This window comes from Athene noctua, chromosome 2 (assembly GCF_965140245.1).
Source record: "Athene noctua chromosome 2, bAthNoc1.hap1.1, whole genome shotgun sequence".
Taxonomy (NCBI): Eukaryota; Metazoa; Chordata; class Aves; order Strigiformes; family Strigidae; genus Athene; species Athene noctua.
This window is the reverse complement of record NC_134038.1, coordinates 14,866,681-15,083,135: the sequence shown is the minus strand read 5'-3', so window position 1 is coordinate 15,083,135 and position 216,455 is coordinate 14,866,681. Positions and strand designations below refer to the sequence as shown.

The 216,455-nt window shown below is 38.2% G+C and overlaps 3 protein-coding genes across 3 annotated transcripts; 2 read left to right on the top strand and 1 right to left on the bottom strand.

Moving 5' to 3' along the window:
* Positions 1 to 17,922: 17,922 nt before the first annotated feature.
* On the top strand, positions 17,923 to 146,749 carry COL14A1 (collagen type XIV alpha 1 chain). The gene is made up of 48 exons (XM_074898499.1): positions 17,923 to 18,035; positions 21,703 to 21,824; positions 27,459 to 27,575; positions 28,708 to 28,851; positions 32,086 to 32,172; positions 54,650 to 54,805; positions 55,512 to 55,631; positions 56,867 to 57,031; positions 57,409 to 57,570; positions 59,007 to 59,158; positions 60,181 to 60,310; positions 65,439 to 65,584; positions 66,896 to 67,025; positions 70,165 to 70,304; positions 71,961 to 72,087; positions 73,134 to 73,273; positions 76,371 to 76,503; positions 77,639 to 77,698; positions 78,512 to 78,663; positions 82,419 to 82,548; positions 83,591 to 83,713; positions 85,118 to 85,267; positions 85,917 to 86,033; positions 87,888 to 88,034; positions 90,390 to 90,464; positions 91,795 to 91,934; positions 93,092 to 93,215; positions 94,270 to 94,413; positions 96,405 to 96,569; positions 98,054 to 98,092; positions 98,309 to 98,447; positions 100,785 to 100,927; positions 101,877 to 101,986; positions 103,659 to 103,817; positions 108,259 to 108,336; positions 108,611 to 108,697; positions 112,919 to 112,972; positions 113,374 to 113,469; positions 114,711 to 114,764; positions 115,970 to 116,023; positions 124,310 to 124,363; positions 125,277 to 125,348; positions 127,205 to 127,240; positions 128,574 to 128,640; positions 129,145 to 129,333; positions 139,941 to 140,018; positions 140,983 to 141,138; positions 142,663 to 146,749. The coding sequence occupies exons 2-48, from the start codon at positions 21,737 to 21,739 to the stop codon at positions 142,821 to 142,823; spliced, it is 5,490 nt and encodes a 1,829-aa protein (XP_074754600.1). The 5' UTR covers positions 17,923 to 18,035; positions 21,703 to 21,736; the 3' UTR covers positions 142,824 to 146,749.
* Positions 146,750 to 146,893: 144 nt separating this feature from the next.
* Positions 146,894 to 183,426, bottom strand: MRPL13 (mitochondrial ribosomal protein L13). The gene is made up of 7 exons (XM_074898500.1): positions 183,319 to 183,426; positions 182,467 to 182,590; positions 178,860 to 178,953; positions 177,245 to 177,305; positions 165,406 to 165,492; positions 164,964 to 165,085; positions 146,894 to 147,810 (listed from the first exon to the last, which is right to left on the bottom strand). Exons 1-7 carry the CDS (start codon positions 183,343 to 183,345, stop codon positions 147,786 to 147,788), a joined length of 540 nt encoding a protein of 179 aa, XP_074754601.1. The 5' UTR covers positions 183,346 to 183,426; the 3' UTR covers positions 146,894 to 147,785.
* A 38-nt stretch (positions 183,427 to 183,464) lies between these two features.
* MTBP (MDM2 binding protein) lies at positions 183,465 to 213,683 on the top strand. The gene is made up of 22 exons (XM_074897585.1): positions 183,465 to 183,601; positions 184,068 to 184,148; positions 185,162 to 185,235; positions 185,346 to 185,491; positions 185,982 to 186,040; positions 186,933 to 187,077; positions 188,564 to 188,678; positions 189,250 to 189,384; positions 190,164 to 190,258; positions 191,050 to 191,119; positions 192,720 to 192,837; positions 195,444 to 195,617; positions 196,763 to 196,876; positions 198,207 to 198,361; positions 198,695 to 198,813; positions 200,213 to 200,368; positions 202,406 to 202,501; positions 207,087 to 207,353; positions 208,620 to 208,866; positions 209,968 to 210,081; positions 211,748 to 211,813; positions 213,329 to 213,683. Exons 1-22 carry the CDS (start codon positions 183,520 to 183,522, stop codon positions 213,362 to 213,364), a joined length of 2,664 nt encoding a protein of 887 aa, XP_074753686.1. The 5' UTR covers positions 183,465 to 183,519; the 3' UTR covers positions 213,365 to 213,683.
* Positions 213,684 to 216,455: the final 2,772 nt, after the last annotated feature.

Below are 216,455 nucleotides of genomic sequence, written 5' to 3'. Positions count from 1 at the left end.
TCGCGGATTCTTCTGTCTTACATCTCTTGCCTTAGTTAATATTCTGCTACAAGTTCCCCGTAGCTTACAGATAATTAAGAAACTGGGTCAGAATTTAGCTTAATAATGCATTACAGAGTGCACTTTAGACTTGAGTAAAAAGAGTGGGAGTGGGGGCAGGGAGAAATCTGAGCATATCATTATGTTGCAGATTGGAAATGACATTTTCATTTGCAAGATACATTAGTCTCTATCACAATTTGAGCACCATTACTTGCCTGCTGTTTAATGGGGATTTCCATATTGTGTTCTCAATTTGATTGGCAATCTGAAATTTAATTAATTCTTTCCCTCTTCAATGTGACAAAGGTATTCAAATTATCTCTGCAATGAAATTCTGTATTTTGGAAAAAAACGATGCAAAGTTAACAGTTAAGCTATGAAATGTATAATTTTTAATTGAATTGCAGTTTCTCTGCACAGTGATACATAACCTCCGAGACATCCAGCAGGAGTCAGTGTCAAACTCTCCTGCACTTCAGAGGGCACAGAATTTTGAATATAATAGAGCATCTCGGTTCCCGCAAAGTACCAGGAAAAATATAAGATTATTCACAAAAGTGAAGCATTTCAAGAGATGCATGCGTATCACAGTGTGGACTGAAGCAAGAAACCAGAAATAAAGAACCCCATGGCATCAGCAGTAATAACTTCATTAAAAAGATAGGCATTTTTGTAAGACTTACTCTCTTATGTGATCTCATTTTTGGTTACTATAGATCTTGTGAAATCCTCTAATAAATCTTTCTTTATGCCTTAATAACACAGATTAGTGCCACTCCTCTGCACACATGCGTTCGCAAATAATTTATGGAACATCTTCAAGCAATATAATAGTTAATTAAATTCAAGTAGCAGTTAAGCTAATTGGACCATTAATTCAGTGTAATATTTCTCCTATTTTTCTTCTATTTCCTACAAGATATATAATTTGGATTATTTTTATCAAGATCAAATACTATATGTATACTTTTGAACACAACTGGTTCCACAGCTAGTCCTGTGGAAGGCATTTCACTCACAAAATAATAACAATAATCCACTTCAGGTGTATCAGAATTTGATTGTCTGCATTTTAGTTCTCTGCAGAAGCTGAAAATAAAAATGTCAGCATTGAAAAGACAGTGGTGTCATGGCAGCATCTACAATACCAGTGGGTGCGTCCTACTACCCTCTTCTCTGAGATTACCTTGAGGAAGGGGTTTGGGAAGTCATGCAGTAGGAACGTTTTTCTCAGTATTTTCTTCTCCTTCTGCTTATATCCTCACTAACAACTACAGAGTGCTGAGCATGTTTCAAGCACTGTCTATCCCACAATTACTGGTTTAATGGTCAGCATGTTCCCTTAGCATGGTTTAGACCTCTGAGAAAATGCCCGAATGTAGTTCAGAAAATAACATGAGATCAGAATTTGGGCATAGGGGTGCAGGCTTCCTTGGGCCACTTGGCGTTAGGACCAGAGAATGGTCCCTGTGCCGATTTGATGTACTAACATAGACATGGCCATAGTCTGAGATTAGGAAGAAGAAGTGACTGACTTCTTCATCTGCACTGACAGCTATGATGCATGCAAGTTTTCTTTTCCCTGTGGATGGAGACAGAATGATCACATTATGGGGTAATGCCCTAAAATTTCAGATAACACTGGGATTTAAGTACTAATTTTTAATGTTAATTTTGCTAAATAAGAATTATTCTAATTTTAGAGACAAGAAAAACTGAGACAATATAGTTTGCAAAAATGTTTGCCTAATGCAAAACAGACTGAGAAATCAATTGTTGCAATTATGATTATTTTCTTGTATAAGTGAAAAAGCATGTGTATGTCACGTGTAAATAAAGCTAGACCACACCACTCCTCAAAGTGAGAGAACATCTACCTTTTACAATAAAACCATCTCATTAAAGGTTTCCGTAAATCATGCTTTAAAAATTTGTCTTTATCTGGTGAGTGATGTGGTTTATATTTTTCACTTATATGTGTTACCTACAGAAACGCAAATACTAACTGCCAATGTAGTAATTCATTTTGTATATACACAGTGCAGATAAAAATATCATTGGTGTTCCAGAGAAGCTGAGTGATTTTAAACCATCAGATTTCTCTACAAACTTCTATTTAAATAAATATTTACACATTCATTTTTAAAATGATCCATTAGTGCAAGCAATAATCTGAGAATGGCAAAGATTGTCACAGGACTCAATGATACAATGAATTTATGCTATAAAGACAGTGTTCCATGTATAGCTACTTAGTCTTTATACTTTCAATTCCTCAGAAAAATTCAGAAATATTCAGAAGGGAATAGCTATAATTGTCAAACGGAATGTCCTCTAGAAAAATGGCTGCTGTTTTACAGTTAGGTATCCAGTCTCATATTGTCCATGGGAGCAATGAATTTCCAGTCCAGTTGAAACTCAAGTTGCATAAGCACATAATGCTTAACTTAAAGAACACACGTTTTGAAGCAGGCACTGTATGCTAGGTAGCACAAACCATTGTATTGCCTCATATAAAAGTGCTGCCATACAGGCATAGCTTTCCCATGCTATGTCACCATTACAACAGTTGCCTACTGGCTTTTGTATGGCCTTGTGAAATAATAATTTCTCTTCAGAATTTGCAGGTGATCAGAGCCATAGGAAATGCTCTTCTTTTTATGTGTAACTTCTTGCTTCCATAAGGTACTTCTACCCAGAGACTTCTAGAAAATGGTCTCTAGATTATGCTACCAGCTGGTGGTATTCATGCCACTGCAAAGAGAGATTTACACCCTGCCTGGGCTGCTGAACACCTCCTCTACCGGGAAATGCTCCCGCTGCTCCAGCTGCTGCTGCTGCACGCACCCAAGCAGGCCAAGCCGGGGAACACTGCTCTGAAGGACAGCCCCTGCCCACCAGACTGTTTTGCCTCTATCAACGATTTATGGGCATATTTCACTTTCTTTTGCCACATAGTTAACAAAGGTCCTACTTTCTGCTTCTGGCTCAAAAATTTATTCTTGAAGGTCTTGTTGACCCTGCTTTCTTTGTCATTTTCACTAGTCTGCTTTTGAATGGCTCTTTGTCATGACCATTATTGTTGTTAGCTTTTCATAAAGTAGCAGTGTTTATTTATCAAGCCTAAAGTTTCAGGAAAACGGGTGAACTGGCTGCTGCTTTACTATCAAATGATAACTAACATACAAAGCCTTGAGGTAGCGGAACAAAATAAGACAAGGTTACTATAATGATGGAATAAAATTAATTCCAGGTATAAAATACCACCACACCTATTCTTAACAAAGCTTCCTATGGTTCATAACACAGTACGAGCCATAGCTTTCTCACATTACAGAGAGAAAAGATGAGACCTCCAAAGAGTGCTGTTTTCCTCCAGTCCTCTGGATGAGCTACTACAGACCCCCTGCTCCTTCCCTCCATCACGTCCTGGCTGGAGCACAGCCTCCCAACCACAGCTGAGCTTAGAACCACATAAAGTCATGTCTGCATGACTGTAAACTGTAAATGACTGGAGAACTAAATCATTAGGATTTATGTTTTCCTCTTGAGGTTTTAAAGTATCTTGTATTAAACAGAAAAAACATCTCCCTCTATCCTATGCTTTTCCAATTAGGAAATGCTCCTTTCCCCCCCTACATTTCCAGTGGAACTTGTGATGAACAGAAATCATATTTTCTGTTTGTACCCAAGCATAACTCAGGGAATATTAGTTCTTACCTACACTTTTCAGGCAAACCTCCACTGAGTCTCTCTGGGAAAATTTTACCTGAGCAAAACCTGCAATATGATTCCTATTTCTAGATTGTAGCTGGAAAATATATAATATGTACAAACCATTAGTTTTTGAAAAAAAAAACCAAGTTAGCTTCTTTTAAAATTCCTGTTGATGATTTTAAATGAGAAGCAAAATGAACATAGAACCCAGAAGAGCATCCACCAGGCAGGTGCAGTAATAGGATGTAGTATGGAAAAGTTCTGTCCCATTATGTTTCTTAATATCATCACAGAGAAGAAAACTGTAGTTTTATGAGTAAATTTACAATTTATATTGTTAACCCTATATTCTCAATAAGAACAAAGTTTGTGCTTTTCAGAACATTCAAACATAAAATGTACTAGATAAGAACATAGTAAAGATACATTTATTTGTGAGATATTTCAGTTTCAAATGTAACAAGCTACCCAAATGAAGCATTTTATTTAAAGAAACAATTTTCATTTAAATTATGAAGTAATTACAACTTTTTTCATGTCTTCTATTTTTAAAATCTTAATGAAATATTCATCTCTATATATGCAAACATTGCATGTATCATCATAAAATAAATACACATGTAGATAATCAGATTTGACTGAACAATTGCTTTGTCATTGGAGTCCAGCAATGGGGCTAAACTGAGCTCTTCGTGTTTATTAGCAAAAGTTTAATTAAGTGTGATGTTGAGCAAAGCCTGGGGAATATTAAGTGATGTCACTTGGAAGAAGTGCTTAGTAGTTTGCAGGAATAGGAATCCATTTAATTTCTGTTATTAAAGTGACTTAACATCCTTGCTTTACCTGCAAAGTGTCTCTAGAAACTAGGTAAGATTTTCTTAAAACTCATTTAAATATTGCAGATGCAACCCACTAGCTTTTACAGGTTAACTTGGAAAGGAAGAAACATGAAAATATTTAAGATCTTAATGTTACATTTTTCTGTTGCCTGTTTTGTTTCATAAGCATTGTCAGCTCAGCTGCTTTTTTGAAGATAACTTACTGCACCCTTTTGTTTGTTACTGCAGTTTAGGATGTGTGTGTGCTTTATTTGTTTTGCCGGAATCAACAAGATCCTGTTGAATATTAAAAAAAATTCATTATTTAATTTTCAATTACACTCCTGCAGGCAAATCTTCTGTTACAAAATATGCTTAAAGGAAGCATTTACAAAAGGGTGTTGAGTTACATTCTTAAATCTTAAATTTTCATGATAAAATATCTATTCAATACCCTCTATACATGTAGCTGCATGATTGTATTATTGTTCATTTTCCTAAGACATTATTTTCCAAGGGTTATTGATCCATCTTCCTTATAGCAGTATCAGTATTCTATTACAGAGATCATTTAAATAAAAATCCCCATGACTTCATCTCCTACATAGTCACAGAAAAAAATTTTCTCTTCTGGTTCAGTTGGAAATTGTATTTGGAAGATGAAGGTATGAAAAACATTTATCTTAACTTGCGTTGATTATTTTTCTTTTGCAAAAACCAGACAATGCTGTCTTAATGTGCAGAGCTTCAGGAAGCCACATAATACAGGAATGAAAATTCTATAATTAAGGTCAAATTGTTCACATCTTAAAAGCTCTTTGAAGATACCCTTTTCCAGTAGTTATCATGATTAACTCCTAACAATGGGCTTGTAATTGCAAAGATGACCTTTGACATGTGGACTAATGCAGTGCTCTTTTCCCCGATCTGCAGATAATCTGAAAAAGCTTCACAGCAGGGCGATGGCATCTACTTATCTGATTGGAATCTGAACTCAGAAACCAGGGGCTTGTTTCTGTTGCATATACATAAATGTTGAGTGCCATCAAAGATGCTTTATGGCATTTGAGACATTCTTATGGGATGCCAAGGACTTATGGGGAAGTCCATGCCCCTTGAAATCACATCTAGAGACTAAGTCCCAGAGGATGTCTTAAATACTGTAGGATACTTCAAATGACACTAGACACCTATGTGTGAACAACTGGATGACATTCCTAGTAACCACCACTTAATATCGGCTAATTCAACTGTCTCACTGCAGGCAATTTTATTGGAGTTACCCAGCTGTATATTCAATTAGTGTTGTTGATGGGAAAGAACTTCCTGGCTATCCAGCCAAGACTCTGAGAAGTTGTTGTACAATGGTATCATGCAGAACTAACTATGATGATGTGCCATTATTAAATGTCCTAAGATATGTGTCTCCTTTTCCTTTCCTCTTATGCTGTTTGTCAAGATGCAAAGTGGCCTCTCACCCAAAGACAGCTTTGTTTCTGAATTGTCTATTACCAGTCAAGGGGACCAGAGCTGTAATCTGTATGTATAAATGATCATACATAATTACTCTCTGCATGTTTCAGCAGACTCTTCCCGCTTTTTGTGTGTTACTGATTTTAAGTTGTCCTGAAAAGTACTAATTTCACCCAAGGAGTCACAGCAAGGCAGCAACCCGCTCCCATTAGGCAAATGAGATCATAAGGAGTAGCAGCTACTGCAGCCACAGAAGGTGAGAAAAGAGGCAGCAGCAGCTGAGTATTTCCACTTCAACTTGAGTTTTATTCCACTGTTTGCAACATGGCAGGTATTGTAGTTCTCAGGTGTCCTGAAGTACTTATATACCTCCCATACGCTTCAGTGATAGCTCTCCTTACTATGTCTCTTGTGCTACAGTCAGTTATGTGTCTCAGTGTTTGACATCTCAGCCTTTGGCACAAGGGTAGCTTCTGCTTACCCCCTGTAGCAGAAGGGGGAAGAGGCAGTGTCCAAAACTGAATGAGGAATTCAGAGTGAAATTTATAGAGAATTAGATGCTGACATAACATAAATCCATTGAAAAAATACCTGTTAACCCACACAGGTGTTTAGAGGGCCATCAGCACTGAAGATTTCACCAGTAGTTATCTAATGTGTTGTGGCTGTATGCCCTACTAGCTGTCTTGTACATTTTCATGTTCAATAGGTTTCACAGCTGGCAGCACATCCTCAGGTCCCCCACTTCCACACCTACCATTCTCCAAGTGCCATCAGTTGAGCTCTAGATTCACTGTACAGGAGATAAAATCCACATGGGCAACCCGGATATCTAAGGTCATGCAGAAAGCCTGGGAGGAGCAGAGCTGAAACTTGCTCTCTCAAGACCTTGGCCAGTTTGCTGCCTGCTGGACAACCCTTCTATGCCACGGACTTCAGAGGGGGAACAAGGCACACACCCTCTAACGCAGAAAGACAGCAGTCCCCTGTATGCAACCCATAGGTTCCATGGCTGAGGAAAAACATTACCCTTTATGTATTTTGAATCTTCTGTAGCTGTAAATTTGTTACTTGCAACCCCAAATGTTCAGTTTTGGCAGGCTCTTGTCACCAGTGTGCCAGATACCTGTCATGTGCAGTCAACCTGCGACCTCCTCAGCTCCACAGCCCTCTCCAAGTCGGTCTCCAAGCTTCCCTTCCTCCCAGTCTTTCCGAGGTAGAGGCTCCCTCTGCAGCAGCCTCAGTGCTGGACTCCACAGGCTGCCAGCTGAGCTTGCTGTGGGCTGGATCAGGCCCTGGTCCCGGAGCGCTGTACAACCGCTTGGCGCAGCATGTGGGAGGATGTGGAGGCCAAACGGCACAGTGCCTTGTGCAGCCAGCCCCGCGACACACAGTGAGAACCATGTTTACCCAAGCAAAGCCACAAAAACAGTCTGTGGTTCGTAGAGAAGCTGGTCATACAAAACACCCTCAATAGTACATTCAGTACAGGGCTTGATTTGTCCAACACATTCCTGCCTATCACTAAAAAGCAAGTGTTGGAAAGCCCGCATTTTCAAAGGAATAGCATCATAGCTAAATAATGAGTATTGCTACAGTTAGTGTAATATTTTTAGTAAAATAATGTAAAAGGGAATTTGCAAGTAAATATGGGTTAACATCTTTTGAACTATGTCAACCATAAAATGTGGGTTTCACTCATGTAAAAAGATTGTGAATTATCAAGACTTCAGATGTTTAATTTTACCTCCATCAGTAATTCTATTACTGACATTAATCACACATAGAAAGCCCTATAAATTTTACATGCTAACCAAGCAAGTGAAGAAAATTAACAGTAGTTTAATAAATAGTGTTGAAAAATCTTTGAGAATGCAGTTAGGCAAATGACAATAGTGAATATAAGTATTTATGATGAGCTTCTCTTTTATCTACTCGCTTGAAGATCAACAATAATTCCATTAACTGTACAAAAATGCCACTTGACTGTAAGAGTAGAAGCAAAATTACAGTCTGACCTCTTTTTGGCAGGTTAATTTAACAGCAGAAAGGTAAAAGACAACTCACATTTAGGAAATTATTTTGTAAATCTGAACTGGACTTGCCCACCAAATGAGCCTTAGTTTAATAAGAAATATTATTCAATGTGAGAAGCATGGATTTGACTATGATGATTCTCTAAATCATGCTAGAAAAAGAAGACAACAAAAAGAGAGAGGATGCCCATTGTGACTACTACCAATACAGAATTATGCTGTTCCACTGATATACAAGGTGGCTATTCAGCATCATTAAGGCACCAAGTCTTGTCCAGGAACTTTAAGTATGGCACACTAGGCTCTCACCTAATCCTGTGAACCCAGAAATGAATCATGGCACTGCACTCTTATGGTGTTTCTCTGCTGAAAAAATTTTATATACTATGAAATATAAGTTTTATGAGGAAAATTTTTGAAAATTAACAGAATGTACATAGCAATCTGAAATTACTTGCCTTATCTTGTAATACTTTCTGAACATGGCAAAAGGCCATGGATGTAATTTTTTTTTAAAGATAAAATATAGGAAGAATGTAGCACACTGGAGCAACCAAACTGTTCTTCACTTTTTCCTGTTATTTCTTTTTTCTTTAAAGTGCAGGCAATAACTACTCAAATTTTTAAAACTATAATCAGATATAATGCAAAGAAAATGAACTTCAGACAGTAGGGGAGGGCAGAAACATAATTTTAGGAAATGTCCTTTATGTTTACAGTTGATTTCAGTAACAAAATGCATCATTACTGCCTGATCCTCTTTGGCTGACACAGTACAGAAGCTGCTAATGGACAGCGATCTGGATGGTTCTGCATGACCTGGTGCAGAACTGCTCAGGGAGAGCTGCTGTGTGTGAGTTGGGCCTAAAGCTCACTGAATTTCAAAGGTGCTTACAGGTCTCTTTGAAATAAGCTGATCCTATCCTCCCCCTTCCCTACCAATGAGTTTTGCTCTTGATTTTAATGGGATACAGCCAAATCTCAGCCAAGTTGCTTTTGTCATTACACAGATTCAAGTCCTCATTGTAGACTCCTACAGTTTGCATATCTTAGGGCCAGTGAAAAATTATTTTACTGAAGAAGGTTCATTGCCCCAAAGCCCCACTCTCCTCCTATTCAGCTTTCCAGGCTGGCAGTCTGAACAATGATGGAGAGCAGGGAAGATGAGAAAGGGAGCTTTCCAAAGATTAGTATCAGTCAAAGAATAGTCTGACTCCCCCACGGAGAGTTACCTGTGCTATATGTGAGACAGGGAGGCAAGTTATTCCTCTGGCTGACATCAGGGAAAAAAGAATTGAGCAGGTTAGAATAGGGTCATGATCCATTTTGATGTAATTGATCTGCTGTCTAATTGTCTGTATACTCAGTCTCTTACAAAGGCTAATATTAGCTCTAATGAACCAGCATATGCAGAAACAATACGAGCATATGGTTTGTTACAAGGACTCACATGCTCGCTTCTCTGTGCAAAAGCATTAGGAACTTCCAGTTTTTAAGGACTGATTCTCCAAGTCAAACCCTGCTAATACTTGAAGGGGCAGATTGGCTGATGTACCAAATAGCAGTAACTCCTTTCCACATGCTGAATTATTATCATCATCATCATCATTGTGAAATGCTCCGTGGCCTAAAGCAAGTGGTTTGGGCTGTTCTTCCAAGACTGCAAACCTTGGGACAGGCATCTCTTTTGTGCTAGATAATGAAGAACATCTATTATTCCACTACTCTCTCTGAAGATTGCTGGGCCCTGTTTTTATCTGATTTACCTTAAACACTGTGCTAATTTAAACAGGCCACGGACAAGATTTTTTCTGTGAACTGTAAAATAAAGAACATTACTACCATTACTATAATTAGTGCCAATATTACAAGACCATTTAAACTAGCATGTATGAAGGATGACACCAGTAACTGAAAGATTAGAATAGGGCCCAAACAGTGATAATCTAACGGAAACAGCAAAAAACAGATGGCATGCGGATTACAGTACTTTGTCAAAAAGCCTGAGATGAAAAGTCAGTCACTGCAGTTTAATGACCAAATACTGGAAAATGACAAAAGCATCACAGATGGAGTGTTGCCAAATGTCCTATTTTTACCCAGGTTTTGTGAAGAACATGGATTGAGGTGATGTTCAGCACAAGATTGAGATGCTGCAAAAACTTGTACAAGCATAAAATACAGTCTCTGACTGTTGAGACTGAGGAAAGAAAAAAAAAAAAGTTACCCCAAAAGCTTTTGAGATGTTATCTGCTTGTTGTGGTTGTAGACTACTGCCTCTCCTTTTTACAGCTTTCACATTCTTTGTAACAATACCCTATAGTTCTTTAAGTCATCAGATCAGCTGTTTTGGAGCATAATTACTGCCTGCTATTTGTTTAAGGCTAGTATATGCACTTGCTTTCCTCCTGCGTAATTTCCCGTTATTTTTGTCTTTATGTTTAAGGTACTTATATCATGTTCAATAGGAAGTGTCCAAGCACTTTCTGGGTGCATATGCAACACAGAGAACTAGCTCTGTGACACATGCAGAGCAGAACCAAAACTTTGCCTCTTTCTTCTCTTTAGCTTAAAATTCTTGGCAAATCTTGAGACAGCAAACAGCCATTTCAGTCTTAGGGACAGCTCACTGACGACAGTCACATATACTTTTGCACTGTAGGTACCACTCTACGACCTTAGCAGTAATGCTGAGTAGCACTGCAGTCCATCCCACCTTCTCTGTAGGGGAGCTTCATATGAGTTAGTTTTGGCTGAGTAATACAAGTCTTTACAGCTGACAATTTCTTGGCTCTTAAATGTAGATCAAAGCATGGGCATTACTGAAGTGTTGTGTTTTAGAAGACACAGTATTTGAATTTGGAACCTCAGAAGCTAGAAAGATAGTTTGATAATACACAAAAGAGATTTTTGTCCAAGACTGCCCCCCTCTGTTATTGCTTCAGAATGGAAGAAAACGTTTAAAACTGCTGTAAATTCTTGTACCTGATAAAGTGAGTTTTCCAGTATATTGATTTTTAGTATTGATGTTTATTGGAATAAACAGCTGACGGTTTTATCAACTGCTTAAACACCCCTGAAATATAAAAATGGAAGACATACTGAATTTCTTTGGTGAGTATTTGAGTGAGATTTATTGAGCTGTTTGCAACAAATCAAAATATTAATATTTCTCTTGGTTTTATCCATTCACATTTTGTATAAAATTACTCTGAAATATGGGCTATGATTTTTTACAATAATAGGTTTTGCTTTGTCAAATACAAATCATGGTACCATTTCTCTTCCACAAAATTTCTGCTAAGGTCTATTCAGTATTTTATTTGTGGAAAGCTAACTTTATATGTTTAACATATGCTTAAATATTGTAAAACTAAGTCTGCTCTTGAAATTCCAATTGTAATGGTTAAAACTGTAGGGAAACAAAACACCCATCTCTGAATCTTGTCATTCACTTAAAATCCCTTAAAAGAAAAGCAGTAAAGAGAATCAGGATGGTTAAAACTGAACAAAGGAATGAGTTTAGATGAGTAAAATCTGAGAGCAATATAAAGTGCTATCTTAAAGGAGAGTTTTGTTTGGGTGCTTATTCAGCAGCAAAAACCTCCCTGTGTGTTGTCATGTGGTATTATTCTAAGAGACAATTCCATAATTATTTTTCAGAGTCTAATGGACATGCTTTTCTAAAAAATGCACACTAGAAAAACTGAAAAATTCACAGTTTTGCATTAATCAACAAGATGGAAAACCAGATCATTAGACAGCATTTAACAAACTTTGTTCCTCATGTCAAGCATTTTACTCTCATGGCCACGCGTACTAGAAAAGTGCTAAAAGTAGATTGAGGCAGACCAGAGAAATGTAATTACAGTGTTCAGAGTGTATAGGGTAGGAGTTCAGCCAAGAAGCTCAGTAGGAGTCAGACAAGAAGCTCTGCTTCTTTTAGGTAATAGTTCAAGATATATGTTATTTGGAAAGAAATTCTTCCTTGTTCCAGACATCTCTTGTATTCATTACTCAAGGTATATATTACAGAGACCACCGTGGTATTGCTTCCAGCTCTTACTGGGTTTAAATATCCATTTCAGCCTGGATTTCATTCCAAAGAAAATTACTTCTGGCACAGACAGCCAGAATCTGTAAATCTTCTGCTTATTCAGTGAAAAATGGGGGAACCCTTCCCTCACTGTTTCATATTGTATCATTGGTGGGCTGCAACTTAATCTGCACTGCAGTGTAATCCAGTGAAAAGAAATCTGTGCTCACTTTTGCCAGTCCAATGCCATATTTGTGCCTAGCTATTTCCAGCTGCTGGTAGATCATCATAAAGTCTGGTCTTTCCTCTTTCCTCAGGGCACCCTGCCTCTGTGCTGACAGCTTCCCAGGAAGCTATCAAATTTCCCTATCAAATGCAGCACTCTCGGGATGGGTGATGAAGTTTCAGCATGCAGTCTGGGAGCAAGTGGGAGCAGTGATTACAGATTTTGCATTTTGACTGCAGCGTTGTTTATCTTAACACTTTCTCCCATAACTTCCTCATAGACACACTGATGAAGCACGGGCTAGGTAAGTGAACAGTGATGTGGATTGAAAACTGGCTGAATTGCTGGGCTCAAGGGGTTGTGATCAGCAGCATGAAGTCCAACTGGAGGCCAGTCACTAGAGATGTACCCCAGGGATTGAGGACAATACTGTTTAACCTCTTCATTAATGGACTGGTAAATGGTGGAGAGTGCAGCTCAAATAAGTTTGCGGATAGCAAAGAACTGGGAGAAGTCACTGAAACACAAGAGGGTTCTGCTACTATTTACTGCTTCCTCAGCAGGCTGGAGAAATGGTGAAACAGGAATGTCATGAAGTTCAGCAAATGGAAGTGCAAGCTCCTGCTCTTAGGGAGGAATAACTCCAGGCACCAGGGCATGCTGGTGGCCAACTGGTTAGAAAGCAGCTCTACAGGAAAGGTCCTGGGGGTGGTGGACACCAGGGTGACCATGAGCCAGCAATGTGTCCTTGCAGCAAAGGCCAGCAGCCTCCTGGGCTGCATGGGGAAGAGCACTGCCAGCAGGCTGAGGGAGGTGACTCTTCCCCTCTACTCAGCCCTGGTGAGGCTGAATCGGGATGCTGGGTCAAGTGCTGGGCTCCCCAGTACAAGTGGGACATGGACTTACTGGATTGAGTCCAGTGAAGGGCCATGAAGATGATTAAGGGCTTGGAGCATCTTTCATAAAGAGGAGAGGCTGAGAGAGCTGGGACTGTTCAGTCTAGAGAAGAGAAGGCTCAGGGAAATCTTAACTATATGGATAAATACCTGATGGGAGGGAATGAAGAAAAGGGAGCCAGATTCTTTTCATTGTACCAAGGAACAGGGTGAAAGGCAATGGGTACAAATTAAAACACATTAAATTTCATCTGAACACAAGGAAACACCTTTTTTTTTTTTTTTTCCCCCTACCACTGTGAAGGTGGCCAAACACTGGAGCAGGTTGCCCAGATAGGTCATGGAGTCTATTCTTGGAGATACTCGTAACTCTACTTGACATGGCCCTGGCCAGCCTGCTCTAGCTGACCCTCCTTGAACAGGCTGGGGTTGGACTAGATGTCCTCCAGAGATACCTTCCAGTGATTCTGTGATCCTGTGTAATGCTCATGGGTCCAGAACATTGCTCAGCAGTGGACCAGGAAACTCTTCCTTCTCCTTGCAGCATGAGGGAGAATGAGCACACCAGTCTTCCCTGTTCGGCGAGGTAAGATGGGCTCCTACCACGTGAGCAGATATCAGAGAGGGCAACATCACTTCTCTGGTGGACAGCCTTTTCACTGCAGCTGTGAGGAGGCTGTGGGTGCAGGAATTAGCAACTGGGGTTCTGGTTTCTCAGCAGGCTGAAATCAGCCTCCTTGCTGCTCATGAACTATAAGGTGTGGCTGAACTCACTAAATGAATCTGGACAAGGTACACCTGTGAGAGGCTGAGAAGAGGGAGCTTAGCTCCTGGCTGTGTCTCCAGGCTCATACAGCTATGTCTGTTCCTCAGCACTGGCCAGAAAAGGGCTCAGCAACTAGCTCAGATGTCAAAAGTGTAAACACAGGATAGATGAACCTCACCTCAGAAATCTAAAGGGATCTGATTCTACTGCAGAATAAAAAAACTTACTTTATGAAACATTTAACTTGTCATTCTTCCCATTACCTTCTGGAACCCTCATACTGAGAGATGAACAGAAAAATACATGACTAAGAAATAGCTGTGTTCTTCCATCTCCCTATGCTCTCTTTGCCCAGTTTTGCTCCCTTTCCTGCATGTTTGGAGGAGCAGGACCGACCCTAAACATGAACAGTTACACTTCAATGGCCATGGCATCAATATGGCTTCCTATGTATCCCTTTCACTTACCTCATTATGTGTAATAATCTTCAGATGAATAAACCCAGCAGCTCACTAAAGTGCTGACAGCACTGAAATCTTCAAGGAAATGAAAACGACTCACCAGACATGCCAAATTATAACAAAGCAAAGCTGGACTACTCTGACAGTTCCTGCCTAAAACCAGAGCTCTAAAAAGCCGCATTTGTGGGGTTGATATCAGAGAAATAGCTGTAGCATAAAGAAAGTCACTAGAAAAAAACATTTCACATAAAATAGCTATCCTTCTCAGAAGTAATTTCAAAGCATATTCATATCACAAAATAACTGTGAAATTGTCTTAACTAATGAAGACAAGAAACTTTAAAAAGTAGGCATGGCTAATATGTCAGAGATGGTGTATCACAATTACATTTTTCATTAAAATACTTTTTCTCTATTTTTAATTTGGGAAGAATACAGTCCTTAGTCCTTCTCTGATCTCTCAGCACATGACTTCATAAATCACTTAATTATTGCAAGTGTTGACAGACTGATCTTGGCAAACCACTTTTCAAACAGCATTGTATGTACCATTATATTTAATAATAATTACAAAATGTAAAGCAAAAGTCAGTTATGCTTTACCTCAAGTATTACCTCTGTCTTTGTGTTCTTTAGTTCTTTTAATAGAAAAAAAAAATCTACAAAATGTTATTAGGCCTATGGACTAGTCCAAGTCATGCAAATGGATGTTCCATAGTCAAAATCTTTGAATGTGACTGGAGTTTTTGGGTGCTGGGGGAGAGAGGTCATTCAAAATGTACATCTCTTTGTAGGACATATTAGTTTAGGAGATAAAAACACTAGTCACCTTTAAAAAAATTGCTGTAATGGAATAATACAAGACCTGATTAGTTTTAAATTTTTTGCAATTTAAAAATATCCCCCCAACTTGATATTCTCACTTCCCAAGTCTCGTAAAAAATGGCATAGCAACTAACATTGCATTCATTAGTATATCAAAAAAGTCAGAGAAAAATTTTAAGTATATTCTAAAAAGCAGAAGATATTAAAAAAAGGTGAGGATTGATAATTACAGTGTAATTCTTCTCCACAGCCACCAAAAACATCCGTTACTTTGGTTTCTGTTCGGTTCCCACAAATGCTGCTTTCGGCAATCTATACTTGGTTTAGTCGTACCATTAGATATTCAGCCCAGCTCACTTTGAGCTCACCAGCCTGCACTAATTCTGGTTTTGTGTTGGGTTAATGGAATTATTTCCAGCTGTATTTTCAATATCATTCCGATGTAATCCTATTTATAGAAGTTTTGTGGAATCTGTATTAGCCAAGCAAAGGATGGTCCACATCTTGTTGGTGTGAATGCTTTTAAAAAGTGGTGGCTGTAAATCATCGTTGTTCTTTTGAAATCACTGAGGCTTGGTCAATTCAAAATTGTGGAAGGTAAATTCATGTGGCCAATTCACATTCAGCAAATTTATTCTCAAAAATATGGGATTTTTTTTTGATGGAAGGAAACCTTGGTAAATCATTTGTACATTAATATTGTTTATACTGTGATCTTACTGTATTTCCAGATGTTCAAATTATACAGACTCTTTCAAGGAAGCTTCACCTTTTAACTTTTACCTTGAACTTTTGAACAACATGAGCTCTTCCTTGTAATTATGCAAGATCATCTACGGTGCTTTTCAGAGAAAGCTGGGTAAAACTTAAAGGCAACGTGTGATTCACTCAAAAAAGTGGACCAATAGTGTAAAAAAATAGCATTGTAAATCAGGAAAATAAATTGATATTGATAAACTCAGCCAAATTACCTTTGAAAACACACACTTTACATGAACTTAAAATATTATTTTAATTTCTGATGTAAAAAATTAAAATTGATTAAAATTTAAATTATAAAGTCATTTGAAGGCTCCAGAGTTTCAGAATCTATTTACTGGTCAGTGGGATCCTCAAGAACTTTTTTCTCCGAGTCCCAGTACTCTGACTAGATGCAGCCACAGGATGGTGCTCGTGGACTTTGCATACATTACAAATCCGTGAAAAAAATAAATTTAAAAAAAAGAAAGAGAGAAAAAGGGAGCCAGACTCTCCCTTTGGCAGGCTGTTCCTTGTCCTGCCCTGAAACACATGAACCAGCAAGCAGTCATGGATTACGCTGATTTATGTCTCTACATTGCCGAGTCTTCAAGAGCAAATAGACCTATGCATCAGCTTCCTTGCTTTCAGGATATTATTGTTTAGCTAAATACATAAATTAGGGACTGAAAAGGTACAAAATGTATCACATTTAGCATCAATGAACTGCACATCTTATTGCTTCAGAGGAATTATTATCTTGCAAACTACTTTCTTCTTGCTTCATACAAGTGTTGGCCATTGCACACATCTGCTGGTGCAGTAGAATAACACAAAAGGATGTCCCAGACTCCTAGGTCTGGAAGATGTTTTTTAGATCTAGGAACGCTTTTTAACCTTTGCTATAGAAAACAACTGGACTTAGTTTCTTTAAAGCTCAAACACTTCTGTAGTTTTAGTGGAAAGCTATCTGCACTGTGAATTTGAACAAGAGTTTGCAGGACTGGGAATCCTCCTCAACAACATAAGGTCCTACTTTACAGAGTTAGTCAAAGTCATCTCTCTGAGACTTACTGCCTTCCCTTCCCTAGAAGGGAGCCCTACTTATATTAAGAAAGGGATGCATGTCTCTGTTTCACCTATGTATGTTGTTTCTTAACAGCAAGTCCTCCAGTGATTTAATTTGTAATTTTATACAGATGACCAAGCACGTTGTAATGAATATTTTCATTCACGTCCTAAATTCTCGGACTCACAAGCTTCGTGAGTAGTAGTCTTAACTGTAAATCCAGTAGGGAATACCATAGGGTAACTCATATTTCTATGTGAATCTAGATTCTGCAATTTTACGCCCCCATCGCAGTGTCTATGCATACGGCAAAAATGTACATCTGTACGATGCTTTTAATCAAGGTTTATACTAAGCCAGACAAGTGCTGGAACACTTTAATATAAATATTTCCCCGATGAATCATTAATCCACACATCGCAATACCCGGCACTGGGGGATACTTGCATTCCAAGCCGTGCTGCGGAATAGGCACCTTCTCAATCATTTCAAACGAAGTGAATGAGGAACTTCGGAGAGAGGAAAATGAGTTAAAAAGCAGCAAAATCAGAAGCAAGAGGACACGGAGAAGCACAGCACCTACACCATGTAACGCTGCCCGAAATCCCCCCCTCCCCTGCCCGGAGCCCCCAGCCCTGCCTCCCCGCGCACCTGGCCGCGCCCCCGCCGCGGAGGTCGGGCTCGGGGGCGGGGGGTTGGATCTCCGACATCGCTCATGCCTCTTTTTTCTCCCCCCTTCTTTCCACCTTCGGCTCTATAATTGCCCGCCTCCCGTCGTTACCCTTTCGCCTTATCAGATGCGCCGCAGCGAGGGGAAGAGCGGCCAGAGGGGAGGGAAGCGGCTGTCCCGCAGCCGCCTCAACACCCGCAGCCCCGCGTGAAAACGAGCGGCCGCAGCCCCGCCGGCGGCTGCCCCGCCGATGCCCGCACAGGTCGGTGTGAGCGCCGCTGCGTGTCCCTCCGGGCTGGGGGCAGGGGCAGGACCGGGCCGCTTCCACCCACCTGCCCGGCCACCCCCGCGGCGGCCGGAGCGGAGCCCCGGGGGAGGGAGGAGATGGGGGCGCGGGAAGTGGTGAGCCTGGGGCGGGGCGGGGGAGCCCTTAGGAACTCCTGGAAAAATCTTACTTTTGAGAAGAAGCGTAATTAAAAATAACCAGTCGCACTTTAAAACGGAGGGTTTGGCTGCTGCTCGCGTTCCCCCGCGGTGCATCCTCGCTCCCTCCCGCCCGTCCCGCGGCGCACCAAGGCTGTTCGCCTCGCCGCGGCCCCCCACGCCCGGCGCCGGGAGGGTGTTGGAGCAGCGGGGGACTGCCCGGGCAGGCGGGCCTCCCCCGCTGCGGCGGGTCTCCGCTCCCTGCCGGCGGGCAGCCCCGGGGGTCTCACGGGGCTCGTCCCTCGCCTCAGCTCGGCGGAGGCAACGAGCTCGCCGCGGTCCCTTTCTTAACCTCGGGGGGCTGGGGGGCGGGGTGTCGCTTTCCGACCGGAGGCCCGTGGGCGCAGGTGGTGCGGAGCGCCCCGAAGTGGAGGCGGGGGGCGCGGGCCCCTCAGGGCGGCCTGGAGCCGTGTCGCGGGGGCTGTGCAGAGGCGGACGGAGCGCGCCCGGAGGGTCGCGGCCGCGCCGGCGGGTCTGCGAGAGCCGGCCCCGCGTCCCCGCCTCGCCGCCGGCCCCCTCTGCCGCCTTCCCGCCCTTCCCGTGTGGGGGCGGCGGCCATGGCGGCGGGCCCGGTCGCTCCCTCGAGGCCGCGGCGGTGCCGGGGCAGGTCGTGCTCGTCCTTTCGCCCGGCGGGACGCCGACCCGAGAAACGTGGCCGTTCCCAGGCAGCGGGTGGACGCAGGGTCACGGCGCTTCATAACGAGCCACCGAGAGGGCAGAAATAACCCCCGGGGCCCCACGCGGGAGGGCAGCGCCAGCTGCCTGCCTTGGGGAAGGGGGCCGGCGCTGTGCCGCGGCGGCGCGGAGCGCCGAGCTGCGTGTCGCCTGTCCCGGGCGGGGAGGTGGCCGAGGCGGGTGGTTCCCTCGGGAGAAGGTGCCCTGCTGCCAGGCCCGTGCAGGCGTCGCGAGCGGGGCTCACCGCCCGGGCAGGGCTCTTGCCTTGGAGGCTTTGGTCTCTGCTGCCGGGGCTGTTCTCTTAGATAATTGTTTTACCAAATAGTTAATAAAAGGCGACACATAAAAAAAGCAGGAGGAATAGGGTATTTCTTTTTATTCTCAGACGATGTCAGCCACAAGGTGGCTGCGGACTGGTGCTTGCCTTCCCTAGTTAAGTGAACCTTGAAGCGTGGAGGTGAACTTGTGCCTAGTTTAGCCAGCACCAGTTGTCTGTATCCCAAATCTTCTTCTCTGCGCAGTGGCATTTCTATAAAAGCAGCAGTAGAGAGTGTTTGTACACAGGGCTACCTGTCGGTATTTATAGCTCTTAATTGGCAGGAGAGTTTATATCAAATCTAGCAGATGGGGAATTGAGCCACCACTGTGAGGGAGTGTTTTAATGTTTGAATTACTACACGGAAAGAAATCTGCACATCGTCAGCGGTGATTGCACTGAAGAGTGAGTTTGTATGCTGTTCTTTGAAGAGTCTATGTTTACTTGCTCACAGGTTGTATTCCTGAGTGAGAGGAGAAGCATCAGTACCCAATGTGAGATACACAAGAGGTGGATTTCAGACTGTTTAAGACTTACCTCTCTTCACTCTTCCTATTGCCTGTCACTAGGCAACTGCCTGCTGACTGTGCTGACTCGTCTGGATCTAGTCCTTGGGTGTCTGATTCTTTTGTGTTCAAGTATCTAGCAGGAAAGCCTGGGCACATTCCTTGGGTTTCTGAATTCCACCTGGAGGATGTGTCCCAAGAACTGGGTGAAGCAGTTACATAACTTTCTGGTGCATATCTTTGTTATTAGATCTAGATCTTTGCTTCTGTCTTGAGGGATTTATAATGTGAGAGATGGATTCAAAAGATATGCTTTAGTGTGAAATCTGGCTAAAACTTGGGTAACCTCCTGTGGGGATGGAATTCACTATGATTAAGGCCCCTATACATTTCGAGGTGGCATATCGACCATTTATGACTGGGATTTGCAACAGTAGACCTATCAAGTCCTGGGATAACTGGCAAACTGTGAATACTTGAAGAGTGAAGGAGATGTAGGTCTTATCCTCTTGTTTGTTTAATAATGGTTGGAGGTACTTCAGTCTGCCTTTTATATTCAGTGGTGGTTGAACCACTTTGTGCATTTCTCAGAAGACAATGAAAACATGAAAGGCAAATTCAATGATGGTATGTTGGCAGTATTAGAGAAAATGACACAGGAGGTAAATGGGAAGGACCTGCAACATGGAAATACGTAAACCATAATTTACCAAAGTAAACCTTCAAATGCTGACTCTTTGTTGACAGCAAGAAATTTACTATTAATTATATTAATTTAATTCTCCCATAAAATACTAATAGGAGAGGGCAGCAAAAAATCTTTCCTGGCCCAGAAAATCAACTAAAACTAGTGTAAAGTTGAGTGATAAATAAATGTTTATAAGCATGATGATATGAACATGTTGATGTATCTTCAGAGGTGCTTCTATACAGTTGAATAACTGTGCTGGTGAGTGTTAAAGGCCAGGTTCAGATAATTTGTACTGTTCTTAACCTAGCTTCTGTAGACAGATAAATTACCCCTTCTGAAACTTGCTCTTTGGCACCAGAATTGCTTCCTGTAACCCAGCTAGTTCACGTAGGCCTACCTTGAGTGTTCATATAGTGCTGCACTATAGTGTTAATGTTGCTAACTGGTCAAGTTAGAGTAAATATTTTTGAACATGGTATTACCTACCAATAGCATTAGTGGTTACTCAGCTGATACCCTGCATGCTTTCTGAGCTGTGTCTGCTTTAGTCACTGTAAGTGCCAGACAGTATAACAGAGAGCACAGAATAAGTTGAATAAGACAGAAAAAGGAAAAGTAGAGTAGACTGTAGAGGACAGTGAGACAAGGACTTGTGTTTCCTCAGAACAAAGTCCTGCCTTTTTTGGCAACTGATGTGCAAAATTGCTCAGTTGAACTGATCAGTGATTATTTCACTGGGATTGAGTACACACACTTGCTATTTTATGGTAGGCTTTCAGGGCAGTTCTTATCTTTTTTATTACAAATCCCAGAATACATCATTTAACATCTCATTCTGTATGCTTTCTGGATATAAAGTAGGTAACAGTTTTAGTGCTACTTTGTTACTGAGAGCTTCAGATTTCTCTACCACAGATATCTTGATAAAGTGCTTGCAGCACTGGATTGTATAGAGATACCTATTTTACCTTGTTATGCGTAGCAAACTGCTTCCAGTGCTCATGTATGCTTAGCAAAGAATATAAATTTTTTCTTTAAATGGGCCAAAATTTCATAACTGTTGAGTGGCCCAAATGGGGTTCAGGTAAAATATATTTTGGTTATAAAACTTCCGTCAGAATGAGATCTTGGCTTTGCTGACGTCAATGACAAATTCCTAATTTTTTTAATGGAATCCAGATTTTGCCCACACTTTTCATTAAAGTGGATGCCTTACCTTTGCAGGCTTAGTAAGTCTTTTTGTTCCATGTGTTTTCAGACCTGCTGATACTGTGTGTATTGAGGGGAAGAAGATGTTTTGTCGTTGTGAGATACAGAGCTATTTCTTCTTGGCTTTTTTAGCTGTCACAGCTTTCTTCATCAGTGACACCGAGGGCCAAGGTAAGTCATAAATAAGGAGATGGAGCTTTTCACTCTGATGTGCAGAAATAGACTTTCTTATTCCAAATGCAAGCGTTGCTTCCATCTTAGTAGGATGTGGATCCAGTACTACTGAAATGAAGCAGGAGTTTTGCTGCTGTTCTCAGGGGGGAAGTAGAATTACATGTTCGTGTGTGCTCTTTGAACCTAGTATCTCAAATAGCATCAATCAGGTGTCTCAAAATTAGTTATATGGAACTTTTTTTTCCCTCTTATTTACATGAAAGTACTGATCAGAAATTGCTGTGACTGTCCTCCACATAATCAAGTAAGTTTGACGGACCAGCTATGATATTAGGCTTGTATGGAATATATATTTTTCTTTGTTGGAACAGTAGCTATTGTAACACTTACATCATACAGTATTGCACAGTTAAATTGCACTGTTAAATGTCACAGACTACTTCTGCAGCTTCTTCTTTAAATGTCCTTTGTGGCTATTAAAAGATACTGCTGAGATAGTTAGTCTTAAATACTTGTTGGATTGTATTGACAGTGGTTTGACTTCTAGAGAAAATTTATCCTATTGCTTGGGGAAGAAGGGAGGAAGAATGCCAATGAGTTTTTATGATTTCTAAAGAAGAATGTTTCTCTCAACTTTGTATTTATGTGATTGCTTTGATATGAGACTGCAGAGGTGTAACTGGGAGCAGAATTTAATCCTGGGTCCTTTCTAAAGAGTCCTGCATAATGCATTATTCATGAGCACATTCAGAGAGTTGTGTCAACCTCTGAGGCTTTCCAAATTCTGATAAATGCAAGTGGCAGTGCTGTCCAGTCTGCGTGGCACTCAAGTGCTGGGAAAGCCTACCATCTTGGATGTTTGGGAATCTGCGAGTGTTTTACAAGCCTCTCCCAGAACTTAAGGACACATGTAAGCAGTAATATTTCTTGTGGGCGATGTGGGGTGAATGAAGAAATAAATGTTCCCAATATTCAACATATCAATACTGGTCAGAAATGAGGTCCAGAATGTTTGTGACTTAATGAGCCAATAAAGCAAAGCATATGGTTAGTCCTCTCTCCCTGTATTTCAGTCCTAATACATATGGTTAAGATTTGCAAAACAGGATTGGGGATTGAGATGCATCTCTAGAAAGTTTTGTAAGATTCCTTCATCTTGAAAAACCATACTCTTCCCTTAATTTGTTTTTTTAAAAAAAACCCACACCACCCATTGATTTAATCGGTCATATGTAAGGCAGAAAACTCTCAAACTATTAATAAAATGAAGGTCAGAGTTTTTTCCACAATCATTGCACCAGCAAAAGCTAGAGTTGGTGTACTTGATGAATAAATAACAGTATCTCCCTTGTTCTTAATGCTCTTTCAGCAAGCATCAGCTGCTGAATGCTCTCAGCAGTGTGATACTAAGCTAAGTGGAGTATTGCCTTGGCTCAGAATGACTCATGTTATTGAATGAGGTGATACAAAGTCTCTGTTCCATGTTCATGGAATAAAAATACCTCCTGCTACACTTAAAGCAATAAGATGTTTCTCAAAACCTTTATTTTCTCAAGGTTGCCCCCCCTCCTTGCAGTAAACACTTCATGCAGCTTGATAACTATTTACAATTTAATACAGCACTAACAGTATGTTTGTCGGTTTTAAGAAATCGTACACTCTGCCAAGGTGTAGGAAGAGCTGGTATTAGTTCCAGCTTGTGTTTCCTTCCTTTGGCAAAGGTGCTCAAGTAAAGGTGTGTAATGTGACTTCTTGGAAAAGAGAATATGTTTGGGAGACTGAAGTCAACATGCCTGAAGCTACAACTTATTCCTTCAACTGAGGAGTTATCTGTGTTGAGCTACATGGTTTTATCTCATTTATTGCCTGAATGCCTTATGAACCACAAAGTGCCATTCAGTTTTTACTCTACAATTATTCTTTCATCACTGCTGTTCATTCTTCATTCAGCATTTAAACCATAGCAACAAAAAAAATCCAGTTTTTGTCTACTTATGTTCTTACATAGATGCAAAAATAGTGGTGGGCAAGAAAAATACTTTAGAATGTTCCGTCTGTTCATAAAGTAACTTGTTTTAAGAATTCTTCTGTATTTAAAGACGGAAACTTCTTTGTGTAGCAACAATTTCCATGTGTTACTAATGCAGTTGCTAAGTAATTGCAGTGCATATTAACTTGTTCATTTCTTATGACAAAAGTAAATTGGAAGCCACAAGGTTTAGTTAGTATCCACTCTTAGATTACTGGATGTCTTAGAGACCTGCACATATGCAATTTATGGTATTTTTCCTTTCCATTAAGATACAGAATAGTTCAAAACACTCTTTCTCTAGTTGTCCACAAGAGTCATGTATTTCGAGTGCTAATTTATCTGGTGGCATAAACCAAAGCCTTGAACTTGCCTGTAGTTTTCTTTTGGGTGACTGCTCTAATGTTGCTGACAGCCATTCACTTTTTCATTCCTGTAAAACCACTTAACAAGCTCTAGCTACTGATTTTTATCAGTTAACTGACTCAGCTTGGATTAATTTTTTTCCCTTTCTGCAAGAAGTGAGATTTTGTTCCACAGACAATAAAGGTCCAAAGAAATAAAGATACCCTCTTCAGGTTGGTGAATGTGTAGTAGTTCCCATCAATATTTTGTTGTCTGTTCAAGTGTTAGATTTTTAACTTCCTTAGCTATATCTACTTTTCTATGCCAGAATGTTAGTCTTTGCACAACTAAGACACAGTTGAGGATCTGGTGAATAATCCTTTTCTTCCTTATGGTTAATTGCTGTGTGGGAATGTCTGTTCCCCCGCGCTGCCGCCTTTGATACAAAAAGTACTTGGTGAAAATTGACTAGTTATGTAAAGACTGTTCTGGCACAACTTTTCTAGTCTTGCACACCGTAACTCTGTAGTAAACAGAAAAACTCTTGGTGATTGTGTCCTTCTTTGCTTGTAAGATCTGTGATTGTTTTTTAGGGGCTACCAAAATTTACCTGGTTTGGTGATGGCTAATAGCGATTAGGCCAGAACTATGCTTCTTTGTTAGAAGGTGCTTTCATAAACTGGTGTTGAAAGTAGGATGGAATGGAATGGAATGACAAGGGAAGGAAGAAGATGGCAGAGCAAATGAACTCTAAAATTCTAAGACACGACTTTTTGTCAATCTTTGGTCTTACTTTGTTAATCTCTGCTCTGCCTCTTAATTCCCATACAAATTTACCACTTAATCGTGGTAAAATATGCAGCATTTTTACACTTGCATACTGTCATTATTCAAAAGTTTATTCACTGTTTGTTAGACAAAATAAATAATAAAAGGAATGCATATTTTGCGAATTTCTAGGTATGATTTGTCGCTCTTGGTTCATTCAGCCCAATTAATTGTGATTTATGTATAGCTTGAAGACAGAATGAATCTTGAGAATGAATTAAAAGCTGTAATCCATAACTACAGTCTGCTTGGCTTTCAAATCTTTTTGCCATAGTCTCTGTCATTTTATTACAATTATAGCATGCTGAATGTTCTTGCAGAAACCTGCCCAGCAAAACATTTTGCAGTACAAGGGCCAAATTTTCAAAGAACTGATTTTGTATTTGCAATGATTCCTGCACACACTCTCGCTTCCAGCCTCTCTCTAAACTTAGGGAGGTAGCAAGCAGTCTTAAGACGAGGTCTGACAAGACTGTGCCCAGCAACTGGAGAAATGCATTGTTTGGGTGTAAAACCTGGTGCTGTGAATGTGAACAGTTTTGAGTGTGTGGAATTGGTGTTATACCTCCTGTTTCTATCCCCTTGCCCCTCTTCTTGAGCTTGTTTTTTGAAGTCTTTGAGAATGTGGAGGTGTTACTAAGCTGTTCTTGGTGCTTATGTACTTTCTTTTCTGTTTTCTGTGTGAAGTCTCTCAAGATAGAGGGACTTGGAACTGCAGAACCTGCCTTTGGTCTCGCAAAATAGTCCCTTAGGGATTGAGAGGCTGAATGCAAGGGAATACATCTCTTGTATTGAACCTTCAGATTTTTACTTCTAAGCCCCAAAATGTTTGTATTGGTAGATGACATGAAAAATCTACCACCGTGCATCCCAAAAACCCTACAGCCTGACTCTTTCCTTCTTCTTTCTTCCCCTAAGCTGCTGGAAAAAGAAGCACGTAGGAAAAAGTAATCAGTTTGGGACAGGTCTTTGGCTGCTGCTAGTGCCAGAGTTGCATTGACTGTAGCAGGTCAAATGGAGAGGCCAGAGACTGTTGGCGAGCACGTTCAGCCTGTTGACTCAGATGCTCCATATGCTGTAATCCTTAGATCTCAGAAATATCATGAGAACTGTTGGTTTATTAGATCTAGTGGACCAACAAACTGAGGGCATGAGCCTAGTCAGTTAAGAGCTATCTTGGGCCCTGGGGAAAAGAAATTGCCACTTCCCCCTTCAGATATTTTCCCTTATTTCTTAGACTTACTATCAGAAACTTTAAGGGTGGTAGTGGCAGGGACAGCAAGGGTTTGGAAAATGAAGAGAAAGTTCAGGGAGCTGTGGAGGTGGTGAGGAGGGATGAAGTTGGTGGGAGAGTTTGTTAAGCTTTTCTAACCCTTTCTGTTGTTCAGCCTCTGGATAGATTCCCTGGCTGCCTTCCCCTCTAGATCAGTGAGCCAAACCCTGTTCAAATGTATGAAGATTTCTCATTATTGACAGCCTTGGATACCACAGGGTGCACAACTAGCAGCTCTGCTTCAGTTGTTTGCTGTGAAGAATTTAGCTCCCTGAAGCAGAACAGAAATGCTGTGTGGAGTGTTGTCCAGCATCAGTGGAGTTTGCCTGAGCAGAGGGATACAAAGCTGTGCACAAAGTTGCTGATACTGCAGTAACAACGTAGGGCAGGTTTTCCGTTTGTTCCTCTGTGCGTGGCTTCACCTCTTTCTCAGTCATTTCATGCTTTTATTCATCTCACCTGCTGCTTCTGTTTGAAACCTAGGTGATGGCACAATATAAATAGAAGCCAGATTTGCTTACCATCCAGATTGCCCCTGTTTAAATCTTGACTAGCCCGTGCATGCCTGCTAGTCTTGATGAGACCGAAGCAGTGCTTGCAGCTGGGCAAGTCTGTGTGCTGCTTAGGCCGGGTTTGGAAATTGGGCAGCTGGTGTTCCTTCTGCCTTGTGCATGCCTATCTTTCCTCTTGGTTATTGTGTCTTTACAAGGCTTTGAAAATTTGGCCCTGAATGACCTTAAATGTGGGGAAACGCCCACAGTAATGTGAGGTAAAGGCGGCTAGCTAATGCATATTGTCAGTGTAAGCAAGGAGAGAAATTTTAATTCCCATATATTAACAAAGAGCATTTTTATTACCAGCTTTGCCTGCTAAACTAGAGTCTTAACATCTAACACTGTTTGTCTTTCTGTCCTCTGCTGTTAGGTTGTTAGTTTGTTTTTATAAAGAAATAAATAAAAGGTATGTCTGAGGGAAATAGTGCACCTGGGGATGTCATTTTACAAACTAATAAACTGATGTATGTGACATTTTGAATAACTTGCATCCTTTACCATTAAAATTTTGTGTTGTCTTCCTATATGTGTTTATGTTTGTTTAAAATTGGTGGTTGCTTTTTATTTGAATTTAAAATGTTGTTTTCCTTCCCCACTTGCAGTGGCCCCACCAACAAGACTAAGATATAATGTAGTCGGTCCTGACAGTGTACAGATCTCCTGGAAAGCCCCCAAAGGGCAATTCACTGGATATAAGCTTCTTGTCACTCCAAGTTCAGGTAAAACAAAACTCTGTATGTTCTCTTTTAAGGTGAAAAGACTATCTTCCCAAGGCTGAAAAGCTTTTAGAAGCTAGTGTCATCCTTCAGGACTAAGTAACTGTAAGCAAGCTGTGGATAACGGAGTATTGACTGGTCAACAGAAGAGAGAAATTGATCTCACCAGGGGATGGTCATAGGCATAGAATATGGGAATTGAATGCTTCAGTTAGTAGAAGTGGGTAGATGCTCGTTATGCTTCACATGTAGTCCTTGGGAATTTTCACTGATCATCTGTCTTTATCTTTCTTCCGGTGGGATGTCAGGAAGCCTAGGAAGTGTTCAAGGGAGAGCATAGGAACCCCGTTTCAGTCAAAGCTTTGAGGTGCATCTCCTTGCGCCTTCTCCCATAGTGGGGTCCCCAAAAAACACCAAAAAGATCTTAGACCAGACTTAAAAAAACCCCAAACCAACCTTTTAATTTTTTTTTTTAAATGAAAACTTGAAATGTAAAGATAGGCAACAAAGTGGCTATATCAGACTACCTGTGTAGAGGTACTACTTCTGTACATATTTAAATTTAGCTATAGATACGTTTTTAACATACAGCTAAAATACGTATTTGTACATACTTGTATACCGTTTTTATATATATGTATACATAGAAATGTTTAATGTTTGTATTTATACATGAGAACTTCCTTGCCCAAAGGAAGTGGGCCAAGATGGTATTCAGAGATGATGTAGACATGATGAGTCAGAACTGGCAGCCAATCACAGAGCAGTGTGAAAGCCTGTGGGTATGATGTTACCAAACTTGACAGCCTTTTGTCAGATATTTCTCTTTTTTTGGTTTTTTTTTTGTTTTTTCTTAATAATTAGTTTTGCTGGACACTGTGGCTGTTCCATGAGGCCCAGATACAGATTAAAGAGTGTTTCTATCTAAGAACACTGGTCCATGACTTTGGTCAGGCTGCCTGACTTCCTGATTTTCTGGGATGCCCTCTGGCCTGGCTGCATGGATAGTCCCAAAAGGGGGAACGCTTGGGTCATCACAGAGCTTGGGATAGTTGGTAGTCATTGCATTTACCATGCTACAAGAAAAGCAAACAAAGTTATGTGGTTTTGAGTTTTTTTGTCTTTTCTCTTACAGGTGGAAAAACCAATCAGTTAATTCTTCAAAACACTGCAACCAAAGCAATTATTCAAGGTCTTATTCCAGATCAAAACTATGCCCTTCAGATCATTGCATTCAGTGAAGACAGGGAGAGTAAGCCAGCACAAGGCCAGTTCAGAAGTATGTGTCTTTTTATGCCTGACATGCAGAACATCAGATATTTAACATAACTTGTGAAATTGTAACTAAGTCTGACACAAAGGAGGACAGTGGAAAAACAGTTTCTTCTGTGGTGGAAGGCTAATCAGAGCTGCAGATATTTAACTGGTACATATACAGCTGGAGTCCTGAATTGATCCAGTCGCTCTTGCATGGGAGATTCTTGCTTTGGGCTATGTTTGTTTCCATTGGTTTGGAATTCCTTCCTTCCCCATTCCGTTATGAAATTAGTCAGTATCTTGTGGAAAAGAATCTTCAGTGAGCAGAAACAAGAAGGGAAGTGCTATATTCTGATACTTAAAAATTTTCCTTCCCTCCTTCCAACTTTTTATTAAAACATTCTTATAGCTGTGCCAACTGGCAACTAGCTGCTAGTTCAATGATACTATGAAAGACTAAATTCTTACTGGTCTTCAACTGTCAAATATGTTTACAAATTATGCTTAAGACTTTTTTTATCTGACCTACACATGCTCTTAATGTCTATATCATAGTGATATATATGCCTTGATCTGCATCTTAAACAGATCAGTTAAATATTATCAGTGGAGATTTGGTCAATAAAGATAAAAATGTGACAGTCTGAGAGTACAGTTGAAAGCCTACTGAATTCCCTTGACAGTGAGTATTTCTCATTATCACTGCTAAACCACTTTTCTCTTAGAATCAGCACAAGATAAAATATGCTGGCTGCTTGATGTGGTGTGTGTCAAAGTCTTTCTAGCTTTTCATCACTGCAGCTGTGTGTTTACTACTTTAAGTTCTATCCCAGCTAGGAAACCCACAAAACCACAGGTTGTTTTAGCGCTGAAGAGCAGCCCACAGAAAGCTACACCAAATTCTATAACATTAGGTGTGGCTGTTTTTTAAACTACCTCTATTCTTCAGGAACAGTAGAGCTGGCAACTTGATTTAAGAATGTTATGTTCTATTTTAGTATACTCTTTGCTGCAGGTGAAAACACGTAGTATTTAATGAGGCTGGATTCCGTTTGACAGTATGATGCCTTGCATGAGTAAAGCCAGATACAGCATGTATACAAATCCTTCTTTTTTGCTGTCCTGTATTCTATGGTTTTTTTCCCCTTCTCTGACAAGTGGCCACTAATTCTTGAGATGAAAAAAGGTCAGACATATACAAAGCTTTGAGAATATCCTCTGGTTTAGTGCATTAGAAGTAAGTTTTTAATGCTGCTGAGTTTTAACTGATGTACAAAGAATTTCCAAGCCTACAATAATTTTTTTTTTTTGTTTTGTTAAAGGAGTATTCCTCTTTATATAGCCAGGTATACTTTCTTATTCTAACTGCTGCTTGCAAGCTACTGTACATAATTAATAAAGATCACTGGGAATAGAAACCTGCATCTATAAAAGCATGCAGTAGATACATTTTTATTTTATTTTTGTCTGTGTAAATATGCGAGTAAAACTAGTGTCTTCTTGTCTGTTCTTCCTATGAGGTTAGAATTTTGACAGTTAGAAATGGGTTTTCCAAATCCAGAAATCTCTGCCAGTATGTGACCAAAGTGTCTCCTATGAGCATTTTCAGATTTTCATACTGTTTCTCTGGCGACGTGCTGCTCAACAGCACTAGCATTAGAGGAGACCATCAAGCAGCTCCTTAGCTTGCTCTTAGCCTTTTCTCAAAGGAATGCTCTTAGAAGGCTAAGCAATGGTGTCTTTTTTGACTAGTACTATTCTGGTAATTTCACCTCTTATTTTAGTTGGAGACTTGCTTAGGTAAGGATTAAACCCAGACTTCTGAGTAAGACCTGGTGTCATTGTGGCTTTGTCTGTAACCCAGTTAATAACCAAGATCTACCTCAGTAAAAGTGATTCCTCAGCAAGCAGCAAGCTTGTGGACCTGAATTTGCTTCTGAACCAGTTTCACAACTGTTCACTAAGGGTAGAGGTGATGTACTGGTACACAAGCTGTGTTGGTAAGGAGAGGAGTCAAAACTTCAGGTTTTTTTTTCACCAGGTTTCCTAACTCTATACCTGGAGTGTGAGGGCTGTAGGTTCTGCAGGGGGTTATCACACTGAGAAGGGTCACACTCAGATGCTTGACAATGGCTTGCTGTCTTTCTAAGATCTTAGGATGGTCTTGTGATTATATTTTGAATTGGAATTTAGAGCACTCTTGGCTGTTTCGGATATTCCATGTACTATTGGGTAAATTAGTAAAATCCATTTGACTCTGGTTTCACTTCTGTAAAACAATACTTGGATGTCTATTTTGTATCATATGTTTCAAGAGACAGATAACCTTCTTTCACTTACAGCATTTTTTGAATGATGTAGCACAGAGAGACTCTGATCCTGGCTAAGACTCGGTGCCTGCTTGGCTGAATGCCCATCATAATTCAGCTCTACATAAACTAATGACTTTAATTGGAGTAGAATTTTATTTTCTATGAAAGTTATTCTCTGTTTCGTTCTTTTAAGCTGTTCCTAGCCATTGTAGACAGCTGAGGTGTTGACACCAATTAGAGTTCTAAGGAAATTCTAAAAGGATCTCTTTTTTCCCTAATACATGATATTAGCAATGACTTTGCCAGAATCTTTCAGACAGTGAGTAGAGTGATACTGGCTACTAATGTAATATTAGGAATTGATAATGAAGCTGGGTTCTGCTTGGCTGTTAATGAGAGATTTGGGACATTATAAGGGAGGTATCCCACCCACTTGTGGGACAGGAAACTGTTGAAGTCTGGGCTTTGGAGCAACTTTGCTCTTGTGGGAGTATTTGGTGCCCTGAACACAGATTTGGGCATGGGATCTAAGCTCATTCTTTAAAGAGGATAATGTAACAGCTGGCTTGTGTGCTTTTGTGTTGAATGACTTGGAGTGGAACTTTGCAATGCTGGACTTTCCCCAGCTAGCTTTGCCAATTTTCTGGACTATATTTCCAGTGCTGGATCTTGTCAGCGTGGGCTTAGGTGCTGATGTCACTGTATTTGGACTCTCCTGTGCAAGGAGAATCACTTTTGAAAACTTTAATGATGATACAATGGGGGAAGATTCATAAAAAGAGTAAACCCAAAGGGAGGGAGGGAAAACCCAGTAACAGTCACTTGCTACCTAAGCATATCGCAAGATGTTGCGTGCAGCTTCTTTATCTGGAAGAAAAAAAAATTACATGCTTCTGACTTCACTGTTCCTATTTTGATTATTTCTTTTCCCCCTTACTTTTCAGTTAAAGATATAGAGAGAAGAAAAGAAACAAGTAAATCCAAGGTGAAGGATCCAGAAAAAACAAATGCGAGTAAACCAGCTCCAGAAGGTCAGATCATAACTCATATGACTTGTGTGATATTCTGAAAATAATCAGCTTTTTTATTTAACTTGGCCATTATATAGATTTCCTTTAAGTCAGTACTTTAAATCTGGTTCCCAGGGTTAAGTTAAACAGAAGGGAAAACCCAGTATTTTTCAGAAATATTCAAAGAGTTGCTACAACAGAGGTATTGCTTTTAGTTCTGTGTTTTGCTTTACCACTTTATGCAGTAAGCACTGAATACCACCGTGGAGAGCATTAAAGCAGCTTTGAGCCTGTGTTAAAAAATTGTATTGCCTGTACTTTCCCACTTTGAGTAGTGAAAGAATCGAGTGTGCATGTGTATATACATAATAATTTCCTGTCATCTTGGCTGCAAGACAGACTTGCTGTATTAATTCCTACGTAAGGTCAAATTGGTATTATTGTATAATTAAGCACATGATAACTTGATAACTCTGTCCTAATGTAGGTCATATGTATGAAAACATTTGAAATATTTTGTGGGGAAAAAGAGTTTTCTCCAGTTGCAAGGACCCAATCTGATGAAATGTGATATTGCTTGTCATGAGAAGCTTGTCTAGTACGGACAGTAAAATCTATTTCAAGCTTAATATATAACTCTATTTCCTGTTATTCTAAAATTCAAATAGCATCTTCTTTATGAAGTAACCCCAGCAGTAATTATTCCCTTCAGTGGTTACTTATGATGTACAAAACAAGCAGAGACAAGAATAGCTTCATATGACCTTAAATAGTCTTTCTGTGAATAAATTGGACAGTTTCAAGGATTCTATTTCTCTCATGTCTTTTAGCTCTGTCTCCTACTAATGCAAGTACCAAAGACCTTACCCAAAGCTCCTGGAAGCTCATGCAAATTTTTCTCACTTCAGTGGTTTTATTTCTTGCCATACATACTTGTGTCATGTTGTATTTATTAGCACTATATAAGTTTGCTTTCATACAGCATTTCTCAAGCCAAAGCACCCTTGAATTCCTCACATTGGGTGCATTGGGGAAAAACGTTAGCTAGTATTTGCAACACTTAAAGACGCAAGTTATACCTGCTAGTGCATGATGGAGTAGTGGATAGGTCATCTTTATTTCATGTCTAGAGGAAGACTGAGTTGGAAGAAATGAGAGAACTAAAGAAGGAAAATGTGATTTGTTTTCTTAATGAAGAAGAAGTGATAAAAGTTGAAGGAGGGAAAGCTGAGCCTGTAATAGGAAAATGTTGATTAAATACAGGCAGAGGAAAGTGTCTGCCCAGACTGTGGGAGAGGATTTATGCTTTTTCATGGAGTAGGGGCAAAAATACAGTTGGCAAGAGATTGGATCTGCAGTCTCTCCCTTTTTAGGATTCCTGTTTACTTGCGAAGTCTTCAGCTTTCCTCCTCCCCACACAACTTTTTACTTATCTAAACTTCTTCAGTTGTATTGGGGCAGTTTGTGTAAGAGCAAAACACACTTCCATCCAGCACCTGTGAAAAGATGCTGCCTTACACTTACTGTAGCAGGTTTTACTAGAAAACTGGGTATATATTTGAAAGAAAGGCAAAACTTACAAACTTCTCAATCAACAAAACTAACCAAAAAGAAAAAATGTTATACTACTTTTTCTGAATTCTAGATTTTGTTTAGCTCTATTCTCAACCCAGCTATATTTTAATATAAAGTAATAGACTTTTTTCCTACTGTCTCGCTATTGCATATTTCTTTGCTTTGTGCAGTAGAATGATTATTCAAAGTGATAGAGATTCCAACTGAATGACTTCAGTGGGAGTAGGGTGAGAGTCCAAGCAAAAACGCTCTGCAGAAATAACAACATCAGCAAAAAATGCGCAGCTGGGATAGAAGTGAATTCAGAACTGATACACAAAGACTAATGGTATCAAAACTTTCCTAATTTAATATATAAAGACCATGCCACCTCAAATTGAAATTGGAACAAAAAAAAAGAAAAAGGAAGAATCTGTGAAAGAAATAGATTAAAGAAATAAGAGCAAAATTTTATGGCAAAACCATGAAGAATAACTTGATCCTCTGCAGATGTTTGACAGGAAATGATTTGAGTATGACCAATGAATTCAGGCCAGCAATTAATTGGTTTCATAACAATATAGTATATGGCTAAATCTGATTAATTTAATAGCAATCCTGATACGTTCTCTGGCTGTGTTACATCCTTGATCAAGGTGGTAAGACCTGAGGAGTTAACAGTACAAAATAAATTATTAGGTAGTATAATATCTTACCTGAAAACAAGAGCAATCTTTGCCCACAAAGCACATTGAAAACCATTATGGAGATTGGTATTGTCAGTTTGACACTTCTGTTCTTGTCTTGACTGAAAGAATAGCAAAAGCCTATTTCACCATTTCTGCAAGTCAAGTTTTGATGTAAGGAGGTGCCTTCTGTGAACATCTGCCCCAGTTGTTACAGAAGGATGTTTATATAAGAAGAAACTGAAGTGTCTTTGTAAGCCTTAGAAAGGCAAAGATCATTCTCCTGCATATGGAGAATTGTCTGTCGGCATTCTCCAGTGTGAATATTTGGACAGATTTGGCCTTTGGTGGGCCAGAAAATCTGAAATCAGTGATCAGGGACAAAACTAATAAAGCACAGCAATACGCTTGCCAGTGTGTATGAAAAAGCATGTGCACTCTGCCAGTAATGCAAGGTCCAGTTTATGCATTATGGTAACTCATGTGTCCTGCTGGTTTTCCTGAAAGGCGCAAAGGCACATAATCACAGAAATTTGTTGTTTATAAATACTTAGCTAATATACTTTCTTTAGGATCACATAATATCAATTTCAGTGAGACAAAGATTTAGCCATAACCTTTCTATTCATAGAAGCTGGCTCTTCACTAAGAAATACAAGATGGATGTCTGTATTAATGATTCCATATGGATTCCAAGCTTCTCACTCTTATTTTCATCTGTGGTTTAGAGAACTGATTCTGCAGTGCTGTCTGCTATTACCAACTGTCTGAGGCTCTAGATAGTGCTAGGAGGTATGGATGTCTTCTAAACTCCCAAATATCCTTTTTTCCTCTGTCCTTAAATTAGACTATATTTGGGTTTCACTTTGTCGTTGTGGAACTCTGTCAGTGGCATGTGTGGCTTGCTAGTAATTTTTCCAGCAGCTTCAGTAACCGAGATTAAAATTTTCCATCTATTCTGTCCTGTCCATTCAAGGAGTTCGAAAAGATTTGCTCCTTTCTTTCTTTCTCTAAGTACTATGTTTTTATCTCAAACAAACCTCCAGTGTATATCCAGTAATGTCATTGTGCCAAATTAATTCAGGTTTAATGTCTAGCACTCATCCATCAAATACTCACTTTATATTTGATTTTCAGAAACCTTCTTTAGTTCTTCTGCAACAACCACTTTTAAGTCTTGAATCTTCTTTCTGTATTTTTCAGAACCTGTCAGCTTTCAGCTTAGTGATTTATCACTGCTGTGCATGCTTGTATTAATAATGTCAGGAGTCTTCTCTTTCTCTCTGAGATAAAGCTCACAGACTTGGCTTCTTTCAGCATGCACTGATATTTGAGTACTTGTCCCCTGGCGCTTCTCCAACTCCCTCGTGTACAAAGCTCCTTTCTGTACAGCAACAGGGGTTAATACATTCTGTGCCTTCTCAGATGTTTTACAGTTTCTCAGAGTTCTTCTACAAGTGATTCTCTAATCAAATCCCTTTGGGGAGGAGAGAATCACAGTGTTTTGACTGTATCCTGTAGCAAATATGTGACTATATCCTTTCTCTGCAGAGTATTTGTCTGTGTGTCTGAAATGTTTTTAGCCACCCATTTCAATAAAAAAACCCAAAATACTGAGGACCAGTTTTATTTTCTTCTCTGTGGACTTTATTTTGGTTTTTTTTTAGTTGAGAGGTGTGGTGGTGTAGCCTAGACTAACAGTCCAACTCCCACCTAGCTGCTTGCTTACTCCCCTCCTCAGCAGGATGGGAGAGAAAAGGGGAAGAATAGGAATGAAAAAGCTCATGGGTTGAGATAAAGACTGCTTACCAATTACCATGGTAGGCAAACAGACTCAACAGGGGGAGAATTTACTTAATTTATTGCCAAATAAAATTTAAAAAATTTAATAATGTGGGTAGTGGTAAACCAAAAGACAAACATGAATCCAACAGCTTTCCTCCCTGCTTTCCCAGGCTCAACTTGACCTCCCCCCTCCTCCAGACTCTTTTTCTCCTCCCATGTTATCATCACAGGTTACCCTCAGTCCAAGTCCCATCAGAGAGGAAGCAAGCAGTGCAAAAGGGATGTTGAGGGGTTATGATCAGGATGTAGTGTTTTTTTTTCCTCTACCGTTTCTTTCTTCTCATGCCTTTCTTCTCCAGCATGTGTCCTCCACAGGCTGTAGGGAGTATCTGCTCCACCATGGAGCACGTCTTCCTCTGATCTTGGGGTTCCCTCTGCTGTTTCTTGTTCTTTTTTCCTCTCCTCCTTTCTGTACCTGGCATTTTCTGCTCTTTCTTAAATATGTTTTCCCAGAGGTACTACCAGCTGTGCACAGGCACAGGGTGGCCTCTGGCCTCTGCTCAAAAGGGCCACCCCTGCAACCTCCCTCCTTGCTGCCAAACCTGGGCAGACACCCAGTACAAGAGGTGCTTTATTAATGTTCTACTACACAGTCTTAAATCTGCCCTGTTCAGAAATTCCCTTATGCAAATCTCAAATCAGGACGATTTAAGACAGCATAGAGCACGTATGAATCAAGTTTCTCTCTGAGTCAAGTTTTTGCAGGGTAAGTTTTCACCAGGCTGTAGGCTATTAAAATGATGAGAAATAAGCTCCCATAAAAGGTTATGTAATTTATGTATGATGCAATGTAACAGTTACTTTCTCATTGTAAAGTGCATGTAATATAGTCATATAGTAAGTATGACTTGTTAGGGAGGTCAGAGATCTTGACTGCACAGCATAGAACACGCTGGTTAGTCCAGCCTTCCCAAATGAAAATTGCAGTTCACTCCTGGCGCAAGTCCACTGGGGGCAGGTGTGGGTTTTTTATCAATTCCTATGAAAATCTATTGATGTGTGGCCTAGCTAAAAAGACTGGGAGAACTGCAATTTTTTTAAAATCCCTTAAATGCTTATTTCTGAGGGAGTCGCCTTTGCCACATGCCAGGAACCAAACTGTCACAACATTACCTGAGCTGCCTGGGCCATTGTGGGGCCAGCTGGATGACCTGAGAAAAGGGATATTGCCCTCAGTTCCCTGCCCAGAGTATACAGGAGGAAGCTCTAGGATAAATCAGCTGACAATAAAAGCTAGATCTGAGTTTCTCATCATGGAAGACTGTCACAAGAAGGTAGAAGTTTAGGAAAGAAAATTTATAGCTAATCTCTTGGCTCATGGGTATAGAAAGGGCAATTTGGGAATGGAAAAATTAGGCACTGAGTGAGTGGAAAATAATGTAGAAATCAGTAGGCCTCAGAGATAGGGAAAAACTTCAGAAGCTGTTTTTAATGAGCTGTGTAATGCCATACCTTGTCTGCCACAAAGTATAATAGAAAGGTGCAGGTGCCAGGTTGTATTATATGTAGGAAATATAACATGAACTAATGTTAAAAACATCGAATAATGACTTCATGTGTCTTGATTGATATTCCTGCATTTGTATATTAATTAAAACACAAAGATTTTTTTGAGGAATAGGTAAAAATGGCCTGTAAGGATAAGCAAACGTTTCCTTTGAATGAATTTAATATTATTAATGACCTTTAGTGACATTTAGTGAATTTAATATTACTAGTGACTTTATTATTACTATTCTGCATACAGATATATGTACATTCAAGTCATAAATATCATGGAGAATAGCTGTTCACTCAGAGTTCCTTCTGACACATGCTGGTCCCACTCTCCTCTGTTTTCTTCCATACTCAGTGTCAAACAGAGAAGAGATTTTAGTTGTATTGTACTAAATTTAAAGTTTTTAGCACTATCAGGGTTCAGTATCATAAAGTCTTCTGGAAAGAGACCCGAAGTTGTCTGTCATGTGATAATTACCTGCTAAGTATTAATAGGAATAAGTATGCCTGCAGTTTCTTTCAGGTGAGTGTTCTCTGCCAGTGCTGTGAATCATCCAGAAACAATGTCTTTTTGGTGCTGGATCTTTTGTAGTTTTTCTTGTGAATGTAACTTTTAGCTTCCTTGTCTATGTTTAGGAAATAGGTGGAGATCTCATCTGACTGCAAAAACTGTGTATACATATCCAAAGTTATGCTGTTTTGCAGTGAGATAGTTTTTGATTCTTTTTTTTTTGCCTTCCCAAGTATCTTATATTATTAGTGATATTATTATTTACATTATTTCTACAGTCTTTGAAAGTATATGTTTCAGAATGATTTTTTTTTTTTCATAATATTTTTTCTTCCAGTGCTATGCAAATTATCAGATAATGCAAAAGACATAATTCCTCAAAAATGACATGGTATACGTCTGAGACTTCTATTATAATAACTCTTGCAGTGAGGTCACATCAGTCTTGGTATAATGATAGAAATGAGAGGTGCAATAAACTTGAAAAATACACTGATCTCCTTTCTTCTTCCAAGACTGCTATCACCTTTGATGCACATAAGGTTTGAGATTCACTCTGTAGCTGTTAAATGGCACTATTTAAGCAGAGTAGGAAAATATCTGTGGAGAGGTATATTAAGATACTTTCAGCAGAAGAGACTAATTATCCAATTTATTAACTTGTCTGTTTAGTTAATGTCAGATGCTTCAGTAAGTATTACTAGACAGTGTGAAATGAGGGCTATGAGGTATTTGACTAAGCCACAGGAATGAATACCTTCTGAACTTCTGCTCTGTTGGCCGTGTTTCATAGTTTTACTCACTTCATCCTGGCTAATGTAACTGCAAATGTTGTTTTTAGTTATGACATTTTTCTATTTTTTTTATTACTTGCTCAACTCCTAGGCTATGGAACTCATTAACTTTGTCTTTACACAACCTATAATTGGCCTTACTAACAGTGTTTCCCTGAGCTTTCTGGAGGGCAATTCAGCGCTTGCATTATGAGTGAGCAGAAGAAAGAGATTGTAACTATGTTGTGTGAGCATTTTTCCCCAGTGCCATTCTGTTCTTCCTAAACAGTCCTTATCTTCTCAGCCCTTGCACATTAATCTGCATCTGTAGTCTGAGGGTAAAAGCAAAATTTATGGGAAAGTCATTGGCTCTTCGCTGTCAATATGATTTCTTTGTTCCCTTGTGTTAGGAATCACTGAATCCTGTAGCCCAGTAGAAACATGCAGATTTGCCCAAGCTCCATGTTCCCAGCTCCAACCAGTAGCAAGACTGAGCATGTAGTCCTGAGAGGTCTGAGGTGTTCAAGCACAGATCTTGGCCAAACAAGTACTAACCAGCCACCTGTGTAGCTTGAATTGGCCCCCTTTATCCCTTTGTTTTTCTGTTTTCCCATGCTTGTTCCTCCCCAAACTATCTTGATTCCTCCTGTTTATTGCCTTTGATTCCTTCTATAAACATATCATGCTAAATCTTGTATAATCCCCAGATATGTCTTTTCTGTATCCCGTAAGTCTCATTACCCCCTAAGCAGTAACCCCCCACCAGTCTGAACAGACCACGTGATGAAGTACAAGTTATAAAAATGTGTTGCTGATCGATCTTGGAAGGTACCAGCAAGATGAAGCCCCTGTAATTAGTGTTGTTTCTGTGTCTATGCTGTACTTACACAAAAGGCAAACACTGAACTACTTACACGAGGCTGCATGATAGGTAAAGCACAACATCACCAGGGAGGTATCTTGTGACTTTTGATAATTCCATGATTAATAAAAAAACCCCCCACATATCAGCATTACTAAAATTTCTGCTTGCTTTATTTTTTTTTTTGTTCCAGTGCAGTGCAGTTGAGTATCAAAGAGTTGCTTGAACTAGATGCAACTAGGTTTCCTACAAAACTAATAGTGCAGTTATACTGTCCAGTACAGCACTTTCCCTGGTGAACACACTAGCCTGCTCATAACTAGCTAGCTCAAGGACTTCTCCCTTATGCGCCATTACAAAGTGTAGACGTAACCCTGGCCATTAGTCTTTAGCATCAGTTTCTTAGATGTTGCAGAACAGGGGCAGATTCATTTCCTGCTTTGGGGATATGGTATATGGTAGGCTAAATGGTAGGTGTCTGTCTACATTTTCCTAAAAGATGTATATACATCATACTGAGACTTAAATATTTCATCTCTGCGGTGTCTGTAGGGGGGTATGTGGATGCATTGTATGAAACAGGATGCACACTTGCTGTCATTTAACTGTCTCACAGCTGGGTGCCTGTGCTCTGTGTAGGCTGTTATGTTACTTTAGGAATACTTTATTTTCAGTTTACTTTGGGTTCTGTGCTTACCATTTTGACAAGGATTTTAGTAGTCTTTACCAAAAATTGCTTTTCAGCACTGTGTGGCATGCAGTCCTTTGATCTGATTGTGAAAAGCTGTTGTGTGTGTTTGGTGTATACCTGCTTGTTCTAGTACGAACATAAAAATGAATGAATCTATTATCTATGCTTCTTTAGGGGAATGGCATCAGATGCCTATGTCTCCCTTTAGAAGACTGGGGAATGCTTGGACCCATGCTCTTCTGACCCTGTTCTGACCACTCTGAAACTGCTTAGCCCAGGAATAATTTTGTAGAACTGTTTTGGTTTCAGACTCTGTCATTTTGGCTTTGGACTCATCTGGCTTTGTTCTGCCCAACCTTAGCCCGAGCAGAGGATCCATGATACATCCTATCTCAGCTTTTACTGGTGAAAGCAGCACCTGACCGTCTGATCTTTGTCAATAGGACTCTCACTTAAATGCCTGCACCCAGTCTGGTGTGTCAGTGGTTTCACTCCTGGTCAGATCACCATCCTCCGTGGTGCTAAAAGATCTGTCCTCTGGACTCCACCTAGAACCTGCCCATCAATCCTATCAGCAGGTCCCCATCCATGCCAGGTTGGTGGAGCATGGGTTTTTTGATAGTGGCTATTTTTTAACTTGTGCTGTGTGTGTGGTGGCTTTCCATTCTTCTGTGTGACTCCTCATGGACATCTTCATCTTTCCCAAATTCAGGTGATGCAAATGTCTGTTTAAAAACAGGAGATGAAGTAGACTTGTCAGAATATACCATTGCTTTCTTTGACATACGAATTTAGGATACCACTTCCAAGCCATGTTGGTTTCTGTGCTTTTCAGAGGGTAGAATTTGATGACAGGCATCCATTAAGTTTCTAAGCTTGTCTATAAACCTGTGACCCATCATGCAGAGCTTTGTATATTAGAAATCCCTTGTTAATCACTGGAGGATTTACAGGAGGTCTCTGTTGCATGGAAACTCTTGAGTAAAATCCCCTTTACTGTCCAGAAAGTTTAGCTCATTGTGCTGTGGGTTATCAATGCTTATTCCAAGAGTTCATCATATGAATTTCTCTGGAGAACATTGCTAAGATTTTGTATCCTTTGACTCCTACTTGCAACTTGGATTTCCTTTTGCAATGGCAATATTTTTATGGACCTGGCCAGGATCCTTCAGCAGACTCCTGCTTCTGCCTTCCATGACTGGAAAACCTGATAGGAAGTATCAGCACTGACATGGACAGAATTCTTCAGTGCTTTTCCCTTGCCATCATTTTGATCTTGATTCGGAGAAAACCAAGCAAGCTACATTTAGAGATTGCAGCATTTACATCTGCCGTCTGGCCAAACTAAACAGCCATCGCAAGTGTGTTGTAATTATCTGAATAAGAGAGAAATATGTTCTTGAGAGAAAGCAACCTTGAAACTGAAGACCCAAAAGTGGCTATGAAGGCTGGAATTGGGAAAGGGTTCGCTTTGAGTAGTGCACCTTGATCCTGACAGAAGGGATCCCCGGTTGAAGTGATACCAGGGAAGAGAGAGGAACAGAGAGAAAGAGAGAGAGAAACTGGGGGAAGGGATTTATCTTAACATAAGAAGGGTCTCATATTTTGTAACTGTCTTGTCTGTTTTGAATATCTGTAAAATTGTGAATAACTTTATTTACTATAGTCTGGTTTGAGAATGAGTATTAACACGGAGGTTGCTGGGTACCTTCTTCGATTTGTGTATGCCAGACAAACTCTTTCTTTGTTCAGAAAATAAAAAGTTTGGCATTAGCAATTATGGCCACTCTCCATTCTTACCCAGGGATTCCACTTATCTTCTGGCTCCTCCTTTCTGTAGGAGGAACTGCTTTTCTTCCATCTGTCAGTATGTTAACATCATATAGATGGTTGTGGTTGTGCAATACCTTTCATACAGTGTTCTGGGCCAGGCAGAAGCTGGAGATTGGACAGGTTGCCCCTCTATCATCCATAGTCTCCCTCCCTGTCTCTCTTTAGGAACTATCCTTGAATGCATGTGCTTCACTGAAAAGACAACACAGTGTTGACACAGATATCTAGAGAATCTGTAGCTGAGGAAAAAAAAAAGCACGCAGCTTTATAGCCTTCTTTTTTTATCACTCAGAGTAGAAGCAGGAGACTTCTAACTATGTTGGACCTAAACATAAGTTTCAATTTTGTCATAAAGTCATCTAGTCCCTAATATCAGAACTACTCAGGTTTATAACCCTTGAGCTAAGATGTTTGTCCTCATGTGTCTGCACAGTGAAGATGTAATGCTTGGTAAGTCTGAACCATTACCAACTGAAAACCTCCTGTCTGGACTCTTTTTTTTCTTTCGTAGCTTTCCCTAAGGCACTGACCTTTTTGTGTGCAATCTATTCTTAGTTTAAGTGGGAGACTGCTCTTCACGTTCTTGAATGACTGATTAATAGAAGCTCAGCTGAATGAACGGTCTTTCATTCTCTTCAGACTGCTTTTCATCTCTTCAAGTTATTAGCTTTTGAGCATCCATCCAATATACAGTGTGCTGGCATAGCTGGATTCTGCTGGCAGCAAGAGACTGTTACCTTCAGTCAGATTCAGGGTCCGTGTTGACATGTTTCATTATTGAAATACTTTCATTACTACCATGCTGAGACACTCCTTAACAGTTCTTCATCATCTGGCAGTGTGAATTCTCATAATTTGAAGTCTGTAGGCTTACTCACGACTATGTATATATTCTAGGCAAATAGTATCTCATGAGTGATGTTGTCTTTGATATAAGACACTACCCAATCTTTGAAACTGAAGCTACATAGTAACAAGTTGAAACTCTGGGCAGTTTTTTAAATTTCTGTGCCAACCTTGAAGGGAAAACAAAAAAAAAAGCTTTGGGGAGGTGGTAGCAGGCAGACACATTAATAAACACTGACGTGCAAGACCAAGACCCTCTTGTAAGAAAGCTACAATCATGAAGGATTGATGCATTCATCATGCGTTGATTTGCATTCCAGTTTCATTGAATACCCCAATGAACAAGCTGCATTTCTTTGTGCTCTGTACAGCAAAATGGGAGGTTAAGGTTAACGTTTTGGTATCTCTTTTCAGGCACTGTGATCCCTGAGATGGCCTTGTCTTGAATGCAACTAGAAGACATTGAATCTTTTGCTTTTCAGCTGTCTGCTGTTCAAGTTCCCTTTCAAGGCTGTTCCTTATGCCTTGGGAGAGGGAAGTCTTATTTCACAGTTTATCTTATTCATCTGATACTAACACTGTTGATCAATGTCATGTAGGAGCTTGTACTGAGGAGAGATGATTTCAGGGTCATTTCCACCCTCACTGCATATGTATTTGAGGTCTTCATGTTCTTTCTGGACCTGTTGATGCAGGACTCTGATTCTGGGCTGTCTCATGGTCACTACCCTTTGTCTGGTGCTCCGTGTGCTGAGTAATCCTTGGTGTTACAACTGAGCTATGCCCCTTGATTAAAAAGGTGCTAGTTAGTAGCTGAAACAGAACTTACTTACCTGGCTGAGTGGTCCATGTTTTCCACCTCAAAGGTGTTCTCGCCTGTGTGGTTAGCTGTACTGTTTGTACTATCTGCATATAATGAGAGAATCCTGTTTTCTTATCTGACTTCTGGGTTTTGTGTGTGTGTCTTCAGCTCATGAAGTGTTTGCCTCATTAATCCCCAGGAAGTGGAGCCGTGGTATTCTTGTACTCTGCTCTCTTGAAATCCTCAAAAGAGCTTCTCTGGAGCACTTGATGCCTGAGCATATTTAGTTTCCTTGTATGCAGGAAAGATCACAGATTAAGGGCTGCATAGTGGTGCAGCCAGCTGTTTCAGAAGTAAATGTTAGTCTCAGCAGGGTCTTTGCTTGGGTTTGGTTTGTTTATGTGGTTTAAAACGTGTGGTGAATTTTCTGGTCTTTTGCATTGATCTTTCTAGAAAGTATGATAAAGGAAGTAAAATTAAATTGTGAGCATAGGTTTGGTGGCTCCTTCAAAAAGACTCAATCGGTTGTGGCCTGTGAAATAGTGCTCATATCTCATCCCTTGTCTCTCTACCCCATATCTTATCTCTCCTCTCCATATCCTCAAGACCTTTCAAACTCAACATCCAAATTTAGCTCAGTAACTATGGAGTGGGGAGGTAGTGTCAAACTATGGCATGTGTTTCTGCCTTGAGAGCAGTTTAGTGTTTTTTTGTTCTCCAAGAAGTAGTAATAAAGCAGCAGTTGCAAGCAATAATGATATATGTTAGAGGTTGGTTGAGATGCTTTTATGACTTTGATGGTGCAGTTCTTTTTAGCTGTACCTCAAAAAAAAAAAAAAAAAGACACTCAGAAGCTTGTATTTTTTCTCAACAGAATGACACGTCATTTGCCAGCCTTGCAACTGTTAGTATTTTATTAGTTTGGGAAAAGGAAACAGATGGTTGGAGGAAACCCTAAAACTGATCTAATAGAATGTAATTATGCCACAATTATTATTTATTGGAAAAAATTGAGCAACAACAACTGAAAAAAATGTTTATTGAATATTAGATACGTTATTCATTGAATATTGAACATTTTTTCTTTGAAAAAAACCCCCCACAACCTCTGTTGAGCTCCATAGGAATATTTTAATAAATTTTTATATGATTGTCCTCACCCTGCTTTTCAGGCATCAGGGTGATTTAACTATATGTGTGCATATTGAAGTACATGGTTTTCATTAAGGGCCAGCAAATTCATTTTGACTATGGTTATTGTAAATTGCTAAGTAACTACTGTCCAAACTAAAAATAAACCCAGATGTCTAAGCATAGTCAGTACCTCATGATAGGACTCTTCTTTGGTTTTGACAGCTCCCTTAACAGTTGTATACTTTGGGTAGTGGCCAGTAATTTGTCTAGATTAATTAAAATAATTGTCTCTTCCTCAGTGCAAATTTTAAATTCACTCTTGCAGATTTAAAATTTACTATTGTTTCTGGAAGATGTTTTAAAAAATATATGAATGTAATTATTAGAGTCTTAGGCAGACCTTTTCTGTAAAATCAGATTGGTATTTTTCTCATATGTCTGTAAATTCAGGATTAAAAAATTGCCTCTGTAGAGTGAAATTGTTAAGAAAATCCCTGTACTGAAGTCTTTAAGATAAGGTTCTACGTTAGATTTTCAATTTTGTTTTTTAAAAATGCAATTGGATTTGGAGATAAGACTTGTCATTTTAAAGCCTTTGAAACGCTATAAAGAAAAGTAGCTATAAATGGCATTGAATGAAAGAAAACATTCAGTAAATTATTTTGAGATTTATTATTAGTTCTTCTGTGGTTAAAAAAATTAACTATCCACCTTATATGATATTTTGTAACTGATGTGTGTATATGCGTTTTTGACCTGTCTAGCTGGATGGTACTGTAAGTACAAGACCGAAGAAATAATAAGTGAATGGAAGAGTCTGGAATCTCAGACAGAAAGAAATGTTGCAGGATGGAAGACAGCAGTGTAATCTGCCTGAGGGGGAAAAATATGTAACATGGCTATTTAGTAATTTGTTTATAGTAGGGAATAATTACTTTAGTGGATGAGAGGAATTTTAAAGTCTGTGAATTCGAGAAAAAGAAAATCAAAGGTTATCTTAAATGCTCACTTAGAAAAAGATATCTGTGGTGTGTTTATTGCCGCTTAGCCCACTGATCAGTACTTTAATACAGTGCGGTGGCAGACTGTTGAGATTCTTTTAAATTGTTCATTGAGACATAACCAAACAATCACAAAATTGAATCCCCTGAGGAAGACTCCGTTGTTTTACTATTTGTCTGCTTTTGCTTAATAACACATATTTTAAGAGATAGGGAATTAAATAGGTGGAAACTAATGATGATAATCCTGTTGTCAAGGTCTCTTTGCATTGGGTGGCAAACTGTCCACTGCGTGGCTCTGAGGGCAATGCTCAAGGGTATGGGAGTTCAGGTGGTCATCTTCTTGATCTCACTTATGAGGGGAAAGGGCTTGAGTAGGACTGGGCAGATCCTGTAGGTCAACAACTAGTTTTGCAGTTGCTGTCAACAACAGGGTTTAGGTTTCTGTGACGATGGGACCCTCTTTGAGGCTCAATAACTGCTTGGAAGAGATGTGATCCATCTGACCAAGTGGGGCAAAATCATCTCTGCTGACAGGCTGGCCAGCCTTATGAGAAGAGCTTTAAAAAAGGAATGATGTGGGAGGGAGATGAGAACCTACAATCAGGTGAAGACTGGGATGATGGGAAAGAGCGCACCCTCAGCAAGTTTGCAGATGGTACAAAACTGGGAGGAATGGTTGTTACACCAGAGGTTTGTGCTGCCATTCAGAGCGTCCTCAGCAGGCTGAAGAAATGGGCAAACAGGCATCATGCAGTTCAAAAAAGGCAAGTGCAGAGTCCTGGCCCTGGAGAGGAATAACCTCAGTCAGCTGGTGGCTGACTGGCTGGAAAGCAGCTTTGCAGAAAAAGCCCTGGAGGTCTTGGTGGACAAGGTGATGATAAGCCAGCAATGTGCCCTTGTCTTAAAGAAGGCCAATGGCCTCCTGGGCTGCATTAAGAAGAAAGTTGTCAGCAGGTGATAGATACTTCCCCTCTGCTCAGCCCTGGTGAGGGCACATATGGAGTTCTGTGTCCAGTGCTGGGCTGGCTCCCCAGTAGAAGAAAGATGTGCATTTACTGGAGTGAGTCCAGTGAAGGGCCATGAAGATGATTAAGGGCTTGGAGCATCTTTCATAAGAAGAGGGGCTGGGAGAGCTGGACTGTTCAGTCTGGAGGACAGCAGGGTCAGGAGATATCTTTCCAATGTGTAAAAATACACATTGGAAGGAGTAAAGAAGGCAGAGACAGACTCTTCTCAGTGGTTTCCAGTCAAAGGACAAGAGGCAGCAGATACAAACTGAAATAACTGTAAATTCCATTTAATCAAAGAAAGCACTTCTTTATTGTGAGGATGGTCAAAGACAGGAGCAGATTACTCAGGTTGTGGAGACTCTAACCTGACTGGACATGGCCCGAAGCAGTCTGCTGTAATTACCCCTGCTTTGAGCAGGGCAGTTTGACTAGACTGTCTCAAGAGGTCCCTTCCCACCTCCACTACTCTGTGATTCTGGGAGTCAGAGATTTTTTTGGAATAGAGTGTTCACTCAGACATCTCTGCTAATTAGACAACAGATGAATTGCTACATTCAAGAGGGCATGAATTTCATGCTGAGCTTTTGTGGATTGACACATGGCGTCCAAAATTAGTGATGCTTCTGAAGACCACAGTATATTTATATTTATACAAGCATATACATTGGTTAAATTGTGATAATATAATTCTAGGAAATACTTGAAGGTAATACAGGGACTTGAGTTTGAAAGTCTTTTGCACTTGCACTGTAACTGTATTGTACCATCTTTTTTGTTTCTGGACACACTGGCCACAACATCATATATCCATACCTTGATCTATATATGTAACAGTGTTGTAGCAGTTCACTTTAATTTTCAATTAGTTCTATGTTAATGACTTTCATAGATAGGCAGCTTGCTCTCTCAGGCAGGTTCTTTTCTTTTTATTTTACCTGCTGTGTTAAAGCTGTAACTTAATCACAAGCTCAGGTACAGATCAGCTCTTTATCATGGTTTAGAGAGTATATACATACAGCTTAATTAATGTTGAGGATTTCTGAGTGCCTGTTTTGTCTTCAGCCCTCTGATTAACTGCCTTCTACATAACCAGAGAAAACTGTCTCGGGGATTTCATACTTCACTAAAGCAAAGGGAAAAGTAACCGTTTTAAATCCTGGCATATTTGTTACATAGCAATGGTGGATAAATATGCCCATACTAATAAAAAATTATAGTTGTCTGCCTTGAAAAGTAATTTAGACTTTGAGACAGCTGTTTCACTTAAAACATTCATGCACTCGGATGCAGAACTGAGAGCAAAGAGAAGTAGAGAATTATCACTGTAATCTGCAGAAGAGTTTCTTAGATTTCATGTACTTTACAGGAGGGTTGTGGATCATCTTCAGTGTAAATCATTATGACTAAATTGACACAGTATCTTGCCATGTTGAACTTCAATTTCAGGAAAGATTTCAGCAGTGTGCTTTGTTCTGTGTTGACATGTTGCCTGTTGGGAGAGAAATCAAAATAAATGTTTTGAACTCTCAGTTTAAATGCAGGGGGTTTTTAAAACATATTTTTCTATCTAGGTACACAGACCAAGAGAGTGTAGTGTTGCTATGTGGGAAGCTGCTGCAGATATCATGTGCTTCAGTGCTGTCAATCAGTAATGGTCTGCCAGAAAACATCAGCACTTTCTTTGTAGTTACCTTTTATATTTATTCTGTCTCTCAAGTAAATTAAAAAGTTAAGATGTAAGTGCACAGAAAATGGCTGTATGCTTCCTTCTCTCATGCTTGAGAATTATCCCTAGTATATGTAAGCAATTAATGTATTATATTATACTATTGCTTTAATTAGTTTTGTGGCTTTAAATTCAAAAGATGTACCTTAAATAATATTTATTTATTGCTGTGTACTTTTTGAAATAAGTAAAATTATTGAACTACAGTATTCACAGTTAAATGTGACATGATTAGATACGACATGTTCAGTTAATCTTAATATTCAAACAACTCCTCCAAATAGCAAATTTGTAGGTCTGCCAGTTGGGCTATGTTAGTTTCCTGGAACAGAACAAGGTGCATGGGAAAGGGCTGGCTGCTTTATTTTATTTTATTTTATTTTATTTTATTTTATTTTATTTTTTTTTCTAGGAAGCAGGGACAAACTTCTAACCTCACTGGGCTGCTCTTTCAACCTAATGATGTTCCAGCATTTGAGTCCTTCAAATTCAAGCTATGGTTGGATATAGTTCAAAGAAAAGCAGTTATGTTGTATGCATTTGTCTGGTCCGTAGCCTGACATATGGGATGTGTTAAACTGAGGTCTAAGTGCAATGATGATATCACCAGCTCAGTGCAATAATATCAATGTCAGAATCATGGACTAGTGAGTTGCTAAATTTTGGAGCGGAACACTGTTTCACGTCCCTATTTTTTTAACTCTTTTTCTAAAAGCAGTGACATTTTGCTGATACAGATTTATATTGCCCTTGCCCTCAGTGGTGCTTCTGCTCGGCTGTCGTGCTGTCAGTCAGTGTGGAGGACTGACTTTTCTCTGTCATTCATGCTTTATTCACAAGATATTTTTCACTTGCTTCTGTCATCAAGCTTCTTGCCTTTTGTGCTTTGTTACCCCATGAACGAGTCTTCCATTCATACTGTATTATTACTGACCTCTACTTGAACTTTCTTCCTCTTTTTCCACATCCATTAGTTGACTTTTCCACTGTGACAGGGAGTAAGAAAGGAAACGACATATTGCAGACTGAGAAAGAATTATAGTCTTAACTTCTTCTAGCAGAAGAAGTGTGTGTTTTGGCTCTTGAAAATGAGAACAGTTTCATACCAAGGGGAGGCAAAATATCAAATGTGTTTCTGCAAAATGTATCATAACTGCATGCAAATTGAACTGATTCTTCTAAGGTATTGAGTCCTCCTGGGTGTCAGTGCCTGTGTTTGCTGCTTCTCCTTTTGCCTTTCAAAGAACTATTGAAGTGTAGTATTAACTCCAAGAATCAAAGAGCCACTACTTTTGTCTAAAAATCATGGGTTTATATTTATGTTTAATTAAGGCTTGTCGGTTTTTTTGGTCAAACTTGTTTTTTAACATTGCTCACTTGCTCACTGAATGCATGTGAGAAAGAACAGCAACAGGTTAAAAATGAAGCTTCAGAGAGGGGGTCAGTGTTTACAGAAGCTTGCAGACTGTGCTTTGATCTGTACATCCCCCATACTGCCAGAGTCCCTCACGGTCCTCACTCTGTACTCTGATTCTTTCAGTAGGACATCTTAAGGGTCATGTTTCAGAGGCTTCAATAACTCTCCCTCTACCCCAGAAAGCTGGATCTTTTTTTTAGTGTTGCCATCATTGGCTTCACTCTCAGCCAAACTTTGACATGAGTCTTGATAGTGCTATAGCACTTGCACATTCCGGTGGTAAGCAAATGCATCACCTCTAAAGTCTGGGGGCTTGAAGGATCAAAGGCAGGAAACTTGATTTGGTAGATGGAAAATTCCTTCAATGCTGATTATTCTTTGAAAGGTCTCCCTGACACAGAAGAACCAAAATTTTTGATGATGATGATATGACTGTTGGCAATACTGCAGTAAGTTTTGTACAAATATCCTGTCCTAATGCATTGCTAGTAGTTGTATACTGGTGTCTTTGGAGATGAAGTTTTGAGCCTATGCCTTCATTTGCGACATGCAGAAATGAGTAGATCATCCCTCTTCCTCCTCAGTTAGCTTCCTGGCAGAGTGGCAAGTTCCTTCTGCCAAATAACGCTAGGAAGATTGTCAATTTGTTATAGAAAGTCCATTAGTTTGTTACTTTCTCCTTATCAAACTTCTCCACTCCTTGTAGTTGGATGCACTGAAGACAGTTGCTGGTGTAAAATATATAAGGTCTTTTTCTGCCTTTAGAATGTTTGCAATTCTGTAATTTTCTCTGACCTAAAGATTGCAAGCTCTGTTGTTGTTTGTTGTGGAATTCAGCATTTGAAGTAGAATAATGCTATCTATTTAACATTAGGAAACATTATACAAAAATTAGGTAACTGGTCTCCTCTCTACTGTCCTGCTCTTGAAACTGGTAAGTATTGTGTAGTTCAGAGGAAAGTGGCACCTTCTCTTTCACTGCTCTTTTATTGATGACCAAGTGAAAGGGAAATATGCACAATCTGATCACAGTATTGAAACTTGTAGTGGGCTAAAACATTGAGTGTTGGAAGCTTTTTTATATGGAATTATATGCTGTCATCCTCCTTTAAGTAATGTTTTTGAGAAAATTGCCTATTAAAGTTACGTTTAGATAGCTGAAATGTTCAAAATTATCCTCAAACCCTATAGGAATTCATGACCATGAATGGTTGTATGGTTGTATGGAAAGATTATTGAAAAAGACTAGAACTGGTAATGGAAACTGTCTAATGCCAGTGGGGTGCATAAATTACTTACCACATACTGTGTATTTTAGAATAACTTTATAAGCTAAGCTAGAATGATATGGTGTTTGTATTCCTATCAGGTTTTAAAGATTTCTATACAGCATGTTATTCTGTTTAATATCTCACTGTTGTTTATTCCGTTTTAGGGAACTTTCTACAATTCTATTAAGTACAACAAGGAGAAAACATAAGCAAATAGTGGGTGTACAGAAGTAACAAAAGCTAAATGTTTTATGCAGAAAAGATTCAACAAGTTTCTCCTATCTACGAAGAACGAATCAAATTTTCACATTCTGTGACATTGCAGTACAATCTTGGATCAAACCACACATGCTTTTTTAACAAAAATATAATTGAATGATACTATTTGCACTGATCTGATGATGTGGAAATAAAATATTGAAAGGAATGCCTTTATTGTTTTCTTTATTCTCTGGATTTCTGCACTGAATGGATTTACTAAAACCAATAAAAGGTTTTATTCACGAAGCCATCACTACAGGATTAAAGAAGCCTTATAGGCACAACTTGTTGATATGAAAAGAGTAAGACCTAGGATACTAACTGGGTTTCATAGTAAGCATAAGATTTTAGAAGTAGAGATGGGAAAAGCAGCCACACAAATCCTGTTATCCTCACTGGGCTACAGGATTAAACTGCTGGGATCATACTGAAAAGGTACATCTGTGCTGTAGTACAGCTGCTTGGATGTGAATTGGGGGTCCAGTTCTACCATTCTTACTGGTGTTGAGTAGCGGTTTACTACTTTTGAAGCTTAAGCAGCTAATCATGGCCAGTGTGAGAATGGCACTGTTGAACTGCATGTTAATGAAAGACAAATACTGCCAGTAATGCAGGCTGATTAACAGGAAGTTTGTTTGGCAAAGATATTTAAAACATGAATTTTGCCATGACCAATAACTTCCTATTAAATCACAAAACAGATTCCAATCCTGCTGAAATCAAGGGAAGTTTTCCTGTTGACTTCAGTGATACAAAGATTTGGACCTCCTTTGGATTTATCTTCCAAGTTAAGATCATTTTTCTGATGCTTACTAAATGTTCCCCACTGTTTATACATTAAAATCTGTTGCCAATTCAAATAGCGTTGTCTTGTACTGTAAAAACTAAAATAAAATATTTGTTTTGGCATCTTTGTAAGTGGAATTTTTGTCATGTGTTTAGAACTTATTCTGCACTGCTAGCTGCACGTAGGAAATGTTCCCTGCTCTTCTAAAAGCATTTTTAGTACACGTTTAAGACATTAACTATAACTTTATGGAATTGGTTTCTTGCTCAGTGGATTTACACTACAGTACAAATCTAACTCTTAATTATTACCAATTGTTTGAAGACCTTCTGCACATCAGATTGTTTTTGCCTGTGAGACTATAATTTTGTTTTTAATGAAAAGATTGTAATTAATAATATGGTGTTAAAGTTTTAAGTTGCTAACCGTGTGGTTTGCTCCCTTTTTGTAACAGGAGAGCTGCTTGTGAGCTAGTGCAAGCACCTTTTTCATTATTTCTCACTGAATTACTTCTTTCATTTGCTGAACATCTCTGCCTAAGATCAGTTTATTTCTAACAATGTATTTGGTGATTCCTGTTATTACCACCTTAGGTGTTGGTATCCTTTGTCAACTAATTTATGTTGTGGGTCCTGAAAAAAATAATTATAAAAGTCAGGCTGCAGTTTACTTCCCTATTCTGCAGGTTTTTTACTGTATTCAGGGACATGATTTTCATCCCTAAATGGTTTGTGATGCATGATACCTTTTCTACTAACATGCTTTGCTTTGACTTTCCTACTTCCATCCTTATTCTGTAGTCAAGCTTGTGGGGAGTTTGCTTTTTTTTTATACTTAAACATAAACTCTTGTATGGTATAGCTGTTTCAACATCATATAGATGTTACAACATCACTTATTTGTTTCTCTTCCCTGCAATATGAATCCATTATTTCCACCACCTTACTTTTACAGTAATGCAGCCACTTCTGTGGGATGTGGCAATTCTGTCTGAGGTTATGGAAACCTCTTCCTTTCTCTTACCTCCCTTCCTGTCATTTTCCTCAAACTGAATGTGGCACTTTTGTTTAGGTGTCTTAATTTTTTAAGAATCTGTATCCCTAAGAACCTTTTAGTTGGCTTATCTTGCAATTTGTGTCTAATCTCTACTGCCATTTCCTCTGATTTCCTTGTTTGTCTCCTAAACCTTGGAGACTATTAATATGCATCTATGCTAATTCTTATCAGATCTTTTCTGTTGCTTTTTTAATGCTCTTTCATTTTTGTGTACTTTTCTATATATCTATAAGACTAAATCTTCATGTGGTGTTAGTTCTCATAGAGATTGTGAATTTAAATCAGGTTTTTGTATTTTCCTTTTGCTGTATTGAGTGCCTCTTACTTAGGTTTAATATAGAATAGTCTGTTGACTTTCGGTTTTGCTCTAGACTCCGAGGGTGAGATTCCCTTCTAGCTTTAGAAGTTTACAATGACAGCTAAAGAAGTTTTTCTACAGAGTTGTTGAGATGTATAGAAACACCTGCTTTTCTATGTTGACTATAAAAGGTGTCTTGATAATTGGTTTGGATGTCTATATCTTAGAAAGCTCTCCGCATTGTCTACACCTAAGGTTAAGTGTCGTGAACTGCATACTGTGTATGTATATTCTTGAGAATGAAAATGAAAATAGATTGCTGGTTTGATTGTGCTATATGACTCCTACTTTTTTCTATCTGGAGTATTGTATTTTTAGAAGCAGTATTTCTTTTTCATGCATCTCCCAACAGTAATTTTGAACAGTTTGATGAAAGAACTGAAGTAGATAATGGCCAAACTGTTCTATTACTGAATTTAGAACAAAGACATTTAGTGATTTTGCTTATTTCTCACTTTGTCCATGGAAAAAAACTTTACGTATTAAATTTAGTGGGAGGAGGAAGGTATACATTTATTAAGTTACAATTTTATTGTTGAATTAACAATATTTTTTTCATTTTAATGATTTGCAGGAAACCTGTTTACCTGTAAAACTCCAGCAATTGCAGATATTGTGATACTGGTAGATGGTTCTTGGAGTATTGGCAGATTCAATTTCAGGCTTGTTCGACTGTTCCTGGAAAATCTGGTTTCTGCTTTTAATGTGGGATCTGAGAAAACAAGAGTAGGTAAGGTGCCGTATTTTTTTCTTAATATTTCCATAGCAATGTAAACATTTTATTATTTCAGGATAGTTAACAGCTTAATGCTACTCATTTGTGCAAGATTCCTCCTCACCTGCAAGTAGCACTTCTATCATAAGAGTAATGCTGCTGCAATGCTTGTAGTATTAATTTCTTGCAGTTTACTCTGATACTCAACTTATGTAAACTCTAATGCAATGTCAATGGAGAAGAAAAAACAGTGGAAAGAGTCTTACTGACTTCAGTCAGCATTAGATCAAACCCTTGCATTTTAATTTTTGGATGAAGAATGTGCCAATAGATGGCTTTTTGTCATGGATTAAACTGGCTCAGATGTTGTATTTCTGTTCTGCTGTGTATATTTTAGTCTGTTCAAAAGTTTATTAAATAAAATTCTTCTTTTACAAAAAACAATTTCTTGGAATCACTAAACTGAAAAAGTTTGGGTACTCTTTCTCATTTACTTTCCTTAGCACTTGAAAGAAAGGTTTTGAAAATAAATTGAGGAGTTGCCACTAAGAACAACTCTATACTATTCTTTTTGCATCAAGCAATGCAGTTTTTCTAGTGTGGTAGCAAAGCTAATTGTGGTTAGCTTACTATGGTGAGCAGTTGGTAACCAAGTATGTAAAATGTACTTTGAAAAAAATGCTTTATTGTCTAATGGGTTACCTTAATTTCTGCTCTTTAGGTCTTGCACAGTACAGTGGTGATCCCCGAATTGAATGGCATTTGAATGCCTATGGCACAAAAGATGCTGTTTTGGATGCAGTCCGTAATCTACCATATAAGGGAGGGAACACATTAACAGGTACTGTCTATGTTTTAGCTTTTGCTTTATATGACAAAACATACTCTGCTTCACAGACTAGGAAGTGTTAGTGCCTATTATGAAGGCAAAAAGGGTAGGGTTTTTGCAGCTTGCTAATGGTTTTATCCAGTGTCAGTGAAGTCTTTTCTGAAGTGCTTGACTCATTGGCATCACTGGGAGTCTTTCTGGTCAAGACAAGGTCTCATAAAACAAAGCGTACATGAATTCTCTGTGCTGGAAGTAAAGTCTTTTACCTGCTAGGAAGAAAATGCAAAATCCATTCATAACATTCATGCACAGATCTTTCTTCTGGAGAAGGAAAGAATGCTGTTTTAATATCTGACAACTGGCAATAGTGACTTTTCAAATGATCACCTGGGGCTTTTAGATTTCCACTGACCTTTTAGCAGTTAGAGCACTGAAGCCCCAGAAGACACTTAGTGATGGATAAATGGGAGATGCCCGTCAACCTGGGAAAAATACCGTCTCTGAATACAATTCCAGTATCATTAAAGCAGCAGTTAGTAATATTGCCTGTCTTGCCAGCAGAATGATATATCGAAAGACACAGACATGGCTTTAAGTAAATTGCTGCCTTTTTTGGTTTTGGCAGGGAGGGAAGGGGAGAAAGAATGTGGAAGATTCTCTTCTTCTGCAACAAGCCTTTATTTGGTAGAAGGATTGATTGCAGTGGACAAAGGACAGAAGGACTCTAGTATGAGTCTAGGAATGAGATTACTGTGAGGTAGCAGTTATTAGAATCAGATTCTCCCTAAGCTTTATTTAAGCTTTTCTTCAGCTTGTAAATTGGAAAGAACAAACAAAACCCCAAACAAATTAAAGTAACATTGTATGTAGTATTGGGATTTACTAAGCTATCCAGAGCATGTGCTTTCATATGAGTGAGGTAGGTAGAAGGAGAGGGGACTTCCTATTCTAACTTTGTAGAGTAAGAAACAAAAGATGATCCATTTACAGGAAGATCAATTTAGGTTTCCATGGCCAGTTTAAAATACATTGATCAAAAGGCTGCTAAAGATTAATGTCACCTTCTCTCTAGTTTAGGTGGCTTGTTGGAATTTAATCTTTCAGTAAATAAATTATTTTGTACTTACTCTTCATTAAAAGATTTCTCTGGATTTTTAAATTGAATGGAAAGATACACACTGTGATATTAGCAAAATTAATGGACGTTTTTCCCTCTTAAAGTCTTTTAAAAGTCTTTCCTTTTTCAGGTCTTGCCTTAACTTACATTTTGGAAAACAGCTTTAAGCCTGAAGCAGGTGCAAGACCTGGAGTATCTAAAATTGGTATACTGATCACTGATGGGAAGTCCCAAGATGATGTTATCCCTCCTGCTAAAAACCTGCGAGATGCTGGCATTGAGCTGTTTGCTATTGGTGTGTATTCTACTATATCCATATATTATGTCCCATTATACTCTGGGGTATTTGTATCTGTTGCCCTCTATATTAAGGAAGTGTTCTTTTCTGTCTGTATCCAGTATGTATCATCATTAATTTAAATCTTCTTTAATATGTTCTCCAAATCATTGCTGCTATAACTGGAATTGAGCAATATACATGGATTCTACATTATCAGGAGACAGCTGAAAAAGTGCCAGTTATGCTGGCAGAAATTAACATCTTGAAGTAAAATCTTAACAACAGAGCAATCTGCAGTTGATCATTAAAAAAATTGGAAGAATTATCTTTTCTTAACTTTTTAAAATCTTTTTTGTTGCAATCGTTTTCTTTATTTTTCTTTCCAATGAAAGGTGTAAAGAATGCAGATATAAACGAACTCAAAGAGATTGCCTCTGAACCTGACAGCACACATGTCTACAATGTTGCTGACTTTAACTTCATGCATACCATTGTTGAAGGTCTTACCAGAACAGTGTGCTCACGAGTAGAGGAACAGGAAAAGGAAATCAAAGGTGAATAAGAAACAAGATGTAATATAACAGTGTGAATTTAGAGCTACAAATCCTATTCCAAATACCTGCAGTTCTTCTGTTACCTGCGGGCTTCTGGCACTTGACTCATGCTGTATATTTTTTTGCTTACAATAAAGTATATTGTCAGGGAAGTTATCTTCTTAGGTGTGTTTTACTCTTGCTTTGGTATCTTTGATCTTTTGCTCTCTGTCTTTGATAGTGGCAAATATTATAGTATTTGGTAGTACCAAAAAATGAAAAAGTATACATTCATTCTGTCATAACTATTTCCAAGTGGTGGATAAGGAATTTTTTTTTTTATAGTACACAATATTGGGGATGAATTACTTTAACAGCTGCACATGGAATTGTTATGTTTGTGCCGTGCTTTCCATCTCCAAACTTACTGTTTTTATTGTCTCATAAGTTTTCAAAATTTTGAACTATTAAGATTGCTTTGTCCCTTCCTGATGATGGGTTTATTCCTCGTATTTAATGCACAAGAAATATATTTCAGGGCATAAGAAAAGAAGGCGGTGAAGAAAATTGATCTTATGTAAAAGCCTCCTCTGACTACAGTATTTTTCTTTTGCTGAACAAAAGAAATGGCTATGAAAAAACGTCACAATTTGCCAGAGAAATAGTCCTACCTGAGGAAACTTCTGAAAGACTACAGTGGCTTTTGTTTGTATTGCTTGGCTTGTGATTCTGTAATATCACAGAAATATTGAGTGATTTTTCAATAAGCTTGTAATATATATCAGTAAGGAAGGCTGTCTTTCACACATATTTCTACCTGTGCAATGAGAAAGTGTGTATTAGTAAGGCTTCATTCCATCTTTTCCCTCTTTTTTTATTCCCCTGGGAACTGGAAGAAATACAGAATATTAACTGTGTCTTGTGGGGGGAGTAAGCAGTCAGTTGGGAAATTGAGAGGGAGAGGATGGAAAAAACATAGAGACATGAGACATCTTTGTGGAAAGGAATGATTGCCAGACAAGATGACCATTCACTACATCTCTTCAATCTGCTGACAAGCAACATATCAGTTTCCAACCTGCAGAGGACCACAGGAGATCACAGCTGTGTATGTACTTAAATGTTTTTCATGACTGGGAGGAAAGGAGCCTGAAAAAAACACCCAGAAAGAAAGGACTTGAAAGACTGATGGGAAGAAGGACAGAAGGCTTCGTTTTGTATTTTTGTCTCTTTCACATAAAGGTTTATGAAAGAGCAGGGAGGCTTAGTTCCAGTGAAAGTTTTATGTGCAGTACTCATTAGTTCTTTGTTTCCATTGAAAATGACCTAAATAAATGTGCAGTAGCCAACTATTTGTTTTTCTGATGAGGAATGATCTTTGGAGCTTCAGCAAATAAAACAAACCAAATAATTATATTGCAGAGGAGAATAAAAAATATGTGTTGTCTCTAACCTAGGAACAATTGTTGCTTCACTTGGGGCTCCTTCGGATTTGGTCACATCTGAGGTAACAGCTAGAGGATTCCGGGTTAGCTGGACCCATGCACCAGGCAAAGTGGAAAAATACAGGGTTGTGTACTATCCCACTCGAGGAGGACAACCGGAAGAGGTAATAGGAGGAAAAGCTTCCCAGAAATTTTTAATGCAACCACAAGAAGTAACAAGACAGAAAATCCGTGGTCTTATGTAAACCTACCCTGAGGTCTTATTTAAACCTATCCTGAAATTCCCTATGTGGGCTGTGAAGCCCACCACAGAAAGGAGATATGGTTGCATTGGATGGTGGTGAAGATTAGGTAGTAGCCAGGCTGCTTTTCTGTCATGTAATTTAAAGTAAATGTGCTATAACAATGAGCACTTCTGGGAGCTGGGGTGAACCTGCATTTTTGCTTACATATACGGTTACTTGAACCAATTTATAGACTTTATGTGCACCATTCTGTTTACAAGAACAGAAGAGGTAGGAGCTGATGGTGAGCCATATTTTCAGTTCTAAGAAAAAGTAATTCATAAAAGGAAGATGATACGGGTGTATACTTTGGGACATCTACAACTGGTCATTGAAAATCTGGAGAGAGGTGTTTGAATAGGGCTTAGGCATTTTGGAGATGGGAAAAAGTGCAATGGAACAAGCTTTTGGTTTCAGCTGACAACTTACAAAATTGAATGGAAAGGCAGAAGAGCAAAAGGATTTAACTAAGGATGTATTTTGTTTCTTTTTGTACTAGAAACTTGTTTAGCATGGATATGTGTTAATGTCAATTTGAAGTACTGTGCGTATGCATATGTAGTACTAAAGAAATATTTTTGATGATATAATAATTATATCAAAAAGTGCCCAATAGACACTTTTAAACTATTCCATACACTTTATTTATCTAAGCAATACCTTTGATCTAAATGGCTACTTATATCAGCTAAACATTTTGATGATGTATATAGTTGCTGGTTTTTTGTTTTTCAGACGCATTGCTGTACTTAAAGGTAGCAAAAGCAAATTTGATTTACGAAACTTTAGTACGTTGATTCTTAGATGCCAGTGTAAAAATTGCCTGAAAGAGGGATTGATTGATTGACAGTAATATAGTTATTTTGTTTTATGTGTATTTAGTTTAATTTTCTTCTAAACAGGTTGTGGTTGATGGAAGCTTGTCAACGGCAGTTCTGAAAAACCTGATGTCTTTAACTGAATACCAAATAGCTGTATTTGCTATATACTCAAATGCTGCTAGTGAGGGCCTCCGTGGAACTGAAACTACACGTAAGTGTCTTTATCATGTTCGTCATGGTTGACTGTCTGCATTTAATCACACTGTGTATGCATTAGTCTTTGTGAAAAAGAAGTACAGAAGGGAGTCTTTTTCAGTTTAGCTTCTTTTAATGCATTTGCCTTAAATTAATTTCAGTTAGAATTAATTCTGGGCTAAGTTCCTAAGTCCAAATGCTCTGTGGATATTTAAACACTGAGAAAGGTTTTATCTCTAGGCTGAACTTTGAAGTTGGTTGTATTGAACCCTAGATTAGAACATTCCTATACTTTGGGTGTGGAGCCAAGCTTTATAAATTAGGTTTGTGGCTGAAGATGATCTCATGAGTGGAGGATGAGGTGGGATCAGAAATACCTGCACATGATTCCCACCATGCCAAAGATTTCAAGGTAACTTCTGTCAGTTTCTTACTAAATTACTCAGTTAATTTCTGGCTCTAAAGTGGTGATTTGTTGTATTGTTAGAGTGGATAATTTACAGTTTGGGGTTCTGTAATGAAAACTATGCTTGTACATGAGATAATGTACTGCTGTTGATTGTATCAATTTTATTTATTATATACAAAATACAGTTACATTTTTAGTAGATATGACAGATATTAGGAATGGAAGTGTAACTTTTTAGTTAAAACTAGGAGCCAGGAAATTAATAGATGATATCTGCTGGAAGAACAACAGAGCAGGGCTCAAGCAATCTAGATTTCTACAGTGCTTTGACAACAACTTCCTGACACAAGTGAACAAGGAGCCAGCAAGAAAAGGTGTGCTGCTGTAGTTGATACTTAAAAACAAGGAAGAACTGATGAGGGGGTGAGGAGTTAGTCACAGGTAGCTTGGGCTGATGTGACCATGAGATGGTGAAAGTCGGGGTTCTGAGAGGAGGGAGGAGTGCAGAAAGCAGGACCGCAACTCTGGAGTTCAGCATAGCAGTCTTCAGTCTCTTCAGAGAAGTGCTGGAGAGAAGAGGGATCCAGAAGAGCAGCATGACCCAAAGATAACATCCTACAAGCTCAAGAAAGTTCCATACTGACAAGTAGAAAATCAAACAAAGGTGACAGGATGCAGGCATGGATAAGCAAGGAGCTGAGACGTAAAAAGGAAGAGTATGAGAGAGAGAAGATGCAGATGATCTGGAAGTATAGAGATGCTGTCTGATCTTGTAGGGGTGAGTTTAGGAATGCCATGGCCAACCTGGTGCTGAATCTGGCAAGGGATGCAAAGAACAACAAAAATGGGCTCTACAAGTGCATAAACAGTGAAAGGAAGACTGAGGAAAACATTGGTCCACTCCTGAATGGGACAGGGGACCAGGTGACAAGTGAAGTGGAAAACACTGAGTTACCCGCCTTTGACTTGGTCTTTATCCGTTAAGATGGCCTTCAGAAATCCCAGGATGCTGATATTGGTGGGGAAGTCTGGAGAAAGGAAGACTTACCCTCATTTGAGGAGTACCAGTACAGGGAGCACTTAAGCAAACTAGATGCACTTCAGTCCATGGGACTGGATGGGCTGCACCTGTGAGTGCTGAAGGAGCTGGTTTATGTCATTGTGAGGACAGTCTCGATTATTCTTGATAGGTCATGGTGCCTGGGAGAAGTTCCTGAACACTAGAAGAAAGCAAATGTCAATCCTTTGTGAAACAGGATCTGGGGAACTACAGGCTGGTCATTGTCACCTCAATTCCTGGGATGGCAATGGAGTCACTAATCCTTGAAACCCTTTTCCAAACACCTGTAGGTCAAGGAGATGATTGGAATTAGTCAGCATGGATATATTAAGGGGAAAACATTTGACCTTGTGCAGTTCAACAAAGGGAAATTCTACCCCTGGGGAGGAATAAAAATATGTGTCATTATACACTGTAGGGTGACCATCTGGAAGGCATCCCTGCAGAGAAGAACCTGGGTGTCTTGGTAAACAACAAGCTGACTGTGAACCAGCAATGCAGCCTTGTCACAAAGAATGCCAAGAGCCTTCTGGATTGCATTAGAAAAGGATTGCCAGTGGGTTGAGGGAGGTGATTCTTGCCCTGTGCTCAGCGCTGATGAGGCCACACCTGGATGCTTGGTCCTGTGCTGGGCTCCCCAGTACAAGAGAGATGTGGACTTACTGGACTGGAGTGAGTCCAGTGAAAGGCCACAAAGATGATTAAGGGCTTGGAGCATCTTTCATAAGAGGACAGGCTAAGACAGCTATTCAGCCTGGAGGAGAGAAGGCTTAGTGTGATCTTATCAATGTGTAAAAATCCCTGATGGGAAGGAATGAAGAAGAGAAAGCCAGACTCTTCTCAGTGGTGCCCACTGACAAGACAAGAGTCAATGGGCACAAATTAAAACATAAAATTAAATCTGAAGATAAAAAGATACGATTTTATTTTGATGGTGTTCAAACTCTGGAATAGGTTGTCCAGAGAGGTTGTGGAGTCTGCATCTCTGGAAATATTTAAAACCCAACTGGACACAGTTCTGAGCAACCTGCTCTAGCTGACCCTGACTGTCAGGGAAGTTAGTTAGACTAGATGATCTCAAGAGGTGCCTTTTACCTTTGAATGTTTCTTTGATTCTGTATCAGTGCTAGTTTTCCCAATCTAAAAAGAAAATAAAGTAGGATCATATAAAATTATTTGAGACTTCAGTTTTAGTTTAAGTCTCCAAAAATGTCATCTCCAGTGTTTAGGACACACACAGTGTTAGGACCTGTTTTAATTTATTGAGACAGAGAGAACAGTCACACACTGAGCCAACAGGATTGTTTCATATTGCACCTGGTTTTCCTTTGAAGTCACCTAATCAAGTTCTGACGGAGCCCAGTCCTGCTGACTTTCTGTGGTTTGATCAGATCACACCCCAAGGTCATGCAGCATCAAGCATTTAATACAGCTGTCTTTGATAGTGTTGGAAGTAATACTCTGATTAATCACTCCAAATACTAAAATACCTGCAGTTTGAAAGTAATTTTTACTATCCTAATGGAGAACTATGGAAAACTGTATTTTACATTCCTGCCTTTGTGTGAGATACTGATTAAAATAGCCACCAATCACATTTGTTCATACAGAACATTGAAAATAGCTTACAGGTATGTGAAATCTAGACATATTCAGTATGTGTATTGTACAGATAATTAGAAAGATTTCTGATTTATTAGTCACTCCTAACTTGAAATAAGTATGAAATACATTCACATTTTAATTTCCTGCAAATATATTTTTACCTGGTTTAGTTTATTCCAGTTGTTTTTTAGTAGGTTTAAGTTATCCCTGTGTTACCAGAGTAACTCTTCAGCTGAAAATTCCAGTATAAATGATCACTTGTTTAATTTCTAGTCACCTCTTCATTAATTATTATTTATATTGCCAGAGTGTCTAGGATTTCCTGTTGTGAGTTAAAATATGAGTCATAAGTTAGTTAGAGGATACTTTCCTTGCAGATTTTTAGAATCAAAATGTGGAAAAAGATATTCTCTGTTATCCTAGAGCAGTTTAAATATGGTAGGAAGTCCCTTCGGAGTATCTCAACATATAGTTTCTTTCTGTAGGTATCAGAGGTCTGAGTGGAGCTCTGAAGGAGAGTGAAGTACATTTGAAAATGTTTTATGGGTTGTTTCTCCCTATAATTAGAGGAATTGTGTGAATTCATAGGAATATAAACCAGCACATCAACAAGGGTTTAAACAGGATGGAGGTGTGTTGTGAAAGGTTTGGAAGTGAAGATAGATGAGTGACCTGGAAGTGGAAACCTAAAGAGAGGCCTGGGTTGAAGGTTCCTGGTTTTGCCCATGTTTACAGACTTGAACAACAGACTGGGTGAACGGCTTCAGTGAACAAGAAAGGACAAGGCTGGCATGTTTTGTATGAAGTTGAGAGCTCTGTTCAAGCTTGTTGAACATAGATACACTACTCCTTGGAGATGTCAGCTAGGTAGGCTGCAATTTTCATTTGGACAAGGACATTAGAGGAGCTCTGTGAACTACTAGCACTGTAATTAGAATTAGTTGCTGAATCTATGTTTGCAGATCAGATTCTTCAGAAACATGCAAAACAGCTTTGTAGAAGCTTACCATGCAGCCTATCACAGTCTCAGAGTTCCTACTAGGAAATGTTTGATAGTGATTACCAATTGCCTTCTGTTTGGTTCAGACCCTTTGAGTCATTTTAGGGACTGTTCTCAGTGTAGAAGTTCCAAAAGAGCCACTAACATTCCATTATACCTCTCCAGTGACTGGATATGTTGGTGGGATCTATCAATGATGTAACTAACAGCAGTGGAGAGTCCTTGGGATGTTATTCTGTGAGAAGAAGAAAGTGAGGACAATTGGAGAAGTGCAAAATGCTGCTCTAAAGAGTCACAGATATAGAAAGAAATATTCAGGAACCCCCATTAGTGCTATGTTCTGTTATCAGTGCCTTAAATTCACAAGTAAAGCATGTTTGAATTGCACTCAGCCTGCTTAGCTGTACTCACCAGGTTAGCATTAGCCATGATTTGCAGTGGATTATTTTGCCTACATTTGCATAATCCCACTGATATAGGCCTAGGAGCCAGTTTGGACAGTCCAGGCCTTAAACATACAACCATTTGTAGTTAAAATATTTTGATGTGTGCATCATGCTTGTTCAGGGTTTCCTCCAGGATGTCCTACCTCATGGCTGTCTCTCCCATGCTCTGGCTTGGGAATTACTGCCAGAAAGAGCCACCTGTGGGGACTGCTACTTGTTCCTAATAGCAGCTGTGCCCATTCTGTGCCCAGGAGGATGACCAAGTGACTGGTCATGCTCCTGCAGATCAGGGAGAAGGAAGGGTGAGATCTGAACAGAATCATTTGGTGCTTAAAGGACAGAAATCCTCCCACTTGAAATGTTCAAAGCCATTTAGGACAAATTGCTGAAACGCTTTGTAAAAGGTAACTCTGCCCTGGTGTTAGAATTGGTTAGGTCATAATTTCCTTGTTTCTCTAGTTCTGTGTTCTTTTATGTACTAAACATAGTTGTGGCATACAGACAGCACTTCCATGACTGGAGATAGCTATATTCCTTTGTTTCCTGGTGTAAAATAAATTGTTTGAAAAACAGCTGGTTGTTCAAATGAGACAACTGAAGTGTCCATCTCTTGTTCCACTGTAGTTGCCTTGCCAACAGCATCAGATCTGCAATTGTACGATGTGTCACAGAGCAGCATGAGAGCAAAGTGGAATGGAGTAGTGGGTGCCACAGGTTACATGATCCTGTATGCTCCCCTCACAGAAGGATTGGCAGCAGATGAGAAAGAGGTGACGTATTGTGCTTTCATTTGAATAGCAATTATTGAAAGAATAAATCTTGTGAAGAATAAATTAGTACACAGCTTTTAACCTCCAACTTGATCAACAAATACTTTGGTTTTTTTTCTTTCCATGACTGCCTTAAGTACTGTACGTGTTACAGACTATGAATAAAGTGCAAATGCCAGTTGATTATTTTTATATGTCATTGCCATAAAAATACAACAATTTCAGCTGAATTGAAGTGACTGTTTTGAAATTATATATGAGGTGATACTGTATCATCATATAAAACTAACACTCAAAGGAAGAAAAAAATAAAGTAAAACTAAGATACTTTTTACATGTGTTATCAGAAGAATATGAAGTTTAGCCTTTGTTCTCGTCAGGATCTTCAAAAGTAAATAAAGATTGCAGGTATGACCTTTAGGGGTTTTCTTTTAGTACTGTTCAACTTTTATTTTTAAATGTAAAAATAATACCTTCCATTAAAAGTGATTTTTAGAAGGAAAAGAATGTGGGACAAGGTAAAGTCTGATCTTCTGTCATTAAAATAGTGAAAATGGTAGACTTTTTCTAAAGTTGTTAGCATAGTTCCAATGGAACTTCTGGTCTAGGATTTAAAAGTTTTTATGCTCAAGTTTCTATATGTATAGTTAAGATTATGTACAGCATCCCTGTTCAAGCAAGAACACTAAAAAGCATGCAGGGGCATGTGAATGTGAAGAGCGTGGGGAGCTACTGAAAGCTCGCATAGACTTGTGCTCTGCTAAATGAGTGGCTGTGAGCACATAATTCTGTTAAAAATGGGGCCTCCCTGAAAACTAGCTGATTCAGGAGGACTGAGCCTTACCCGAAGAAAGACTTTTTTTCAGTAAATAAGTCAGTCCACGTTAATGTGGCTCTCAGTGAAGAGGTGGAGGAGAATGATACCTTAAATAGCAACAGATCTGAGCTTCAATGTGCATGGAAATCAATTCCTCCTATGAAATTTCAGTCCTATGACTGAAGATGAAACAAGGTGTAGCTGGGAATGAAAAGGCATTAGTAGCTGCACATTCTAGAGAGGACTGTTTTGTCATTGCTAATGTGACTAGTTACTGTCTTCTTACCTATATGTTGGCTTATGCCTTTTGACAGTTTTGTTCTTTTGTTTATTGTGCAAAATCCAAAATCTTGGGCCAAGTACTGCAGACACAGTATCATACAAATGCTCAGGAGAGCATTTGATCACATAGCTAGTGTGTAAGTTGTATGCTTCCTCATCATGAGCTAATTCAGAAATAATGTGTCTTTTTTTTTTGTTCATGGTGTTTTTAGATAAAAATTGGGGCGGCTTCAACGGATCTTGAACTAGATGGACTATTGCCCAATACAGAATATACAGTCACAGTTTATGCCATGTTTGGAGAAGAAGCTAGTGATCCCCTTACAGGACAAGAAACTACATGTAGGTTGCACATATCTATATTCACTTCAGTGTTAATAAAATTTCAGAATAGTCTTTGCACATATTAGAGCAGACATTGGATTTAAAAATCTGATTTGAATACTTCACAGGGCAAGATCTTAACTGTGCTTAAGTTTTTCAGTGTGAATACTTAATTTATAGAGGCTGAGGATGTGAGTTTTTACAAAGCAGCTTGGTTTTGGAACAGGACCGTGAACTCTTCTCTCTCGTTGGTAGTGGTATTGTGGATATCCCTGTTGATTTGGTGGAACTCCTGATGATTTTCTGAACTTGCTGAAAGTGAATGAAGGTCACTGTGTAGAGCTAAATTGAGACTGCTGTGTTTAGCCTCCTGTAGCCAGAGAACCAGGTGTGTGTGAGAGCCTGCTCAGATGGAGAAGTTCATTCCTCTGTCTCAGTAATAGTACAGACAGAAAAGAAGCGAAGATTTCTGTCCAACTTCTGCTGCCTAACATCTGGTAAACGAAGGGTTGGAAAGCGCCTGTGCACTCATGATAGATGGTGTGTTTTTAATAAGCAGCAAGAATTTTGCCAGCTAAATTCTGTCCTCTGCTAACTGTATACAGCACTGTATGTCAGCTCTCTAAATAGCCTCAGCATTTGGAAGACAAAGGAATTGAAAATAAGTGATTGTGCTGCTGGGATATTTCTGGGACTGCATTCATTGACATTTCAATTGCTCCTAGCAGTGGAGTGATTGCTTCCTCTTTTGTGCTCCTGGCATGAGTAAACCAGTGTGAAAGTGACTTGCATTTAATAGGTGAGAGAAGTTCAGGCATGTGAGTACTAAGAAAAAGAAGGGACGGAGCAATTGCTTGTAAAGTCGGCAGGCAGTGGTGGAAGAAGCTCCAGGGTCATCTCTGAGAGGATAGTTGTACACAGACAAGCACCAATAGCAAACCACATGTTTGTGGACTTGAAATCAGTGTAGAAAAATCTTAATATTTGGAGAATCAAATTTTTGGCTCTTTGTCCCTCTGTCCCTTTCTCCATCTCTTTGTTTCTCCCCCCTTTTCCTTTCCCCCACCCCTGCTTCTGGTCAGTATCTGTCCAATATATGGTTTTCATTTAACCTAAACAGTAGCTTACGTAGTTTATGACTGTGCAGGCCTGAATTCACTTTATGTCATATGATCTTGGAGGCTGCATAGCTCTAACCTGGCTAATGCGTTGGATGGAAGATCGCATACAAATTCCAGATACATTGGCACAAGCTGAGGATTCACGACTGCAGTGTTTGATCACAGGAGCTAGTTAACATATGTTAGTCAGCCCATCATCACTGCTGTTACCAGACCAGAATAAAAAACCTACCTTCTCTGCAACCTTAATTTATTTTTAGGGTGACTCAGTGCAGCCAGCTCTGGTCTTTAGCACTGTAATATGAAAGAAGATTGATTCTGACCTTCCATATGCAACTGTTCAAATAAGCTCTCTCAGACAGGCTTTAACTGATCACACAGTGGGACAATCTGGAAGGAAAGAAAGCTCTTGGTGGGCACACCTGTCCCACATGGTCAGTGTTCAGTCGTAATGTCTTCCCTGCCCAGATTCAGATACAAGCTGCTTTTTTTTTTTTTTTTTTCGCTTTCAGCGTGTTTATTTCTGGCTTCCAACTATTGAGTAAGCTACCTAGCTTTTTCTTCCTGAAGCATATATCTGCCTGGAGAATGATCTGCCTAATTTGCTGTAGTATTACATGTAGTATCTGATATTCTTTACTTAGTAAATAATAGTATTCTACACACTGTCATTTCAGTTACTGTAGTAAAACCTTCTCCGTGACAAACTGAGGCATGATCAGCAAGTTCATTCTGGGGTGGGGTTTCTTTCTGGGGCCAGGATCTATCCAAGACTCACTGTAAATATCACGTAACTCTGGCATCAGGACTGCCTGTCTGGTTGAGAGCGACGTTGTCAGGAGGTTAGTTCCAAAAGGAGAGAGCTGAGACTGAAGCATTTTGTGGTATGGCCTGGATGGTGAAATGAAGTGCATTCCACGACTGATGGAAAGTAGAAAGGAAAGCCAGCACGTGATACTCCCTTCACTAGACTCAGAGGAATATACTGAATGCCAGAAAGCGTGGCAAACCCATCTAATACAATTCCAATGTGTTCCCAATCTTCTTTTTCGTTATAGCCAAGTTGACTTGACTGTTCCTAAGCTGGTTAGGTGTTTACTTGCAGCTTTTGAGTTGATATATGGCCTGGCTAAAGGTCCCACATAATATATAGGTTTTTTCATCTTTTGCTTTTTATCATGTGCTCTTGTGTGAGGGAAACGGTTTCTGAAGTGCTGACATTTATCCATCCACATGGACTGGTGAGGCATGTGTGTGTGAAGGCAGGATGCATAGAGAAAGTTTTCACAGTTCAGAGAAAATGAGAAGATTTTGGGCTAAGACAGAACCTACTGCTGAGAGTAACAGACAGCACAAATCGCATTCTCTGGTGTGACAGAAAAGTGGATGCAATCTGAGCCTCTCTTGCATGACCTTGTTTTCCTTCAGCTCATGACAGCCAAGGAATATATAGTATATAAATATGGCTTTAACCAGGGTTACTGTTAAGGAATCAGCTTTTTTCTGTAATAACAGAGGAAAGGTTAAACAGGTAAAAAGAAAAAACATTTTTTGAGATCTTCTGAGCTAGTTATGATTTTGGACAAACTTACCCTTATGTCAGGGTCTTCTAGGATTCAGAAAGTGATTTGCCAAAATACTTCTACTGTTAAGTAATATTTTTGCTGGAATATCCATGGGAAAAAAATGCATATAGGATAAAGATCTAGTTGAATTAAATTAATTCACAAATACAAACACAAATTTATTGCAAGTATTGTGTAGGCTCTGATATCTGCTATGAACAGTAATTTCTTTATTTTTCAGCATTACTTAAGGTGCACTTAGCAAGATTGAAAGTTCTGTTTCTGAAAAGAGCTAAGCCATTTTACCTGCCTTTAAGTACTTGTGTAGGTCTGTTGATGTAGGTCTTTTTAATATAAATATTGGTAATACAAATTTTTGAATGGAAAATGTGATGTTTATTTTCAAGACATGAAAATTTCACAGCTAAAACCTGGAATCACTTTCATGGTTTTGTCTCTTTCCTTTTCAAGTGCCTCTGAGTCCACCAGCAAACTTGAAATTTTCTGATGTTGGACACAGTAGTGCTAAGCTAACATGGGATCCTGCTTCCAAAAATGTAAATGGCTATCGTATCATGTATGTTAAAACAGATGGAACAGAAACCAATGAGGTAAATTGTTAGCATCTCTCTTCCCTTAACCAATCTTAGACCTCCCCAAACCTCTGTAATTATTAAGGGTAACGAACTTTTCTAAACAAAAGCTACCTTGCAAGCTGCAACAAAAGATTTGCAAGATAATTCTGAATCTTAGTGCAAATAAGAGTTTGCCTAGTAGTGAGTATACATTTGGAGTGGATTATATGTGGGGAGGACAGTACTCTGAACTTCTTACATCCCAGAATAGTCATTGCTGGCGCTCATAAACTGAAGGAAACTACTCAAGTGAACAATGGTTCATCGGTGCAGGATCTTGACTAAATGTATGATATGGAATGTTTATTCTTGATTCAGTTCAGATAATAAAACTTTTGACATATCATATGTCATGGACTCAAGGTCATTCAGAAAGACTGTCTGAAGGCTTTGCCACATTTTCTTGACATTTCTTTATATGTTCAAAACTCTCTTCCTAGAAACATGATTTGGCTTGAGCAGACTGGTAAGATGATACCAAGATGTTCCCACTTAGACTCTTACATTCAATAATTTACTTAATTTGCTTATGCAATATTTAGTTATGCCTTGTTACTGATAGCTTTTAGCAGCATGAATTCTGTGATAGAATGAAAAGCGGGATGGAATGTTACTAATACAGAAAAAGTTTTTTTTTTTAAAAATTGCAGTAAATGCATTGAATTATTAAAACAGTCCAGATCCCTTACCAAATAAATGGTTATGGATAACTTAGCCCTCCAAGAAAGTCTTTAATAGTAGTTCTGTGTAATCACGTTTCATATGGAATATATCTGGTCTTTCATCCATACAAGATGGAATATTTGTATTAAAACTGAAGAAACTATTCCTGAGTTTAGAAGAGAACATACCTGTGCAATGTTTTGTGTCATTTCTTTCTGCTAGGCCCCTTAAAATTGAAATTAGAAATCATTTGATTTCTTCCTATTCATTACCCTTAATACAGATAGTATGTCTGTCTGTACTCATCACAATGGTATTTGAACATGTCAGGCTTGTGGCATAGTGTACTTTATAGTGTGAGTGAATATTCAGTTGTTTTTTATCTACCTCTTAACTTTTAATTTCTGCCTGTTCAAATTTTTTTGTTTGCTCTGCATTGGTAGCATTTCCCCTGTGGTGCTGAACTAATGTGACACTGAATAGTTGGACTGATAAACTGTCAGTTTATACAGCTTTGAGTTTAACCCTGGCAAAGTCATGTTAACTGCACTCTGGTTAGAGACCAGATGAAACTCTTATCTTGTCTCTTGATGAATGTTAAACATAATGGTTTATGCCATGATTATCCATGGTAAGGGACTGGATTTAGTAGCCCCAAAAGTTCCTTCCCCTTCTCTGTTCCTGAACACACAGTGCTGATATGTTAGCTAGTGAGTTAGGCTTACTAGGGCTGAATTCTCCTTTTCCCTAGCTTGTCATAAACAAAATTTTCCTTTTCTCTGGTTCATCTATTTTAATTAATTTTGTCAGCTTTTATGGCACTGAATTTATACTTGTTCACTGTTTCACAGAATTTCTCTGCTAATTACATGACATTCTCTTTCTGTATCGTTATTACCCAACAGAATTTCAGACACTGATAATGTAAAGTGTATGATCAATATCTATTGCAAATGATGCTTTCTCTAGGTGGAAGTTGGTCGTGTTTCAACCCATACTCTAGAAAGTCTGACATCCCTTACAGAGTACACTGTTGCTATTTTCTCCCTGTATGATGAAGGACAATCTGAACCACTTACGGGCAGCTTTACCACGAGTAAGTATTGCTGAACTTCTGAAAGTTTTCCAAGAAGAATTTTTATACTCTCTTACTTTACTGGAAAGTAAGACCAGTAACAGCAAGTGTCTCTGGCTGTGAATTCAGATATATGGAATGCTTTCTGTTAATTTCATTGGAGTTTTCAGCTTCTTTGATCCCTTATTATGGGGCCAATTGCATCCTTACTTGTGGGAATAATCCCTTGATATCATGAAAACATCTGTGTGGATAAGGTTAATTTCTTAATTCTTTCCACAATCAGCCATTTTAAAGCATCTTTATTGCATTTAGGTAGTAAAGCATTTGTCTCCCCAGCTTTCTGAAGCATCATTCAGTGTGATGGCATTTGTCTCTCCAGTGTGTTGAGTTTTGAATCATATATTTAACCAGGGAACTATCTAGGCAATAAAGGGTAGAACCTTAGTACAGAGAAACTGTAACGTGAAAAGGAGAAAATATAAGGCATTTAAGGCTTACGTAGTCTGTTTAGCACAGATATAGTTTCTGTTAAGCAAATGGCTGACAGCATTTACTGATACTTCCCCACATAGCATTGGGAAGAGAAGGACTTTGGGGGAGGAAAGAGAAGACGAGGAGTAGAAGAGGAAGGGAGAACATAGATGTACAGAGGAAGAGGTTGATACTTACATGCAAACGGAAATGAGCACAGAGTCTCTGGGAAGGGCAGAGATTGTGACCTTGCTTTGAGGTAGAGGAAAAGAGTATGGTGTACAGAGCTCTGAGCAAAGGAGGGGGACTGAGGTTGCATGGAGCTACTTCAGTGAGGAGAGGACAAGGAGGCTTGTCCAGTTAAGAGGAGATGAAGAGCATGTATTATGCGTATTCCCCTCCCCCAACTACAGAACCATTTCCCTAAGTACAAATAAGTGTGCAAAGATTTCTGTAGTGCCTTTGTTATCTACCTCCCATGTTAGATTGTTTGTAACAAGCTGCGAGTAAAATTCTACATGCTTGACATTGCCATCTGTGCAAGTCTCAGAGAACAATTTACTCTCACTTTTCTTTTGCATATTACTTTGCAGAAAGAGTTCCAGCTCCCCAGCATTTGGAAATTGATGAAGCATCATCAGACAGTTTTAGAGTCAGCTGGAAGCCCACCTCATCAGATATTGCTTTTTACAGATTGGCATGGATTCCTTTGGAGGGGGGGGAATCTGAAGAGGTGAGTTGCCTTGGCTTTCTGAGGGTGTGAAATTGAAGAGAGAATTCCATTCTGAGGACACCTGTGCTGCAGCTTTTGCTGATTAAATATGGCCAAATGACTTACAGAAAAATCTGTCTCACTGCAAAGCTCCCTAAAGCAAAATCAAACCAATATTCTAGTTTCTTTTTGAAGAGGAAATAAGGAAAGGAGAGCTGTCCTATGGATAATCAGTCTAATCTGTAATGTGCCAACTACCATAGAACTAGCATTGCTGTTTGATGCTACTTCAGTTTTTAGAGGTTCATATTTTTCATTTTGCTGCGAAGATAATGATGGTAACTGAGCCAGAGCAGCAATATCCTCACATAAAGCTCCATATTTGTCTAGTGTGCTGGCCACAGTAAAATTGCCTGTGAAGCCTTAGTTACATAAGATTACAAAGGGAAAAGTTTACATGTAGGGTTTTTTTTTGTTATTTCTCTATTCCTCATTATGGTTCTTTCTCTTTTTCCCCTTTATGCTTTATTTTTTGCTCTAGGCCCTTGTGCATCTTCTTCATAGTGCCATTTTCATCAGTCTGAATTTTTAAATGATTTTTCATCCCTTTAGCTTTTCCTGTTTTGTTCTTTTTTTTCCAAGTAGAAAAAGACAGACACTTTCCCAAATTTTAATATTTTGTAATCTGTCTCATTTCCCTTTTCCCATTCTTTATTTACTTTTTCTTTTGGCTTCTTCTTTAATGACTCTCAAACATCTTGCTCTCTTGGCATCAGCACTGTGAAGAGAGGTCACATCTGCAAACTGTTTATCTGGGTACAGAACTCAGTAGGGAAGATGACATTTTCCACCTGGCCTTAGGTTTCATGCATCATTTTGTCATCCATTAGGGCAGAAAGCAGCTTAGGTTATGTGGCATTTTTTCTGTAAATTTAGCTTAGCCTGATTCTTTCCTCCCTTTCACCTAGCAAGAGGTAGTCATGCAAGAAAGAAATAAATTACAAGATTCAACAGGGAAAAGGAGTTGGCAGATGAGTGAGTGGACATGAGTGCATTTTCTCCTGCAGCAGATGAACTGATTTGTTTCTGTTTAAGTTCCAGTGAGTAGCTGTCAGTGAATCCCTTTAAGCCATGTGCATCTTTAAGTGATATTTATGATATCTGTGTTCTTTGAGTGTGAGATTAAATGATCAAGAAATATTTGAACTGTTAAGGTTCCACTTGTTCATTGTATTCACTAAGAATTGCTGGAGGCCCTAATATTTTAGTACGTTGAAATATCAAAAATACCCGAGCTGCTTCCTTGTTCTTCTTGCATGACCTCTCTAATGGGGTCAGGCCTAGGATAGCCTCCAGGCTGTTGCCTCTCTAAGCTTCTTTCCCAGCTAAGTGATCAGTCATGCAGAGAAGTGACATGCACTCCCTCTGTCTTTCTCCCAAGACCCAACTTGCCAGTTACCTGAGTGGGGTCAGGGGGCAGTGGTGAAAATTACACACATCTCTGCTTACTTCACTCACACTGCTAGTGTGTGAGGAGCGTTTAGTGGGGTGTTAGTGCTAAAAAGCCAGAATAAATTTTAGAGTGACTTTTTATTTCTAGGTTGCAGTAGAGAATGCATGCTGTTATACTCCTGTGCTTGTTACTTATTCTTGCTTCTGTTATTTGTCCTCTCTGGTTGAAAGTTCATCAGTTTGTGGGGTTTTTCTGTAGTCTTCTCTGTGGGGTAAAATAGCAAGGAGTGGAGAGTCATGGAAGTTACGCTTCAGAAAGTATTCCATAGTTATGTGTGAGATAGTAACTATGTATAGATATTTTATAATGATTTGATACACAACTAGAGGCTCTGGGAAACTGGATAAGAAGGTATTACTTATACCTATTTAGTATACAGCTAGACTCACTCAAGCTTGTTTCTGAAATTTTCCCAAGAAAATCTGTGCCGGAAAGTGTGTAGCATGGAATGCTAATTCATAACTTGATAGTTGTAGAAGGCATGGCCCCAACTCATTTCTTTCTGTTTTTGTCTTCTGTATCTGAGTTCAGAAGGTCTGCGATTGTTTTATGGGTCCCTCTTCCCCATGACCAACTCAGGAAATATCCTGTGGTAATTAAAATAATAAAGTGTGATTCACTGTTTGTTAACTGCTGTAGTAGATTTTATGCAGCTCATATAAATTTTTAAATTTCTATTATATGTCTTACTTTGATTCTTTTTGTACAATAGCCACGTTTAAAAATTTGCCAATGTTAACCTCTGAAAAGGTTGTTTTACTGTAATATCTGTCTATGTAACCTAAAAGCTATTCCCCAAACCAGTCAGCTATTTCACCAAAATTACTGCTTAGGCTCCTTGTGTTCTGCTTTGACGTCCCTTTAGCTCCAAATTCTACCCATCTGTTGATCCAATCTGTTGATACCAAATCTGCTGATTGCATTTTCAATAAAATACAGGAAACACAAAAATCTGAAGTGAAACCTTCTTCTTACAGTTAACATTGCACATGTGAATCTTCTGCTTCTGTCATAGGTAGAAATAAGGAAAATTGTTATTAAAAACATCACACCATATAGCAAACTTCTCCGTAGCACATCTCTAATCCTCAAGTTTGTAGCAAACGTTCTTTCAAGTTGCATTCAGATGTGTGGAACTGTAACTCAGATTATAATTCTGGTATAGAAATAGCATTTTTTAAGGATGTGGAGATGCTGAATGCATTTGTCATAACAGTGCTTTAATGATAGAAATATGGAGGAAAGTTAATCTACCTTGTTATGTTGCTTTCATTGATGAATGTTTTGGATTTTAGTGATTTTCAAATGAAATGCACATGGTCAGCTTTAGTAATTAATTAGTTGTGGGTAAAAGTGTAAGACTACACATTGAAATCATCAATCTAGCCACAAAAGAATAAATAATTTTTAACTATTCTTAACAGTGTTTTTTCCAGATGTACTCTGTGATATTTTTTTATTTCAACATAACTATTAAATTCTTTGGGCAGATGTAAGTGTAGATTTCATATATTTTAAAGAAGAATCAATTTTCCTTCTTTCAGTCAATTCACATAAATTAATCAAATGCAGAACTGATTTTCTTTAATCTTGCTTGTTACTTAGGTTGTCATAAATGGAGACACAGACAGTCATGTTATTGAGGGTTTGTTGCCCAACACAGAATATGAAGTTTCTTTGCTGGCAGTTTTTGATGATGAAAGTGAAAGTGAAGTTGTTGCTGTTCTTGGAGCTACATGTAAGACAAACTCTTGACTAATTTTTAGAGACGTTTAAGTGATTTAAATGTAATACATATATCTTATAATATAGTCCATCTTTGGGTAGCTACATTATTGAAGTATGTGGTGGTTTAGTACCAGGGCTTTGCTGACTGTATTATTTGCATTTCCTATTTAATATTATATGGTAGATGACATTGAATCAAAATGATGGTTTGACTCCCCATCTGAGCTGTAGTATTAATAACCTTTGTATCTGGGTAGATATTCTTCCATCCCACATTTCAATATTTACTCTTTGAATAGGGTTCCTTATGAGAAGATGTATTAGATTTGGGGGGGGGGGTGTGTGTGTAAATGTTTTAAAGTAACTAATTTGTAAGTATTGTATTTGTTTTGCATTTACAGTATACTCTTTTCTTTCTTATTTATGTAATTTATACTCACTAGAGGTGAATTCACTCTTGGCTGAAATAGTGGTCCAAAAAGCTTACTCAGGCATTCTGTGACATTAACATGAAATAACAAAGATAAAACTTGAAAATCACATACGGTTTATTTTATACTTCATAATCGAAACGGTGGCTAGCATTTCCGGTAGATTGCTCGATCCATTCTCTTTTTATGGATAATGACTTGGTTAAGTAAACAACTATATTTTTCATGTGTAAATTTAAAAAACCTTATTTGATTCTTAGTAGTTTAATTGCAGGCTTAATCTTGGCACTTCTGTTAAGACAAGAAGCCCTTATGCATCCAGGTGATGGTGATGTAGTCCAGTGTTGCTGAGTGTACTTTCTGGATTTTACTTGGACAGAAGTGAAGCACCCTTAAAAAGCTTTCAATTTAATTAATCTGACAGCCTTAATAAATGCTCAGAGTGGAAGTCATTATGCAGAATTCAGCCAGAAATGTGGGAAACTATATGCACTCTTATGTAATTGTACAGTTTATAATTATGTTCTAGCTGTAGATCTAAGTGCTAATCGTGCAAATATATGTGCCTAAAGTAAACTAAATGAATAGTTCCCTTGTAGTCCCTAAAATGCCTGAAGTGTGTGGGATACTTGTAGGTGTGAGCACATAGTTTCATTGTCATAGAAATACAAGATAAATACTGTGAGTTCCATGTCTTGTTGAATTGTTAGTGAGCTGAGTGTTGTTTTTCAGTTGCAAGGACAACCACAATACCTACCACGGTGACTACTACCAGTACCACAACTTCTAAGCCCACCACAGCAGGTAAACAGAGCAAACATCAACAGTTTAAATGCTGAATGCAGAGAGCTGAGGTTCTCCACAAGCACACCCAGATCTAGGGACAGGAATCTGTGATATTACTGAGGATCTGATAACCCCAGTTCCTGATGGTCCCTGTGGTCAACACACTGCCATGGCAGATCTTGTGGAGGTGCAGACCCTGGGCAAGGGACATCACTGGTGAAAGGTGCACACTGTTGTGCTCCTGCACCATCCTTTGCGTGTGCCATGTGTGGATGGGGAACCACCTGTAACAGTGTAGGGACTCTGAATCATACCAGCAATATTACATAGGAATACAGAAACTAATTTGGAAAATTCAGCTCTCTTTTCTCTTTCCCTTTATAAATATGAGCTTGGAAACTCTTCAGAAATCTCTTTAGTTTTGAGTGTTCTGTTTGTTTTCCCTGGAATTAGAAAACTGACTTATGAAGAACAATGGTTCCTGATTTTTTCTCTTCTGTAGCAGTCTAGCTGCAGTAGAGCTTTGATTATTCTGAAGCTCCATAAGACGAGTAATATAAACAAAGCAGATGGGGTAATATATGCTAATGACAGTATAGGATAATATTATTTTATTAAATGGTTGAAGTTTTTATGTTATTGAGTCCAAGTATGACTGAACTATATGGGTTTGCTCCCACCCATGGATCTACAGACCCACCGTGACTTCAGTAGAGGTTGCAGCTACTTGGTGATAATAAGCACAATTTTAAATCTAAAATTAGAGTTGAGAAAATATTAATTAAATATTTTTGGCTTTAGTTTTTCGAACAGGAATCAGAAACCTTGTTATAGATGATGAAACAACCTCAAGTCTGAGGGTGATATGGGACATTTCAGATTACAACGTTCAGCAGTTCAGAGTGACCTATCTCACTGCGAAAGGTGACCGTGCTGAGGAAGCGGTAAGAATGGTCTGTATGGGTTTTGTGAATGGCTTCATCAGCTTGAAAAGTTTGTTTAATAATTGTTAAGGCATGGTCTCTCCTTATGGCACTCCTGTTGCAATTAGTAAAAGATCAATGTTCAAAGTTTTAATCATATAGCACCTGTTGCACTGCAGACAAAAGCAGTCAAATGTAAGATCACGGCCCAGTCACACAGATGTTTGTCCTCTTTTTTCTGTATTTTAAAATTTGTTTAAGTTTTGGGGATCTTTTTTGTTCATTGTTTTTGTGGTGTTTTTGTTTTGTTTTGGTTTGGTTTGGTTTTTTTACTTCTAGGCCTTTTTCTATCCTGCGATTGTGTTTTAACAACTCTTAAATATTTATACAGAACAATCTTGTAATTTTTTTTTCCTTCAGCAATTTTTCTCCTTCTCTAAAATTCTAATTTTATGCTAAAGCAATGTAATTAAAGTTCAAGTACAGAGTTTTTGAACTGCTTGTTAACCTGAACATGTCACAATAATGACAGCACATTTTAATTTAAATGTCTAAGAATATTATTTTTCTAATAACATGGGATAATCAAAATTAAAATTGTCTTGCACAAAACAACTTTCTGGTGATCAAGATTTTGGAAAATATTTGAAAGAATGAAGAGTACTACATGTACTCTTTTGTGTGTATGGCAAATAATTAAAAAAAAGAAGCCCTAGCTGTATTATTTTAGGATTTCACAATCTTTGAGATAATTTGAGTTCTGTGAGACCAAGTGTTTTTGGTTTTTTTGTTTTTTTGTTTTTTTGTTTTTTTTTAAAAAAAGGAAAAATCTTAGTGTTGCAGTGCTTGGTTTCCACAAAAATTAAGTTATAAAATTTTGAGCCAGTTCTATGTAGATACATTTAAGAGATTAAATTGTATAGTTCAAGTTTATTTTCTTAGTAAATAGTTCAGAATGCAAAAGTATTCCCTGTATCTCTCTCCTTCTGTCTGTCATGTGACTGACTTCTGTTCATTAAACAGCTATATTGAACATATGGGATATTCTTTTTCATGTCTAGCAGTTGACATTTTTAGCCCTGTATCAGATTATATAAATAAAAAATATTAAAAGGAGTTAGTTGAATAATCTCTTTGATCTTTTTGCTCGAAAAATTTGAATCAATCTTTTTTTTTTTCATTTTGATTTCATTCATCTTTTGTGAGACCGTGATAGAAAATTACTTTTTAGCCATTTCTTTTGGCTATAATCTGAAAATGAACTTTCAATGTAGTGCTTTCCTTTTGGACTGGAAAACATGCTTTATGAATTTACCTCAACTATATGATAGTATTGTATATAATACATTGGCAAACTTGCACAGCATAATGGCACAAATTGTACTGTTCTTCTGACAATAACTCATAGTTTCTGAAATTCACATCCCAGATTTACTGTTACTGTTCTGGGAAGCTTAATCAAATTCAGTTGGATGATATAAATGTAGTTCTGTTTTAGTATTCAACAGCCATTATTTTAAAAGGAAATTAAAACTATAGAAAATGTATTAGAATTCTGGCTATCAGAGGGAAATTAGAGTCGACTCAAAAGCTCATTAAAAATTATAAAATTGTAAGATTAAGTAGGTATCTTGACTCTAATTCTGCAAATTATTTAATTTTAAGTACACTCTCAAGTCTTGCTATTTTTGGACACAATTCAGCAAACAAATAACCATGTGTTTAATCTTAGAAATTAATAATGTGCATAAATACTGAATAAGGAATAATGTAAGATTATACTTAAAATTAAGCACATACTAACCAGAAGGAATGTATTTTAACATTTGGCTTCAAGCACCTGAGAGGTGCAACACAGATGTCAATAAAATGACACAGATGTTCAATTTTTAGGGGAGTGTTTATATGTTGAAGTACATTTCTTAAGCAGAACCCAAAGGTCTTGTGGAATTTGGATTTGAATATTCTATAACGAGACAATTCTGCGGTGGCAGCTTAAGTTTTTTGGCTCTGATTTCAGTGATATAAATTTCAGTTATTCCTCCCTTTCCATAGAAATATTATAAGCTTTTTAATCCTTGATGCAATTGACTGAAAATCAAGGACTGGAAAACATAATAGAATACTTTCCACTATAGAAGGGTCAAGCACTAAATGGCATGTATGTTCTTGGGTGTGCTGTACATACTGGAAGGATCACATTATTTTTCTTCCTTAAAACTGAGAATGTTTCTCACTCATGAAAACTATGTTGTTCTGTAGAAGATCTCTGATGAGAACATGTGGAAAAGAGAGAGTTCTCAATGCTTGCATCCCCTCTCCTAAAAAAAACAGTTAGTTGTTCTTTCTTCAGAAACTTGGTTTGTGTGTTTTATGTGTGGAAGAGTTTAGCATGAGAATCTTTCATGCACATGTATTTAGAAGATTTGGGCCAGTTTTGATCAATGAATGAAGTACTTTTTTGACAGGTCTCAACACCTGGGTGTACTAGATTAATTTCTTTCTGTGTATCACTTGCTAAAATTACAAGTAGTTTGAACATATCCTGGAGCATTAAAACTGATGAGAGCTTTCTTGTCTTCAGAAAATTTTGCTCTGCCATCATTACATGCATCAGTCTTCTTTGAAACAACAAAACACTTTTAGGCTCAGTTTCTGCCTTTTCCCCTTGAGTTTAAAGAGCTTATAGGTCCTTCAACTTGCTAAATATGTGCAGTTGCTAGTGCAGATGATAGATTCACACAATGGACATGGGCCAGGGAGGATCCAAAATATGAGGTTGGACCTTGGGAATGTTGCTTCCAACAATGTCACTTCAGAGCACAGGTGCAGGAAACATAGGTTGTTTATCTTTCTTACCATGTCATGTGCTAGATAGCTCTCATTCAGGCTTTGGAGACTCTCTGAGATTAAAATTTTACTGACAAGTTAAAAGATTGCAAGGCTTTATTTGGGCACCTCTAGCACCACTATTGTGATACTAGTTTTTGAGGCTCTGGATAAAAATACAGTAATTGATTGAAGAGTTTCAGAAGTAGCTGCTTATGGGAAACCTTGTAAGTATTAAAAGAAGCAGTTCTTAGTTCAGCAGGTTGAAACATTTGTTCTGGTGCACAAAACAGCCTGGAGGGATTTTCACAGCTTCTCTCCTTCTGTTGGGCTTCTGCTCCAGATCTTCCATGTTTCATGGCAGTTTGGGATTCTCTGCTATTTGTGGGATGCACTCCTACTTCTCTCCTAAATAACTACCTACATTTCCTTGTCCCCAGTCTAGATGCAGGTGGGACAAACATTCTTGCTTTCTCAGTTCATGTTTCCCAATCTCTTGAATTAATTTTCCTATCTCCCAGGGAAGGGTGATTTTCTGTCCCTGAAGAACATAACAATCAACCTTTATTAATGGGCATAGCTTTGGACAATCATATTCATGTCAAGAATAAACACAACAAGAGGATTTCTTTTGTCTCTACAGTTTGTTTTTTAAGTACTAAACATCCACATACTACCAGTGGTTTATGGAGCTGTAGTGGCTCATAGGTTTAATATAATACTGTGTTATCCCATAGGCATATCCTCCTTTGTATTTTACTCGGGTATAATTAGTATATCTGTTAAAAGGGTGAATAATTTAGTTATTTTATTTTACCATAGAACATCAAAAATATTTAAAAATGCAAGCTATACAGCAGTACTAGTGGAATGTGGTGTCAGACATCAAGTAAGATGTAAAAAAGTTTTGGTCCCAGGCATTAAGCTTGATTGTTTCTGGTTTTATGACCATCCAGGTAATGGTGCCTGGGAGACAAAACACACTTCTGCTTCAGCCTCTGCTGTCTGATACGGAATACAAAGTTACTATCACTCCCATCTATTCTGATGGGGAAGGAGTCAGTGTCTCAGCTCCAGGCAAAACTCGTAAGTACAAACTTTCTTCTTGTCTTTGGCCAGGATATGCATGAAGAAAGGCTTACGCTTTTGGCCTTTTTTCCTTGACTGTAGTAATGTGTTTCAGTATAAATGTAGGCTTATTTTACATGACTTATATGACTTGACCTTTTATATTAATCTCAATTTATTTATAAATAATGGGTGGCTGCTAATTGATGAATTGTATGTTACATTCAAATACTGTGAGTTTGCAGAAACTTGTTGAGTAATAAAGCTGGTAAGCCCTTGATAGATAGCCCACCAAGGACCAGCCAACTAATGTAGAAAATAAAGTAAACAATGTCTGCTGGGATAGTATCAAACCAACCATTATACTGTTAGATTTTCTTTTGTGTGAGATCATTACTTCCTAAAGGTCATTTGAAATGCTGCTGAACTTTTTATGTGTTTGTGTTATCTCTAGAGTTCTGACCAAGCACCAGAAGATTGCTCAGCTGTAGTTTAAGTTTCCTCTCTACTGTATATTGGCAAAAAATCATCTTATTGTGCACAGCTAGTCATGATAGTATAATTTTATTGAATTATTCTCCTAATTTACATAATTTGTGCCTAAATTGAAATGCTATTCGTTCAGACACTTAAATCACTTGTAAATCATTCCTTTCATTTCATTTGATAGTGTTAAGTGTTCACAAGAGCATGATATATGCATTAAAAACTAGTGCACTTAAAAGAAACTGTGTAAATAAAAGATAATTATCTCTGAATTGTCTTACGTTTTTAAAAAAATGTAGGAACAAAGTTGGGAATTAATTTGAAAATTCATTGTTAGTTGAAAAAAGTTCGTAATTAATCCTTGGTATAACTTGGTATAACATTCTTAAATATATCAACATTATTTCACTGATGTAATGCCAAGGATGAATGTGATTAAAGGCTTTAATCCTGACAATTTACCTGTAAATCTGAGAGTACTGGGTATTGCACTATTTTCATGTGCATGCCTTGAGTTTTATGCATGTACTTGTATGAGATAAACTTGTAAAAGCTCAGTTTGGTTTCCTTTTAGTACCCCTGTCTGCTCCTAGAAATTTACGTGTCTCAGATGAATGGTACAACAGACTACGTATCAGTTGGGATGCCCCGCCATCCCCAACAATGGGTTACAGAATTGTCTACAAACCTATCAACAGTGAGTTTTTAAACTGGATTTTTTTGGTAATTTGTTTTTGATTGTACAATATCTTGACATCATTTTTTGGTGAATTTTGTACTTAAATCTAACAGTTGCAGTTACAACCTTGAAAGTGCTATAAACTTGGTTGTCTCAGGTTTCGAATATAAAAGTTTCATAGTCACAGAATGATGCAGGTTGAAAGGGATCTTTGGAGATTGTCTGGTTCAACTCCTTTATCAAAACAGGGCCAACTTGGAACAGGTTTTGCTGGACCTTGTTCAGTTGAGTTTGTAATATCTCCAAGGACGGAGATTTCAGAACATCCCTAAGCAGGTGTTTCAGTTTTTGACTACCTGCACCATGAAATTGTCTTTCCTAATATCTAATCAAAATTTCCCGTGTTGCAAATTTTGTCTGTTTTCTCTTAACATCTTACTGTTTGCCTCAGAAGACATTTCATCTCTGTCTTCTCTACCTGTTCACATTAGGTAGGTATAGACAGCAGTAAGATTCCTCCTTAGACTTCCCATCTTAAGGCTGATCAAACCCAACTCTTTCAGTCTGTCCTTTCATGACATTTTACCGTGACTCACTGTTTCAGAGACTATCTTTGCTTTCTTCCTGTTCCTTTCTTCTATGTTCTCCTACTCTTCAACTTATCTCCCCTCACTATACAAAGTTTTAGTTTCTTTGACTTTTACTCCCACACTACACTTCACAAGTACTTCACATTTTATTCATTGCCTGTTTTGTTTGTGCTGCATTCTTTGCTCACCTGCACATTGCAGCTATAGACAAAACACCCAAACTCCAAATTTCTTTAGAAAAATATGGTCCTCTATTGAGAGTAAAACACAAATGTGTGACCGTTAAGGGACTAAAATACTGTCCAAAGACTGTTGTCTGGTTTCTGAAGTGTATCCAGAACAACTGAGAGAGGTGACAAAGGAGTTGTTTACAGTTTTGATTTGTGAAAGTTTTATTCTTTTCTATTTTCGTGATCATTTTTGCACAGTGTTAAATGATGCTGTTGTATAAGAACCCCTTAGGGACTGTATTGCTGGCTGGCATCTGCTGTCACCCCTGTTGGTCCTGGCACACCATCAAGCTGAGGAGAATTTTGGCTGCCTATTTAGGGCAGTAGTAAGTCACTGAAGCAGAACAAAAGGGTCTTAACAGATGCCAGTGTCTAGCCCTGCCCTAATGAATCCCGCTGCTAAATTTCTCAAGTGTTGTGGCTTCTATCTCTGCAAGGACTGAGCAGAGTGTCTTTGTTTTTGTGTATGGTAAAAAAAAAAAGGGAAGAAAAATAGCAGTAACTTTAGGAGCACATGTAATTTTGGATGTGTCTTAAGATTTAACTACCTGCTAATTCAATGGATGAGCAAATGATTTTCTTATTTATTTATTTTTTTTCAGTTCCTGGTCCTGCATTGGAGACCTTTGTAGGGGATGATATTAATACCATTCTCATTCTAAATCTCTTCAGTGGAACGGAGTACAGTGTTAAAGTATTTGCTTCATACTCAACAGGCTTCAGTGATGCCCTAACAGGCATAGCCAAAACCTGTAAGAAAGATTTCATGCTGTTCAGATCTCTTCAGGCTGTTTTTTTGCTATAGCGATGGCTTTGTGCAGTTTCCTGAATAAATTTTCACATGGAAGACTTTCTCAGCTGTGTGCAAATTGATTTATTGAAATAAAAGTCTCTTTATCAGACTATATCAGGCTTTAAAATAATCTGCTGGACATTACCAAGACAGGGATCATAAAGCAGATATTATTATTTATCGGCAAAACATATTTGCCTAGTAGTAGATGTAAATCTCCTTAATGGCAAGTCTATTTAGTCTTTTATTTCTAGCTCCATATATATAATATGATTTAGTTTTTATCAACATAAAGCTCAATTTTAAATCAGATTGTGACAGAAACATTGGCTTATAATGATATTTTATACTTGTAGTAACTGAATTTTTAGCAGGGTTCATTATTTAGTCTTAATCAAATTGTTCAATCAAAAAGTTCCAAACTTTTGGTCTAAAGATTCACTTTTTTTTTCTTCCTGTTATGGATTTTCTTGACTTTTTTTAAGCAGCTTTTGAAATTATTTGTTAACGACAAATCTGCACAAGTATTTCACTATAATTCTTTTGTAATTTTTTCTTCTATGTCTTACCAGAGGCACAAATCTAATTTTCTGGTTTTTAATTTTCAGTGTACTTGGGTGTGACAAATTTGGATTCCTATCAAGTCCGCATGACTAGTCTCTGTGCTCAGTGGCAGCTTCACAGACATGCTACTGCATACAGGATAGTTATAGAATCACTTGTGGGTAAGTTACTAAATCATTCAATATGCAGCTGCAGCCTAACCCAGGGAATTGAATTGCGTAAGTTAAGAAAATGTATGCAATTGAACATGTAGACTGGCTCCTGAAATACTGTAAATGATGGACAGAAGAGAGTTGTGTACACACTGAAAGTTTCAAGAGTAGAAGTATCATTCCTGTCCTTTTATATCAAACAGATGTTGATAACTTGTCCTTTCTATGGGAGTGAGTTTTATCTATCAATAGAACATAGGTAAGTACCTGAGTTTTTCACTGGTTTGAGGGACAGAAAATGTATAAAGGATGAACTGAATACACCTAAGATTGTAAATAAGTCATCAGTGATAGCTCTGTAAGATTAGGATGGATGTGAGAGGAAGGTAGTAGGGTAGGGAAGGCTCTGATTGAGTCCAGACCTTGTTCACAGAGTTGGAACAGCATCCAGTTTTGTCTGTTCTTATTCCGTTGATTGTTAATTATAGCTTGTAGTAATGTTACTCATCTGGATAAACATGAGATATTTTTATGTGGCAACACATGGTATCTTGATGCTTTTGGCACTGACTGTGTAGAAGGTGAATTACAGCCTCTTCCGTCTCACTGATTCTCAGGTGTAGCCAGAAGAAGTTATGGACAAGTCACATTTGTGCAGACTAACTTACTCTTATCCTCAGTAGACATCAGTGATCGTTTAAATGGTGACAAAAGCTTGGATAACTTGAGAGAAGGGCAGTTAATAACATTTAATGGGATCTATCAAAGGTATCATGAAAAATAATACTAATTTGGTTGCAAAAAAGTAACGACCTTTCTGTGGAATGGTAAATGGGTGGTGATACGCTTTATTTGAAGGCCTGGAATACAAACAAACTGTTCAGAAAGCAGAGATCTTGGCTGGCACAAGACAGCACAGATTTCCTTCTCATCTGGGAGGTAGCCAACATTCTGCTTTCATCATACAGAACTGCCAGATTTGTTTTAGCTGAGCCAAAAGGGCCTAAATGTGAGCAGAACGAGCTAAAGTGTGAACAATTGCTTCTTATTAACATCTATCATGAAGAGTTTTGATTGTCAGATTGAGTGTGTGTCCCATTCAGGCAGTGATCAATTATTTTTATACTATTATAACACCTCCTGATGCGCATCAGGTGTTTTTACCTTGGCAGCAAATGACTGTTTGGCATTTCTTGTATATACTCTGTAAAATGTGAGATCAGTTGCTTGTATTTCACTTCTTTCTGCTACAGATTATGAATTGTGCTGAAGGTTTTCTTATTAAAATATGCTTTATGCTATTTCCAGTACCTGCGCTTTTTCCATTGTCAACACGTTTTTCAGTTCAGAATTTAGCAGAATTAATTCTGGAATCCTTTAAATACTATTCCTTAACCAACTTGTTAAGTGGTTACTAGCGAAAGCTGGAATAGAATATCTAACTCAGTTTCTCTTGCAATTACTAAGCACATTACATACTCTGAGAACCATAGGCATAGACAAAGGATGCCATAGAATTACATAATGCAACAATTACGCATTAGACTCTGATAATTTAGGGCCAGATCCAAAGCCCATTGATGACAGTGTTTTTATTAACTTCAGTGCATGGGGTGAAATTAATCATTTTTCCTGCAGATGTCTGACACATTCCTCAGCTCCTACTTAATATGAAGGATTAAATGTTACAGAGACCTCTGCATAGAGGTGAATTTCCAGATATAAGGCAGCATGTAGTTTATTAATTTATGCCAACTAGTTGCCCTTCATCTGCTGTCATGTCCCCTTCTTATTTCAGACTTAAATTACTTTATTCAGTAAAACAGTAAAGGAATGTTTTAATGGTTTCTTTTATAATTCCAGATGGGAAAAAGCGAGAAGTAAATCTTGGTGGAGGGACGCCTAGACATTGTTTCTTTGAGCTGATGCCTGGAACTGAATATAAAATTAGTGTTCATACACAGCTTCAGGAGATAGAGGGCCCTGCTGTAAGCATCATGGAGACAACCTGTAAGTAAAATAGAGCAGAGTTCAGCCAGCAGCAATAATGCTTGATTGCTTCTTGTGTTTTGCCCTTTGCCAACAGATGTGCTGTTCCTAGGCAGTTTCCTTGAGTTTTTAGTTTTTCAGCTACTTTGTGACTCCTGAAATGTAAGCCAATATATCTTGCTAACATTTTTTTTTTTTCTTCGTCCTGCTTTTCGTCTTGCTGGCTTTTATGATAACACCACAGAGGTGTGGGATTCTTACACAACTGCTGTGTCTTACTTGTGAAGTCACATTTACCAACTGTATTGGACTTCTTAATGAGAATGAAATAGGGAGGATAGCTTTAGCTTTCTTCATAAAAAAGTCCCACTAGGGAATACTCTGAAAATCTGGGACTTTGGGGAAAAGTATCCAGAAAAATTAAGCAAACAGAGAAACAGAGGAAGTTTTATAACCTGCAGCTCTTGTTATTTAGTAAAATTTCACCAGTGTCCGAATAATTTACAGTTAAATGAGGCCTTAATACCCAGTCTACTTATGTATTTTAAACCAAACCAACCAACCAACCAACATATTATTATTCTCAATAACAGAAGACAGGAAAAAAAGACCCTGCACAGCTGTTTATGAAGGCAAGATCCTCTCATGAATTCAAAATACTGCAAAACAAAGTACAGCATGAATAGAGAGAATATTTTATTATCTTTTTTTTCTTCAAGCCCACTTTCGATATCAGTGATACCCTTCTCATACTGTATTACTATACACCATAATGCTATTACCCTTCTCTAAGGGTAGATAATGTTTATAATTTTTCTCTTCAAGTGAACACTCCCACACTTATGGTTTCACGTAGGAAAAACTTGCACCGGTGCATGACTCCACTTCTCACTTTTCCAGGGCTCATCCTCAGAGCAGTGAAGAACAAGCCAAGCTTCTCCAGCTTTTTGGAGGAATGCATTTTGTGTGCTCTGCAGTTCAGGGAGTTAGGACACGTAAGGAAGAGCACACCTTGGTTTACATGTCCATTTGAGAAACATAGTTTGTGATGCAGACAAATTGTTGTATCACCTCAGATGAAAACACTCTTCAAGGTGACCTGTACCTCTCTGGTGCTTAGAGAGCAGTCTTTCAAGTCATCTTAATGCAGTTATGACCCTTTCTAAATGGGTCTGGTCTTGGTCTGTGAATGGCCATGGAGGTCCAGGGCATTAGTTTCTTGTAGGTGTTTCCGAGTCTTGGTGCTTTCTCTTGTTGGGGTTGGGAAAACCCACATCGTTTGCAGTGGGAGTCAACTTGGATGTGAGCATGAGACTTGTTATGAATCCTGTTTGCACTGATCTTTCCCAAAGATACGTGCCCTTTCTGAAGTTGTCGTATCTAACACTATCCATTGTCTATAAATGTAACACAAAAGTAACAAGTATAGTCTTACTTGAAGGAATGATATTCTGTCACCTGTGGCTTCCTATGCTAATTGCATTGAAAAAAATTGGAAAAAATGCCCTTGAACGAAAGTGGAAGCTTTTCCTCAGATGCACTTGTGGAAGTCAACATATGTGCATGTTAACTCTGAGAATTCAGCCAAGACTGTATTTGAAAGGCACTAGATGAAGCTGTTGCATTCAGCAAAGCTGTCAATCAGCGATCATGTGTTCAGCTAGGTTTCTGGGAGGTTGTCATTGCAAAGCTTATTTTCAGGACAAGGGTGAGACAGTTTTCAGAAACTCCATATAGTAACCTTAGTAGAAATTGCTGCAGGCAACAAATCCACAGCCCTTATAGAGTTGTGGTTGGAACTGCATTTCTAGTTGGGTCAGGGTCTTCCACCAGAGTCAGGAAAATCTTAATCAGGGCAGGCTGTGATCTGGTCTGAGTGCAGGCACTAGTTTGCTTATGTACCATCTCTTTGTATTTTGGATTGCAGGACTAATACCTTCTTCCTTCAAGGCTGGGTAGAGACCTACTTTCTATGACTAAGAAGGACTGGTTGTGGTCAAAAAGGAAAAGGACACTGACCTTTTACAAAATGAATTACGGATACTAGATCAAGAATAGGGCTGTCACATAGTCTGCTACACTGGGGAAACTCAAAAGGGGCAGTTCCAGTAGTAATTCAGTTGTATCTTTGTATCATTCACACTGAAATGCAGCCAATCAATTGCTCTGTAATAATACTGTTCTTTTTCAAGTGGTCAGTAGAGGAGGACATTACATGCCCATGTTCGTCTACATTTCTCTCCAACTGCATAACTAGTTGATTGTAGAGATAACAAATTTTAAATGTGGAGATGAGTAGAAAATGCTGTCTTTAATATGGATAAAATATATTGGGCTTTTTAGTATTTTTCAATATTCCTTCCTTTTATCCTCCAGTACCATTTCCAACTCAACCTCCAACAACACCTTCAACACCACCTCCACCACCTACAATTCCTCCTGCAAAAGAGGGTAAGTGTTGCATGTGTGGATTAATAATAGTTTTAAGGTGTTGATGCGATGTTTTTTATGCTACTGACACTATTGTAGACCTATGGGGATCAGATTTTGAAATACATTTGATACAGTGATACTGTTAAGGCAGCTGGCTTAAATTTAATGAGCCAAAAATCTGACATCATTATTGTATTGCTGAAATTTGGAGAAAGGAGTGTTAATATGTGTGAAATTTTCTTTTTCCAGAACTCCTAAACTGTACATATTTTGCAACTAAAGCAGATGTCCTGGGGTAATTAAACTTCTAAAGCATCATGATTTTAAAAAATATGTCTATTTTAGGTAATGAGAAAAGTGTTGGCAATGTTCAGTCTCTTCTCTCTTTAAAACTTCCTTTTATTTATAATTTGAACACATAGTGTTTTATACAGCCTCATAAATATTTCTGTGAGGGAAGCATTACTGCTGAAGACTGAGGGTCAAATCAGTCAGCCTGAAGTCAGTGGACCAAACTGGTGTATAATAATTGCTAATTTAGAAAATAAAGTCCACACCTGGTGATACTGCATAGCAGCAGATGTTTGGGTGTTTTTTAATCTAAGGAGTAATCAACAGAAAACAAGAAATACAGGTACATATCTTCCTGTGCCATTCTCTGGATTTAGATGAACATTTTTCTTCAAGATGAAATATGTTGAAAAGCATAACTTTTCTCTGAAACTGTTTGTTTTTAACCCCAAGCAATAGACTTCGATTCTGTAGAGTGTGGCAGGCTCCCAGCTCCCATGAAAGAGTGAACAACTTGTGTGAGCAGGTGTACAGCTCTGCAGGCCATCTTGCATAAGAGCACGCTGGAATAAGTTTAGATGGGGGAAACCTGCGTTGCTCGTAAATAGTCCAGTTAAAGCAGTGAGTATTAGGCAGTACAGAACTTAAGGTAACTGAATGGACTAGTTTTCCCACTGGGAACCTCCACAGTTGAGTTTCTCTTATTTTTTCTTTACTGTGTAGTGCTAAGAGTCTGGGATTCTATAAATTCATGTGTGACTTTGTTTAACAACCTAAATAAAAATAGAAATGGTTATCCAGATTTTAAAGAAAAAATTATGGCCTTGAAGTGTATTCTGTGATATAATCCATCAGTGCAGACCGTTCACCCCTTGCAGAGCTCAGCTGATTCTACACCTCGCTGATGTCAGTGCCAGCAGGTCTGTTTCCTAAAGCAGTATTAACTAACATTAAACAAGAGCTTTTCATGACAGTGCATTTTTAAAAGTGATTTATGAGATTTCATGAGGAGTTGAGGCATTACTCTAATTCCAAAATACCTGCTTTTCTTTTTTAGTGTGCAAAGCAGCCAAAGCTGATCTAGCATTCCTGGTGGATGGGTCATGGAGTATTGGAGATGACAATTTCAATAAAATAATTAGCTTTCTCTATAGCACTGTTGGAGCTCTGGATAAGATTGGTCCTGATGGAACGCAGGTAATCAACATGTAGAGAGGCAGAGGGCATATGGACTTGACAGGGAATTTTACACTAGCACCAGAAATGAAATGAATCAAAAAGTAATTGACATAGTTTCACAGTTCTTTTGAAAATATAAACTGCTTTAGGACAGCATTTTTTTCAATATCTTCTTTTATGCACACCATATGGTGAAACTCATGATAGGAATTTTGCTAGCATGAAGGCTAAGTATCATTTCAGCCTCCTCTAAATCATTCTAATGAGGTTTAAGTTGTGTTAATATTTTTGGTATTGGTCCTCACTGTGTTGTTTATTTCTAAATAAGCTAAAAATGGCACTGATAGGGAAAATTAAAAGTTTATTTAAAATCATATGCTTTACAGAATCTAAAGTGCTTGAAATAAAATACAATATTTACAATAATTGTTCTATTTATGTATTTGTTTAAAGCAATGCTTGAATCTGCTCCAGAAAAGATTATTGTCAAATATATTACTCTTCTAAGTGTTATCTGTATAATATGCAATTTGAGAGAGCATTGAAAATAATTTTTAATTTGTCCAAACCCTGAAGAATGCTCAGTTTTTACTGTTTTTTGCTATGCGGCTATTTTCCCAGAATATAGTCCATATGTTAACATATGTCAATATATGTTTTGTGAGTTGTAGAGGTTTATGTTGAAATACAGTGTCTGAACTCATGTAGCATCATATTTGGGAGAGGCAATGTTTCGGGATATATTCTTTCATCTTTCTTTTACTTGCTTCGCTGTTGCTCCCGAACTCAGTTGCTTATGTGCAGCTATTAATTCGTTGAGATTGAATAAATCCATGCAGTTCTTTGTGTGAGTAACTGTACATGTGTGAGCAGCTGTAACTAGGATTTTGCTTTTGGGCTCGATTGAGAATGCTTTTGCCAAAGTGGGTATTACTTTTCTCATCCTGTTTGCTGCAAAAAGAAACCAAAAAGTGTTAGATGGTTGCCAAGGCTGCAAAGAGTAAAATTAAACTTTATTTAGTGAAAGCTTTTTAAAGAGAGAAAAATTCTGGCTTCAATTTAAGGACAAAGCAAAGTTACAAGATAAATCTTTGTTATAAATGCACTGATTCGTTTACTTTTTGCTTATACACTGTGTGCTGCTTTAGTAATGAACACATCTTCTGTGTGCACAGGTGGCAATAATTCAGTTCAGTGATGATCCCAGGACAGAATTTAAATTGAATGCATACAAAACAAAAGAGACTCTTCTTGAAGCTATTCAGCAAATAGCCTACAAAGGAGGAAATACAAAAACAGGTGAGAAAGGTCATGATTGTGACCCAGATTTTCTCCCTGCTATTCTCTGTAAAGTATTTCTTTCCCATTTGCTAAGTGGTTTAATATATCAGTGCAGAATCAGTGAGAACATAGTTATCTCCACACTGGAGGTGAAAGGTTGGGCTTTGAAGTTAGAAAGTCTTCGTAATCTGCAGTTCACACCCTTCACCCTCTACTGCTGGGTATTTACCCCTCCGACCAACAGTGATGTCAAGGATCAGGGAAGAAGGGAGAGAGGCAACTAGGCAGAAGTGAATGACTTTGGGTATTGGGGAAAGTGGAATGGGGAGTAACATGAAATCAGCTTGGCAAGTGGAAAAGTAGGGGGAGAGAGAAGGTGGGAGGGAGTTTGCAGAGCATGTAGAAAATGGTGGGCAGAGAGGAGGGTCTGTTTGGTTATAACCCAGGGACGGTTAAGCCTCAGTGATATGTTTAAGACTGGGCTGGGGGAAGATGTCTGTTAACTGTATGTAGTTGCATTTTAATTAATCCCTTAAAATAGCTCTCTGATGTGAAGAAATTAAAGATGACTGCTGAAAGGGTTAAAAATCTCTTATAGTTGGAAACCATATGTTTTTTTATTCTCAGACTGCACAGAAGTTTCTTGCAGCTGTTGCATTGCATCCAATCTCAGTAGTATCAAAATAACATATTCTCCTTTTACTCAAGAAAGTGCTACAATGGCACTTTCAGTTGTTACCTGGACTGTGCTCTACGATCCAGTAAGGGAAGATTTTGTTCTCTCTAACGTGCACAAAATACCCTTTCTCACACATGTCATGTTCTTGATCTTCACCTTCTGGATTGAAAGATGGATGGCTGAAGCCATCAAATTTTCAAAGGTTAGGGTCAAAATTAAACTTTTCTAAATCTCTGTTTTAATAACCACAGAATGCAGTAATCTACAGATTACTTGGGATGCAACAGGTTTCTTTTTTGATCAATGATATATCAATGACATATGATATGGGAAGCCAATAGAAACTGGATTTATGTCACAGTGAAAGTATGTTGTCGATTTTTTCTGTTTCAGGCAAAGCCATTAAACATGCAAGAGAAGTTTTGTTTACTGGAGAGGCTGGCATGAGAAGGGGCATTCCAAAGGTTTTGGTTGTCATTACTGATGGGCGATCACAGGATGATGTGAACAAAGTCTCCAGAGAAATGCAGCTAGATGGTAAAATGTGTAGTTTTAAGAAATATTCACATTTTCCTTTTTCTTGTTAATTATAACTATGTAAGTGTGGGCATGAGATAAGTGTAACTTCTTCTTCAGGAAGACTTCCAAATTGAAAGAAAACAGACAGCAATTGCTGAGAAACTCAGATTATCACTAGGATAGATTATGGATTTTTTTTTTTTGTGATTAATGCTGCTATTTTTCATTTGGTAGCAGTGTTAAAATCATGTATTAGTCAATGGAATTGCTCCCATGATGAAGAATTTAGGGGGCATGATATGGAAAATCTGGACTGTCATCTATGAAGTGTAGTCTTGTGGTTATCAGCAAACTGAACTGTTTTGTTATCTATACAAGATGTCCTTTGAAAATTCTTTCATATGTTCTTTTACTGGTTCTGATCTGCTCTCATGTTACACTAATTTCCTTTAGGAATTCTTTTTTAAACACCAATTTTAGAGCTTTAAGCAGCCACACAGTTTGTGAGTCTAAGCATAAGAACTGAGTTAGTTGTAGAAGTGTCTGATACTAAGGTTAGTATCAAAACCCAAAGGGCACAGTGTGCCTCATGGAACAAAACTGAAGGATGGAAGAAAAAAAGCTATCATCCTTTTAATGTGAGGAGATCTAAGAAGAAATTTCATTTGTGCTTTTTTATTTGCCTTTAGACTTCAGCATCTATGAAGTTACCAGTGTATATTACTGATTCCTGAAACCCAGTCCAATCGTTGAGCTTGACTTTCTGCTTGTATTATTGCTAGATGCTGAGTACAGTGCCTTCATAAATAAAATCATATCAAAAATAGTAGAGCATGCATCATTTGTTTTAAGTAGCAATCAAGAAAACCCCATATTTGTGAATAAATTGGAGTCTATATCTAAGCTGAACAAAAAATTTTCAACTGTCAGGTAAATCTTGCAGTTGCCTTATTAATTATTAAACTGGCAACGACCTCGAGAGGAGATGGCATATGGTGGGGGTTCAGTTGCTGACTGGGTTGTGTCACTTTGGACAAATGATTTCCTCTCTCCCATTGCCTTTTGTGTATATTGTATGGTTAGGCTACAGAGAGGTTGAAGCAGGTACTGACTTGCATCTATGATAAAGACTGGCATGAGGAGGTGCTGATCCTGGATGAGACCTGAAGATATTGTTATAATATATTTTCAAAGGGTTTTTTTTGCTAAAAGCTCTTCAGAAGGTGATGAGTGCCCCTGGGCCTCATTCAAAATTAAAGACAATATTGTTTGACTGGAGTAAATTTGGGACTGAGCCATGCAAGAACAGTATGTCCATTAACGATGTTCAGTCTGATGTAGACAGGTTTTTTATCTTTTATGGAAAGAAAAATGCTGAAAAACTTTTAGCTGTCTACTTTGCTGCTCGTCAAGCATATAGGATACCGTTTCCTTTTAATTGAAATTTTTGAAGTCAGGCTCAAATTTCCAAATATATTTGTGCAGTATATATGGAACAGATTCAACCAGTGCAGTTCCTGATGAAATGAGTATGCATTTATTGCAGTGTTCACTCATGAGGCAACAGTGGCTTGAAAACTCTGATTACTATATGGCACAGAACAAAATCTGTAAAAGGCCTACAGAAAAGTTTCTGTGCTTAGTATTTATGATATACTTGATATGTGGATATTTTTGTATGTATTACAGTATAGCATTAAATTAGAAAAGCATTTAAACATATGCTAAAACTTGAAACTACTGAGTAGTCTTATGTATCTTCCAGAAAACACTTAAACATTAACTTTAATTAACTCATTAAGCATAAGTAGCCAAAAGAAGTATCTCACAGAGAATGTGTTACCTTTATTTTAGATTATATACATGAATTGTCTTGTGTTATAGGATAATAATAAAATTTCCACCATTGTATTTAATCAGGAAAAGAGCCAGTGCAAATACAGTTGTGTTCATATTGTATTTCCACTCTGAATGAATGACTCACAAGAGTGTTCTTTTTTGTTTTACAGGTTTCAGCTTTTTTGCTATTGGAGTAGCTGATGCTGACTATTCAGAGTTAGTTAATATTGGCAGCAAGCCCAGCGAAAGACATGTCTTCTTTGTGGATGACTTTGATGCCTTTACAAAGATTGAAGATGAGCTGATCACTTTTGTCTGTGAAACTGCATCAGCAAGTTAGCCATTTTGACATATATTTGCCTTTAAAAAAATAAGTGCTAAATACTGGGGGGTTTGTAACTATTATTTTTCTATTAAGAGGTATTCTTAATCTTTTAAACATAATTTACTGCATATATTATCACTCTGTTATTTCCATAAAAGATTAAGGAAATGAAGGTGTTGTGGCTTAAAATATTTAATGGTTGGTTGCTATAAATCCAGAATACATCCATCGGTTATCAGAAAGTTATTTCAGATTTGAAACGTTAATAGTTCAGAATTTAGTAATAGAAATTTAATTATATTTTATTTTGTAGGCTACTTTAATCATCTGTAAGAGTAGAGATAGCTATATATTCATTATTACTCAAATTGCATGGTTAATTTATTAATGGACAGCTGAACATTAATGTTTGTATTATTAGAGAAAGTAGAAGAGTTGTAGCCTAAGGAAAAGCATAAAATATGCTCAAATTCTTTGAAATCTGTGATCTTCAGACTCTTTTAGAAAATGAAGGGAAACACATTTTGGAACAACACCTAATGGTTAGAGGTGAATAATTCACATGCTTTTAGGTGTGTGCCCTCAATATGTTTCCTAATATATAAGCCAGGAAGTAGGCAGTGTATGGCTGATGTTAATAATTTGTGATTGTAAGGAGACCTTGTGCATAGGGCTGTGAGTTATCATAGCTGGCGAACACAGATATGTTGCTTGTGTCCCATCAATTCTTTGGTTTTAGCCATAAAATCTAATTTCAGTGGTAGAGAGAACTTTGAACGTTGAGAATACTCAACAGTAGCATTTATTGGTCACTTGTGCTTGTATTGTAGAAGTGATCTCTGATTATAAGTATCCTGGGGTGCCATATTTGACACCCTGCATATAGGCTTATTGATTTCCCAGGGCACCTTTCCTGGAAGATGTTAGTGTGCTTTCTTCCCTGCCAGAAGGAAAACATAGATCTACAACTATTTAAAATGGGTGCACACATCTTAAGGACTGCATGCAATTCTGTTCTCTGTTTTTCATGAAAGTTATTGTGGAATTTGAAAAGGTGCCGAGAATGCCAGCTAAAGAAATTGAGCTTGAGCTGGAGTTAGGCTGGAGAAGCTCACAAATAGAGAACCAGGGAGCACTTGGCTAAAACTTGGTACAAGACATACATTTTTACACAGCAGACAGTGATTTTGTTGCTACAAGAGGTTATGAAGGCAGGTTCATGGAAAGATTAGACAAATTAATAGACGACGGATCTATAAAAGGATATTATGTGGAACACACAGGGATGTACCCTTTAACATTTTTGCTACAACCCATGTGGATCCTGAGGACCATCAACTGAATGGAGTAGAAAGTGGCCAGATTTGTATGCCCTTCCTAAACAGCATCTCCTTTTGCTACTGTTGGGGATAGAGTACTGGGCTGAGCAGAACATTGATCTGACCCAGTGGGACATCTCTTGTATCCTTAAATATATCTTTCCTTCTTTTCCAGCCTGCCCCTTGGTAGTTAAAGATGGCAACAATTTTGCAGGTACAGTATTTTTGTGTTCATTTTTGTTCCTGATTTATGGAAACATTTTCATTACTTGATTTTCACAATATTAGGCAATAAATTTCCCTTTATGCTAACAGCTGTTAAACAGATGGTGATTTGAAACTCTTTGATGCAACTGGCTTTGTCCTTTTTTGGTTCCTGTAATGTGGCATTAATTTAAATTAATAGAATGTATATTTTGATGTCTTCCAGGATTTAGAATGATGGAAATGTTTGGTTTGGTCGAAAAGGAGTTTTCAGCTGTGGAAGGAGTTTCAATGGAACCTGGTACATTTAATGTTTACCCATGTTACAGACTGCACAAGGATGCCTTGGTATCCCAGCCTACCAAGTATGTATTAACATATAAATAACCAAATATAATAATTAAAACAGATAATTAATTATAATAGCATATATTTCATAAAACATATGCAGATAATTCTCCAGTGCAGGCAATTACTCATTTCAGGGACCAGTATTTTCATGTCAAAAGCACAGAGATGCTACTGTATATCTACATTATGCTAATAAATAGAGTGTGTGGTGCCCTGCGTCAGTTTAATTCAAAAATAGCAGTTGTGGTAAAAATAGGTAAGCCCACTGGCTATTTTGTGTTTCCCACGTGATCCAGTGTCAGGCTTGTGCCAGGTTAGCACCTAGCATTTCTGTGCAGGCATGTGTCTGGGCAGATTCCAGTACGTAGTGCGTTGTGAAAGGTGCCTCTGGAGTGCAGGTTGAAGTCTGACAGAGTGCAAAATGTCTTTGAAACAGGGGTCAGGATGGGAACATGCTTTAGCTGTCCTCAGTCACTTTCACTTCAGTCTATGTCTATTCATTGATTACAAAGGAAGATTATCTCCTTATGCTAAAACGAGTCTGTGTGAACACCGTCTACTACCTTTCTGGGAGACAGGACATAGTTCAGTCATGAGGACTGTGTCCTGGGAGAGATACAGAGGAGGCAATGAAGAATCCTTCCATTGAACTTTTACAGTCATTCCTCAGAGATGAAGTGATGGAAACTCTCCATTTCTTCTATGAACAGTGTGTATGTTGTGTTTGGTTCCTCTCAGTGCAGTCCCCTGCTTTGTATTAAGTGGCACCAGAGAAAAGCAATGGCCCTGCTGGATTAAACATGGGAAGATGTAACAAAAAGTATTCTTTAGCTGAGATAAATAAGAAAGAAAAACAGTGGGAAATTACTTTTAAGGTTCATATTAGATGTCATCTTGGTCTTTTGCGTGATTATCCTGTTGTGTCCCAGTTGGAGCTATACTTCTTGGAGCTGTTTCACATTCTCCATGTTTAAATTTCCTTCTGGGTCTAGATGGATTGGAATTTTCAGGGATTAACATTTCTTACTTCATTTTCTCTTTCTGCTTCTTTCTAATCAAATCTGCTGCATTTATATGCTCTTGTCTATCTCCCACCTCAGCCTAATCTTACTGCTTCATTAGGTTTTCACTCCCTTTCATGGCTCAGCGAATACTTTCTCTTGATGATCTACAGGTATGTCTGAATAATATAACTTGCTTTTGTTATCTCCTCTGTGCATCTCATGTCATTAATGTTTTTCTCTTTTCTGAGCAGTGTATCTCCAAACCTCATGTTTCCCCCTCCTTGCTTACCAAACTTTATTTCATTTGTGCTTTGTACAATGGGCATACTGTAAGGCTTTGTTCTTACACCTATTGAGTTACTTCTCTCTCTACGGGAAATGTGCAGTGTAACATCACAGTTAATCATCCACAGACCACTGTGCAGAATATATTGGTTATACATCACATTTAACTCGTTTTCCAGCATGATTCGTGTCTATACATCTTATATGTGCCAGAAACACTTTATAAGGAATGGATCATATTTGGGGAAAATAAACTTATTCAGGCTTCTTTCAGATCCCTTTAATATGATATTAAGGAATCAGTCTAATTAACATTTTCAAAATACAGTCAGTTGTTTCAGAGATTTTTCCAAATGTCCCACTTTGGGATTTGGCAATGAAAGATAAAGTTAAATTTGAAGTACTAAATAACAAATTTTAGGAAATAGCATAAAATAACATACCTCTTTTATGTCATAAACTTCCTCTCTCTTATGCAAACATTCTAGAAGAACAGACTGTATTTCTGTGTGTGTTGTGTTTTGATTTCACTTTCTTATATATTGGTTTTGAAATGTATAAACTACATTCCCTATAATTTATAAAGTTTCCTGTAACAGTCTCTGTCATTCCTAATTTTTATCCATTAGTGATTTAATGATGAAGGACATGTCTACTGAGATGGGTCTTCCAAGCAACTTATATTTTCGTTGTCTGTTAAACCAGACAGTGGCAAAGGTCTCATGAGTGGCTACTGTTTTTTAAAAGCTTTTAATATAATGAATTTCATCTTTACTTCAAACAGACTTCTGATTTGATCTCCAAATGTTAAAAAAGTAAATTCACATTTAAGGGCAATTTTGTAAATTTCTAGGGGAAAGATAACTTCTTCTTTCTTCATAAGTACTCTTTTGATAGATATTAAGTTGGGTAGATTTTGAAAACACTTATTCATATTGCTTCTCAGTCTTGATTTCCAAAGAAATATACAGAGTAATAGAAAGTGTGTTAAGTGAACATCTGGTGAGTAAATCGCCAGATTTAAAATTTGTTTCAGTATAAAAGACATTATTTCTCTTACAGGTATTTGCATCCTGAAGGTCTCCCTTCTGATTACACCATTACATTTCTCTTTCGTATACTCCCTGACACACCTCAGGAGCCATTTGCTCTTTGGGAGATTTTAAATGAAGAATATGAACCACTGGTTGGAGTTATTTTAGATAGTATGTATTTTCTATTTTATCAGTGATTTTTTCTTTAACTGTATAAATGATTCATTCTGTGTCTAGATTTATTGTTGTCAATGTTTTAATCTGCTGCCAGAACAACTACCTGAATCTGGAAGGTAATAGTCTCTAATGGATGCCTTTTAGATTTAATTTAACTGAGTTTAATTTGGAGTTAGAGTCAGATTTTGAGTATGCTGCTCTAAACTGGGAGCAGTGATACTGACATCCAAAGAGCTGTACTAGATGCAGATCGATGTAAGGGAGCTAATCCTTTGCTTTTAAAATTTCCACTGCTCTGAATCTGGTTCTAATAGAATCTATCTTGATATATGCCAGTGGTACTGACAGTATGGTATATGTAGAGTAAATGCAATCTGGTGGATAGCAGACTTGGAGCTGGAGACATGAACTCTTGATGACTCTTTTCATTTCTACTTAATTTGACTTTCACAACTGTAAAACAGGGATTATAATTTAGAAGGTTTTCATATTTACTGTTGAAAAAATGTAGATACTATGGTAGCTGTTCTTCATAGCTGCCAATTGTAAGAGAGATACATTAGTATTTATCTTTCTATCTTCCCTAGAACTTTTTAGATCTGTTCCTTAAAATAAGTGGGAATTAGACATTTAGCTAGACTGAGGATCTGTGTGTCCTTTTCTTGTCCTAGTCCTACAGAGACTAGTGGGCAAGTAAGATCAGGTAGACATAGGTGATGTAGACTCCCAACTATGGGCCCATCCTTCCTGTGTAACCAGGAGAGAGCATTTCTCTGAGATAACTTGTTACTTCCAGACCAGTATATCACTTATGAATGCGTTTTAATAATATTTGATCTGACATCTGTGGTTGTCTTTGTTAAACACAATATTGACCTTTTCAAATAATGTATCAGGCTTTTTCTTCCTCTAACACAGAACCCTTATTTTTATGCTCACACAGATGGTGGTAAAACTTTGACTTTCTTTAACTATGACTACAAAGGAGATTTTCAAACTGTGACTTTTGAAGGTCCTGAAATAAGAAAGATATTTTATGGGAGTTTTCATAAGGTTGGTAATGGTAAAAAAAAAAAAAAAAAAAAAAAAAAGAAAAAAAAGAAAAAAGCACTCTTAATAAAGGTTTGGGAATTTTTCATGTTCTGAAATCTTTCATATGGTCAGCCACTGCCAAAATAAATATATTTGCATATTCAGAATAATTTACCAAACTGTCATAAGTCTCTTTGCAATGTTGAATTAGCATTAAACAAATCATAGTTTTTATGATGAAGCAGATGTGATCAATTTTCATCTTGTGTTTTGTGCCTGTATTTTAGAGTTGATTAAAAATACTTGCCTTGAGAAGTAGTTTAGAAATAAATTGGCTTTTCCTTTTAAGGTTTGGATTGGAAATGTCACTCAAAAAGTCCAGAAAAAAAATTATCATTCTTTTGACCAGAGTTGTTATTTTATAATATATTTTAAGGGCTATGCCATGTCACACTTTTCTTGGCTGTTAGAGAACTTGTAACATTCTTTCTGAAAGCAGATGAAGTAGTACTGGGATTTTTTGTGGAAGATGCTTTTGTTATTTACTTTTATTTCTGATGTTGGTATCTTTTCTAAAAAATTAAGGAAACTGTAGATTGACGGATAGTATTTACAGAGCTTAACTTTTTTGGACTTCCTTTTTAATCAATGGAGTGAGAAGGGGAAGGTGGGTCAGAGCTGAGGTCTAACTCTGACTCTTAAATTGTGCTTTGGAGGAATATATGAGGCCTTTTTAGCACATTCTCCTCTTAAGTATTTTTCTGCGTTTTGAATGATGATCCTTGCTATACATGTGTTTGAAAGGCAGAGGAGACCAAATTCGTAGCAGCTTTTCAGTTATTTAGTTCCATCTGAGCCCATAGCAAAGCAGCTACAGGATTTCTTCCTGGTGTGCTTTCCTACACCTTGGGCTCTGACCTCCATGTAGTGTACTGGTATAGAGCAGATATTGCATTTCTACCAGCCCTTCATCTGGTCTTTCCCTGCTCAAAATTGTTCTTTCCTGTATTTAACCAAGAGTTTGCCCATGACAGGACAGTTGTTGCTAGTCCTCTCTGCTAGGAATGTCTTTGCAGCATCAGCAGCACACAACGGAGTGCAAGTCAAGGCAGAAGGAAGTAATTTTGTTGCTGTGCTTTGCTCTTCTCTACTGTGTTTGATGGGACTTGATTTTTTTCAGTTTAAAAACTTCACTATGGAGAGTTTTGCTGTATGGTTAATATATAATTTACAGGCTAAATTTTACTGCTTAGTTTTGGCTTTTGCAAGTGGCTATAAAGGATGTATGGGTGAAATCCAGTGCTATATAGCAGGATCATACAAGGCCCAGGAATTATTACTGACCACATAAATCAAGAGGGTTTTTGGATCTGGGTGCTATACGAACATTGTGTAGATGTTTTGACAGGGATATTTTTCTTACCAAATAAATTATGTAAGTGCCAATTTGTGTGCAGAGGTTCCGTAAGCATAAAAATAAAATAAATTCATTAAACAGATTAGAATTATAGAATAATTCAGGTTGGAAGGGACCTCTAGAGGTCATCTGGATTATTTGCTATGGATTATTCTCCAAATTCCATTAGGAAACATGGAGTGAGAATCTCATTTCAAAAAATTTTCCCCTTTTTCCAGGAAATTAATATATCCTATGTGCTCCTTCATATGTTAAAGCATCTTTTCTTTTGCATAGTTGCATGTTGTTATCAGCAAGACTACGGCCAAAATAATCATTGACTGCAAGCAAGTGAGCGAGAAGACCATTAATGCAGCAGGGAATATCAGTTCTGATGGCATAGAAGTGCTGGGGAGAATGGTCAGATCCAGAGGACCAAGAGACAACTCTGCGCCAGTGAGTAGAACAAGAAAAACTCTTTAAACTATTTAAAATATTCTAAAAACAAATGTTTGGGATATTTGCAGTTAGTTTTAAGTTGAAGCAGAGTAAACTTATATTTGAAACAGTAAAGTTCCAGCATTTCAGAAATTCTGCAAAGCCTGCAATAGTTATCAACATAGGCAGAACCTATTTTTGATCATTTTAATAAATTAAATCACTGGATCATCATTGTTCAAATGTTATTTTCAAACACATATGTGAACACAGTTGATGCACTTAGATATGACTTGTGTCCAAACTTCATTACACAGAGTAATATAATGTGTGACTCCTTTGCATAGAATCATTTAAACTTTGTTTTGAGTGATAATTATTCCCCATGTCTCTTATTCCCTCTTAATCTATGTTTACCCTAACACCACTATCCATTCATTAAATAATTGAACTGGTCTGACACAGATGGCCCCCAGAAGTCCCTGTCTTAGTATATCTAGTTCTTTTATAATATAAAATAATTTAAATGTGAAAGATCCTCCCCAGGATTAAGTATGCTTCTCATTCTTCTGAAATTATTCTCCTAGAAGAAGTAACTGATCATTCTGTTTGCATGGTAACCTATGGGAGTCTTTCCATTTTGCTTCAGATGTCATTAAGAAGGTTTGTGTGGGTTTTTCAGGTAGATTTAGTTAATGAAGAAGAATTGACAATCTGACAATGATATTAGGAAGACTTCTTTGCTGTGCAGTACTGCTTGCTAATTTTCTTTTGAACTTTCTTGACCTTAGAATGAGGTAGCAGAGAATGTGAACCTTGAACTCGAGGCTTGATTTGAATAGGAATGAGGTTTCAGAAATGTATTTACTTGCTACTATATGGAAATACTCTTATTTAGTAAATAATAAGCCCTCAGAATATCTCTGCACAAAAAAGAGCCTTTAGGCCTCAAACTTATGGATAATAATTATATGAAGCCTGTAAAGACAATTACACAGAGAAACTTTTGTAGTCCCTTTTCAATAGAAACAGAAAAAGGCAAACTTAGGAAATCTTGGAATTAGAGAAGGCTTTGTAAAGAAGTGGAAAGAAATAGTGTCCTTTGTTAGAAGCCAGGAATCTATAAAAGATAAGTCAGACTGCCTACTTACTGAAAAATTTGGTTTTGTTTAAATGAACTGTAAAGCTGACGTAAGACTACAAATGTGTAGCTGAAGATAAAAATTCTTTACCCCATAGCACTGTTTAGCTGCCTTCAAGTATTACCACGTATACTAAATTACAAGCAGGTCAGGAAAGTACCCAAATACCATTCTTTAAATTCTCCATTCTGCACATTTTATTCATATTAAGTAGAACTTATGTGAATAGTCACATTTAAAGCACGAACGAGTTGGTTTCTTCTACTCCAAAAATTAAGAGGATGTCAAAGGAAGGTAGTAGGAGGCAGGATAGACGTTGTCCTCACAACAGGTAGTAAGTCGATCAGCGCAGTTCCTTACCCTACAATTTTGTGAGTGCTAAATATTTATAGAGATTGTGGGGAAGCCTGGACAAATGAATGAAAAGGAAATATTGGTTGTTAACAGATCTGGGACAGGAAATCCCCGGTCTGAAAGTCATTGGAAGCTAGTAGGGTAAGGTAGAAGTATGACTTATAATCTTGCGCTTCATTAGGTAGCACTTGTTGCCACCATTGGAAACAGATTTAGTCCGTATCAGTATCTTCACAGTTTTAAGAGAGTCCTGAAGGCATGCATACAAGGAAAATTCCTTTTTGTAAAACATTTTAAAAGTTGTTTTGAATTGATATGGAAATCAGGGTTTGTTGATAGTTCTGAAAAGTTCTCTTTTCATTAACTGTATTTTCATGAAATGCTTTAATCTTAGTTTTGGAGATGCTTGTTACATAAAATAAAAACAGGCAGGCAGTTATTTTGGAGTAAAATTCTGGATGTTTTGTTCTGACTGTATTCACATGAAACAGTTTAACGTTGTCAGAATACTTTTAGTGTATTTTTAAAATAAATGAATCCAGTGCATCACCTGAATTTTGCAAAACATTTTGATTTTGAAGGAGTATAATTGTATTAGAGTTTTTTCCTATCGATGCATATGGTGTCCAGCAATTCCATGAACAGGCAGAAATAGAGATAGATAAGACAAAAAGGGGATTAGGCTAAAGGTGCCTGGCCCTTTTAACATCCCTTAATAGTGAGGTGTGTGTGGATCAGGCACTCCAGCCAGAGGAACGAAACCTCGTCATGACATGCAGCAAGTAATGTTTATTATTCCTTCAGTGGGATTTAATGACAAGCCCAGCTTTAAAACATTGTTTATTTACAATTTACAAACCTTCTCTTTACTGATGTTTCTTTTTTTAAAAAAAATTTGTTTACCTCTGTGTGTATGTACTGTTAAAAACAGTAACATGTGATGTAGTCTGGTCTTGAGAAGTCTTTGCAGAACTGTAGCCTGATAAGATGAGGATGGTCAGACTTTTCCATCTTAATGGTTTTGCTTGCAGGACTAGATATTTAGAAAGCAAAATCACTGTGAATACAGAGAATTATGAATAAATGTTTAATGGTAGCAAAGAAGGCTTTGTTTGGTTATTTAGCTTGAGTCAGAGAAACCCATATAGTATTTTAGAATAAGGGCACTGAGTCATTCAACATTTGGATGATGAATACAGCAATTCAGGGAATGTTTATTTGCTTTATTTTACATCAATTTGCTTTATCACAGTGGATCTCTAGATTGTCTAATTCGAGAAAACAAATGCATATACGCACCTATGTAGGACTGTATAAATTTAGCCAATGCTGTCAACCTTCCTTAAGGATAACAGAATAGCTTGGGATGGACTGTGTTATGGAAAAAAATGGCAGTACTACTTACTTCTGAACCTGAGTTGCTTTCTGCACAACGAGCTCAGGTGTTTTTGCACTTCTTTTCTGGGATGTCTTATTTGCTTAAGAGTAGTATCATGCAAATGCCCAGGGTCATTCTGAGTCCCAGAGCAATATGTTCATGCATGTTCAAGTGCTACTGCGCTCAAGCTAGTAAGTCCTCCCAGAATTAGTAGCACTGGGACATGTAGCAAAGAGGCATCTAAGTGGCTCCACATGGAGCCAGCTTGCATTTGATGTAGCCAGGGATACAGACTTGTTGGACTCAGGACAGACTTTGTGGAGCCAAACTGAGGGTCCAAAAGCTGCCTTCATGCTGCACTCCAGCTAAGGTGTTTGGCATGGAACCAACTCACATGTGTCTACATCTGTAGTACAGCATATCTACAAACCAGCTAATCTGCTGGCAGATAAAAAGAATTTGTATGTATATGAAAGTATTCCTTGGTTTAAAAAATTATGGTTGATTATATAAGAAAAAAAGAGGGAAAACTGAAGGTGCACATATGTAGTTCATTTTAACAGCTTTAGAAGCAATGCAGTTTTAAGAAAGTCTTAAAATTCACTCTTCTGTTCTAGTGTTAAAATAATGCCACTGAAAAGAATAATAATGGGAGCAAAACCAAAGAGAGTTCTATCTCTAGCAGTTCATCACATTTTTTAACATGTGGGGTTAATTTAATGGGATGTTCTGTTCCCTTTCCCTCTCTACTCAGTATGCACATAAATGAGGCATGGAAAAAGAATAGAAATAGTAACAGAAGAAGGCTTCATCTCTTCTAGACCCCTTTGTTCAGTTCAAGGCTGTAAAAACAAATTGTTTTTACCGTTGAGTCCTATTTAGTATATTGTTTCTGGGTACCTAGCAGCCATTAGATTTACCAGTTGTGTGTATTGTAGATTAAACTCTTGTCCAAACCATGTTCCCAGACCTGTGGTGAGAATTCTGTTTTCTGCGTAGTGTTGTCATGTGTTGAGTGAGCTTTTCACCATCCTTAAACTTTCATTGCCTGGGGATAATAGGGATAAGAGAGGGCATATTCTGAAGTAAAATAAAACTGGAGAAGATGATAAATATTATTTCTGGCTCAGCTCCAGTGTAAGTAATAAGCTACAGGAGACCTTGTCATAGATAAAATCTGAGCACCAAACTAGTGGGTTAAGAGAAATTACTCAGTTTTGAGCTGAGCTCTCTTTTGCCTGTCTCTTGATGCCTCCTTTGCTAGAAAAAAGTTTTGGGAGGCACCATTGGGCGAAATCAGGAATTTAATCAAGGAGGTGGGGATAATCCAACAAATACCTGCAACATTTAACCTTGAACAGCTTGTTCAATCCACGTAGTGTCTGATAGTTCAGACATGTTGGTTAGAACACAAGCCTTTTACCATTTAGGTTAGCGTATCTGTGGTTAGCTGCTCTAAGTCAGATAGCCTTTTCTCTGTCTAATCTGGGTGTTAAATTAAGGTAGCTTTTCTTGCTGATGGTTTCATTCTGCACTGATCTTACAACTAAAAGTGATCTTGTACATCACCCTTGTTTTGAAACAGTTGCAGTTGCAGATGTTTGACATTGTTTGTGCTACCTCATGGGCCAATCGCGACAAATGCTGTGAGCTTCCTGGCTTGGTAAGAAACCTCTTTCAATAACTGTAGAATTTACTTTTTACTTTCCTTTTCATTGAGACAAATGTTTTAATGGAAATTGACAAGTTGGGAGTTTTGAAATAATCCCAAGTCTGCTTGAATTACTTGTTCTATTGAAAGTCAATGTGATGTATATTTCTAAATCAAGCAGGTGCTTTTGAGGCATCTATGCAGTACTGTCTTAAATTCATAAAATTCTTAACTTCTGAATCAAAGTTTTGGGCATCATTCTCTTCCTATCTTGATCTTCTTTTAGAGAGATGAGGAAAACTGCCCTGCCCTTCCTCATGCTTGTTCCTGTTCAGAAGCTAATAAGGGTCCGCTTGGACCTCCTGGGCCACCGGTAAGGTTTTATTTAGATTTGTAGTCAACTGTACCAAATAGTCCACTGGCCACCTTTATTCCAAGACATGTGAATATACTGCCATTGTATAACTAATAAGTTAAATTAGGATTTTAAGCATGGGCAAAAAGATAAAATCATGTTCAATTTATACCAAAGATGCCAAGTAATGTGCTGCAAAAAACCTCCTCACCCAATAAGTGAGTCAAATTTTTAATGGTTTAATCTAGACCTGGAGCAGTTAGGGTAGTCTTTTAGACCCTGAACCCTGTTACCTATCTGTAGCATTAATAAATATGTCATAGTTGGTGCCATTTGGTTTCAGTTTTTTAATCACCTGCTATCTGTCTACTCTAGCATATATGTATTAAATGTAGCTTGGAGTTTGGATTTCTGAAATGTACAGCATGCTTATGAATTAAAGGTATGGAATGTGACAGTGCCTCTTGTGTGGTAAAAGATGAAAAAAGACTTTCCTGTCTTAAAAGCCCTACCGAAGAGCTACAATATTTATTGGAAAGCAGAACTGAAAGTGCTGGTTCTTCTGAAAGTTCCCAGAGGCAGAGAGATACCAAAAAGTGTTGAGGAGAGCAGATGAAATTAACTGGCTTTGGTGAAAGTTGAAGTTCATTCTAGCTTGTCATTGAATGATGCAATACACACTGTCACGACTTCTATCTATGCTTTGTGGTGTTGCTGTGGTGTTGCTTTGGAACTCATCGAAGTGTTTACTTTGTAAAAGTTCAATAAGTGTATATCTAAGTTCCTTGCATAACCAGTGGAACTAGATAAGTCTATAGACAATTATTTAACTTTTCTTCCTTCTCAGCATAGTGTCTTAGAAAGATGGGATGAATGTTCTTTCTCTTTACTGGCTTGTGGAAAAACTCAGAGAATTGATCAGACCAGACAACTGTGATATGGGTCACTGAAGTTAGATAACACAATCTCATATCCCAAGGCTGATTTTTAGCAGTTTAGAAAAGTTGTGGGCTCTGTTTGCAGTGGTCTATTATTGGTTTGGTTTAATAAGAATCCTAACTTGGATGTTTGTAGCATGGTCATGTGTTTTTTCTTTTACAACTAGATTGATTACTCTGGCATCTTAGGGCTGCTTGCTAAGTTAGCTTGAGATGAGGCCCTCTTGTGAACAAGTTTGAACTGCATGTTTCTCTGCTCATACTGTCCTGGATGCTCCAAGAGCATGTTTTGAAGAGGAGCCGCCAATGAAGAATGTGAAGGAACATAAGTTTCTGAAAAGGTTAAAGTATGCAAATTACATGAGATACATGTTCAACATCAAAATTAATTTGCACGTAAGACATTCATGTAGTAGATCCTAGCAGATATTTATCCTAGTAACAACTCAGGTGTTAGTCTTTCTGCAAGAACTGTTCCTCAAGCTCTGGTACAAAAACTTGAGAACGAACTTGGGCAAAAATTTGCTGAAGAGCAGTATCTTGAGCAAGGAAAAATTATTTTGTTCTCCTATTTGAATGTAGGTAATAAATCAAGTATGGATTAAGGTTTTAATTTCTGTATATAGGTGTCCAATTTGTGTTCTGTGAAAAAGAGAATGGAATAATTCACAGAAAAATGCAACTGAAATTGCGTAGTTTGACCACATTTCACAGTCAAATGAAAAATGCTTTAAAATTCTTTGACTGGAAGGATGTGTATTGCTATAGTTGAAACATGCAGATCAGGAATTGGCAAAGATTAATCCAGCAGTAAAATAATGTACTTCTATTTATTAAATTTAGGTTTAACTGTATTTTGAGTAGCATAGTGTCATGCAAGAGGAGGCTTAAAATCGAGCAGAAAAATCGCTGCTTAGGCAGAGGAGTATGTGATTCTGGAACTCAGCCTCTTATGAGTGATGCTTTTTTGCCAGACAGTTAGATGGCATAGCTCTGGAAAAAAATAAAAGGCCTAGGAAAAACCAGGGCAAAAGAATAAAGTCAGTGTTCATCTCTGTGCCAACCAAAAGTCAGAAAGTCACATGTGCTGTCTGGTCAATACTATTCCAAGTTGTTAAAATGTCATGTGACTTTTCTCTAAGCCAAGGATTTTTCTGTTTAAGGGATCAAGATTCTACCATGTAACCAGTTTTAGACATTAGACTACTCTAAATGAAAGGCCTCCATTTGTTTGGGATAGTATCTGGAAATATTTTTTAAGCTCTTTTAGGAAGTGGGTCATTTTGGGGAAGACAAATTATTCTTTAGAGTTAAGATTATCTGGCAGATTTCATTATGGGATATTGCTTTTATGGCTTAATCTTTGACAGAATTTGATAATGCTGTCTGAAGTTCCCAACGCAAAGCAAAAGTAAGATAACACACAAACCTGATGCCTGCATTTTGAAAGGAATGCTGCAGAACTGGAGAAGATGAGGGAGGAGAAAAAATATTGGAAGACTGGAGAAGTTTAATTGCAATGAAAAGCTTTCAGTGCTTCATAGATTTTAACTGTTAAAAAAGGAATAAGGAGGTGACTTGATAAGAGTTGATTAAGAACTGTTTCTGGGGGAAAGCACTGACTATTAAGAAGTTATTTAAAATAAGAGAAAAAGGTATAACAGGAATTCTTGGCTAGAAGTAGAAGCCAAAGAAATGAAAAATTTGAAATTAATGACACAAGTTTAGAAGTGTTGGGGAATAACCATCAAAGCAAGTTTATTAGAAAAGTGGGAGAGGCTCTTCAACTTAAATCAATGCTTTTCTGGAACTTCATCTTTTACCAAGCAAAGGCTACTGGGTTTAAAGCATGGATAAGTGTATCAAACTCAGTGTGAATCCTAAAGCATGATTGGATTGGTTTATCATCAGGCTATTTTTAAATATATATTATTACTCAGTAAAAAAGTAATCTGTTTCTGAGAAGAAAATGGGAGCAAACTGTGTGATTTTGTTTATGTTAAAAAGTTGCAGCTATTTTCCTGAGTATTTGCATAGGAATTTTTAATCTGAGAAAGGCAGAGGCAGGAGAAAAAGGGCAGAGGGAAGCTCCTGGTCTGGAATGCAGAAATGTGAGGACCTGGAATTTGGGAACTGGCAACTGCAACATGGTTCTATGGAGAGCGTGGGATGAGATTTTAGGGTCAGAGCTGACTGTGGTGGAATGGGTCTTGGCCATAGAGCTGTGGGATGAAAGTGGGAAGACTGAAGGGGCTGGGGAAAGGAGTAGAAAACTGCTCTGTAGTCGCACATATGAAGACTGTATCATGATAGCTTCATTGAAGAGCAAGGGTACCCTGGTACTTCTAAACATTTCTGTTATTGGCATTCCTATTTAAAGTCTCATTGATATTGCATATGCATTTAATGTGATAAGCATTTTTCTATTTTTAATTCTTCAATGTAACTGCTGTTATTTTTATAAGTACTTGTTGTTATTGTAGCCTCCAAGGAACACTATTCAGTTATGATGCCTAGTTATACAAGATCCTGTTTGATTACAAAGAAGGGCAGAATTGCTGTAAAGCTCATATCCCAAGCAATATACTCTGGTGGAGTAAGAGGGAAATGGATCTAAATATAGTGAAAAAAAGTATCTTTATGCTGTCCTAGAGGACAAAGCACATTTAGCATGTATATGCAAAACACGTTCATGGCAGCCATCCATAGATACATGCAACTCCAGTGGCTCAGATGATACTAATAAAAAAGGCAACAGTTGGTTAAAAATGATTAACAGATGTAGGCACCGCTGAAGAAAGCAAAAAAGAGAAAAATGGGAAAAGAGTATTGAGAGCTAAGAGTAGCTTTCAATTAAACCATGGTAAGTCTAGTAGATCCTGGAGTTGTCCTGGCTGGAAAAATACTCCTGAGTCATTGGAAACTGAGCCTTTATCAGTGTGGTGATCTTGGGGAGAACAGACAGATGTTCAGAAGGTTTCAGCAACTGGAGAGGAACCCATGACCACATGTATACATTTCCATCACTGTGGTAGCTTTCAGTGTTATTTTGATGCTTACGTGGTGTGCATTCTTGGCTCTAGAAAGTAATCACATCTGTGTTTAAATCTATTCCTGCATACGGACACACTTAAGTATGTTCTCAGTTTAATTACTCCCGTGGAAGGATATGGACAGTATATTTACTGATTCCTGAACATTGATTCAGGAATAAGAAAAAACTGTTTGGCCTTCTCTGGACTTTGTTTTTGTTTATTTGAGAGTTCTGGTTTTCAGCAAGTCCTGTGCTTGTTCTTCACAGGGTGGTCCAGGTGTCAGAGGTGCCAAAGGTCATCGTGGTGACCCAGGTCCAAAGGTACTTTGTACAGCACTGTACAGTTGACAGATGCACAGGTTTTTGGTTTATCTCTGCAGCATATGAACCTTGAAATGAATTCCAGACTGTCTCTGATGTCACTGAGGAAAAAGCATAGTGAAATGCCATTGGCGTTTGGTGTGTCTCTTTTCATAACAATTTCTTGTCCTGTTTGTTCCTTGATAAAAGATATAAAATTCAGAATGCTGCTGTCACAGCATGAATCTTCATTTTTTTGTATTTATAAAGGAACCAGGCAGTTTTAAATTGAACCCTAACTGCTCAATCAAATGTCAACCCATATTTCAGATGTTTTTGAGTCTATTGGTATTTAATTCTTCAAACAGAAGCTGCCTTTGTCCATATGATAAGAGTTTAACTTATGTCCTGTGCTACTATAGGGACCAGATGGACCTCGAGGTGAAATTGGTGTTCCTGGACCGCAAGGACCTCCAGGACCACAAGGACCCAGTGGACTTTCTATTCAAGGGCTTCCAGTGAGACTTATAAAATCAATGGGGTTCTTTCCTGGGATGTTTTGAACAGCACATATCTTAGACTAGACCAAAATATCTTTTGGTGTCCTGATCAGAATACGAATTTCAATATTTCAGGTGGAACTGTGGATTTGGGTTTAACCTATACTGGATGTGGGTGCAGTGCCAACATTCCTGTTTATGTTTGGATCTGAACTTTTAGTTAGCTGGGGGGATTTGATTGCAAGTTGGATATGACCCAGGGTATTAGCATCCAAGCCTGGATACAAGTGAAAAAAATTGCATTGGGGTTGTAGCATGGCCCCAGACCAAAATGTTAATATTTTATCTTTTTCTGATTGTGGTATTGCTCATCGTAGATTAGTTCTGACTTGAAAGGTATACCCAAGTAAGAACACCGTATTTGCTGCCAGAATTAAACAATAGTATCCACTACACTTACAGAGTCTGTCATCAGAGGAGATGATTAGGCCACAATGCTGTTGTGAAATAAGTCTCAGAATTTCATCATAAAGACACATTGGTAGAATAATGAACCAGTAGCACTAATCTTGTTTCATGTATGTCTCTGGTAGATGGGTACACTGAAACCTTGAAAGGTAGTAGATACATATATTTTCTGGCTAAACTTCTTGTTTCAAAATTTACTGCAGTATAATACACTTTGTTCTTTTTATTCAGTCTACATGATGCTGCTGTGCAATATAATGATTTACCAAAACTGTATATTCTTGATGATGTTGTCATCAGAGAATAATACAGAATACAATAATTATAGTAGTTATTTCATAAAGAAATTGTGTTTCTGCGTAAAATTTAATAAAAAATAGTTTATTTTCTAGAAAAGTATATGTTTGACATGCATATGTACTGTAGAAACCCATCTAGTTTCCATAGAAATCCATTGGTTTCATCATTATAGGAAATACTTCTGAGGACTAAAGAGAAACAGATTCCTTTGAGCAGAAAAGAAAATAACTACCTTTTTCAAATAACATAATGGCCATAATTTTGTCAGGTTAATTCTAAAGTATTTTAAAATTTTGTTTTATTTTCTATATTTGTAAATTCTTCATTTACAGTTTTGCAAATGGAGTCTGTAGTTTTGCCTTCAGCAGGGTAAAATAGTCTGTTTTCTTACTGACTGGTTGGTTGATTTTTTTAAAGAAGCTGAAAGAGACTATTAAAAATGGGAAAGTAACCATGTATTTGGTTTACTATGTGTGATTATTAATTTGCAGGGGCCACCAGGTGAAAAGGGAGAGAAGGGAGATCTTGGTTTTCCTGGACTGCAGGTATTCCCTAAGTTACTGCTTAACCTGTCACTTACTAAGTTTGAATGTTGAATTGACATCATTGTGAATTTAAGGCACATATCCAAAACTGCTGAGAAGCGTGTTGTTGGGGTGAATTTGAATGAGATTTAGAATCAGGAATCCAGGGTATGCTAGTGTGCAGTGACCAAATCACTCAGGGACTGAAGAACCAGTTACTTTCTTGACCTTGTTAAACACTGAAATTGGGTCTCTATAGTCTCAGATCCACTCTTAGATTTCTGCTTACACAGTGGATAATTAGCGTTTGTTTGTTTTCACCTTAAATCCATTAAATTCCTCCTGGAATTATCTGCAAGGACAGATCAGGCACTTAATCTTTTTAGATGCCATGTTTCACAAGATTCACAAAATCTTAAAAAGCTGTAGGATTCAGTGAATCTTACTCAGTTTGGTGCCTGGTATTCAGTCTAGAGTTTGCATTCCATTTTTTTTCCACTTTCCAGGATAATTTGCTCTTCCCTTTTCAGATGCTCCTCTTCAGCTTATATCCCTCCAGTAGTTGTTGGTCATTACCAGATTCTCCCCTCTTGTTCATATGTGCTAGGAATAATAAACTAATACAGCCTTTCCTCATGAATCAGTTTTGTTAGTCTTCTGGACCACTGCATTAATGGTCCCAGACTGCTGCTCTGCAGTCTTCATGAGCCAGAGTGACATTTAATCCGAACAATGGGAAACTGCTGGATGTAACTTGTAATCCTGCTCAGGCAGCTATTTACCCTTTGGTATTGCTGCACTGACTTCAGACAATATGGTAACAGACTCCATTTAAGAAATGAGAGAGAGAAATAGCAGTTTTATTTTTAGGTTGAGGTACTGACAACACAACACAAGAATGATGTAGAAAATCAAGCTCTCTTTTCAGCTTAGTGGCACAGGAAGCCTGACTTGACAAAATTGTCAATGTTAAGAGAATTGTAGTGAGGCGGTATGAAACCTATGCGTTCTAACAATGTCTGTTTAGCCATCTGTCATTTCACAGAAATACCTTTACTGAATCTCTTCACCCATTATTGAGCTCCTTAGTTCCATTTATCCAAAACATTTACTGAAAGCATGTCATACATGCTTTCATGTCATACCAAAAGCATGTCACTGAAAGGTGATTTAGTTGGATTCTTTTAGCTTGATCTCATCATTTTCCCTCCCTTTATAATGCTTAGGGTGTCCCAGGAGCATCAGGTTCACCTGGAAGGGATGGAGCTCAAGGTCAAAGGGTAAGGTAAAATGAATGTGTTTTGCATTTGTTTTAAGAGTTTCCATTCCATAATGGATATGTTTTCCAGCATGATTGATTTATTATCGTTTGTGTCACTTGTAGTCTGTCATTTCTGGAGACCCATATCTCTGTGCCAATCAGCAGAGAAGTCCGATAGGGTGGAGTATCCTTCCACCTGGTGGGTGAGGGTTGACAAGTATTAAATAAGTAATGGGGAGCCATGCACTGTCTTTGTGTTTAATGCATTTGACAGGAGTGGATGTCACACCACTGCCAATTAGTCCATTTGCTTATATGTTTAAAATCAGATGGTGGTTAAATGGTACATAATTAGCATGCAATCCGATGCAATGATCTAATTTTTCTTTCTAGCTAATTAATGAATAACAGACAACAACAGGAGAATTTAGTATTTGAATATTTGTATGTAAAACAATACCTGTAGAAACTGCTGACATGAGGAAAAGGTGAAGAATATATTAAAATTTAATCTACCTTATTCTGCTTCTTATAGAACAAATGAAGGTACTTACAGTTTGTCTGGGAATCGGTAAAAAAATTTTCACATATTCATGTGTGCAGTTAAACCTGTAAGTCACCCTTCCTGTCTCCTTGGGGAGAATTTTGTTTCATTATGAGACAGGCTCTGGAAAATTATTGTTAGCATAGTACTAGATTCCTGTCTACAGCAGAAGATCACTATTAAATATGACTTTTCACTTTCACTTGAACAAGATTTACATATTCATGATCATATTTTGGATACATTAATATAACTTTAGAGAAATCTGGACCTTCTTTGGATTTCTGGCATTAACCTGAGACCTTGTTCTAAAAAACCATCCCTATAGTGAAATGTGTACTTGAGTTCACTATTATGAATTTAAGCATTGGCATATGTTTATGTATAGAAGAATTTCACTGAAGTTACTGTAGAATTTGGGCAATGCATAGATGTTTTTTCTCTAAAATCAATAAAATAATTTTATTAAGATAGATTTACACAACATTATCATCAGATGAATAACCTTCTAATCAGATGAATAGCCTTCTGATTTTCAATTAAGTTGTGAAATGTGAAGGTAAATATATTCCTTTCCCTACTTACAATACTTTGATGCCTTCTTCTTTATGGAAGCTCATTTTTGCATGTTTTTAGTGTCTTCTTTTGACTGTATTGGAATTTTTTTCTCTCTAAGTTCCCCAAACTTGGTGTCACCTGTTCATCTCCAGGTTAATAAAGACCTGGAGCCTGATGGATATTTAAATTTTTGCTACCATGCTGTCTAATCTTGGTCATAGCCAGGTTGAGGTGGCTTGGTGCTAGATGCTGTACATGCGAGTGGTATGTGCCTCCTTTGTCTGCATTCCTGATCATGAGGAACACTGAGCATTCTGCAGGTCAGGGAGAAGAGAACTCTGTGTTTTTACTTCATTCTGTAGCTATCTATTTTAGCAGTGGAGACCCTCAGCCATGTTTTTATGTCAGCCAACAGTTCAGAACTGATCTAGTTCTCCCACGTGGTAGTCAGAAGGTTGGTGCAGAGAGATGACATTTCTGAGAAAAAACAGGAGGAAGACTAGTGCAGCAAAGGCTTTTGATATAGCCTGGAAAGGTCATGCAGTGCTTATTCTGTAGAAGACTTCAATGTTGCCCATAATAAGGCAGGGCAATTACATAAATTGCTAGCTTTTATAGATATGATAATAATGCTTTGTTTGTGTGTTCACCTTCTTCTGGTGTTAATCAAAGGAGCTGGATAAATAGCCTAGATCTCATAAAATTAGGTCTGCTAGCCTGTTATTGTCTCTGTGTGACCCTTGTGTAATATCATCCAGCAGTAATTACTTCTATGGCAACAAATAATGATATTATACTAATTTAATGGTGGTGTAACGCATTTAATTTCTGTGAAGTTATGACAACATAAAATTGCTTTTAATGGTTGAAGATTCAAACCAATGATTTCACCGCTGCTGCTTTGAAGGCCAAGCACTGGAGAAAGACATCATTCTAAAGGGCATAACTGCAGCAACAGCAAAAGGGAACTGGAAAATTCCTGAGAATTTGCCTTTTAGTTTAATTGTTCCCTTTGTTGGGCTTCCTCCTATTTGCCAAGATGCCAAACTGTTTTGCAGTTATTATACTACTAGAACCGAGATTTTCTATGTTATTCTTAGCTTAGCCATCATTTCCTCATTAGTATTTATTGTTCATTGAAATCTCTTAATTATAGTGGTACCAGTGCTGTAAAGTACTTAAACAGATGGCTAAATCACACTGATTTTAATAGGAGATAATCATGGGACTGATATTTATTGGGAGATCTCCAAGGGCTTTGCTGAATGGGGGACAGTGTGATGATAGACTCAAGAAGTCCTGGAATGGAGATTTTTTTTTTTTCCTTCCAGTTGCTGGCAGTTGGAATAATTTAACTTTTACAGTTCTTTTTCCTTCCTTTTTGTTTTGATTTCTAGCATTCATAATTTCTGGTTTTATTGTTGAAATCAGTTGAGAAATGGTATTTTTTTTTTTCCCCTCAATGTTTTAATTCAACAAGGTTCTTCTTGTATTTTTGAACTGCCCTTTTTATTCTCTGGTTTATTTGGTTTTCATGGGTTTTAGTACCTCATTAAGAAATAGAGCGTATCCCCTGTCAGTCGTGTGAATTCATACAAAGACCATTTTCATACTGAAATACCCTCACTATGAAAAATAGTGGGATGTAATAAAAATACCATTTGAAGATTGAATCAGAGTAAAAAAAATGTGTTGTCTGATAATAAAATAAACTTTCTGAATGTCCATTACAATACTTTAAAACCTGTCCGGGAACTGGTTTAAATCTACATTTCAGACTCCACATTAGGATCAGTCCCCTCCCCTCTCATCAGCTTCCAGTTATATAAGTGTGTCATAAAAGATTTTATAAAATAGAAAATGGTTTCTTTGTATTTTATGGCTGGGGCTGTGATTGTTTGGTGTCCTCTCTTACTGTCCCATATCTGTAGCTGGCAATATAGACAGGTTTTACTAAAGAGAACAGATTGTGTTTCTCCACCAACTCTCCCAAGCATATCATGTTGAAAGATACAGCTTGAATTGCACATGCAGGAGAATCCAAACCGACATCATGCTTCTGGTGAGCACGTAGACAGTAATTAGATTCTCTTGTGCTTTTGGTTCATCTCTTTCAGCCAAGAGTATAAAGTTTGGAAGCAGACTGAGTCTGACCCTTGTTTAGATGTGTAGATAGAGGAGGGGGGAAAAGTCTTCCCTTTCCCATATCTCCATGGCTACTATCCAAGGTCAGGTGACAGTTGCAATCCCTGTTCTTTCTTGTGAAGTGCAGGCCACCTGAGAGGACAGCTCTACACAGCTGCAACAAGAGAAGCCTAATATATCATCCTGAGAGGCAAGCATACTCTGCTTGATGAGGCAATGTAGGAAGGGATCTCTATCATTCTGAGTCTCAAGTTTGTATCTCCTGTACCCGTGACACTGTCACTACTCACTGTTGCCTTGTGGTTTCCCCAGGGGTGTCTTTTCCTGGCCAAGCTTCTCCTTGGCAAAGAGGCATTGTCCTTACTTAGCAGGTAAAAAGTTCTGGAAGAAGGTCTGTTGTATGTAATTCCCTGTGTCTGATAAGAGTGGCACAGAGAGTTGAACTGTCAAATGTTTGATTTCTCTTGCTCAGCTGCTTCAGCTAGACTGGAGTCCAGAAGCATTGACCTTCCTTATCCTGCTTGAAGACACTGATCTGCACTAAGATATCCCTACTGGTAGAGAGGATGATTCAGTCTCTTAAACATTTCTTCTGCTCCTAATGGCTCCTGTTCAGCTCACTCTCAGAGCAGGAGGGCAAAGAGACCAGCTGTGGGACACAAAGCCTGTGTTTAGACTAGTAAATTAGATATTGCCAGAACATGTTTTTGAGCATTGTCTAGTGACCTATGCAGTCTAATGCTTATCATTCCTCTTGGCAGTGTTGGGCTGGGCCAAGTAGAACTCTTCCAGCACATTGTTCAGGGGAGAGCATAGATCAGAAGCCATTTCCAGTAGGCAGTTTAAATGCACAGTTTTAGTGGGATTTATAGAATCACAGAATTAAGGTTGGAAGGGACCTTCAGAGGTCAGGTCTGATCAGATCAGGTTGCTTACATCCATGTTAAGTCAAGTTTTGAACAGCTCTGTGTATGAAGGTTCCATGATCTCTCTGGTATTTATTTGATTTTTCTTCCTAGTGTCTAATCATAATTTCCCCTGTTTCCAGTTGTGTCTGCTGCCTCTTGTCCCATCACTGTGCACCTCTGAGAAGAGTGGTTATATCTCTTTTTCCTCTGGTTAGGTAGTTTAGACAGCAATAAGCTTTCCCCAGCAGAGCAAACCCACTTCTTTCAACCTTTCTTCATATGTCCTGTGCTCCGACCCCAGACCAGCTTGGTAATCCTCCACTGGACCTGCTCCATTATGTCAGTCTTTATTGTACTGAGTATACAAAAACTGGACACAGGACTCTAGAGGTAGTCTTAAAAGTGCTCAAAAAAGGTGAAGGAGCACTTCCCTGAACCTGCTGCTGAATCTGCTGGCTATGCTTCTACAACCAGACTGTGATTGTCTGCCTTTGCTGCAGGGGCATGCTGATGGCTCATCTTCAACTTGCTGTTCCCTAGGAATCCCAGGCTCTTTTCCACAAAGCCACATGTACATTGATATGAGCTGTGTCACATCTTTTCTCTAAGAACTTGTTTCATTTACAAGCAAAGGCATAGTCAAAGGGACACAGAAACACAAGGAAAAGAGCATTATCTTCTAGATTTTAATCCTAATAGCACACTTCAAATACTGGAGAAGAAATATGACTGATTAACAAAAGATATGCAGTAGAAGAACAAAAGAACATAGAAGAATTAATAGTAAAATAATTTCAACTATCAGTTTGTAGATAGCACTGGTAGTTTCACAAGGGAGAGATGACATGCCAAGTCGGCATTATTGTGTGTTAAAACAGAACTAGCCTATTTTAATTAAATAAAGGCTGTGTGTTCTGACCAATATTTCAGAAAAAAACACACATCTTTGCTCTTTTTCTGGGTTAACTTTAAAATAGATTATGTTGGTGCAAAATCTTTTGCAAGCTACACCTCAGATTAATACACTGAGATGGTGTTTAGTAATGCTTTTCCTATAGTCACAGTGGTCTATCTTGAAATAAGGAACATTTGGTTTTCAATTTTTTATCAGAAAAAGAAAAATAAAAGGTGAAGCAGGCATGGTCCCAGGCTGCCGTGTGTTTTTTTTAGATATATTCAAAGGCTGTGAATGAATATCCTTCAAGCCTGGACTCAGCAGCTTCAGTTGAGGTTTTGCCAGTGTCTAGTCCTGCTTGAAAAATCACCTCTCCACAAATACCGCAAACAAATTCAAGTCTACCAAAAGCTAAAGAGTTTATAGCGAAGTGAGCAGCAGTCTCCACTGACTTCAGCAGACTTGAGATTTTGCAGGGATTTAGCTGGTGCCTACATTCTGTAATGCCATTTGTATTCTGGCAAATAAAGCTCCTTATAAAAAATTCTGTCATAGCTACACTGTTTCTCCATAATTGTTTTTCATGCCATTCGCAAAATATGCCCTGATTTAAGTTAACCTTCCGAAATAATACGCATCTTGATTCTAAACTGCCCGATATCTGAGGTCACACATCAAAATCTGTTCCATCCTGCTCTGGGACATGCAGCTCCATGGAGGAGATTGAGTGCCTCTGTACAGAGTCATTCCTATCTTGGATGTGACTGCATCAGAGAGAAAGTGCTGTTGTGCTAAGTATTTCCCCCAGTCATTCTGGAGATGGATAAGCGAAGATGAGATTTCAATAAATGGGAGAATAAATAATACCTTTAAGGCTTCTGTGCTCTCAATACAACTTTGTGAATTCTCACAATGCTCTATTTTCTTCTACATTACACAAACCAAAAATAATGGGAGAAAGAGCAAGAAGAAATACATTCCCAGTTCTCCTGCTAACTTCATGGTACCTACTAATCACTGCTCACTACTCACAAGCTCAGGATGAGTATCAGGTCCATTCTGGCCATCGGATGGTCTAAATAACATCATCTTCAAACACTGTTGGCAGCACAGATGATATGTTTGGTCTTTACCTGCATGACGGAATAGGTATTGCCATAGTCTTTCTTGAACCAAACCTCTCTTTGACTTCATTTGTAAATATCAATTTTCAAATCCAACATATGAGGCGATTTTTTGTGGCCAAGCGATACAGACATATTTCCAAGAGAACTGAATCCTAGGAGAATAGACAGGAGATTATTCTTGAGCAGCAAAGAGTAAGAATACTGGTCAGAAGAAATAGTGAAACATATTCAAAGAAAATGTAGTGGTTCTCATCACACTGTTAGTTCTACTCTTTGACTCAGATGGGAGAAGGGAGGGAAATACAGCATTATTTTTCTTTAGAAGTTTGTGTTAATCCACACTAGATGCTAGAAGACAGTGGAAAGCTCTCCATTTCCCCTCCTCCCAGTTAAATTAAGCTCTTGACAAGGTCCAACCAGTTTTCATCCTGCTTTAGGACTGATCAAAAATAAATGTGCATTTTAAACCTTTGCTTTAAAATGTAAAACATACTTATAAATATGAAGTTATCAGTCTTCGTAAAGGACTGCTACAAAGTTTAGTTTGCATTATCTTTTAGGGACTTCCATGTTATTATGAAACGGTGAATAGCTATCATTGAATTTTTCAGAATATTGTTCACAATTAAATGCTTCTTCCAGAGAATATCAGAAACCCTGTTTTATAATTTTAAGATTATTTCAAAGTTGCTGATACCAACCTCTGTCTCCTCTAGAAACACCAATTTTGAAGACTAAACACACTTTCATTTGCAAATGTATTTAATTGAGCTAGGCTTGCAATCTTTTCTCTGTCTTAAACCTACTTAAAACTACTGTGATAGAGACACTATCAATATCTTTATTTCAATGCCACTTAGCTGTTATATTTGCTTTAGTTCTTATTGTTGGTACTTGAAGCTTCGGGAACCATCTGGCTACACTGTGAAATCGAAAGGTATTTCCTTATCAAGTCTAGGGATGCATAGATGATATGGGTTGACTGTGTGACTTATTTTATCATCAAAAACCTTTCTGGTGGAATTTAAAAAAAATCCTTTCCAGGTACATGGCAGAACATATTCTCCTGCCATATGATAGCAGGTTTGAATCATAGTTTTCAAATTATGTATAGCATTACACTAATAGTTCATGCTATATTCATCACTAAAAACATGTCAAAAATAGTTACAGAAAAAAGGTACAAAACAAAAAATGTGGGGTTTTTTTTTCTGAAACTCTATGAGATACTGAGGCCTAGAATGTTCTTTACTGTGTCTGTCAGCGTAAACACTTTCAAACCCTCTCTTTCCTTCTACTCTCACCTCCATATTCTGTTCTTGAGCCAGAGATAAGATCATATTTATCCTTTTTTAGGCTGTGTAGTAATTAGAGAATTGACGTCACCAGGCTTTTCAGAAACCTGTGCTTTATAGCATGTGGATACAAAATGTGCATATTGGTTAATTTACAAGAATGCTTTATTAATAGTGTATTTTCTTCTACATCTGGCCAGTCTTTTCTCTATGATTTGCTTGCTTTCCAGTTTCCAAGTTATCTTTAGTTTTTGGCTCTCATTTCTGGAAGCTCTGAAGCACGTTCATAATGTAAACCACATGAGCATTCCTGCTGCTTCCTGAATCAGGACCTCGGTGATAGCTAGTACATGTGTACAGTATTGCTGGGCAGAGAGATAGACTCTCAGTTGCCATCTTTCAGCACTTAATCACTGGGACTGTGAATAGTTACAACCAGTAAGAACAGATGTAAAAGTGTGACCCATCTTGTGGTAGCAAACACTCTTGTGTACCTCACTACAGCAGTGTTATAAATAAAATTTACTCCAAGGTGAAAATTGCCAGTACAAAGAGTTTTTGATTGCTGCTTCTTACTTCAAAAGTTTTGTGACACTGGTTGGATTTTTTCAAAGTAACGGCTATGCTATAGCTCCTTTTTAGAAATAAACCCTCCGCAGGGCAAATAAGGGAATTTTAGTCTAAGAAACCACTACCACCAGTTATTAATTTAAGAAAAAACAAACAAACACAATACAAAAAAAAAAAGAAAAAAGGTCTTTTAGTTGACATGGAACAGATTCATGAATTACATAGAAAAAGCTGATAAAATTGCATATATTTCTCTTTTATAGGGCCTTCCTGGCAAAGATGGACCCACAGGCCCACAAGGTCCCCCTGGCCCAATGGTGAGTATTGCCCATGGAATTCATTACTGTAAAAATCAGAAGAATTTTGGGGGATTGTAGGTCACTGTTATCTAGTCTTCAGTGGATAAACCAAGGCCAAGGGTTCTCACTGGAAGTTAAAATTCTCATGACTCACAGGGCTGGCAAAGAGCTGCTTGTCCAGTGCGATTTCTTTCCATTCTTTCTTAGCTCAAGACAAAATGTTTCCCTTGGGAAGGGGAGACAGACAGTTGTTCCATCAATAGATTGATAGCTTGTTCTTAGGCAAGTAACTGCACTATGTAAGGGGAATTAGTGCTCTTAACATTTGAATAAAGACTTCCTTTTTGCAAGGAATTCAAATTACGTTTGTTAGTTGAAGTGAATCACCAAGTTCTGCTTGGTCTGGAGGCTGGAGGTGAGTTCAGGTGTTCAGATGTTCTCACAGAGTAATAAAGACAGCAGAGGCTGAATTCAGCTTTCAAGGCGAGACATGTATTGCCTCCAGAATCTGTTTCATCCTTCTCAGCTAGGGCAGTTAGGTAAGTTTAATGCCTTGTTGCTAGGTTCAAGAACTGCTGATGCTATTGAGTATTCTCCAAGCAGTTATGTTCTTTTCACAAAGAATTTTTTGAGTCAACAGCCCTGAACATCGCAGGATTTAGTCTTGTGGTTCAGCAGTCTGTGCCTGTTCCAGAAAGCAAGCAACACGAGTCCATTATTCTCAAGTGCTTTTCTCAGAGGTGTGCTTTTGATGCTCTTTTTTCTGCAAGATGAACTTCCTAGTCCTCTCTCCCTCTATCTCTGGTCTTTGACTGGCAGAACTGCCTGTTCTGTGCACTTCCTCTCCATCACACAGTCATTTCTGTCATCAGAATTTGTGGATGTTGGTTGTCATCACCACTAAGTATTTTGTTGCTCTTTTTCCATGTAGGGCATACCTGGTGCTCCAGGTGTTCCAGGTGTTACTGGAAGCCAGGGGCCACAAGGTGATGTAGGAGCTCCTGTGAGTAAAAATTAATTAATATTGCTATATTTGTTGTTCTGCATTAATTGCTTTCTGATCCTGGCTTCACTGTTTTACAGAACTCCTCAGTATTTATAGCTTATGATCTGTTTGCAGTTAGTGCTTAAGGGAAACATCATATTGGTCTTTCTTTGTTCATTTTTTATAATTAAAGTTATTTGTGGATCTTACATACAATGTTTGGAATATGGGGATTAGAGAGTCCAAACATAAGGTTAAAACACAGAGGTTAAAAACATAACAGTATGTGAATTAGTAGTCTGTGTGTAATTACTTTTCTGCTTTTTTTCCTTTTCACTTCAAGCAACTCTCAGGAAATTAAAGAATGTCATTTATTAACCTGAATATTTCCAAAATATTGTTCTGATTTTTAAACTGTGAAAATATTGCATAAATAAAAAACTGGCTTTTGTGGTTACTCTGGGTTTACATCAGGGCAACTGACTGGGCTTTTTCTATAAAGTTATTATAAATCTGACCATCAGTATCATCGAATGGAAAATTACACCCTCTAAACTGAAAATAAGTATTAAGAACCTCTAATACTAAGTTTGTCTTTCAGATATTATTTTCTTTATAATAAAAAACCCCAAACAGTTTAACTAGAAGAAAGGAATACAACTACAAAATGAGTGTGTAAATTACATAAAAGAGAAGATTTACAGTGGACACCTTTTTCTCTGTAACAGTTCAGATAATATTGTGTATTAACATTTTAACATTTGACCCCTTGGTTAATTAAAAAGCCTGCTCAATTTTTTTCCAGTGAATGTTCTATTTCATTTTTAAAGGCATCAGAATATGTACTTATGACTCAATTTGTAGAATAGATTTTTTTTTTTTTTTTCCCCCAAATTCAGTTTCTTTGGAGATTTAGTCCAATGCAGGCATTTTTTTTTGATTAAGTGGAAATAAAATGACTGGTAATATATAAGCAAAGGTAATAACCTAATGCTCGGTTCTGCATAGTTTCTAAGTGTAATCATGAAGTCTACTAAGGAGATTTGATGAGCTATGGAACTTATTACTATCAATGTATAACATGCTGACTATTCAGTTCCTGTCCAAACACATGTTCCAGATATTGAACTAAATTTCCTAGAGTGTAGATATTCCTGTGAGTCATATTAAGACCTCTGCTGTTAATGTTTAGACACTAGTAGTTCAGAAAAAAGTTAGGTGAGTGAAAAATTACTGGGTTTCAATAACTGTCTTTCCCTAAAGGTAGAGTAATAGAAAAGAGGCCTAGAAATAATCTTGCAGTCTTTGTAAGGAGTTCCTTCTTTTCCAGGACAGAATAAGCTATGCTTTAATGATGCATCCAGTCAGCTGGTTACCTCTTAATGCAGATCTTTCCTCACTTCAGGAGTTCCTGTGAGATGTCTAGCCTACCCCAAAAAACCTTCACTGCTGAAGTTGTAACTGCCCCAGACAGCTTGTTCCTAGTGGGTGAAGAGCCTTAGTGAAGCAAATGCTACAAATTTCAGACCAATATTTTGTGTTGCATCAGCCTTCTCCTCTTCAGTGATAAATAGATCCATTTCAGCCATGTGAAATGCCATATGGCCTGCCCTTGCTGCAATTTTAAACAAGAAAATTCAGTATGTGACAAACCCTGAGAAAGTAATTGTCTCCATGTAATTGCCAAAGGTGAACATTTTGTTGTGTACTGAAATGGAAAAAGTATATTCGTTATTGTCACATAGCCTCCTGAAACCTTATTCCTTGTTTGGTTTTTGTCTTATTGTGATGTTGCAAGGGAGACAATGTTTAGGGGTTAAAAATTTTGAGCAAGAAAAAAATGAGAATTAATTTTTTATTGAAACTTTCCATAGGGTCCTCCTGGAGCTAAGGGTGAAAGGGGTGAGCGGGTAAGTCTGCGTTCATGTTAGCACTGGTTTTTTTTACGTTCTGGTCTTCTGTCTCATAAAAAGTTTTCTCTGACAATTTGTTTCTCTGTGTTTACACGTACAATAGTTTTACCTGTGCAATCAGTCAAACTTTCCTTCTTTTCCAGACATTGTCGTATACATAGCTACGTTAATGTGCACCCTCAGTAAGTCTTCAGATGAAACCAAGTTGAGTGGGAGTGTTGATCTGCTCGAGGGTAGGGAGGCTCTGCAGAGAGACCTGGACAGGCTGGAGCCATGGGCTGAGGCCAACTGGAAGAGTTTCACTAAGGGCAAATGCCGGGGCCTGCCCTTGGGCCACAACAACCCCCAGCAGCGCTACAGGCTTGGGGAGGAGTGGCTGGAGAGCTGCCAGTCAGAGAGGGACCTGGGGGGTTGATTGACAGCTGGCTGAACAGGAGCCAGCAGTGTGCCCAGGTGGCCAAGAAGGCCAATGGCATCCTGGCTTGTGTCAGCAATAGCGTGACCAGCAGGGACAGGGAAGGGATCTGACCCCTGTACTCGGCACTGGTGAGGCCGCCCCTCGATTTCTGTGTTCAGTTTTGGGCCCCTCACTACAAAAAAGACATTGAATGACTCGAGCGTGTCCAGAGAAGGGCAACGGAGCTGGTGCAGGGTCTGAAGCACAGGTCTTACGGGGAGCGGCTGAGGGAACTGGGGGGGTTTAGTCTGGAGAAGAGGAGGCTGAGGGGAGACCTCATCGCCCTCTACAGCTCCCTGAAAGAAGGGTGCAGAGAGCTGGGGATGAGTCTCTTTAACCAAGTAATAAGCAATAGGACAAGAGGTAATGGCCTCAAGTTGTGCCAGGGAAGGTTTAGACTGGATATTAGGAAGCATTTCTTTCCAGAACGGGTTGTCAGGTGTTGGAATGGGCTGCCCAGGGAGGTGGTGGAGTCCCCATCCCTGGAGGTGTTTAAGAGTCGGGTCAACATAGCACTGAGGGATATGGTGTGGTTGAGAATGGTCAGTGTTGGGTTCATGATTGGACTGGATGATCTTCAAGGTCTTTTCCAACCTAGATGATTCTGTGATTTTGTGATTAATATTTTGAAGGTGAGAAGTATGCGGCTTTAAGCACGTCCCCAAATCTCTCATTAGGGTTATCTTCTCAGACCTCTGCTGACTAAAAACAGAAATGGGAACCAGGGAAATCACAAAATTTGTTTGGCTTTTTTTCTCATCTGTGAGGATATAATCTCTCAGGGACAATAAATGTCTTTCATTGCTCTAAACATTTTCAAGACAGAAATGATGCAAAAAATTGTGTTATTACACTGCTGCTGTTGTTATCCAGGGTGATCTCCAGTCCCAAGCAATGGTGCGTGCTGTTGCTCGTCAAGTGTGTGAACAACTCATCCAGGGTAAGTCCAGCAATGGTTCATATGCTTCTATCTCTAGAATGGATCTTTTCCTGCCACAGTTACTTATAAATATGATGCTTTTCAGAGCATCCAAGGGGTTCTGTTCATTTTAGGCTAGGCAGGATTTATGTTCCAACTAGATTTATGTTCAACTGGATTTATGTCCAACTAGAGCTGATTAGCATCAGGCATCTAAAAAAAGGCCTGAATTGTCTCCAATCTATTATAGTATAAAGAAGCTTCTGCTGTAACAGTTTTAAATTCCTGTAGACATAAAATACAAAAAAACCCCAAAACATCAAAGCAAGGAAACAAAATTCTACACAATAGTTCTTCCCCTTTTCTGTCTACTCCCTAAACCACTCTTTCTCCACCAAGTGCAAAACTTCATATTATCAAAGCACAACAGACCACAGCCTTGAGGATCTGCCAGTGCTCTGTACAAACTTAGCTGAACCAAATTCTCCACTGCAACTTGAAAATGAGGACATTGTTTCCTAACAGGTCATATGGCAAGATACAACTCAATTCTGAACCAGATTCCAAGCCAGTCTGTCTCAACACGAACCATTGCAGGACCTCCTGGTGAGCCAGGTCGGCCAGGGGCTCCGGGGCCACAGGGTGAGCAAGGATCACCAGGCATGCAAGGGTTTCCAGGAAGTCCTGGTCAACCAGGAAGACCAGGAGAAAGAGGTAGGTTTTGTACTTTGCATACAAAAAATACACCTCCCTTTCCTGATACTTTCTGATGGCTTTTGTCTCCTGTCTAAATGTGAGAAAAACACCTTTTTCATGAGTTGATTGATGAGCTCAGCACAAACCATACAGTCATGAAGGTAATGCAGGTTTTGCCAGGTGTGATTTGGCAAGATCAGACAGAGGTTTAATGTCTAAACCACTGAAGATTGGTGGCACCTAACTGGGCACATCCCATCACATCATGCTTTCATCTTAGGACTCTGAAGTGAGCTGGAGCTGTAAATGTACAAGCAAAGGAGTTTTTGGAGAAAGTCAGCTGCAAAACTGATAGATTTGTGTTGAGAAAAGATAGAGCTTTTAAACTTGAAATGTGTCAGTCTCAAGATTTCTAAGTCATGATAGTCTGTGAAAGGAGCAAGGTTGATAAGAGGAAAAAAAATGCAGTTAATGGGGGGTTGAAAGAGTCAAGGAGAAGAAATGGTGAGATCAGAGAGAAGTAGTACAATTAACTGTTCATTTATAGTATTTCTCCTCTGTATTCTTACGTGTAGGCTAGATCCCTTTCTCTTTTCATCCTCCAGCATTGTCTAATAAAGAAACAAGCTCCATGTTTTGATTTACTCTCTCTGTGCATCCGTGGCAAATCTTCAGTGTACCAGACTAGCCCTAACCTCACAGAGGTAGTACTGAGTAGATCTATGATTGTGAAAGTTCTTTGAAGACCATGACATGAGGAAGTGGCCAAAAACCCAAGAGACAAATGTCATATTCAAGACACTAACTGGGATTTTAAAAATGAATTGCTATGAAGGCTGTTCAGTTCAGGAGCTTAATAGTTCCAATTCATAGTAGCCATGACGACCAGAGTTAAAGCACTGGTTTGAAAAGAAATTCTTTGAGTGAATCTGTGAGTGAACCTGTGAGTCTGTGGGTCCTTCCTTTCCCTCAAGACTGTCATTGTAATCACCTTTTTTTAAAAAGAGGCAAAGTTTAGGGTACTAGCCTGTCAGTCATACTGCTGCCTGCTCCAGCTGAGCAAAGACCAGACACTGTCCAGAAAAAAGGAGGAATGAGGGGATGGGAAGCAAGTACGAAATAAAATTGGAAGAGACGGTAAGTGAAGAACTGACTTCAAAAATCGTGACCTGGAGAGACTGAATGCAGATTTCAGATGCTTAAAATGCTGCTATAATTTAAATGGCTTCTCAGGTAGGAACTGTTTAAATGCACAGAATATTTTGCTGGGGCTTCAGGAATGGAGGAACCAAAATGCCAGGCTATGAAAAGGGAAATCTTTCTGGCATTTAGCGTGGATTTTTCCATTGTATTTGTTGTGCTGAGGACCAGACCCACATGTTATACTATTATGAAATCACAGAGTAATTAGATACAGCCATTTAAATGAAACATGATGTGGATTAACCCACTGCTGATAATATTAATATCTAGTAAGCAGTATTGGCAATACAGTGAGTACAGAAAGGGTAAAACCACATTTAAAAATACTATCTTTTCCTCTCTATACAGATAACTGATGTTAGAAGGGACTGATTTTTATCAGGTAGTGCTTGTGGGGAGTTTCATACTTGGTAGAGAGCAAGCTTTTATCAAGCATATTTCAAGAACTATAATCAGCCAGACAGAGCTCTCTGCAGATTTTCATAAAATGTGCTACCAAATGTTGGCAGTGGGTTACAGTATTTATACCCTAAAATTCGATTTTTTTTTTTTTTAAGAAAAAAAGTATCTATGGGTAAACTTAAAGACAAAATAATTGTCTTTATTCAGAGTGATAAATGTCTAGGACATTCACATAACTGCAGCCTTGCACAGAACCTGGAAGAACAAGGAAGGGCCTTATTCCAGAACCTAGGAATAAAACCAGCATAATTTATTAGTCCCTGAGGATTTAATTTATTCAGAAGCAACTGAAGTTTTAGATTGATAGTGTGCCTGATGTAGTATCAGTTTATTTAACAGAAAGATACCTTCTGAGTTGTACAGACCCTTGGGATATTTCAGAATCCATTTCTAAGGAATTGCTGTAAGGTAATCCCAAAATGCAGCAGTGAAAAGTAAAATTATTTTTATCAGCTTCTAATGCTTCTGGAAATTGATTGGAAGTTTCTTGTGCCTTCCCAATTCTAACTTGATTCCTGGCTACATATCATACAGTGAAGTAGCAGATGAAAATTGCTCTGCTTCTGGATGGAAAGGGTTTTAATTTCCAGTGACTACAGCAAGGAGGGTAAATGGACTCAGACCCCATCCCTTGCTGTGTTCTGAACCATTGTTTGTATTTAACTTGTTCAGCAAGTCACAACGTATAGTCCTGTCCTGAAGATTTCCAGCCAGCCACTTGGAAGTCTTTATGAACAATGTGTTTCTTTTCACTGCTGTCATTAGCATTTTAGTTGTATATGAAGTCAAGTTAATGTTCAAAACCAGTGCCAGATTAGCCTCTGAATTTAAGTGCACTGCAACAATGACAGCAATGTCCATACTTCTTAGTACACTTTAGTATGTGTTTTAAAAGTAATAGACACTAAAAGGAAAAAAAGAAGACCCGTTTTTTATCTAGTAGAGTGTTGCTTTTTTCCCCTCAAACTATTGTGATTGCTGCAAGAACCTGGTACTGCCTCAGAGTTGAGCAGCAAGGTGCTGGCAGAGCGGGAAGAGAAAAGGTGGGAAGAGGCTAGATGTTTCTTCCTACTCACTTCTTTGGCCCACCACCCATTCAGTCCCAGCCTCTGAGAAGGGGGAACTTCTGGAAGCAGTGTGTTGAACTGGTTAGAAGTCATGCGCCAAAGAGAGCTTTACTGGAAAATGTCAGCAGTGAGAGATCAGTGAACTTCTCTGCTAACTTGCCTGGCCAATAGCTTCTTTTCCCTTGTTTACCTTGTCACTCTGCCAAGCGTTAATCAGATGTTTTGGAACAAGGCTTGGACTGAGACAGTGTCCTGGAGTTTTGCTAGAAACCTCCACTTGAACTTCTAGGTCCAGGGTGTCCCATTCCTGGATGTATTCTCTCACTAGTAACACACTGAGCTGGTCCTTCCAAGAAAGAGAATGAATAAGTCATTCTCTTGACAGATTCAGTTCTCAGTATCTGTTGCCAGCTGAGATCTATTTTTTCTAGCGTAGACATAAGTGAATGGATTAGGATCACACTAAGACATTTGTTACTTAGTTTTTCGAGTTGATTATTGTTTTAGCTGTAGACTCTGAGGTCTTGTCTGTTGTAATTTTCTAACGGTGTGAAAAGAAACATGTCTGGCAATCTTGGTATTTGTTAGCAATATTAACATTTTATTGGTGCCCCAACAGGCCATTTGAACTGGAATGGTGATTTAAAGATTAAGGAGGCCACATTGTGTTATCAGTCACCTATAGTACATAATCCCAGATAAATTACTAGAATTTTACTCTCTTATATATTTGCATAAATATAGGAATTTGGAAAGAACCAAATGCAAACATTGATTGTTCACAGCACTGCTTTCTATTTCTATTTCAGCTAGTTTGAACATAATTTGATTTTATGTTTGTGAACTGGGACTTAAATAACTCGTCTGGCTTCTGAGTACTCAGGAAGTAGTTGGACTTCTGCAAAATAATAAAAAAAAGCACAGATTCAGGGTGGGATTTTTTCAGTTATTTTTATAATACATGGGTAGTTTTCTCAACTTTGAGGAAAAAATTGTCATAGTAAAATTTATGCTGAGGCACTGCTAGCTTTCAGATGCTGTGAAAGTGCAGTTATTCTTCTACTCCTGGGTGGACTTCTGCTCTTATGATGTGTCCTGAAGTGAAGCACAAAATGTATGGCTACTCACTCCATCCCACTATGATTAAAATACAATAAATACCTAAGCTGTCAGCAGGAAAGTCACAATTCTCAAGTACAGCTTCATCCATATTTGTTTCCTGGCTTCATATGAAAGAGTTAGTTAAACATGTGTTATCAAAAGCCACATGTTTATAGCTCTGATGGCAAAGTTCCAATGGAATTAAATAGAACTTTTGCCAGTTGCATCAATTAGATAGTCTTATTTCCAATTTAACTTCATCTGGATAAAAAAAATAAAAATCACCCTGTGTTATACTTTATGGTTACAACTGAAGATCTTTGAAAGAGGATATTTTTGGTAGCAGTTTTAATTTTTCTTAATTGCAATATGCAGTTCTCCTCAAAGGACAGTATTCTGTTAAAGAGAAAAATAGATAAGCAATACCTAGGATTTCCTTTTGTGCAAAACCCATGGACATTCAATTTTCTTTGCTAGAGAATACGTTCGTGATCTCGGTTTTGTTTTTAATAACTGATACAATCAGAGGTATCTTTAGCAGAGCATTGGAAACAATTGATTTCAGTTGCTTGTGATCTCCATGGGTCTGAACCCAAGCCTTTGCTTATTTTGGATAAGAACAAGACATCGAAAAGTGGTTAGCATGGAGGCGGGGAGACAATTTGGTGATATTGTGGAATTATGAAAAGAGTTACTAGAATTTGAAGTCACTCTAACTCAAATGTTGAATTTTGATATACACTTTTATCCCTGAGAGTGATTAACCATTGCAGTAACTTACATGGAGAGTGATGTCTTGTCTGGTTGACTTTCTGTAAGGTATGCTCTAATGAAATGCAAAGATGACCTTGATAGAAGGCGAAATGGGTGAATTTTGAATGTTCTGTCATTTATAGGAGGGACTCATTAAGTCTGTGAATCTGTTAACTTACTCTCATTGAGGATCTTTGGTGGAAAGTCTGTTAATAAAGCCCATGGTGTGCTTGATTTTAACTCGTGTGAGTTTTGCCTTAGGAGTAGGGTATTTTTGCTTGAGTGTTTCTGTTCTGGTAAACTTTACTGGAAGCTAGACTAAAAGAAACCTGAAGCAGACTTGGATCTTGGCCTTCAGTATGTTTGCTTTAGGAACTTGATATCCATGTGATTTCAAAGCCGGTTAGCCCTGTGCAAGAGGTTCATAACCTGTTCCAGAATGAACATTTTATTCTTAGCCTGAGTAGATTTGTTCCGTATTTATAATTTCTTACTGAAGTTATTCTGTGAACATCATGTAATAGGGTTGTGTTCCTGTGTGTGTAAAGAATGATAAATGAGTGCATGGAAGGCTGTGATTTGAAAACATTATGGCAATTGTGTTTGAAGTACCATGTAATGTTATTGTACAGTAGGATAAGAAATGGTTTATCATGGGCCTGTCTTCTTATGATCAAAGCAATCCATACATACAGACTTTGCCTTTTGCAAATGGCAAGCATTTTCTTACAGGGCATTCATGGTAAGAGACAGTTTAGATGAGTTTATCTTGTTAAAAGGCCTGCAGCAGAAGTAGTGAATTGTAACAGAGGAGTCTCTCCATATATTTGAAGCAAGCCAGGGCTAAGCAAATTTTAGGTATCTGGAAACTGGATTTGCAATGCAGCACCAGAGGTTTGCCTGAGAAACTTGTTTTTAAAAGGGGTGGAATTCAGTTATTGATCACAGATGATGTGGGCTTTTTGTGAGGTTCCCCCAGGAATATAAATGTAGGTTAGAGCATATATCTGCAACCTATGACTGCTTCCTATATATATGATGCAATGCAGTCATTCATCAAAGGTTCTGGATAGGCCTTCAGACTGTAACTGCAATCTCTGCTAACAAAATGGTGGATTGCAAACAGAAGGTTCGTACTGGGCTTGGAAGACAGTGAGAGCAGGAATCCCACGTATTACACTGCTAAGAATCCTAGAAGAAAAGATGTAAGGAAATTTGGAGATAACTGAGTAATTTAAACATGTAAGACACATTGACCTTCAGTGAGATTTCGGAGCTAGGGATACCAAAGGCTATGAATATAAAATTCCTGAAACTTACCTTTTGGACACTTAATAATCTGAAAGTCTAAAACAGTCTGTAAAAGACCGATAGGTACCTTGTACAACCATGAGGTAAGGTAGGTGTACTGCAGTATGTTAGTACACAGCACAGACACAAATTTGCTCTGCTGTTGTTCTGAGATCAACAAAGCGGTTGTACTAACATGCTGCTGAGCCCTTCCTTAGCAACAAGGTTATCTTAGCTCAAGGCTACACCTTTGTCAACCTTGTCACATTCCTTTTAGTAATCTTATAGTTTGGCCAGAGGGTGCTCATTATCTACCTGCAAAAAGGCTGGTAGGAACTAATATAGTTCTAAGAGAAAGCAAGATAGAAATAGGAAGATCAGATGTGAAGGAGGCTTGATGGAAGAGATGGCAGTGCTGGTTCCTCTCCAGCTTTTCTTCACTGGCTAAATGGTTAGAGCATAATTTCAGGAAATTTGAACCTGCATTCCTTTCTTACCTGTTACCACCACTGGGAGGTCTTGTGGTCCAATTTGGTGAATATATTTTTCTGTGTATTTTTGAGTATTAGATCTTGGAATAAGTCTGAAACAAGGCCTCCTTCTCCCTGATAAGTTTTTGAGCAGTTAGGCTAGAGAGCAATTCTTAGTCTTTTTGGCCTAATGCATCTTGAGGTGCTGGTCAGAACCACTGCGTAGGAGAGAACATACAGTCACGCATCCAAGCCTGTCATGGTTTAGGCCCAGCCGGCAACAAAGCACCACATGGCTACTCGCTCAAACTTCCCCTCCAGTGCCTGGAAGGAGAAAAAAATAAATCAAAAGGCAAAAAAACCGAATCAAAAGGCTCAGGTATAGAGATAAGGACAGAGAAGAGTGGCTCACCCATTAACAGTCAGGCAAAAGACAGGCTCATTAGGGGAAGAAAACAAGAACATCACTTTAATTCAAACACTAAGGAAACCAACACTTAACAGACAGAATGGGGCACTTAGAAGCGTTACCATATCTTAAAACACCTCCCCCACCCCTCCCTTCTTCCCGGGCTCAGTTTTGTTCACAGTATCTCTACCTCCTCTCCCAGAGGCGCAAGGGATGGGGTGCAGTCAGTCTGCCACTTCTTCCTGCAAGAGTGGGGAGAGGGAAGCACTCTTCTCTATCCTTCCTTCTACTCCAAGTGGTTCCCCTCTCACAGGATACAGTCCTCTACAAACTCTCCACCATGAGTCCTCTCCCCGGGATACATTCTTCTTGAGATGCTCCAGCATGGGTCACCTCAACGTGTTGCAATCCTCGCAGTGCTGAATTACAAACAGCAGGGGCTGCTTCTTCCCACAGAGTCCCGGGGGTCCTCCACAGGCTGCAGGTGAATCTCTGCTCCTCTGGTGACCTCCGGGGGGGGGTTGGCAGCCCTGCCATCTCACCACAGGATACAGGGGGGGGTCTCTGCACTGGCACACCTCACCCCCTTCCTCCTCCTCCTTTCTTCCACTGACCGTGGTGTTCATGTAGGTGTCCTTCTCCTAACTCGTCCTCAAAGTCCCCAACACCCTCTCAGGTTTCCCTTCTTAAATATGTTATCACAGAGGCACAGGCACTGTCACTAATTGGCTCAGCCTTGGTGCACGGGTTCAACTTGGAGCCTGGGGAGCTTTGAGAAGCTTCTCACAGGGGACACCACTGTAGCCCCCTCCCTCACTACCAAAAACCCCACCACACAAAGCCACATCATCAGGATTATCTGCACGTTAATATCCAACATTCTGGATTTCAGCTATATGCCATCATCTAAAAATGTGCAGAGCCTGCGTGTAGGATGGGTCTCAGCACAGCAGAGCCACTTTGAGCTTCTGTTTGCACTGGGAATGAGCTCCGGATTTCTCCAGAGGGCTCAGATATGCTGGGAAATGGAAGGGCACTAGAGGAGGGGAGAGGAGACCCCTGAAACCCTATTGACCACAGCCCCCTGAAGCCTTACCGGCCTCTTACCCAGACTATGGCTCTTACAAACTAGTGGGACCATGACACTGAGATAATTTAAATCTTCCTGTGTGCATGTGTTCACCTGTTTCTCTAGACAGGTAGACAGAGAGGTAAAACGTGCGTCCTGGTGAGTCAGCTCGGGGAGCTGTTCCTAGAGGGGTACATTTGTGGCATGTCTCCCTTCAGCATTTCTTCTTTATTTAATTGTGACCACCTTAGCACTCTGGCTTCTGTAACCTATCCTAAATGTCTAGCCTTCTTCAGGTACTCTAGAGCAAGTGTAGGTGCTTAACTGATTTGTGCGCATCAGACTAGGCTTCATCCTGCTGCCAAGCCTAAATGCCCTTTGAAAAGCTAGCTTTGTAGCAGCTCTGTAGCTTTTCAGACTTGCGGTTACAGATCATTTTGAGAATTTCATCAGATTTTAAACGGTGCAGGAGGTACTCACTGTGCTTTGAGTGTCATAGTAAACACAAGTGAAAGTATTAAACTTGCAAAGGAGAACCAAGCCCATGGTCACAAGAATTACAGGTTCTTGAATATCACTGTGAAGCATTCCTGGAAGTCAGTGTGAAGTGCCAGTCATGGGATAACAAGCTCTGTGATCAGAAATCTGGCTACTGAGCATGATATAAGCAAGAATTTGCCAATAAGCTTGGCAGACGATTCAGGAAATGAAGAATCCTGGTAATCAAATCAATGTGTTTGTATTTGATCTAGCTGGGATGGAGATAACTTCAGAGGCATGAGTTAAAAGTCTCCAGGTCAGAGCACATTCTGGGGTACACTCTGGCACTTGTGTTCCTACACTGGTCAAAGGAACACTTCTAACATGCTGACATAGACAGGGAGTAGTATTAGAAGAAACTGATGCAGCATTGCAGTCATCAAATGACTAAACAGTCAGGATAACCAAACACAACAAAGATTCCACTTTCAGAAATAGTTTTATCAATATTTTGTTATCCAGTTCATGGATGAGACGTACAAGACCTTTCACTGTCTTGCCCACTGTCCTCTAGCAGCAAGAGGGAGATACCTGCTATTTGCAAAATAATGGTGTAAACATCACCCAGATGATCACACCTTCTCTTCTGCCACTTCCTGCTGATTTAGTTTGGCCATGGCATTTCTTGTCTTGGTGGCCAAGTCTCTCCTATAAAACACAGTGTTACTAGAGACACTTGGAAAACTTTGGAAACCCTCTAATGGAAAATGCTGTGAGACATGGCTATGGTTGTGTCATTTCTCTATGATAAAATAACTGGTCACCAAAAGACTTAGTTTTTTAACTCAACAACAAAATTGTGCAACCAAAGGAAATAAAAGGTACTAAAAGGAAACAGGAAATACTTAAACTATGCTGGAACAGTATCAAAAAGCGTTGTAGAGGTAAGACGAAGAGCTGGGCATGCTTTGGTTGAAAATGATGTGCTCCATATGGAGTTACTGCTTGCAGTGGTGTGGCCTCTGAAACTTGATGTAAGTCTTTGTCAGTGATGGGTTTTAGTTACAATTTTTTCCATAGTTAGAGTTTGGTTTTACTTACTTGCTTCTATCAGAAATTAGCGTAGGGAAAAAAAAATAAATCTATGGCTTCTTGTGAAATTGAGGTGTCCTACAGATGTTTTTCCCTAAGAGGCAGCACTTCCCCGAGCAGAAGGGAAGGAAGGAGCCCAATCAGTTGAAATCATAGATACCACCCCATCGAGGACAGCAGCTGTTTTTCTTTCTTTGTTTTTATGAAGGTGCTCTATATTGGCTTCAACTCTGAAAGTGTGGAAGCTCTGAAGCAATGAGAGCACTTACCAGTGCTGGGAGGTCTGGAAAATGGGGGGAAAGTCCCACAAACCAGCCTGGATTTGGTGACTTTAAACAGTCCAAATCAAACACAGACTTTATGAGACTTTTCCAAGTTGCTGGTGGAAACTCAGGGTCTGGAATTTGTAGTTTCAACACCTACTTTAGTTCAGCACCACTTATTGTGATCGCTGCATATAGAAAGTGTTTTTATAGGATGCCATAGTGGTAGTGCGAAGGAGATGGAAAGCTGGAAGAAGGTAGTGCCTTCTTTGGATTACTAGGTCTGTGATCCCCATGGATTAGATCCAAGGAGAGAAATTTAGGACCATGAGCAAGTGCAGGCACGCAACTCAGTGGCTGTGCATGTTGGAACACCGACGTTTTGTGACTGGGAAACTCTTACAATGGGCTTCATTTGGAGGACAGATTTTGACTGTGCTGAAACTTCTTTTTTGCATTTTAGCAAGACTCTGCAATAACCCATGGTAACTCCATTTATGTGTAGAATCATTGTATGCTGAACCACTGTTCAGTGGGTGAATATTTGAAGGAAAATTGGCTGTAGCATTAAAAATTTGACTTTTCTGGGCCACACAGTAATTTACAGACAGCTTTGTGAGGCTCTGAGGATTCTTCTGACTTACAATAGTTGTACCTTGGTATAGTCCAGAGGCAGCTTTCCAGCAGGAGCTGCAGCCTGGAAACTGGCTGGTGCCTCTGCATACCACCTCGATGAAACCACCATGGCAGCAGGAATGTTTAAGACCCCAGGAATGCCATGTTTCCCTTGAGAGGCTGTCAGGAAAGGGAGCAAAAAAGAACCAAATAATTCTTTAATTTTACCTCCTTCATTCTCTGCCATCTGTTTCTAGATGAAAAATAACACACGGAACTATAATCCTGATTAATAATAAACACTGCACAGTTTTATTCAAACTGTGACTCTGATGAGTACTATTTCCTTAGGTTTACCAGGTGAGAAAGGAGAAAAAGGCAATCCAGGTGTTGGAACACAAGGACCCCGAGGCCCACCAGGATCTACAGGTAAAGTTTTTATGTTTGAGGCATCTGGATTAGACCACTCCGACCCATGTGCAAAGCAGCTAAGACCTGCCTGGCTCCACTCTCCACTTCTAAGGCTTAAGCATCAGAAGAGTCAGTAGTTCAGGCACCTTAACTATCATAATGTTCTTACTGTGTAGTATGGCATGGTGCTGTGCCACATGATGGTGTAATCAGTCTAGTGTATCAGTCAAGTATTTTCCTTTTCCTTGTGACAAACTGCTTCTCTGAAACCTTTTTTTTAATGTTTTAAGTATTTTTTTCAGAGATGGAGTCTAGAATGGAAAAAAAAATCTGAATTAATTGCATTTGTTTTCTCATTAACTCAAGGTCATGCCTACCTGTGACAGAACAGAGAAATGTATATTAATTCAGCACATGACTCACTGGGATTTATATTTAGCTCCTGAATAAGCAGAGAGGGTGATACCCAGGTCCTGTTGAAACAGATGGAAAATTGCATTGACTTCACTAGGATATTCTGGCCATCGAGTTCCAGAATCAAGGCACGGCATTACCCAGAAGCTGTAGCGAAGGGAGTGGGGGAATCCAGGGCTGCGCAGGCATGCAGGGCTGTCCTCCCCCCGTGAAACTGCTTTTCCAAATGTCAGATGCTCGGTGAAATGTTTGCTCCAGTATAAATTTCTGTCTAAAAGCTGCCTCTGGCAAGGAAGATGCTGCAGCGGCCAGAGGGGAGGCTCACTGGGAGCGGGTCTCCTCTCTGGCTGCTGCTCCATCTTCCTTGCCAGGGGGAAGGCTGCAGCCTTTCCCCCAGCTTGCCCTGGGGTAATCGGAGCCAGCATGCCTGGCTCCTCCGCTCAAGCTGTCTCCTGGCAGTCTTTGTAGCACACTCAGTGCCATGTTTTCCAGGCCTGGAAAGGTGGCTTCAACTCCCTGCTTTTAGGAAAGACGCTACTCAGGTGTTTTATCTCCCCCTTCTACGCAGGACCTCCAGGAGAAAGTCGAACCGGCAGCCCAGGACCACCAGGATCTCCGGGCCCACGAGGTCCCGCCGGCCACACAGGGCCCCCGGGCTCACAGGGTCCTGCTGGCCCCCCGGGGTACTGCGATCCATCCTCCTGCGCTGGTTACGGCATGGGAGGTGAGTAGTCAGGAGTCGGGGTGGCTGCCGTTTGCAGAGGCAGGGGTGGCATTTTCTAACAGCCAAAGTAAGATGGAGGCAACTGGCAAGCCTTGCGCTAAAACGTGGTAGCTCCCTAAAATCGTGCGTGTCCAGTGCTGCTGTATTTTGTGGGACTGCAGCAGGAAAAGGTGGTGACCCCAGTGTGGTGACCAAAGGAAGTCCACTCTCTGATCCTGGCCTGTAAAACGGATCTTGCCTAGTGGGTTTTTGTCCTGTACGTGTTTGTGTAGTTGTATGAGCCTGCTCTGTCTCAACAGCCTGTGTGTTGGACCCCCACCTCCGTATGTTCGTGACAGCAGTTTTTACATCTGTAATTTTCAAATGTGTTGCTCAGTTTCCCCTTCTGTGTGCCTCTGAATGGCATGAGAGCATGACCCTTACTAAACCCCTAGTAGTGTAACTGACACAGGGATGCACGTGTCCGTCATTAACCAGTGAAGCAATCTGGAGAAGATGATTCTTTCTACAACTTCTCTGTATCCTACTTTCCCATCTCATTATAGCACGGAGAGGCCATGGAAGGAAGTTAACACAATTACCAAAAATTATGTCGCCCAACCTAAAATCGAAATTTATTGGTAAAGCACTAGTTACTACAGATGTTACACATAAAGCGTATTTGTTTGATGTTTATGGTTTAATCTGCCTGTGAGCTGGTTTGTATGTTTTACTTACCTGAATGTTTTTGTTGTCGTCTCTTCCTATCCCTTTCTCCTCACTTCCCCTCCCCATTGTTCCTTTCCTGTTTTAAGGCCCAATCCCTTACAATGGCTACCAATCCAGAAGGTGAAAGGCTCATTCTGGTTCAGGTCTCATTTGGCTGAAGGTCAGAGGTGGATGCTGAACTGCTCTGTGCTTTCCATCAACGATATTGCCTACCACTAATGAACTCACTAGCTGCTGTACATGCACTTAGCTTCCTTGCACTGCTAAAAAATATTGCCTGACCAATTTTTGCCTGTTAATCATGTCTTCTAGACCATAATTGGAATAAGCGAGAGCAGGCAGATTGTGCAGTGTATAATAAGCACAGTATTACAACTGGACATTTGACAAATTCTGGTGGTGGTTTCCAACTAACTTGGCTGTCTGTTGGTGGGTTTCCAATTGCTCCAGCTTATTAATTTTGTTAAATGTTTTCACTGTTCCTTTATGTGAATAAAAGATGTGTATTTAAAGATTATATATATACACTCACACACATTATATATAAATATAGCTATATGTAAAATGTCTATTTCCTAATGAGTGCTTTAATTTTCTACTCCCTTTCTCCTGTGTTAACCATATGAATACTCTTGGTGGTGGTGGGTTAAGGTGGATACGGTTAGCCAACTGATCAAGACATCCCCGTAGTGCAGTTGCCACATAATTCCTACCAAATCTATGACCCCGAGGACCTTTATGATGGTGAGCAACAGCCGTACGTAGTTCACGGGTCCTACCCCTTACCTTCCCCATACTCCCAGTCCTCCTATCCATCACCTCATCTTGCTCAACCAGAATTTACTCCTGTTCAAGAAGAGATGGAAGCCGCTGAACTGAGGTCCCCAGGAATTAGTCGTTTCAGAAGGAAGATAGCCAAAAGGAGCATCAAGACTCCAGTACACAAAAGGGCAAATGGGAAAAAACCCCCTCAATGAACTGTTTAAAAAAGGGAAACATTTTATGTGCATCTGTGTTTGGCCTTTTGTCCAGGTGCCTAACCTGTCATGGAAGATGTTTACAGGCTCTTACATTAAAGGAGATAATAAGTGTACATGACCAGTTGAGACAATAAATAACGGTAATTATCTTGCATGCCAGAAACTTAGTATGTTAGTGGGTTGGTGCTAGATGATGATGAAAGGTTACTTGTAGATCTTTCTCTGGAGTACTCTTCCATACACTATTCAAGCTGTATCTAAAAATCCCATCCGACTAGTTGGTGTACGTAGAACCATTCAGAAAAGTTAATATTTTGTTATCCATGTTTTTCCAGTTGATTATGTTCTGTTAGTTTTGGATGAATTGCTTTACTAGCAGAGTAACGTGACTGAATTCACTGTGGAACAATACATAATCAGGTTTCCTTGAACCCAGCTTATTACCCCTTTGCAAAGAAGTCTTATGTTAATGGAATATGTTTTTTAAAACCTGCATTTATATAAATACACAAGAATGTTCTGTGGGAGCATACTGATAATTTATTGTGAACCTCTTTCATTTCTGTTTTGTATGCAAATAAAAGTGGCAAGCTTTTATACATTAATTCTGTATTTGCTTGATTTTTAACTTGGAATGATTGTATAGATCTCTGGGGAACAGAAGGTAAAGAGAAGGAAATACATTTTTCCTTTTTCAACACTTGTGGATGAGTTTTATTTTAAAGGATATAGGCAGTATAAACAATATTTAGCTTTATTTTTAAAATTATATATGAACAAGTGTAGAGAGTAACTATGAGAGGAGGTGGACATACCATCTGTGGACATGAGCTTTTGCATATTGGTGTGCCAAAGTCAAAAGACTGGCAGGTATAGTCATGAAGGCAACTTGGATCAGCTGATGATGAGAGGAAGGAAAAACCCCAATACAACCACTTGAGGAGCACAAAGCAATTCCTTATGCTAAAACAAGCCAGGTAAATTATAAAGTGACTCGATAAAGCGGTTTGAACAGCACCATGGAGACTAAGCATCAAAGCAGGATTTAAAGAAGCTCAAGAATTTGAATTGAAGTTAAAGATTTGGACCACTTTTAATCCAGCCCGATAAAGACCCTGAGAGAGGAGGCCCTGGGGATCCCAGGCCTCATCCCTGCTCACCCTGACTGGGTTTGGTCTGTTTGTGCTCAGGAAGAAAAGATCTGTCAGCTTTTGCTTCTGGCCACTGCCAGATGCTCTCTTAGCTCACCAGGAAGATGACAAACCTTTGCTGTGTAATCTCAAATTAGCTGGCCTAGCATTCAGCCTCAGTGGTAGCACAAAGTTGTTAACACCCGGGGCTCTGCACAGCCCAGGGCAAGTCCTGGTGGGGTGGCTGTAAAACCTTCTGTGCTTCTGGTTCCTGTTCTCTCTCGCACCCCTAACTTGGAGAAGTGAGAAAAGGTGATGGAAATGTGAGTTAATGTCAGTTCCTTACCTGGACTTGCATTTAAAGTAGAAGGTAGAAAAGTATCACATAATTTACAGACTTTAAGATTAACCCCTGTTTACAGACTACTGAGGCACCGAGTGAGCATGGGCTGTGTGTGCACATGTGCAGAGCTGCCCATCAGAGAGATTACTAAAATCCAGGTTACAGCTGCATCACAAGATGAACCTCCCTGCTGCCCCGTGGCTGTGAACACCCACCTTTGCTTACCCCAGAGGTGACCTCTCTCCCTGCCCCTCCGTGATGTGCCCAGCTGCAGGTCATGCAGAAGTGACTGAGAAGGTCACTGGTGGAAAAAAATCTGCGTTCAAGCAATTCTGCCTCTGTTGTCTCAGAAAGACTTTAAGCCTTATGTTACAGTTTATAATAAATTTGCACCACAGCCTGGTTGTCAAGTAATGCTACACCCAAGCCTCAGTTCCTGTGGGACCAGGAGGAGTGGCAGGGCAGAGCCAGGGCTGTAGGGAACACAGCACGGCCACAGGCACATGCATCAAAATAAGGCAAGTGGTGCTACTTGCCCCATGTGTGCAATGGACAGTAACGGCCTGACCAAATCCCTGTGTGGTCGGTGTCACCTACACTGTGCCTCTCCTCCCCAGCACCCCCCGTCCCCACCTGTGGGACATGCTGCCGCCGCCCCGCCGTCCCCTCACGCCATACGGGATGTACATGCAGTGACTTAAACAAGAGATTACTTGAGGTAATAAAGTAGGCATACTCATTACAATTGTGTAACTTAATTTATATACTAGAGCACAAACTTAAATTGCACTAGTTAATTTGCTTTAACTTTGTAATGACATTTACTGGCCCCCGCTAACCAGAATGCTTCATGTATCACTGGTCATCTGTTTGCTTGCTGGGTACACCCCAGTAAGAAAAAGTAACTGATGGGTGCTACCAAGTTATAAAAATATTATTCAGGATTTGTACCTTTGCCAACAAAAGTAAGACACAGATGCATATGGTCAACATTTTCTCCAAAATCCACTCTCTGAATAGTCAGGAGTGTCGTGTATTTTTCCAGACTGCCTAAGAATCTTAAGTTGCTGACTGTGAAGTATTTAGCACATGATGAACAGCTGATGCCACCCACATCTTACCAATAAAGTATATGTACTGTGTCCTTACACTAAAAAGAGCATTTACTTTAACTTATTGCTTTAAAAATAGATTTACTAGTTACCTAAAGGTGGTTACTGACTTGGAAATGAAGTCTGCATGTTCACTGAATTGGAATATTTCCTGGGATAAACTCATCTGAATGCCAAAGGAATGCCTGATACCAAACCGTTATTTCATATGATTATAAATAAACCAGTGGGTTTTTTTCCTATAGGATGCTTGTATAAAACAGATGCAGAAGACACAAATTTTCCTCACCAAATATTGTAAAATTTGGCAGATAACAGGTCAGCATCTTCTACTGTACAGAAACCAATAGGTGCATCAGTTTTTTAGCCAACTGCACAGAAAAGCAATAATTAACTTCAAGGAAGTAATGTGCAGAAGCAAAATAATTTTAACGACTTACTTTGCATAATTCAACACAAATTCAGTTTCTTCATTTGGTTTTCACAATAAAAATGTTGCTGCATCATTCTTTAATATATTTCTTAAGTAAGGAAGGCGTGTTCTGTGACTTGAATCAAAATCAGATTAGGGCTTAAGAGGGGGAAAAAAGGAAGAGTGTCTCCATATGATCTTCCTTTACTGTCTGTTATTTCAATAAACTCTTTAACAAAACTGATATTGGGTTGTCAGCAGACCTGCTCCAAGAGAGGAAGAGCCACTTAAGAAAACACACTGCCCTGCCCCAAATGGGTGTTTTAGTTGGTCAACAGCACCACGAGTCTGAAGCGGCCCATCTTCCGCAGCTCAGCCCAGGTGGAGCGGTTCTGCTTTCTAAGGCAGGCAGAACGTTAGGGATATCAGCTCCCCTGTTGACAATCATATAACATCTTCATATCAAGAATTAAATAGTACTAGGAATATTTAATACCATTCAGCAGCCAGAAAGTAGAGAAGAGTCAACTTTGATGTTGCCATTCAGCACATGAGTCTGAAAAAGACTAACATTTTTAAAACAGACGTAGTTCCCATTCCGTTCGTTCCGCGGTCCCTGGAGGCATACCTTGCATCCAAACAGCAAACCATGTTGGTAGGAAATCTAACAGACAATTTCACCTCTGAAATTCATGCTGTCCTTGCTGCTCTGCAGTATTCCAGCAGTAAGTTCTGCTGGAACTGCAATGTCACTCTTCCAGCATCCAAGACACTTCAGTCACCATAAAATGCTGTCACCATAAATAGCACACAGGCCTTCTGTAGCACGGACTGATTTCTCCCAGCTTCCTTTTCAGTGTGCCAAGCATACCATGTGGGATAGCACATCAAAAGATGGCCAAAGCTTCAGGATGAAAAATTATGGTCGGTGACAAAATACAAAACAACGAAGAGGCTAAACCACAGACGAAGCACACTGCGGGGAAAAACTCTTTCTAGAAGGTTGCTAAAGATTGCAAGATAAATCCCAACGAGACATAAAAAATGATCATCACAAATCTCACCACCTCCTCGTTCCTCCAAGATGCATCTTTTAATAATATTTTTTATATCTCGTAACAGGACTCCAGTACGTACACATGCACGTTTGGTACTTGCACTGCTTTCTCTGAAGAGTTGTGGTTTTGGTGTAATTCGGCTCTGAAGTAAGTTTGCTTTTGCTTAGCACCACCACAGTAACTTCAGCGGGTATAGTCACCTGAAAACATAAGGAAACTGCAGGCCTGCACAGACATGCATTCAAGCAACATCTCACCATTAATGCCATACAGTATACCCCCCCCCGCATTCTAGAAAAGGCTTTCAGTCTTGAACTGCATAGTCTATTACAGAAATAATAAACAGCTCAAGCCACTGGGTTTTTTTACATCCCCAAAGACAGAATGAGTTCTACACAAACAATTCCCTTTTTCTGAACTAAGACTGGCATTCTCACACTCATCACACTCTAAGGATGCATCACCTGTTTTGCCAAAGAGCAAATCAGATCAATTACTGACAGTGATCTGTTCATGGGAACAATGTGACCAGAAATATTCACTGCTCTTACTTCATGGAATTCAAGTTTTGCAACTTTTAGAGCAAGATACTTCATTTCAGCAAACAATGTACTGTTTCCGTGAGATGTAAATATTCATTACAAATGTATCAATTCTTTAATAATAGAATTAAAATAAATGTAATTAAATATCAGATCATACAACAGAGTACAGGTGGAATTAACAAAGTAATATATCTTCTTAACTGTTTCAAATACAATAATTTTTATAGTCTTTCCAAATACAACACCTGTCAAAAACATTCTGTACAGAAGGGTTGACTGAGATGCACAGATGCTTCCATGTTAAAATAACTTCTTTTCAAGGAGGAAAGACATTCCCAATGGCACTTCTTTTATTGTTATTACTTCCTTCGAAAATCTTTAGGTCTGGGGGAAAAAAAAAAAAAAGGTGCTTTAAGAAATTTTAAGAAATATATGGGAATTGCAGTGACTTTGCTTTATGGATGCAGTAACAGCCATATCTATGTTTATTTCCTTATTCTGGTGCTTGAAGGTTTTGTGCTGATGAAGAATAATATTTTCTGGATTACATAAGAAAGACAGAACAAATCAAAGACATTTATTAAGACCTCTAAGAATTTACAGACATTGGGACTAGTCAAGGTGTTTCTTATGAGCCACTCCTATTTTCCAAAGCAAAACAAATAGCATCTTTAACCGAATGCAGTCTCACAATGACTTTAAACATTAATATTAATTTTTCTCCACTTCTAAAAAATTAGTAACCCGTGCATAAGATAGCAAGTTTTAAGTTAACAGCATAGTCCACCACAACACTACCGGCGATTTAAAGAAAAACCTAAAATCTTAAAGGTTCTGGAATCCCTTCTGCTTGGGTGACAAATGCAGAAACCACTCAGACAACAGACCGTTGTTTGTAATCCTCTGCCATTTCCCATCCAAACGTATGTCACTCTCCCTGCCTGCCACACATCCACCGGCCGCGGAAACCACACTCTCCCTGAACCTACAAGGTTTAGACTAGATCATGGGTTTTAGAAGAATGCTACGTTTGAAGGCTAGATGCAAGCCCACATCCCTAACAGGTCCTGGAGAGAAGTTAGGTCTCTGCCCAGTCACTTCTAAAAAAGGGAACAGTGCAGGTCCCTGCCGTGCCTGGGGTGCACAGCGCGTGCGCACGGCGTCAGCGGGCTGCTCCTCACAGCACGCTGCACCCCACACTAACACGCTGCCCACGACAGTACGACCTGCCCTAAATACAGCGGCCCTTTATTCTTGACTCTTCTGATTGCTTCTTGCATATACAAGTCAAACCAGGTAATGTGAACTAGGTCTCACTAGAACTGAACAAGAGATGTAATAACCAAGGTTTTGTAAGCATGTAATGGGATACAGGGTTAGCGGATTTGCTGTGAAGTTCAGGAAAGGCTCCAATCCACAACAGTAAACCAAAACAGTAAACCAAGTGAAATTTATGATGGTGATAAATTTTATCATTAATTTTGTTCAATGCAAATTAAAAGCAGGATAGCAATGGAAGCAGGGAGCTTACTTTGGAGACAGAGTTTAGATGGCTGCAGAGATGCCATATGGAAATCTAACACTTAATTAGTCATTAAAATCTTACGTTGCAGATCTAGTGTTTTTCAACCAATAGCACTGCAAAGTAAGGTTATTTACGCAATTCCTGTACAAGCCTGTGGGTTCTTATTGTGAAAGCAGCTCTGGAATTCAGACTGTGCTGTTTCAAGTCTAACATGAAATTTGATGATTATATGAATTTTAGAGAACAACTATGAAGACAAGCTCGTGTTCATAACTGTAATGAATCATAAAGCTTCTTTGTTTTCCATTTAAATGGCATATTCTGTACTAACATTTGGACATGTATCTCTTATGCATGAAAGAACTGCTGTAAGCACGATACCCATTGTTTACATACTTACTTAACGCTGGACTTGAACATACTCCACGTTTGAAGGCAAGAATGCACTGCAAAGTCAAGTCACGTTTCCTAGAATCCTGGATTTCAGTTCTCAGACACATTCCACATTTTGTAACTCAGATCACATCCCCGCATACCAGAATATATATCGCATTATATCACACTGTGCTGTATTAAGAGAGCGGGATTTTGAGAAATTCTCAGCAGTGCCTTTAGAAGTTTTATCACTGCATCCATCCTAGACAGGTGGGCCAGTGCTGAAGGGTTTTAGAGGTGCAGCATGGTAAAGACATCATTGTCTTGCACCTTATAGTTATCACTCTTTTTTTTAGGCCAATTCATCCTCTTGCACATTGCTCAAAGTATTTTGCATTTTTCTTCGAATGGCACATTTAACACTTCAATCTAGGGTTATGCTGGAGTGCAGTAGAGCTAAGGGTCTCACAATTCTTATTCTGCGGTGAAAACCTCCCCCTTTTTTTCTTTCTTGTAATCTGCATTTCAGCGTTAATGCTCATTGCCTTAAAAGTTAAATGCATAAAACATTGGGCTCTTAGTTTGCAGTCTTACAAAGTTAATGAAGCTTAAAGGTAGGATTTTCTACACTGAAACACTTGTGTGAATAAATACAAAAGTTTTTAAAGCCTTTTCTATTGCCATAGTAGGCTTGTCTGCCTACTAGTACTTGGTTTTTGGAGGCCACAATCTCTGCCTTTAAAGAGTCTTTGCTAAGCCTTGAAAAACACTGCCTTTGGGAAATAAATATTTTGTCAGCTGAAGAATATGAACCCACAAAATCCTTGTCTACTCAGAGAGAATTATGAACTACTTGTGAACATCAGTGGATAACTGCTCATTGATAAATTACATAAATCCATGCAAGAGTGTCCTTTGATGGCAGCGCTTTGCCCTTCCTCAGCAGACCACTGGGATTATGCATTTGGAACCAAGGAAATGGTATCTCCTAGAAGAGATGGTTCAGAAATTCACCCAAAAGGCAAGATTTCACATAGCTGTTGGGTTTTTTTGTAAAAGGTAACATTCTTGGGGAAAAAAAAATAATTGCTGTATATTGACAGCAGGCTCCAAGACAGGGGAAATAAGAGGCAGAATGCAGTAACTAGCATCTCTGAAATCTATGCTGAAAGGCAAAGTATTATGGGTTCACTGAAAATATGCAACATTAGTCTGTGCAGCAGATGTCTGCCACCAAAGCACATTAAAAAAATATTTGTCCCACTAATATTTTATACAGCACATAAAAAGCATTGACAGAGTCCAGTGAATTCTAGGCAAAATACTCCACAGATTAAATTAACGTCCAATTCCACCACGCCTCTCAGTGCTTCTGTCTCAACAAATCCTTTACTATTGAGTAAAAGACACTGAAGAGATGATCCTAAACTCTAGTTACAGATTTTAAATCTCTTAATTCTCCCAACTTTTTTCCAGGCTCACAGCTATCAGAAGAGGAATACAGTTGATGTAAAATTTTGGCAACCCACAGTCACTGAACCTTACAAACCAGATAAACCTGCGCATCTGTGCAGTTCATAGGATCAGTTTTTTCCACAGTAAGCAAAAGGTTCTCAGTGGTCCCCACTGTAACTGGTAGTGCTTTTGTCTTCTCAAAACTGCAGAATTAAGGTATTCCAAACAAATGTTGTCTTTTGGTACAGATGCCAGACCCACACTCTTGATCAATGAAGAAATCAAATGGACCAAGAGAGTTTTCCCATTTATAGGGAAACTATAAATTTTTTGCTTTGTTCCCACTTCAAGAAGTAAGACTGAGGTCAAACTAAATCCTACAACACAGGCTAAGGTTTTCTATAGAGGCACGGCAGGTCTGATTCAGTCTATTCTATACTCAGATTTCCCTTACATATACCTGAGCATACCTCTTTATAAACAATAGTTTACAAAGCTTTTCTACTCAAATATGTCAAATCTCTAAATAGCCTTGAATTTGCCTTCATTTTGAAAAGGACTGCTATTCTTATCTCTTAATCAGTGCCAGCTGTTAATTGTAATAATTTCAGCAAGTGTTAATCCAGTCTACAATACAGAGAAACAGTACAATATCAGGAGTGAATGTGAATGCCTTTAAAAAACCCCAAAACATTTCTGAAACTAAGTTCCATTATGTAACAAAGTAAGCCAAAAGCCTCCTTAAAACATCAAAATCATATAATATATATCTATATGCACCTACAGTTTGTGTCTTTTGAGCTTCCACCATAAATCCCACATCAGAGAAGCTCTATCACTGACAGGAGTAATGCTACTGTTGCATATGATATATATCATATAGTTAAAACTACTGCGGTCCTGTGACATTTGCAGTTTATGATTCTGTAGAAAGCAGAATAAAACTTTGTATTTACTCAGGAAACAAGTTATTCAGAGTGTAAGAGAAAACAGAACTGAAGGCAGATTAACAAGACTGAACTGTAAATACTAATTTCAAAATGGGAACTGAGATTAAATAATCTTCATTGAAAAATCCTTAAATATATTACATCATTGTCTCAAAAAGATGTCAAGATTAGAAAACAAAAGTTCTCAACTTCCTGTTCTGCCTCTTTATAATTTATTCCAAGATATCAGCAGATTCTGAATAAAATATTAAGAAGAAAATAGTGGGAAGCCAGTTCCTGGCTCACTAATACAAGCTATTTTCAGCATGCTATTAGCAAACACAGAGTGATCTCCAAGAAAGGGATCTGTGAACTGCTTGTGGCCCATGAAGACTCTATATGCAGCCTGCAGCATTACAGGCTCAGCAGAGCAGAGAGAGGAATGGCACAACTCATTTATAAAATTAAGAGAAGCTTGTTTCATATTCTAAAGATAAAGGACCTGAACATCATTATTATAGGGCTTTGTGAATCTCAACATCCTTTCATAATTATTTGAATGTAAAATCACAGGCTAACTGTAACTGCGTATAAAGGATAAAATGTCCACTTGTGAACACACAAAGACTGGATCTAAAACACTCAACAGAATATGCAAAATGCTGGCGGAATTAAGGATCAAATGGAACAGTTATTTAAATTCTCAGAAATAATGTGCCACACCTGGAGTACTGTGTTCAGTTCTGGGCTCTGCAGTACAAGAGAGACATGGGCATACTGTAAAGTCCAGTAAAAGGCCACAAAGATGATGATGGGACTGGAGCACCTCACATATGAGGACAGGCTGAGAGCACTGTGACTGTTCAGCCTGGAGAAGGCTCAGGAGGATTTCATCAGTCTATAAATACCTGAGAGGGTGCAGAGAGGACAGAGCCAGGCTCTTTTCAGTGGAGCCCAGCAACAGGACCAGAGGCAACGGCCACAAACTGCAACACAGGATGTACTGTCTGAACATCAGGAAACACTTTTTTAGTGTGAAGGTGACTGAGCACTGAAGCAGGTTGCCCAGAAATGTGGAGTCTCCATCCATGGAGATACTCCAAAGCTGTCTGGACATGGTCCTGGGCAACTGGCTCTAAGCGGCCCTGAGTGAGCTAAGGGGTTGGACCAGATAACCTCCAGAGGTCCTTTACAACCAGCTGGTCTGCTCTAATACAATGACACAGTTAGAACTGCTTTTCTGACAGAACTGTATCTGTGTGAAATCTGCACAGACACTGAAGACAGAATTCACAATGGCAAGGTTTAGCCTAAGGAGGTAAATCTCTTCAAGTCATCCCTAAAGTCAGTGAAAAAAGGCAGGGCTTCCCCAAAATCCTTTAAGAAAAGATCCATTTTATTTATTCCAAATGGAGCTTAAACTACCCGTGCTAAATTAATACTGAAGTTCGGTGATCATACACGTTAGAAGAAAAACAACTCAAGCAGCTTCCTTAACAACCCCCATGAATTCTAACATACACCACTTCAGCTACATAAAACAAGGTTATCTTTAATATAGGTCAGTTCCCTCATTTTCTTTATTCTATTGCTACACAAACAGAATGGAAAGGCAGGAAAAGTGATGGATAATACTTAAAAAATAGCCTTTTTGCCAGAAGAAATGCTCATGAAGCTATGACCTCAGCCTCCGAATATCTCAGATGGCAAACAGAAATGAACAGTATAAAAAGACCTACATGCATAGTTGTAACTATGATGGAACACCCCCCTTTCCCCCCCAAATATTCAATATTCTTTTTTGGTATGATGTGAAATGTGGTCTTCCTAGGGTATTTTTCCTGTGAAAGTAGGCAGAACAGAGATCCTTTCCAAAAGTTAAATGTGTTCAATTTTCAACTCCTGGAGTGAATATTTATTTCCATCAATTCTGAACAGTCTCACTGCACAGTTCTGTCTTTATTAAATTCTTGTCAGCACATTCCAACAAAGATGTTTCCCTTCGCCTAGCAATGTTTTGTGGAGATAAAACAGCCTCAGAAATAATAAAATAAAATAAAGGGGGTGTGTTGCTCTGTGAAGGCCAAATCTAAGTAATCATCAGTCTGCGTTATACTGCAACTATTTTGATTTCAAAAATGTCTAGGCCAACTTCATGGCCTTATTTCTAGGCAAGCAACAGAACACTTTGCAATACAGTCCTCAGAGCAGACAGACAGTCCTCAGAGCAGACAGACAGTCCTCAGAGCAGACAGACAGTCCTCAGAGCAGACAGATGAAAAAATAGCATTACTTGCCTCAAAGAAATAATAAGGCTAAGGCTCCAGAGCAATACATGACACTGTCTATTTTATATGTAAAGAAGTTATTTTACAATCCTTTACAGCATTTTGATTATCAGACAAACCTTTAAAAAACATTCTCTTCATTTTTAATAACTCAGAATACCTCTTCAAAACTATGTATTTTAATCCTAATTATTCTCTCTTAGAACTTCTAAATGCATGTGGATTAGTTATAACAGTATAATTTATAATAGACATTGCTCTTCCTTCTTCCAAAAGAAGTTACACATCTACTTAGTTTTTTCAGCTACATGCTGCTGATAAAATTGCATGGTAACATGACGTTATCTTCTTTCAAGCTCAAAAAAACTGGATAGTCATCTCTCCATAAAAAAAATCTCTACTCAGAATAATTTTGTTGTTACACTGCATTGTCTGAGGCATTTCAAAAGACATTATAAAAATCAGATTTCATGGAGTTACTACAGTCATTTGTGTGCTTGCAAGCATGTATTCATGACTGCTAACTAATGGTTTCAAAGCTGCCCCTACGCAGGAATAAGATTGTCAGTGCTGCAGAAGAAGTGACCTGTCAATACCTGCTCTTGACTCAGCAACGCACACCTGGTTTGGAAGCTTCGGAAGATCTCAGATTGCATTTTTCACTTCACCTGCAGGCAATTATCTCACCCTTGGAGAATGTGACCCAGAGAGCCAGAGCTCCCTGTACTTTCTGCACTCTCACTAGCAATAACAATGAGTGTTCAGAAAGGATTTAACCTTGTATCAGCACTGTAAAAGGTCAGTGCCTTACGGCTAACTAACGCTGCACACTAATAAACGGACAAAAAGATGAAAGCTGTGGTACAAGAGCAAAAGTTGAAAAGGATAGGCTTAGAATTCTGTTAAGACTTCACTGCTTCCATGAATGAGAAAAAAACCACTCCAGATGCATCAAAACCCCCATAAAAACTAATAACCATCCTGTATGAAAGGAACATCCATCTTTTCCATTCACAGTCTGTGCAACACTCCCTATTACTTAAGAAATTTAATGTCTGCTAGTATTTCCAATTGCATGGGTTATCCAACAAAAGTATCAGTCTTAACTCACAGTTATCAAAACGTTTTAAGAGTAACTCATGCCCAGAGGATTTTAGGTCTGTGGCTGCTATAACAGACTTTTTTCCCTGCTGGATTTTTTTCTTTTTTTTTTTTTTTAATTTTTTCTCCTTGTTTCCTGAAGAACAGTGGAGAGTTCCCCAAACAGCTGAATGACTGTGCAGTTTTTCAAAAGCTCTGATTTTTCTACACAGATTTAAAGAATTCTAAGTAACAACAGGGATTAAAACATACTCAAGCTTGGCTGAAAATATGAAACACATAAGAACTGTAGTTTAATTAGTGCTAAAGTACTTCTAAATTATCCCCAAGTTTGTTAAGTAGTTAACCAATGATACCCACTGGCTCATAAATGTATTTTTTAGTAGTTTATAAACAGCATGGTTTCTAACAAAAGGTAGGGGAAGACCAGTTAATCACAAGACTTGTGGATTGATCACGCCACTATCTAGCCCTCAGCTAGTCTACGATCCAATTACTCTGAGGTAGCAGGCACACTAGATCTGTATTACTGTAATGCTCTTCATATTTATGGAAAGCACAATCACAGGAATGTGGGATTATTGCTAACTGATGACAGTCTGCTGCTTACACAGGATAATTCTATGGCTCATCTTTCACATCTGCTTATTAATGACAATAGGGTTTTTTAGCCTTTTCTTATAACAAAAGGTTGCAAATTATATTTTTTTTGTATAAAACTGTTGCACAATACACATATGAAATTCGCAGTCTATCTGACCTACTTTTTATGGTTAATGTATTAATGCAACTATAAAACTTTGAGTATCTTAAGATTCATTCTTACAGGGAAACTTAAAAGAGAGACTTCAACACAGAGCCAAATTTTACTGTAATCTCCAAAACCAGAGGAATATATATAGTTTTCAGGTACACTTTGCAAGTTGTGCCAAAGTCAACAGCTATTAGGTAAGTGCACTATAGCTAAAGGGGATTTCTGAACACATTTCATCTGTTCAACTAATCATACTAGTAAATCAAAAACCAAGGATTAGACACGGCTATCATTCTCTGTAAAACCAAATTATGTGGTTACACTCAAGTATCACCATTTGGAGTTGTGGGGAGTTGAATCATTTTTCTATTCAAGATGCACCCACTATCAAGAGGTAGCTCTATCTCTGGTAAAATAATCAGTGAAACAGCTAATTATCATTAAACTATCATTAAATTTCCAATAAGCACCTTGGTCTAATTCTAAAGTGTGAACTTCTTGCTCTGTTTGGGGGCAAAAGAATCTTTTCCATATTGGCGCAGTTCTCAGGCAGACTACCATCTTGAATAAACGGCATTTCTGCAAGTATAACTTATTTCACTTGGGAGAATAAACCACAGTAATAGAAGCTGCATTTAGTAACAAAACCAAGTGAGAAAAGGTGGATTTACTGATACCGTTAGTGCCAGTGGATTATATGAATTCTGTCGGTAAAATGATTTAAATCAATGTGAACTTCATCTTGGCAGGATGATGCTTTTTGCAAATGAAAGGGTGATATATTCTACTAAAAACTGTAGGACTCTAGAAAGAACAGCACTGTACACTTGGCTTTGTCCAAACAATTACGTTATTCCTCAAATAAACAGAGAAGTGGGTAAAGGCATAGTGAAATGCTTTCCAGACTTACTGTCAGCAGAGGTGAAAAAAGTAAATCTAGACATTTATAAAAGAGCAATTAAAAAATAATCTAATTCTAATTTAATCTGGGCAAGTAGTTCTACAGTATCATATACAACCATTCTCATATTTCTTGTTCAATTCCCATTAATTTTGTTTCTATTCTCACATATGAGATCAACAGAATTTAAGGGAAGGGGAAAGTAGTTTTGGAACTTTCTTTTTGAGAGCCTCTTCATCTGAAGTAAAAGTGCCCAGTTAGGCATTTATTAAATCTCTTACCTTCAACTCTAGTTTTAGCTACACTGTAAGATGCTCCCAGGTAAAGGGTATGAGAATCAGTAGCACTGATGTGTTTTATACATGCTAGAGAAAAGACAGTAATTCATTTAAATAGTCTAAACAATCTAAACATTAATTTGTCAGATTTCTAAGATGATTAAGTTACTGATCCTTCTCGATTAGTATCCAGTTGCTGCTTGTGGTTAAAATCTAATGTAGATGAGAGCAATTTCCTTCTTAAGTATCTGTGTGGCTTTTTGTCCCCAGGAATTCAGATCCAGCTATGGTAGCCTGAAATGTGAGACTATTACCTTTAAGACCTTTGTTAAGTTAAATTCTAAAAAAAAAAAAAAAAAGAGATTTTTTTATGCCCTTACTACGAAAAAAAAAAAAGTTACCAATGATAGTTCCCAGATTTTAATAGAGGTTAATGATCTACAGTTAGTTACTGGAATTCCTACTGAGAACCAAAAAAGCCACAGAAAATGAACTTCCAGAGGGATTCCTCGAAGAGTACATTGGAATAGGATTGGGCTGTATTGGCAGGATATCTGTTTCCTGGTTTATACAGTTTCTGTTTTTAGGAAAAAGTAAGACTGGCTCAAGTCCTTCACAGAAGTTTATGTTGGCCACCTCTTCTCTGAACACTGATACATGCTGGCCCTACTTTGTGAGAGAAGATGAGCACTCAAGTTGGAGGGGCCATACTTATTTTTAGTAAAGAAATACTCCATAGCCCAAGACAATAATCAAACTCAGGACATGAGGCACACTACAAAAACAATTCAAACCCCCAAAAGCTGTAGACATACTCTGCAACTAAGTTGGAATTAAGAAAATGGGTGGAATATTTTTATTTCAGTGCAGAATTTTTAAAGGCTCATGAATAAATGCAAGATGGTCCTTATAAAAACTGCTCAAGACTTCACCATCTTTGGAGGAATCTTATGGGGTTTTTTTCTGAGCTTCTCCATATATCTGGATTAACCAGCATCAATTTTCATTATACCTTACATTTCATTGTAGAACAAAAAGTATTTTACAAACTTGGTATTAACTGCACATTATAATCTTTGTAACACAGCACATCACTGGAAATACTCCAAATATTTTTGTTTCCGATATAATGTGAGGTGTCTTTTGGGGGTGATGCCCTGCAAAGTTACCTGAAGAAGTTAACAGACAAAAATACTTCATACAGTAAAACTGCCAGCACCTTACATTTATAAAAGTACTGTTTATAACATCATTTCAGCCAAATATCGAGGATATTTCTGCTGCCTTCTTCAGCTGTTACTAGTACATCCCAGAAATAGTTTGAATAAAACTAGGAACTTACACTACAAACCGTAGAATTGGGAAGACAACTACTGTTGTCATCTTACAAGATAACTGCAAACAGAAAGGGCAACTGCAACTGAGAGGCTCTCAATCCAAAAGCCTTTCTGTCTACCAATGCCTACAATTTTGTTTGCTAGAACATCAGCAGCAGGCTTCAGGTTGCCCGAGTTTGGCAAGGCTAGCTCTAAGGAACACAAAGCTAGGGAGGAACTGTGGTAGTTACAACCACTGTTATCATTAGCACAGAAGTGTAAGAGGATTATCAGAGCCATCTGCAGTTCGTAAGTGCCCAACATGCTTGTGTTTCATCACCTACAAACTTTTCTGTCTGAGAACATTGTAATTTTCTGCTTTCAAAACCATGGAGCATTACTGATGAACTACCAAGAATTTGTTGTGACATGCCACGGGGGATGTCCCAGTACTGGGACCCTGACCAGCCCATGCTGTTCAGCTGAAACAAAATTACAGCTTCAGACCAGGTTCCGCAATTCCCTGACTCAAAGCAGGATGCACAGATGGGGGCCAAAAATCAGGCAAGTTCCTCAGAAAAATAAACGTTAAAAAGGTGTTCGGTTTTCTTAAACCGTATTTCAGAGTTTACAATACATCAAGTTTTAAAAATGTCAAATGTGTTCAAGAACTTTCTTCCCCAGAAAGACAAGTGAAAAGCTGTCTGGCCCGAGGAGGGCTCCTATTAAGACTGGCAGTGGAACAGGCTCTCAGTATGCACATCAGCACCAGCCTGAGTGCACTCCTGGAAATCAGATGGCTCTGCTTTCTTAAGGGAAACTCTCAGGAATGCATCCATCTCACTGGAACAACACAGAGCTGCTGTTCTATATATTTGGTAACATTCTTATTCAAATACTTTTTCAAATACAATTTCCTGCCTTTAAAACTGTCTAAAACCATATATATACACCTAGACGGTTAAACAACTTTAAGATGGTATAAACCAGGAAAATTTACACATAAATCTGATGTGTATCTGCTTTTATGGAACAGGATTGTTTTCTTAGTCATACATGACTGTTGATTTCTGTTTAAAACTCATTTAAAAGACATACAATCTGAAACTTCAAACACTTGAAATAATGGTTTCATTCATGGTAAGAAGCTACAAAAATCAAACTCTGTCAAAGGAAGCAGTTTTTGATCTTTCTCCCTTCTAAATGTGTCTGGAAAAGACATAATTTAACTTCCCTGTATCTACATGGTTTTCCACCACATTTATGTCAGACCTCTCCATCGAGGACCTAAACAAGAAGCTCTCACAATTTTGGAAGTCAATTGGTTCTGGATAGGGATAAAAGGAAAGAATGCTCAAAGGAAATCTCTTTGATTGGAAATATTCTGACATTTAATTCTCTGCTTTCGTGGAGCAGGATCCTGCCTGATGTCCTATCATAAAGTCTGTTGGGGAAGGAGGGGTGATGGAAAGACTCTCCACTCTGAAAAACAAACTACTTGCTAGGTTTTCACACTGGACCGGTACTTCCCTTAAAAACCATTTCTCTGTTTTAGTGTTCCACTTGGACATCCTATATTTGTCTATGGTGTGTCAGTCCCTTTAAAAAAAACTTCTATAGCAAGACATTTTGATAGAAAATATAGGTAAAATGTCCAGTGAGATAATTAGCAGCATTGAGCATGTTCTCTTCACATTCCAAATGAAAATTATTTACATTACTTCAGATTAAAAAGGCTTTTTTCCTCACAATACTAGTAACTGCTCATAAAAATTCAGTAATTTATATTCATTCCCTATTCTGTCTTATGGCTATTTTATATAGTGAGGGACATTTTTTGAGTGTAAGTTTTAATGTAAAACCTTAAAGATTAATTTTCTTGTCATAATTGTATTTACCTGTATTTTGTAGCCTTACATACTTTTAATCAAGCTATGCTTTTCATTTGATCTCTTCCATGAAAGTATACAGCTATTTTTAAAGGTCTAGTACCAACTAATTTTTTTTTTTCATAAAATGTGCCAAAGAGTGTCTCTTCTAACTCCTTTTTTTTAAAAATCACTCTCAGGGAAATTTAATTCCCCTTTGAACTGCTACTCTTTGTTGAATAGAGTGGTCACCAGGCTCAGAACTTCATGGAAGAGAAATAATAATTAAAACCAAAAGTCATGTAAGGCAGGAAGACTTATTAAAACCATCCGAAGAAAAAAAAGTTTATAGTTTTTCTGCATTTTTCAATTTCTGGTCTGTTGTAGGGACTACTCTTACTGTTTGAAAGCTATCTCTGAGTTCTGCAGAAGCTCACAGACCAAAGTACACAACTGTAAACATACAGGTCTTTTATGGTCCAAATGCAGAATGCAGGATACGGGACACAGAAGACACGAAAAGGCTACTCGTTTTTGCACCGTTACCCAGACTTTTAAAATCCTAGTACAGGGTAACAAACTATAGCCCGAGGAAAAGCCAAACAGGACTAACACTATTAGCCACCTATGCACTGGGGTATTTAAACACAGGTCTATTAAAATATTAATCTGTGTTCCTATCAATGTTTCTTTACTTTCATCATATATAAGAACCATAGAATAATCTGCATTGGAAGGAACCACACTCAAAGTAGGGTTATCTTCAGCATTACATCAGGTTGCTCAGGAACTTGTGCAGTCAAGTTCTGAGCATCTCCAAGGCTAGAGATTCCACAATCTCTCCAGGCAGCCTGTCAGCTGGAGAAGAATAAATGATGAGGAACCCAAACAGAAAGTCAGTTTTGCATACTGAGACACACATGTGTTCCTGCAATTTTTAAAAGAATGTTTTTGCTATACACGTCTAAAAAACCTGACATTAAAGAATATGTAATTATTTAAATCTTTGTTGCTTCTACAGTCTTTCAAAGGAATAATGCAAACATTACTTCTTCCGTGGGCTCACACACACTGAAAAAGTTCAGAATATGGAGTCTATTACATCTGGATATTTATACAGCCCTTCTTTTAGTGCCTTTGGTGCAAAGCTGTCGATTCTCAGGCACTCCAGCTGGCACTTCAATCACAACAGTGACTGCTACAATTAAGTCCCCTTTTCAGACTTCCGAGTTTGACTTACACATCAGAAAGTTATTTTACCAAATTTGCTCAATTCTGTATCTTATATTTCACAACTAACCCCTTCCTCCCCTAGCACTCTTAGCGATAGAGAATCACCAAAATACATTTACTCCCTCAGTCAGGAAGAAAAGCATTATTATTTTTCCCATTATTTCAAACTGGAAACTATTCCCAACATCAAAACTGCCAAAGAAGTGAGCTGAAGGTTAAATTGAAACTTAACTGACATCCACAATGGTCTGGTTGCAGGCCAGGACAAGAAGCTGAAATTACAACAGTGACTACAGCAATGAGCCCTGCAGCTAGTGGAGAGATGGTAGATAACCACCTTCATTCTTGATCCCTCTGCTAGGACTTACTAGTTCCCGAGAGCAGAAAAGAAGGTAGGACTAAAATCTAACACAGCAAAGGTATGGTAGCAGTGTTAGGTATGTCCTCCTGCCTTTAAAAGTGGCTCTAGCTAGAGTAGCTGCCTGAAGGGAAACCTCTGGCCCAGTCTCTCCATGCAGAATGTTAAAGTTCTCCCAACCCCCCCTTTGTTTCCCACTACCCTACCCAAAGCCCACTAACTCCACTCCTCTCTAGCATTTTCTCACACTCATTTCAGACCCTCTATTCCATTCGTCTCAGGTCCAGCTACTCCCCTGGTTCTCCTCACCAGAATACTCACTTGAAATACCCACACCTCTCATAGGAGAAGCACTATGATCCTCTCATTTGAAAGTCTCAAAATCTGCTTTAGCTGTAGGGCTTCTAAGGCAGCAGCACTCTGCAACCTCTGTAACTGGCATAGAGTAAAAAGGTTGTATACAGATAGCACTTACCAAAAATTGATCAGGGTGAGGCTGCAGAGAGAAATATGAAAAGGGAATGCATATTTTCTCTGTACTTTGAATTCCTCCAGAGGAAATGGTTCTGAGAAATGATGGGAGGGAAATTCTAGCTTCAAATCTAGATTCAAAACAGTGTTCTTACCTGCAGGTAAGATCATTTTCCCCAAGTATCAACATGCTCAAGCAGTCTTCTCAACGCTAACATGAAGTTATTAGGAAACTTAGTTTGATAGCAGTGCTTAAATTAGATGGCATCAAGTTTACTTGTCCTCTGCCACACACACCTGCATGTCAACACAGTTAAGGTGGCCCAGTGCTGAGGAGATGAACTCAGGCAAGACTGTGGCAGTGCATAGGGACAAAGAAAAGCATTTCAAAAGCTCTGGCAGTGTACCACGGTCTCCTCTGGCAAAAGGGAAAAAAAGGGACATTCCCAATTAAGTTAAAGCTAACCGCCAGATTCCAATTCAGCGCTAAATTGTCATGTAAGAATCTTTATTGGTACTAAAGACAGTTATAAGAGAGTATAATATACCACACGGCACAAGAAGCTTATCAGCTTTACTCTAATGCACCGTACAATTCTGGTCATTGGTGCAGTCTAAATTTCTTCAGGGAATTCTCATAGGAACCAAGAGATCTCAGCATTTTCAACTCCACCCAGTAGTGAATATAAAAACAAACACAGCAATATGTATAACTGATATAGATTAGAAAAAGTCAGTATCAGTCTACTTATTTCCACCCTGAAGAGGGCTTAAAGCATTACTGGACTTCGTTATATTTCAATGGAGACTGTAATCTGAGGGGCCTCAGATTACACAGATGCACAGGCTTTATTTTAGTATCATCTAGGATCAGGAGCCTAAAGTACAACTGATTTTTTAATAAGCTTTTGAAAGTATTAGCCACATTCATGACAAAATAGAAACATGACAAAACCCAAGTAATTTTCAAAATGTTCTTCTTTTTATGCTGTCAATGCCCTTCCTCTATTTTAGAACAAAGACCTAAGTCAACCCACATTAAGCGAGCACTATCACAAAGAAGTGACTAGATACTGACACATAAACAAACATGACTTTTTTTGTGTGCAGAACATACTTTTTTTAGGTGTCCTCCATACACCATTCAACCGATGTTTCAATTTATCCTACCAAAAAATACATTAAATTCTACATACTGAAAATGAGCAGAAGAGCACAAGTTGGTACTGATCATCTGAAAGACTACAGATCACACTCTACTCGCTTCAGTCCCACAGTTCTTCACCTCTGGTACTTAAAAGCCACCCAGCTTTAGGAATGCAACACATTTCAAATTTTATCATAAAATAAGCTGTTTAGCAACTGCTCATTTATTTACTATACACATATAAGATCTGCCCTTCAAGGTCATATCAAAGTTCCATCACCTCAGTGGTAGATGCACAGAGAAAAAGTTAAAAGACACAAGGCAAATATACAGCAATATTTACAACTTCCTGACTCATGAGTCACATCTGGAGAGCCATATTTAATAGCCACTGATGGCCAAACACTTTGCTTTTTCCTACATGTTGTGATAGGTAGTAAATCGTCTGTTCATCAAATTCAGTAAGAAGACAATAGAAAAGCAAACTGTCATATGAACTATTGTATGTTGTGTAAGACTAACAGCAAATGTTTAATTGAATTAACATGATAGTGTATATGATCTATTGTATGTTGTGCAAGACTAACAGCAAATGTTTAATTGAATTAATATGATAGTGTGAATTGTGACAGGAAGAAAGGGGGGGGGAACAACAAGAGAAGAAGCATCTGCACTTCAAAAGGTGTGAAGAGTTGCAGATGCCCAATTAAGCAAACAAGAGAGTGTTCACGACCATAAATCTCCTTATTCAAAGAGACTGCTGGGCCTAGGCTGATAAGGACGCTGCAGACTTAGTGGATCATCACATTCCAGGCGAAAGGTGAAAAGTACACTGTGAGGAGGACCTACGGCCTTCATCCCAAACGACCACCACCCATAATTTGGAGACCCTTACCCGTATTTTTAACAGCTTCTGCGCAAGCGTGAAAGACTGATAAGCTAATTACCATACGAAGCGGGAATAGGCGGGTTCAAGTAATGTATATGCATAAGTGTATAATGACTATGTAACACTTCATAGTATAAGATTGAAACAAAATGCTCGGGGGTTGCGGGCCGTTGTTGGAGCAGGAGACTCCCCGGCCGCCCAGCGCTGTTTTGCTTGTTGCCGCTTGCTAAATAAAACTCTGACTCAGCCAAATTTAAGAAGTCAGTTTATAACACATGTTAACTGCAAGACAGGGAAAACACCCGCAAAAGCAAAATGGTGTGCAACACCATCAAATCCTTGACCAAGTTCAATCACTAAAAGCAGAGGAAAAATATTCCACAAATGAAACGTCTCATCCCATCTCTGACATGACAAATCAGTGCAACTCTGTACAATTACTATGTGTGTGGATGTGCAAGCACAAATACACATACATAAATGCAGAGTTCTACACAGGCTTTTTCACTTGACTTAAGGCTAGATAAAATGTCAGACTAATTTTCTCCTGTTATTACTAGGCAATTTCCTTACTGATAATGTGAGAGCCTACATAGTACATATGAAATCGAAGTATCCTTTTAAAAAAAAAAAAATCTAAGATACTTACGGAGTCCAAACCTTCGGAAAGGCAGCAATTTCTTCTGGTGTATATTCATCTAACCTCTTGGGGACTACACGTGGCTGAGGAATCTCTTGTAGAAGATTCTTCTGTATATCTTCTGGAATAACCTGAGGCAGGTGAGAGCAGTCTTAGCTATCTAACTGTTTAAGAAACAAGACCACTCCCCCACAAATTTAGACCAAAATTTGTCAACACTACTGCATTCTTCATGTTAAGTGTTTGACCTAAATACAGAAGACCTCATGCATGTCTTATATCTCACAATTTTGTGATATAATAAAGAAAAAAAGCATCAACATTTCAACTTTATGTAGATACATAAATAAGGTTGATTTTTCTTAATTTATCTTCTTATGACAAGCATGTTATTTCTAATACTCCCTCTTCACCTATGAATCACACAGAAATTAACTGCATAACTACTCACATCTTCTGGAAACAGGTGCAGCCTCTGCATCATAGTTCTTCTCTGAAGGTTTTTTGGAAGCATTCTATAAATAGTCAGTTTAACAATCTAAGGAAAGATAATATAGCAATAAATAGTCAGATGGGCTACAAATAACATGAAAAAAGTAAGCTGTGTTTCCCTCTGTACATTCCATTAGTCACTGAACCTTTTTTCAGTCAACCTCTTCCATGCTGAAGGACTCTGGCATCACATTTAGAAGGTGCTTTAGACTCACTGTTTTAGAAGAAGAAACCCTTACTATAACAGCTGTATAGAAAATTTCGGCTTAGAAAATTAAGAGCTATATTTAGCATTGATATTATCATTGCATATGATCATTCAACTCTGAAAAGAATTGAGAAGCTTACGGTAATTCCTATCGTATTGCGCATTTATATACACCTGCTATTGAGGAAAAAAAAATTAGACTCTAACAAATTTACCAAGTGTTGTCAGCATCTCGTTTAACACTGTGATTTGCTGTGTTTGAAACTTCTATATAACTAATGCACTGTATCTTAAGCAAAGCTCCCATACCAGGACACTGCATCATGACCATACTATACATATGTATAACTTATTCCCTTGTTTTCTTTGTTCCAGATGTACAATCTCACTTCTGAGTGTCAGGAACCAATAGAATTTGTACATCTACACTAGATGTACACTAGATGATGCTTGTTGAAAAGTAACAAAATTCAGCAGGATTCCTCTTGGACTCTAGTATGGATGCCCGGAATTTAAATACAAAACACATTGTTATGGACTTCACCCAGGAGGGGAACATTTGTAAATGTAAAACAAGGCTTGCAGCCGTAGTAGACAAATAGGGTTTTATAAAAAGGACATCAAAGCATTTAGGCCTATGTGTAACTTTGTAAGTAGAAGGAAACCCACTCTGCCTGTGGTCCAAGCCACCCAAACATAAATTAGCTCCAAATGAGAAACTACCAGAGCAATGTTAAACTGAAATCAGTAAGCCAGGCTGAAATGCAGTGCACTAAACCCAAACAAATATCCCAGGCCTCTGGATACTTTGAAAACTGTACTAAGTAAAGTCACTTCTTTTTATAAAATTAAAGGCAGTTAACCAAAATTTTAGAGGCAATCACTAATACTGAGTTCCCAGCTTGAACCAGTAGTTAAGATAAAATGATTAATTGTTGCAAGTGAAATTAATGAGAAGTGCTGCTTAACCTTGCAGGCATTTCTACTTGAATTCTGAAGTCAGTAAACACTCAAGATAGTTTGGCACCAGCATTACTTTCATTTTGCCATGTAATAAGACAGTTGTCTTAGGATCCTCATAAACATATACTATATGCCTTGAGAAACTCTGAAGGCATTACAGAAGCCTCAACATCATGAAGATTTTCAGATGTTATGAAGCTAGTACCATAGATCTGTGGACAAATATAAAAAATGGAGACAACAGAAAAAATGCACCAGCTTGTGCAGAGTAATATATAGTGTTGATACCTTCTCCAATAAAAATTAATAAGCAACTACTAAAAAACAAAGATGAAAACTCATGTTTTTAGGGAGAAAAATTATTCATGCTTGTAGAGCAAACTAGTTTATTTAGGTCAGTATACCATGTGCTTAGACAAAGGCAAGATAAAGATAGAAAACAAACCTTCACTGCTCTACTTCATGGAATATGGAAAATCAAGTGAGACACCATAACAATGTAAGAAAACACATGGATATTAAAAACAAACAGCTCATGTGAATAGTTTGTTTACCATCAGTAATCTTAATTTTGTACACTTAAGTCTCCTTTCTGCACAATATTTTCCCTTACAGCCAATGAAAGAGCAAAATAGATCTAAAGCAATGGATGCAGAGACTTCACAACATACTGCATAATTATGGGGATTTTTCTGTTTACCTAAAAATTACTTTAACTTCAGGCTGTGACAGAATCAGTGTTAATTCCTTAGATTAATAAACTGTACATACATATGGTCCAACATGACCTATGACCTACAGATATACAGAGCTAGCTATTTAATGATTTCAGTTCAACAAAAAGTCTTTACAATACTTTAATGAACATTGTTAAATATTTCGCTTCTTCAAACAATGGATGTTTGTGTCCGATTTTTCTCTTCCTCTGCAGCATGTGGGTCAGACACCTGTTGAAACAAACCAGTGAGCTAGAGGAACAGCTGGTCTATTCTGGTTGTAGATACTTCTGCATGGTGAATCTGACTCAATTTTTTTAGCCACATTACAAAGAGAACAAAAGTTCAGGTGTAAAAATGTGCTTATTGAAAAGTCACACTGGAAAAGAACAACTGATTTATAGGCTCACATTAAACAGTGAAGAAGTACTTTCAATATTGTGTACAGTCACTGCAGAACTGACAACCTCAGGGGATGACAGACTAAGATGAAAGCAGGACTTGGAGAAAGGTAATAGATAATGAAAGATAATGGATAATTATACATTCAGTAAGAGTTTCTATGGATAAATATGCTAAGTGCAATAAACATAAATCAAGGTATGGTTTGGCATGTCTGCTAGTCTCTATGCTGTTCAAGAACTTGTTTGTCTTTCTGTGCCCTCCCACACACGCAGGAAGTGCACTACTGCAAGATCTGCAATAGAAAAATCATCCTCACATGAAGCACAAACCATTTTTCACTGACAGGCAGATCACAGAATCATAGACTGGCTTGCGTTGGAAGAGATCTTCTAGTTCCACCCCCCCTGCCATGGTCAGGGACACCTTCCACTAGACCAAGTTGCTCAAAGCCCCGTCCAACCTGGCCTTGAACACTGCCAGGGAGGGGGCAGACACAGCTTCTCTGGGCAACCTGTGCCAGTGCCTCATCATCCTCATTGTAAAAAAATCCTTCCTTATGTCCAATCTGACCCTACTCTCTTTCACTTTAAAAACACTGCCCCTTATTCTGTCACTACAGGCCTTAATACAAAGTCATTCTCCATCTTTCTTATAAGCCCCGTTTAAGTGCCTTTCGTCACAAGAGAGGTGCCCCACCCCTCTGACCATCTTCGTGGCCCTCCTCTTGACCCACCCCAACAGGTCCATGGCTTGGGTGCTGAGGACCCCAGAGGTGGACACAGCACTGCACTCATGAGAGCGGAGCAGAGGGGCAGAATCACCTCCCTCGACCTGCTAGTCACACTGCTCTTGATGCAGCCAGTTTTCTGGGCCGCGAGCTCACATTGCTGACTTATGTCCAATTTTTCACCCACCAGCATCTGTAAGTCCTTCTTCACAAGGCTGCTCTCAATCACCTCATCCGTCAGCCTGTACTGATACTGGGGATTGCCTCGACTCATATACAGGACGTTGCACTTGGCCTTGTTGAACTTCATGAGGTTTGCATGGGCCCACTCCTCAAGCCTGTCCAGGTCCCTCTGGGTGGCACATCCCTTTCCTCTAGTGATCAACTGCACCACTCAGCTTGGTGAACAAACTCAAACTCACTGAGGGTGCACTCAATCCTACTGTCCATGTCACTGATGAAGATATTAAATCCTTGCCTGATTCGGAGCAGTAAATTGGATTTCACTGTTACAGTCTCTCCCATTCTGGACATCCAGTGAAATTGAATGAACTCTCAAAAGAAACAAACTTGTAACTCAAGAACTAGACATTTCAAAAGGCTCTTTTTTTTTTTTTTTAAATTGCATTTTTTTGTGGTTATCATAGAGCCTTTAACGTCTGAGCCACTTGAAAGTATTGCCATCTATATGTTACACCCATGCAGAGAACAGAGAGGAACAATGTCCTTGAGTTTGAGCATGTCTGTTCCCTGCCCCAGCAACTCACAGTAGGGGCTAAGAGGGAACAAACCCTTGGCTTCTGTAGCAGATCCTCATTTCCTTGCTGGAAGAGGTCAAAGGCAGATTTATATCATCCACCTCTCAAGCTCATCTTGGTCAAGAAGAAAATAAATTTAAAAAAGAAAGAAGGAGGGGTGAGGTGGTGATAACCTTTTACTAAGCAAGGCTCTGTAGTTTTATTATTGATTAATTGCAAGGTAGTTAGTCCAGCTGTAGAACAGAGGGCCATACAGGGAGCTAGGACAGAGAAGGTAGTACTGGATAATATCTAGCGTCCTAAATTCTGCCTCAAAGATTTTTCTATAAGCCAAAGCAAACCCATATCCAGCTCCTGCAAAGACCACATTTACATCCAGTTCTTGCCCAAAATTCTGCTTACAACCAGGACCCCACTCTACCTGGCGCAATGACGAGTCAAAGAAATTCATGAAGCTGTAAGGATTGCTTTTGCAACTTTAGTAAGGTTGCATAACAGAAAAGGCAGATTCAACCAGCAATATTTGTAGGATGTTAAGGACTCTCCTGTTAACCTGAACATGTTCTCATTTTACTAAAATTACACCAGCCCTAAATAAAAAGCTATGTAACTGCAAGAAAAAGTCTGTTGCTGAGCTCATGCAAAACCCAAACACAGATTCAATGCTCCCTGAAACACACAATAGAACACACTGTTTCTTTAAGGAATAAAAATCCTTCTATATGTTTGTAATAGACTTCTAATAAAAGATAATTCTTACTATCTTTTCTATGTGATTATGTTTATTTTTAAACTATTAAAATAACAAGATTTTAATTTTAACGAGACGTAGATTTCAGTTTGATTTCAAATTGGCAAAGTTGTCTACCGTCCCACTGCAACCTCGATCTCAAATTAATTAGTATATTTTAACTGTTTGTTCAATTATTTAGGGATTCCCACTGCCTCCTCTCCCCAGTCCTTTATCTCTAGTACCAGCAACCTGTAAAATTCCATGTCGTCATACTCACTCATACACATCTGCCATCAGATGTGTAACTCCTTAACAGCCACTGGAGCATTAATATTTGGGGATTTTTAAAGTTCTGTAATGCTGTCTGCCCCAGTTTCTTTTGAATGACAAAATTCCCATTGGCTGTAGTTATGATTGTCTTTGAGTACTGCAGTACTTTTTTTCCAAGTTGGCTAATTTACATACTCACAGCATAAGACATGCTCTTAATCACAGAGTTACATGACATTACTTTTTTAGTTGTCAATTTAAAAGGCTAATACAAGAGGAAAAGAATCTGAATGCGGCTCTAGCCTTGCACTTTCAGACCCTAAATACGCACTCTAACATCTTCTGAGTATCAACAAATTTTAAAAATGTATTTATCTGAAATATCGTGTGAAGCTTGAAAAGTTCAATTTTTGTGACAGGCTTTGGCTTGTATGCAAGTTGCACACTATGCTTGATGGAGACCAAGATTCTTTGCCAGATAAAACATACTTTAAAGATGGAAATCAACAGAGCAATACCACTCCTGCACAAAGAAGCACAACATAATTGGCCGAATTTCCAGAGAAAGCTTACCCAAAGAGTTGAATTAAGTCCAATAATCACCAGGAAACAACTCTAGGACATGGGAAGGACACAGCGCTCCAGAGAAAACAGAGGGATTAATTACAGGGCATATTTTAAAAAACCAGAAGAATTTCAGGAGACAGACCACTTACTTGGAGGTACAGCTTGATACTACATCTTCCTTTTACCAGTTCTCCGTTTTCTGTTCCATAAACGATACTGTTCACTACATGTGTTATAAAAGCATTCCAAGAACTTCACCTTTCTACCTCTGGCAGTTATATCAGTAGTAGAGCAAAAATTAATGTACTTAATACTGCCATAAAAATCATTTGTTCACAGACAAACTTCCATTGCATGCCATTTTGTTTTCCACTACTGTTCAGCACTTAAAAACCGAATTCTAATCATGAAAGAATCACAGAATGGTTTGAGTTTGAAGGGACCTTAAAGAACATCTAGTTCCAACCCCCCTGCCATGCTCAGGGACACCTTCCACTAGCCCAGGTTGCTCACAGCCCCGTCCAACCTGGCCTTGAACACTGCCAGGGAGGGGGCAGCCACAACCTCTCTGGGCAATCTCTTCCAGTGTCTCACCACCCTCACAGTATGGAATTTCTTCCTAATATCTAAGTCTGACCTCTTTCAGTTTAAAACCATCACCCCTCATCCTACCACTATACTCCCGAATCAAGAGTCCCTCCCAAACTTTCCTGGAGACTCCCTTGAAGCACTGGAAGGCCTCTATAGTCTCCCTGGAGCCTTCTCTTCTCCAGGCTGAACAACTCCAACTCTCTCAGCCTGTCCTCATAAGAAGGTGCTCCAGATCATCCTCGTGGTCTCCTCTGGATCCACTCAAGCAGGTCCATGTCCTTATATTAGGGACACCAGAGCTGAACACAGCATTGCAGGTGGGGTCTCATGAAAGCAGAGTGGAGGGGGAGAAATCCCCCTCCCAAGTGCTGGCCACACTGCTCTTATGCAGCCCAGGATACAGTTGGCTTTCTGGGCTGTGAGCGCATATTGCTGGCTCATAGTCAGTTTTCCATCTACTAATACCCCCAAGTCCTTCTCCACAGCTCTGCTCTCAATCCACTCATTGCCCAGCCTGTATATATGCTTGGGACTGCCCTGACCCATGTGCAGGACCTTGCACTTGGCCTTGTTGAACTTCATGAGGTTTGCATGGACCAACTCCTCAAGCCCGTCCAGGTCCCTCTGGATGGCACATCCCTTCCCTCTAGTGAATGAACTGCACCACTCAGCTTGGTGCTGTCCACAAACTTGCTGAGGGTGCACTCAATCCCACTGTCCACGTCACCAGCAAAGACGTTAAACAGCACTGGCCCCAACACCGACCCCTGAGGAACGCCACTGGTCACCCCCCTCCACTTGGGCATGGAGCCGTTGACCGCAACTCTTTGAGTGTGACCGTCCAGCCAATTCCTTGTCCACCGAGTGGTTCATCCATCAAATCCATGTCTCTCCAATTTACAGACAAGGATGTCATATGGGTCAGTCTGTGTTCTTTTAGTTAATATCAGTGCTTTGCAAATTCAAATGAGAAGTGGATTAAGGCTTTTTTTAACAGGGAAGTATTAATTTTTGTCTACTACAAAGCAAAATACCAAGCCAACTCTATGACTTTTTAGAGCACCTAGAGATATTATCAATATGATAGCAGGTTCCATAACAATATTCTCCTCTCCATGCCATACTAACTTCTGTGTTCCTACTAATCTTTTCTTTGAAGTTTTGCTCTACTTAATCAACAAACATTACTTCATAGTAATAAAAGAATATGCTATTATATCTCGTATCTCGGTAACCAACTTCTAGCATGCACATATTATTATATCAGCTATCCCTTACTGATGCAAAAAAAATAGGCTTTCAAATACCAACAGCAAGATTTAACCATGTTTTCTGTCCATGCTTTTCTTCAAAAGATCATTATTATGCAGATATAATGGCAAGTCCATACGTGCAAGCAGTTGCTAAAGCACATTCAAAAGGAGAATTAGAACATTTTAAGCCCCTTCGTATCACTGCCAGCAGCTGAACAAATGAGAACCCTGACACCCCTGGAGGCTTCCTCACAGCATATTTCCATAGAGCTACCCTGCCTCGCTTAATAATCTTCCCTAGCAGGTAACATTCATTCTGAACAATTATTGCCCATTATTTCTTTGTCAGAGGCAATACAGCCTCTGAATACTGCAAAGGTCAATCCCCTCACTGAGCATTTGGTATTAGCCAAACATGATTTCTTCTTTTTGTTTTTTGGGGGAGAGTTTCTGATGCAGACAAAAAAAAAAAAAAAGAAAAAAAAAAAAAGAAAAAAAAGGCAAGCCAAGTTTTGTTTACTTTTAAAATTCGAAATAGAATAAAAATTCATTGAAAACTTTATCCTGACAGGATTACTACCTGGTTTTACAGATTACATCTGTCAACATATTTTGCAGACATTTTAATTAAAACCCGTAATATTTTTCCAGAAAGTTTTTTCCAAGTAATCTTTGCTCCCTCTCAAATCTGTGTGATTTACAAAGTACGTCTTTTGGTCTTTCTGTATTAAGTAATTTGAGGCTTAATTTAGAATGTGTTGGTCTCATGCATATCAGCATTTTTCCAACTAAACAAAGCTGCAAATTCTATTAAAAACAAACAAGAAAACCCCAAACTTCTATGCATTCCAAATACCTGCATCTCAAATATAAAGGTTTACCTGTTTCCTTTATTTTCAAAATACTGTATTGGCAAAGAAAACACCCCAAACCTTTCAAACAGATTTTTCTTAGCAACCCACAATGGAAATTAATGTTGTTCACTGATATATATCTTAATGGGGTAGTAATACCATACAGAATGTTAGTATTATATTAACCTGAAGAACCGAGAGGCTGTTTTGAACTCCAGCAACAAGCTGTTATGCTGCACCTAAAGATCACATTTAATACTCTCACCTATGGGTGGTCCAGGAATTTACACTAAATCTAAGTCAGAAAAAGAAAAGGTTGAAATGTGAAGAAGCTATTTTTTTTTCCTTCAATAAGCACTTCCTAAAGTAGCCTGGCCAAGTCCAACAGACAAGAGCTATTCTCTGCTATCCTCCACAAGAGCAGACAACTGAGGATTCCAGAAATTTTAAACAGATTCACATACACTCCCCTCCCCACGCCTCCCAAAGGAACTCACAAGGTGCTAAAGGTAAAAATGTGCTAGGCTATTTACTTTTGGTATCTTCTTGGCAACACACTGTAATTTTTACCCTTCCATAAAAGAAAAATTTTCCAAAGTGCTGAAAAACTTGGCACAATGAACATGAAACTTTAACTTTACACAAAACATCAGCTATGCAGACATCTTTTTGTATTCACTGCCCCTTATTAACATAAAAGATACTGAGAAGTAGAATAAAATAGTAATATTTTTGTCAATCTCAGGTACAAAATTATACATCTGAGATTAAACAATTATAATAGGCACAGCTGGTTGGGGTTTTTTTTATTCTTTTCAACTAAAAGTCAAGGATTGGAAAAGGTTGTCATGGGAAGTTTTCAAGACCTGCCTGGATAAGTCCCCAGCAACCTTATCTGACCTCATAGCTGACACTGCTTTGAACAGGAGGTTGGACTAGAGATGTTCTGAGGTTTCCTCCAACCTGAATCATTCTATGATCCTATGAAAAAATGCACATGCATACTCAAAATTCAGCACAAATCCTTCTCACGCACTAACTATACCTGTAAGGAATATAAAGGTCCAAAGTTAGTAAGATAGCTACAGTGATCTCAGCCTCTGTAAGCATGAGTATCAGATCATCATCCATCCCTATCTTGGTAATTTATGAAGAAACAATCAAGGATGATTGTCTAACCATGCTGCAGTAAACAAGTCTAAATTCTGAGTTTGGGATGACTTTCATCCCTCCATGTAAACATAAATGATACCTTTTGCATCAAGTTTCTCATTATAACCTTTTTAATTAGATATTAGCTATGTACCAGATTTCCCTAAAGCTAGTCTCTATGTATACTAGAAACTATGTTTAAACAAAACTGTAATGGAAAAATATTTGTCTTGGGGATTTGTATGCTTGAATTTAGACCTATATAAGTAAAGACAGTGCTAAGCAGTATTGGAGTCCTACTATATAAACACACTCATGGAATCTTACATGCTTTAATCTGTTTTTTACATAAACCGAAAATAGTCACAGCCATTGCAAAATCAGTGTAACACCACGCAAGTTTATAAGGTGTTATGTCAACATCCTTTTCCTTGGAAGTAGTCTCTCTTCCATTACTTTAATGCCTTAATTTCTGTAACAGCACTATTTCCAAAAATAATGTTGACTCATCTAATGAAACACTACCAGGATGAGCTAGCAGGAAACAATAGCACCAAGGGCAAAGAAAAAGCAGTAGCCTCCAGGATGAGAACAACACTTTACAGAATGAAGTCTTTGATTCCACAAAAAGATAGACTGCTTCCTCCAACCTACCTAATTCCACCGGCTTCACAGGAACTGAATTTAACACAATTAAAAGAGAAAAGGTCTCTTTAATTCAAAGTGAAATAAAGCAATTTATAAGTCTCCACAATAACTATGTGTAATGACCCTATTTTGAAGATCCAAATGCTGCTTAGGCTGGACATTGTTCTCTTTACAGTAATGCTTTTTCAGGTTTTAATAGCTAGTTCTTAAAATAAACTATGTTAATAAAATACCACCATAATTTCCATCTTTATCCTACCCCAATGTACTTCACACCAAAACAATTCAACTAGCAAATAAATGTTTCTAGACATCAAATCACTTGCAAGTCAAAACCTGTAACATTTACACATCCAGAATATATGACAAATTACCATCCACTACTCTTAGTTATGAAAAAAATACATATGAGATAACTTTAGAAGAGGGATGTCCAAATGCTTCACCTTCAACAGAATTAAGGAGTTTATTGCTGAGGGCTCTTCACAATACTGTTTAAAAACCCTGTTTATTGCTAAATTAGACCAAGCCTTGAGCCACATCACCATTTGCTGAGCTTCTATCCAAAATGCTTTAGTAACTGGCAATGTATTTAATCCTCCTCTGGACAAAAATTCATCTATGAGTCTGGCAAGAAAAGAGGTATTTCAGAATGAATGCCAAAAGGTAGTTTATAGAACATCCAATTCTCAGACACTAAAGAAAAGTTGTGTTATACTGCCTCCCAGTGCACAGCATCTGCCTGAAGCCCAAATGAAAAAGGCTGAAGGATCCATTTTCAACATGGAACTACTAATTCCGACTAACAAGATTACAACTAACTTAGAGCCTGTTCCCAAAAGCACTGAAGTTCTTTTGAAAAATTCTGGACAGAAAATAATATTGGGATTTCATTTTAATTTAAATAAGGAACGAAACTGCAAAAGTAAAAACAAAAACCAGGCAAATTCATACGGTGAACTGCTTTTTCATTGAGTACATGTACAACATCTCATGTAAGAGAATCTTGGGACAAATCAGGATTTCTAAATAATGGATAAAAAAAAATTGACAAAACACAAGAATTTTACAGCAGATAAAATTCCTCTAGGAAAAGGAAGCATCATTTTTAGATTTTTATATGTAAGGTGACCTAAGCAAAAGCATTTCAAAGTCAAAAATAAACACAGATATCTGTTCATGTCTGTGGGCCTCATATCATGTTCTGAAACACTAGTACTTAGAGAATTCAGTCTTCCAATACTGACCTTTCAAAACCCTAGTTAAAGTAATTTCATAACTGTGTAAGTCAACATCCTGAAATGTTCCTACCTATCACACTATTTTTTTAATCAATAACAAATACATTAACACTGATGTTCAGAAGAATGAATAATAGTCTAATACAGATATTTAGTAATGAGGCTTAAATTCAATGTAATCACCATTTTCAATTCTTTTCACAGATCATGAACACACAGAACTGCAGATTATTTTTTTTTTTTAATAAGTCATTTAACAAAACCTACAGCTGAATTTTACTGGGAGAAAGAAGGCAGGTGTACTTTCTAACATTTTTAAGATTAACATTATTCTTGCTAGCTCCTAAAAAAGTAGTAGGGTCGCTGAGTACAGTTTAGTGAAGTCTAACTGGGGCAGTTCACTCATGAGAAACGTCAGACCCATGAAATGAAAGTCAAGTTCATCAGTCAAAAAATAAATGAAGCAAATGAACTTGATTTGCTCACTTGGACAGTATTGGAGAATCCTGAAAACGCACAACTTATGATCTAACCCTCAAAATATGCTGTTTACAAAAACACTGTCACAAGCCAAGATTCTAAGACTCTTTAGTAGAATGATTGTAACTTAGCTTTAGACATGCAGGTAACTGATCCCTTTTGCTTAGAGGAACTAATCAAATAAAAAAAAAATCAGCTTTATAAATGAAATGGAAGAAGGGGAAAATCTTACAGCAGTTGGATCCTTCAAATGGAGCTGAGTTGCTGTCACTTGTTTGAAACCACCAGGATAGCTAGAAAAACAGAACAAACATACAAGCTTAAGGCTATATGCACAAGCACGATGTTAACGCAAATATCAGTGTTTTGAACAACGGTGTAATGGTATTATAAGCCTTCAAAAAAGTTGTTCTCACGAGGCCAACAACTATTTTATTAGAAAGATTCTATGTTGTCAAGTACCTCAGTTTAACACCATTTGTACTTTCTTATTTATTCACCTAAGTTCGCGTTTCACAAGTAGATGGCTATGTTTTTAAAACTGCTTATTAAATACACCATTGCAGCTATAGAATACAATGGGAGTAAGATATAAACTTGGAAATCTTTCAATATGACCAAGACTCATAACCAGTCTGTGGCTAACATGCAAAGCAACCATTTTGAAAAGTATTTTGTATTTTCTTACCATTTTAAGTAAATCTTAGCATGATTTTGCATATCTACTGTTACTGAAATACATCTGTCTTTTTAAAGTTCATGTGATACGGTGAAGTTCCACTAATTCACACTCATGCATATACTTTAAATGAATCATACAGGAAGAAATTACATGGATGTCAGGTAAAGCTGAATTTAATTCTGATTTAATCACTTTATTAGGTATCAACCTAAGTGAAAAGAAAATAAACTCAACATCATTAAAACTTACGGAGCAGCACAGTAAGTGCAGTGTTTGTTTTAATTGTATAATTTCTTTCACTTACTCAAAAACAACTTAGGTACTTACAGAAGTGCTTTAGCTTACCCATAAGTTTTTAGTGAAAATTTTTAAGAAGTCATAGGCGTGGTGGAGAAAAAAAGCACGCATTAATTTCCATCAACTCTGAACAAGAACTTTCAGGACTGAAATACTAGCAAAATTAGCTTTCTATGTATGATTTATTCATCTCCTGACTGGATACATTTTGAAACTTAGAGATTACTATCTGTTGTTATGGTATAAAATGAGAGCAACTGTTCTTATTTGACTGAGTTGATCATTGCCATACCATCTGTAATTGATTATTGCAGTTCCATCTGTAAACAAGTTATGTCTGCCAGAATAATATACTGTACACTATGGTATACATCAGTACATCTTGAGAGCATTTAATTTCTTACTAGTTTTTCCAATTTCTTTTTTTTTAATTCATCTTCTGATGCAGTAATACATCAATCTTGATATTTACTGTTAGGTAAATGTACTGGTAGGATAAAATAATTGAAGTTGGCAACTGTGTATATCTTAAATGTGCAGTGCCAAAAGAAATGTCTTCTACTGCTTAGTAAATAGAATAATCCTGATCCTTGGGTTCATGGGTTCACACAAAACAACGTGGCTCACCAAAACTGTTAACTTACACAAATGCTCTGACTATTTTTGAGTTAGATTATTTCTCAAGCAACATACACCAAGGGAAAAAAGAAAAAAAAAAAAAGGTTTGCATCATTTTAAACACATATGAAGACAAAACACGTAAGCAGGAATTCCCTTTTGAAACAATATGCTAAAAAAGACTTTAACTATTAAGAAAGTGACATGAAATTTACCACTAGCTCATTTGAATACTTATTATAAAGCTTACCCAGTATGTGATGAATATACTTTCTGTTCCCATTTGTTTCCAGAGAAGGCAATATGTCTTGTATTTATTATGACAACATGATCTCCACAGTCACCTACAAGGTAGAAATTAGTGGAAAGTATTAAGAGAACCATAGGAGTAATCAACCAAAATACCAACTACAAAGTGTGTGATACATAGTAGCACATAAGTACACATTTGATAAAGCTCAAATTTACAGACCTGAGCTTTTTGAGCCACACCATCCAAATCTGCACTTAAACACCAACATTAATTACTATTTTTGTTAACAGTCAGGTTAGAATGCAGGTGAGCAGGTAAAATACCATCAGACTAGACAATTAAACCATGACAAATACCCAGCTGAAATCTGGTTTACAGGGAAGTATATTATTTTATTCAACACATTGTGCTGCATATGCACCTATATTTCAAAAAACTCAGAATAAAAAAAGGCTAGTTCTAAACAGTGATCTTAAATATTTGTTTTACTTTTCTCATAAAACAGTACCAGTGTTTACTGGAGGACTGAATATTTTGGATAAGTAATTCTATTAAATGATTACAATCTAGAGCTAAATATATAAAAGAAACAAAAAGACTGGGGGTGGAGTGGGGGGAGGAAAGCCCCACAAAAAACCTGAAACAGCTCTGTTGGGAAAAAACCCCCACATTTTCATCTATCAAGCAGAAGTGAATGCTACAGCACACATAGATATGTTTATGTTTCATGCTATATCAGCAACTTTCACATCAAAATGCAAAGTCTACAATCTATCACCAATAGCTTGCCAGAAACAGTTACTTTAATAGATCTTCTTTACTAAGTCTAATAAAATCCATACTATCTAAAAAAAATGATGAAAATATGTAGTTTTTAATTTCAGAAATAATCATCCTGATCAGCTTTATAAGCTATAACCACCCATTCAATTGGAAAATTATTTGTCCAAAATTCACTCTCATATGCATTACCATATTAGGACAACATAAGTATCTGAAGAGGCTCATCTGATTACAACATTTTGGAGTACGTAACAAATCATAGAATCACAGAATGGTTTGGGTTGGAGGGGACCTTAATGATCATCTAGTTCCAACCCTCCTGCATGGGCAGGGACACCTTCCACTAAGGAGTCCCTCCCCATCTTCCCTGTAGCCCCCCTGAAGTACTGGAAGGCTGCTGTAAGGTCTCCCTGGAGCCTTCTCTTCTCCAGGCTGAACACCCCTAACTCTCTCAGCTTGTCCTTGTAAGGGAGGTGCTTCAGCCCCCTGATCATCTCTGTGGCCTCCTCTGGACCCACACGAGCAGGTCCATGTCCTTCTTATACTGGGGGGCCCCAGAGCTGGACACAGCATGGGAGGTGGGGTCTCACAAGAGCAGTACTCTGCTCTACTGAGGGGCAGAATCCCCTCCCTCAACCTGCTGGTCAAACTTCTTTCAATGCAGCCCAGGACACAATAGAGTTTCTGTGGCTGTGAGTGCACATTGCTGGCTCATAGTCAGTTTTACATCCACTACTACTCCCAAGTCCTTCTCCACAGGGCTGCTTTCAATCCACTCATTGCCCAGCCTTCATCTGTGCTTGGGACTTTCTCCATCCACGTGCAGATCCTTGTACTTGGCCTTGCTGAGGTTTGCACGGGCCCACCTCTCAAGCCTGTCAAGGTCCCTCTGAATGGCTCACCTACACCTGCTCACAATACAACATAAAGAACCAGATCTCCCAATTTTTTTAAAATCTGGCCCACTGGTTTTAGTTCTGTATCGTGAAGCCGCTTGCAAATATAAGATGCAAGAGGATAAGGGGTAGAGAAAAGGTGAGGTGCGGAATAAACCAAAAAATCCAGATTCAAACCTCTGAACAAGGTTATATCCCTTTATTTAGGGCATACGGTCTGACAGCATCTAAAAATACGTGACTCTGGAAAACAATGAAAGATTATCCTTAAAACTTAGAGTAATATGCATTAAAACAAATTTCTTCCCTTCCTTAACCACAGCTTAAATTCAGCTCCAGATACTCTTCAACACAATAAATAAATAATAATTTTATGGAGGGGTATCTGGATACCAAATTAAAAACAAAACAAAAATCCCCAGAATGTTTTTCTGTCTAAGGAACTGTTACCTTACAGACACTAAAGTATTTCTTGTTAGTTCAGAAAAAAAGAAAAATAGAAAAAAAAAAAGAAGTGTTAAGTACAGCAACCACAAATTCATGCATACTTTGCCCTCTTAGCGAGTATCAAATGTCTCAGTAGTAGTAACCTATCAATGTCAGTCTCAGGTGTAATGCATTTGGTACTGATTTATGGAATAGTTTAGAACAAATAAAGTTATCCTTGAAATGACTTTCCAAGATTTTATAACTTCATGGACATAAAGTATCAAACAGCTTTCCCACAGGACGACCAAAACCATTTCCTCTCAGTGTCTGCTTTATGTTCCAGACAGCCTTAGTCTCCAGTGACATCTTGTGGATAGGACATAATTTGCAACAGCAGAACTCCGTATTTAGAACATCTTTAGAACACCACAAATACTACCTTCGATTATGAAAAACAGATGGAGTATAATTTTAGTATGTACACTCTACATGTATGAGCAAAGTTTAACTCCTTTATTTTTCATAATGTCTCTTGAAAAGTTTGCACGAGTATTACAGAAAACACTGTATCATCATTATGAGGGACCACCTTTTTATTATCTATAAAATGCTTATCACCGCAACACAAGCACTACAGTATTACAAGTAAGAACAAGATCACAGACACATCTTTACTGCTGAATCTTCTAATTTGCAGCAAAGCAAAATTATTTTTTCATTTAAACAAGAAGGTATCTTTCAACAATGAGTACATCTCCCTCCCATTTAAGAACTGGACACGTTTCAGCCTCATCATCATAGAATGTCTGAGGTTGGAAGGGACCTCTGGGGGTCATGTTGTCCAACCCCCCCTGCACAAGCAGGACCAGTGTTTGAGTATCTCCAAGGATGTAGACTCCACAACCTCCTGGACAACCATTTCCAGTCACCCTCACAGTAAAACATATTTCCAGATGTTCAGAGGGAACCTCCTGTGTTTCAGTTTGTGCCCACTGCCTCATCAAGACAGGGCTTCTCTCTACCTTACTCAGAATGAAGAACCACTCCAAAGCTCCACAGTGTTGTGCAGCTACTGAAAGGTAGCATTCAGAAAACCTAATCAAGCAGCACATCAGTGTTCCGTTATGTGCACTGTGATTTAAATCTTTGCACCTAAAAATCAATACATCAAAACACATGTCAAGGTTTTAAAAAAATAAAACCACAATATACTGCAATTTAGCTACTTAAAATAAATTATGAATTCATAATGACCTTCATATGGACTGGTAAAGACAATGACATAAGGTTGTAGAGGAGTATGAAGGAATAAGATGAGAAGGAAAATGAAAATATTCATAATTTACAAACAACTGAAAAATGTAACATGTATCAGGCTTGATTTTAAAACTTAAATCAGAAGAAAAACGCTAGTGAGGCTTGATTTTAAAACTTAAATCAGAAGAAAAATGCTATTGAAGGAAAGCAAATTTGCTTTTATCTATTGCAATACTCACTTAGTGCATGATAAATAGGTTTATGCCTGCCTTCAAGTCTGATTACAGTCGCAGCTGCTATCTTCCCTGGTGGCTGCATCTTCGCATCGAGAAGGTACCAGGCTCTGGCAAAAGTTGCCCATTGCTAAAGAGAAAGAGAGGCAGTACTTAACATAGTAAAAAACCACACTACTATACATAAATCTAACTTCTCTAATGAGATCGATGCTTTTTTGACACTCCAAAATGCTAGATGAAATATTAAGAACGCCTCCTCCAAATAACCTTTAAATGGATGGAGAACGCTGCGATACAGCCAGTGCCGTATGTGCTTCCAACGTCTGTGGCTGCAACAACACTGAAAAGTTTAACAGCTCTGAGGGTTTTCTTTCAGAAGTGAAGATCTCTTGATGCAAGCTTCCATTACTGCCAACTTCCATTACTGCCAACAGCAAGCTTCCATTACTGCCCTGTAAACTCACGGCAGGCTGTTTAACACCCAGCATCTCTTTCCCTCTCAGTGAAGGGAAAACTCCCCCAAACGCACTTTTATGAACACGAACGGCCTGAGCCGCCCTCAGCGGGTAGCCCTGTCCCTCACAGGCACTCCCGCACCCTCCGACGGCTGCCGGTTCCCGCCAGCGGGCCCCTCAGGGCGCAGAGCGGCGCGCAGGCCGCCCCGCCGCCAGGGCAGGCCGCCCGCCGCCCCGGGCCTCCCCTGGGGGCCGACTGCCCCTTCGCCCCGGCGCCCGCCCGCTCCCTCACGGCCGCTCTCTGCGCCGGGGCGGCCGCCGGGGCGACGCCGCCGCAAGCCCTCGGAGGCAGCGGCCGCCCCGGCACAGCCCGGCCCGAGGGGCAGCGGGCCGCGCTCACCTGGGCCGCTTTGGTGTAACTGGCCATGGCCGCTCTCCCGCCGCGGCTGAGGGGAAGGGGAAGGGGAAGGGACGCGGAGCCTCCCGGCCGCCGCACCGGCGGGAAGCGGAAGCGCTGCCCTGCGAGGGGCGGTGCCAGGGCGGCAGCGCGGGCCGTTCGGAGCGGCGGCGGCCGCGGCTCCAGCTCGGTCCCCGCCCGGCCATGGACCGCTACGTCCTGTTCCTGAGCTGGGGGGAGCGCAGGGGCGAGGGTGCTGCGGCGGGCGGCCCCGGGAGCGGAGCAGGTACCGCCGCGGCCGGAGGCGCCCGGGGGGGCTGGAGGCCGCGCGGAGCCGCCTGCCGCCGGGCCCGCCCGACCTGCCCTCATGAGGGCTCTTATGGCCGCGGGTCTGGGGTCTGCGCTCGTCCGGGCTTTTCTAGATCCCTACCTCGTTAAATCCCTCGGGTTTTTTTTCAGGCTAAGAGTCTTTAATGACTTAAATCTTCAGAAACTTACAGGCTTTTCTGTTTTATCGCGACACTGCTATGTAACTCGGTAAAGCGTCCCTGAGATGTGCACTACTTCAATGAGAATTTACAAGATTTGTCCTTTTAAACTCCTGTAAATCTAAAGTTCACAGGTTGATTTTTTTTTTTTTTAAGTCTAAACACCTAATATTAAACTGAACTTTATGCTGTATTTGCAAGAAAGCAAGACTTCTGTAATTCAGTAGTTTTTAAGAAAAACTTTTTTCTTTTTTTTTTCCCCAGCTGGAACTGCTTCAGCTGTTTATCAGTACCTTAAAGAAAGCTGTAACTCATCCATAAATGCAGATGTGAACACGTTTCCAGGTAAATACAGTAATGTACGTACAGTAAGGTAAATTTTATCAAGGAATTGGCCTAGGTACATTTTATGATCTAGGTGAAACAAGTCAGAAACTTAAGGAAAGACAGTTTTGGTGGTGTGCATAAATCTGCAGATGTAACTATTGCTGCTACTGTTTCTGCGGAGAATTGATGTAATTTGAGCAGCTGAGATATTAGGAGATGATTAAATAGATTGGACACAAGAAATGGAAGTGATAAAAATGGTGTTAAAAGATTGACAAATTTCAATCCAGCGTAGCAAGGATGAGTAGGAAGGGGCTTGTTTCCCATGTCAGTGGGCAGTTTGATATTTTTATTATTCCTGTGTATCTTCTGATTTTTTCAATAGCAGCAATATTTGTCTTTCGGGTGTCAATTCAGAACCCTAACCATTAATATTTATATAACTTCATCATTTTAAAATGGGTTTCTGAATATCTGCTTTAGTTCTTTTAGGGTTGGGTGTTGAGGGGTTTTTTCTTAAAAAAATGCTTTCTTAGCCCTTTAATTGGTTTGGATATCTGGTGTTGAGCTATGCAGGCTTATCTTGTCACAGCTGTTGAAACGGCTATGAGCTGTTAAAATTCATGAAGATGGGAATGTTAAGCTGTTTTTGACACCTGTGCTTTTTATTGCATAGAAATGTTGAGAGAGCATCTCATTTTGTGAACTGCGTAAACCATATTTATGAAAGTTGTGATTTAGTCCAGGTATGATACAACTTCTGCAAATGGAGAGCAATATTGCCCAGAATGGAGAAGAGATCAAAGATTTTCTTAATAATTAAGTCAGAGGATCAGTAACAGATCCTTGCTAGACACTTACCTACACCTTAATACATTTAGAACTTAATTATGATGTCAAAGGAAAACAGAACTCAAGTCTTGTGGCACGTTAAATGACTCATGTAGAGTTTTTTTAACAGAGATGTTCATTATAATAGGAAGAATAGATTGTAGTGGATTATTTTAAATAATTGGTTTATCTCTTTGCAGCATGTTCAGTGGCTGGTATTACAGGTGTAAAGAAATGGTATTTTGCGAGTCATGTTATATGTGGTTATTATCAGGTAAGACTTTTTTTTCCGAATATAAATTCCTGTCTGTCTGTCTCTATTGCAAGTTAAAACTCTGATATTCAAAATTATTTTTGCTTAATTAATTCTTTTTGTTTGATTAGTTCTGCAGTTCTGACTGGGAGGAAATAAATTTTGACACACAGAAAAATGAAGACTCTCTCCAAACAAGTACTGACGAATGCCTGGGAGCCATACTAAATTTTGAGGAAGATGACAATAACAGCAGAGACTCACTGTCTATGACTGAGTATACATATTACTATTTTTATTGAAAGTACAGTGATCTGGCATTTTACAATAATAATCCAAGGGAATCAAGGAATTTTAACAAGTTATTACCAAAGCAACAGTTAACTATGAACAATCGCCTGCTACTACTACTAAAAATAATTCTGTTTAATTCAATAGTGCTTTCATTCTTTTAGCTACAGATGTTTTTTACAGAATAACTGAACAGTTTCCTAATAGCTGATAGTTATATACATATAAAAAGAAGTTTCTTGCTAATCCGTCTCGAATCCTAGTTACAGTTTTACTGCAGATTGTTTTGAAGTTGTTTAGCCTACTTCTGCCTCAGTAAAAGGGGAGATAAATATATCTCATTGCCTAGGTATGTTTGTACAGAATTTTAAAGATGTAAGATACTTACATGAGGCAGTATTTGTCAATTGTAACTTTTTGTTTCTAAATTACTTTGTTTATAATTTGTTTCCAACCATGTTGCTCTTCATTTTCAGTATCTTTGATGAAGCTGCAGAAAGTCTGCATCAGTTAGCTGATAAACTGCCTGCCCCAGGTAATCTCTCTTAAAAAAGCAATCTCATTTGAGTTTATATTGTTAGTTATTGCTCTAAAAAGTCAGCTGGTAAAATCATAGTCAAATGGAAAAATACAGAGGATGTGACTTTGTTAGTTGAAATAACTTGTATGCAGCCCTTGCAAGTAGTTTAAGGATCTTGAGCATGAATAGCATTGCAAATCAGCTTATAGAGTAGTTCACTGCTTGTTTGTTTGGAAGGCTGTATTTCAGTAGAGTTTAAGGTAGCTATATAATTAATTTTTCCATCTGAAATGGCACCAAAGTAGTAATAGACAGTAAGCAATATGAAACTCAACATGCAACCACAGGAAGTTTATGAAAGAATGGAAGGTGTTGACATGGGGTTTACATCTGATTTGCCAGCTGTTTGCTGGTGGATGGGAGCCAAGAAACTGTGAAGGAACATAGATCAAAATTATTGGATTAATATTTTGTGAACTGGAAACTCGTATCACCTTGCATGTTAGGGTTACATAATGTTGCAGTTACATAATGTTGATTTGGGATAGCAGAGGAACTGAATGCAGAAAGAATGAGAACTAGCGTGTTAAAAGGAGGAAAATGGCATAGCATAGTTGTGCTGGAGACAACTCTATCTGTCAGATACAGTGCTGAGTGAGAGAGGAGAAAAGTATAGGACAGCTATAACTGAACAGCAAGACACTTCGTGTTGATCTTAAGAGGAGCAGCGAGAGATGAGCTAAAGTGCATGAAAAGTGGTTTAAATCTTCCTGAAGTTACTTGAAGTTGATCTTTAAGTAAGCCCATTTTAGTGCAGTCAGTGATAATCAGTACTTTTCTATCTCTAAATGATGTAATCATTTACTGAATAATTGTACTTTGAGTCATATATTAACTATTTTTATAGGCAGAGCAATTGTTGATGTAATACTGCAGGCTGTTGAACAAGATGGACCTAAGTTAAAAGACTGCTTACCTGCTATCGGTGCCCTGAAGCACCTGAGAGAATGGCACTCTGCACAAATCACTATTGCAGCAAATGACTCTAAAGGGTATGCCGTTTATTTTAGGTCTATAAAGAAGGTTGCTCTTGTTTTGTGTTTGTCTGTCAGTGGTTTAAAATAAAAAGTGTCCTGAGTACTTTACATATATACTTTGAAAATACATGGATTTGTCTTCTATTATTGTTTGAGGGGAGGAATTATTCATGCTAATTTGTTGTAAATACATGCCCTAACCAGACAGACAGGCAAAAATCCAAGTTCCTGTTTCTGTGAGAGCAGAAGTTAAAATATTTTCTCATTCCATCACTAGTGGCTTCAGTGTGCATACAATGTTTTGAAGTTTTACTATGCTACATAATAACTTGTATTGATTGTAGTTTTCCCCTTTTTGTATGATGAATGCGTAACTCTGCTGCTTTTACTTTAAATTTTATATTATGTCTGGTATTACATTTCAGGGAGAAAAAAAAGAGTGTCTGATTTATCCCTTTTGAAAATGGAGTATAAATACTCTATTACTTTCTGTATGCTGCTGAGGAGTCTTAACACTGAAACTATAAATTAATTTTGAAATTAAGTCCAGTAATTTCCTTACCATCCTCCTATAATTGACATGAGTAGTCCATGATATGTCTCTATAAACCACACTAGTTTGTTGGTGTTTTTTTTCCCATGCTGTAAATTATTATGTGGATATTGAATATACTTGGCAAGGTCTCCTCCACTTCCCCTCCCCTCCACACCCAAAAGATTCAAGTTTGCTTCATAGAACATGTGGTTAAGCTTAACCCTAAGTTAATAAAACTGTTTAAAGTTAAAAATTTGAACGCGCAGTCCTTGGATAGAATAAGAAGTATACCTACAATATAGTACTTCCGAAGGTATATGGAGCAAGATAAACTTATTGCAGTGGCTTCCATGATCTCAGTGCTCACTGATATCTTCCTGTGCACCCAGTTTTTGACTGAATAAATCTTTTGGTGTCTTTTATGTAAAATGAGGCCATTTGGTCACACAGGTCCTCTGATGGAAGTTCTATCACTCTTCCTGTTCCGTTGATGGTGCTGATTTCTCTTAGAAGAGAAACTGCAAGTAGGACCCACAGATGCTGGCTGTTCTTTCTCTCTGTTGTTGTTGAATTTGGGTAATAGTTGTGCTGCAGGCATAACTTTACTTACAAGGCTAACTACAAACCATCTAGATGGTCCATTCATAGCCCCAGTGATGGCTACCTGATTTTGCTTCAGCTTCTAGCACCTAACCTTACTATGGTATGCCTGCAGCTTGCTGTTGCCAGTCTTATTTGAAGTCTGACAAAGTTCTTTGCTCTCACATTCATGGAGCATATGAACAGCTTCTTTTATAGAATGAACAATTCTTTCCTTTGTGGAATATAAAGCTATATATGCCTGTCTTAACATACACCAGACTATTCAGTGCTAAGAGATAATAGGTAAATTCAGTCAAATTGCACTGCATGTTAATTTGTAATCCTAAATTCAGTAAGACTAATTCTTCCTTATTTTTACTGTAGCTGGCAAAAGATTGCAGACTATCTATCAGCAGACTTTGTATCTTCAGATAATGTAATGAATATTATTGATATAAAAGAACTCTGGAGAGGAAAGATTCAGATATGGGAAAGAAAGGTAAAATAACTTCAGCTATGCTTATTTTTTAAAAGCATCTGTGAACATCATTTAAAGCATTCAATGTACAGTACATTTTATGCTTTAAGCCAGATTTAGTTTTGACAATGTAATTCAAAGAGATAATGTGCAGTGTATCTGGGTGGGTGGGGGAACAACTTGTTTTTCAGCATGATGAAAGGATAAATGAGATCAAGGCATTGAGATTTGAATTTCAGAAATCCAGATGCTCTCCTCTGAAATATTAGCATTAGAACTGCTTGTTCAAAATTAGATTGTTCTGTATCTATCACAAATCATTATCAGGTAACTCTTAAATCACTGTTGCAGACATCTCTAATGTTTCTGCAAAGACTGATAGCTTTGTGATTGTGGAATACATTGTTTACATTTTCAGTATTAAGGTTTTGCATACAGTAGATGGTTATCTAAGTCTAATGTTTTTACCTAATTTCACAGATCTGCTGCAAACAAATATAATCCTAATTGTTTAAAATAGTGATACGTGTAACTGGCTGAAGAGAAATAATTCTCTCTTTTGACACATTTATTATTTGGGGTTTTTTTCCAGTTTGGATCAGAAGTTAGGTTTCCAGAATTTTGTATGAAGAGCACTTCAGCAAAGACATTCAGCACTTCACCTTTAAGTTCTTCCTTCACTGTTAAAAAAGAACAACAACTGAAGAATACCGATGCTTTGCCAGAGGCAGGTATTATTCTTGATCTTTCTTTGAGCCACCAGAATTCATCTCTTCTACTTCGCTGAGAAAATTAGTAATTGGGGAAACCTTGGTCAGAATTGAAAATTAAACATAAAAGTAATGATTACATAAGATTGAGGAATACTTCTTTTGTTCACATGTGTTCTCAAAACAGGTCTTTAAAATTTCATCCATTTGTTCTTTGCAATGCAATACCAAAATTTTTTTTGAAGTAGAAATTCAGACTTCGTTCAAAATAATATTCAAAATATGTAATTTATTAATGATATCTGTGATTATCTAATCTTGTCTACTTCATTTTAGAAGTTTGTTGTTTGTTTGGTGTTTTTTCTTAATTGCTGTTGCTTTTTCATATTTTGCACTGAAGTAGATAAACAGAATCATATTTATTGGTGAAAACAAAAATGAGTGTTTATGAAAACTGCTATCAGTTAAGAGATTATTATTCTCTTTGTTAAAATATGTACATTTTGGATTGAATTTGTCTGTTCCTTGAATTTAGATAAGAGTTAAAACTCATTTGATGCACATGGTGGACATTCTAGAAATTAAGTTTTATTAAACACAATCTAATATCTTCCTGGTTTTTTATATAATTATGTTTAATATGGTATTGTGAAATGTTTTTCTCTTTGTATTCCTCTATACCTCTTTTTCTTGCACTTGTAAGACAAATGACTCTAGCAAAACATTTGAGGAAGTTCTACTGAGATAACATATATATATATAGTGTTACAGATTTTTTGATTTGATCTCTTTTCAGGTTTTTCATTACTATGGTCCTGCGCTAGAATTTTTACAGATGGTGGTGCTCTCTGATCTACCTTCCTTTTTTGTATCGGATCTGGAATTTGAGCTGTATCCTTTTTAAGGATCTGATAATGGGAAATCTGATATCTACTACTGATAATGGTCTACAGCATAAAGAAAACAATCGTGATCTACCCATGCAAGCAACCCATGAGAGTTCACAAGGGTTCATTCCATTCTAGCCTGCCATAGTAATTCTTCATATCTGGATTTTTTAATGTTGAAAATTAAATTACACTAACAATAACCAGTTGTTTTTTATATTATTGCACATATACTTTGTCTGTTGGTGCGTATGCTATTTGTGAGGAAAAAAGAGAGAAATATTTACTGCTGTGTAAGCTTAAAAAAAGCCAAGACTTACTCATTAATGTATATAGCGTGCTTCATGATATAGAAACATTTTTCCACAAATCATGTTTTTATTGTGTAGGTGTAAAATCTGCAGTAAGGTACAGCAGAGGAGTTTTCTCGAGTTGTGTATGCTGCAGAGATCTCAAGGTGTATTCCTCTTTGTTTTAAATTTATGTACTTTTGGTACTAGTCTTGGTGTAACAGTAGTAGCTTAGGCTGTATAAGGCTGTCAGGATTTTGAATATAAAAGTATCTATTTATGCCTACCTATATTAAAGATGTCAGTGGTGTAGTTTGCCATATAACATTTCGAAGCGTACCACTTTGCCTGGAAAGGTGAGTTTCGTATATTTTGTGGTAGTGGATTATCAAATATTAGACACTTGAAGTCCATATTTGAAATATGTTAGTAACGTGATTTGTAAGTTAGAGATGTGTATAGTGCTTTGTGAAGATGAGGTTCCTTAAACTGTTCTGTTCAGGAGCCTGGCAAGAAAGAGTGTCAAGGAGGCATCTACACTGCTTTTGGACCAAATTTCTTCTCTCCCTGGGAAGGTAAAAACTTTTTATTTCGGTATAGCAGAAGAATGAAGAAATGTATATTGCTCATAAAAGATAGAATAGTATTTTTAATCCTAGTCTCTGTGGAAGCTCTTTCAATATTTAGTTCTAAAGCAAATTTGTCTTTTAAAGGTGTGTGCTATACAGGTCCTGACAATCTGTAAGCCTGCTGAATGTTTTTCTCTCTACCTTAGCTAAGTTTCGATCTCCTAAAACATTTTGTAACTTGTAATCCTATCCTGACAGAAAATTTCTGTGCTAACATAATGCAACCATTTTTTTAGCACAAGGCAGATGCATAGATGCATGCAGCTAGTCTGAAGTAATAAGCTTTTTTATTTTGCATGTGCACATTCTGCTTTTCCATTCTGATTTTGGATAAAAAGAGTTCTTGAAACATTTATGAGCTTTTCTTTTTTTTTTTTTTTTTTTCCCCCTTGGAATGATAGTATGAGCATTCATACCCACAGTATTAGTTTGAAGATGTTTTTCCTGAATGTTTAAGGTGATGTATGCTTGTTTAGGAAAGTTGGTTTTGGCATAGATTTATTTTATATACACTAATCAAAACAGAGCTTGCAGAAAGTACTGATACAGTTCTAATGAATAACTTATATTCTTTATTTCTTTATTCTTTATTTACTGTGGAGGTGGTATTCCATCAGCTGTTTTATCTTCAGCTTGTTATTTAGGTTTTTTAGTAACATTTTTCCTGCCCTGCCATTCCGTTCTCCATTATGCTCAGCCAGAAAAGAAAGAAGTCCTTTTTCTAATACTGTACGAAAAATATCTTTTGGAATAGTTTTTATATTGGTAAATATCCCAGGTAATTTTCATTTTACATGAGGATACTGGACATTTGGTCAAAAATCTTTTGCAATCTAATAGCTTGCATTTTTACTAGTTCTTTTTAAAAAAAGCCAAAACAGTTAAAACATATTTTCAGGCTACTTTTTAGAGTCTGCACATGGTGAACTGAATATGTTTTCAAAGGTAACAATTTCTCATAGGGATTTTTTTTTCATTCTACTCCTGGAAATATTACACATTTGTAGGGTTTTCTAATAGCTCTAAAAGCATCATCTTATTGCTTGAGTGTTCAAATACTTATGCTTTTTTTTCTACTAGTGCTTATGGACCTGAAATTTATGTGCAGACATAAACATAGTCCAGTGTCTTATTAATTGAAAAGGATGATATTTAGGAAGAAAAAAAATTGCATGTTTTTCAAAGGAATGCAGAGTTGCTGATGCCAACTATATCTTTGAATTCTCTTTTCATTCTGGATACTGCTCTACAGAAGGGTTTTTAGCCAGATTATTGTAAGACTTGTAAGAGGTAACAAATACCCTTTTATGTATGAAATAGAAATTCAGCAGTTAATGATCTCTCAACTGGAGCAAAAAATAAATTTTTACAGTTCTGTGTCAAGTGCTGTTCCATCTCAATTGATGTGAATGAGAGAAGTGTTAAGTAAAGATGTTTTTCTTCAATTGAAGTACATTTGAAATAATGCCAAATCAGTAGCTCAAGAATGAAATGTAAAACAGGTTTCAGTAATATTGCATGTATTGTATTTGCTCTCATTATTTAGGTAGGAGCTTTATTTACATTGCCATGTAATATAAGCAGTGTAGTGATCCCATCCCCTGCCCAGCTGAGTACCAAGAAATGGAAAGAATATATGGCTAGGAAGCCCAAGGTCATTACTGGTAGGTAAAAGGAAGATGATTACAGGTATATTTTGTTGTGGTTATGTGTGTGTGTATATATATGTATATGGTGGTTTTTTACTATATGTTTGGGATGCCCTTTTTTCCTCCAGTGAAATTAAGTCAGTGATTGTAATTTTCATTGACACAAAAGGTTTTGATGAATGTGAGTTCAGATACACAGAATCATTGTAGAGGAAAATTGGTAATAATATCATGACAAGCTTTATGGAAACAATGCATCTCCTTTAAAACAGTTCTGTGTCCTATCTGTCAGTTAAGATCCAGCTTCCACATACCTTTCTAAAGTGATTGTACAATCCATGGGCAAAGAGATTTGCTTCTGCAGATGGAAATCCAGCATGCTTCACTTAAGTGCTTCCCTTCTTACTTAAGAAGTTCCAGAGGTTCTTCCAGTGCTCTTGCATTCAATTTCAACCTCTTTCCAGGAAAATACAGACCATCAGGAAATGCTGGATGCCTCCATTCACCTGAGAGCCAACGTGCTTAACTCTAGTGATTGAGAATGTTCTCCTTCCTCTTTATGGGGCTATACTGATGGCAGCAGTGTACTAGTGCTTAGAAATTTGATTCAGAAAGTGAGAGAACAGAATCAGTGCAGATTGAGATTGGCTGGAGTTTCTCAGTCAGCCTGTATATATGCCCTGCAAGTGGAGGGACTGTAGTGACTGTGAGGTTGGTAGGGACTGGAAAACACCAGGCTAGAAGGAGCTGGGTGTGCTTAAAGTACTTATCTAGGACAGGATAAGATGTAGGATTCTGCCTTCTTATGTGATTTTGTTGTTTATACAGTGGTCTAATATATAATTCATGCAGATTGAAAGGAACAGTGACTTCTTCTGTTACCAACTAAAGATAGCATCTGTAAACAAGTATGCAGCTGAGGATGGCTGACAGACTGATATTCTTGGGTTTGGATAGGCAAAAAACTCAGAGTTTTATTAGGAATTTAGAACTCAGAGGAATTAGGAAGAGCTGTATAATAGGGCAAGAAGCTTGATTCTGTGGAGTGGGTGCTTGTAGTATATAGATTTAAAATGATCTCCGCATGTTTGGAGGTGGTAAAGCAGAGGGTATGATTATAGAGCTGATCACAGCAGCAGTATTTATACTGTACTGGAGAGGTAGTACTGATGGAGTCAAATGGGTGCAAGATTCTTGTCCTGTGCTGCAAGATTCAGTGTCTTTTGTAGAAGTATTAACTGTAGTGTGATCAGTATACACTGTTCTTATTAGGCCTCAAGCAAAATTTAGGAGAAGAAATATGGCTATTTAAACGTATTTGCTCCTTTAGTTGAAAACTTTATATTTTAGTGGCTACCACTAATCTGACTATATTAAGGATTTGCAAATCCTTAATCTCTTTGATCTGTGGGAAGGTGTAATTCTTTGAATTGGTAGTTCTCAAATACTAATTAAGATTAAAATGAGAAATAAAAGCTTTCCCATGAGGGTTTGAGATGCTAAGATAAACTGAAAAAGGAAACCATTTCAAATGACTAGGGGAATGGGGAACAGGACAAGAATGAAAATGTGTCTGGAATCTTTTTTACTTTCTTCTTTATCTGGATTTATATATTGAGGTAGTGGGATTTCCCCTCTCTTCCCTTCCCCCTCCAACATAAACTTTTCAAGAAACATTGGAATACTTTATATTTGTTACTAACAAGAACTTATAATACTAAAACCCATCAAGCTCTTCTTGAGTTATTTCTTGAGCCGGTACTGCAAATATCCTATGAAATTAAGTGATTTGACCTTTAAAACTTAGTACATCAAGAAGTATTCATCTCTTAATTTCTGCATCTACCAAGGTGCTATAAAATCTTTTTTGTGTGAAACACTAGCAAACCCATCCTTTCAATGTTATTATCAAGTCCTACATTAGTTTATTTTCCAGACTGCATACTATATGCCTATAATTAAAAATAGAATGTGTTTATCTCTCGCTGAGGCTATGCACAAGTGTAAAGCAGTGAGCAAAACTTATTAATGAATAATGCAGCTTTTCTGGGAGAGCATGTACAGTATTTCCTCGTTTTTCTACAGATACATGTTCTTCCAGTGAACACTTTTACCCTTATTTGAATCCACGTGTGCAAAAGAGCCTGGTTTTACCTAGCAGAACAGACCCTTCTCTTATCGTTACATATGTAGCACACTGTTTGCTTAGCTATGGTTTCATGGTAGAAATGTAACTTTGCCAGTTAAAGGCTTGCCTTTTACTAAGACCGATTAAAGAATTTCTCTTGGTTAATGGTTAGAATTGCAAGATGTACTTTGTAGTCTGCATTAGAAAGCTGGCCCTTGCTACAGTCACAGGAGTTTGGTGCTGGTAACATGCTAGCTTAAAGCTAGCAGCATGGTCCAACTCAGCTGCTGTAGATCATTTATTTTGCATGCTCTTCAGTTTGTAGCTTTTTAAGGGATAAATATCAGATGTAGTTAGTGTGCCTCCTAAGAAAGGTGTTCGTAAGATTTCTCACAGAAGAGAGCAAGTGAAAGAATTATGATGGTGGATTACAGCTTGTTTTAAAGCTGTTTTCCTGAGGATGTTTCACAGTCATGTCCTGATGTTTTTTAAGTTCCAGAAATTGAACTAAAAGGAGAATCTTGCCGATATTATTTCTTGCTACAAGGCAATGGCTCTGGAGGATGTAAAGCAACCTTAATTCATTCAGCTAGCCAGATCAATGGTACGGCCACTTTTGCTGCAGTAAATGGAAAGCTAAAGACAAAAGCAGAAGAAACAGAGTCATGTAAGAGTTGTTACTTATTTTTTTAAGAGTATCTGAATGCAGGCAAATGCTACTAACATTTCTATGTTTCTTTTATTCATTCCAGTTAAAAGGAAGAAAACAGGAGGAATATTACATTTTGATGAATATTTCTATTCTTTCAGCAATATATTTTCAAACTGATAAAAAATATAATAGCTTATTTATTCACACGGTTTGCTACTACTGTATTTTTTAAATCAACTATGTAAATTTATAGTCAGTCATTCCTCATAACTCTGATCAGTTGTAAACATTTTAATGTAGAGGGACATCCAGGTAATATTAATGCAAATCAAATTAGCAAAAACTTGAAGTTTAAAAAGTATATATTGTTGGTGTAAATCCAGCCTATGCCTAAAATCTAGGCAACTACCGGCTGACAAGCCTGTTTCACTGATGATTTAAAATAAAAACTACAAGACTGGCAGGCAAGTTTTATTTCATGATCATGTCTTCAGTTACTCTGCAGATATCCATATTACTGCAGAGCGGTTAAGATATGAGCTAGCACTCATATCATAGCAGCTCCACTAGGTAAGAGCATGTAGACAGTTGTCTTAGAGTAGTTGTCCTGTTACAATTACACGTACTAGATAACTGCTAATTAGTGTATCTGCTCTCAGTAACAAGAAAAAGAGCAGAGTGATCTGCATCTTATCTGCTTATTATCAAAATAAATCTGTATGTGATATGACTGACTGCTTACCATTTGTCCTAATTAAAATCCCATTAGTATGGTGTCAGAAGACTGAAAGTCCTTGACCATATGTTGGGAGAAAACTTTTCTTTCCTGGTATCAAACTTGGGATCTTTTTACCTTCTTTAATTGTCAGTCATGTTAATTGTGTTGTCATTATATTTGTTTTGTACAGAAATTAAAAAATACTTGTCAGGCATCTATTCCAAGTTATCCCCCTGCTGTTCAATTGTAATTAATTTCCTTTCCTTTTTTTTTTTTTTTTAAATGATTATCCATATTTGAAAGTCTGGTTGTTTCATTTGAATATGAAATTTGTATGTCTGCTGTGTTTATGTCTTCTTTCAAGATGTAATGAATTGTTGTCTCCAAAGTCCTTTTTTATTATTAGAGAATCTTGATAATGAATTTCTTCTAGTCTGTACAGGCTTTTGTACTGCTGACTTTCTCAAGTCTCTGCCACGTTTTTGTGGAGAGGAGATTGTACAGAGAGAAAAGAAACTGTGTCGTCTCCAAGTATTTGCCTTGAAGGAATATCTCAGTAAGTAATGGGGAGAGCACCGGTAGTTCTCAAACTAGTATTTAAAAGGTCTTTATTTTAAACTGCATGTGAGTGCTCACCTTACAAAACTGAGGTGAACTGATCACTTTGTGAAGAAAAAAGTGGAGCTTTAAAAAAACCCTTTTTGTAGTATATCCATGATTGTACATCAGATACTTTAAATACTGAGGAAAAGAGAACACTGAAGTTAAAATAAAGTTGGTAGGTGCTTGTTACACTAATACTGTGAATGTTTGAGCATAATTTTGGAATAATTCTGTGGTATTTTTTCTCTGCTTTGTTTTTCTTTAATTTTTCTTTCCCCAAAACCCTTACTGCTGGATCTACCTTCTACAAATAAAAGAATTCTGTTTTGGGGTTTTCAGGGATTTTTTATTTTATTCTTTTTTAGAAAAGTCTTAAACAGCAGAGGAGAAGTATGCATTTGGAGATTGGTTATACCATGATACATCATTCATAATAATAACTAAAATGTCATCCTCTGTAGATTTTCATGATTTTGCAGAGAAGTACATTTGACTGTCCTGATTTTTTTTTTTTGTCTTAAATCCATTGCTCAGAGACTCAATTAAAACAAAAAGTGCTTCTGAGAGATTGCTTAGATTATTGAAAATGGCATACTGTGAAGATAATTTCAGTGTATTATAATTAACAGAACACCAGATTAAGGAAAATAAGGTTTCTGCTAATAGTCTTGTCTTCCTCCCTCGCCAACTTGTGGTCATTCTCAGATTCCTGTCTACCTTAGCCTTGAGCTTGGGGCTGGTTTAGAGCTTGTGTTTTAGTTTGAGTGGGTCAGCCATTAGGATGAAGACTTAATAGCAGTTGGGATTTGCTGGTCATCCTAAATCATATCAGAATTACCTGATCCTTGATATTCTGACCAGAGAGACTGGAACAGACTATCACTTATATTGGAGCCACACTCATGAAAAAGCAGTAAAAATTGGTGGGTGGGAGACTCTGCACACTGAAGCTTTTCATGTTTAGGTTCAGCAAGTCCAGATGTTTGTCTCTGGGGGATTCAAACCTGGATATACACAGAAACACACATATACAGAAATTAAAGGACTGTAAAAAGGTGATTCACGTGTGATTTCAGCTATTCTCACTGCTAAATTTTTTCACTCGCCTATAGAATAAAACACCCATGCCTTGCTTAAGGGTACAACAGTAAGTGTCAAGTTAACTTACTTGTATTATTGTTTTGGGGTGGGGATTTTCTTGTTTGGTTGTTTTTTTATGAGGCTCCAGTTATTCTTTGTTCCTTAGCAAGTACAGTAGTTTTTGTTTCTCTCTCCTTTTGTAGAAAGAAAGAAATTGACCAAGCAACCTCCAGTTATTTCTACTGATGAGTTCAAAAACTTGTTAAAACTTACAAGGGAATGTTTTCTGGACCTGTGCAACAATAGTCTTCCTAAACCTGTTCTGCAGAAGGTTACTGGTAAAACTAGGTCATGCACTGTGACTTCTGGTAAGTACTGTTATTTAGAAAATACACTGATTACTGTCTTTTGATGTATTTTCATACCTGTTGTCAATGTTTTAGTAAAAGGAGAGTCTTTTGCCAAAAGAGGAAAAAATAAAAGGAAAAGTAGCTTTCTAGCCTTTTTTCAAACTGAAATTACCCTCACATTAACTATTTCCTTTCATTTACTTGACAAAAAAATGCAGAAAACATTTCTGATCATAGCATCAGGTAGATTTTCTTTATTATTATTACTGCTTTATTATATATATAAAGGAATATCTACATTAAAAGCTTATAAAAGTATATATATTTCTTTAAAGAATAAGAGTCTTAACCATATATTTGTTGCAGAATCTGATTTAATGGAACCAAATCCATTAGAGTGGCCAGAAAGATGTGTTCTTCAGAATTTGGAAAACTTTGAAAAAAACAAACAAAAACTGAGGTAATGGTGACATACTGGAGATTTTCTTTGTACTGGCCACTGAACATCACTGTAGAGGAACTGTATATGGTGATAGCCATTCTGTCAACTGTTTTCAAATATGTTGATACTCTTTCAGAGGAAACATTGCTTAAAGCTAAAACTAAGTTTCTGTCAATTTCCAGCGGTGTATTTTCTTGGTATTTATAGTAGTATCGTTTTTATTGACAAAATGCAACCTAAAATTAGCGTAGTTCCAAAACTAAATTGCCAGAATGGCACTACTAGAAAATAGTAGTCATAGCAGAAAAACATTAAAAAGCTTTTTCTTTTCTCCCAACATGCCCCAGGGCATAAATAATAAAGATTGTACAGCAGTTTTTGTCAGGATGTACAATGTGTTTATAATCTCGTCATATTTCCTGAATAGTCAGTACTTAGTATCAGGTCTCAAGTGATTTTTAAAGTAGAAGATCCTATTGGTTTTATGATTGAAATTTTAGTTTTGTTTTTGCTTCAGTGTTGTTTAAGTTAAAGCTGTGGACTTTTGCATGACTTAATACCGCCTGTTGATTTCAGTTTAGCTCTCACTTTATCTAAGATTTACTGATCTTTGCTGGGTCTTAACATTTTTGCTGACAGACCTTCAGAGCCAGGTGTCCAACTGGCTTTTTCTTAGTCACTTCTATCCCATTTCTGTCTTTCAAATACCATAGTTGGCCATGGCCTAGTTCTGTGTGTCAGAAATTCTCACATTAGATCTCTGCTTTCTTACAGGTGTTATTATTGCTATTGCCTTTTGTTTCTCAAACAGATAAAGTTCATCCTTCTAATTAGCTTTTGAAAAGCTTCTGAAGGACCTTTCTGTTTCATAGTCAGTTAATGTTTATTTCATTGTATTCTGAACTGGTTATCTTCTACTTATCCTGAATCAGTGTACAGCATGTTGCTTAAAAGTGGGATAGGGAGAACTTTGCTATACTTGGCTGTGGCTACTAAAAAAAAATAAAATAGAGTGGAGAGTTGCATGCAGTAGTGGCTTTATGTTTCTTTTCCTGCATATTTTATGTCCCTTTTTTTTTTTTTTTTTTAATGGGAATTAATTTTTGATCCTACAGGTCCATAAATATAACAAAGGGGTGAATAATATTCTTCCCATGTTGTATTTCATAACCAAGCTCTAAAATCTTGAAGGAATTACTTTCTTCAGTAGGATGGTATAGAATATGCATCAAATATACTTCATCATGAACATTTGTGTAAATGTTAAGGAAGAACCTTGTTCATTTTACTTAGGAAATACTTGTAATTGCTCCAGACTAGCAGTGATTTTTAATTTTTTTTTTTTAATACAATGAGATTACTACATTGAAAAGAAAAAATAATAATCTTAGATTGGTCTCTTTTTTTAATTTTTCAGAGTTTCTCTGTTTGCACATTCTTCTGAGCAATTGCTGGGGCATAAAGATAGCCAGCGGGAGTCATTGACTTTGCTCGATGCTAAAGAATTACTGAAATATTTCACACCAGAAGGGCTACCAGTTGGTGACCTTCAGCCACTACAAATTCCCAAACGGTATGAATCCAGCATATTAAAACCACTGAAGACCATACTCAGAACTGATGTAGGGGAATGTAAATAACAGCTGAATGAGAGTCTCAGAGTGATCTAACTGTATTTGAGTTTGTAATGTGGAATATCCTTGCATCACATGTGTGCCAGTGAAATCAACTGTTAGGTCCTCAGTCTAGCTACTTAGTTCTTTCAGAATCTGAAATGGCTGGAGATGATAATGTTCTTATGCATTCAAATAACAAAATAATTACCTGGCGCACAAAAGTCTGCCAATAGACGTTTGGCATGGCTATGCTAGAAGCTGACACCACCACATGTTCCAGTACTGGGACCAGTGCTGTTTAATCTGTTTGTTGGATACATGGACAGTGGGACTGAGTGCACCCTCAGCAAGTCTGCTGATGATGCCAAGCTGTGTGGTGCATCAACACACTGGAGGGAAGGGATGTGCCATCCAGAGGGACCTGGACAGGCTGGAGAAGTGGGGCTGTGCAAACCTCATGGAGTTCAACAAAGCCAATTGCAAGGTCCTGCACAAGTGTCCGGGAAATCCCAAGCAAAATACAGGCTGGGTGATGAGTGGATTGAGAGCAGCCCTGCAGAGAAGGATGTGAGAGTAGTAATGGATGAAAAATTGATTATGAGCCAGCAATGTGTGTTCACAGCCCAGAAAGCCAACGGTATCCTGGGCTGTATCAAGAGCAGTGTGGCCAGCAGGTCGAGGAAGGTGATTCTACCCCTCTACTCCACTCTCGTGAGACTCCACCTGCAGTGCTGTGTCCAGCTCTGGGGCTCCCAATGTAAGAAGGACATGGACCTGCTCGAGGGGATCATGAAGATGATTGGGGGCTGGATCACCTCCCTTACAAGGACAGACTGAGAGAGTTTGGGTTGTTCAGCCTGGAGAAGAGAAGGCTCTGGGGAGACCTTATAGGGGCCTTCCAGTGCTTCAAGGGAGCCTACAGGAAAGCTGGGAAGGGACTCTTTATCAGGGAGTGTAGTGGTAGGATGAGAAGTGATGGTTTTAAACTGAAAGAGGGCAGATTTAGATTAGATACTAGGAAGAAATTATTTTCTGTGAGGGTGGTGAGACACTGGCACAGGTTGCCCAGAGAAGCTGTGTCTGCCCCCTCCCTGGCAGTGTTCAAGGCCAGGTTGGACGGGGCTTTGAGCAACCTGGGCTAGTGGAAGGTGTCCCTGCCCAAGGCAGGGGGTGGAACTAGATTGTCTTTTAAGGTCCCTTCCAACCCAAACCATTCTGTGATTCTATGATTCAGCATCACCATCTTTCTGGGATGTTTTTCCCTGATAATTTTTCCAGTGGTAATGGTGTAGAGACAGTCTATGTGAATAAAACTTAAAGCAATGTGTAAGTTTCAGATACTGCTGCATCTTGCCTTCATATCTTCCCTTCTTTAGAGATAAATGTGATGTGACTTTACAGGGTATGCTAGGATCTGGCATCAAACTCTTTCTGTCTGTCTTGCTATGGCTTATTCCATCAAAATACTTTCCAATATATTCATATGATTTACTTCTATAGAGTTACTTACTAGCTGGAATTCAGATATTGCAGGAGACAAGTGGTTAGTTATGAAGTCTGGGAAAGGCAACTGTTAGGTGAGACAACTACTTGAAGCTAAAAGAAATGAATTCAATTATTACAGCAGTGGATTGAGGCAGGGCACTTCCCTGTTCTTCTCAGTTTATTCTACTACTCAGGTGTCCCATTGTGAAATCAGGTCATAATTGCCTGGTTTTATTGATAAATTATTTGAAGCAGGGACCTCTAACCTGGTTAAAATGTCTAAGAGTTTCTGTAATAATAATAATAGCCCAGTAAGTATTAGTTACTTGAATTTAAATTCTGACTTCAGTAAAGATTTAATTTTCCATTGATGCTGTACCCCAGAGGCTTAGCTACAAGACTTGCTGTTTTGGTCTTCCGATGTCAAGACATTTGTTTCTGACTTCTGGAAGTATAATTTATCCTGACTGCAACTAGTCAAAATAGATCTGTATTTTTTTTCCTTTCAGTGAAAACGCATTCCTTTTGACACCAGAGCTTACTCCTCGGAAACTCAGAGGTTTACCTTTTGAAAAAGCATCAGGATGCTATTATCATGGACTTGAGTAAGTTTCCTGGCTTCTTTTCTCAAAATTATTTTTCGGCTTCTGGTCAAGGTATAATTAAAAATGTTTCAAGCAACATGATTGTTAATGATGGAAAACTTTATGTATCCTTTTCCTTTGTTGGAGCAACTTTGTACATGCCACCTCTCCCTTTCTTTTGTTCACTGATTTAAATCGCAACACTCCTGCCTTGATGGCAGTGTAAAAACATTTAAATCTTATTTCTAAGTTGTACTGCTGTAGCTATTCACAGTGTCTCTGAAAATTTTAGTTCAGAATTAGAAGTGTCATGGGGAAGAGGGTTCACTAGTACATATCAAGTCTCTGGAGCAGCACATGAATGAACGACATAATTTTTCCTTTGATATTAAATTGTAGGCATTTTCAGACTAATAGTCATGATGTTTATGGGATCTGCTGTGAAGCTACTTGTATGTTCAGGAAACCTGAAAACTGCATCAGCAGGCAAGTGTTAGTGGTATGAATCTTCAATAGGATCAGTATGGTTAGGACAGTATTTAGTCCCAGACAGCCAGTGTTAGTTATTTGTCAAAGCTTCAGATGGACAAATATCATATAATATATCTGTATAAAAATTGTTTAGAAAAATGTAAATATTATCATTGAGGAGAAGAGGAAAAGGATGTACACAAATGCTAGAGCAGATAATTCAGTGTCACTCTTCTGTGTCGACAGACTCTTAGTCTTAACGCAGTATATGTTAAGAAAGGTAGTGGATACCAAGCGTAGGCAGTTCGGTTTTCATGCAAATATCTGCTGCCTCCCGAAATCACATTTTCAGATTATCAGAATGTGACTAATGATACTGCTGGTATTTTTTCCTATCAACTGCGCAAATAGTTTGGTTAAGCCTACGTTTAATATCTGGTAATTTCAGTCACGTTCTCTTGGGAGGTGAAGCAGTCATGCTGTCTGTTCAGCTATCTGATTCGTTCTCTTCATGATAACTCGTGAGCCTTTTATCCTTTTTAGGTTTATAACAAAAGGCACAGAGGGGCAACTGCGTAGATAGGAGAAGTGTAGATCTGTCCTCCCAGGTGTGGGAAGAAAGCACTTGGCTGTTGTCTGTTGATATATGGTAGCTTGCTGACCTGCCTGACCTCAGCCAGGAGTGTGCATGGGAATTCAAATTAGGCACAGCACACCTTGTGCCACCTCTTACCCTAGCGAAATATGACAGGTGGACACCACAGGGAGGCCTGGGTGTTGTGGAGAGGAGGGAGACTCTGGCATATCAATGTTATAAGGAGAATATGCTAGCAATAAGGGAGGGAAGCAGTAGAGCAAGGTGGTAGAAACTAGTGTGAAAGGGAGAAACCTACAGCTGTACAACCAGAATATCGTATTGAATGGTCTTTTGGAGCAGATGTGTTTTGTACCATGCAGTTGTGATTGCAGTTTCCATCTGCATCGCTGCTGTATTTATATTTGGATGTAAAGTCTTGTCAACAAAACAGGAGTAGCAGTTAGGATTAAATCAAATTTCTGGTGTAATGAACCTGTGACAAACACCTGAATTGTGTGTTGCAAAGAAAAAGTAATTGCGGTTAAAGCAGAGTGAGTAAAATGGCAATTTAACTTCTAAAGATAAAAACATTTTTATCTGTGTAGGGGATGTGATTACTCAGGGGACTGAGAATATAAATAAGGAAAATTAAATACCTTGAAATTTGAAAGTTAACAGAACTTACTCTTATCAGATAATGAATTCATTTCTAGTGGAAAGTCTTAGTCAGCTGTAGAAATGGATTCACTGGTCTGCTATTAGAGACATGAATTTCTTGCTGAATATGAAAATACCTTGAAGAAAGTAGAAAAATCAGATCTAGCCATTTAACATGACTCTGTGTTAAGAGATAAAAGTAAAGAATATGTCTAGAGTTCCTAAGAGTAGGAGACATTGCTAAATAGTTTGAGGGGTGGGCTGAGAGATAGCTCACATTGTTCAGAATGCTTGTTAAGAAAAGGCTGGAATAATATTGGATTTCCCTGCAGTAGTGGTAATTGTTACTGGGCAGTAAAACGTTGGTCTCTTGCAAGGAATCCTGGAAACCATTTCCACAAGTTAAGATGCATTTTTGTATTGTTGTAATCTCATGAGTGTGTTTCACTGACTTAGCCCTGTTCACTTGTTCTCTTTCAGCTCCATGGTATTTAATACAGTTTCTTCTCTTGATTTGGTTGATTAAACCACTTATTCTTTGTAATCGATAGGAGGCTGGGAAGCTTGTGCTTCTTCAGTGACACTTCTGTATTTTTAGCATTTAGAAAATGTGAATCTCTCACATAGCAGTGCTTATGTCAGACAAAGCTAAAGGTTACATGTCCAAAGAATGCAGTTAGCAAAGAATCTGTACCAAATAGCATTTAAAACACTTAACCGTGCCCTAGCTTCCTCATGGTTACACTCAATTAATACAATCTCACAGAAACCTGGTTTTTGGCACAACCTGTCTCTTCCTAAAATTATGACAGTAGTGTTGCATTTTGGGATTCCTGAAGCATTCATATCGGGCTGTTTGAAAATTAATTGCCGATTTCAACCTGTATGTTTGAAGTGGCACATCTCAGCTCAGAATAAAATTTACTAATCAAAATAAAAACCATTAGAATCAACACATTTTTGCCAACGAGAAACAAGCATATTTATTCCGGTTGCATAAAAATCTGGACTTCTGGAGGCGATGAAGTCATCGAAGGCAGTTTCAGCCTCCCCTTGGTTTCTGAATCATCTCCCACACAGGAAGCTGTCTAGATGCTTGAGGAAGAGAGAGTCGATGGGCAAGAGGTCTGGTGAGTACGGCGGATGAGGCAGAGTTTTGTAGCCCAGCTCGTTCAACCGTTGCAGTGTCAAAAGTGCAACATGTGGCCGCACGTTATCGTGGAGAAGGGTTGGACCCTTTCTATTGACCAGAGCTGGGTGTAGCTGTTGAAGTTTCTGGTGCATTTCATTGATTTGCTGGACGTACTTTGCCACCGTGATCGTTTCACCCGGATTCAGGAAGCTGTGATGGATTAAACCAGCAGCAGACCGTCAGACAGTCAGCATGACCTTCTTTTGGTGCAGATTTAGATTTGGGAAGTGCTGCAGAGCTTCATCGCGGTCCAACCACTGAGCCGATCATCGTCGGTTATCGTAGAGCATCTATTTCTCATCGCACATCACGATACAGTCAAGAAACGGGTCGTTCTGGTTGCGAAAAAGAAGCGCCAATGACACTTCAAAACGGCTATTTCTGTGATTCTCATTCAATTCGTTTTGTCGAGCTTCTTCGACTTTCCAATCTTCTTCAGATGCTCAGAAAGAGTTGATATGCTTACCCCGAGTTCTTTTGCAAGTTCTCGAACAGCTGTGCATGTATCTGCTTCCACCAGAGCCTTAAATTCATTGTCATCAATAGCAGAAGGACGTCTGTGACCTTCTTGATCTTCAAGGTCGAAATCGCCACATTGAAATTTTGGAACCAAAGTTGCACTGTCCGTTCGTTAACACTTCCCTGGCCATATACCTCATTGATGCTTCAAGCAGCTTGCACTGCATTACGTCCAAGTTTGAACTCGTAGATCTGTTGAAATTGCTGTTTTGACATCTGAACTTCAAACCTCCAAAATGTGTCAAAAATACAGTTTATATTATAATTTAATTATACAGCATTACAGTTCATAATATGAGCTTTTCAAAATATAACAGTACGCCAATTGAGAAGGTACTATTCCTGAAACATAAACAATGAAAATCGCATTACAAACGGAAATTAATTTCCGAACAGTCTAATAACTTAGAAATTGCATATTTTGTACTTTGGGATGTTTTCTTCATGCATTTCTGATGTGATTCTCTTATGGCATAGGCACTGGAGAAATCTTGGGTTGGTTGGCTGGGTTTTTTTGGGTAGGAAAGCTACATTCTTCCAGGAAGAAACAGAGGCATATTTTATTATTATATTATTATATTAGATTCTCTAATTTTAATTATAATAACCTGATATTTTCTGGGTCTGAAAAGCTTTGGTGGATGCTTGCAAGGTCTGAGTTCTTAAGATACTGAATCCGTTATGATGTGCTGGGTTCATCATGTATTTGGTCTCCTCATCACTGTTTTATTGGAGTGTCACAGTGGTAAGTGTGTTAACAGGGGTAACATCTGTTAAGTGTGGACTGAATATGAAAAATGGTAAAATCTAAAATAGAGAGACTGATGATACAAATTTAATACAGGGCTGACTATAAGGAGAAAAAAATCCATTGTCAGCATCCTAATCTGTCACTTACTGTTCAAGGAAAAAATTGTGCTGATGTCCATGGAAATCTTACCTGCAAGACCACAGGGTAAAGACTTACAAATAGTATATGATTCAGTTTCTTTGTTGAAGTTAGACTTAAATATAGCTAAATCCATCAGGGATGTGTTAATTTACTGGGCTGTTTTAAGGTATCTTTCAGAACAATACACCAGTCCAAACAAAAAAAGTTTTGGAGATTAGATGATAGTAAAAAGTAAGTTGTTCTGGATTTTTTTCTGATTGTAGTAAAGCAGAGACTTCCTTACCAATTTCAATTTTAGGTATTGCCTAGATAACAGGAGAGCCTTAGAGAGAGACGTGGGATATGCTGAACTTCAAACTCGCCTTATCCGCTATGAAACTCAGACTACTTGCACCAAAGAGTGCTGCCCTGTACCAGTTGTCTTGAGCCCTCTCCCGTCTCCTGCAGTCTTGTCAGAGCCTGGAAGTGTCCCTGATGGAGAGTCTTTACAAAGTGAATTCAAAACAGAGGCATCAAGGCTAAAACGCAGATCAAAAGACTTGGATTGCTTTTATCCCAAGAAAAGGTAATGCACTGAATAAATCTTTAGAATGAAATATTTCAGTAGCTTCTTATGAAACGCATCTTTTCTTTAATCTCAGAAGTATTTTTAGCGAAGCTATCTAGACAGATGTTCTAGCTGTGTAATCCTCTCCTGTAGGTTCTTTTCTTTTTTTTTTTTTCTCAAGTGTGACCTCTCATTGATATCATTAGATTAATCAAAACCATGCAGCACAGGCACCTTTTATTTGAGAGATCTGGGGTTGTATCCTGCAAAGAGTCTCAAGTGCCTTTGAAAAGATGACAGATAGCCTGATCTAGGACCAAAACTGTCAGTGCTGTTGCACTACAAATAAAAAACTAAAGATGTAGAAAGCCAAGCACTGTACAAACAGAATAATTCAATTCCTAATCCAAAGTACTGCTGGTATAAGATGACCTACCAAAATTCAAATTTACTGTCAGCCTTGTTTATTAAAGTCTTTTCTGGAACTCTAGTTTTTAAGATTTCCCTTTGTACCTTGTCCTCACTCTGAAGATGCAAACTCTGCATCAATAAAAAATAACTGCTATGTAACACTACTTCTGAGTTCACTTTTTACTGTAATACTTCTTCCTTACAGTTTGGTATCTTCCTCCAGTGTGATAGCCTTTGCAATCTAACCCCAGTAAGCCTTTAACAGAGGTATGATTTTAGGAATATCCATATCTTCTGCAGTTTTCTGAATAGTTAGAAAAGAAGATGCAGTTGTACTTAGCACTTAATAAATAGGAGTTTCGGAATTACTAATGCTCTTACAGTTGAAGGATCAAGAATTACAATGTTCCAGTAGAATTGTAATGGCCATCTTCCCATAGTTAAAGATGAATTGTGACATTCCTGCAAGGCCAGAAGAAATTAGATAATTTCAAGTTTAGTCTTACCCTGAGACAGAAGACCAGCAAACTCTGCTCTTCCTAGCTATGTAGATGAAGGGTTCATATGCAAAACTACCCCTTCTTCCAAAGAATTTCTTGTCTGTCTTAACTTGTTTCTTCCGTTTGTGTCTAGACTTTTTAAAGCAGAGAAACAATGGGTCTACATTCAGAGACTAAATCAATCAGTAAAGTATTCTAATTCAAAAAATGTTACATAAGAGTCCTGTCTGCTGTTTTCAGATGCTGTTTGCAAGAATGTACAGTACTTAATGCTCTTAGCAGTAATCACTATACCAGAAACAAAGGCACCAAAAGAGTCAGTACAAAATCTAAAAGTTCTTTTTGCCTTTTTTTTTTTTTTTCCCCTTTCCAGGCTAACCAAATCTGAGAGTACAGATTCCCTCCTCTCTCAGGCAAGCGGAAGTAGTGGGAGTCACTATACGGTTGCTGTAACGAGGAAGCGCTCTGAAAGATCAGTTTCTTTAGCTTCGATGCCATTGAAACAGCCTGATCAACCCCACAAAGTTACCACTAAGGTTGGCTCAGCAAGTTGCAGAAGTGCAACCGAGTCTGAGACTTCAAAGCCAGCTAAGGAATCAAGATCCCAGAAACATACAAGGGTAAAAGTTTATGTTGTTTGCTTAGTGACAAACTATCTGCTTAACTTCTTTCCATGTAACTTGATTTTTTAATTTTTTAACTGAACTGTCTTCATTTCTTTTTGTTATTATTAAATTTCATTCTGTTCACTGGTGTAAGTGAATCCTGAAGGCACTGCAGAGAGTGCTGCAGAAGCAAGGAATGAAAAAGTGTGTAAGGAGTATTATATCATGCCCAGGGAATTAAGGCTAAGAGAGATAACAGATAGGAATAAAAAAGGGGGGAATGGATATCAACGAATATGAGTTATGAAATGTAGAAAATTAATGTAAAACCTAAAGGCACCAAGGAAATATGTACTGGGTCAAAGCCATTGTGGAAGAACAGACTATTCTGAGAATAAGTTGTTCCAATAGTTGTACCAAGTCCCTTAACTGAGATAACATTTAAATACTTTGGTGCAATAATGTTTAATTAATAGCTGGATGTGTTAGGAATGCCACTTCTAAAATGCAGTACAAAACTGTTTCTGGCTTGGTGACACTAATTTTAAATTAATCCCAGAGTGTTAGAGAGGACAGTGCATGAACGTTGATGTCATACTGTCAAAGGCAAGTTGGGATGACCCCAAGTAAGTGTAAATTGGTGTGACACATTCAGACCTACAGCAAAGTTTAAACATCTCTGATATAAAGAATGTCAGAGTAAATTCTCTAGTCTATTGTAATGTCTGATTTTTAAAAAATTATTTTTTAATATGGATATGTCAAACAAGGGAATATCAATATAAAGAAAAGTTTATATATATATATACATATAGTATTTTGGAGAAGAGAAAACCCAAGCCATTTAAAATTTTTTTGCTGTCTTCCAAGCTCTATTTGAATATTCATTGATCTTTTACATTGTTTTGACATATAAGCATTTCGTTAACTTTTGAGATGAAGGAAATGGAAATAGATTGTTGAATAACTCTGCCCAAATTTGGCCAAGGGAATAAAGATAGAGGCAAGATCAAAAAAGATGAGGTTTCTATTTTTGGTTTAGTTTTCCTTCCCTTGGACAATCTTTCATGACAATAATTGGGATGAACTTTTGAGTGTGTTTCTATTGTTTCCAAGATGCTTAAGGAAGTGGTTGCTGCGACTCTTCAAAAACATGGAATTGCAGAGGATCACAAGTGCTTTGCCTCATGCAGCCAGCGTCTTTTTGAGATATCAAAGTTCTACTTAAAGGTAACTAGAAGACATGCTCTTATAGTTGCTTGTTCTTAGTTAAATGAATTCATTTCTGATTAACACATGAGATGAACTGTGGGATATTCAGACTTGATTAAGCTAATATTTCCTAGTGATCTGTTAGTAGTGTGTAGAGTGTGTGGGTAAACCTTTGGAGTTGCTGTCAAATGCGGAAGCTAGTTTTACAGTATATTTTGGTGGTTGTTTGTTTGATTTTAAACCTTAGAAAGCAGTAGTCTTTTATGTGAGATAACATGTTAAAGCAGTGGTCTGTTAGGTAAGGTCATGCTTATTGCTTCTTTAGCTATTGTAGCTATCTCCCAGCCATAGCTGGTGACAGCTCAGCTTCTCCCTTGTTCTCAGGCTATTGGCTCAATAGGTAGCTTACACAGCTGACTCAGAAATTCTAGTTCTCTGACGTGCTAATAGAAGTCCTTGTAGCTGCATTGTAAATGTGCACGACTATCTAACACATGCTGACTTGGCAGCACCCTGGAGAATTGCATCAACCTCAATTTTTAGGAGAAGATGAGAATTCTTTCCACAATACCTAGGAAATTTTGTGAGTCAATGCTTGAGCCCATGTTACTTAGTCTGGGCACAAAATGGAGTTAAATTACAGTACAGGGTATTTAAAAGCTATTGCTCACAAGCTGAGCTGCTGTTTCTGTTCATTTGCATGTGTTTAGCCTACCACTATTTTTGAACTAACTCAGTTTAGTCAACTTCAGTAAAGGTGATTTAAGCTAAATGAAGTTGCAGTTGAAGAGGGCTGAATGCTTACACAGACAATTAGAACATCTTGCTGATGGGCACTAACTTCTTAAATAATTAGAACACAGTTGTGCAGTCATTCTGTAAGCACTCCAAAATCTCCCTGAAATATGCCCTGAAGAAAGATCTTCTAATCCAAACTCAGAAAGAGCTGTATGTAGGGATGAGTGAGTAGGGCAAATCAGATGTGTTCATGGCTTCATTCCAAGTAGAAGAGCAAAAGGAAGAGTACTGCAGTGATCCTGTCCTTCGGAAAGCTGATCTGGAGAAAGGTATAGCAGGATTTTGTCCTCTGGGCTTGTATTGCAGCCCCAAGTCTGTAGGAGCCTTTTGAATCCTTCTCTGTGCTGTGTGCTTCAGAAGCATGGTATCAGTAGTAAATGAATTTTATTCGTTTTCCTTTCTCTTCAGGCAAGGTTATGTGTTTGCTTTGTTTAAGAGAGTGGATTAGGTTGGGCTAATTGGACTGCAAAACAGACAAACCTTTCTGTTCTTTGCCAGAGCTCTGTATCGCAATCTAAGCGCACAGTTGATTTCCATGTTTATATAGAAATGAGAGTTCAATCCAGACTGTAATAACTTTGAATAACATTTAAGTTAAAAAACCCAACATTTCTGGAAGTGTGTGGAAGGTTTGGAAAAATGTGACTCAATTGTACACTCGAGTACTAGGTTAGGATGGATGGCTGTAGGAACCCACTGGAATAGATTGAGATTTTTTTTTTTTTTTTTAAAGAAAACCAAACCAAAGTCAAGTAATTCTTCTATGGTTCCAAACAAGGTGATAAAAGGGTAACACCTCCCCTGGTTATTATAAGGGCTCTTATAATCCAAATTAGAGTGATCATATGGGTTTGCTAATTTCTATGGCTTTGTGTTTTATATCTAGGATCTTAAAACTTCTAGAGGACTTCTTGATGAAATGAAGAAAACAGCAAATAACAATGCTAAACAGGTAAAACCATTTGCTTATTTGTTCCTGTAACTAGCCAAGGCTACACTAGCTGTGGCGGCTTGGCTGTAGGGTGATTTATTCCATAGCTTGAAGAGATGAAGAGATGCATTCCTATGGCTGTGGGTCTCATTTCACTCTGATCTCACAAAAACTTTCTTTCAATCAGTAGTCCCATGGCAAAATTTCCAGTTCCATATATTCAGGTATTAGATGCTATTCTAGTTATAGCTGCCAACATGATGTGCCACAGTGAGAAATGGAAATGAAGGCAATAAATGTTTCCACATCACTGGGGAAAAAAAAACCATGAGGGATGACAGAAGCCTGGATCATTAGGGAATTCTTCTTTCCTTGTGTTGAAGAAAATAACATTTATTTTCAAAGGTTAGGAAGCAATAAAGGGATCTACAAGAGGAAATAAATTTTCAAAAAGTAGTGAATATTAGTAATTTTAAGCTTGGGAATAACTGTAAGCACAAAGGATATCTATCAGATTATTTTATTTGTGTAAGGTGGGGCTTATGTGCACAGTAGCAGACAGCAAATGATCGGAGTAAATGCTCCTGTCCTCCAGCAATTAAGTAACTGATTTAAATTCTGAAAAACATCCTGAAGTGACTCCATGATTTTAAAAAAACCCAGAAAAAGTATTGCGCATATTTACAGTACAGTTTTCAAAATCATAGATTAAATGGAAGGATTTGGACTGCGGTAGTTAATTAAGAAAATCCAAACTCTTACAGAAAACTACTAGATCCCCACAGAGTTTATTCTATGAGAGCAGCATTTATTGTGTTCTGTACTGTGTTCCCTTGTGAATTGATTCCTAGAAATCATAAGGTATCAAAAACTACATGGGTTGTGGAGTTTGGTGTTGAACAGGGATATTGTGCTGGTACACTGTTTCTCACCACCATCCTTTTGCCTGGGGAGGACAGCCAGTAGTTTTATATATGTTTGCTGTTGTCAGAGGCATTAAAATCGGGGACCTCTTAGGTGGGCCACCTCTCCCTAAGTAGAGAATACTTTGAAACTACCTTATAAAAAATACGATTGCCCAGGACTAATCAGTGGTCCGACCAGCTACGCTGTTTAGGAAACAGCAGTAATGGTGGCAGATACAGCAGTGTGCTAATTATTCTTTATCCTTTCTTTTACAGCTTTAGGAATTTTTTGTGCTGGAAACACTAGCTGTTTAGCATTGTGTGTGCACCTTGTTGCCAGTACATGGAGAGAGTGGGGTGAAGCAGCTCGATTCAGGGGATCTAAAAATGCTTTTTTCTAAAGACAAGGCATTCTCTACAATTAAATAGAATTCTTAGGTGACACTATCCTCTCAGTTTATTAAGAACTGTTTCTCCTTTTTAATGGATTACTTTTAAATCCTGTTTAGTAAACGCCACACAGGTGATGATAAAGGCAGTGATAAAGAATTGGGAAAGTGTGTGAGATGTTCTTAGTTGCTTTCAGGACTGGAGTTACTTAAATTATTTGTTTTCTCATTTATTTTCCCAGGTGATTGAATGGGTTTTGGAGAAGAGTAGTAAGTAGAGGTACTGAATGGCTGCTATTCACACCTTCCTAGAAACTGCAGAGACAGAGCTCTTCTGAACATGCACACACTTATCTACAGACCAGAAGGACTTTAGTCAGTGTAATTGTATAGACTCGATTCTCAAGCACATTAGCATATATTGAAACTTTTTATACCGAAAGTTTTTAATTTTTTAAAAAGATTGAAATGAAAAAAGGTTTTATTTTATATGCATATTTATTATGTTTAATTGTTAAAAGGAATATAGCCTCACTTGGTTTGATAAAGCTGTGTATGTTTTTCAACCCAGATATTTGGTTTTTATGCAAATAAAAAACCCACCAGATTTAATTTTAATAACAAAAGTAGTTATTTTGCCCCTTTGTGTGAAGACTTCTGTTCTACGTGTTACTATTTGCTGTTGTATAAATAGCTGTTTACAGTGTAGACCGTTGACATTTTATAGAACAATTCAGAACAGTTCCTATTCTGCAGGTGAAAGCAAACATAGTTAGAATGGGTCACAATTATCTCTGTGTTGTAGTATAAGAAAAAAAGAAAAAGCGTGGCTTTTGAAACTTGATGCAAGGTCCCATTGTTTTACAAGCTGAATTTCTGGTATATTTTCACGTGTACTCTTTGTAACAATCTTTAGAACTCTGTTATGAATTGTTTCTGCGATTTCTTTTCATAGGGGAGGAGAAAATGAAAATTATAGTAGTAATGATGATTGAGAGAGCTGTGAAAAAGCTGGCCTACTGTGATGAAATGTAATGGAAAGAAGAATTTTTACCTGAGTTGCAAGCACAGTAAAATACTAAAGTAGGCCCAAGACTGTTTAAGTCTCAGTCATGTACTTGGTTTGTACTAGTGTAATTATTCAGGTTAGTATTTTGTAGAGATGAGGATTTCCTACCAAAACAAATATATTTTACAGCTTTCAGTGCAAGGATTTCCTATTCCTCATATAAACATGATTAAAATTGATCAGGATGCAGTGTTATTGTTTGATATATTCTCCTGGAAGGAAAATGGATTAAGCAATAGTAATATAAACAAAATGTAATATTATGAAAAAGTAATTGAACTAAACTATGTGTAGGTTAGACTTAATACTGTGAAATCTACACATTCTCTAAAGAGCCTTTGTGATTTTTGTGACATTTATTCTTTGCTTAATTCTATTTCATGTAAAGCCAAGCCCCAAGGAGGTTTTTCATGTCTAACAGGATCTTGCATTTAACTCTTCTGCTCCTTTGTTCCAATGTTTTATTGTTCTCCTGAACTCTACAAGACTTTTTATATGTGGGTGTGTACTTGCTTAACTCTGAGGGGCAATGTAAAGCTACGTAGCTGTTTCACCGTAACCCTAACCTAGTGTGCATACACATCTATGTTGGAGCAGGATTATACGTTTATCTGTAAAATGCCATGCATCCACAGCATGCAGGCTAATAACTAAAAGGGTTTTACTGATTTGGTGAAATAGAAACACAATGAAGGTAGGTAATTAAAAAATTATTTAATAAGTTAATGGATGAAATTTCTCCAATGCATTAAGTACTGTGTATGGCTCACATTTCTTTGTATTCAAGACGGAAATTGTTTCTTCATGATTGTATGAATACTATTAGAACCAAACATTTTAAAATACATTAACACGTATAATGTGTTAAAATACTTTGCTGCTAAAACAAGAAATTAATCAAGGTATTAATCTTCCTTAACATCCAATATTGAATAAAGTAAAAATCTACTTCCAAATATATAGAGAAAAACCTTAAATTATAATCTTGCCTCTTCAGCCTGAATGCTGACACTATTGTCCAAATACTAAAGCAAGCCACCGGAAGTTTCATTTCCTACTTAATTTTGGGGGTATTTATATACTTGTAATTATATTTTTAAAAGTAGTTAAATTATGTGTAAGTTGATAAAAGTACAGAAACTACATTTTGTAAAATATCTGTGGCTTGCTGTCATGAGCAAAGAAAATCCCTTTCAGGGAAGTAATTTATAATCTTTAACAGTTTTCCTTAATGAAAAACTATCTGTGTGTATCTGTAGAAGGGCTTCTATAAAAAGGTGGGTTTTAAGATTATTTTTTATTATTTTCTCATTCCTCCCTTACCTCTCTATGGTGTCCATAGTGAGCCCTGGATTTAGATACTTAACTACCTTATTTCATAAGTAGAACCCAATGGTTATAGTTTTAATTAATTCTGTAGATTCAAAGGCTGGCCTGAAATAGTCAGCAGGAAAGCAGTTAGGGAAACATAAACATTTTGATGTATTGTTTGTTTGCGTGATTCCCAGGGCTGAACTAATACAGTGCTGCCCATGTCTCATTTGCACTTTGTTATTATGTTGGGGTTTTTCTTTAGGGTAAGTGATTGCTAGTTTATTATCATGGCTTAATAACACTGCGCTCAGTCTGAGCTGTGGTAATTGTCATTGCATGCTCTTAAACTACAAAAAAGCATACAAAATAATTTGACCTGGGCTAGTGTAATAGTGCTAAACCAAATTGTTACCTGTCGTAGTTCAAAAAGCCCACACTAAGAGCTCCCACAGCTCAGCTAACATGTTGTAACTTAAGTCATACAGAATGTAATGTCACTCTTTGTCTCTGACCTTCAAATTACTTTCTTTTTTGTGGCTGGTGAACTCAAAATCCAGTCTGCCCTATGCGTACTTTACTGAAGTAAAAGTATTGGTGCTTGCTTTCATTTTTTGCAAGTCAGGATATAAGTCATATTCACCAATATACAGTTATGGTTATCCCATAATCCACGTTATGCAAGATTGGGGTAAGAAACACTGATGTGGCTGTGGTTACTTGGTGAGATGATTATTCTGGTATTACAGCAATTGCATGATGGCTATCACTAGGCTGCAGCAGAACTTAACTTGTCTACAAATGCTTTTTTCAAAATTCACAAATTCTCCAGTTCTCCCCTGCGAGTTGTTTTCTAATGCCTCTAGCACAGAAATTCTGATGAAGAAAACAAAGCTAATCCTATGTGAAAAAAAGTTGCTGATAAGTTCATAAGGTTTTATCTTTATTACTTAAATAGTTAATGTTTTTCCCATCATGCTTTTAAACTA

Bases quoted from the DNA above. Each gene is read 5' to 3' on its own strand.
- COL14A1 (XM_074898499.1), top strand. From the start codon at position 21,737: ATGTTTTGTCGTTGTGAGATACAGAGCTATTTCTTCTTGGCTTTTTTA. The intron at 32,173-54,649 runs GTCAGATCATAA...AATGATTTGCAG, and splicing joins GAGTAAACCAGCTCCAGAAG to GAAACCTGTTTACCTGTAAA. The intron at 65,585-66,895 runs GTGACGTATTGT...TGGTGTTTTTAG, and splicing joins TGGCAGCAGATGAGAAAGAG to ATAAAAATTGGGGCGGCTTC.
- MTBP (XM_074897585.1), top strand. From the start codon at position 183,520: ATGGACCGCTACGTCCTGTTCCTGAGCTGGGGGGAGCGCAGGGGCGAG. The intron at 184,149-185,161 runs GTAAATACAGTA...ATCTCTTTGCAG, and splicing joins AGATGTGAACACGTTTCCAG to CATGTTCAGTGGCTGGTATT. The intron at 208,867-209,967 runs GTAAAAGTTTAT...ATTGTTTCCAAG, and splicing joins GATCCCAGAAACATACAAGG to ATGCTTAAGGAAGTGGTTGC.
- MRPL13 (XM_074898500.1), bottom strand. From the start codon at position 183,345: ATGGCCAGTTACACCAAAGCGGCCCAG. The intron at 178,954-182,466 runs GTGAGTATTGCA...TCTACCTTGTAG, and splicing joins ACCTATTTATCATGCACTAA to GTGACTGTGGAGATCATGTT. The intron at 165,493-177,244 runs GTAAGATTTTCC...ATCTTTCCTTAG, and splicing joins ATTTGAAGGATCCAACTGCT to ATTGTTAAACTGACTATTTA.